Source organism: Notamacropus eugenii, chromosome 5, assembly GCF_028372415.1.
Source record: "Notamacropus eugenii isolate mMacEug1 chromosome 5, mMacEug1.pri_v2, whole genome shotgun sequence".
Lineage (NCBI taxonomy): Eukaryota > Metazoa > Chordata > Mammalia > Diprotodontia > Macropodidae > Notamacropus > Notamacropus eugenii.
Window position 1 is genome coordinate 427,523,249 of NC_092876.1, and position 288,358 is coordinate 427,811,606.

Here is a 288,358-nt window from a genome sequence, read left to right on the forward strand (position 1 = left end):
AAATATGCATTTCACAAAGACTTTTGAAAAAGTACATATATTTAATGATAGTGACATAAATACAGTCCTAATGAACAAATCACAGAATTAAAATTTCATTTTTCTTGTACTTCATACAATCCCATTTCAGTAATTTTCTTACATGATGACAAGTTGAGTCCAGCTGTCAACAGATAGAAAACAACGAACTCTTGGTGATGTAAGTTACAATTGTATGGCCACCAACTAGACTGTTGGGAGGGTCAAATGCTTTACATAAATATAACAAAATGAGAGATCTGATGTTTCTTCTTTCCTCCAGTTACATATATTTGCCGTGTACTCACAGAAAATACAGTTGCACTTCCCTCCTCCTAACCTAACTACTTTTCATGGAGTTCAGAATAAAACTAAATTCAGATGAAGTTATCATATGTAACAGTCCATTACACAGGAATCTGGGCTTGTTTCTGAAGTATGTATGGAATGTTCTTCTTATACCGGCACCACCACACTGGTTTTTATGAACAAGTATAAAAAAGCATACCTACTAGGTTATATTTAAGGGAGAAAAGGAATTCACAGAATTTACTGGCACACACATTGCAAACTTATAAAAAAGTAATAGAGAGGCAGTATGGGGAAGTGGCAAAAGATTTGGACTCAGGAGACCTATGTGTCCGCCTGGTCTCTAACACTCCGATAGTCACTGTGCAACCGTAGGCAAGTCTTTATTTAAAATCTTTGAGTCTCATTTTTCTTGATGTAAAATGAGGATGATACCTGCTCTCCTCATCTTGCAAGGTTGTCATAAGCATAAAAAAAAGCATTTTTTGTGTGTAAATCTTAGAATCCTACATAAATGTAATTATGGTTGTCACTGGAAATAGTAAAAAAAAGTTTCTTCCCTGATTTAGAAAAAAATACTCCATATCAGATGGAGGGATTTTATTATTATTATTATTACTGTTATAGAGTAACATAGAGCCAGGAAGATGGGTTTAGGTCTGCTTCTGACACTTACTGGCTGGTTACCTCTGGGTAAGTCAATGAAATTTTCAATGCGATAGACAACTTTTTAAGAAAAGAACTTGCAAAGCAGAAGTTTATCTGGAATGGTTGAGGGAGTTTCTTATATCAATTATTATTATCCTTATATTAATTTCCCTATTATTAACTTTGCTCTTTCCTCTCTTTAAAAAATCAGTGTCAACTTCGAAGTTCTGGAGATTAATTTAGATTTGTACACCAAAAATAACAAAATAATGAAAATATAATTCCCCCTCCCCAAAATGTAGTTTAGAATTGCAGGATGTAAGAGTTAGAAGGAACCTTAGGGGTCATTTAATCCAATCTCTAACTGAACAAGAGTCCATTCTACAATACAGATGACAAATGCTTTCACTCCATCATGAAAATCCTCCAATGATGGGAACACCATTTCTTCTCATGGCAGCCCCATTTTACTTTTGGCCAGTAATCATTGCTAGAAGCTTTTCCATATATCAAACCAAAATCTGTTTTCTTCAATTTCCACCAAGTGGAAAATTCTTTCCTGAACCTAAGAATAAAATCTATTCTCCCTTTTACACCATGGCCTACATATTTTTGAATATTTACAAAATACTGTTCTAGGAGTCAGGAAGACCCGACTTCTTCCACCTTATAAAACTACTAGCTGCCTGATCTTGGGCAAGCTATCTGACCTCTCTGTGCTTCAACTTCTTAATCTGTAAAATGAGTGGGTCGACCTTGACAGTCACTAAGGTCCCTTCCAGCTCTGAATCCTTTGCACCTCCTTAGTATTTTCTTTTCCAGACTAAATAATCTTGGTTTCTGTTAAGGCATAGTCTACAATCTCCCCACATTCTCGGTCATCTTCCTCTGAAATGCTCCATTTTTTAGCAATATTCTCCCTAAAATATGGTCCTTAGATGTTTATAAAATCCTCAAGACCTGGTCCACTGTACATTGAGAATATTACCTCTCTTTGTTTTGGATACTACTCCTTTTTTAAAAAACAATTTCACATTAGTCTTATTGTATAGAAGAATTAGAACATATGGGAGGAACCATGAGAAAGAAAAAAATATAAAACACCAAAAAGGGAGTAAATAGCATGCTTTGATCTGCATTCAGACTTCAAATTTCCTTGTCTGGATGTGAATGGCACTTTCCATCATGAGTCCTTTGGAGTTGTTTTGGGTCCTTTCATTGCCGAGAAGAGCTAACTCTATCAAAGTGGGTCATTGCACAATGTGGCTTTTATTATGTACAATGTTCTCCTGGCTCTGTTCACCTCACTTAGCATCAGTTTTCTGCTCCTTTTTTTTTTTTTTCAAATAGTCTAGTGTAGCATTAATATTTTTGGTTGTCATGCTACACTATTATCTCAATTTGAGCTTGCCATTTTACAAATTCCCCATATCTTTTCCATATGAACTGTTGCCTGGCCATACTTCCCCTATCCTACACTTGTGATGGTTTGTTTTGGAGCCCAAGGCGGAACTTGGCATTTATTCCTATTATATTTTATCTTACAAGTTGTGGCACATTGTTTTAGCTCATTAAAGATTCTTTTTGATCCAGAGTCTGTCAAAAACATGCTAACTATATCTCTCAACTTCATGTTATCTGAAAATTGAAGGAGCACGTTAGAAGGACTCACACAAAGGAGAAGTAGCTTATGTTTTTTATTACTGAAACTTCCTTCTGATTACTAGAAGTATTGGGAAGGACAAGACATGGCGTGTTTCAACAGTCTAAGAAATGAATGAGACAAATGTTACCACTGTACAACCTTAAATAGAATTTTTCAATCTTTTAATTCAATTGAATTCAGAAAGCATTTGTTAAATGTTACACATTTTCTTCACGTGTACCTACTCTCCAGTCAATTTAGCTTATTTGCAGATCCTTGTAAACATCATTCATTTTTACCACCTCCAGGCTTTTGCACAAGCAATCCCATGTCTGGCATGTTCTCACCTACACTTTTTACAACCTTTAGTTTCCTTCTAGGCTCAGAGGGCTTTCCTGATTTCCTCATGTATTTTTGTCCTCCCCATATAATTTTGTATGTATTTTCTCTATTTCCTGTATTTTCTTATATGAAAACTTGTATCTCTCCAGCAGAATATAAGTTATTTGACTGTCAGTGCAGTAGGAACAACATCTTAAACCTCCCTCTCCCCCCTCTTCCCACATTGTTTTAGGGACTATCTGCCTGTTTATTAAAAGAAGATGAGGTCCCTGACTTGTTTTCACTAGAGTCTTCACAGATGGGATTTTGGCTTGTCATTACTTTATTCAAAAGGCAAAGGACTTTCCTGGAGCCTGTGATCCAGCTCTCTAAGTTAGCCAACACCTATGTTAAGATAATCACATTAGTGTTTCAGCTCTGCTCACTCTCCTTTGATTACCAATTGTTTTCCCAAAGCGTCAAGGTCCATTCATGATTCCATGGAACAGCAGTAAAATCAACGGCTAAGAGGAGAAAGCAATCGAAACAAAGAGCTTAAGTTGGAAATAATCAGATACAGTGAAGACAGATACAGCCCAGGCAAAATCCTCAATGCACATAGCCTTAAAATCCTCAGCAAATCTGTGTGGGGAAGAGAGAACTAAAACCTAGTCTCTTCCCTCCCTCCTTGCCTTTCCTCTCATCCCCCAACCAAGGGCTGTACTTCAAAGGAGACAATGCATTTAAACATGGCATATGCCTGGTAAATTTGTTTTCACAGCTCATAACAGACAGCGTTGTTCTAGAAGGTGCTACCTTTCTTGGCAGTCTAGAAATAACATTGCTACAGAGATGGTTTAGCCTTCCAGCTATAAGAATTCCACTTTAGTGATCCTTTTGTGGGAACCAAATGCAAATATCTGAGAAACATTCTGGAATATCCCAAGTTAGCATTTTAGAAGACGGGTGTGTCAGAACATATAAATGCAGGAAATTAACCACCTCCCCTTCCAGCCCCTAATCCCTGCAAAATACATACCATCCATGCATGTAAAATGGACATAGTCCATAATTGGCCTACTATGTGCCAGACACTTTACAAATTTCATTTGATCCTCACAACAATCCTGGGAGGAAAGTGATGCTATTATGCCCGTTTTATGGCTGAGGAAACTGACACGGACAAATTAAATGACTCGATCCGGATCACACAACTCTTAAGTGTTTAAGGCCAGATTTGAACCTGTCTTTCTGAGTCCAAGCCTAGCACTTTATCATCTACTCCACCACCTAGTTGCCTAGCCAAAAGAAGACTGTATTTCATTGGTAAGATCCCTTCCATCTCTAGAACTGTGATAACTTCTAGCAACCTTTTTAAAGTTCCCAATGAAACCATGATGAGCTTAGTAGAATAATTTCTTTTTAGCCTACCAAACAATTTCTAAAATAGTTAGGCTATTTGTGTTCAGTATCTCATGATGAAAACTTTCTTTGTGAAAGAGTGGTTTGCTATTTTGGAAGCTGAGGTGGGGAGAGAATCAGTGAATAGTGATAAGAAGGGGGGAAAGAAGGGACTGCAACGAAACATTAAAAAATGCACACAAGAGCAGAAGGCATTTCAAAAAAGGGACACAAACAGGACATTTTTGTCACTACCACATTAAACTTAAAACACAAACTGTACTAACCAAAGTTCACAGTTACATATATAGTCCTCTTCTGTTCTTTGTCTATGTTTATTGATATGAATTTAGTAATAAAAAAATTTTAAAGGAAAAAGAAATGATTCACCCATTAACTAGTTTCAGGTAAGGATGGGAGGAGGCTCAAACACCTCACACCAAACAACAATAACAGAAACCTTTGGCAAAACCTTGCTCCAGAGAGCAGAGTTCCTGTCTTCTTTTTCACCATAATTCTTGAAATTCAGTTCATTCTCAGTCCAACAGCCTTTCTTTGGGGAGGTTGTTCTGTCTTGTGTCTATAGCTCATCAATGCATCAAGGTTGCCTGTATTTCTTAATTTTGATATCCTGTGTCAATAAACCAGAGCAATGAACTCTAGACTTCATCTTATTGGAATGCTGTGACATCAATAATGGATTCACTCCATTGCAAAAGCAAGGACCACTTCACTAAAAATAGAAAGCTTTTGTGAATCAAACTGTTCTGCCAACTGAATACTCTTTTGATATAGCTTTTTTACACATGATTGTGACATACAGTAGAATGAAAAGATTCGACTCAGAAACACATAGATGTTGGCAGTGTCTACATAAGACAAAATTAAGAAGAAATCTAGCAATTGTCTGGTTAGTTTCATACACATAGACTGTCAATACACAGAAGTTCTTATTCCCAAGGGGGATGATGATGAAGGAAGAAGGGGTGAACGATCCAGATTGGCAACTGTTTGTCAAATTCCTCCCACTCCCACCTAAATATTTCACTATATAGGCTTCGAAGACACTGATGAACTTCAACTGTTGTCTTTTTTTTTTTAAAACACAAAAATATATCAAGAGCTTATCTATCTCTCATCTCATAAAGTGAGGCTGTGAAAGACAATTAATATAAGATTCCTCACACATAACACTGGCAGATATGCAGAGTTATGTAGCAATATGGTATCTTTGTGGTGAAACTTCCATATCTAAGAGACAGTAGAACTCTGATGATCTAAATTAACATTGGCCTTTCACACTGTCATTGGTATCAAATGAAATGTTTCCTGGATTAATCTGATGTAGTGGAGGCAGCCGGGTCTCCAAAGGCTTGTCAGTGGAGGACTGAATAGTCTGATTTCGCTTTCTCAACATTTGTCCAACTCCCATCATGGGAAATCTGCCTCTACTTTTCACACAATTTGGACTCCCCAAAGGATGTGTGGTGCCATTAGGAGGACCTGCTGGAGGAGAACACACACCCTCTTCCCTTGAAGGGCTATTTTTTTCTTCATAGGCAAAAGAGACTGGAGTAGAATGTGCAGGAGCTTTGCTAGGGGAGATGCTCCCCAGTGGTAAGACTGGGGATAATGTCCTCTCATTAGAGTTTCTTCGTAAAATGTTCACTGGTGAACTCAAAATCCTATAATGATGAGTCGGAGAGAGCAGTTCTATTTGGTCCTCTCGATCTACCGATTCAAAGGATCGCACAACATCTAGGATTAAATGAGCTTCCTTGGATTGGATCCCTATGCTTGCAGGTTCCTGTTGATGAAGCTCCTGCTTCTTCATAATTCTCGGGGTCCTGGGATGCTGAATTTCAAGATATTCCAAAGAACAAGAAGCAATACAGCCAGTCTTGGCTCCGATAGCAGCTTCGTGGAAGGGGCTGAGGCCACGAAATGAATCTGCAATCGAGAAAATCAAATTATAGAAAATGTTGTAATTGCCTGATACAGCTTGCTTGATAGCTACAGGACAAATAGGAACAAGAAGAAAAAGAGTAACTAAGTTTCTTCTTCTTTTTAAAATTATAAATTATAAGTTAGTCAACAAAAACAAATATTTCCATATATAACAGCCAGAAAAATGTGATTGCACAAGAAACCATGAATTTATCACATATTTTAATATGTACTTTAGTATATAAGTATTTTAATACATACAATAAATTAATCAAAACAATTAAATATAATAATAATCATTATTATAATGTATATAGAATTTTTACTATATATGGCTGTGCTTTTCTGGGTCCCCATCTGAGCTCCCTTCTGCTCTTTTGTGTATTTTTAAAATGTTTGTGTAGTCCTTCCTCCCTCCCTCCCTCCCTCCCTTCCACCCTTCCTTCTTTCCTTCTTTTCTTCCTTCCTTCCTTTCATTTCCTGCCTCCTAATCTTCCCAAGTTCACACCCCAAAACTCTTCTAAATAAGTCTTCCCTTTAGTCAAGCAAAACAAATTTATGTTGCACTTATATTTTATCACCCCTTATCCAAGAGGTAGAAGGTAAGCATCATCACTAGTCTTCTGAAGTTGTTATGATTACAAACCATTTATGCACAAATAAAGTTAATTGTTTTAAAAATAATTTTTTGCTGGCATTTAACTGAGCAAAATGGTTTTAAATAATTTCCTTTATTTTCTCTTCATCTGTTGTGAGTTCTTTTTCAGTTTTGATATTAACAATTAGGTTTTTCTTTTTTAAAAATCAGATTAGCAAATGGTATGTCTATTAGTTAAAAAAACCAAACTCTAGCTCCTAGCATTATTTATAATTGAATAGGTTTTTTGTTTTGTTGTTCGTTTTGTTTATCTCTTTGACTTTCAGAATTCCTACCTTGGTGTTAACTAGTTTGTAAATTTCTATGATAGTCAGAGTACAACAATATCTTTTTTTTAAATGAGAAGAAAGTTTTGACAGACTAAAACTTTGGGCTTAATCTAATATGATGATCAGAGATAATTACAAGTCTTGCACTTGACTGAAAAATCAACCTTTTATGTACAAGATGGGAAATTCATAGATAGACAGGAACTATATTGAAGAGATCTATGAGCCTGTAGAATCTCAGCATAAGGAGTCAGCAAGGTGACACAGCACCCTAAAAGAGGTACTGAGATGCATTGAGGGACACAGCTTCTAAGAACAGAGGAAGTATTAGTCTTAATGTACTCTGTTTTTGTCAGACCTCATCTCAAGTAATATTTTCATTTCTGGGCTTCAAAGTTTGTAAAGGACACTGGTAAACAGGAGAGTATCCAGAAGAAGGCAACCAGGATGGTGGAGAGTCTCCAGTGCACAGCATGAGAAAAGATGTAGGAGAGACACAATAGTGATGTTTTATATTTGAATGGTGGTCACACTGGGGAGGAATTAGAGGTGCTCTGTTTCCAGAGGGTGAACCAAGAGCAAAGTGTAGAAGTTGGAAGGAGGCTAAATTATTGTTCCATATCATGAAAGACTTCCAAACAATTAGAGCTGTCCCAAAATGGAATCTACTGCTCTGATAGGTAGAGTGGACTCTTTGTCCTTGGAGGTCTTCCACTAGATGTTGGATGACCAATATTTTTGGAGGTGGTACGTTGGGCACTTCTTTGATGTTTAGGCTATACCAAATGGCTGTTGAGGGCCCATCTAAAACCTGTAATTCCATGAAAGAAACTCCAGATTAAACACACTGATAAATATCATAGCCACAATCCAGAGATTTTAGGTCAAAGAAAGAGTCTCAAAAGAAACCAGGAAGAAAATGTGAAAGAATCAAGTAGCAAAGAATCATAGTCAGGATCACACAAAATTTGGCTTAAAGTTAATTTTGGAATATGATATCCCAAAAGACAAAAGAAAAATACCTACAGCTGTTGGTTCATAAAAACTTCTTGAAGAAACTATAGATATTGTTACAGTATCTTTAAAGTCCAAATGGGATGTTGAGGGAAGAGCAGTGAACAGTTGGGAAATCAACTGAAAAAGATGTCTTATGGAGTCAGGAAAAGAGTACGTGTTTTGGAGTTTTGATTTATGGGAAAGAAATGAGTCTTGGAAAAGATAATGTTGGATAGAAGCTGGAAAACAAAGAGGTAAAGAAGATGGACAGCTCTTCTCTAATGAAGATGGTTCTGCCTTCCTTTTGAGGATTTTTTGAGAAGAAACTACGTTTGGTTTCTTGAGAGAGATGTGGAACTTTGTTTTCACAAGTGAAAAAGAGTCATTTGCTCTTATGGAAAGGATTTGAGGTGACTAATTTTGACATTTTCCATAGTCAAAATACTGTAAATAATTACCTGCCTTTGCTTTATTACTCATTTTTATTAGTTCCTAAATCATATATGAGTGACTACATTTAGGAAAGGAGAGTTCTCCAGTATATCAAATGAATGATATTTAATGAACTTGTTTGAGGACTTAATTAATGAATAAAAATACTTTTATTAATTAGAAAGAAAACATCCAAATACACCTTCTGAATAACTGTAAAATTCTATGTAACCAGGATAAAAATGGGAAAAACCCAACTAGCAGGTTAAGGAGTAACCTTATAAGTGAGTGTGGTAAAACCCATAAAACCTGGCTACCTAACCAAGAATAACTTACCCCTGAAAAATGACTATAATGTTACAGATGAAAAAATGAGGGGAAATAGAAGACTCTAAAGCATTCCTTTTAAGAAAAACAGAGTTGGGGACCAGTCTTTCCCCTCTTTTTACACAAACAAGAGAGACAGGAGAAACCTAGAAAGGTAACTATTTTTGAGAAAATTGAGAGAATTAAATAATAATTAGGTGTTTATATCTTAATAGGGAGAAAAATCATTAGCCCTTCAAAACCTCACCTTTTTTAAGAGCCAAAGAAACCTCAAGTCTTGAGGGGAATCTGGTGCTGCTTTGTTTGATTTGAGAGTAAAAAAAAAAACAAGGAGAAAAAGCATATAGAAAGGAAGACATAAAGGAGAGAGAAGTAATGTTTTTCATTATAGGTATGCATTGTAATAAAAATATATAAATATGAAGGCAGAGGTAAAGAGATACAGTTATAAACTTTTATCTGAAGGTGGAAAAGAAGACAATACACACATGAAGAATGGAATGTAGAAATACATTAAAATCAGTCGGGAAATTGAAGGGGATGGGGAGAAGAAAAAGGCTGGATAGAATGGAAGAGGAAATAATTAGAAACAAAAAGATTCCCTCCTTTTACTATGGAGATCATATTATGAAGGGAGCTTAAAAGGAGAACAAGATCTAGCAACTTAGACATGGGTTTGATTAATAGAGGAAGGACAAAAGGGTAAGATCAGACCATTTCAATTATAGATAACTATTATTAATCCCAGGGGCAGCTAGGTGGGCCAGTGGATGAAGTGCCAGACCTGGAATCAGGAAGACTCATCTTTATTAGTTCAAATCTGGCTTTAGACAATCACTAACTGTGGGATACTGGGCAAGTCACTTTGTTGTTTTTCCATTTCCTTATCTCTAAAATGAGCTGGAGAAGGGAAATGGCAAACCACTCCAGGACCTCTGCCAAGAAAACCCCAAATGGGAACACAAAAAATTAGACATGGCTGAAAAAAAAAAGACAACAACTGAAGAACTGAATTGCTAATGTCAATACATTTAATTTCACTTTTCTTTTTCCTTATAAAAGGAGCAAGAGGCAGCAAAAGAAAGACTATGATGCCAAGAAAAAAACATAACAATCATATCCATGAATGTGAATGAGATGGGAATTCCCATAAAACAGAAGAGGGTGGCTGAATGGAACAGAAAGCAAAATTTAACAATATATTGTTTAACGTTCCCCTACTAACCCTGTTCTTGACCTTATAGACTTCAAAATCATGCCTGTACTTTTCTCTTATCCTGGAACTTTTCTTCTCACCTTGGAATATCCTACTACCTTTGTGGTCAGCTCATAGAATATCCCTCTACAAGATTTTCCTTTTTTTCTAATTGGTGAGTTGCTCCTGAAACCTCCTGGTTCAGGAGCCCAGGCTGGCATATCTTCATTCCTCTTTCAGCAATAAAGGTTATTTTCCCCACTCCAAAATCACTCACTCCCAACTAGCCAAGTACCGTCACCCCACCTCCTGTGCTATGCTTTTCAGTTTCTTTTTTGTGTGTTGGCTTCTTCCATTAGAATGTAAATTCCTAATTACATTAGAATGTAAATTATTACATTCCATTAGAATGTAAATTTCCAGGACAGAAAATATTCTTTTTATCATCTGTGTTTGTATCTCCAGCTCCTAAGACAGTTCCTGGCATATATTTAGCACTTAAACAATCATTCAATCAATCATTTCTTCTTTCCTTCAAAACACTTGGAATATAAAATCTCACACAAAGTTAAGATGAATGATTGGAGTAGAATGTATTAAATCTCCAGTTAATCCAAAACAGTAAGAATAGCAATCATGATCTCATAAAAGAGAACAGTTAAAATGTAAACAGTAAAAAGAGTTAAGCAAAGAAACCATATTTTGTTTAAATGCAACATAGAAAATGAAGTAAAATAAATATTAAATACATATGTACATACAATGAAGCATATTAAATATTTAAAGGAAAATCTAATTGAACTTCTGGGAAAAAGACAAAAGAGTAATTTTGAAGAATCTTAATTTGCTCCTTTCTTATTTAGTCATATTTTAGCAAAATATAAGCATGGAAGAGTTAAAAAGCTGAATAACATTTTAGAAAGGCTGAATATGATAGTTCTCTGGAAATTGTTGAATGGAAATTAAAAGGAACATACATATTTCTTGGGTCTGCATGGCACTCTTAACCTAAATAAATGTAGAAAAATCAAACACATCCATTATTGATGATAACACAAATTCATAATCAACAAAGGTAATTTAGAGAAAGGAAAGTCTAAGTAGAGAAAAAAGACTGTATGAATCAAAAAACAAACTGTATACATGATAGAAAATGTCATCAAAGAAAATTATAATGAACATTAAGAAACCTGTTAGAAGAAACCAAAGCAGTTTTAAGGGGAAAAATTATATCTCAAAACACATTAATCTACAAAAGAGAAAAGCTAAAAAAAAGCCATAAACACACAAAAAAAGAAATTGTGAAAGATTAAAATTAAAAAAAATTGATGGGTAAATAAAATTTTGAAGCTTATAAAGAGACTAATAAAGTGGAAAAGCTATTAACTAACTTTTTAAGGAAGGAAATACGAAATCACCAACATGAAAATGTATGTAAAAGGAGAAATCACAACTAATGATGAGGAAATAAAAGGAATTTAGACATCATTTTCCCTAATTACATGCCAACTTATGCCAATGGATAACAACAAATTCATATATATATATATACATAAACATAAAATACCTGAACAAGACATCAATTCACTTTAATTTTTAAGTGCAACTCTCTGAGGATTACACAATAGGGAATAACCTGCATTATACAGAGAGAATTAATTTGAGCTTCTTTACCTGGAGAATTTTCTATACCTGTGAAATCTGAGGTACAGTTCCCATCCTTATCATTATCAAGTAGCTAAGGGGCAGAGGGAAGGGACCTATGAATACAATAATATTTAAGGCAGTACTTTTTATTAGAGTAAATAATTATAAATATTGTGGATGCGCATCATTTAGGGAAGAGCTGAACAACTTGTCATAACATGAACACAATGGAAATGAAGGCTATGATAACTTCAGAGATCGATGGAAGGACATGTAAGAAATGATGCAGAATGAAGTGAGCAGACCCAGGAGAATGTGTTTGACCATAATGATGTGAAAGAAAACAACCCTGAAAGACCTTTGACTACAGGAGCAACCAATTATAATTTCAAAAGACAGAAAATGAAACTTATCTTGCATCTCTTAGTAGAAAGCTAATGGACTAGAGGTACAGAATCAGATATACATTCTCAGATGTAGCTAATATATTAATATGTTTTGCTTAACTACACACATTTGGTACAAGGGAGGACTCTTCCTTGAGGAGGGGGCAGAGAGGAAAATAAGTTGGTAGTTGTGATAATGAAGAAAAGCATCAATAAAGCATTTTTAAAGTTAAAATAAATGAAAAGATAAAGGTAAGATAATGTTTTAAAAACAAGCTTGGAGTAGTATATAAATGTTACCTATTATTAATATTTAATTAATGTCAAGTTCCTAGCTTGCAATTTGTACCAGGAAAGAAAGGGGAAGGCCCACAAATTTGCTTTTAATAAAAAAATAGATTTCAAGTTCAATTTGCAACATGATGCATTTCTATTTTTTTCTACCAAATATATATTGTAGGTATAAATGGCTTGTTTTAATGGCCCAGTGTAGGCAGCTGCCTAAGTGGTGTGATATGAGGAGTGATTTAGGGGCCCTGGCAAATCTCCCAGCTGAAAAATATCCCCTTTGTAGACCAATCTCCCTGTTTCCAACACCCCATGCTCATTCCTGCCTCTGTGCTTTTGCTCATGCTGTTTCCTTACTTAAAGCCCTCCTCCCTAATCCTTCAAGTTCTGCCTCCCCAAACAGTCTCTAACTTCTCCAGCCCACACAGATATCTCCCTTCTTTGACCTTCTGTTGTGCATATAATCGGCAACACAGTTAGACATGTACTTGTTCTCTGTTTTATGTGCCTTAAACTTGTCTCCTCAATAAGACTGTAAACTGTGAGGGGAGGAACTATGTTTTATACTTCTATATCTTAACAGGGCCATGGATAACACTGGGCATATGGAAGGCATTCGATAAATACACCTAGGTTGATTGACGAAGTAAATTGCTTTGGACTAACCTTTTTCTGGTAAACTAGGCTTGGTAGCTTTCTGGTCCTTTCTGGCCTTGGTGTTTTGAATCTGTGTGATGAGACAAGCAGATGGCTGCTTGGATGAAGTCAGGTTCTTATCTAGTGTTTTTGGAAATGGTCGATGAAGAAAATCCCCTTTCTTCTCTTGCTCTTTAAGCTTTTTGTCCTTTAAATCAAGAGAGAGAAACACACACAGAGAAAATCAATTTGATTCTTCTTTAAAACAGAAACAAATGAGAAATGTTAAACCATCTGAGCATCACACTAAGGGCTGTATTTAAAGAAAGAAAAAGTAGTCACAGTTAATCCAGGGAATTAAATGTCCCTTGAAATTCTGCTACCCTATGCTCCTTGGATTCAATGACTTCTGGATCCTTTGAACCATGCTGTTTCAAGAAATCCCACCCAAGGGCAAGGTCGTTCTTGTGAGGTCATTTATTCTGGGTCACACTGATTGAAGTAAGGACATATAAATCTAGGCTATCACAAATCTACCAGCTGCCTTTAAAGTGATACACTGAGATTCTGTTTATAGCATTTCCTTTGCAAGGGCAGCACTAAATTTAAAAGCTTCTAATTTATTTTAAACCAACCAGCATTAAGGAGAGTCAAGGAAGTGAATAACAAAATGATGACTTCAAATTAGTTGCTCTGTAAGATCCTGGGTAGGAGTTAAGTAGCACATTGAACAGAGTGCCTGGGCTGGAGTCAGGAAGATCTGAATTCAAATCTGAACACTCACTTAGCTGTGTCACTCTGGCCAAGTCACTTAACCTTGTTTGCCTCCATTTCCTCATCTGTAAAATGAACTGGAGAAGAACATGGCAAACTACTTCAGTATCTTTGTCAAGGAAACCCCAATAGAGGCCATGAAGAACTGACTATGACTGAAACAACTGGACAACAATAAGATCCTAGATATTAGAGTTTGGTTTAGGTAGAAAGGCTAGACCTTTCTCTAGTCACTATTCTTAGAGACATATAATTGACTTACTTAAATACACACACACACACACACACACACACACACACACACACATTATATAGGAGCACCTGTACATTTACCCTTTAATTTATGAATCTCCAATCCCATAACATACAGAGTCATTCTTTAGGGCATTCATATGCACTTATAATAAGCAGGTTTTGCTGTGAAGAACAAAGTTTGGCCAACAGAACAAGAGCAGAGCAGATTCCTCCCAAATTACACTTATTTCTTCTAATTGTGTTTGACTTCAGGCATCACCTATCACCTTCCTTCTGGTAGCTACAGGACAGAGACTGTCTTTTGTTTTTGTTTTCGTATCTCAAGCACTGAGCACGACAGGCAAATAGTAGGTACTTCATACGTGTTTATTGACTGTTCTTTCTTACTGGATTCTTTTATTTTGTCAGAGGCTGGAGATTTTACCCAGGTTATTATTTTTTTTTTTGCTAGCAGTAAGCTGTTTATTACCGAATGCTCCAAAAACACATTTTTGCCATATTGTTTTTGCTATGTTGGTTAAGCAAAACCAGTGAATTTAAAATCACCTTACATAAAATCAAGTACTGAGTGTTTTCATCTGTCAAAAGTCTTACCAAATCATACCTTGTGAAAACAACTAGTTTGTTTTAACCTCCAGGCTAAAATACAAGCTTCTTTCTTTGCTTTTCTAGAGACTTTTTAAAAATCTAGGTTATTAATAAAAACTTTTAATCTTAGAACCTTTGGATGACAATCTGCCTGGTCATTAGGACAGTTAGTCCCTGACCTATTTAAATTCTTGTGTTTTTAGACTAGCCACAATTATCTCATTTACACTCTCTGTAGGGAATTAAAGACTAAAAGATAAAGATTTTTATCATCACTCATTTATTTATTTTGCCCATATTCTAATTAAAATTTTACTTTTTCCTAATTACATGTAAAAATAATTTTTAGTATTCTTTTTTTTTAAAAAAACATGAGAATGAGAATGAGAATGAGGGGGTTTAGGGTGTGTTCAGGGAGGACCAGTACTTTTGGTGTGATGGCTGCTGAGCCCTTTTCAGAACTCTTTTCACCTTTGGTATCCACCTGTTCCACCTAACTCTCACCTGTGGCTCCAAGAAGCTGCAGCATGTGCAGCGGCCACACCCCAGTAAACCATTTTGGCAGATGGGCCAAACCAGGTTGAGGGTAACCAAGAGTTCTGAAGCCCATTGGTGAGTTGGGGGGAGTGTCTCCCCCAAGCATGTTCAGAGGAAAGTGTCTCCCCCAAGCATGTTCAGACTTCATCTGGTGGAATGGGCAGATAAGAACAATTTGTTCCAACGGCTATGAAGGCAGATGAAGCAGGCGATGTGGAACACTTAGAGTTTGGTTAGACGCTGAAGATGCCAAGGCCATCCATTGCATTCTGAGCTATCACCAGGTATCTTGACTATGTCCTGCCACTGGACTGTGATGACTCAAGAGGAGAGAGTGAGACTGACGACTTTGTGCAACTCTTCCTCACTTAATCCAATTTATGCACGAATCAAATGATATCACCCATACCATTTCACTATTATGCCTCAATGTTCTGTGGCAACAGGCAAGTGATGAAGCCGCAGGTGTGGATACACTAGGAACTGTAGTCACAACCCTACACACAGGTAGTCCAGGCCATAGGGTCATTTCTCACTGGAAGCAGCTCCCTGCGTGTCTGAGCAGCCTTTCAAAGATCACACTGCTCACCTCCGAGTGTGAGAAAGGTGCCCTAAAAAGGTACCCTAAACATTGTCTGCTTACCTAACCCTGGTCTGATTACCACAGCAGGCAGGAAATCCCACTATGTGGTCAAAACACAAAAAACGTACAAAAATGTACAAAAACATCTACAAAGATGATTTTATTCACCATCGGCACATGGAATATGCACACACTAATAGACAACACAAAATCCAGTAGACCTGAAAAAAGAACTGCTCTTGTTGAAAGAGAACTCAACAGATATTACATCCAAATAGCAGCCCTCAGTGAAACATGGATGGCAAATGAAGGCTAGCTTACTGAAGTTGGAGCTGGATACACCTTTTTCTGGAGTGGGCACAGTGAAGGGGAGCACCATGAAGCTGGTGTGGGTTTTGCAATCAAAGCTAATCTAATCAGCAAGCTGGTATGCCTGCCAAAAGGAGTGAATGACAGGCTCATGACAATGTGATTGCCACTTGCAGGAAAATGCCATGCCACCATCATCAGTGCCTATGCTCCCACCATGACAAACCCTGATGAGGTCAAAGAAAGATTTTATTAAGACCTAGAGACCCTTATTGCCAATGTGCCAAAAGAGGACAAGCTTACAAGGAATGGAGTTGGAAACAGTAACAGCAATGGACATTTAGTACTGAAGACTTGTGCATCATATGATCTTTTCATCACCAACACTGTTTTCCATTTACTTAAATGCAATAAAACTTCATGGATGCACTCTCGCAGCAAACATTGGCATCTAATAGACTATGTGATTGTAAAGAGAACAGACAAGATGTGACAGTGACAAATGCAATGTGTGGTGCAGAGTGCTGGACTAATCATAGACTTATCCTTTCCAAGCTAAATATTTGCATTCGTCAAAAGCGCCAACCCCAAGGTAAAATGACTACCAGAAGAATTGTCAACAAATTAGACCTCTTCTCTGAGTGTGAACAGTTTGTTGCTGACTTGGACGGAAAGCTGAGCCAACACACAGTTGGCAACAGTGGAGCAGAAAAGGAGTGGGCAGCTCTCAGAGCTTTGGTGTACAGCACTGCATTGGCTCATCTAGGTCAGAACACTCGTAAACACCAAAACTGGTTTGATGGAAATGATAGGGAAATTCAGAAGCTGCTAAATGAAAAACGAGAACTCCACAGGATTTACCAGCAGGATAGTTCATTCACCTCTAAGAAGGCAGCATTTAATTCCATCAAAAGCAAAGTACAAGCAAAGCTTAGAGAGATACAGGATTCCTGGCTCAGTAAGAAGGCAGATGAAATTCAGTTTTATGCTGATAGTAACAATCCAAAGTGTTTTTTATGATTTTCTGAAAGCTATTTATTGGACCAAAAATCTATGGTGCATCACAACTACTCAGTGCTGATGGAGACACATTGATTAGTGACAAGGACACGATCCTAGAGGGATGGGCTGAACACTTCCATAGTGTTCTCAACAGACCATCATCAATCAATGCTGAGGCCATTGACCGTTAACCTCAGGTTGAAGTCAATCCCTCTTTAGTTGAACTTCCAACTGAAGAAGAGGTTTTGAGGGCCTTTAGGCTCCTTTCATGTGTCAAAGCACCTGGTACTGATTCTATTCCAGCTGATTCTATTCCAGTGGTCCAGCAGAGGAACCATTGCTCATACAAAAGCTGACTGAAATTTTCTAGGTTATAAGGCAAGAGGAGGTTATTCTCAGGAGTTCAAGGATGCCTCCATTGTCCATTTCTATAAAGATAAAGGTAATAAATTGTCCTGTGGCAATCACAGGGGATCTCTCTCTTAGTCATTACCGGCAAAATTCTTGTTAGAGTCCTCCTTAATAGACTGATCCTTCACCTGGAAGATGGTCACATACACATAACCAATGTGGCTTCAGAAAGAGCCAAGGAACAGTCGATATGGTGTTTGCTGCCCAACAACTCCAGGAGAAATGCCAGGAGCAGAACAGAGGTCTGTACACAACCTTTATAGATCTGACCAAGGTCTTTGACACTGTTAGTCATGAGGGCTTATGGAAAATTATGTCAAAATTTGGTTGCCCGGAGAAGTTCATCAATATTGTACGTCAATTTCATGATGGCATGTTTGCCTGGGTTCTGGATAATGGACAATGCTCTTGTGCCTTCCCAGTCACCAATGGAGTGAAACAGGTCTGTGTGCTTGCTCTCCTGCTTTTTAACATGATGTTTTCAGCCATGTTGACGAATGCTTTCAATGAGGATGAACATGGCATCAAGGTCAACTACCATACTGATGGCAAGTTGTTCAATTTGAAAAGCCAAGCCAAGCCAAGACCAAAGTGGAGGGAGTGTTGGTGCATGACTTTCTGTTTGCAAATGATTGTGCGCTCAATGCAGCCTCTGAAGCTGAGTTGTAACAAGCATGGATCAATTCTCTGCTGCCTGTGCTAATTTTGGCCTAATAATTAACACCAAGAAAACACATGTGCTCTAGCAGCCACCACCACACCATCCATACGTGGAACCTTCGGTGACAACAAAAGAAGAAGTTTTGAATGCTGTCGATAAGTTCACTTACCTTGGTAGTGTACTTTCCAGGGATGTACACACTGGTAATGAGGTTGATGCACCCATTGCCAGAGCTAGCTCAGTGTTTGAGAAGCTCCAAAGAAAAGTCTGGGAGAGAAGAGGTATTAGACTGACTACCAAACTGAAGGTCTACAGAGCTATTGTGCTGACCTCATTGCTATATGCTTGTGAAACATGGACAGTCTACCAGCGCCATGCCAGGAAACTCAATCGCTTCCATTTGAACTGTTTTAGGAAGATTCTGAGGATCACCTGGCAGGATAAGGTACCAGACACTGAAGTCCTTGCTTGAGCTGAACTATCAAGCATTCAAACTATTTCATGGAGAATTCGCATATGGCAGGAGAAGAAATGATACAAGGACACTCTCAAGGTTTCTCTCAAGAACTTTGGATTTGGCTGTGCAACATGGGAGTCACTGGCACAGGACCACTCAGCATTGCATGCCCACATCAGAAGGAGTGCCATGCTCTTTGAGCAAAGGAGAACTGAGACAGCACAAAGTAAATGCAGGATGCGCAAATTTGGAATATCCACCCCAAATATTCACAGGGACTATCTGTGCCCAACCTGTGGTAGAGCATTTCAAGCTCATATTGGTCTGATCAGACACAGTCAGACACACTGAAATTTCACTTTATCATGGTGATGTCATTTTGGTCCTCTTCAAAGATGGACAACAACCAACTGAGAATGAAAAGGAAAGTCCTGCAAAACATATTTCCATAAAAGTCATGTTGTGAAAGAAACACAGGCAAAAAAAATCCTACAAGAAAATAAAGTTTTAAAAAGTTTAAAAAGAAATGCTTCGATGTGCATTCAGACTCCATCAATTCCTTCTCTGGAGTCATGTGGATAGCATTTTTCATCATGAGCCCTTCTCAATTGTCTTGGATCATTGTGTTGGTGAAAATAACTAAGTCATTCACAGTTGATCATCATACAATATTGCTATTACTGTGCAAAATATTCTCCTGGTTCTGCTCATTTCACTTTGCATCTGCTCATGTAAATCTTCCCAGGTTTTTCTGAGAAAATCCTGCTCATCATTTCTTAAAGTACAACAATTTCATCACAATCATATTACATACTGTTCCGTCATTCCTCAATTGATAGGCATCCCCTTAATTTCCAATTTTTTGCCACCACAAAAAGAACTGCTACAAATATTTACAACAAGTAAGCCCTTTTTCTTTTCTCTCTGGGATACAAACCTAGCAGTGGTATTGCCTGGTCAAAGGGTGTGCATTGTTTTATAGTCCTTTGGGCATAGTTCCAAATCACTCTCCAGAATGTTTGAATAAGTTCGCAATTCCACCAATAGTGCATCAGTGTCTCATTTTCCCCACATATCCTCCAATATTTGTCATTTTCCTTTTCTGTTGTATTAGCCAATCTGATAGGTGTGGGATGGTTCCTCAGAGTTGTTTTAATTTGCATTTCTCTAATCAATAGGAATTGGAACATTTTTTCACAGGAGTGCAGATAGCTTTGATGAGTTCATCTAAAAAGTGTCTGTTCATATCAATTGGGGAATGATGTGTTATAGATTTGACTCAGATCTCTATGTATTTTAGAAGTGAGACCTTCATCAGAGAAGCTTCCTTTAAAATTTTTTTTCACATTTATGATTACTATGTATTTTCCTCCATCCTTTCCCCCCCTTTTTATCCTACTCTCTCTCCTTTTACCTTGTCCATCCTCAAAAGTGTTTTGATTCTGACTACTGCCTCCCTCAATCTGCCTTCCCTTCTATCAGTCTCCTCTCTTTTCTTATACCCTCCTCCCCTCCTACTTAACTATAGGGTAAGATAGATTTCTGTACCCAACTGAATGTGTTACTCCCTCTTTGAGCCAATTCTTATGACAGTAAGGTCCAAAAGTCCCCCCCCCCATTCTCCCTCTCCATCTTCCCGTCTACTGTAGAAGCTCTTTTGTGTCTTTTTTCTGAGATAATTTACCCCATTCTACCTCTCCCTTTCCCTTTCTCAAAGTGCATTCCTCTTTATCACTCCTTAATTTTATTTTTTACAGATATCATTTATTTTTTATCGATATCATATTCAACTCACATTCATGCTTTCTGTTTATATATACTCCTTTTAATTGCCTTAATAATGATGAAATTCTTATGAAGTACAAGCATCATCTTCCCATGTAGCAATCTAAACTGTTTAACCTTATTGAATCCCTTATTTCTCTTTCCTATTCACCTTTTTAAGCTTCTCTTAAGTTTTGTGTTTAAAAATCAAATTTTCTATTCAGTTCTGACCCTTTCATCAGAAATGCTTCCCTAAAGAATTATACTCAGTTTTGCTCGGTAGGTGATTCTGGGTTGTAATCCTCATACCTTTGCCTTCCTGAATGTGACATTCCATGCCCTCCAGTCCTTTAACATAGAAACTGCTAAATCTTGTGTTCTTCTGACTGTCACTTGACAATATTTTAATTGTTTCTTTTTGGTTGCTTGCAATATTTTCTCCTTGACCTGGGAGCTCTGGCATTTGACTATGACATTCCTGGGAGTCTTTATTTTGTGATCTCTTTCAAGATGCAATTGGTGGATTTCAATTTCAATTTTTATTTTACCCTCTGGTTCTAAAATCAGTTTTCCTTGATAATTTCTTGAAAGATGATGTAGTCCAATAATTTTTAAAATTATCTCCCCCAATCTATTTTCCAGATCAGTTGTTTTTCCTGATGAGATATTTCACATTTTCTTCTCCTTTTTGCACTCTTTTGATGTGGTTTTGTTTCTTGATGTCTCATTAATCCATTAGCTTCCACTTGTCCAATTCTAATTTTTAAGGAATTATTTTCTCCAAGGAGCTTTTGTGTCTCCTTTTCCATTTGGCCCATTCTACTTTTTAAGGAACTCTTCTCTTCAGTGAATTTTTGTATATCTTTTTCCATGTGGCCAATTCTCCTTTTTAGGGAGCTTTTCTCTTCAGTATATTTTTGTACCTCTTTTGCCGTCTGGCCCATTCTGTTTTTTAAGGTGTCATTTTCTTCAGTATTTTTTGTGTCTGCCTCCTTTACCAAGCTGTTGGCTCTTTTTTTCCATGATTTTCTTGCAATCATTCTCATTTATTTTCTCAATTTTTCATCTACCTCTCTTATTTGATTTTTTAAAATCCTCTTTGAGATCTTCTAGGAAGTCTTTTTGGACCTGAGAATAATTCACGTTGTTAATTGGAGGCTTTGGATGTAGTAGTTTTGACTCTGTTATCTTCTGAGTGTGTTTTGATCTTCCTTGTCACCATAGTAACCATCTATGGTCAGGTTCTTTTTTGTTGTGGTTTGCTCATTTTCCTGCCTATTTCTTGACTTTTAATTTAATGTTAAAGTTGGGCTCTGTTTCTGGAGTGAAGGGTGTACTTTCTCAAGCTTCAGGGGTTTTATGCAGCTATTTTCAGAGCTAGTTCTGAGGGTCTATAAGGTTTCAGTTCTTCCAAGGTGATAATGAAAAGAGTGTTTACTACTCTCCTGGCTTGTGCTCTGTAACTGACCATAAGCACTCTTTTCTGCTCTGGAACTCTGAGCAGTATCCTCCCTCCCCTGTGGCCACAAGCTATACTGACTTGGATTGCAACCCAGATTCATGTATGGACAATGCAACAGAGTCCTACTCTCAGTATCAACAAAGGGACCCCTGTAATCTTCTGCTAGTTGGACAGTCTCCTTACTGTCTGTGGCTGCTGCCAATTGAGTTGCTCTCAAAGCCTTCTACTGTCTTGCCAGGGAACTCTCTGTGCTGGATTAAGCTCCACTCTCACCCTAGTGTGACAGATCTTTCCTGTCAACCTTCTAAATTACCTTGGGCTGAAAACTGTTTTACCCAATCCTTTTGTGGGTTGTGCTGCTCCAGAATTTGTTTTGAGGTGCAATTTTAAAGTTGTTCGGATGGACATTGGGGTGTTCAGGCAAGTTCTCTGTCATCTCACTATTATCTAGAGAAAGCTGACTTTAGAGTCTTACTGACTACAGTGAAAGAAAAGTTGAAAAAAATTTGGAAGAATTTGGCACAGGGAGGAAGAGTTAGGAAGAATTTAAAACCTTTGCTGCTTTTGTATAGTTTGCAAGGGAAGGTTGTCACTTGACATGTTTGTACCATAAAGAAGTGAAGGGGATGGATGCGTTAAAGGGGCAGCCAGCTACACTTAGTCCACAGTCACCGTGATACTGCTACTCTGTCCTTCTCTCTCTCCAATATTGCCTCTGGTTTTTCCCCCTTCAGAAAGCCTATTCGCTCTCTTCTTCTGCTTGCAGAATGATTAAAAAACATACTGTGCAGAAATTCACCTTCCAGCTCAGAGGATTCAATAGCTTGGGTTTATCCAGGGCCATTGTTGGTCTTTGTTTTAAGAAAGATTAGGGACATCATGGGGTGATGCTGTGACTTGTGTGTGGACTGGAGTGAAGTGAGGCAGAGTTGCATAAAGTCTCCCTCTCTCTTCCATAGTCAGTGAGGTCCAGTGACAAAAGACAAAAGTCACGATGACCGGTGATGGCCCAGGATGCAGTATTTGACCTTGGTATCTTCAACATCTGACCAAGCTCGAAGGGCTTCACAGTGGCTGTTTCAGCTGCCTTCATGGCCATTGGAACAAATTGTTCTCATCTGCTCATTCTGCTGGGGAAGTCTTCACATGCTTAAGGTAGATAGCCCACAATCTCACCAATGGGTTTGAGGCCTGGTGGTTACCTTCAACCTGCTCTAGTTCATCTGCTGAGATGGTTTTACTGGCATGTGGTCACTGAATGTGCTATTAGCTTCTTGGAGCCACAGGTCAGAGTTGGGTGAAAGGTGGAACACCAAAAGTGGAAAAGCAGCCCTGACCTCACACCAGAGGTGACAGTCCTCCTTGAACACTCCATTCACCCCTTTCCAAGAGTAGGAGGACCACAAATCCCATGATTCCTCAGTAAGATCTTGGCCCCTTTACTTCACCAGCAAGTCACTCAATCTGATTGAATAAACTGTTACGCAAATAAGCTGTTCATGGAAACTGAACTGAATTGAAATTGCTTGAGCTTTTGTGTAGTGGTATTATTGCTATTAAGAAGAAGTCTTTTCCTGATCCTTAAATTCTTTTTGTAATGTTTAATGTTAAATGGACAGCCACACACCTGACCTCACAAAAGGAGAAAAAAAGAATTTTGGTTTTTATATTTTTGCCTAAAGTTTAAAGGAACTTGTAACTAAAAAAAGTCATCTCTTTTTCAATGATACTGTCCAAAAGCTTTTCAAGGAAATAGCTTCTTATACTTTCATAATTCTTTCCTAATGAAAAATTTCAAAGCATTTTGAATAGAAGTTGAGTTTCATTATTCCTACTTTGTGTGTGAAAATGATTTCAAGAAATTTATAGTAAATGATTCATATGCAGTCATCTAGCAGTACAGTCAGACATAGAAACCAAAGATGAATGGAGGCTAAATGCAATCCCCACCTTCCACATCCCAACAGGTGGTGACTGTGGGTGTGGAGTGTGACACACGACATTAGTTGCTGATTTTGCTTTGCCATAGGGAGAGATAATAACAACTAATATTTATAGAAGACTTCAAAAGTTTACAAAGCACATAGACTCTCTCATTTGGTCCACATAACAAGCCTTGAAGGTTGGCCTAGACAATCTGGTGCAATGGAAGGTGCTTAATTTAGTAGTTTCAGATCTTAGACCAAACACTCACTATCTATGAGACTAAGTGTTTGACCTCTCTGGGCTTCCGTTTGCCTATCTAATGATGAAGGATTTCAGCTAGGTGAACTTTGAGACCCCTTCAAGTTCTAATTTTATGGTGCATAAATATGTGCGACAGCTATTATTATCCTTATTTTGCAAGTAAGGAAATCGAGGCTTTGAGAGCTTAATAACTTGTGCATATGTGCATAGTCACAAAGAAAATAAAGATTAGAGGCAGGATTTTAATCCAACTCCCTCTGATGCCAAATTCAGCATTTTACCCACTAGTTTGGGGAAAGGGGACTTGATCTCCATATCTCCCTGGTAGTCCTTAGGTGAGGATGATTCCCCAAAATCACACATTGTGTCTCTTCTTTGGCAGCCTGTCCTCTGCTCTAAATATATTGAGATATGAGGAGACAACAATGTAATTTGAAGAAAGAAAAAGAAATGGAAGTCAAGATTCCTGTTGCCCAGGAGGTTTCCCATTCTTGATCCTAAATTGCATGGTAGGAATGGTTAGGAGGAAGAAGTAGGGCCTCCCAAAGAAATATAACTGGGAGAGGGGTTATAGAAATTATCTGATGGTAGTTTTGGCATTATCTCTGAATATTCATGAGAAGCCCAGGAATATAGGGACAGAACCAGGGATAGCGTCTACTGCTATATTTTTTCATTTCCATTAAGTTGCTCAAGATACCTCAAAAATGATCCTTATAGTCTTCTAGGCTGTCTCAAGTCTATGCCAAAATAGATTAAAGCATCATTTCTCCATCTTGTTCTGCCCCCTCCTATGAATGTGCTTCCACCTCCTTTGAGAAAAACTGACAAAGAAAACCTCTCACAAATCATTTTTGCTTTGCAAGGTCTATTTTTGGCCTTTTCTGAAAAGGCCAGAATCAAAGTTTGTAAAAAGACCTTTAGTTCTTCACATTTTTCATATTTCACTGAAAAAGTTGATCAAATCTTCTTTATGTATTTACGAACATGAAAATACCAATTCCAAGAACTTGATTAAAAAATCATTCCTAACAATAATAAAACCCAACATGAGACTAAAATGAAGAAAAAAATTGAATGGAGGTAGACTTAAATTTACCTTATCTTAAAAACAAATTTTTTGAATATACAGCATTCTTTTTTAACATATTCAGAAGCTCAGTTTATGGACTGCATTCAGTCACTACATCCCCTCAAATGACCATTAAATTTTCAAAATTTCAAAAATCAAAAGGCAAAGGGCCAACAGAATGACAGATAGATTTGAGAGTTTAAAATGTGTAATTGGCTATCAAACAAAAGACAATTTTCTAAGGAAAGAGAACAACGGCATTCCAAAGCATGTCTCTACTTATTAACAAAATCATGTCAACTAGTAGAGAGAAATTGATGCTAGAGAGAGGACAAGTTAATGTATTAACCTGTAAATTATAAAATTAGAACAAAGGATTTTGGCTGTCTTGGTATGCAGTCAAATAAATGACCTGAGCCCCTGCATGCTATCATATTGTCCTAATATTTTAACCCAAGGAATCTCTGCAATGGTCAAAGTTGGCTTACCAACAGTGCTGGTAATAATTCATAGTAATCTCTTTCTGAGGAGATGTTGAGATTATTATAGGATCAGTATACCCCTTGGTCATTCTATGTAAAAAGAGTCAAATACCCATCTGAAAGTGTGAAGGGTCTCATTGACTCCAAATGACTTTGACCACATGAACAAATCAATCATTTCACAAGCATTTATTTCATACTTACATGCACTAGGCCTTATGGTAGGCATTGGGAGTAAATGACCTTTCAATTATATCTTTAAATTACATAGACTATTTCCTCTGGGGAAAAAATATTGGCGAGTTCCATCAAGAACACAGTTCTTCCACATAAACAATTTAAAACAATAAATTCTAAAAAATTCTAAATGAATGAACTAATATATAAATGGAAAGAGGAAAGAGAGAAAAGAAGATAAACTCTTTTAAAAAAATGAGAAAGAATAGGGAAATGAACAAGCAATAGGGGAAAAAAATCTATCAAAATAAACAAATAACATGGATTAAAAGATTCCAAAGTGATATCAGCAGAAGGAAAAACAAATAACCAATTGATTTTAATTCTTGCCTATGGAATAAAGAATGATCTAGCATAAAGTATATCAATTTACAAAATAAACACTAAAGAAAATCAGAGGACCTGATATCAGTAAAGAAAGATCTGGTATCTTTAATGAGATAACTATTATTGATAACAAGGAACAATTCCAACAGAGAGCAGAGACAGAAATCATAGAATCTTACAAAAATTTGGAAGAATTATACATGACAGTTATATAGAATTGAACATGTGAACGGGATATTCATAAAATGGTATCACATTCCGAAACAAAAAGGACTTGGAAATAAATACACAAAAGGAGAATTTTTAATGGGACATTAACACTATTAGAATAATAATGTATAAAGGAAATATTATAGGAAGATCCAAAACTAAATGGAGACTAAAATGATTTGCCTAGGAATAATCTTGTTATATATGTAGAAAAATATCTTATACTTACAGTGTAGCAAAGACCTGGAAACAAAGTGAGTGGGTATCAACAGGAGAACAGAAATAAACTCCTGCTTACTCGGAATATATTCATCATGCATAGAAGAAGTTTAGGCTAAGGAAAGGTGTTCATGTTAATGTAGAAATATTTCCCCTTGATCTAGCATTGTAGGATCTAGAGCTGAAAGGAACTGCAGGCGACATCTAGTCCCACACTTTCATTTTAGATGTGAGGAAAACAGGCTTACAAAAATTAAATGGCTCGACTTGAACACATCGACAGTAATTGGCAGAGCCAGGTTTCAAATCCAGGTTCTTTGACTTGCATTAGCATTTATAGTCACTTGCCAATCGTCTACCCAATGCAATAAAATCTTGTGTTAGCCTGTAATTCTCACTGTGACATACCACAGTGACTCCTCTTTATACTTCTCCAATTCACACAACGCCCAGGCTATTTCCTAAGTTTATACTGTATCTATATATATGTATACAAATCTATACATCTCAATTGCTTCATTTAAGCTTTTTCTTCCCTATAACAGTTAACAAATACCTAATTTCCTCCTTCAGTCCTTCCACTCTCACTTTATTGTGCAGGAGAAAGTGCTGTCTGAAAATTTGTTCCCCATTTTTTTTTCTTCTAATGCACTGAATAGCCTATCACAGGCATTCCCTGCATTAGATGGGCCCAGGGGCTTGGAGAGGGAAGAATCTGATCCCTCTGTATCTTAGCTTGGCTCAGTCCTTGCATATTTGACAACGGTGAAACACTGAAGATGGGGACAACCGTGATGGGAAGGAGAGAAGAAACTAATGAGATTTCTGAGATTTCTTCCAGGCTGCAGTGGTTATTTTCTGACTGCTGCGTTTTTTGTTTTCATTTTTTTATCCCCGACTGCCAATTTCATAAAGAAAACTCAATGGGGGATTTTTTTCTCTCTTCCTTTTAAAGGCTGATTTTCATAACAAAATAACCAATAAAGACAGTCATGGGCGATTTAACAAGCAGGGTCTTGCAGAAAAAATTGGGTTGTGACTTTAAGTCCAGCTTGGGAACACCTGGCAAACTCTTCTTTTCACTTAGATAGAAATGCCTTATGCTTATAATGAGATGGCTTTATTTAAATTGTATTATAAACATAGTAATCATCCACAGAGACTAATAGACACAAGCAATAAAATATGAGATGGCTTTATACCACTTTCCAAAGGATTTAAGTACTGGAATGTCAACTGTGGGAAAGCCTTAAATTAAGTGGAGGATAATACTGAATGAATTTTGGCACAAAGTGGGATGTAGATCTTAAGGCACTGGAGACTGCAAACCTTGGTGGGCTCAGAAGTGTGCAGAGATCGATTGGGTTTACCAAAAAGAATTCCAGTCCGACTATCTAACTCATCTGATGCAACTATGTAGTATTTTGTATTAGGGTTGTCTACATTTGTGTCTCATTTCCTTACGAGACTTTAAAAGCTCCATGAAGGAATGAACTGGTTCTCAGCTGAACAGTGTGATTTTAGGTCTTTTGTCCAGTGTAATCTTTCAGAAATAAGCACTTTTAGAAGCTCCTGCTGCTCTTGATCCAAAGCCCTGTTTCTTGCCCACTTTTCTTAGAAGAGAGATTCTTAACTTGGGGGTTAGTAGGTGATTAATAAATGTTTATTCCTTTCTATTCTCCCATAAATAAATAGGGGAGAATATATATTAATATATATTATATTGTAATATAATATATATACATACACACATTTTTATGAGCATGTATACATACACACAAACATATATACACACATATATATAGATAACCGTGTGTCAATATAATTATGTAAAATAAATTCCTTTCTAAGCCTCTTTGTTTTTACTTTAAACATTTAAAAACCTTCTCTTGAGAAGAGATCCATGACACAAAAAAGGCTGAGAATTCCCTCCTTCAGAAACTTTCATTAAGAAATCATCTTCATGCTCTGAGTGTGGGATTTAGAAAGAATTCAGATCTAGTCATTACTAGAAAATTCGACAGGCTCCAGTTTTTGCTTTTTATTCACAATTTTGGTGCTTTCTGTTCTAAACCTTCTAATCTTAAATGTATCAGGTGAGCTCCAGGACAGCAGTGGAGAGATATTATCACTGTAGTTTCGATTTAGAGCGTCCAAAATGATCCTTCACCTTAAGAGGCTGGAGTGAGAGGTGTGAGAGTGATTTACTAATGAATTCTGCAGAGCTCAAGGTTGGCAAATGGGAGGGTCAAGCTCTATACCTGCCTCTCGGTATTATCAAAAACCACCTGCCTAATCTTTGGTCCTTCACTGAATGGGCACTGACTCAGTCAAACTGAGACCTGGGACAGACTTTAACTTAAAACGCTCAAGGTCTCTCATTGCTTTGAGGCCATTTCCGGTCATCCTGATCTGTATCTTGCCACTGGACCTGATGGCGTGCTAGGGTGCCTGTGCTTGGACCCCAATTCTAAAATCACATTTCTCCCTAGCCTCAAAACATTATTGCAGGCAGGTTCTCCCCAGCCCAAGGACAGCCTGCCCTAGATCTCTCTTCCTGATATAGTAGCCAACTGCATTTATAAAATTTATTAGTTTGAACCAGCTGTGTACTGGCTGAACTGTCTGTGTACTGGGTTATAATGACATTTACTACTCACTGACTAATTATATGTATCTTAGACTTAGACATATGTATATTCCCTTACATTTGTCTTGTCTAACAAGACACTGATGAGAGTAGCCTGGTATTCCTTAGTCAGTCTGGACCATTAGTTGACTTAGTGACGTTTCAGGCTTAAAATCACACCTCCATGTAGCCCCTCTCCCCCTTTCGTTATTTCCCAATGAATTCTGAGTAAAATACCTTCAAAGTAGATGCTAAAAGTGCATTTTCCTTTAAGAACTAACTATTCCTTAAACTCTCCCTAATCCCGCCTTCTATCACCCAGTCAGCATACTTGGCACATATTATATTGTAGAATACACTATATAAATTTTACCTGTACCCCATTCAAATCGCAGGTTCCCTAAGAACTCTTGCCCACTGAAAAGTGTAATAAATCTTTATCACCTTGACCTCAACAATGCTTGAGTCCATGAAACTCTTTTCCAGATGACCCACTCGGGGAGCTCCAGTCTTGGGGTTCCTCTAGCGTTCCTCTGTCTTTCCTGAGCCCTCATCAGACTCAGATGGCTCCAGAGGAAAAAGTGAATCTGGTAACTCTACATAGCCCTCCTTCACTTAAATCTCTTATTTAAATTCTTTCACTTAACTCCAATTCACCTACATGTCATAGCATCACCTCCCTGATGTTATGGGAACAAGAACAAAGGGAAACAACAGTAAAAGTACAGTAATATCTGATATTCCACTAAATAACTCTAAAGTCACTCTGTCACATAGTGCTTTGTTCTGCATCCATCTGACGCACTTCTATAATATTATGTATCAGCATTCTCTGTGTTTGCGTCTTATTTTCTTACTAGACATTACAAGCTCTATGACAGAATGGATTGATACAAACTCTCTTTGTATCTTTCTTTACATCTCTGTTTCACAGAGTCTATTGTCTTAAATGCTTGTTGTGAACTTTCCTCTGATGTTGAGAACAAATTAACTGTCAATTCACATGAATTAAGTAAATTCGCATGCATTAGGATAGGACTTAGAAGAAGAAACCATTTTTGTACTCATAACAAATGATTCATAAAAATTCATTTGGAGTTTAAGTTTATAATAATAGCTGTTTGCATTTAAATAGTATTTTAAGGCTTGCAAAATGTTTTACATATGTCACCTCATTTCGATTCTCACAATAACTCTGTGGGATTATCCCCATTTTATAGATGAGAAAATGAGGCACACAGTGGTTATGTGACTTGTCTAGGCTCATATAGCTGTAAGTGTCTGGGGCAGTATTTGACCTCAAGTCTTCCTGTTTCCAGGTCCAATATACACTCCTTTGTGCTATGTAGCTCCCTTTCCTTTTTTGTTTGACTAATGCTTGAAATATTTCAAATTAAACTTAGTGACCAAAATTAGAGATGCAAAAAAAAATTTTAAAAATGTCTGCCATCAAGGAGCTTATATTTTACTGGGAATTAATAACCAACATACTGATACATGAATACATGATAATTTGAAAAGGGAAAGAGTGCTACCAGTTGGGAAGATATAGCCAGTTGGAGGATATAACGTAAGTCTTAAAGAAAATTTAGGATTCTGAAAGATTAAGTAAGAGTTCCTTCCAGACGCGGGGAAAGTTTATGCAAATGCATGAAGGCAGGAGATGGAACAGGAAGTTTAGGAAACAATACCCAGCTGTACAGTTTTCCTGGAATATTCAATATCAGGTGGAACCAGATGGGGAAGGCTTATATTTTGTTCAAGAGGCAGTAGTTTTAACTTAGCGGCATAAGTTTTTAAGCAAAAGATGACACAGTTAGACCTATGTGCTAGGAAGATTATTTTGACAGCCATGTGGAATATGAGCAACTGGAGAGAACAGAGCCTGGAGTCAGGTAAAGCTATTAGGAGGCTATTATAATAGTTGAACAGAGGACCAATAAGGGCTTGTAGTATGGTGGTGACTGTATGAATGGGTCAGTAAGAGACGGAAAGGTTAGATTTAATAATAGTTGCTAACTGAATGAAGCTGGGCATTGAGGCAAAGGAAAGAGGTAAGGATGTCTATAAGGTCAGGAACCTCAGGGATTAGGAGAATGATAGTATCCCCAACAGAAATAGGAAGGTTTAGAGGATGGATACATTTGGGAGGGTGGAATGGAAAAGATTCTCACTTCATTTAGATCTGTTGAGTTTGAGATATGAATGAATGGATGAAAATGTATTTGTTAAGTGCTTAAGTATTATGTCAAGGATGGAACATTCAGGTAGGGATATAGGAGATTGGTAATGTGAGACCAAGTTTAGGGCTGGATATGTACACACTTGGTCTATCTGCAAAGAGATGATATTTGCTATCATGGAAGCCGATAAGATCACTAAGGTGAAAGTATAGACAGAGAAGAGAAAATGTCCCAGGATATGGTCCTGGGAAATATCCATGCTTAGGAGACAGGAGATGTTGAACTTTCAAAGGATACTGAGAAATGGCCAAGGAGGAAAGAAAGGAAATCATGAAAGTACACCACCATAAAAGTCAAGTGAGGTAAGTAAGAGTATCTAGGAAGGGGAGCAGAATGACAGTATAAAAAGCAGCAAAGAAGTCAGCCTTCTAATGTTTACCTTTAAATGTCCTTTTAAAAAGTAGTACTTTGCTTTGTATAGAGGACCCTCACTTCTTGGCTCTATTTTACATCTTAAAAGTATAATTAATATGGTCTTTTTTAAAGATCGAATCAGTTTGAGCTTTCTGACTTGAGGAAAGTTTTTAAAAGAGCATTGCCTCTACAAGGGTCACTACTGTTCAGAAGATACTTTCTGAGAATAAATAAAAGTCATTAGGCTCAGACTAATTTAATTTAATACACGTGCAGTTATTTGAAATTTGTAATCCACCTCCATTGATTCAATCTTTGGTTTTTAAGCCAAAAAGGGGTGATGGGGTGGGGATTAGATAGGGAGAGGGAAGATAATGAAGCCTTAAAATCATAGGGCTCTGATCTCTGGATTTAATTTTCTTTTTCTTCATTTCAGCTGTCCAGAAGGGAAAAAAAAGGAACGAAACCATGAAGAACAAAATGGCAATTGACCATATTTGATGAATAGAAGGCATTTTTATGAGCACCCAGAGGAATATGAGCTAGGAATAGTATTTTATTAATCATTGAGACAATCCTTCCCCTATCATGGCTAATATCCCATCCTACCAAGAACAGAGATTCCTTTCTTGGGCTATCAATGTAGTTCAAGCTAAACCCAGAAAGGCTTTTAGAGGCTTTTACCTGTAGAGTCTGGCTCTCCAATTACTTTATTGTGGCCATTATTGGCTCTTTTTATTTAATCTCCTACATTACAACTGAGATAAATTTATTAATCTAAAAATAGCCTGTAATTTAATTAATGAAGATAAATAAATAAAAGTGTTATTTTTCCCATCAAGAATTCTATTCTCATGCTCTGCTCTATCAGATCCAGCCATTAAGGACTTAATAACTATCTTCAAATAGTTAAAGAATTAAGATGTTGAAAGTGTTCTGTGTGTTCCCAAATGTAATTCAGCCCATTTCTTTCTGTTGTTCAATTCTGGTTATGATTCACTGTCTATCTGCAGTGCCTGTCCAAGACAGATGTCATGAAGGATTAACTCAGTGAGATGCCCATTCAACTTCATCAGTCTAGATAAATATTCTTCTTCCAATGCTCTGAATTTTGATGGCCACCCTTGAGCGCAGAGGACTGAAGATGAAACATACCTCCCTTCCTTTAGGGAAGAGGATGGACAAATGAAGTATATGCTCTTAGAAAGGATCAACATGTTATTTTTTTGATTAACAACTTCTTTGTTAAAAGGCAAGGGGATTGTTAATAGGAAGTGAAAAAAACGTAAACAAAAAGAAGCAATAAAATATTTTAAAATAGAAAATAAGGCTAAGAGTGGTTAAATGACATGCCTGTGTTTACACATCTAGAAAAGTGTCTAAGGTAGGTACGTGTTTTTTGGCACTCTTTCCAATACAAATATTTGGTTTAACAGAAAAGCACAGAAACAGTATTCCATGGATTAGTCAAACTAGAGGCAGCAAAGTGAAGGGCTATGATGAGTGGACTTGGAGGGCTCCAACATCTATTAGCTATGTGACTGTAGGGAAGTCATTTAACATCTCTGACACTTGTGAGTAAAATGCAGTTTGTATAATAGGGATAATAACATCTGAAGTATCTACCTTATAAGGCTGATGTGAGGATCGAGTGAAATGACACAGGGCACCTCCCAAAAATCTTACTGCAATTAAATTAGTAAGTTTTATTACCTTAAAACTATTCACAAAGTGAGAGGCACTTCACAAACCTTAAAAGGCTATATAAATGCCAGCTATTATTATACAAGTTAAGGGAATCTTGAGGTTAAAAAATGAAGGATGAATTGAATAGGCCCTTCCTCCTCACACGGTTTTGGAAAAGAATGGTCAATTCTTGCACTGTCTTCAAAAGAAGGAATTTTTAGTGCCTTCCTCCCCCCAGAGAAAGACAAGCAAAGTAGAGCTTGCTTCTGGAAGCATGCCATGAGAAAGAAATGGAGGAAGTGATTCTACGGAAGGAGTAGAGGTACTGGAGTGTCCAGTAAGGAGTGACTTGGGAGTAAAAATAGCTGAGCTTTTGAAATTAAAGGAAACTACTGAAAAATCACCAAAGGAGTTACATTTTCTGCATGCGATTGTGTGACTACCTATCTCTGTCCTTGCAAAACTGTGAGTTTCCTTTTGGGAACTTCTGAGGCAAGATGGTCAGTCCTTACCTTTTCATACAAGGATAGCTGACAATAAAAATTATTTTGGTCATTCTAAAACCTTTCTGGACTCCTTTGTCACGTTTTGCTTTCTTGATGTCAAGTCTACATGGGACTATAATTTTTGCTTTTATTAAAATAAATCCCCTCAAACTCTGCAAACCAACGGATCCCATGTATTCCATTTTTCATGGCCATAGTTCAGCAAGGAGTCATTTGGTAACTTTTGCTTTCATAATCACCTTTTATTACTTTGGGGCCTGGAATAATTTATTTTCCCTTCCCTTACGACACATAAGAATGGAAATAAATAACCAAAGATTTCTTAGTCTTCGAATATTTCAAATACTGCTGATATCCTTACCTCATAAGATTCTTTATTCACGTTGTAGTTTTCTATCTGATAGAGCTGGTTCTTGTAGAAAATGTTGTCTTGAATGTTCGATTTCTGCCAGGGGAACAATAAATATATCTTAACCATTGGCAACCATCACTTTTGATTATGATGTCATCAATCCTATCCCTCCTGAGAATATTTGAATTGTATATTTATATACAATTTATTACATATTATATACAATATATTTTTGTCATGCCTTTTGTCTATAGATCAGTCAGTCTGACCCTCATCTCACCCCTTCTCCAGATGGAACCCTCCTTTGTAACACTGGAAAACAATTAGGCAAAAACATCCTATGCAGTGATATATGTGACACTATTATACCATGTATTTAATTGTCCTTGTCCTTCTTCTGGGAACAGGGAGGTACATTTTCTTATTGTTTCTCTAAGCCCTGAATTGCCTTTTCAATTACTCAGAGTTCAATTTCTTTTAAGGAATCTTTTTGTTTACGATGTTCTGGTTATGGCTACTGTTTTCTTGGTCCTCTTTATTTTGTTCTGTATTGACTTTTTTTTTTTTTTTTACAAATCCTCCCATCTTTCTCTAAATTCTACGTATCTTGCAGCTTTTATTACATAATAATATTCCATTAAATTCATGCCCTACCTTTATCAGTCTTTCCCCCATCTGTGGTTACCCAATCTGTTTCTAGTTCTTGGCTACCACCAAGAATGCTAAGAATATTTTGGTATAAATTAAAATTTTGCTTCTGTCTTTGATTTCCTTAAGGCATACATCCACAATCTTGGGATCCCTGGGTAAGGGTAAGGAGAATTTAGTCGCTTTAATCACAATATTGCAAACTAATTTCTAGAATGGTGGGACCAGGTCACAGATCCACCAATAGTGCATTGGTATTTTCTCTCTTCCCATAGCACCTCTAATACTGACTCAATTTTTAAAAAATGTTAGTATTTTTTTCTTTAATAAAATTAGTTTGTCTGAAGAGACTTAAGATCATAGGGTCAGAGATTTAGAATTGGAAGTGATATTAGCAGTCTAGTACATCTCTAAATTTTGTAGATAATAACTCACATTTGTATAATATTTTTGCTAAATACTATATAGAGTTTACAAAATATTTCATATACATTATCTCATTTGAGGCTCATAATAGCCATGTACAACAGATGCTATTATCCTCATTTTACAGATGAGGAAACAGATCCAGAATGGCTAAGTGGCTTGCCTGAGGTCACACAGCTCAGTCTACTACCTTCAAGGCAGCCCATTCCTTTGACTACTGTGATAACAAGTTTTTTCTTATGAGACAAATTCTATAGCTTCCAAACATTTCTTCCAATTTTGCCTCCTGGCATCATGTAGAAAAACCTTGATCTCCATTTCAACATGTTAATCCTTTAACTACTTGAAGGTAGTTATTAAGTCCCCCTCAAATTTCTTCTAATCCAGGCTAAACTGCCTCAATTCATCCCACTGATCCTTGTAGGACAGATATTTTTTTCACAGTTTAGGCCCTTGACCTTCCCTATCATTGTCCTCTAAATAGGGCTCTAATGGGGCCCCAAACTGAATATAATCCTCCTGTTGTGGTCTGAATGGGACTAAACACCAATAGGTCTATCTTTTCCTTGGTTCTTCAAACTATAATTTTCTCTTTATGCTGCGAAGGACAGTGATATTTTTCTGGCCATCATGTCACATTGTAGAATCATTTTACATGCCTTGTGTGTTTATTCACACTCAAGAATTTTTCAAATGAATGCTTATCTATGAATGCCTCTCTATGTTGAACTTGTGAAGTTCTTTTTTTTTAAATCAACTTATTCCTATTAAATTTCAGTTCATTTTCCCCAGCCCATTGTTTTAGCTTTTAGAGATCTTTTGGGATTCTGATTCTGTTTCCAACTTAGCCATCTCTATCAACTTCATGTTATCTGGAAATATGATAAACATCCTTCTATACATTCATCTAAGACATTAACTAAAATACTGAACAGAATGAGTCTAAAGATAGAATCAGCAACCCCATTCTTTGATGTAGCTTCAAAAAATTAAAAATTGTTTATTTGGAACTATATCCTTCATGGCTCATGACAAACTGGGACTCAATAGAATTTGTGCAAATTGCCATAGAAGCCTTCACAACTGATTAGAATTATAGAATTTAAAATTGAAAGGAAACTAAGAGATCATTTAGATCAAAGCCTTAATTTTACACATGAGGCAACTGAGGCCAAGAGATTTGCCCAAGGTGTGTCAGCTGACTGACATCAAAAAGTTTGTTTCCCATTTTGAAATAAGTTTAAACCCATTAGGAGATTATATGGAAAAGTCATGACAAACTAAGTTCAGTGAACGTAATAAACATGGTAAAAAACTCCTTTCAAGAACTCTCTTCAAACAAACTTTGTATTATTATCCCCCTCCTTCCTTTTGCCTTGATGACTTTCCTTTTTCTGCTGAATGATGCAATAGATTGTTGAACCTAGAGTCAGGAAGACACTAGCTCTATGGCCCTCAGTAGGTTCCCATGCAGAGATCAAAGGTTCTTTCCCCACATTCATCTATGAGTGGAGTTGTTTGATGAATCCGTAGGCTTTGGGAGTTAATGATAACTCACCAGAGATAGCCAGTAGGAAAAAAGAATAAAGCTCCTCTAGCCATCTATTTTAAAAAAAAGACTTGGGGATCACATATTTACAGGCAAGGCAGTCTTTTATTCTTCCAATTAATACAAAGGACCAAGTAGGCAGAACTCATCTTTACCATCACTCATACCCTTCAAGCTCTGTTTCCTCCCTTATTCAGAGATGCCTTCAATATTCCAAATTGATTTCTAAAAAAATGTTTCAGGAGTAAGACAATAACACAATATATAATATGCCCAGAGCCTTGCAACATTTCTTGGTTGGTGTTGTGCTATGAGGAACAGGCTGGCCACTACTCCAGCCTCAATTCCACAAGGCTTAGCATCTGTTAGAAGGAGCAAATAATGCTTATTTTCAGTGATGCTATCAGGATTAAGAAATCAAATGATTCATAAAAAAGAACAGTTAGAAGGAAAATACCTTCTGGTATAATTTTTTTTAAAGTACACCTATTAATACATAATGATGAATTTGTTTATCGGTTTTCTAGTGGACAGCGATGAGGACTCTGGATATGAGTAAATTCAAACAGGGATAGTATGTAGCTCTGCTGAAGAGGGCAGTGTTAAAATTAATTATCTGAAATAAAAAGAAACTGAGGTACAAAGTTACTGAGTATGATTTCATTTGCAAAGTTAGCATTTGCATTACAAACCAGGTCATCTGACAGAGGTCAGAGACAAGGAATAATTTACAGGGATAATTTTTATAACAGAAAAGGAATAAAAAAAATGACAAACTTGTTTTGAACATAATTCAATTAGACAAGAGAGGTCACCTGACTAGTGCACTTCTCCCAGGCTTTCTTAACCCAACAGTAACATTGAGCTGTCAAAGTGAGATTACCCCAGAAGTCCTTGCCCTCCAGATGATGCCTTTTGTAACCAGAAAGCTCACTGGGAAAGAAGTACTTGTGGTTTGGAGTTAACAGTCACTGAGCCCCCGCCACCCAGTCTTCCAGCTGCCAACCTTAGAGATTCAGTTTCTCAACTTAGACTCTAGCTCAAGAAAAAAGAGAGCTTATCTACTAAGAATGGAAAGAGAGACTTTTAGCCCTTAGGCAAACTCCCTTTCTCCAGCTGCTAGAAAGGGGAACTTAGCCTTTAAAAAGTCTTATAATCCTATGATTATTTTATTTCTACAAAGATATATGTCTAACTCAAAATTATCTGCTATTAAATGATAAAACCTTTTCAATTTATCTATTCATTAAATCTCTAGGTATGTTAGATTTAAGAGACTTTAGTCTGGCTTAACTTTTAGAGCTAGGCTCTTCCTAAAGAGGGGAGCTTAATCCTATAATCAAACTAAATCAATACTGATGGATTTCCTTTTCAGTACGAAAGTCTAGGTGACATATTTCAGCAGAGAGACTTAGGGAGATAACAGATCATGAGTCCAGGTTTGAAGGCATAGAAGAATAAGGAGAGATGCTAAAGGAGAAGTAAAAAAGTCAAGGAGTTAGAATAATTTGCCTAGGGTCTAATTTTGTGAGAGATTATTTTTAAAACATCTTGACTTCTCTTGAACTAAAAGTGTGATATGTGACCCAGGTTTGGATACTATTTTATCTCACATTCCAGAGACTCAGCAACACGTCAGACTAACTTAACAGCTGAAGATCAAGTGTCAGCAATTAGAAAACATTTATGGATGAGAAAAAGGGACATTTTTTTCCCCCACCAAGAGCAAAGAAATCTGTCAACAATGCCAAACTTACTCTAAGGCCTGACAAATAGCGTTCAAGTTTCTTGTTCAGCAGGAAGTAGATGGCAAGGATGTGACAAGCCCTGTTGGACAAGACAGTGTTGATCACATCGCTATTTTTGTAACCGAGCTTTTCAGTCATGTGAAGCACCACACTTTGGCTCAAGTCTTCTAGGTGAATCCTGTAGCAAAAGGGAAAAAAAATGCCACATGGTGATTTTTGAAATCTTCCAAAGGGAGCCTTAGAAGTCCATTAGTAATAAAAGCAAATAGATCCATATATATATATATATATATATATATATATTCAAAAGGCATTGCTGGACAAACGAAATATTTACTATAACGATAAGTTATTTGCACATACAATTTCAGCTAGTACATGTAGCTAGGTGGCATATTGAATAGAGTTCTAGGCCTGGACACAGGAAGACCTAAGTTCAAATCTGGCCTCAGAGACTTTCTAGCGACATAACAAAGGTCATAATAACACCTCCTTCACAGGGTTGTTGTGAGAATCAAATGAGATAATATAAGCAAAGCTCTCAGCACAGCATCTGCAGCATGTGGTAGACTCTCAACAAAATATTTATTATTCCTTCCCTTTCTTCAAGATGCAGTTCAAATACCACCTTCCTCATGAAGGTCCCCTCAATTGTTATTGCCCTTCTTAAACTATTTCATTTTTGTATTTATTTGGTCTTTCTTTTTTTCTCTACACATCTGTCCTTGTTTACTTCCCCTTCAGAATGTAAATTCTGTTGTATTTGTATCCTCAATGTCAAGCATAACATTAGCATAGAGCAACCACTTAATAAGCATTTGTTGAGTGATGGATTGTTTTTATGTTACAGACTGAGGGTATTCCTGAGTCAGCATAGAGTTTATGCTGAATTATTTGCTTCCTCCTCTAAGCCTGGAATACCCGCCTTCCTTCCCTTTGCCTATGAAATTCAAGTGCTACCTGTTCTAGAAAACCTTTCCTCATATGTATTAAAGCATAATATACGTAATATAATATGTATATTATATACAGTAAAACAGCTAATACAGAATATAATATGGGCAGCTAGGTGGCCCAGTGGACTAGGGTACTGGACCTGGAGTCAGGAAGATTCATTTTCCTGAAATCCAATCCAGCCTCAGGCACTTACTAGCTTTGTAATCCTGAACAAGTCACTTAACTGTGTTTGCCTCACTTCCTCATCTATAAAAATGAGCTGGAGAAAAAAATGGCAAATCATTCCAATATCCAATATCCCAAGCCCTAAATAGGATCATGAAGACTAAGACACAATAGAAACAACTGAACAACAGCAATATATGCTACAGTATTTTATATGTACTTGTAAAATACACTTTTGATGTAATATTGTGAACTTAATGAGAGGACACAGACAAACTGGCTGGGGAGGTAGATAGATTGTTGGACCTGGAGTCAGAAAGATTTAAGTTCAAATCTGGCCTTGGACATTTACTAGCTGTGTGACCCTGGGCAAGTCACTTAATTTTGGTTTGTCTCAGTTTTCTCAGCTATAAAATGAGAATAATAATATTACCTTCTTCCCAGGGTTGTTATGAGCATTAAATGAATAACATCTGTAGGGCACTTAATACAGCACCTGGCACAGAACAGGCACTATATAAAAGCTATCAATGATGATGATGATGATGATGAGTGGCATGGGATGGGCAAGCACCAGTGGGTTATGATTTACACACACTGTTGGAAGAAATTCCAAATCAATGAAAACCGAGATCCATTTGAGTAATGAATATTGTATATCATAATTATCTGTGTGTGAGCCTTATTTCCTTGACAGACTATAAATTGGAAGATAACTGGGACACCAAGACCTCTGTATCTGTACACACACATAGGATCAAATAAATGCTTACTGTTATTAAATTATAAACAATAAAGCCCATAGATGTACTCCTATGTGTTGTAAACATATATTACAGTAAAGAAGGGGGTCAAAGGCTGGGCTTGGAATAGGGAAAATCTGGATCTTAAGTCCACCTCTAATAATCGTTACACTGACTATTAGACAAGACCTAATATCTCTAAGCTTCAGTTTTCTCACATTCAAAATGTAAATAATAACAAGTAATATATATATAATATTATAATTATAATAATATATAAAATAAGTAAATAATAATACCTATAGCACCTATCTTATAGGCTTGTGAAGCTAAAATGAAGGAAATCTATATGAAGCTCCTCAATATTAGCTATTAGTAAAAAAATCAGTAACTAGATGATTGTCATTTCTATAATGCGGATGCTATCAGAAATGGCAGTGGACAAACAACAATTTTATTAAAGTTGCATAGTATAAAAAAAAGATCACAAACAATTATCAGGCTTTCTATATAGTATTACTAAATCCAGAGGGAAGAGAGAGAAAACAAATCCCATTCACAATAACTGTAGAAGGTGAGATATCAGGGAATCCATCTACCAAGACATTTATATGAATATAGAAAACACAAGGAAGGGAAGATAAATAATTGAAGAGATATTAATTGTTCATGGTTGGACCCTGCCAACATAACAATATTGATAAATTTAGCATCAGAAATTAGTGTCACAAAGTTAGTGTCAGAGTTTATTTCTCTAGCTGTAGACAAAATAATAAAATTCACCCAGAGAAATAAGATAAGGATTTCAATGGGGAAAAAGTAGGAATAAAGGAAAGCTAGCAGTATCAGATCTCTAATTGTAATGATAGAAGTAATTTGGTACCAATGAAAAAATTCATTGAAACAGACTGGGTGAATGAGACCCAGAAATAGGTACATAGTAGTTTCATGTTCAATAAAATCAAGGGGACCAACCAACTCCCTGTTCCTCAAAAAACTGCTAGGAAAACTGGAAAGCAGTTTAATAGGAATCAATTGAGACCATTATTTTATTTCATATACCACAATAGACTCCAAATCGATACATGATACTTAAATACAAAAGATCATATTACAAAGAAATCAGAAGACAGAGGAAGAAGATATCTTTTAAAACTAAGAGTAGTGGAAGAATTCTTGCAATTTTGATTATATAGAATTGAAAAGATTCTACACAAGCAGAATAAATGCACTTGGAATCAGATGGGAAAAATCTTCTGAGTAGTTTCTCTGACATAGATATATTGGTGATTAGTAACTGATGGTAAGAAAAATAAAAATGAATAATTCCCCAGTAGATAAAGGGTTAAAGTTGATATAGAAATGACTTGTATGACTGCACATGTATAACCTAAATAAAATTGCTTGCCTTCTAAATGAGGGAGAGGGAGAGATGGAGGGCGAGAATATGGAACTCAAAATTTTTAAAAATGAATGTTAAAAATTGTTTTTACATGTAATTGGAAAAATAATCTTTTTTAAAAAAAAGATAAATGGTCAAAGAATATGAACAGGCAGTTAGTTAAAAAGTCCATTAATGCAAGCTACCAAAAAATATAAAAATGCTCCAAATCACTATTAATATATAAAAATACAAATTAAAACTATTTTTGCATTTCCACCTTACACCTATCACATGTTTACAAAGGAAAATGACAAATGTTGGAGGGGCTCTGAAACAAGAGGCACATTGATGAACTTCTGGCATAATAGAAAACTGGTTAAACCATTCTGGAAAACAATTCCCTCCCCCAATCACTAAAATGTACATTGACTTGGTGATATTACTATTAAGTTTATACTCCAAGGAGGTCAGACTACAGGTAATACTGTAGAGTAATACAGGAGCCCCTACCGGTGTGTTTCCCACTAACAGCCAGCAGATTCAATCACCTTTAACAAAATATTTATTCAACATAATAAACAGAATAATTATAAAACATTTTCTTCCGGGGTGTACTCCCACAGATACACACAGCATACATGATCAGATTAAGCTAAATGGTAGTGAGACACATATATAAGATTCACAGTGGGCAAAGGCAACTGACTAAGCTTGCTATTGCCAAGCTTGGACACTCTTTCTCTTTTCATGGAGTCATCAGAGAGCTCTTCTTGCGTTCAGCATCTTCATTGGGTTGCTAACCTAGTTGAGTTCCAAGGTGTTTTCCTCTTCATAGAATGACTCTCTTTGTTATCAAGCGCTACATTCCTTGAAGTTGTTTCCTCCCTTCAGTACCTATTATTCTGCATACATACTTCTTGAGCACATATATCTGTTCTTGCTGTATACAGTGTCTCATACTGACTCAGTAACTCCCTTTCAAAGCTACATGGCCAACAGGAGTTAGGAGAAGGAGAGAAATAAACTCCTCCACAAGTTTGTAGTGTCTCCAACTCTTCAGCTCTTGAACTGTTGAAATCTGTTCAGAAGCTTAGCCATTTAAAGCCCCAGAAGTCTGACTCATTTGTTCCTTCAGCCAACTGTATTGTTCCTTTCTTAACTCAATCAAAGCTATTTCAAAAAAAAAAAAATCAGGGTGTATCTTTTACTGTTGGCTTAATAACCTCATTAATATATGATTACATTGTAATCATATCTCAATTCATGCCAGCTTCTCTAGGGGTTCCTCTCTCAATGCCCTAGGATTTCTGACTTTTTTTTCGATTCTGGGATAAAGGAGCTTTGTTTTCTTTCTGGATTTTCTTGATCATTATTCGATCTGTTGACCTTTTAAAGGTATTTTCTGGAGTATAGGGAGATCCTCTCTGATATTTCATGTTTGCCATATTAGCTAGAAGCGTTGTTTTCATCTTATATTAAAACGTTTCCCTTCAGCATATACTAAGTAACAGGTCCCTCATAACAAAAGACATAACACTAGTGTTTTCTTTAATATACAAATTTCTAGTCTACTCTCTAATCTACCCACCTAGTTAGATGTTTAGCCAGCTATGCTTCTGATTAAAACCTCAATGCAAAATCCGAACTAATAGCACAAAGTATCTGAAACTTGTTCTTAATTTATGAGAGTTTATCTACAAACAGTAAGAGAATTAGATGCCAAATCATATTTTTTAAATGGAAATCAGGCCAACACAAGGAGAGAACTGCTTCTTAATTTTAGCCCTGTTTACTTAAGAGATGTCACATTTAGTGGATTGATTAGACTCATTTAGACAGTGATTACATTAACTTAATGACCCATTCCATTTTCACTAATTTTCCCTTCCTTTAACAGAAAGCATACCTATGTGCCATACATTATTAGCAAAGTGTAATGAGCCATACGCCCTTAATTTTGCTGTCAGAGTCTGTTTCAGTTTTGTTCTTTTGGTATCTGACTAGGACTGGTGTCAGAAAGCAGTAAACAATCTATTTCAAGATTTCCTCTGTAACATTTCTGTTGTTGTCTAAATGACTTCTCACATGCTAGACCTTTGAGCAGTGACTGAATGGAGCCACCACGTGCTTACCTGAAATACAGACAGTCCCAAGACTATACATAAGGTACTCTGAGTCATCTCAGTGTAGATCTGAATAATCATGGTCTGTATCTATTACTTTCCATTGAAATCTTTTCTTTACAATGTAGAACTTTCTAACCCTTATCAATAACTATTTTGTCCCTTCTCATTTTAAGCAGTTCAGAATTCTTGCAATTCTACAAACTTTTCTGTTTACTCTGTATTCATTTTCTCCCTATTCCTACTTCCCTCTACATTTCCATCGTCTTATTTTTTTCTATTTAAACAATATTTCCATCTCAGTCACCTAATCTTGGTCAATTGCCCAGCCTGCTGTCATGTCAGGCATGGGAATATCTGAGATGGGTTCTAGCCTTGGCAGGACTATCTTTGTAATTGCTTTTATCTCAGCTTTAGAGTAATGTTGGCTGTATCTACTTAATTGTTTACATAGAAAAAGCAAAAGCCAGTCAGTTGAGAAGAAAAGAATGTGGTTTTGCACTCACTTTGCCCTCAGTACTTTCCTTACGAAGAATGAAATAATATATTGCATTTAAGGACCAGTGACTCTTTTAATACTTACTTGCAAGATTGAATGAAAGATTCCTCTCTTTTAGGAGCTGAGAGAGTAATGCCTCTTATCTCTCTGGGAGCAAATAATACCCCTGTTTCCCTCATCCTACCCACCTGCCGACCCAAACGTTCTTGTATTGGTAAGAGTAAGCTAAAATGAAAATCAAGAACAACCCAGAACAACAAAGATCACAAAAGGGCTGACTAGATGAGTCTGTATACTTGTTGAAGACAGGAGAATTTTTGGGCTGATTGTAAGTACAGGAGCCTTAATCATTTTTTGATAAGAGCAGAAGCCCTATTGGCTGTTTCCCTAAGTCACTGTCCAATGACCAGCAAGCATGGGACTTCGCAAAGACTGGACTCCACTTACTTGACATGAGAGGACTCTGATCTCATGCAATCAGTAATTAAGATGGCAAATAGGTGTCATAATTGATGGAATGTTGGACAGAATTGAAAAGGCTGAATTCTGTTCACATTCTGCCTTAGACTAGCTGTGTGACCCTGAGTGGGATAGACTTAGTGAAGACTTCTCAGATTGTAATTCTTCTCCCAGGGGTGAGGTAAGGCCTAAAGGCTCAAGGTTACAATATTTTTAGAATAGAATAGTTCCATATAAGGATATAAAACTGTGTAGTGTATTAGGGTCTCAATGATTGGACAAAACTTACATAATTCCTCGATGTCTTCATTTCAAAAGGGATTGGTTAGATTTCGTGTCTAGAATGTAAGACCATATTCTCAGCTAATGAGGATAATGGCCAGTGGGGGGAGGAGGGACTTGCGTTAGGGTTTATATAAATCACTGTCCTGTTCTTTGTCTTCGGCTTTCCTACTCCTACAGGTGAGCCCCGCTTCTCGAGAATCGAATAAATCACTTTTCTGTCATCACTTTGAGAGGCCTCTGAGTAACTGATTTATGTAGGGACCTGAGCCATCCCACACAACCCTAAGATAAGTCATTTAATGTCTCTAAGCCTCAGTTTATAGTCAACTCTAAAGTGAGGTGATTGTACTTGATGGTTTTGAAAGAACTGATTGAAAGTATTTATGAGGAATGAGGAATATCAACTGCTCTATTTAAGGTATCACTTTGGTAAAATTCCCAATAGTCTTATTCCTACTGGGTGACAGAATAATAAGCTACTCATTCCTGTGAACTAAATAAAAATAGAGTTTTTTTTCCCCTTGCATTCACTCATGATCCTATGACTTTCTTATCTCAGAACTTTCCTGGTAAGTCCATTTTCTATCAGCTACTTCGTTTGGCTTTAGCTCTAAGGAGCAACATGTTCCTGAGCTGGTTCCCACCAGAATCCCCCAATTTTTCAGTGTTTTTTTCAGTGTGTGCTTTCTCCCATTAGATTGTAAGGTTCTTGAGAGCAGGGACTACCTCTTTTTCTTATTTATATCCCTGGCACTCAGCACAATGCCTAGAACAGAGTAGGTGTTTATTAAATGTTTATTGAACTGAATTGAATCTTAAATTATGTTCCAAAGTGGTCTCACACATAAACTCTCTATCTCATTAGAGGACAGCATTTACTGAAGTACCTGTTTGGATATGTGATGTTATATGGAGCTTTTCCAGGACAATTCTCATTAAGCCAACGATTTGCCAGTGCTTGCTGAATGTTTGGTCTCTTTGCAGGATCTGGTTCTAGGAGAGATCGCAGGAAGTTTGTGGCTGCTGTGAAGACACCAGGGAAAGAAAATATCAAAATCGTTAGCTTGTCAATTCCCGAGAAACTCTGGGACCCCTACCCTGTTCTGACTAGCAATTTCTAATCATCCTCTACCTACCTCAAATGTAAACTCCTGGGAATCTCTACTGAGACTAGCAGTTTCTAACTGCTCCCATTCACAGACAGAGATAGCTCCAAAAATACTTCTGTGACCCCTCCCTTCATGCAGTTCTGCTATTTTGATGATCCTACAAGTGACCGCGGCTTGGGGTACAGGAAACGATTACCTCTACTGGCTTAGAAGCGGCTTAAACCAATTCTGTGGTTTTTCTAGGAAAGTGCTATCATCCTACAATAAATGACTTGTGAACTACCGTTCAATCCATCTACCTAGTTGCCCCCCTTCTGAGTATATATACAACCTGTTTGCAATTAACCTCACTGAAGTTCCTTGTCTAAGAGTGCATTGTTCCAAACTACAATTCTTTGATCCTGAATAAATGCCTTATTTTATTTATTGATTACCTTGTTGATCTCATTTTTACACAGATTTGATGAGCTCAGTACAGTAATTACTGAGCAATTACAGCAAGTAACCTTTTTTTTGTTCCTCTTTTCCACCTTCTTTCAAACCACCCACCTCACACAACAAAAAAACAAATTATCCAACAAAAACCAACCAAACAAACCATTACAAGTCTGTATCTTTGGGAAATGTTCTCAGAACTACTTATCGAAGAACTAGCAAGGTCCTCAAAAATTCATTTGCTCCTATTCCCCCTCTCGTGCTGAGTAGTGTGAATCTATAATCCTGTTTTCATGTGAGGCATCTGAAACCTAGAGAGGGAATGGACCTAGTCAAGGGCATAGAGACAGCAAGTGACACAACTGGAAGCTAGAACCCACAACCCTCAGGCAATGCTTCTCTCCATTATATGGCCCTTCTTCTTTCCCAAAATAGAAAATATCCAACATAATTACAAAAGAATTAAGAGAAACAAGCAGAAACAAGTTCTTAATATGGCCTTTCAAACCTATAAGAAGATATCAATAAAGCAAAAAAGGAGATCTAAGATGTACCACCACATAATGATTTATACCAAATAATACTGTTTAACCCAAGAATCATAAAGCATAGTTAAAATATGTTTTCTAAGGTTGGGTTATTTTTTTTTTTTTGGCTGATAAAGTCCCTTTCAGCAGCACAAATTTTCACTAAATTGAAAAAAATGATTTTTATAATATTTGAAAACCAATTATTTAAGATGAGTCATGAAAGAGAAAGGCCAGGCCTGAAAGATATTGTCTTTATGATGACATTTTATTATATTAATTATACATATATATGTATATAAATATGTATCATTATATAGGACATATTAATAAAATTTTAAAGTATGAGTCAGAACATTATATCAAGTTCCACAGAATAAATTTAAACTCAGGGTGCCTAGGCAAAAGGTCTGGAAAGTTCTTTTATGTTTTCCATGTCAAACAAACTTTGCAACTAAAACGTATCTTAAGAGGCTAGTAATCTAAAAAAAGTTTATTTCTTAAATCTTCTAAATCTGTGGTTCCCAAACTGGAGTAGCTGTACCCTCACATGGTACAAGAAGTTTGTCAAGGGGCATGAGGAAATTTGTTAAAGAATTATATTTTCCTATTGAAATAGTCTAAAACTAGTAACATTAATAGGGAAGAAACCCAATGGATTGGAAAGGCAACAGTGAGGAGGTGGGAATGGAGTGGGAAATGGAGGAAGCTGTATAGTGCATGTGAAAATTTTTAAAGAAAACAGTTGAAGGAACAAGTCTTACTGACCAAAATCAAATGGTGAGATTTAAAGATGAAATCCTTTTCATTCTGGGTTAGAAAAAAATCTGTGATGACGCAGAGAAGCTAATTGATCTTCATAATAACCAGAAACTCTAAAATGATTTCCAATCAATGAAACTACAAAATTGTTAAGTGTTTCCTAGGAAAACCATATGCCATTCTTATTAAATATGTCCACAAAGCTTTAATTTCATTTGCAACAACTTATTTTTGTGAACCAAGACTCTCACCTCTGTTCTCAATCAAATCCAAAGCAAGAGATAACCAACCCTCAGCCAAATGTTAGGTATCTCCAAAAATAAAATAAAATGGTTGGTTGGCAAGAAATAGAATCAAGAGTCTCATTAATTTGTTCGACTGGGTTCTGAAAAAACATTTAACAACTCTATGATACTAAAAATGTTACATGTCAAATAAAGTTTTAGGAAAAATTAATCAATTTTATTCCTTATGCATATACACATGGTTAAATTCTAGAATTTATTTGATTTCACACTGAATAGGGGTATGGAAAGGTTTATTGAAAGCCAAAGCAGCATGAAGACTGAAAAATTTTGGGATATTTCCCTAAATTTAAGGAGTCATTCACTTTTACTTTAAATATCTTTTAACTTAACAAGGAAGGGATGGGAACAAGCATTTTATTAAGCACCTACTACGTGTCAGGCACTGGGCTAAGTGCTTTAGAAATATTATCTCATTTGATCATCACAACAGCCCTGTGAGGAAGGGTGTTGTTATTATCTGTTTTACAACTGAGGAAATTGAGGCAGAGAACAATTGACTCACTGTAGTGGTCATACAAATATGTCTGAGGTCAGATTTGAACTCATATTTTCCTGACTCCAGGCCTAGTTCTTTCTACTGTGCCACTCACCTGCCTCCAAGGAGCATTTGTAAAACTAGTGATGCCATTATATTTACAAAGAAAGAATTTCATAGGAATAGAAGTAGTTATTTCAATAATCTTTAAACTTTTAAGTCTTAAACATATAAATATACACAAACAAGTCTCTAAAGAATTTAAAAGGAAAGAAATATCAAAATGCATAGTCTCAATCACATATTCTTTATTATGTTATATTATGGCACAACTCATCATTCATATGGATTTGAACAGAAAACAAAATGGCAATAGTGCCATGGGGTGAAAACCTAAAATAATGTGGTTAATCTATAATAGAGCTATTTATTTTGAAGGTGCTCCAACTGCATGTTGATTCTCTACAAGTGCTTTATCTACTGCCATCTTTAGTTAGTTATCAAATAGGAACAATTTCCTGCATTATAAAATAGCTATTCTGCCTGGCCTCGTTACCAAGCCAAATACTCTGCAGAGATGCACATAGAAATTTATGTAAAAGCATCACATATTCATCTTCAAAATAGTAACAAAAATTTACTTGAACAAATACTTTTTGAATGCCCCTCTACTAGGACATTTTTTAACTTTTCAAGAAGATTTAGCATGGAGAGGAAAAAAATCAGGAACAGTTCATCTATAGCACAGAAACACCTGTCATTTGACTGCAGAATGAATAGAAAGCTTGCCCTTTCAAAATGATGGGTCTTTGTTTTCTTATACTTTCCACGAGGAAAGAGGCTTGCCACCAAAGAAGGGTGATACATGATCATATATTGAAAAAAAACCAACACTTGGGAGCCCAAGAAAGAGCATACCAGAATAACTTTGTAGATATAGGCTTAGGGGAACTGCTTTTGCTAAAAGGATGCCTTTAGACTCCAGTAGTTTGCCCATCTGGTAACTTTTGGTATACACTTCTTGAAGGAAACCATAAACACCAAGGTCTGCTTTCCAGTCAGTCCCTCAATAAACATTTATTAAACACATACTAGATGACAAAGTGGGTAGAGTGCCAGGTCTGGAGTCAGGAAGACTCAACTGCCTGAGTTCAAATATGGCTTCAGATGTTTGCTAGCTGTGTGACCCTGGACAAGTCACTTAACCCTGTCTGCCTCATGCTTCCTCATCTGTAAAATGAGCTGGAGAAGGGAATGGCAAATCACTCCAGTATCTTTGCCAAGAAAATCCCAAATGAGGTTGTAAAGAATTGGACAAGACTGAAAAATGACTAGAGTTGTCCTAAAGACATGGGTCTCCCATACAAATGTGTTTCCTTACTAGGTTTCTATAATTGGTGCCCACTCTCCCCCATGAACACTAGTGTATTAATGGTAGAGTGTGACCAAAGTTTATGGGTATTTGTTGTTCAGTTGTTTCAGTTGTGTCCAACTCTTCATGACCCCATTTGGGGTTTTCTTAGGAAAGATACTAGAGTGGTTCGCCATTTTCTTCTCTAGCTCATTTTACAGATGGGGAAACTGAGGCAAGCAGGGATTAAGTGATTTGCCCAGAGTCACACAACCAGTAAGTGTTTAAGCCTGGATTTGAATTCAGGTCTTCCTGCCTCCAAGCTGAGCACTTCATCCGTTGTACCATGTAGCTGCTCTCAATAATAAGAAAAAGCAGGGTTTCAAAGCAATATTAAAGAACAGATAACAATTTTATCATCTCATGATTAACTGAACTATGTAGAAAATGTAAGATCCCATTAACCAAATGACACCTCATAGGCTCTTTGGCACCAAGATCATCAAGGACTCTTTAGAAATGTAACGATATAAATATTGTTTGCTTGTTCAGTCATTTTTCAGTCATGTCTGACTCTTTGTGACTCCTCTTAGCATTTTGCTTGGCAAAGATAGTAGAGTGGTTTGCCATTTCCTTCTCCAGTTCATTTTACAGATGAGGAAACTGAGGCAATACAAATAACCCTGTTCAATAACTTTGTTATAATAAATATCAAAGTATAAAAAACCAAGATGAATGCTGGCAAAAGACAATTGCCAGTGAGATAGAGGAGATCCAGCAAAGAATACAGATCAAAAGAACAATCCCTATGGAGGATGAAGTCTTCCAGACATTCCTGTTTGAAAATATCATTGTGCTAATTCCATCAAGCCCCAGGACAATGTAGAGTTTCCTGGAAGAGATCTGTAATCATGCAAAGGAATTTGGCCTGTCCATTCACCCTGGAAAGACCAAGCATAGATGAAGAATACATCAGGAATCCTGTGAAAGAAAGGCCTATCTTTTTGTTGTTAACATCTTAGCAGTGTTGCCATGTGGCAGTGAGACACAGATCACCAACTGCCTCCAAAGAACTAAAGATGACAGCAATGGGGAGAAGTACAAGAAGGGTCAACAGGGTGCAACACACAGACAGACATTGAGAAACTCCAAAGAATAAGTGCAAAGAATAGGTTCACGGAATAGCAAATCTTTTGGCAATAGCGAAGGATGAGAAGTAGACAGCCAGAGAACTCCACGGGCACCTTCGTAATGTCAGGAGAAATTGGGAAGATTTCCATCATGTTGGAAAGTCCCTTATGGTGAACTAGTAGACAAAAGAGGATGGATAGGCATGAATGGGTTTTGATCTGCATCATAGGACAAATTTTGAGTAATTTTTTTTATTATTATTCTTAGTTATTCCACCAAGTCTCTTGCAAATCACAAGCTGCTTTCATAGAGTTTAACATCTTTTCTACTCCAAAAAAGCAATGGGAAGTTATGATTTGAGCTTCAATCTCTTTTTCATTGTATTGTTTTTTACCACTCTTACAGGTACTGAGTTTTAAGATGAGCCATGCATAAAGGAGAAGCATTGTGTTTGTCTCACACCACATTCTACCCAACACAGGGCAGGCGTACCTGCTGTGTACAACCCACATTTTCTATCCTGAAGGCACTTGCCTGATTCTTACTGCTGTCTCAGTGTTTCATCAGCTTTCCAATATTTGTCCTGGCTTGTTCTGAGTATGCTGAAAATGTGCCAGGAGGAATGACTTCAGAAAATATATGAAGACTAGCATTTCACTATGGCCCTGAAAGCTGGACAGAACAAGCTGAGTCCTGTCCAGACTCAACAGGCCTCCCCTTCTGGACTCCTAGACTGAAGCATCGGTACAAATTATGAGCTAGTCCAGTGTTTTCTGAAATTTTAATTAGCATTTGTTTGACCCTCATAAACACAAACATCTCATTTACTGCTTTATTTCAGTGAGCTTCATGGCACAAACCTTCAAGCAACCTCAAGCCATTGCTTAGAATGTGTTACAAATGCTATTGCTGGGCTGTAATAATTAAAAAGATGCACTTTCAGAGATATACATCAGCCATGAAAGGCATTTGTTATTCCATGATGCAATAGCTCTAGCAAGCAGAGAAGAAAGTACCTAGTGAAAAAATGAATCAGACAGGCTAAAGGGATTGATCTACACAATACGAGGGTTCCAATGTTATGGAAACATTACGGCTCTGATGCTGAAATGATCCTATATTTTTACATGAGTGATGGTAAAGTCTATTGAAAACTTTTCTAGAAAAAACTCCCCTTAAAGAGCAGTGGAGAAAAACTGCTGGCACACTATTCACTTCTAAAACAATAACAAATTACATCATTCACATTATTACCAACTTAATTAAGAAGTTTGTAAAGCTAGTGAAAATGTGACATAACTTCAATTTAGAGTGATATTACCAAAAAAAAAAAAAAAAAAGGAGAAGTATCATGGCACAGTGGACAGAGAGCTCATCTTGGAGCCTGCAAAGTATCTATTTGTTAAACTTGAAATTTGGTAATTTTTAAGTTCAAAGGGCTGTTATGGGGACATGAAAATTCGGTAATTTTAAAGTTCAAAGGGTTGTTATGGGGAAGAGATATTGGATTTATATTGGTTGACCTAGGGTGGAGTCAGGAGAAAACTAAGAGCTGAGAAGATATTAAAAGGAGACAGATTTCAACTCATCATTGAAAATTTTTTAAATCATTAAATTGGTATAAAAATGAAAACTTATGTTTCAAAGGGTAGTTAAGTTTCTGCCACTAAAACTCATCTAGATACTAGACGACCACTTGAAGATGCTGTAGATTCATGCTTTGAGTAGGGGTTGAAATGGGTAATATCTGAGGTCTCCTTCTGATTCTAAAATTCTAAGATTCTATGAATAATAGGATCACTAATTTTAAAAACAAATAGTTTTGCATGACTTCTCAAGTATAATGAATATCATACTGCTTGCCTTCTCAATGGGTGGGGGAGGGACTGAATGGGGAGATGGAATTTGGAATTCAAAACAAAGATAAAAATTTTAGTTAAAAATCTCTCTCTCTTTCTCAAACACAGACACATACACACACACACCCAAAACACCAACACGCAAGCAAAATCTGGTCACAGGTAGAAAGATATATGCTGGATTTGAATGGATATAGGGATTACCGGTAGAGAGTTGAGTAGGGAGGGGGTTCATTTCTTTGTCCACCATCTTTTGGTATAAAGCTCTCAGACTGAAGGGCTCCACAGTGAACGGCAGTGTTCCAGTTAACATAGCAAACATATTCACACCTCTACAAAAGAGAAGAGGGAAAGGATGATAGTTATTAGAGCAGAATGATTCTATTTGGGGAGGGGTAGGAACATGATGGAGAAGCTTAAGGTCAGTATTATTCGCACATTATTGCACACTAGGAAAGAAATAGTAACTCATACATCTTTTTGAAACTTTGCATTAGCTGAAAGCAGCAAAAACAAAAGCCTCAATGGCTTGAAGTGAATTAAGCCTTGGGCAATGAACCATGGGAACCAGTTATGTCCACAATGATAATGAGGAAAAAGTAAATAAATTTTCCTTTCCTTTCTTCAAATTAATAAAACTCCTGACAATGGTCTTAGCCACAAAGTACAGAGAGGATTATTTGAAAGATTGTTGGGACCATTAAACATAAGAATTTATTTCTAAATATTTTCAAATGCGACTTGAGATAGTTATAGATTACAACTATAAGAAACATAAAATCCTAAAGTTGAGCTGGAAGAGATCTTAAGAATTTATCTAGTTTGGGTCACTCATTTTACAGAAAGAGAAACTGAGGCCATGTTAAATGATTTACCCAAGTTCATATAGGCATTAAAAAGCGGAGCTAGAATTAACACCCAGATACTCTGATTCCACAGCCACCTAGCACCACAATGCTTCATAATGAAGCATGTAACCAGAGAGTCAGTGTGCCTGGGGATTACTAATGCCTAGGACTTTGCTATTCCTTTGAATTAAATTTTGGCTTCTAATCAAAGACATTTCTTTTTGGTGTTCTCTTATCACCTTCTTGCATTTAGTAACTTGTTGATTGACAAATAATAAAAGATAAAATAAAGTATGCAAAAAAAAAAAAGAATCAGTGATTACATTGGTGAGAAGAGACTCCTGGTGTGGAAACTCTTTCCAATAATGCTGAGTGTATCCCCCCAAATCCCCCTATATTATACATTGGTAGGTTAAGTCCTAGAGATTTGCTCCAGGCATTTAGTGTTTAAGTGGCTTAACCAGGCTCATGCAGTTAATAAGTTAGAGTCAGTTTTTGAGCATGTCTTCCTGATTCCCAGCCAAAACTCTATCCACTATGCCATACTATCTCTTTAATAGCTCTATCCTACATGATATAATTAGATGGCTGTTAGACAGTAATACCCAAATTGATTTTTTAGATGTAGCTGAAAGGCTATCAGAATGAACCTGGCTATTTAGATTAAAAGCTGATGTGTCTTTGGAGGATCCCCCCCACCTCCTAAAGTGCACGCTAAATATAGTTCTGAAGACTTTCCTCACGGGAAGGAAAATTTTCACTGCCAGAATGTGCAAAGAACTTTGGAATGCCCAAAGAAAGATGGGTTTAGAATATATAAGAGGATTTCCAGTAAAAACAAAAAAAGCAAACCATAAAACAGATTTAAATTAAGATTACTGAAGATCAGTTCCACTGAAATTCCACATAATAGTTCTGAAGATAAAACTGGTATAACAATTCAATAACTCAAATCCATGAGGGGTTTGGGGAGCTATTTTCTTTTGGGAGGGTGGAGGAGGAGCAACTGAATCTTCCAACCCCTTCTTCAAGCAACAAAACTTTTGCCTTGACCTCCTTGTAACTTATTTGGTTCTTCCTAAGATTATCTCCCTCCCTATTAGTCTCTTTGAGACATCGCAAGTGAATTGTAGGATAACAGAGGTATATCACTTATCCTCATCACCTTCATTTTACTTATGAGGAAAGTGAGGTCTTAAAAGCTAAAACTAGGCAAAGATTACAAAGGTAATCTGGCTCCAAATCCAATGCTCTTTTCATTAGGGCTTAGTTTTACTCAAACAAAAGATCCCAGAAGGAAAAAAATATTCAAATATTTAAAAAATATATTCGAAAATTAGTCAAAAATATCAAAATTCTAGTATTTGCTCTTGCATCCTCCAGATCCCTTTTTCTATCCCTATTTCTAGATCTTCCTAGTAATATGCAATACTTTAATCCTAACAGTCTTAGATTCTACTGATCCACCCACTCCATAACCTTTGATGCATAAATTTCTTCATTACGCACCAATGCTACTTGAGTTTTCAGAAGTCTGGGGAAGCAAAGGGTTATACTTTGCCAAGCAGATTGTCATAAAACCATCAAGTACAACTTAAAAACCAAACTGTTCCTTGCATTAACTATTAGTACTTTCCTCCAAAGCACCCAAAGAGATGAATAAGAGGAAAATTTCTTTTTGGAAACTAAAGACTATCCCTATATCTTTATTCCATAACCCAGGTTTTCCTCATAAGCCTTCAGCAATCAATCAACAAACATTTTTTAAGTGTCAGGTACTGGAAATACAAATACAAAGAATGACACATTTTCTACTCTAAAGGAGTTTACGCTCTTAATAAGGGAAGACAAGAAACGTACATATAAGCATAGATCAAAAAGAAACATAAAATAAATACAAAGCAGTTAAAGTTTTAAAAATAAATATAAAGTTTTGCTAAATACAAGGTAGTTTGGGAGAGAAAGCACTAAGAAGTTAAGGAAAGGCTTAGTATAAAAGAGGGAACTTGAACTCATGAAGGACAGGGATTCTGAGGTAGAGGTAAAGAAGTATCTTCTAGGCAAGTGGGATGCCAACCACTGGGCACGGAAGATGGAGCATCATGTGTAAGGAACAAAGAGATGACCATTTGGGCTAGATAAAGAGTGTTGAAGAGGAAATACTGTCTAAGAAGTCTGGAAAGATAGTTTGGGCCCAAATTGTGAAGGATTTTAAAGGCTAAATAAATAGCACATTATATAATTGCTGTTGGGCTTTTTCATTACATGCAATTGTACATTTTTACATTTTCTCATTTATTAACATTTTGCACTGTCAGACATGTCTGATATGCCAATTTTCTTTTGTATAATTTTGTTAAAACAAGACAGCATTCTAGTTGGGTGGTTGATATTAGCTAATGACAGTTTTGTAAAAAGAAAGAATCAATAAAACTTTTAAAAACAGTATCTATCTTTGTCTCTTTTCTTTTTTTGTTACTAAAATAAAGTAATGCTAATGATTTTTGTAGATGCATTTTGTTGTCTACCTTCTGAGAGGTTATTTACCAACTAATTTTTGTTGACTGTCTTAGTTTTGTTGATTCTTTTAAGTTTTCTAAGCAAACCATCTCATTTGCAAAGATATTCGTCTCCTCATTGCCAGTGTTTGCTTCTATTTCTAAATCAAATAATATGGATTTTATCAAAAATTCTTGCATCACCCCTGATCTTGGTGAGAAAGCTTCCAATATTTCTCCATAATAAACAATACAAATTCTTAGTTGTAGAAAGCTGTTTTTTAAAAAAAATATTAAGCAAAGCAAATTAAGGAAATGTCCTTTGATTCTTATACTTAGAGTTTTTAAAAAACACAAATTAGAACCATATTTTATCTTTTTTTTAACAAATGTTTGTTTTAAATATTATTTATTGCATGAATTCTTTTCCTTGTTTTGCATAATCTTTCCATTTTTATACTAAATACCACTTGGTTGTAATTTTTGGATATGTTGCTGTAATCCCTTTGCCAGAATTTGATTTTTTGCATCAGTAGTAGAGATATTAGTCTATATGACCCTTCCCTGCTTTCATTATCACATCTGGTCCACAACTGAGTGACATTCTACACATTAAAAAGTTTATGTGGCATGAGGATTATTCTTTAAATATTCAATAAAATTCATTTATCAATACAATTGGCTCCAGGTTGTTTTCCCCTCCACAGCACTTCATTTATGCCTTTTTCAATTTCTCTTTATAAAGAAATTAGTTTGTTTAACCTATCTGTTCAATTCATTAGAGTGTTTTATATTTTTGCAGACAGCATCCATTTCACAGAAATTGTCTGATTTTGTTTCCATATAACTGGGTATGTAATAGTTTCTGAAAAATTTTTCTTTCCTCTTGTGATTTTACTTTTCATTTTTATTGTTAATTTGCTTTTTAAAATTATCATTAAAATATGTAAGTTTTTCAGTTTTGTTGGCATTTTAAAATGTTCTCTACTTTGTTTAATAATGTGAGTTTTGAAAACTTGCAACTTTATTTATTCCATCTTTAACTTTCTTATTTTCTTCTCTTGTGCTTTTTTGAGATTTATAAACTCATTAACTTTTTTGCATTTTTAAACGTTGCTGACTCTGAAGACTGATTTTCCTGAATTTTCCACATTGTGGCATATTGTATCACTCTTGCCATTACATTAGTATAACTAGCAAACATTTCTGATTTATTTAAGGTAATTACTCCTTAAGATTATTTTTTTAAGTATCTATTTAGGATTGTATCTTTTGTTCATATCTTTATTTAGATAAGCCCAGAGCTGTTCATTCTTATTCACTCCACTTCTTTACCACACACTTTTAAATAGTATTTTGGCTTTGGACACCTTTATTTAATTTAAACTGTTTTCTACAAAGTTATCAGCCTCTGTCTTTGTCTTCTGTCCTTTCTTGGCCTTTTTTATAACCTCTCTTATTGATTTTCACCACTTCCATACATTCAGTGACCAGTCATCTAAGACCAGGAATCACAAATCAATGTATATATCCAGCATTTGGGATTATAGGATCATAGATTTAGAGTTAGAAAGGATTTCAGAGGTCATCAAGTTCAAACCTCTCATTTTTATGGTAAGGAAACTGAGGACCAGAAAGGCCAAACAATTTACCCATGGTCACAGAAGGACTGAAGCAATTTTTTTCTTAACACTTTACATTTTACATTTGTCATGGGCTCTACAACCACAGCTACAACCAGGTGAAACCTTGAGGCATTCCAAGTTCAATATCTCCAAAATCTTACCTATTATCTTCTCCCTTAAATCTGCCCCTCCTTCAAATGTTCTTATTTTTGTTGAGGGAATCAACATCCTTCTAGTCACGTAGGTTCACAACCTTCCGAGATATCCTCAGCTCTCTCTAATTCTTAAACTCCACTTATCCCAGCAAATTAATTGGTAAATTTTATCTGTTCTACCTCCACAACATCTCTTGTATACATTCCCTTCTTTATATTCACATGCTCAGCACCCTAGTTCAGGTTATCATTACTTCTTGATTAGGCTATGGCAATAGTTTCTGTAGTGATCTCCTGATTTTCAACCTCCCTCTTCTCTAATCATCCATTTGCCATATTCCTTACAAAACAATTTTCCCAAAACACAGTTCTGCCCATGTTATTCTCCTGCTAGAGAATCTTAAATGGCTCCCTATTGCCTCTAGGTTACACTACAGACCCTACACTTTGGTTTTGAAAGACTTCATGATCAGTCTATCTTTTTAAGTCTACTTCCAATTATTCCCATTCATGTTGTCTATGTTTCAGCCAAAACAGACTACTTACTGTTTTCTGAACCTTTCTATCATATGTGCTTTTGAACAGGTTTCTTCATGCATAGAATGAACCCCCTCTTCATCTGTAAAAGTCTTAATTACCTCCAAGATTCAGTTCAGGTACCTCTTCCTACAGGACATTTTTCTTTTCCCCTTCCCTCAAGTTTTCTTGTATTTTGTGTTTATAGGTTTCATTTCTCTATATAATATCTCCTTGAAAGGAGAAATGTTTTTGATGTTTGCGTTTTTATTTCCAGACCCTAGCAACGTGCTTCACCCATAGTAGGTGCTTAATAAATGCCTTAATCAATAAATACATCTTTGGTTATTTGTTGTTTTATCATGTGATGGTCTAGCAAAGGCGAGTCAATAAGCATTTATTGATCCAGAAATATGCTAAGGTCTGTTGCTACAAAAAAAAAAAAAAGATGAAAAAACACAGTTCCTGACTTTAATGACTCTACATGCTATACAATATTTGGTTGATTTTTCAGCTTTTCTTCATTTATTTGAATTCCTTATGCCCTATTATTAAAAATCATTTTTATAGAATTACTATTGCAACAGAAAAAAGAAAACCCTAGGTTCACAAGAATTATTTCCATATGTCTGTCCAATCTATTTCTCCCTAAAATTTCTGTTTGGTTGCAATTTCCTTCTTATTTTTCTTTCTGTTAGATTTGTCAAGTTTGGATAGAAGAATATTAAAGTCTCTTATTATTAATGCCTTACTATGTAGGGTTTTTTTTTTCTTTTTTGAATTTCAGTTGATTTTTCCTTAAAGGGCTTACTTAGGTGCCAAGGCATTTTGTGTGTGTGTGTGTGTGTGTGTGTGTGTGTGTGTGACTATTTAAACCCAAAGCTTTATTCCTCCCCCTCTTTTTATTTTGCCTTCTGCCTTATCCAAAATCATGACTGCACTTTTTGGAATTTGGTTTTCTTTTTTTTGAGGATTCAGCTGAAGCATAAAAAATTTTATTCTAGCCTTTCACTTTAAGTTTATATGTATCCCTAAGTTTCATGTATGTTTTTAAGATATAATATCATTAAAGATTATTAAAGATCCATTCTAGCACTCTTTTTTAATGTCAGTTCAATCAATTTATATCTAAAGTTATAAGTATTAAATTGCATTTTCCCTTCTATCACTTCCTGTCATGTTGCTTGTTTTTACCAGCATAAAGTGCATTGTAGCTTATTTTATTAGTTTCAATTCCATCCCAGATGTTGAACAAAAACATAGACAAACACTCCACCCTTTCCTAGCAAAAAGCAAACTAATCTTTAAAAATTCCTTTGTCTTTACTCTGTTTTCAGGTAGATATTTGGTTTAGGAATTATCATCTCCCCATGTCCACACTTGCTAGTTAGTTTGTTCTTATAGTGCCTAAATTCAGTGGATAAAAATCCCCTCCTTACCCCCTCCACCCTCAAAATCTTCCTTGAGACTGCCCACTTTTTCTGTTCTAAGGAGTTTTCCCCTCTTCCACCCAGCTAAGTGCCTAGTATATAGTAAGTGTTTAACAAATATCAGCTGCCTAGTTGACTCAATTCCTAGCTATGACTCCTCGATATTCCTATTATAAAGTGATACTTCAAAGAAGCAACAACCTTTCTTTTCCTTGGTATATGAAAAATATAAGCCATAATTTTAAAATTTATTGCTTTACAATATTATTTACCCGCTAGGGTTACACTTGACACTCATTTTGCAAATTACAAGGCTCTGACTCTTTTTTGCCAGAATGTTCGGAAGTTTTCACTTGTATTAATAAATCCTCTTTTCTCATTAAGGAATACACCATTGCTATGACAGAAAAATCTGTAGACTGTAAATTACAGGTGCTTAACACCGTCACAGACTCGACTTGGCATATCTCCTACATAAATTCAGTCTTTTCAGTCCTAGACTGTTTAGGCAATACTTCATAGCTTTAATCCATGGGAATTCTACATCCTTCCTAATGAGTTTGAAAATGATTTTCTGCTGTCACTTGAACCCCCAAACTAATTGCTGGTTCCTCTAGATTCCCTGACCATTTTTTCTTTTAGAGTTTCCTTCCCATATTAAATTTGATTCTGGTTTCTAAAAACTGCCACACTTCTGGCTGCTTACTCAAGCTGCTACTCTTGTTTCATATCAGCCCTTCTCACCTGGAGAACGTCTTCAGAATCAAAATCACATCTACCCACCCCCAATCAACTTCTCTCCTACAGGCATTTCCCTTTGCCCGTGTTTGTATCCTCCCTATCCTGTTTCCTTCAATCAACTCTTGGCCCATCATAAAATTATCACTCACATTTACAGTAATGTGCATAATAACTTTTTTGTCCATTGTCAGGAAGGGAAACAATTATAGTCAGTTTGTGGCTTACAAATAGGTCATGTTTCCAAAGTTTGTTTATAAGTTGGTGGACAGGAAATTGGAATGCATTTTATCATAAAAACAATCTAGTCTGGTTCCCAGGACAGCCCACAAAAGTCCTTTTGACCCACAGTGAATCATAGTATAGAATGCTAGTAGTACTATAGTACCATAAACCTTAGCCACAGTTGTTTGTATGAGAAAACATATTCTGAATTTCCATTCACATCACTGGAGCATGGTACCTCTTGATGCAATGCAAAAAAAAAAATGTGAAGGGATCCCCTTGTCCAATAGCCTAAGCTCTCATAAATTCCAAATTTTGAACAGGGTACAGCAAATACAAATGAGATTCTGAGGTTGCAGCAGCAGCACAAAAGAAAGTCAGAAAGGGAGAAGGCTCCTAACTGCCCAAGATCAAAGAAGAAATAAAGATTTCGAGGCAATATAGGAGAGAGTTACAGTAGCCAGGCTGAATGGGTGAGTGTTTTGAAGGGGTAGATGTGGTAAAGAAGGGGCAACTGCAAGCAAGGTAGATTTATGTCTCTATCACATGCACATAATAAGGAGGATGGACCTGTTCAACACAAATACTTGGGAAATCAGATTTACTGACTAAATGGTTTTGGCATAAGGCCTCACCTCTGAATTAAGTTGATGGTGGTATATTTCTTTCTGGACCCTAAAGATTAGAAATTAATTTATTATACCCTCCAAAGCTTTGAAGAACAAGATATCTCTTCATTTAACATGCTAACTTTATGCCTGTATTAAACAAGTGGGGGGAAAGGGGAAGAGGGAGAAAATTCATTTTTGTAAGTTGAATAACTCACATGGACCAGACATCTATTTTGGAACCATATTTTTTCCTGGCAAGAAGTTCTGGAGCTGCATAAGCTGGGCTGCCACACTGGGTACTGAAAGGATCTGAGTAACCCAAGATGCCTGCATAGTTGCTCAAGCCAAAGTCTGTAAAAATGGGAGGGGGAGGGGAGAAAAGATACAATATTAGAGAATTTGAAAAACACATCAATCAGCAATAAAATCAGACTTATTTTCCATCAGTTACATGCACTTTTAGGTAACCCTAAGCTCTAATAGTGAACGATAACCAAGTATTGGTGACTTAAGCTTACCAGAATTTATAATTTTCTTTCAAAATTATGTAGACTTTTAAAATCAGATTTCATTATAAAATCCACTGAAAGCGAAAAACATGTTGTAAACCAAATACTTTTTCATCAGATACTTTTTTTCGTTTCTAAATGAGCTTTCTAGGATCATAGGAGACATGGTGGTGCTGAATCCTGAAGTTAGGTTAATCATGGTGAACTTTTATAAATCAAAGGCCAAGATGCTGGGGTTGGGGGGATGGTGTGGGTGGTGGCAGGGAGGTGGCTGGAGAGCTGGGCTGGAAATGAGGCAACATGATATGAAGACCAGAGAGAAGCCAAAAATATACATCTATGTTTATACATATACATATATGTGTATGTGTGTATACATGTGTATTTGTGTGTGTGTATATATGTGTGTATACATATATACATATATATATACATATACATGCACCATGCACACGTTTGCAACAGAAAGATAGGTTTAGACTATCATCTTACACCATATACTACAATACGCTCCAAATGTACAAACAATCCAAATATATCACCCTAATTCAGCCCTTAATCACTTCTAGCCTAGACTACTGCAATAACCTCCTACTTGGTCTCACTCCCAGATGCTAACAAGATTTCCTTTAACTGCTAGTCTGACCACGTCACTCCCCTACTTAATAAACTCCAAGGGCTCCCTTTTGGGCCTGGGATCAAACATAACAGTTCCTCTGTTTAGCTTTCAAAGCTCTTCACAGCCTGGCTCCAGCCTATCTTTCCAAACTTATTATACACTACTCTCCTTCCTCTACTCAAGGGGAATATTTAAAAAAAGAAGAAAAGAACATCAATTAAATATTTTAAAAATATACACCAAACAGAAATAAGTTCAGAAGGGGACACAGATTAGCAAGACAGTTTTGGAACTAACATATTCAGTTTGAAATATGCTTTACAGCAATAACCACCCTTTACAGAGCACTTTGAGGTTTGCAAAGTGCTTTACAAATATTTCATTTAATTCTCAAAACAAGCTCTGGGAAGCAAGTGTTATTGTTATTCTCATTTTACAGATGAGGTAAACTGAGGTAGAAAGGTTAAATGACTCAGCTAGTGTCTGAGGCAGGATTTCATCTCAGTTCTTCTTGACTCAAAGTCCAGCACTGTATCCACTGTGTTATCAAATCCTCCTCACACACTTACTAGCTCTATGACCCTAGATAAAATCATTAACCTCTGTTTGCCTGTTTCCTCAACTGTATAATGGGGACTATAACAGCACCTCTTCCTCAGATTGTTGTGTCAAGTGACGTAATATTTTTAAAGTGCTTAACATAGTATCTGGTACATAGTAGGTGCTTAACAAATGCTTATTCTATCTTTCTAACTGGCTGTATGTACAAATAAGGGGAGATTCACAGTTTAAAATTCAGTCTTCTTTTCACTTTCTTTTTGTGGGGAAATGATCATGTTTGTAAAGTTTTTAACAATGCAACACAGTACTGGCCAACAAGCCCAACTCTTATGAGTAGGTATCAGCATGCTTAGCTAATGCAATTCCCCATGGGGAAGATATTGGGGGGCACCTGCTATCAAGACAGTGGTAATATCATGTAACGGAAGTGTATTTGGAGAGATTTGGAGCATGTGCAAATGTTCTCTAACTGGTTCTGGTCCAACCACATGACAAGAAGGGGCCTCCTTGATTGGCCAGACCTGAAGATGCATTCAAAAGGCTGATTAGCCACCTTCTCTCCAGCTGACTACTTCCTATCTGTTGGTCTTCTAGTGAAAAAAGAGAAGCAATACTGTGATGCTGATTATGTGCTTCTTACCTCATTCTCTCACCTGTGCCTCCAAGAAGCTGTAGCATGTGCAGAGGCCAAATCTCAATAAAACCATATTGGAAGATGGGCTATACTAGTGTGAGGGTAACTGGCAGGCCTCAAACTTGATGCTGTTAGGTGGATGTCTACCCCAAGAATCGGTAGACATTCCCTTGTGGAATGGATGGATGAGAACAATTTGCTCCAATGGCCATGAAGGCGACTGAAGCAGGTGCTGTGGAGCACTTAGAGTTTGGGCAGGCATCTCAGACACCAAGGTTATCCACTATGTCCCTAGCCATCGCCAGGCATCTTGACTTTTGTCCTGCCACTGGACTTTGATGACTCGGGAAGAGAGAGAGAGTCCAATGACTTTGTGCAACTCTGCCTCACTTCAATCCAATTAACATGCAAGTCAAGACATCTCCCCAGGATGTCATCAGTTGTCTTCAAAAATGAAGAACAAACGTCATTCTTTCATTTTTAGTTGAAGATGATAAACTATAGAGTTTCAAAAGCTCAGTAGAACAAACTATCAAGAGAGACATGAGGGTATGCTATGCTGGGGTTTGCAGCTGGTCAGTACATCTCTGAGGCCCTAAGGAGTGACCTTTGGGACCCAGCCCAACAGTAGCTTAGCCAAGGAACAATCCTACCTTTGGACATGAACTTGTCGGGACTAATGCTATTTGTGTTAAGTGTGAACCCACTCCTCCAAGGGACCAAGATGGTATAAGGGAAAGTATTTGGGGTAGTGGGGGAGAAAATATTTGCATTCCTATCCTTGCTGCATTTTCAAAGTTAATAACCCTTTTGAAAAGTTATTAATATTAATTGGCTAAATGAAACTAGGGCGCTAATCACTTGCAGCTAAATGTTGAGAGAACACAATGGAATAGAGGCTTCAGCCAGTGGCATTAGAAAAAGACATCCCAAACCCTTAAGGGGACCCTAGAACCATAAGGAGGATATGTGACTGACTGACCAGACTATGGCAGAGTAACCGAGAACACCATGTACGGTAACAAAAAGGAATTATTTTTTTCTTTCTAAAAGAATTCCTTTGCTATTTCAAAATTAGGCTTATGAACTTTTCCGAATTCCAGGATTCCCCATCCGTCTATCAATTATTAATGACTTGATCCTATAAAATATATGATATATGCATATGCACATATATAGTTCATGTATTTTGTACATGCTTACTTTTTTAGATGCATGTTGTCTACCTCAATGGAATGTAAAGCAAATCTTTGGGGTTTTTTTGTAGCCCCAGTGTGTAACACATAGTAGGGATTGTTTGCTGACTAGTTGAATAATTGCAACAATGTAAATGGAAAGAACAACTACACGCTAAAAAGTAAATATTATATAATTATAATGAACAAGGTTGGCACTCAGAAAGAGACATTAGGATTCACTTTCTTCCCTTTTTGCAGAGACTGATGTGTTGCTCAATTTTGCTGATCTGCTTTTATTTTCCTTTATTTTTTGTTTCTCTGAGTGAGGAGGGGGACGTATTGGGAAATAAGGGGATTTTTTTTCAAAAACCTAAAAGATTAATTTTTAAAAGCTTTAAAAGTATATAAAAATTACAGGTTATATCAATCAATAAGCATTGATGAAATGCTTACTCTGGACTAGATGTTGTGCTAACATTAAGGATGCAAAAAAAAAAAGTCCCTGTCTCAGAGGAATTTATATTCTAATGGAGAAACAATATATACCTGTGTGTGTGTATATAATGTAACGTTAGAGGGAAAGGCACTAGCAGCTGGGAGATAAGGAAAAGCCTCCTATAGAAAATGGTGCTTGAATGGAGTCTTGAAGGAAGGATTTTAGGGATTCTAAGAGACACAGATAAATAAATGATAAAAAAAATTTAATAATTACTTGCTCTATGCCAATAGTGAGGATACAAATACAAAAGTAAAAACAATCCCCATCTTCAAAGAGAGGAGGGAAGGAAATAAGCACTTATTAAGCACCTACTTTGTACCAAATACTGTGCTAAACATTTTACGTTTATGCTATATTTAACATGTTTAAACATGTTATCTCATTTGATCCTCACAACAACCCTGAGCAATAGGTGCTATTATTTTCCACATTTTACAGTTGAGGAAACTGAGTTAGACAGAGGTTACGTGACTTGCCCAGGGTTACATATATATTAAATGTCTGAGAGTAGATTTGAACTTCAGGCCACACCTAGCTGCCCTAAAGGGAGTATTACATTCTAATAGGGAAAAACAGAGCACCTGAAGAATGGTGGCCAGAGGGAGATATTTTGCTGTGGAATATTGATTGGTGAATTGATTACTGGAGCCAGAGGAGAGGAGCAACGAAAGAGTTGATTTTATTATTATTTCAGAAATAGGAAGAAGGGAAAGATGGTGGACAAGGGGTATATGTTCAGGGGTATGATGGCTGAGGAATAAAGTCAAGCATGATCAGAGCCAATCCTGGATGCAATGGGAAACTGAAGCAACTACCAATCAACAATCGCATTGTTGGACAAGAGTTCCAGGAATTAAAAGGTTAAGTCCTCCAGGGCCTGGTTTCTGGTATGTGGGAAGCACGATATTTGTTGAGATAGCTAGAGAATGACTTCAAAATATTCCAGGCACAGGGAACAGCCAGTACAAACGCATGGAGATGATATGTTAAGTGTGAAGAAAAGACAAGTAGACTAGTCTGCAGGAAGGGGAGAAATACGTAAGAAAACTGGAAAGACAGGAAGGGGTCAGGTGTCAAAGAACTTAAAATGCCAGAAAGTCTTTATTTGCTCCTGGAGGTGACAGGGAGCCATTAGAGTTTATGGAGTAGAGGAGGGACAGAGTAAGATCCGAGATTTAGGAAAAACCATTTTGGCAGCTGTGTGATTGTTAATCTGCAAGATGAGAGGACTTAAAATGCAGAATGAAACAGGTATTTTTGGACATAGTCAATGTGGGAACTGGTTTTGCTAGATTATGCACATTTCATGAGGGTCATCTTTTTATTTTAAAGTTGTTCAGTGGGGAGACATAGGAGAGGTACAATAAATGCTTGTAAAGGTGATTTTAGCTTATAAATCTAAACAAAATAAAAACAAGTAAAGACATAGTGAAGAAAAGGAATATAGTAGGAAAGCGTCTGATATACCCAAAAATCAAACCATGAATCAACTACTAGACTAAGGGCTCACTATTCAATAAAAACTGCTCAGAAAATTAGAAAGCAATTTGACAGAAATTAGGTTTAGGTCAACATCTCATTCCATAAACCACAATAAACTCCAAATAGATACATGATGTAGATTTGAAAGGTCATATTATTACATACATATATAGATAGACACACATGCATATATACATTCATATACATATACACATATCCATATATACACATACGTACATGCATGCACATATAAATATAAAATCAGTGGTAGTTGAAAAGAAATAATTTAGACTTGATTTAAGGAAAAACTTCCTAACATGAGAGCTATCGAGAAGTAGAATGGACTACACCACATTTCCCTTCATTTGAGGTCATGAAGAAATGGCTAGATAACCATTTGTCAGATACATGACTGAAAGGATTCTTTGGGGGAACAGGGATAGTTGAAGAGAGCTGATGTGGTTCTCTCCAATTCTGAAATTCTGTGGTTTTTCTTGGGTCCAATTAGCATGTGGCTCACGTCTCACTCACACTGAACATAAAACTAGTAGACTCCTTTACACAGTGGGTTCCCTTGCTACTATCCGATTCCAGTGGCTTATACTTAAGCTCAAACAGCATCTTGGGGAAGGGAGGAGTGCAGTGGAGAGGAGTTGCTCTCCTGTTAGTGGTCAATCCATGAAATGGTAACACGGGGACTTATGTGGCTAATAAATGTCTTCCAGTAACTCCTTGTACTAACTTGTCTTTCTTTTCTTACCACCTTCATACATTATGAGAAACTGGTCTATTATTCCAGCTTTTCAGATAACCATAGTCATGATAATAATTACGTCCACTACAATTACTTTATTTTTTGTCACCACTTTGTGTAGTACCTTTCCTAACCTCTACACATTAACAGGCTAATTCCCCCACTCCTTTTGGGTTGTAGTTAAAAACTAACCAGGAAGGCAAGCTCTATATTCTCAAAGTGATCCTCTTGTGACCTCAAGCATTCAACCCCATAATAAAGAGTATTTCCCTTTCTCCCCATGTACAACATGTCAAATCCCAGCCCTCTGAAGCTCTCTAGCAATGACAAATGTTATGCTGTATTTGACATCTGTTTCTCTTTACAGTGTGTCAATAGCACAGGTCAGTCAACATCAAATTTTTCTTCTCCTAGGGAAACACTTGTTCAGTTGTTTTTCAGTCATCTCCAACTCTTCATGACCCCATTTGGGGTTTTCTTAGCAAAAATGCTAGAGTGGTTTGCCATTTCCTTCTCCATCTCATTTTACAGATGAAGAAAATGAGGCAACCATGAGGCAACTTGCCCAGCGTGGCACAGCTAGTAAGTATCTAAGGTCAAATTTTAAATCTATCTGTGCTACCTCACTGTCCATAGAGAAACAGTATCTCCTGAAAATAATAGATTTTTTTTTTTGGAAATCCAGAGCGTAGCAATATCTATTGTAGTACCCGGCCAACAACCTCTGTCCACCTTTGATGTGGACTTCTGATGGCCATTTTGATACGACCATGTTAATGGCTAGTGGGAAACTGTTACCGCTCTAATAGTTTTACCATATCTTCTTACACAGTTCTTTCACCCTTTCCTAAGAAGATTAACGGTACTTTCAATAATAAGATTATAGTGGTAGTTAGGTAGCACAGTAAATATGAGCACTGGCCCTGAAGCCTGGAGGACATGAGTTCAAATCCAGCCTTAGACATCTGATACTTCCTAGCTGTGTGACCTTGGGCAGGTCATTTAACACCAACTGCCTTGCCTTCCCCTTTCCAAAAAAAAGATTATAAAATCGTACATTTTAGAGCTAAATGTAGTCTTAATAGTTGTCTAGTCAAAGTCCTTTGTTTTACAGAAGAGGAAACTTCCATAAGATAGCAATGAAATGGCTTCTCCACAATAACACTAAGTGTGACAGACTTGGGACATGAAATCAGGTCCTGTAATCCAAATCTAGTGGTTTCTCTACTGCACTGCCTTCATCACTAAGCCGACAGATGTTCTGATGTACCTTCCTCTCTATACTTCCTTCTAGGAAATTCAGAAGGGTCTACTGATTCAGAAGACCCACACAAAGCGGTATGTGCCTTGTCTTTCTCCAAGAGCAATTTACCCAATATTCTAAATACCTATGTGCAGATTCCAAAACAGTCTCTAGGATCTTTTCCATGGCACCCTCTTTGTGGCTTTTTGGTATTCATATTCCACTCCTCTGACAACATAACAAAAATATTTCCATAGTTCACCTTCTGTGAAAGGCCAAGGTTTAGCACCATTCTCTCAATGTAGGTCAAGCTACTTCTCGAAAAAGCCAAGGAATCTGTTGCCAAGATCTATTCACCTAGGGGGCTTAGTCTCAAGCTAACAAGCTGTTCACAAGTCACTTCTTAAGGTTACACAAAAGTTCCTTGTTGAGAACTGGGGTCCATCAGAAGGTGAATGTCGCAAAACCTCACAACTTACCATACCCTGCCCTGATGATCAGATACATTTCTATATGAAAATAACAGAAGCCACATTTAGCAGAGCTGGGTGTGGTATATAGAGTAGATGCAGTAAGGTGCTACAGTAGAAAGTGTTGGGTCTGGAATTAGAAAGATTTAAGTTCTAATTTAGCCTCAGACACTTACCAGCTATGTGACCCTCAGTTTCTTCAACTATCAAATAAAAATTAAAAAGCACCTACCTCCCAGGGTTGTTGTGAGGATCAAATATCATAATATTTGTAAAGTTCCTCATTTAGCGCCTGGTATAGAGTAGGTGTTTAATAACTATTTACTTTCTCTTTTCCCCTCTTTTTTCCCTCCCTCCATCCCTTCCTTCCTTTCTTCTCCTTTTTATGCTTTGGTTAAATAAACGTCCTTTTGTTAATTGTTGAACTACCTCCAAATATTGGTCTCCTTTTGTTCCACTATTGGAATTAAACTACCAAGGGACCCGTCTGAGTCACCTTAATACCACTCTACATGCTCACTACATAGTTCTGTTAAGGGTCAACTATTACAAACACAGATGTTACATGCCTGAGGGAGCACCCTCATTTCTTCCACACTCTCCAAAAGCAGCCCTAGAATCAGAGACTCTTTGGGGACATTTAGGATCATGTGTTCAGTCATTTTTCAGTTGTGTCTAACTCTCTGATCCCATTTGGGGTTTTCTTAGCAGATAATGGAGTGGTTTGTCATTTTCTTCTCCGGCTTATATTACAGATGCAGAAACGGAGGCAAGCAGGGTTAAATGACCTGTCCAGGGTCACACAGCTAATAAGTGTCTGAGATCTGAATTCAGGAAGATGAGTCTTCCTGACTCTAGGCCCAGCAGTCGGCAGTCCATCTACTAATTAGAAGGAATCTTAGAGATAATCTAACACCTTCATTTTACAGATCAGGAAACTGAAACTCCAAAGGGGTGAAGTGATCTGCCCAATGTCACACAGGCATTATTAAGTAGAAGAGCTGGGATGTGAGCCCAAATATTCTGACCCCTACCAAATATCTTTTTTTTTACTACTCTCTTGGTTTACAGCCTCAGCTCAAAACCCTAGGGAAACACATACATAATCCTCAGTACACTGAAACTGATGCTTCTCTTATCAGCATGGCATTCATAATATAATATTATTAACTATAATTACTAATTAATAATATATAATAAGGGGGAAAGTTTATTAAAATGAGGAATACTAAAGAGAAATCTTGGAATGAACCATCATGAGTAACAAAGATGTATTTCCTGATTTTTTGCGTGAGCTCTTTCTGTCACAATTACAGAGTTATAGTCTTGGCCCATAGCCCTCTGGCTACTCCCTAGGCTTGAACTTCCTGCCCTTCTTCAGGGCTCTATAGCTCAAAGTCAAAGTTAGCAGCTATTTTTTAAGTTCTGTAACTTGTTGATGTCATATGCCTGTTATAGAATGAGTGAAAAGAAAAAAATGCCATACCTCTATGTTTCTCTAGTCTTTTGATTGATAGCACTCTGTCTCCAAAGATCCTTCTTCCTTGCTTAGATAAATCTCACCAGTCACTATGCATATCCCTTGAGGAATAATTTTATATTCCCTAGTTACTCAAATGGGAACAAATTTTACATCCTTCAGGGAGATGTGATTTTAACATTTGCCTGGGAGATACCTTGGAGGAGAAACTTTAAAGTAGAATCTTAGCTCACTAAGAATGCTTTTTTTCATCAGAAAATAGAAGCACAGTAGGATTTTGTATTCAAAACATCTTTCAGATAATTCTCTCAAAAGAGTTTGGCTTAACTATCCACACAGGGAAAACCGAGTAGATGGAGAATGCCTGTTGTCCAGACTCTGATTTCATATGGACAACCCACGGTACTGGTTCAAGATTACGTATATTTTGAAGTTATTGTGAGCAAAAATTGAACAGGAGGAGGATAATGGAATCAATTGCGTGTGGAAAATTGTTCAGTGTATTTAATGAGTCCAGACTACCACAGTGCCTGATGTACAGTAACCTCTTAATAAATTATTTTTCCTTCCTTTTCTCTAAAACAAAGGTTCATATTTTTTGACATTAATATTATTCCAGGAATGCTATATATCTGAGTCCCCAAAAGAATACCACTCTATCCAAAGAGTTAAATGTACAAGTCACTAAAATGGCAATGGAAAAGCATGTGGTGGACATGAGTAACCTGTGGAATATTTCCAAGGGTGTACTAGTAAATGTTTAGCAACCAGGCTTTCCTGGGGGAGGAAGGAAATGTATGCACACACTTTATTATGTAATCAACATTATTATCACTTCTTAATCTAGATAATCAACAAAACAATAAATCAAGCCCTGATTTTTAGCAATTGTTGATTTCAATGCAGCAGCTAGGCGGCACAGTGAGTTAGGCTTGGAGACAGGAAGACCTGAATTCAAATTTGGCCTCAGACACCTACCTTACTGGTTGTGTGAAAAAGACTTCTGAATACAAAAGCTCAAAATGAAAATCTAACAATTTAATATTTTAATTTGAAATTTTACATTTAAATATAAAATTTTAAAAATTTAACAATTGGAGCTGGCTCTAGCACACACTGGAAAATGATTTCAGGGTTGAAGCAGCATAAAGGATATCAACAAATATGTGTATCCCTGGGAATGAAGATGATGATGATGAGGACGATGACGAAAACAACGATGATAGCTAGCATTGATAGACTTTAAGGCTAGGAAAGCACTTTACATATGTCATCTGATCTGATCCTCATAACAACACTGGAATAAGTGCAATGAGTGGAAGGAGTGCAATGATTAATCCCAGTTTTGCAGATGAAGAAATTGGGCTTCAAAAAAGTAAAATAACTTTGCCAATATCATATACCTAGAAAGTGTTTGAGGTGGGATTTGAACTCGAGTTCCTAGCTGCTAGTCATTCAAGAAAAGTGAGGAATGGACAGTCTCCATACTCTACTGGTATCTCCTTACAATGTCAATAAATCTAGAAGAAAGCTTCCAGAATACTGGGTGGTCCCCCTGTAGAGGATTTATGGGAGAATATATACAAGAGTGGCAGAGTGTGAGAAAGTGTGGATCAGTTGCAATCCATGCCCCCCCCACCCCCAACACTGATGGCATTACTCATCCACTGAAGTTTTTAAGATCTAAAATGAGAAACAGGGAGAAAGGGCAAATGTCCAAGAACCAACTACATAAAATATCTATGCTTTTATTTGCAAGAGGTTCCTTGGGTGATACCTTTTTCAACAATTACAAATTACTTTTAAGTAAAAACAACCCTATTAAGGAGGCTAATGCTTCCATTACATACATTCGGAACAAAATTAAAGCAGGAACTTGTTCAAAACATCGCTTCCCAGTACGTCATTTACAAAGGTCAGAAAAACCATATATACCAATGGCTTCAACTATGCAAATGAAAAGAAAAATACCAACCATAAAACAAATGAAATTGAATGCTGTGATATTATAAAGACTCAATTTGGCTCCAGAAAAGAAATCTAAGACATTTTCCCCTGCTTCTTTGCAGAAGCGGGGCAGGGGAGGGTCTATAGATGTAGTCCTACCTAAGTTTGGGGATATGGGAATGTGTTGATTGGTTTTACTCAAAATTTTCTCTTATTCCAATTTAAAAAAAACCATCCTAACAGATAAGGAGAAGAGAAGGATACAGAAGGAAATAAAAGTTATATAAAAGCAAAAGATGCTAATAAAATCTATTAAAAACAAATGGGTGATTACAAGGAAGAGCTAGTGGGTAGAGAAGAAGGATACAAGCTAAATAAAAAATTAATGTGGATAAATGTTGAATGAGGGTTTTAAAACCAGTCATCAGTGAACTGTCTTTTCTTCAATTTAGTTCCACACAGGTAAGGGATATTTCTTTGAATTAACCATTTCAGCCTATATGTTTATACAGTGTCATTTAACTGTCCATTCTTGGCTAGCAACCATCTACACTACTATTAAAACTGTCTAATTGCTATCATCTTTCCATGGACACAAGGAAAACCTAAGGGTCACTCTGGCCAAGGAATTCTGCCCCCCCTCCCCCCAAAAGGCAAAAGCCTATAGGAATTTTTTAATCCAATATTTTTTACCTAGATATAAAAAATGTGGTTTGCAAAAGCCTACTGTTTTTCCTTTGAGGTGTCCCCAAATATAAAATCTTTTTATTGTGCTGAAAATGGAAGAAAGAGTGTAACTTTTTTTAAAGAAAGAAACTAGAGATAGCTGTGGAGTCAGAAAGAGCTCTCCAGAAATTATTTTGTGAGTAACTCTAAGTACAGGTACAAAACTGAATCTCATGCTATATTCTTATAAAATATTAAGCAACAACAACAAAAAAAAAACCCAACACAAAAAAACTTACCAAACCTGAGTAAAAGGAAAAAAATATTTTTTCTAATAGAGAACTTTATAACAATTATCTTGCTCAATAATTAACCTATTATTCTAGATTTTTACACACTTCCTTACCTTTTGAAACTATAACCACAGTACCTAGAAATAAGATTTTATTAAAAAGAGATAGTACCACATGTTTTCCTTCATCTCTCCTCTATTATCACCACTAAGTAGAGGGAAATAGAGTGATTAAGTTTATAGACTCTCCGGCCCAATTAATTTTCTCTCATTTTTAGGCAGTACTGTAGAGAATTTCAGAATACCCTCTATAAACTTCTACTCTCAAGTACCTATACTTCTGAAAGGGAGATATGGCATTGATAATATAAAAATGCAGAAGAAATACAAAGTTGCTGTTGGGCTATCGAGTATTTTATACGACTTTTACAGTATTTTGAGTTATGATTTGATATTATAGTTATAACAAGTCATTCTGCTTCTGTCTAATATGCAGAAAGAACAACCAATATTAAAATTGCCTTAAATTCCCTTAGGTCTTATTATTTAGGCAATGAAAAGTGGCCCTGGAGTGTATCTTAGTAATGAGAGATAACTGGCTGGAAATTAACAATGTGCAATGGGTAATTCTCAAATTATCCTATCATCCATGCACAAATAATTGACAGTTAATTTACAACACTGTTACTACAGTATTACTTTAAAAATTCACACAAAATATATTTCCATATTAGTCATTTTGCAAAAGATAACGCACACACAAGAAAAATAAAGTAAAAAATGTTTTTCATGACTTTCCATGAATAATTGATATATTGTTTGCCTTTTCAAGGGACGGGAGAGAGGCAGGAGAAAGATAATCCGAAACTTGAAATTTTAAAAACTGCATGTTAAAATTTTACATATAATTTGGAAATAATGAAATGAATGAAAATATGTTTTTAAAATTCATACCAATTAGTTTGATGTTATTGTCTTCATCTAGCAGCAAATTTTCTATCTTCAAGTCCCTGAAATAGACAGAATTGAAGAGTATATTGAATAAGTATATCCAGTCACATATTAGCATTGACCAAAAACAAATAAGCTCGCTTCAGTAATATTTTTTAGCTATCACTAGATTTTTCTTCTGAAGTTTACTCAGTCACCAAAGATATAAAGTAGTATAAAATTCTAGGCTAAATTATATTATATTACACATATTATACACAATATACACATATTCTACATATTAGCATATTGTACGCTAAATTATACATATACTCTCTAGGAGTTCCATGAAGCAAGAGGACCAAGAGAGAAAGAAGGGGCTTTCTGGAAGAGGTAGAACTTAGGGGGCCCTGGAGTATAACTGGATTTGAACTGGCAAAAGAGGAAGAAATGGGCATTCTGGGAAAGAGAAACTGAAGGAAAACAAAAGATATAGAGATGAGAACTTTATGTTTGTGAGAGATCTGCCTGAAGGGTAGGAATGAGGACAAAGGGCTGAGAAAGTTGGAAATACATCACTTAATCCAATCATCCTCCCAATGTTATTTGCTTAAAGGCCAAAGGTGGTCCACCAAATGGCAGGTGGCCCTGCTTTCATGTGGTCCTCCTAGAATTATACATTCAAATTTAGACTCCCATGGGTGATTAACAAATTCCTTTCAGCATAGAACAAATATGCTAATTGGCCACTTGGATGGGTAGAGACATCTGTGCTTACATCTGCATCTAGTGAATAGGAAAGAATCACTGCATCCCTACCCACTCTATGGACATATTTCTTTATGGGGGAGGAAGAAGAGATATGCATTTTTCCTTTTAAAGGGCAATTTTAATTTCCCCTCCAAAACCAAAAACTTAGATTAAAAAAAAAAAGTAAGTTAAACACTAGTAAAAACAGAATTCTACGAAAATTGATTATAAAGTAGGAGTGCTATATGATGCCAAAGGAAAGAAACATAGTTTGTATGAGTTGCCTTCTCCAAATATATTCAAGCTAAAAGCTCTGAGAAGAATGACTGCAAGGTTGAAAAACTAAAGGAAATATTGAATATATGGGAGAGGAGACAAATGATAAATGGAATAAGATAAAAGAGAACAAGATTACTAAATTCAGTCAAGAGAAAATTTGGTGAAAGCAGGCCTACAGAAAGGACCAAATAAAAACACAAGAAGCAATTGAAATAATGGGATGGGCAAAAGAGTTATCATGTTAAGTTTTTTATACCTGCTAGGCTAAAATGAGAAAATATTTAAAAGAATGTAACATTTTTAAAAAATAAAGAAAAAATGTCAAAAGCCAATGGAATAAGTAGTAAAACCACATTATCAGAACTGAATGCAAATGTAACAATAAGCCCGTTGAAAACAATGTCATAGGGGCCTTTATGGACAGCACAGACAGACCTGGTTAATACAGGTCATTTAGCAATTTGACGCCCACATACTGATGTTCTCCAAAGACTTAAGAAAAAACCAATCTTAAAATGTCCTAAGTGTTCTAGTGATTTGCTAACTCAAAGCTATGTTAACTTGATCCCAATCAGCCAGGTCAACGCACTGGTCTCATGAAAGTAAAATTTGATCACGTTTGGCTTCCTGCATTTCCCTTCAGTTTTATTTTTTGCAATGTCCCTATGTAACACTTGTTTCAAAAGGCTCTCCCACAGAGACCACAGTGTCTTTAAAAGCCAAATGGAATGCAGTACATGTTGTAGGTTAAAGCCAAAAGCCTTGCCAGATTCAGTTCAATTCAACACATATTTTTCAAGTAATTTATGCTATCAGTTTGGAATTACAGTTCTGTCACTGAATGAGGTCTTTTCCCTATGGAATCAGAGTATATATTTTTATCTGTATCTGTGAGGATCTATGAGATGAACTATGAGGAGAGAGAAAAAAGCTAAGAAGAAACTTCTTTCTTGGTAAAACTGTCAACTGTTACATCAGGGAGAGATTTTAAAAAGAAAATTCTTTGAGAACTAAGTCTGGTAAAGAGACTATTTTCTTGTCATGGCTGGAGAGAGACTAGAAGAGACAGAAAAGAGGTAGGGAGTTTTTTGGATGAAGCTGTTTTCAATTATCTTAAGAAAGAAGATTTTAAAGAAGAGACAACTTGGTATTTGAGAGAAACTAAATGTTGTGGAACTGTGTGTAAGTAAAGAGAAGTCATTTGCCATTATAGTGAAGATTTGAGGTGATGGTTGCTACAATCTTTCCTGTAGCCAAAATATTGTAAATAATTATTTGTCTTTGCCATTTTTTACTTCATTTGTCAATAAGGTATAGATTTAAATGTATTCAGTTATTTTAATGTTTATTTAATCATAAAAGAGTAAAGGATTTAAAATATAAAAAGGCATTACTGGAAAAATGTTTCTTTCCGGTTTATTAAATAATATAGCATTTCCTCAGGATGGGGATTCATGCTAATTAATCAATGAGAAAAGTTGTATTTTATTAGAAAGAAAATATCCAAGAATGTCTCTGGATTAATCTGAAGCTAAAAATAAGAAAATTAAATATGAGAAAGAATCAACTAGCAGGTTGTAGGGTTACCTACAAATGTGTGGTCCACCCTATAAACTATCATTGATTATTACTTCTCCACAAACCAGGTTTATTGATGGAAAATTTTAAAAAGGTGATTTAAGACTATGTTTTTCCTCTCCATGAAGATGAATGCTTCAGGAGGATATTATACCCAAATGTTTAATTCCAATGAATCTTCTTGGACTCTACTCAGAGTCCAACCAAATGCAAATTTAGTTCAGCAGACAAATTGACCCTCCTAACCATCTGTGATACAATGATGGCTGAGGCTAAGAATTATGATCCTAAGGTTTTAAAATACTTTCTGAAAAATAAGAGAAAGATTAGATTGTGTTGTACATTGTATTGTTTTCTAAGTTCTAAAAATGACAGTTAACGAAAGTGCTGACTTGCTTGGCACATAGTAGGAACTTAAAATGTTTCTCGACTGACTGATCAAAATACCTTGTGTTTCTCTGATACTTATACTTGACAGTTTACCATATCAATATCTTATTGAGGAAAAATTCTTGTTGCTATTTTAAGGATCATTTTTTTATGTTTTATCTTTCATTCTAAACCTGTACCTCCCTTAAACTTCTCTATTTTTCTTGTAGGTGGCACTAATCTCTAGGTCACCGAGAATTGAAACTTCAGTCATCAGACTCTTTTTTAAAATTAAATTTTATTTATTTCGGATCTGCATTCTTTCCCTCTTACCTACTCCACTTGAAACTTTGAGAAAGCGAGAAAAACAAAAACATTACAAATACGTGCAGTGAAGCAAAACAAATTCCCACATTGGCCATATTCAAAGTGAGGAAGGAGGGGAATATCTGAATCTGTACTCTGAATTTATTGCCTCTTTATCAAAAGGTGGGTAGTTTCACCCTCAGTAGTTGGGATATGTGGTTGATCACTGTGTGGAACAGAATTCCTAAGTTTTTCAAAGTAGTTTGTCTTTATAATATTGCTATAATCGTATACATTATTAATCTGGTTCTCCTTGCTTCACTTTGCATCTGTTCATACAAGTCTTCCCAGGTTTCTCTGAAGCTATTTCCTTCATTATTTCCAATAGCAAAATAGTATTTGATCACAAACATACACCATGACTTGTACAGTCATTCTTCAATGAATGGGTATCCCCTTAGTTTTAATTCTTTGTCACCACAAAAAAAGACATTATAAATATTTTTGTAGATATGAGTCTTTTTTCTCTTGTTTTGATCTCTTTCAGGTACAAGCCTAGTAGTGTTATCACTGGGTCAAAAAGTATGCACAACTTAGTAAATTGGGGGGTAATTTACAATTCCAGCAACAGTGCATTAATGTACCTTCCCTACCCCACCCCCAAAACTCCTCCTACACTTGTTTTCCTTTTATGTCTACTTTGTTAGCCTGATGGGTGTGAGGTAGAACCGTAGAGTTGTTTTAATTTGCATTTCTCTAATTATTATTAGTGATTTAGAGCACTTTTTCATATGGTTAATGATAGTTTGTATCACTTCTTCTAAAAACTATCTCTTCATAGCCTTTAACCAGTTATCAACTGAGGAGCCATTAGACTCTTTCTTTTCTTTCACCACTCATATCCAATCAATTGTCAGTTCCTATCAATTCTACCTCTACAATACTGTTCACAATTGCCACTTTTTCTAGTTATTTGGCCTTGGGGCCTTCTTATCACAGCTTGCTTAGACTATAGTGACGATCTGCTACCTGAACTTTTTGCCTCCAAACTCTTCCCCCTCCAAACTTTTACACAGCTACTATTACAGAAACTTCCTAGCTCACAGGTCTGACCATGTTGCTTTCTGGCTCCAAAATCTTTTTGTTTTGTTGTTTCTGCGTTCTTTCAGTCATGTCTGACCCTTTATGACTCCATTTTGGAGTTTTCTTGGCAAATATACTGAAGGAGTTTGCCCTTTCCTTCTCCAGCTCATTTTATAGATGAGGAGCTGAGGCAAATGGGATTAAGTGACTTGCCCAGGGTCACACAGCTAATAAATGTCTGAGGTCAAATTTGAACTCATGAAGATGAGTCTTTCTGATTCCAAGCACAGTGCACTATCCACTTGCCACCTAGCTGCCCTTTTAGCCAGCTCTCTCTTGCTTCTAGGATAAAATACAAACTGTAAGGAGTCCTACACAATGAAGATTCACTCTATCTTTCCAGGATCATTTCACATTACTTCAAGCACTCTATGTTACACCCTATCTGGACTTTCCGCCTAAATTCAACATGATGTCTCCTACCTTGGTGAATTCAGAAAGATTGCTCCCCTGCCCCCCCCATTCCTAGAATGTACTTCCACCTAATCTCTACTTTTCAGAATCTTTCTCTGTCTACAAGGGTCAGCTCAGAAGCCACTGTCTCATAAAGACGTCCCTCATCACCCCAGCTAAAAACAGTGTCTCCTTATTGCAATTTCTTGCAGTATCTATTTGGTCCTTTTTCCTCAGTTCCACTTGACTTTGTTTTACACTTATCCATCCACACGTAGCAATTTCTAGTAAAACATAAGCTCTTTGTAAGGGTAGGAACTATGTCATTTTTTAATCTTTATATCCTGAGCACCTACTTTAAGTGTTCTAGGTCACTAAGTGGTGCAGTGGGTAGGATCCGAGACCTGGAATCAGAAAGACCAACAATTCAAACCCAGATTCAGACATTTACTAGATAAATGGGGCAAATGGGATAGAAAGGGCAAGTCACTTAGCCACTGTTTGTTTCAGTTTCCTCATCTGTACAATGGGTAACAGCATTTACCTCTCCATAATTTTGTGAGGATGAAGTGAGATATTTATAAAGTACTTTGCAAAACTTTGAGGTGCTATACAGGTGTTAGCTATTATTAAAATTTGTTGAAGTGAATCAGAGTGAATTTATGGGAAGGAAGATGCAATTGGGGCAAATATTTCAAAGGGACAAAAACAATCAGGTCAGTGAATAAAAATAAAAGCTTCACCTAGTGGTCCTGCAACTTACGGTTTCTGTTTTTCCTGTCCCTAATCCTTGGTGACACACTACCAGGTGGAGATTGGAAACATTTAATCCTACTCCGTCACTTCATCCATACCCACGCTCAAGTACCAGAGGGATTTATGTGGTAAAATAAGTATAGATGGGTCCAGCAGCTGTTCATGGCCTTAGTCAGGATCCAAATAATCTTCCTTGGAGGTGAATAATGAGAATTAGGAGGGAGAAGCAGAGATAACAAGAATTATATGTATTTTAGAGAGCAGTGGACCAGGAGTCAGAAAACCTGGGTTCAGGACTAATCTTAGCCCAAACATCACCTCATCTATCAAAGGAGAAAGGATGAACTAAGTGATCTCTGAGGTCTCTTCCAGTTCCAACATCCATTGTTAACTCTTTATATGGATTTGCGTTATTTTTTCTCTCCCCTCCAAAGTGCTCCAAATTTTTTTTCTTAATGTGGAACTGTACTCTTCCAGAAAGCCTCTCCTCAGACATTATAAAGCATGGGAAGTTGTCAATGACAAATCTTGCATCACTGATTGACTCACAGAACAGGGATGTGAGAGTGATGGGGATGGGGAGGGAGAGGAAGGAAAGATGTTAGAGGGAGGGTTTTTTCTTCCTGTATTTCTGCACCCTGAAAGAATATGGATAGAGAGAAGAAGGAAATGCAAGTGCATCAAAGTACCTTTAAATTTTTTTCTTGTTTTCTTTTCCCAATCTGTTTTAATATCTACTTATTTAATCATCCCTCATTAAACTCATGATACTTAATGAAGAAAGTCAGAGTTGAAAGAGAAAATGCAAGAGGAAACTAATTAGAGTAACAAAGGACATTATTTAAGTATATGAAGTAATGGGAAGGATAACAGAGGGGAAAAAGGATGAGAGAAGAAAGACAGAAAGCTGTTGCACAAAGTAAAGAGATAAAGTAACACTAGTAATATCAAAGAAACCTTACTAAGGGAGTCAAAAGTCAAACGGAAGAGTTAAAGAATGCAAGACCAATGAAGGTAGAAAATCAAAAAAGAAATATTGATGAGTGGTTTTAAAAAAATCAACAACTAGTGTTTGGAGACAAAGCATTTTAAATGAACTAGAAAAAAAAGATCTCAGGTACAATAGAGTTTGCTATAATAATTAGGAAACTAGAAAAAATTTACCTGGGGGAACAGAGAGAAAATGAATTTTATTAATGGTACTTGAATGAGGAAAAAGTTTAAAATCACTAAAGTTAAAGAGGCTCCTTTTTAATGTCTAGATGTCTACATGTCAAATCTATTATACCAAAAATACAAATGATTTTAATCTTTATTCTGGGGTCTGTGTTTATGGTAAAAACTAACAAGGTGACAATAAAAATAATTTGCCTGATTCTGTGTTGTTTTCAAAATCAAACTGATGTTGAAAGTGACGAACCTCTACAAATTTAGTTAGTACCTGAATAAGAAAAAGTGAATAACCTATCACTGTCATGAAAAAAATCCCCAAGTTTTACAACATTTTCAATAAGAAAAAAGCAAACAGATCGACAGAAAATACTCAGTACTATGGAAACATATTAAAATCTAATTCTTAGTTCAAATAAAATATTAAGAAATAAATATTTCTCCAGGCTAAAGTCCTTTCTAGATCATTTTTTCGTACTGGTTCAAAATTCTTATAAATGTCATTTCAAAATGTCTTGTTAGAAACATGCTCAAGGTGGCATGAGGGCATACGGCCAATTTGGACATTTCTCTCTCAAACAGACAATGATTGAATTTAGAATAATGACAAATCAATAAAAAATTTTTCTGGTAGGCTTGTGCCCAGAACACAGAATGCATTCTTAATATTCTTTGATAGTTAAATCATTACTCGGTACATACTTCTTCTCACAAGAGGTCACACATTTCTAATTAGCACCTGAATGTGAACATAGAGCCTATCTTACTATCTTCTGAAAAGGCATCTATTTTCGTCCTAACCAAGTAATAATCTTCTAAACAATCCACCAAAGTATGTTAAGCCTAACACTATATAACTAGAGGAACTTCTTCAGGAGGTCAATTCTCTTTATTTGCTTTTACTTTTGCTCCTAAGCAAGGAAAGCCCTTTTAAAATATTAGAACAGGTTCTCTGGCCTGGGTGTGGTGGTGTTGGTTCACATTTAAGTCTAACACTTGGCTCCCTGGGACTATCTTCCTCCTGTCCTTCAGCCATCCCATAGCCCAGTAGGACTAGTTTTTTCTTACACAGAAGCTGCCGTGCTATCTTTGTTCCATACTGATTGAGTCTATTTGGTTATTTTTAAGTGAACAAATGAATCCCAAATTATCCTCTCTGCAGAATTAGTGTTCTTTTTTAATGCATGTTAAGGGCAGAAGCTCTGATTCACTGAGGGAAAAGACCAGACTCTGGCATCCTGCCACATAAGTTATGCTTGGGGGAAAAGATGCTACATTGAAACAAACTATACATCTTAGTCTGTGTTAAATTCAGTAACAAAAAGGTGAGAACAAACAACACCTAAGTACCATACAGCAAAGATATCCAAAGCAGCTTCAGCTCTATGGTAACAAAATGGGATGGATATAATAATAATAGCTCACATTTATATATTAATTATGATTTCCACTTATATGGTGCTTTCCAGCTTACAAAACACTTTCCTTACAGCAACTCTATAAGGTATATTATACAAGTAATTGCTAGATGTACTCCTTTTGCAAATGAGAATTCAGAAGCTCAAAGAGATCTATGGTCATACGTGATCATCAAACGTGATCATCATACGTGATCACATAGCTAGGAGGCCACCGAAGTGAAATTCAAATCAAAACCTTTTTACTTCAAGTCCAAATGCAATATCCCATTAAATCAAGAACTGTGTACCCTTTGACTCAGCAATACTGCTTCTAGAGCTGTATCCCAAAGACATCATAAAAATAGAAAAAGGTCCCACATGTACAAAAATATTTATAGCAGCTCTTTTTGTGATGGCCAAGAACTAGAAATTGAAGGGATGTTCATCAATTGGGGAATGGCTGCATAAGTTGTGGTATATGAATGTAATGGAATACTATTGTACATAAGATAGGATGAACTGGCAGAATTCAGAAAAACCTGGAAAGATTTATATGAACTGATGCTGAGTGAGGGGAGCAGAACCAGGAGAACATTGTTCACAGCAACAGCCACAGTGTGCGATGACTGACTTTGACAGGCTTAGCTCTTCACAGCAATGCAAGGATCTAAAACAATTCCAAAAGACCCATGATGGTGCCATCCACAATCAGAGAAAGAAATATGGAGTCAGAATGCAGAGCAAAGCAGACTATTTTCTTATTTGTTTTTTTCCTTTTCTCATGGTTTCTCCCACTCATAATTCTTCTATGCAACATGACTAACGTGAAAATGTGTTTAATAGAAATGTATTGTAGAGCCCATATCAGATTGTATGTTGTCTTGGGAGGGAGGGGGAAGAGAAGGGGAGAAAATTTAAAAATTATGGAAGTGAATGCAAAAAACTAAAAATAAATAAATTAATAAACTGGAAAAAAAGAATTGTGTTAGCTTAATTTACTTCTATATGAAGCAGTTAGATGGCGCAGGGGGCAAAGCATTGCGATTGGAGTCAGGAAAACCTGAGTTCAAATCTAGCTTCAGACACTTATTAACTGGGCAAATCACTTTACCTCTGTAATGTCTCAATTTCCTGAACTGTTAAATGGGGATAATAATACGACCTACTCCCAGGGTAGTTGTGAGGATCAAATGAGATAATATTTGTAACATCCTTAATGTACCTTCGAAGGTACTATGCAAATGTAGCTATTGATAGCTATAGTAAGGATGGCAAAAATAATATTTTTAATGTGTATCTTTACAATAATCATCACAGTTTCTTTTATATAATATTTAAATACTTTAGGGATTACTTAACACTCAGACATAATGAAAAACGAATATTATAATAACCTTGGGTGCATTCAATATTTAAGGATAAAATAGTAATAGAAATTTTTAAGTGCTATAATAATAAAAGTTCACATTTGTATAAAGTATTTTATGATTTACAAAATATTTCAAAAGCACGATGTATCCATCAGGCATACATACATAAGCAGTTCCAAATAGTAGTAGAAATTGTGTAAGACATGGAGGCATGAAGATCTACGGTCAGTTCTACCTCTCCAATTCAAAGGCTCCTGTGAGATACCTTTAAGCTCTCTATAAATGATCTTATTTGAGCTCCACAATAACCTTTTATGGAAATTAATATCTGTATGATCATTCCCATCTTAGAGATGAGGAAGTAGAGGCTACAAAACTGATGTGATATGCCCAGTGTCCCATATCAGTGAGGGCCAAAGCTAGGACTTACTCCTTGGACCCTAAAGAACAAAATCCAGCCTTTTTTCCCCTAGACACAAAGCAATTAAAAAACCCTCAAAATCCTTTTATCCACATATTTACAAGATTGATTCCTAAATACATTTTGGTTATACAATTACTTTGTTTACAAATCGCACTGAAGATATTAAGACCACTTTTTGTATGTCATTTTCTTCTCCTGCGTAGAAATACCTAACATGAAAATAATTTGTGAAGAACAGCTTAGCTTTGTCATTTAAAGGAGAGACTTGTCTTCTTCAGGAAAGAACTGTTATAAATATTAGACCCATTGTGAGGTCACTTATGCTTAAAATGATGGAATATGCTCATTAAGGCTAAAAAATCAAGTCAAAGGCTACCAATTATCAACTCTAACCTGGGTTTTTGCAAGAGATGTCTAAGCAGCTGTGACAAGGTACTAGCCAACTTTTTTCAAAATGATTCCTAGGTAGTAAAGTGTAAAAGTCTGCTGCTAACTTGCAGAAATATTTCTGATGTTTCCTCACTTTAAAAAAATCAATTAGCATTATTACAGTATGTGTGTACATGTATATGTATGTATATGCACACACACACATAATGTGCATATATATTTAAGGAGAAAGTGGAGAGGGGGAAGCAGAAACCTAAGACTCAAAGAAGACAGTATTCTTTTCACTATCAATACATTATGAAATCTATTCCTTTGACATTCTGACAGTAATTGCTTTGAGACAGATAAAATGGTGCTTAAATTACTCGAAAAAGGTTGTTGAGAATTTCCTGTGAGTAGTTCCAATTTGAACAACAAATTTTCACTAGTGTTTTTCTTTTAATGTTTGTCTCATTTTTGACAATAAGAAGGCTATGTAAACACCATTGGTGCTATTTTCCTCTAACACCAGTGAGGTTAGTAATTTTGCTCTGATTCATAGTTGAGGTTTCTGGTTTTCTCATTTTAATTAAAAAAAAAGCCACATATCCCAGAGTGTATCATTTCCTAAATAATAGCAGAGCTATGAGTGCTTAGTCTATCTATACATGAAGGTATTCATTGCTGGCATGATCAAATATAGTATATTAATCACCTAATGTTTCTGAATGTTCCCTTCCATATATATCATGGTCTCAAAAAGTTCTAGCAAAGTATGGCTTCACAACATCTGTGGTTAAACACACACACACACACACACACACACAGACACACACACACACATACACACACACACACACACACACATGCTCCAAACCTTAAAAAAAAGGATTATCTTAAGTCTAAGTGAAAATAATCCTTCTTAAAGATTTATGTGTCCAAGCTTTATGGTATTCTAGAAATCTCAGGGACATGATATTTCACTCTTGTCTTATGTCTCTGGGTAAGACTTGGTGGAAAGATAATTGTTGCCAAACATTTTTAAGAGGGTTTAATACAAGAACATTTCCTTCTTTACCCTTCAAAGTAAATCACTGCTACTTAAGACCTGTTCATGACACACAGTATGGAAAGATACACTGGTTCCTCAAGCAGATGTAAAAAACCATAGGCTGTTAAATTAAAAGTATAAACAAGAACCCACATATCAATGGTAAACACTGATTTTTTTTAAACATGCTGAACAATTGATGTTTATAATCTTCAAGAAGGGAGGATTGTCTTTTGTATATAGTTAGGTAATTTTGCTTTGCTTTATTGTATTTGGAGGGGGGTGTGTGTAGGTTGTCTATTCTGTTGTTTCTTTAACACAGTCTTGAAATTGAGTAAACTGAGGAGTGGGGAACAGATTGGAAAAAAAAGGTTCCCAAACTGTCTCAGTTCATGGCTCCCTTAGTGTCTCAGTAAATTTTTCATAGCATTCCTAGGACAAAAGAAATACCTAAAAGTTCTGTTTATTCAGTGGTTAGGTCCAAAAGACTTAACAACTTAGTAGACGAAAAAATACATAAATTGAAAGAAAAATGATATTTTTAAATTAAATAACCACAATTATTTTCTAATGAAAGGCAGCTAGGTGGCACAGTGGATATAGTGTTGGCTTGGAAAGACTCATCTTCCTGAATTCAAATCTGATCTCAGACACTTAATAGCTGTGTGTGACCCTTAGTAAGTCACTTTACCTTGCTTGCCTCAGTTTTCTCATCTGTAAAATGAACTGGAGAAGGAAATGGCAAACCACTCCAGAATCTTTGCCAAGAAAACCCCAAATGGGGTCGCAAAGAGCTGGATACAAGTGAAACAACTGAACAACAACTTACTAAAGAGATGTGTGCATTTGTTGGGCACAGCACAAATTCTTACACCTTGGAATCAGAGTGGACCCAGCCACCCTCATTTCCTGTTCCACATTGATTTCTGACCAGTACTTTTAGGAGGTCACTTGAGTGAGGAATTGGGGATGACATCACAATTATATAGGGAATATATTAGTGCCCACAACAGTAATAGGGACATGGGGGAAGAAATAACTAGTTTGACTTTGGACTTGTTGAGCTTGAGATGCTTATGGAACATCCAATTAGAAGGAGAAGTTGGAGATGTGGGAATGGAGTTCAGAAGGCTAGATCTGAATACAGGCATTGGGAACCATCTGCATGGAGATGATAACTGAATCCTGGGAGTTCAGGTCATCAAACGAGACAGTACAGAAAGATAAAAGAAGAAAGCTCAGGACAGAGACTTAGGTGACACCATGATTTTACTACTGTATATGAAAATGTCTGCTTTTTAAATTTTGAATTGGTTCACAGGAGACCATTCAGACAAATAGAAGGAGAACCAAAAGGGAAGAGTGTATTACAAACCCAAGGAGGAGAGAGTATTCAGAAGTAGGAAATAATCAACAGTGTCAAATGCTACAGAAAGATCAAGAAGGATGAAGACTGAGAATGAATCAGTCATTTGACTTGGCAATTAAGAGATCACTGAATGCAAATGCCCATCAGTTAGGGAATGACCGAACAAGTTACAGTGCACAAATGTGGTAGAATAGTGTTGTGCTTTAAGAAATAATAGGCATTGTTTGCCTTCTCATCCGGTGGGAGAAGTGTAGGAGGGAGACCGAAAATTTGGAAGACAGAAAAAAACGTTTAATGAATGTTTAAAATGAATATTTTTTAAAAGACAAGAAATGATGAAGGGGATAGTTTTAAAGAAAATTGGGAAGATTTGTATGAACTGATGCAGAGTGAAGTGGGCAGAACCAGAGAATAATTTTTACAATAACAACAATTTTTAAAGACAAACAACTTTGAAAAACTTAGGCATTCTGATCAACATAATGACCAACAATTCCAGAGGACTCATGATATAGAACATGCTACCAACCTTTTGAAGGAGAAGTAATAAACTCAGAGTGGAGACTGAGACACAAATATTTTTGGACATAGCCAATGCAGAAATTAGTTTTGCTTGATTACACATTTGTAAGAGGAGATCTGGGTTTTCTTCCATTCTTGATGGTGAGGGAGGAGGAAAGGTAAGAGATGAAAGGAAGGGAAAACAGATCTTTATTTGAAAAAAAATATTAATTAAAAAATAGAGATTGTTGGCAACTTTAGAGGCAGCAATTTCAGCTAAAAGAGGTTAGAAAGCAGGATGTATATGGCTTAAAAGAAAATGAGGAGAAGTTGGAAGATGACTTATTCAAATCTTTTATCAGAAAAAAGGAGAGATAAAATGATAGCCATCTGGGATGACTGAATCAAGTAGGGGTTTTTTCAGAATGGGGGAGACATAGAAAGCAGCAAAGTTAAGGAACCATTAAATACTTTGTTAATCTTAGTAAATACTTTGCTAATCTTAGTAGAGAAGTTATGGACAAAGTGTATAGAATTTTGCATGCACTATCAGGTACAGTCATGTGTTGGTCAATCTTGTTTAACTGTTCATGCTTTTTATACTAGAGGACTAGTATAAAAAGAAATGACTGATATAAAAACAAAACTTTGAAAAAAAGAACTATAATGAACTTTTAAAAAATATTAAAGTACAAAAGTCTTTTAAATAATAATGTCACTTATTTAATTTGATCAATTACAGCTAACAATTATAACAACGATGGCACTTACCTATGGACCACTCCTGCTCGATGAAGATGCTCTACTGCTAAGATAAGTTGCCTGATGTATCTGCGAGTTTCGTGTTCCTCCAGTCTTTTCTTCTCATATATTTTGTGCATCAGGTTGCCACCGGGGCACAGCTCCATTACCAGGTAATAGCTATTTTCTGTCTCTAAGATATCAAGTAGTTGAGTGATGTTGGGGTGCCGGATCATCTGCTGGATCTGCCCCTCTCGCCTTAGGTTTTTTGTGACATAAGTGTCTTTTTTGGCTCTCTTCTTATCAATAATCTTCACTGCCACCTGAAGAGAAATCATGGATAAGGCTGCTATCATATGGCACAAGCATAGGTTATATGGGTTTATGGAGAGTGGCAACTGGGAAGCATGAGGCTTGGAATCAAGAAGACACAAGTTCAAATTCCACTTAAGGTACTTAGTAGCTGTATGACTGAGCAAGTCACTTAACTTTTCTCTGCCTCAGATTCCTCATCTGTAAAAAGGAGATTGATCACAATAGGACTTATCCCCATGAGTTGTTGTAAGGATCAATGAGATAATATGTGGAAAGCACTCTGCAAATCCTCAGTTACACAAATGCTAACTATATACACCAAAAACTGAGAAAACAAGCAGCCACTGACATGATCAATTTATCAACAGGAAAATACCTGCTATTTTTCATTAAGATCTACTTTTTATTTGTCTAGTTTGAGGAGAAAAAAAAATCTTAAGGCACAGTATAATCAAGGTAGATAATAAAATTTACTTGAGTAATCTGTCCTGATGACTGAGTTCCTTCTTTGTGGAAATACATAAACTCTCACTTGGTCTTATGTGAAAGGTAATTAACTTGATTCTCTCCCAGGGCTTCAGAAAAATGAAAGACTATATTGTTCTAGATTACAAAGGAGAAAAGAATTTTTCCCTTTTTCACTCCTATATTCCCTGTGAGGCAATAGAGTACTGAGATCACTTTCACCTCTAAATATAATACTATGGACCGCTCAAGAACTGCTTGGTTGGCTGAGGGAATTGAATGTTTGTGACTCAGGTATTACAGTGCCATATGGTCAATTAATTTCTGTTCTTTTTCCATTCAAAGACTTAGCAAGAGAGCAAGAGTAGAGAGGCGTTGAGTTATAGTAGAAAGCTGGCTTCATTTGGAATCAGAGGACCTGTGCTGAAACTTTACTATCTGTGTGACTTTGAGCAAATCACATTTCCTCTATAGGCTCCACTTGAGGTCCAATGGACATCATTATTTAACTGGAGAAATATTACACAAAATAAAGGAGCTGTTTGATGTAATTTTTGGTGGAGCTACAATAATAACAATCATTATTTTACCACACTGCTCTTCTAGAAAAATTGCATAATAAAAAAGAGTTATCATGTCATCAAGGGTTAGTCAGTTGTAGATGAAAAAATAGAATAGGCCAAGTTGGTACTCATATACTCTTTCATGATCCTTCGTTTTAAACTCTCTACCAACTCTTAAGGTTGGTATTTCCTCCCCTTTGGGGAAGGTTGCCCAGAACCCTCTGTTGTAGGTTCCTACCCAGGCCTCCTCTCCCTATTTCTACTGGTCATGCCTCCCACACTACCAAAGTTTGACTCTCCTATGTCCTATTTCTAATTTATTTTCTTTTAAGGCTCTACCCTCTCTCCTAGAACTAATCCAAACAAACTAGTCTGTCACTATACCCATCTTTTTCTCCTTACCACAAATCCCAAAAGATTTCTTTCCAAAGCTAAACTCTACTTTTGTTCTCAAGACCTCATTAATTTTTTGATCCATTCAACCTCATTTCCCATCACTTCTGAGGGATATTGCTCTCCTGCATATCCCCCTGTCCTTCCTTCCCTCTCTCTCGAATCTTCAGTCTTTTCCTTTCCATTGACTCCTTCTCTGCCATTTAACTATATAAAGCTACCTTTAATCTTGAAACAGGCTTCTACAACTTCACCCACCTCTGCAGTGACAGGGAGCTCACCCCCTCAATGGTGAGCCATTCTAATTTTGGAAAGGCTCTTATTTTTGAAAAGCCTTTCATTTTCTAAAGCCCAAATGTGTCTCCCTATAGCTTCCACCTACTGGTCCTATTTCTGCCATCTGGCAGTTCCACAAAATATGTGAATTTCATTTTTCACATGACAGTTTTTCACATATTTGAGGATAACAGTCATAGCCCCCTCAATCCCAGCCTAAGCTTTTACTTTTCTAGACTAAACATTCCCAAACCTTCTTACCATTTCTCACAGCATGGTTTCTACACTTTATAAGCCCCCTTAGCCTCTACAATCTGATTTTATCCTAACTCCTCTAATCTCATCTCCCACTTCTCAGTTCTCCACCCCAGCTAGGATGGTAGCTTCATGGTTCCCTGAATATGCAGCACTTAGAATAGTCCCCTCACCAAACTGCTGCTCTGTTGCCATATGCCTATGCAAATCAAATAACCTGGTCCTTCAGGGTCCAGGTCAGCTCCTTCCTTCTTACAACTCTTTAGGTTATATTAATAATACATAAATGCTAGCTATTCTTGGTAGGAGATGATCAATACCTTCATTCTTGTTAAATAGTTAACACTAAATTGTTAATTATGTTTAGTAACCCTTTCAAAAAATACATTTTAAGTGGATTACATATAATACCTTAATCCAAAAGATTTGGAAGTGGAAGATGAATAATATGGACTGGGAGAGTAAGACGGGCAGAGAAGAAAGTACAGAGCTCTGCAAGAATATATTCCACTGATCATCAGTTGGGGAGTTGCTGACCAAGTGGTGGTATATGAAAGTAATGGAATACTATTGTGTTATAAAAAATAACTGAACAAGTTGTGGTGGGTGTATGGTTGTGATGGAGTACTATTGCACTGCAGGAAATGCTGAGCTTAGTGATCTGAGAAAGGTATGGAAAGACTTGCACAATGTGATGAAGAGTGAAGTCAGCACGACCGACTACATACAGTAACAGCAATATTATGTACAGTACAGAATTGTTTATAGTAATAGCAATTTTGCTTTAAGGATGACCTGAGCAAACAAGTCATCTTAACTATTATAAATACACAAATTATAAATAAAGGACACATGAAGAAAGACACTATCTGCTTCCAGAGGAAAAAAATGAATGATAAATAGAAGTATGTATGGAATAATTTTACATATATATATCTATTTGTGTCTAATGTCAGCTATCTCTAGGGTGGGTGAGTGGAGAGAAAAAGGAGAAAAGAATTTACATGATAACTGTTGTATATTTGGAGGGAAGTTGTACATGGTAGATGTGCAATTTCATAAGCAATCATCTTTTTTATTACACTGTATTATGGAAATGTTTGTTTTGCTCTGTGGATTGAAAATAAATTTTTTTTTAAAAAAGAAAGAATGACAAGTGGACTTCAGAAAAGCCTGGAAAGACTTAGATCAACAGATGCAAAGTGAAGTGAGCAGATACAGGAGAACATTGTATACAGTAACAGCAATATTGCATAATGATCACTTAGGAATGACTTAGCTGTTCTCAGCAAGACAATGATCCAAGACAATTCTAAAGGACTCAGAAAGATGCTATCCACATCCAGAAAAAAGACAGATGGAATCTGAATGCAGATCAGAGCATACTATTTTCACTTTATTTCTTTCTATTTTTGTGAATTTCTTCTTTCGGTCTGTTTCTTCTTTCACAACATGACTGATGTAGAAATATGCTTTGTATGATTGTACATATATAAGCTTTATCAAATTGCTTACCATCTTAGGGAGAGGGAGTTTAGGTGGGGAAGGAGAAAATTTGAAACTCAAAAATTTTTTTAAATCAATGTTAAAATTTGTCTTTATATGTAATTGGAAAAAATAAAATACTATTTTTTAAAAAAAGAATATATCCCACTACTTTTTCTGCATACAACAACCTGCTGGTGTCATTTGGCCACATGGACTTCAATTTTTGTTTCAAAATGTTTTTCTGGTCCCACACTAAAATTGACTCAAACAAGCATAAGAGAGAGTTGTGTTCAGTCTTTTGAAATTACAGTCCTTAACCGTAATAGAAATAGTAAATTTTTTAGTGTAAAAATAATACTGTCTCTCCTGGATAAGTTAGGATGGTAATTCCCATCAATTTTTGGTTTGTTTGTTTTTGTTCCAAGAACTCCTTTCAAACATAGAACAAAAGTGTTTGAATCCACAGAATAATTTATATACTCAGAATACTCTGTAATTATTTATTGCCTAAGTTTCCATTAGTGCAAACCCCATGGACTTCCATCTTGAACCCCCCAAAGAATACATAAATCATGAAATAGGAATCCCTGCAGATAGGGACAAGGAGGGATACTAGAAGGTTTGATTGTGATCTAAACTGGATTCAAGGGCAGGTAGGTGGTACAGTGGAGACAGCGCTGGACCGGGGTCAGAAGGACTCATCTTCCTGAGTTCAAATCTGGCCTCAGACATATTTTAGTTGTGTGACCCTGGGCAAGTCACTGAATCCTGTTTACCTCAATTTCCTCATTTGTAAAATGAGCCAGAGAAGGAAATGGCAAACCATTCCAATATTTTTGCTAAGAAAACCCTAAATGAGATCATGAAAAGTAGAAAATGACTGAACAACAAAACTTGGATTAATTTCATCTGTTATGATTTTTAAAAAAGTTTCATCCTCAGGCAAGGAAATTCTTAAAATACAAACTGACAAAGAGATTGAAACCCAGCAATTATCCCCATCAGTTAGATTTATTAGGAGAATCTACTATTGAAGCTCTATGAATTGTTAGTAAGATTACACATGGCCTGTTGCTCTTAATCACAGAAAACCAATTAATCAGCATTAGTTCTAACAAGAGGGCCAGAAACTGATGGGAAATGCAGGGAAAGGCAATCAATGATCTATGACTTGAATTATCCACCCTAATTTGACAAGACACAGAGATTTTCAGGCAAAACAGATTCATCACTAATTGCATTTATGAGATACCCAAAGTGATAATGAATCTCTCTCAGTAGGGATAGCCAGTTTTAGACAGGACATTTCAAGAGTAATATTTTAGTCTGTCACAACTATTGCAACTAATAATGCTCAGCATTTATATAGTACCTACTCATGGCATCACCTCCCTGATGTCATGGTCCTCTGTGAGAACGAAGGACAAACAGCACACAACGAGCTGCCAAGCACTTTCCTAAGTGTTTTATAAATATTATCTCATTTGTTCCTCAAAACTATCCTGAGAGGTAAGTGTTATTATAATACCCATTTTACAATTAAATAAACTGAGGCACACAGAGGTTAAATGACTTGCTCAAGCTAGTAAATATTTGGGGCTGGATTTAAATTCAGGTCTTCCAGATTCTAGACCTGGCTCTCTGTCCACTTTACCTCCTGGGTTCAGCGTATAAGAGGCACACAAATTCAGTGTCATATGTTTCATCAACTTATTTTCTGAACTTTAGTGGCAAGAATTGTACCGCAAACCATCACAATCAAAGTCAGTCAAATCCAATTCAATTTAGCTAATACTTATTAAGTGACTATATGCAAAATATTTTGCTAGATGCTAGAAATATAAGAGAAGGCATAAACATTTATTAAGTGCCTACTATGTGCTAAGATCTTTACAAATATTATCTCATTTGATACTCATAGCAAGCCTGAGTGATTGGTGGCATTATTATTTTTTGAGGAAATTGAGGCAGACAGAGGTTGAGTGAGCACCACTCTAACTGAATATTAAAGTGACATAGTTAGGCATTGCCCATAGGCATCTTACATCTTCCTAAGAGATATGTGACATGGATACAGAGAGTAAAATTCAAGGTAGAATGTGACACAAAAAAAGGCAAGATGAGGGCTTCTAAGGGAATGGAGGGATACTTTTGGTGGGGAGGGAAGTGGGTAGATTTATGGAGGAGGCAGCACCTCAGAAGGTTTAACTTTAAAGGAAAAGAAGACTTCTAACAAAAGAAAATACCTATTTACTCAACCCATGCTCATAGCTGAGGGAAAAGCCATCTGAAAAGAATGTAAGATACAGCTCTCTCTCTGCAATAACACTGATAGAAAAATTCAAGATGCTAGTGACACCATTACTATAGGATCCCTTCTTTGAAGAGTGATGGAGTATGTTCTATGTCCATAGAATGGAAAGAAATGCATCCAAGAATGCTTTTACAAAGATTTTAAAAAGATATTATTAGTCTTATGGATAGGACTTTATTTATTAATTTATTAAGAATTTATGAATAAACAAATAGTATTGTGAGATATAAATGGATAATTTTGATTACATTAAATTACAAAGAATTTGTACAAATAAGAGCCAAGTAGATAAGATCAACAGGAAAGCAGAAAACCGAGGGAGGGACAATTTTATAGACAGTCTCTCGGATAGAGGTATCATGTCTTAAACATATAGAAGATTTTGCCAAATTTATAAGAATGAGTCATTCCTCAACTGATAAATGGTCAAAGGATATGAACAGGCACTTTTTGGATGAAGAAATCAAAGCTATATTGTAGTTGCATGAAAAAATTCTCTAAATCATTGATTAGATAAATGCAAAATAAAACAATTTTGAGATATTTCACATCTATCAGATTGGTTAAAATGATAGAAGGGGAAAATGACAAATGTTGGAGCAGATGTGGAGAAACTGGGACAGTAATACACTATTGGTAGAAATATGAACCAACCATCCTGGAGTGAAATCTGGAATTATGCCCAAAGATTTATAAAACTATGCTTTTTAAAATAAAAGTTAGGTCTCGGGAGGCGGAGCCAAGATGGCGGCGTAGAAAGACGCACATACACATAGCTCCGAACCCACAACCCACAGAACGGCTACAGGGGAGCAACTCACGGCGAATTCTGCACCCAGAGGCCACGGAATATTGGAGCGAGGGAGATTTCTGTTCCGGAGGGACCTGCAAACCTCTCGCGAGGGGTCCTTCGCACTGCGGACTGGGCACCGAGACTGGGAGCTGAGGGCAGCCCTGCAGCGGCCGTGGCACCGAGAGGAAAAGATCTGAGTGGGCTTCGGGGACGGGATCTCCAGCAGCCACGCGGGTCCCTCCACCCACAGAGGGACCTGCAAACCTCTTGCAAAAGGTCCGTTGCGCTGCAGACGCGGAGCCCAGCCCAGCCCAGACCTGCTGCGGCCACGGCACCAAGAGAAACAGACCCGAGCAGGCTTCAGGGATGGGATCTCCAGCGGCCGCACAAGTTCCTCCGCCCACAGGTGATGGGGGTCAGTGAGAGAGTCTCTTTGGCAGGTCGAGAGGGGAGTGGGGTGCCCCCATGATTCGGGCCCCCCCCGGGAGGTAGAAGCTGAGAGGTGGCTGCAGAAGGGGGCTCCCCAAGCGGGCAGGAGCCTGGATCCATTGTGGAAGGTCTGTGCATAAACCCCCTGAGGGATCTGAGCCTGAGAGGCGGCCCTGCCCTGACCTGACCATCTGAACTTAATTCTCACACTGAATAGCAGCCCTGCCCCTGCCAAAAGCCCTAAGGCTGGAAGCAGCATTTGAATCTCAGTCCCCAAACGCTGGCTGGGAGGACCAGGAGGCAAGGTGGGTGTGAGGAGAATATTCAGAGGTCAAGTCACTGGCTGGGAAAATGCCCAGAAAAGGGAAAAGAAATAAGACTATTGAAGGCTACTTTCTTGGAGAACAGGCATTTCCTCCCTTCCTTTCTGATGAGGAAGAACAATGCTTACCATCAGGCAAAGACACAGAAATCAAGGCTTCCGTGTCCCAGCCCACCCAATGGGCTCAGGCCATGGAAAAGCTCAAAAAGAATTTTGAAAATCAAGTTAGAGAGGTGGAGGAAAAACTGGGAAGAGAAATGAGAGGGATGAAAGAGAAGCATGAAAAGCAGATCAGCTCCCTGCTAAAGGAGAACCAAAAAAATGCTGAAAAAATTAACACCTTGAAAACTAGCCTAACTCAATTGGCAAAAGAGGTTCAAAAAGCCAATAAGGAGAAGAATGCTTTCAAAAGCAGAATTAGCCAAATGGAAAAGGAGATTCAAAAGCTCACTGAAGAAAATAGTTCTTTCAAAACTAGAATGGCACAGATGGAGGCTAAGGACTTTGTGAGAAACCATGATATCACAGAACAAAGAGAGAAGAATGGAAAAATGGAAGATAATGTGAAATATCTCATTGGAAAAACAACTGACCTGGAAAATAGATCCAGGAGAGACAATTTAAAAATTTTGGGACTACCTGAAAGCCATGATCAAAAGAAGAGCCTAGACATCATCTTCCATGAAATTATCAAGGAAAACTGCCCTGAGATTCTAGAACCAGAGGGCAAAATAAATATTCAAGGAATCCACAGAACACCACATGAAAGAGATCCAAAAAGAGAAACTCCTAGGAACATTGTGGCCAAATTCCAGAGTTCCCAGGTCAAGGAGAAAATATTGCAAGCAGCTAGAAAGAAACAATTCAAGTATTGTGGAAATACAATCAGGATAACACAAGATCTAGCAGCCTCTACATTAAGGGATCGAAGGGCATGGAATAAGATATTCCAGAAGTCAAAGGAACTAGGACTAAAACCAAGAATCACCTACCCAGCAAAACTGAGTATAATACTTCAGGGGAAAAAATGGTCTTTCAATGAAATAGAGGATCTTCAAATTTTCTTGATGAAAAGACCAGAGCTGAAAAGAAAATTTGACTTTCAAACACAAGAATGAAGAGAACCATGAAAAGGTGAACAGCAAAGAGAAGTCATAAGGGACTTACTAAAGTTGAACTGTTTACATTCCTACATGGAAAGACAATATTTGTAACTCTTGAAACATTTCAGTATCTGGGTACTGGGTGGGAGTACACACACACACATGCACACACACACACACATACATAGAGACAGAGTGCACAGAGTGAATTGAAGAGGATGGGTTCATATCTTAAAAAAAAAATGAAATCAAGCAGTGAGAGAGAAATATATGGGGAGGAGAAAGGGAGAAATTGAATGGGGCAAATTATCTCTCATAAAAGAGGCAAGCAAAAGACTCATTAGTAGAGGGATAAAGAGGGGAGGTGAGAGAAAAACATGAAGTCTACTCTCATCACATTCCACTAAAGGAAAGAATAAAATGCACACTCATTTTGGTAGGAAAACCTATCTCACAATACAGGAAAGTGGGGGACAAGGGGACAAGCAGGGTGGGGGGGATGATAGAAGGGAGGGCATGGGGAGGAGAATGCAATTCAAGGTCGACACTCATGGGGAGGGATAGGATCAAAAGAGAATAGAAGTAATGGGGGACAGGATAGGATGGAGGGAAATATAGTTAGTCCTATACAACACAACTATTATGGAAGTCATTTGCAAAACTACACAGATTTGGCCTATATTGAATTGCTTGTCTTCCAAAGGGAAGGGGTGGAGAGGGAGGGAGCTAAAGAAGTAGGAACTCAAAGTGTTAGGATCAACTGTAATGTTCTTACCACTAGGAAATAAGAAATACAGGTTAAGCGGTAAAGAAAGCTATCTGGCCCTACAGGACAAAAGAGAAGACGGAGACAAGGGCAGGGAGGGAGGATAGAGGAGAGAGCAGATAGGTCACAGGGGCAATTAGAAAGCTTGGGTTTGGGGGGGGGGGAGGAGATAAAGGGGGAGAAAATTTGTCACCCAAAATTTTGTGAAAATGAATGTTAAAAGTTAAATAAAAAAAAATAAAAGTTATTATTTCAGGAGGAAGTTCAGAGGGCAAAGAGTATACTACTATGAAATTCAAATATACCTTAAAAAAACATCACCAGATTCATAGCTTCATAAATAAGTTTTTTTCTGTTCTTTATACATGAATTATTCATATTTGCTTATCAAATTCATAATAAAAAGAAAACTATAAAGAGACAAAAACAATAAATCTATTACTCCAGACAAATTGCAAATAGTTGTAGTTTGAACATAACTCTAGCATAAGAATGTATAAAAGAGACCTCTCACATAAATGAGTTTAAAAAAATTAAATCAAATAGCATCTTCCTCAACATTAGGACAACAGTAACATATTCTGAATTTTAGAAAATCTTTACTATATTTTAGAAAGATCATTTTCTTTCATTTTTCAGACAATGAGATCTGTTGCAGAGAGAATTAACGATTTGATGCTACAGAGCCTGATGTCTGAATCCTGAAAACTTGACTGCAAAGTTCAAAGAATGGTGACATGGTTAATTGAGTTTTACCACCAAATAAGAATTAGCTAGAAAAAAAAATTTTTTTTGTTTATTGAAAAATCTACTCAAGAACAAAACAGTTACCACACTTACCAGGGGAAATCAACATTTATTGAGCACCTACTAAAGTGTCAGGCACTCATAGACATTATCCAAAACACAAGTGGACCAAGGGATATGAATGGCTTTCAGTAGGAAAAATACAAACGACCAAGATAAATATCAACTTACTAAGAATAGCAGAAACACAAATTACAGCAAATCATACCCATCACAAATTGAAAAAGATGATAAATGGTAGAAATCATCAGTGTTGGAAGTGTTACCACAAGACAAGCATACCAACCTCCCCCTAAAAATCAATCCCCTTTTTCAGTTGGCTTACCCTATTAGAATATAAGTTCCCTGAGGAAAAGAACTGTCATGATATTTGTGTTTATATCCTCAGTGTTTAGCATGGTGCTTCTCACATAGTAAACACTTCGTGCATGTTCTTTTCTCTGATCGTTCAAACCAGTTAAACTTTTATGGTCTTCCACCCTTGAGTCCCTTGTCACTATGCCTTGATGCTCTATCCACTGTGTCACCTTGATACTCATCCATTTCCAAGCCCAAATTGTGGATTACTTTAATCTTTTCCATTCCTATGTGTATGCTGCTGAACATTGGTGGGAGAAATCAATCAGACTAACAGATCTACAACTAACGTATAGTAGGTACTCTCAATCAGGTCCTTGCAGCTGCATGATAATCACTTTATTTTTTCTGACTATCCTATACCCTTCTTCATCTATTCCAAACCTTCCTTTCTCTCCTCATGTCACCTATACTACCCCATTCATCTCAGTGAGGATTCTGATAAATATTTATAATGAAAAAACAAGGAGGTTATCTATCATGACTCATTCATCATCTTCTACCAAATGACTTCCACATAATCCCACACTTCCTCCTTTATTCCCATTTCTGAGGAAGAAGTGATGGCCCTCTACTTATATTCTTGAACTCACACTCTCCCAGTTCCTCCAGCAGATTGTCCCTTTGATTGTCCCTTTTTTCCCTCTAATATTCCATCTCTCCTTATGTATTGACTCCTTCCCAATCATTTATAAAAATGCTCAGAATTTAATCATTCTTTAAAAGTTCTCACTTGATCTTGCCATTCTCTCAAGTAATAACCCTTTATCTTTCCTTCCTCTTAAAGCCAAAAGTCTAGAAAAAGTTATCTGTACTTGTCTCCTCCACTTTCTCACCTCTCAGTCATTTCTTGACCCTTCGGAATCTGGCTTCTGATCTTTTGGTTCAACTAAAACTCCTCTCTCCAAGGTTACCAGTGACCTAATGTGCTTATGTCAATCCTCATCTTTCTTAGCTTCTCAGTAACATTTGATGCTTCTGGCCATCTGCTCATCCTGGCTACTTTCTCTTCTCTGATTTTTGTGAAACTCTTCTCTTGCTTCTCCTCCTGCTTATCTATCTACTCCTTCTTGGTCTCCTTTGCTTGATTCTTGGCACACTCCTTAACTGTGGTTATACTCAACGGCTTCCCTGGGCAACTTTCTTTTCATTCTATCCTCCTTTATTTGGTCAGCTCTCATTAGTTCAATTTTTAATCTCTGTGCATACCTAAATGTCCAGCCCTCGTCTCTCACCTGACAGACTCTCATCTTTAATCACTTAATTCACTGCGTATAGAAGATTTCCTCCTAGATATTCTATAGGTATCTCAAATTTAATGTTTCAAAAAGTGAATTTATTATTTCCCTCAAAAACCCCACTCCTTTTTCATACATTCTTATTTCTGTCAATGGAATCACCATTCTACCTGTCACTGATTTGAAACCTTGGTGTTATCTTTGAGTCCTCATCCTCCCTTTTTCTCATCTCAAATAAGCAATTTCCAAATTTCATTCTAGTCTAGGGAGACACAACTACTGCTGAGGCTCAGAAGGGTTCAGGGTATAGTCATGTACCAAATTCATTGCTGGAGGAGTCTAATTTTCAACAGGGAAAGTAGATTCCCCAATTCCCAGGTTCATTGATTCATCAACCCCACCCCAGTATCCTAGGGAAAATTGCTTATTATATGATAGAAAGTGAGGGCTTGAAGACTTTAATCTTAAAGAGGGATAGTTAAAAAAAGTTACTAATGTACAAACATGAATCAGTTATGAAATATATAGTTTATTCCCATAAAGAAGAGGGAATGCTAAACATAATACAATGATAGAATATAATAAAGAATGATTAGAACAGAATTAACTAGCTTACTTACAATTACTATTAAAATCTGCAGGGAAGTTGTTGGATAAGCTTCATTGAGGCATGACACAGTTTGGGAACTCTGTCAGTTAGCTACTTCACATATCGCCTCTGTACTGCACATTGGTCAATAAAACAGACAACACCGATCTCTTTTTCATGGTCTTTCTCCTTGTGGTGGTTGAAACATTCAATGCCAAGCTATTTCCATGCTGTGAGCCACTGCTACTCCAGTATAAAGAATAATCTCCATGCAAAAATGAGACGTAAAATATGCCAGAAAAAGTGACACAGAATTCACTCCATCGTCTGTAAAACAGGGGTTCTTATACTTGGCATCCAGGGGTCCACAGCTAGATTTCAGTAGGTCCATGAATTTGGATGGGAATAAAAAAAACCCTAAATCTTTATTTTTACTGACCTTTGGTTAGTAAACCTTTGATTTCCTATGCATTTTATTTTATTAATTCAAAATCATTATTCTGAAAACCACAGGTTTTATCAGACTGCCAAAGAGGTCCATGACAGAAAAAAAGGTTAAGAACCTCTACTCTAGATCTTTTCAAGAGTAGTCAAGGAATTTTCCTCTGTCTATAATGGAAGATCTCAGAAACTATCTAAAAGAACTATTCATTAGCAGTAACATCATAGACATCATCTATCATAGTAATTTGGAAAAGTCTGGATGTGCATGGACTACCAGATTTTAAACAAAAATAATGAAGTGGTTTAGCAGAACATGGCAAGATGACTCAATTATCTTCTTAGGCGGCTAGTGATTTTCTATTTCAGATCTCCACAATGGAACTAACCAAATATAGATACGGCAGTGGAAGACCAAGAGAAGACTGTTATAATTTTACCAGTTTAAGCATATGCCTCAAGGCATCCCAGGAGTACCCACCACTTTTCAATGGCTTATAGAGAAGTGGTTGGTAACATGAACTACATGGTAGTACTGGCATTCTTGGATGATTACCATTGTCTTTTGGAAATACATTACAACAGTGTAAGGAAAGACTGATGAAAGTGTTAGACCAGCTTGAGAAAGTTAGTCTTAGGTTGGCACTTGATCAAAGTCAGTTTTGTGGAGCCTCTGTCAAGTACACGGGCCATATATTATCTCAGTAAGGAGTGAGCACAGATCCTGAAAAGGTAGAAGCACTTCTCAGCTGGTCGTATCCAAAAGGATTTTTCTAAAATTCAATGGTTACTATCATAAGTACATGAAGAATTACGTTGCTATTGCTAAACCTTTCAATAATCTTACTTAAAGATAAATGATTACCAAAAACCAACCAAAACCATAAATATAGGAATGATAAAATTCTTTTAAGCCCCTAGAAATTCTTTGGAGAACATGGAATAAAAAGTGAATAAAGACCTTTTAAAGATTTGGTAAAGAGCCTCACAAAAGTGCCAGTGTTGGCTATAGAGATCCAAACAAATCATTTACATTAGCTATTGATAGGACTATCTTGGAAGGTTTGGAGCCAGTGTTATATTAGGAAAGTGGCAGTCATTTAAAAAAACTGTCACATTTGCTAAGAGAGGATTTAATAGCAGTGAAATTTCAGTATTCAATATATGTTTTACTTCTTAGCTTTGAAATGGTTTATCAGTGAACAGTTCAGTGATTTTTTTTAAAAAGAAAGAAAAATTCAGGGATTATATATATGAAATAAGATTTCAAATGTCAACTCCCATACCAGTCACAGATTAGATGCTACCTGCCAACTGAGATAGAGATTTGTTCCCAACTACACCTGATCCTAAACATAGAATTAAGAAGCAGTTGGAGCTGCCTCATCCTTTTCATCTGAGTCAAGAGGGAACCCTCAAACTATTGGAAAGATAGCTTTGACTTGTACTCAGTGTTACCAAAGTTCTGTTGAAAGGAGACAGTAAAAACCTGAGTCTCATGCTAGTAGTAACTGGCCATTTTGCCCAGTATTCAAGGTAAACATGAACTAACAATCATAGGGGATTAAACAAGGATAAATTACTTACATTCTAATTATGGGGAGATGAAATGTTTGTCCCCTCTGAACCCTTTTATCATCAGCGATCAGAGAAGGAGTCTAATTAGACAGGAGGCCTGTGAGTGGTTCTGTTATGCATTAATGATCATAAAAGGATAGGAAGGAAAGGGAAGAAGAATACATTGGGGAAAGAGAAGGAAAAGGTTGAATAAAGTTAGGTAAAATTATCTCAAGTAATTGGGGTGAATAAGTAGAAGCTTATTCAAACAAGGAGGAACAGGTGGGGGAAGTAGTCAACATTCCAACCTCACTCTTATGAGGACTGGTCAGAGAAGGGATGAACTCACACACACACACACACACACACACACACACACACACACACAGAATTGGATACAGAAATACATTTTATTCAACAGGAAAGCAGGAGGGATGGAGGAGAAGGAGAGGAGAGAGGAGGGTAAGTTAAGGGAAGAGGTAAGATGAGGTAAGAGGGAAAATAAATTAAGGGAGGAAATGGTCCTAAGGAAAAAAAAAACAATGATAAAAATTTCTAAGGATGTATAAAAATATATGTAGCTCATTTTTGTGTTGGCAAAGAATTAAAAACCAAGAGGGTACCTATCAATCAGGGCAACTAGGTGGCTCAGTGAATAAAGCTTCAGGCCTGGAGTCAGGAAGACCCAAGATGAAATCTAGACTCAGATACTTACTTGTTATGGGACCCTAGGCAAATGATTTATCTCTGTTTGCCTCAGTTTCCTTAGCTGGAGAATGAAATGGTAAACCACTTCAGTATCTTTGTCAAGAAAAGCCCAAATGGGGTCGCAAAGAGTTGGACACGATTAATCAACAATACCCATCAACTGGGGAATAACTGTACAAAGTTGCATGTATACAATGAAATACTAATGTGCTATAAGAAATTATAAAGGAGATGGTTTCAAAGAAATCTGGGAAGACTTGTATGAACAGATGCAGTTTGTAGTAAGCAGAACGAAAAGGACAATTTATACACTAGCAACAATATTATAAAAAAAAACAACTTTGAAAGATTTGGGAACTATGATAAGTATAATGGCCAAGCACAATTCAGGGGATTCATTATGAAACCATCTTCCCACTTCCTGATGGAGAAGTGATGAACTCAATGACGCAGGATAAGACATTGTTTCGTATGGAATTCATTCGCAGAATGTAGCAGATCATGTTTGTGTGTGTGTGTGTGTGTGTGTGTGTGTGTGTGTGTATTAGCTTTTGATTTGTTATATGATTTCTTCCATTTATTTTAGTTCGTCTACATAGCATGACTATAGTGAAAATGTATGCAATAGGAAAGTATATGTAGATCCTATATAGAATTGTACGCCGTCTTGGGGAGGGAGGGGGGTGGGAGTGGGGCAGGTGAGGGGGGTAAAAATCTAAGTTTTATGGTAGTGATTGTAGAACACTAAAAAAAATACATAAAATTAAAAAAAATAAAAGACATTGTTTCATTTTGTTTTTTGCACATGGCTAATGTGGAAATTTGTTTTGCTTGACTATATATGTTTGTAACAGTTTTTTTTCCCCTCAATTGAAAGGAGGAGGGGTAAAGGGATAGAAGGTGGACTTTGTTTATTTAACAAATTAAATTTAGTTTAAAAAAAGAAAAACTGGTAATAAACATGTGGTAATAAACATTTCAAAGAAGGTTATTTCCTTTAAAAAAAAGTTCCACTTCCTTTTTCAACAGGTACATGTTTGTAAATGTGTTATAGGGAAAAGGGGAGGGACAGTATTCCTATGCAGACCAGGGTACAGCAACCAGATGAAAATATAATTGGGAAATGTTTAACAGAATAAATAAAATATAATAAAATAAAGATAATATTAATTTGTAGTTTTTTCTAAGTCCATATGCAGCCTCCAAGGTTTCTACTTGATCTTGACAATACTAGTGTAGACCATTTATTTTTAATGTAAAAAATTAGAAGCATCCAAGTACCCATTTTGTGACATAATTAAAAGTAGGTCACTTTTGCTTTTACATTTTTGCTGAAATCCACAGAGGTCTGGTCCTGAACACCAAACACACATCTCTGTCTCCTGCAAGGGCCTATTAATTGCCGTTCTTTTTATAGTAGAGCTAAATTGCTTATGACCTCCAGTCTGCCCACTGCAATACTCCTGCTGCTGCTATACTCTAAAAATTGAAGTAGAAACCAGTATGAAGAACCAAGCGCACATGACCTGTTTTGGTGATCTTTGTTAAGATCACAGAAAATGGCACAGATTAAGGAAAAGTTCCATGTTTTGGAAAAGCTCTTTTCTTAATGTAGCACTAATACTAACAGCCCATGGTAGGAAGCCACATTACATGGATTCTTTACACCTAATTTTAGCACTGCTTCAATGAGCAAATTTTACCATGGCATCCTAAGAAACATTTTGTTGTTGGGAAACCAGAAGCTAGTTTTCTCACATGACTGACTGTAAAAGAAACATCTTTGAGAAATTCAAAAGATATTCACTTTTATATTGGTTTTTCAATGTACATGACAGAGCAATAGTTATTTAGCAAATGAAAACTCCACTTGAATTTTGTTTTCTTAAATCATCAGTCTCTCCTTCATTGCCAATATGTATTGAACACTCACAGCAGCACAAGTTTTATACTACAACATATCCAAGTTCCCAAGTCTTTGGGAGGTACCAATTCTCTACCATCAACATTCAACTGTTTAAACAGAAGAGATACTGGGAATCCCAAATCACTGATAACTCTAAAACCATTTCTATTTGGCTTTGGCATGCAGTCTCTGCATCTTAATAAAGAGTAAGCATTAAACAATCAGAAAAGAAACCAAGAGAAACATTTAAATATGAAAAAACAATAGGAAATGGGATGCAGGGGAAAAAAGGAATACTTTTTGTTTTGTTGAGAGGAAAAAGACCATATATATGGTTACAAGATTGTCCTTGAGGATTAGACACTGTGTCTGTTCTCCAAAAGGAAACAACACAATACCTTGCACCTAGTTGGCACATAGTAAATGCTTGTTAAAGGCACAAATATATATATTCTCAAGGGCTTATCAGTCCATCTTCCTAACCCCTCTTCGGTTGACACCCCACTTCTTCTAACTCAACCCTCCTTCTGATGGTATAGGATGACCCTGGACGGCTGTCCAAGAGTTCTCAAATCACACAGTCCATTAATGGCCTATATATGGCTATTCTCAAAAACAAAATATCTTCACCACTTGCTAAAAACAAAATGCCACTGTGGTCCCAATTCAATCTAATCTTCCCAAATGAAGCTTTTCCATTAAAGCCATAGTGTGCTACTACTGACTAATGCATCCAGATGCTATCAGGTCACCTTCACTCTTCAGAGGTGACTCACTGAGGAAGGAAGTATTTATATAGCATTTACTATGTGCTGTGCACTGGGCTAAGTACTTAACAAATATCTCACTTGATTCTTTCAAAAACCTGTGAGGCAAAGGTATTATTATCTCCACTTTATAGTTGAGGAAACTGAGGCAGAGAGAAGTTAAGTGACTTGTCTAGGGTCACACTGTCAATAAGTGTCTGAGGCAAGATTTAAACTCTATCCACTGCACCATAGAGATGCTTAAGATAGCGAAGCTTTTTACATTCTGCCCCAGTTCATGCAAACTTATCACTGACAGTGGTCTGCATGTTTTCTGTTTCCCCTTGCATTTGGCTGGTAATTATCAGTTCTCCAATAAACTAACTGGAAAAATGATACAATGGGCAGTATAGAATGCAAGAGTAAGTAATAGGGAGATTTTTGAGTGAGGTGGGTAGACGTGCGGAAGGAAAAGACTAGAATTTATACTAAAATTTTAAGGTCATAAATTTAGAACAAGAAGGAACTGTAGAAAGTCACTCAGACTAGACTTTTCTCATTTACTAGTTTTCTGGTTGTGTCTAATTCTTCATGACCCCATTTAGGGTTTTCTTGGCAAAGACACTGGAGTGGTTTGCCATTTCCCTCTCCAGCTTATTTTACAGATGAAGAAACTGAGATAGGATGAACTGACTTCCCCAGGATCACACAGCTAGTGTCTAAGGCCATATTTAAACTCAGGAAGATTCCAGGCCTGGTACTCTATCTACTGTACCACCTAGTTGCCCTTAGTACAGACAAGTCCCTCATTATTTAACACAGCTAATGAACTGAGGCTCAGAGAGCTGGTGACTTTCTGAAGGTCACACAGGTAACATGTGGCAGAGCAATCATTTGCCCTCAAGTCCTCTGACTTCAAATCTAGACTTAATTTTAAGTCTTTTCTAAACTATGTTTCACCTAATTCCTCAGAGCAAAATAATTACAAAGGAAGCAATGAATGACATGAAAGAGGAAATTTAATGGTACCTCTTAATAAGAGATGACATGAATTCAAGTAAGTTTGATTTTAATAACTGACATGCCATTAATTAAAATACATCATCTGACCTATCTTCTTCCCTTTTCATGTTTTCCTGCCTATAAAAATGAATACACTATTTATACCATATTTGTTTACATAATTAAGAAGAGCTTTTCACTTTATGAGGCTGCATTTCAAGTAAGAATTTGTGAAATAAAAAAAAGGCTAACTATCTTTGCATCTGGATACTTTTCCTTATCTTGCTTTTTCATAAAAAAATTCCTTTTAATCATCTACTGGGATACTTCCAGGGATTAGAAAATGTCAGATCCACTGGCTTTCAAGCTCTACTATTTGTTCAACTGGTTAAAGTTTAACAAAAGATGAACAGAAATGCAATGAAGTCAAAATAGTATTTACTCAAACAGATTTCAAGGTGAGGAGTTTTATAAAAAAAAGAATTCCCAAAGTGAATCCCAAGAGTAAAGTTTACCAATATTGTCCACCAGAGCTGAATCCCTTGGTGATAGCTTAAATGGGCAAGAAGACATAAAGTCAACAAGCATTAATTGAACACCTACTATGTGCACTGTGCTGAACACTGAAGATACAAAGAAAGGCAAAAATAGGACAGTAGGTGCTTAATAAATGCTAGCTGTTGTTGTTGTTGTGCTGTTATCACCTATATGACAGACATATGTTTTTAGGGTCCCGAACTGTTGTATGCTTTGTCTTAATTGGTATCCCTGAGATTGCTTCCATGATGCAAGCAAAACTGCTTTAACAGGACACTACCTAAATTTTAATGTTCTTTTCCTACTGGGCCATCCCAGGACATGATCATTTTAAAATAATAATTACTGACTTATTTATACATTCAAAATTTGCAAGGCATTTTGTCTTCACTATTATATTTGAGTATCACAACAAAATTGCCAAGTAGATACTGCAGATATTATTATCCCTGTTTACAAATAAAGAAACAGAGGCTTACAGCTAGTTTTCCCAACTACAAAGTTTTAGAGTAAAATCTGAAGCCATCTTCCTGATGGCAAATCCAGCTCTCATAAGATTTTGACATCCTAGGGATCTGAGTTGGGGAGTTGCCCAGGCAACTTGCCACATGATGTAAACACCAATAACCTCTATATATTCTTATATGTCACATTTGGGGACTGCTGAGATATCAGCAGTGCCCCAGTGTGCCACAGGCATAGATGACACATTTGTTTCTGTGTGCATCCTTTACCTCAATAAAACAGTTATTAGCAAGTGAGTGTTCCCTGCTGGCAGATCCATGTGTCAACTTTTGAAACCTGAGGGAGCAGCTATCATTCAGCATAGACAGAATCCAGCTAGTACAGGCAGACCCTTGGGCAAATGAAAACTCCCTATGAAGAGGCACAAAGGCATTACCTATTTCATACCTTTGCTGTAAGGAAAGTACTTTGTAAACCTTAAATTGCTACACAAATATGGGCTGTTGTTGTTGTGATCATGGTGGCAGTAGTAGACATAGTTCTACCTGACACGAAGAACAGAAAAATACGCTTTCTTCTCTGGGCATATTTCCAGGTCTTAAAGGAGAATCTCCAGAGATCTGTCAGAAGTAATGTCTGCTACCCGCTTCTAATGACTCAATATTGGGACAAATTAAATTATCAGAGTGAAAGAAAAAAAAGCTCAGTTAAGTTAAACGTTATGCTGTTCTAGATAAAAAACTGAAGACCTTAGAGACACATGAGGTGATTTTACTGGTTATTTTACTGCTATTGGACCACGAAGATAAGGGTTTCAGAAGACAAAGTCATATTTGGGAAGTAAACTATTAGTCAAGAAGTTTATGTCCTTTACAGGTAGAAGGGAAATAATTCACTAGGAAAATTTTTTTGCAGCAAATTTCCCTGATAAAGATCTGATATCCAAGCTATAGAGACAGTTCTTCCTTCAGTTCTTCCTTTACATAAATTCACATCATGCAAATTGGACTTTACATAAAGAATTCTGAAAGAAATTTGCATTCCAAAAAAAAAAGTACTGTACCTTGCTCTCTTCACTCCTGTTCCTCAGTGTTTTGGTCTCCCCCTTTACTTCCCCACCAAAAAATAAATCCTCTAAGTAAAAGCAAACTGGGAAATGACAATTGTTAAAAAGGTTGTGAGAAAATAGGCACACCAATATAGTGTTGGTGGAGCTGTGAATTAATCCGCTCATTCTGGAAATCTGCAACAATACCCCAAAAGTCATTAAACTTTACATACCTCTTGACCTAGTAATACCAGTACTAGGTAGATATCCCAAAAAATGTTTTTAAAAGAGAGAAAGAACATATATAATACACAAAAATATTTATAGCAGAATGTTTTTGTGTAAAAACTGCAAATAAAAAATGTGCCCATCAATTGAGGAATAGTTGAAGAACTTCTCACATATGATTATAACATAATGCTATTTCATTGCAGAAAGGAGTTAAGAGAAAGAGGGTGATGAGAAGAAGGGTAGAGTAAAGAATGCAGTGGTCAGAAGCAAAACAGACTTCTAAAGATGGAACAGACCTAAAATCCCCCCAAAAAACCAGAGAAGGATAAATAGAAGAGAACAGGAGGAATGGATATACACAGTTTGCAATTATAACTGTGAATGTGAATAAGATGAACTCACTCATAAAACAGAAGAATATAGCAGAAAATATTAGAAACCAGAATCTAGATATGTTGGCTACAAAAGACACACTTGAAACAGAGAAAAAAAGTGAAAACAAGGGGTTGGAGTAGAATCTATTATGCTGAAGTAAAAATTACAGCAGTAGTAATCATGATTGCAGACAAAGTAAAAGCAAAAACAGACCTAATTAAAAGAGATAACCAGAGAAGGTATGCTTTTTCTAAAAGGTATCAGAGGTAATGAATTAATATCAGTACTAAACAGATCTGCACCAAATGACAGTGTCTAAATTCTTAAAGAAAATGTTAAATGAGAAACAGAAAGAAGTAAAAAGTAAAATAATAGTGGGGGACCTTAATTTACTCCTTTCAGACTTAGACAAATCAAACCTAAAATTAACAAGAAAAAAGTTAAGGATCTAAATAGAATTTTAGTGAAGTTTGGTATGCCTAGATCTCTGGAGAATATTGAATGAGAAGAGAAAGAGGTACATCTATTTCTCAGCTGTGTGTGACATATTCACAAAAATAGAATATATAATGGGGCATAATAACTTCTCAAACAAATGAAAAATGCAGAAATATTAAGTGCATCCTTTTTGGACCATAACACATTAAAAATTACATCCAATAAAAGACCTTAGAAGCATAGATTAAAAATTAATTAGGAAGTAAATAATCTAATCTTAAAAAATGAGTGAATAAAAGAACAAATCACAGAAACTATCAATAATTTCATTAAAGACAATGACAACAATAAGACTGTATACCAAAATTTGTGGGATGCAACCAAAGCAGTCTTAGAGGAAATTTTATATCTCTAAACATTAACATCAATAAAAGTGAGAAAGGACAGATCAATGAATTGGGCGTGCAACTACAAAAAACTAGAAAAACAACAAATTAAACATCCCAAATTAAACACCAAAATAGAAATCCTGAAAATCTAAAGTGAGATTAACAAAATTGAAAGTAAAAAACAAAACATTGAACTAATAAATAAAATTGGGAACTGGTTTTATGAAACAACAACAAATAAATAAACCATTCGTTTATTTGACTTTAAAAAAGAAAGAAGAAAATTGAATTTCCAGTGTCAAAGCTGAAGAAGTTGAAATTAAAGCAATTGTTAGTAGCTATTTTGTCCAATTATATGTCAATAAAATGGACAATTCAAATGAAATATGAATTCAAATGAATACTTACAAAAATATGTTGTCCAGATTAACAGAAGATGAAATAGAATACTGAAATAACCTTAAGTTTGAAAAAGACATTATAAAATAACTTCTAAAGAAAAAAAAATCCCAGTGAATTTACATGCAAATTCTACCAAACATTTAAGGAACAATTAATCCCAATATTTCTAAACTGAAAAAAGTAAGAGTTCCACCAAATTATTTATATAACACAAATATGGTTTCAAAATCTAAACCAGAGAGAGCAAAAGCAAAGAACAAAAACTATAGACCAGTTTCCCTAGTGAATATTGATGCACAAATTTTAAATAAAATATTAGCAAAGATATGACAGCAATAAATCACAAAGATCAGGCATTATGAACATGCTGGATTAATATCAGGAACACCAGCCTGGTTCAATATTAGGGACTATAAGTGAAAGTTACCATATCAATAAGAAAAACAACAAAAATCATATGTTTAAATTAACAGATGTGGAAAAGACTTTTGACAAAATACAACACCCATTTCTTTTATGAACACTAGAAAGCATAGGAATAAATGGAACTTTTTCTTAAAATAAGTATTATCTATCTAAAATCAAGAGCAAGAATGATTTATAAAGAGGATAAACTAGAATTCTTTCCAATAAGATCAAGAGTGAATATTATCCCATTATTATGCAATATTGTGCTAGAAGTGCTACCTATAGTGATAAGAAAAAGAAATTAAAGAAATAAGCATAGGCAATAAGGAAACATTATCAGTTCTTATAGATAATATCATAGTATACTTAGAGGACATAGAGAGTTAACTAAAAAACTAGACAAAACAATTAACAACTTTAGCAAAATTGCAGAATATAAAATGAACCCACACATAACATCAGCATTTTATATATTAGCAATGAAACCTAGCAGGAAGAAACAGAGAAATTCCATGGAAAATAACTGCACTCTTTTTTTGGTGTCCAAGAATTGAAAACTGAGGAGATGTCCATCAATTGTGGAATGGCTGAACAAATTGTGGTATATAAATGTAATGGACTGCTATTGTGCTATAAGAAATGATGAGAAGGCAGATTTCAGAAAAACCTGGAAAGATTTGCATGAACTGATGCTGAGTGAAGTAAGCAGAACCAGAAGAACATTGTACACAGTAACAGCAACATTGTGTGATGATCAGCTATGACAGACTTAGCTCTTCCCAGCAATACAATGATCTAAGACAATTCTAAAAGACCCACGATGGAAAATGCACAGAAAGAACATCCAGAGAAAGAACTATGGAGGCTGAATGCAGATTGAAGCATATATTTTCACTTTTAAAAATTTTTTTCTTTCTTGTGGTTTTTCCCTTTTGTCTTGACTCTTCTTTCACAACATGACTGTGGAAATATGTTTAATATGATTGTACATGTATAAATTTATCAGACTGCTTGCCATCTTGGGGAAGGGGGAAGGACAGAAGAAAAAATTTGGAACACAAAATTTTATAAAAGTGAATGTTGAAAACTGTACTTACATATAATTGCAAAAATAAAATACTATTAAGTAGAAAATAAAATAACTGCAGACAGTATAAAATATTTGGAAGTCTGCTTGCCAACGTATACACAGGAACTATATGACCACAATCACAAAACACTTCACATAAAAACAAATCTAAATAATTAGAGAAATATTAATTGCAATGGGGAGGCCAAGCCAATATAATTAAAATGACAGTATCTAAATTAATGTACTCATTCAGTGCCATATCAATGGAACTATCAAAAATTATCTTAAAAAGTAGAAAAATAACCACAAAATCCATCTGAAAGAATGAAAGGTCAAGAATACCAAGGTAATCAATGAAAAAAATATGAAGGAAAGAACCCTAGCTGTACTAGATCTCAGGCTATATTACAAAGTGATAATCATCATTACAGTTTGATACTAGATAAGAAACAGAGTTGTATATCAGTCGAATAGATTAAGTACAGAAGCAAATGAGTGTAGTACTCTCATGTTTGATAAACTCAAAGTTCCCAACTACTGGGGCAAGAAAGCACTCTATTACAAAAACTATTGGGAAAACTGGAAAGTACTTTGACAGAAACTAAGCATAGATCAACATCTTGTACCACATGCTAAGATAAGCTCAAAATAGGTATATGATTTAGATGTAAAGGGTGATATCATAAACAAATTAGGGGAACATGGAAGAAATTACCTGTCAAATCTATAGATAGGGGAAGAATTCATGATCAAACAATAAATAAAGGTTCACAGGAGGTAAAATGGATAATTTTGACTGTATAAAATTAAAAATGTTTTGCACAAACCAATACAGCCAAAATTAGAAGAAAAACAACTAGGAAAATTTTTTACAGCAAGTTTCTCTGATAAAAGTCTCATTTCTCAAATATAAATAGATATGTATGTATTACATTATATATATAAATATATGGATATGCATATATATGTACATATATATATGAAGAGAGGGAGAATTTAGCCCAATTTATAAAAATAAGAGCCATTCCCCAATTAGTAAATGATCAAAGAATACAAACAAGCAGTTTTCAGAGGAAGAAATGTAAGCTGTATGTGAGTCATATGCAAAAATGTCCTAAATAACTGATAATTAGAGAAATTCAAATTAAAACAGCTCTGAGATATCAATTCATATCTATCATACTGGCTAAGATGACAGAAAAGGAAATTGATAAATGCTGAAGAGAGTGACTGAACAAACTATGGCATATAATTGTGAGGAAATAAAATTGTACTGTAAGAAATAATGAAGAGGATGGTTTCAGAAAAAACCTGATGCAAAGTGGAGTATGTAGAAGCAGTAGAACAAGATACATAGTAACAACAATACTATAAAGATAGTAAATCTGTGAAAGAATTAGTAACTGAAGGAAACAATGATCTACTACAACTCCAAAGGAATTACAACGTAAAATGCTATCCACTTCCAAGTAGAAAATTGATGGTCTCAGAGTACATATTTTTCCCTTTCTTTCTTTTTAAATTTTTTTCTTTTTCTTTTTTTTTTGCAACATGGCTAATGTAGAAATATGTTTTGAATGACTTAATATGAATAAGGGGCATAGCATTTCTTGCCTTCTCAATGGATGAAGAAGGGATTTGAGAGGAAAGAATGTGTAACTGGAAATAAAAATAGAATCTTTAAAAAATGTTAAATTAAGGAATCTTTTAAAGCGTATATGAAGGAACAGAATGAAATAACTCAGATATTTTGAAAATAACATTGAAATACATACTTTTTTATTAAAGCAACCTATATGTATTAGAGATTCATGGTTTCATATATAATCCTCTTTTTCTCTTCTAAAAAATTATTATTTCCTCTCTCATTCATCTTCAATCTCTTCCTCTTCACTGGCTCCTTACTACATGACTAAAAATATACCCAAGTCTAAAAGTAAAACATCCATCCTTTGACCATCCTATCACCATTCAACTACCATTTCAATTTTCTCCTCCCCTTCACTGCTAAACTTACTGGAAAAAATTGTCTGCATTTGATGCTGCAATTCTTCACTCTCTCCTCAGGCTTTTTAAATCTTGTCTCTGTCCCCAACATGCTATAACTTTCCTCCTGTTACTGAGATTAAGGAAGATTGGGAAAGGTTTCTTTTAGAACATGGAATTTTAGATGAGAAAGAAGAGAAGAAGCCAGAGAGGTCTGATCATTTTTCATTAGATTTGATTTTCATAGTCATTCTAAAAAGATATTTTAAAATAGAAAAAAATTGGAAACTAAGTGGGTGTTCATCAACTGAGTAATGATTGAACAAATTGTAGTATATCAGCTGTGCTATAAGAAGTGAGGGAAAAGACCATTTCAAAGAGACATGGAAAGACCTTTGTGAACTGGTATAGAATGGAGTGAGCAAAAGCAAAAAAACAAAAACAAAAACAAAACAATTTACATTATAATATCAGTATTGTAAAAGTGAACAATTTTAAAAGACTTAAGGACTCTGTCAATTACAACCCCAAAGGCCTGATTACAACAATCTGCTCACCCCACAACAGAGGGAAGATAGACTAATATGAAGAATAAGCAATGTAGTTTTGGATATGGCCAATGTGAAAATTTATTTAGCTTGACTATTTTTATGTCATACAGGGAGTCTGTATTTTTTTTCTCATTTTCAGCAAGTGAAGGGAGGTCAGAATGAGAAAAAATGTTTGATAATTGAAAATAAAAGAAAATTTTTAAAAGAAAACATAAAATGGATAAGGAATTAAGAAACTATAAAATCAGCTAAAAAAACAAAAATGCCCAAACCAACCTTTTCCCGCTAATGTTTTTCATCATATAGGCTGATTGTATATTTCTTTAAGGATTTATACAAAATTTTTTTCACCTGTTTTCCCTAGGACATTTCTTGACTTCATAGAAGTTCATTTTCTTTAAAATAATGTGAAAGTTTGGAAAGATGACTTTTAGTTAAAATACCAATATTCAATTATGTATAGTGTGTTAACAGATGATTTTTTCTACCCATCTTAGTTTCAAGAAAAAGAAATGAATTGTACCAACGGTGACATACAAATACACTTTTAAAATAGCAAAATCATGACCTATTCTATTTAATCAAGGGGAAAAGCCTTCAATTACCATCATTAACAGACTTTTTAATACTTATAAAGCATTTTATTTTCAATTATTATAGTTACAGGAAAAGTATCTAGCCATGTGGTATGAAATATATGAATGAATAAGGATATAGTCAGTTTCCAACACTAGGAAAAAATGTTTAAAGAAAGCAGGCTGTGATTACAGATATTAGTGGTTTATTTCCTTGCTGAAGGATTTTTAAAAATTTGAGATGTGGGTGGTGAGTCTGGGGCTGAAAGAAGGAGGAGGCAGCTATTTTGCTAGAGTTCCTATGGTCAGTTTAAAATTTCCTGTCCTATTAAATCACCTCTAATAAATCTGGGTCATGTTCAGTTATCTCTTTTCTTTCATGAAAATGAATGGAGCCTTGTTATACTAAATGCAAGTGGCCAGAAATTTTGGAGTGCTTTTCATGATGTTTTGCTCTGAAGACATAATTGATTGCAAAAAAAAAAAAAACAAAAAAACTTGAAACACAAAAAATTAAAATATTAGATCTTGTGTTTTTTTTCAAGTAGGTCAGTGATGTCAGTCTAATTATATTGAACATATAAACAAGAAAGAAAAAAATGAAATTCATAATACAAAGCTTTATAGTAATGCAACATGATAGCTCGGTCTACTGCCACAGCACTAAAATGAAGCAGAACACTTGCAATTGTATGATTAATTTAAGCAAATCCAAATTGAGTTAGCCTTCTGGGGGTCAGTTCAACAAATGCAATTCAATAAACATTTATTACATGCCTACTATATGCAATGCAACGGTTCTCAACTGTCAAAATCAAAGTAACCAATAGTCCTTTCACTTTGTTCAGTAGGAAAACAGATTAAAGATGCTCACTTTTACAAATAATAAATTCACCCTTGCTTTAAGTGCATATTCTGTGGAGGGTATAAAAACTTTTACTCTAACTTTAAGAGCTCAAATTGAAAGCTGGGAGGAAAAAGCAATTCTGTGTTGGTAGTTTGACAAGTTAGTTGAGAAATATCTTTATTTATAACGTCAGGTGGAAAAATGGATTAATGGAAGGTGCCTTTCCCTATGAAGTCAGGAAAAAGATGTATGTTTTACCTAGATCCATGAGGATGTGTAAAGAATCTATGCAACAGAAAGAAAGGAGGTGAAGATGAACTTTCTTCTTGTGAGAAATGCCGTGTATGTGTGTGTTTACTCAGAAATCCCATAAAGGGAAATTTGTACAAAATAATAATAATAATAATAATTCTATTAAGAACTTGAGAGAAGAAAAACTGTTTCTTGTGATTTGTGAAAATAATAACGATGAAGGATTAATCTTGGGGAGAAATATTAAGGAGATGCTTAAGAAATTTTAACCATTATCTGGAATGAATTCAGTGATGTGAGCATGAGTTTCCAGGCAAGTGAAGTCATCTACTGATAAAGTGAGGGATTGAGGTGACTTGGGTTATTAACATTGGCCATAGCAAAAATATTATAAATAGTTATATATGTGTCTTTAGGTTTGCAACGGATTCTTTTGTTAGTAAATTAAATATTCTATAATTTAAATACTATTTAGATATAGAAAATAAGACTAATTACTATTGGAAAAGGTTTTTCTAGTTCATTAAATAATTTCATAAAGTAGGACAGTGACTCAACATCTTAATGAATAAGAGAGATTGCAAATTTATTATTGAGGAAGGTCACCCAAGCCTACCTAGACTGATACTGCTATTCCAGCTTGTATCTCAGCATCTTGACCACAAGAATAGTTTTAAGAGACTTTCCCAAATGCTTCGCCAAAAGGTGGGTAAATAATAGGTACAGCATTCCCCTGGTCTAGCAATAACTATGTTAAAAAAGGAAATTATGTTAGTGTCACATGATAAATTCATTCTGGCTCTTTGTGATTATCAATTCCTTTTCCAGATGTGAACTAATCATTGTTTTACTTTTAAGAATTTTGCCAAGAACAAATTCAAGCCCATTGGCTTTATAAATTCCAGTCTCCTCCTTTTTTTAAAAATTAGGACAAAATTTGCCCTTCTCCAATTTTCTGATAACTTTCATTTTCCACCATTTTTCAAAATTTACTTATATTAGCAGGCAATAACATCTGCCAGTTCTTTATGGATCTTAGGATATATAAGAAATTAATTTACTAGAACAAAATAATAGAGTATTTGAATATGAGTAATTCAATAGAACCATATATCTATAGATATATAGAATCAACAGCATCAATCTGTGACTTTTTAAGTCACTCTCTGGCTAGTAAGGGTCCCAAATTTGATACCACTGGTCTACACTTTAGAAAGTGATGGAGAAAAGGTTAATAATGAAGATTAAATTTCCCATAGGCTGATTTTAAACATTTATTTATATATAAGGAAGTATATCACTCACTGTCTATAGCCAAGGGAATAACCCCTTTGGAGAAGGGGCCCACCATTCTCATCTCTACAAATACCAACCACTGAGCTGACTGCCACCAATGAGTAGGTAAGTCCAGGAACCCTGGAAATAGTAGTGTTTCCTACCTCCAGGCCAGTTGCTACTTAAATTGTGGGTCTTGACTCCATGAGGTGGCAAAAAATATTTGGCAACAGCAAAAGGTTTCTGAAACAACCAAAAATTAATTAAAAATCAAGCACATAATTAATTTGAGGTGTTTCCAGCAGTACTTGCCCATGCTGCATTATGCAACTTTATTGCAGTCTTGGTTCTGAACACACAACATACACACTTTGCACTGTACATGTCCTCAAGTCACACAATTCATAGAGACCTGTACAGGTATGCAGGAAGACCAGGAAAAGAAAATTCTTACTACTATGTCTCTGGCATTGTCAAATGATTAGACATCAGAAATGGATGTGGTTTTATCAATGGAAATAACATTAAAGATGCACTTCTGTCTGCTTGGCTGCTGCACCCCAAATAGCACTAACCTCCAAATGATTTGCAGCCAAAACGATCTATGTGTATAGACTTCCTCTATTGGAAAGGGAGATCTTGGAGAACAGGGACCCCTGGAGCTTATTAGCACAATGCTTTTTCATTCCTTCATTGTCCCTTAAGGGTATAGGTCCATAAACAAGACAGCAAGAGCAAAAGAGGAAAGAGGGAAAGGGATACAGGAACACAGGGAGCCTGGGAACCTAAAATTGGTGTACCAGACAGAGGGCTCAGGTGGTAGAGGTGAGCCTGCATGACAAGTGGAGAATGTTGTTACCCTGGGCTGACCATAAGCATGACCATGTTCCTTGTTCTGCATATGAAATGGTCAGTTTGGATAGGACTTGCTAGACAGACTCTGCCTCCCCAGTGATGATGCTGGGACCTGATGAATTTATCCATTTTCCATTCTTCTACCCTCTCCCTATTCCAGCCTCTTCTTATTGATGCCTGGAGAACTTTTCGGAGTTTTCCTATTCTTTTAAGCCTTGTTTACTTGCCGTTTGTACTTTAATGATAGGTTTTGTCTCTAGGCAAAGATAAAAGTAAATTTTTAATTTTTGTTTGATGAGTGTTGTGCTATGTGTGTGAATGTTATAGAGACCATGGATAAGGGGAGATATGCAGTAAAAGGCTGGAATTTTTAAAAAAATTAACTATAGGACAGAAAGGCCAGTCTTTACCTGATGGCCTCAGAACATGAAAAGAGGTATTTCTTCTCTTCTCTGGGGTGTTGAACTTTGTTGATTTCCATTAACAATTGGCACTAACAGACTCTCTGAAATAGCAAGGGGAAAGGAGGGCCAGAAGGGACCACTGCCAGACTTTTTAAAGAGCCACAAGTGACTCTTTCACTAGTGACACTGATGGGCATTACCTGACATGTTTATATGAAGAAGGATGTTTTTCATATTTTTCAATGTGTGCCAACACAATCTTTTATTCCTTGGGGAAAAAAAAAGATCTAAGAACTTTGATAGGGAGGAAATAACAAGCATTTACAAAGCGTCTAATATGTGCCAAGTATTGTGCAAAGTGCTTTAAAAGGATTCTATCATCTGATAGCATTAAATGCAGTGACTAAATCAGTACTTCGGAGGCTTCTGTTTTCTCATATGTGACCTATGTGTTGATTTGTTTGGTGTCACAAAGTAAAATTCTATCATGTTGGGGGGAGAGGGGTCATCTAGGGCAAGTCACTAACCTCCTTGTATCACAGTTTCTTTATCCGTAAGGTAGACAAGTTTGGACTGAAAGGCCTTAGAGATCCCTTCTGAATCTATGGTCCTATTTTACATTTTTCCTGACTCTTTACGTAAAGTAGCAACATGTATTTATTATTGTCGCTCAGAATCTATATTTCAAGGTTCTACCTTGAGGTGTCCCCTCTTGTCAGTGTGTTCCTCTCTCTCACTCGATTATCATATCTATTTCACACACACACACACACACACACACACACACACACACACACACACACATATACTTAAACACACATTTTCTCTCCCAGCAGGACTGAAAGCTCCTTGACAGCAGGGAATGTTTTTACTCTTTTCTTTGACTCCCTGGCCCACTTCATTGTCCAGGGTACTGAGATACCAGGTACTTCAAAAGAAGTACTAACTAGTTAACTGATAGACCATCTGAGTGACCTTGGACAAGCCACTCAATCTCCATGTACAGGAAGGTCCTAACTGATAAAATGAGTAGGCCTCAATGGTGCCAAACTCAGATAGATCCCTGCAGACCACATATGAAATCTCTACTGTGTTATATCTTTATTTACTTTATGGAACAATTCCAGTCTGCTTTGGGATAAACTAAAGAATTTTGGGGCCTTTGGAGCTAGTGGATCCCATGAGTTTGATGCCTCTGTTGGTTTGGTGATACATTCATGATCCAACAACCAATCAGACAGTCAACCCAATCTGAAACCCAACCTATCTCCACTATAAACTTCAGTTTTCTAAGAGGAGGATTTGTTCAGGTAAGTTACAATCTCAATATAAAACTATTTGCTACACAAAAGGATTAAGGCACAGAAAGTGAACAAAATCATCTGATTTCAGTTACTGAAGTAGCAAGAGGACCTCATTATAAAATGAGGCACTGTCTATTTCTTAATATTGTCCTTATGTGAATGTATATATGTATACATTATATATGTATACAATGTATATAATGTATCCTTATGTGTAATAGTATCCTTATGCATAGCATGAGTTATCAATGGATAAAAGTTTTATTTTTAAATCAAAGCTAATTCCAGCTGTTCATTTGCCACCATGCTTGAATTGCAAATTGTAGCTTTGAAGAGGAAGAGTTATCCAGGTAAAAGTGTTCACTTTAACAGCTACTCATGGATATGAACAATAAAAATAAGCCAGAAATGGGAAAAAAAGATGGGGGTGGTGGTGGGAGAGGGGAGTCACAGGTGGTGTAGCGGATACAGCACCAGCCCTGGAATTAGGAGAACCTGATTTCCAATCTGGCTTCAAACACTTGACACTTACTAGTTGTGTGACTCTGGGCAAGTCACTTAACCCCAACTGTTTCACAAACTGTAACAACAGCAACAAAGCTAGTAAGTGTCTGAGGTTGGATTGGGTTAATCTATCAGGGGTTCTATAAGCACAACTCTGAGATTCTCACTCTAGTTAAGAATGAGGTTCTATGCCCAAAGGGCTACAAAAATGTGCATACCCTTTGATCCAGCAACATCACTTCTAGGCTGTATCCCAAAGAGATCATAAAAATGGGAAAAGGTCTCACATGTACAATAATATTTAAAGCAGCTCTTTTTGTGGCAGTCAAGGACTGGAAATCGAGGGGATGTCCATCAATTGGGGAATGGCTGAACAAGTTGTGATATATGAATGTAATGGAATACTGTTGTGCTATAAGAAATGATGAATAGGTGGACTTCAGAAAAACCTGAAAAGACTTATATGAACTGATGCTGAGTGAAATAAGAACTAGGAGAACAGTATATAGAACCATAATAAAAGCCACAGTGTGTGAGAACTGTTTCTGATAGACTTAGCCCTTCACAGCAATGCAAGGACCTAAAACATTCCCAAAGGGCTTTTGAGACAAAATGCCATCCACATCCAAAGAAAGAACTATGGAATCGGAACACAGAAAGAAGCAGAATATTTTTCTCTTGTGTTATGTTTTGCCTTGTTTTTGGTCATGGTTTCTCTCATTCTTTTTTAATTCTTCTATGTAACATGACTAATATGAAAATGTGTTTAATAAGAATATATGTATAGAACCTATATAAAATTGCATGCCATCTCAGGGAGGGAGGGGAGAGAAAGGGGGAGAAAATTCAAAACTTATGGAAGTGATTGTTGAAAACTGAAAACAAATAAATTAATTAAATATTTTAAAAAAAAGAATGAGATTCTAGCTCAGTGCAATAAGTTATGCCCTAGACAAAATTCAGGTTGAATGGGACAAGCATGCCTCTCACCCCTAGTTTGTCATGTTGGCACATGACTGATGAAAAGGGGCAGCAACCACCACAAAACAGAAGATACCAACTTACAAGCTGGTCCCTCAGATCCAAGTACCTCATAGAGAAAGTAAGGGTTAAACCACTTCAAACTATGGCTTATTCCTGGATCCAAATGAGCCACATCTCACCCAGCTGTTTCTGATAAAGCAAAAATTGCTTTTCTAATGCTAAAATTTTCTTCTGTCACATCAAGATGGATGAGGTTCTCAGATTACATAAGAGAAGATACCTCAAACAGATAGAGTCGATAGCCCAAACAACCAAGTCCCTTCTCGAACAAATCTTTTCCTTTTCCTTTCTTCCACTTACATGGACCTATAACATGCTAACTATTAAATTGTCACACAGTTTACCCATTTCGGTGATAAAATGTATAGAGTGATGTACAGAAAAATCAGTGTCTGGATGTGAATTGCCTCTCTGGGTTTGTAATTCCATAGTCCCATTAGACCATACGGTTAACATACCAAGGCAACTGCTGTTCCTGACACACAGGAAATCTGAGTCCTGGTACTTTCAGCCCTATTGAATTATGACTTAGGAGACAGAAAGTTTACAGTTCCTGAGGCCCTAGGGAAAGGGTGTTTTCCCAAGACTGTAATTGTTACATATGACTATGCCTGTCTTCTATCTCTTCAGTAATTACACAAAGACAACTGAATGTGCTCTTTGTAAAAATTCTTCATCATGCCTGTTCTCCTGTGCAGAATGAAGTTTCAGTATTTCATCAGGAATGTAAGCCAGATTCTGCAGGTTTTACTCACACTGAATTCCCTCCCACTGGCCTAGCAAGGGCTAAGGAATTGGTTATAGCGTCTTCTCTGGCCCTGTTGCCTTCATGAATTCATCTGGAAATCTCTCTTCCATGCAGTAAACACTTCAACTTTATGTTAAAACTAGCAATTGATGCTAAATTTTTAAATGACGTAAGGTTTGGTACTATGTCTCTGACTAGGGATGACCTCATATTCTCTTTGGAAAACTTCAATCCCAGGAATTCATTACAAATTTCAGCAGGTGATGATCTAATCTATAAAAGTCACACGGGAGGCAAAAAGCTAGAAAACTGAAAAAAGAGAAGAACCAGAGAGAAGAAAACAGTGAGAAAAGCCCAGCTAGACTCCTAGGAAACAGAAAACAAGGAAATAACTTGGAATGAGTGAACAAAACACCAGACTTTAGAATCCTAAATCTAAAAATAGAGCACAAAGGACCTCACTGAAAAACTGACACAATTAGGTCAAGAAAGGAGACGAGGACTCCACAAAGCTATGTAGCAGTCCAAGTTTGGCCAAAGTAACAAATGGAGAGAATTCAAAATTCATAAATATCAGTCAAGGGCTTGTTTTGGGAAGGGGGCGGTGGAAAAGAAAAGGAAAATGAAATTATCAGTATCCAAAAAAGAAAAAGAATTAATCCCAAATGAAAAAAAAAATTACCAGTAACTATTTTGCCCAATTATATAGCAACAAATATGAGAATTTAAACAAAACAGACAAATGTGAACAAAATATAAAATGCCAAATTTTCTGTAATAGAAAATCAATAGAATAGAAATTTGAATAAAATTTAAGATTTTAAATAAAAATCTCAGAAAAAGACATTGAATAAATCATAAATTAATCCTCAAATTAAAAAAAAACTCTAGGATTTGCAAGTGAATTCTATGAAACCTTCAAAGAAGAATCAATTCCAACTGCATATAAACTCTTAACTACAATTAGAAAACAGTTCCTACCAAAATTTTTATGATTTGATAACTAAATATTGGTTTTATAACTAAAGTAAGGACAGGTAAACATGAGAAAGAAAACTGTAGACCAATATCCTTAATTTATCAATTTAAACATTTAAGTAAAATATTAGCAAAGAGGTTACAACGACACATCAAAGACACTGTACATTATGACATGGGGTAAAGCAATGATGTCCATTGTTGCTAATATTATTTAACAAAGTCCTTGAAATACTTGCTAGGGCAATAAGACAAAAAAGGGAAATTGAGAGAATAAACATAGATAAAAAGGACACAAAATTATCACTTTTTTTTTTAGTGATATAATGTGTTTCATAGAGAATCCTCTTACTTGGATAAATACTCCCAGAAAGAATTGGGGTTTAGGCCAGCATTTAACCTGGCACATGGTAGGTACTTAATAAACGCTAGTTGATTATAATTATGACTAAAATTGTTAACTATGATTATATGAATTTTACACTCTTAGCAGATTTAACAGCTAAATTTCCTGAGACTAATGTATGCTACTAGAAGAAACTGGTCTTGCATTAAGAAGTATCGTCATAATCCACCTAAGTGGAGTTATCAAGCAAGAATATCAGTTATCTCCTCTTGGATCAAATCGCAGAGTGAGGTATTCAATTTTGTGGAGGAGGATGGTGAATTCTGCCTATTAAATTGGATGCCAGATTTGCCTATGATCAGTCAACCCCAAGTGTTTCCAAAGATTCCTTTGAAAAAGTAAATAAACTATCCCACATATGGAAGACTTGCAGCCTTTTAAATTACAGAGAAACCACAAGTTGGAATTTACCATAACATCTGAAATATAATTGCATATGGAAGTACAGGAAATATATACTTTATGCTTACATCGGTAAATGTTGCACCAAAATTGTCACTTTTCCTAAAATTACCCATCCCAAATGGAACTTATTTAATTTTAGCAGTTGTTGCTAGAATGAATAATCCTTTAGCAGTGAATTCTTGCTTTTCTATAGTTTTCCATTATAAATTGTACTCCTCATATAATATTTATGATACAGTTTTCTTGAATGTATAGGTCAAAGAAACAATTTGGTGCCCTGAATGAACAAAAATTGTGTGACAAAGATTTCATTAAGAAGCTTTGAGGGTCCTGAGTTACAAGGTAAAAAGATATGACTGACATAACTGAGTATTCCTTTGCGTATGTTTTTAAAAACTGCAATCTCTTTTTTTCTATTAAAGATAATATGTATTGCATTTGAAGGCAGTAAATTCAGAGGTCTAATTTGACTTAGGGCATATTTGAGTTTAAAACAAGTATAAAATATGTTTGATTTTTTTTTTTTAAATTCTAGTGCTTACAGTGACAAGTTAATATAATGAATCATGGCAACCTTACCAAAGATTTTTGACGCAAAGGGTCATTTTACCTTTATTTGACATTTTAGCTGATTTCCTGTCCGAATATATTTCAAATATTATCCAATTTAACACAATTATAAAGGATATCTATTGAATACCAGAGCTTTATATATGCCTCACTGAAACCTTTTTATGCTACTTACATGAATAAACATCTTTTAAAGTTTTAAAAAAAGATTATGAGGGAAGAAATAATCATATCAGAATTGATACAGAGAAAACTACACATCAGTACTGCTGAGTTTATCATGATTCATATTGTTTAAGTCATTCCATCTGACCAGAATGGACCACTGCTCCCTTCCCACAGTGTCATAGGACCCTCTCTTCCTGTAAGATGCATCCAGGGCACTATCTTCTCCCCAAGGCCTTTGCTGGTGTTCACCAAATTGCTAGTATCCACCCTCTCAAATACCTTATATTTAACTACTTTGAATATATATTTACTCCCACTATATTTATACTTTCCATATGTACTTGCTGTCTATTCCATTACAATATAAAGATTTTTCCATTCTTTGTACTTATGTACTTCATGCTTATATTGGTAAAAGTTGCAACCCAAACTGTTACTTTTCCTAAAATTACCCCCCCTCAAAACTTACTTCATTTTAGCAGTTGTTGTTAGAATGAATAATCCTTTAGTAGTGAATTCCTGTTTTTCCATAGTTTTCCTTTATAAATTATACTTCCCATATAATATGTATGACATAGCTTTCTTGAATGTGTATTTCTTAGCACAGTGCCTGGCATGTAATAGATATAGTAGATCTATAATAAATACTTGTGAATTGGGATTGAAAACAATTAAATAGACCTTATTAAGTGCTCCATGACTAAACCGGCTTACAGAATTTTTAAACTCATATAGATCATGGAGTTTAGAGATAGGAAGGGTCTTATAGCCTAACATCCTCATTTTACTGATGAGGGGATTGAGACCCAGAATGCTTAACATATTTCTCCAAGATCACACAGACAGGAGAAGAAAACCCAGGTCTTCCAATCCTAAATCCATGCTCTTTGCACCATACCAGTTTGAGAATAGTGCAGGAGCATTCCTTTGAAAATTTGCTTCTTAGTCATGATAACTTTGTCTACATAGCATTTTAGAGCAGGTGGGGACTGGAGAGATCCTCTACTCCAATTCCTTTATTTTGCAAAGGATAAAATTAAAGCACAAAAAAGCCAAATGACTTCTCATGCAGGACTAAGTAGCAGATCGAGGATTTAAATCTATTTCTCTATCACTTTACCTATAAACATGTAACACACTTTTAGAGAGATTTATATATGTATATTTATAGGAAATAGAATTTGCTATAAATTAAGTATAAAATTATAGAATTAAAATTATATGTGTATGCATATACACATATCTATACATATATACATATGTATTTGGAAAAGACCTGATGTTGGGAAAGATAGAAGGCAAAAGGAAAAGGGAATGGTCGAGGAAGAGATGAATAGATAGTGTCACAGAAACAACAAACAGGAACCTGCACAAACTTTGAGAGATAGTGGAGAATAGGAGGGTCTGACGTGCTTTGGTCCATGCGGTCAGGAGGAGTCGAACACAACTGAACATCTGAACAACAGTGATACATAGTGCTTCAAAGTTCACAAAACTCTTCACATATTTCATATGCAATATGTCACATTTACACTGGAAATCAACCAGAGCTAAAATTTCATTAATATAAGGAACTGGGATGAGGAAACTCCCTTAATGATGCAGATTTTTTTCATTCTTAGTATCCTATCCTCAGTGCCTAGCACATAAGTGCTTATTGATTGATTATTGATTGGCACCTGCTCTGTAGCTGATAAGCCTAAGAGAGTTCCTGAGGCATATTTATGTAGTGTTCCTTAACTTACAAAATATTTTCTTTAAGACAACGTCATGAGATCTACAATGCAAGTATTACTGCACTCATTTTACAGATGAAGAAATTGACGTTTTTTGGATACAGTCACATACAAAGCTAATAAATGTTAGTCACACTGAAATTTAGATTCTTTGACTCCAAGTTCAAGGCTCTTTCCATTAAACCAAGCTGTAATTATAACTGTGAAAAACTTTGACATGTGTTTATGTGCTTTATCTGTATCTATACGCATAACATTAAATTCTGCCAACAATGTATTGGTTCCGCATTTCTCTTTCCTCCCCCCCCCACCCCAATAAAAGATAGGATTACTAGTAATTCATAGAGAATGCCTGCTGCACTCTGGAGCCTGAGGGTCTACTCATAACCAACTTCAAATCTGGAAATCATTATTCTAAGTCTAATTATTGGACAGAAACTATATCTTATCACACATTCTCCAAGGTACTTGTTTAACAGTTTCAGCAGCTGTAATTAAAAATATTTTTCACAAAGTCTAGGAAAAGTCATCCTGGAGAAGAATACATTAAGAACATGGTACAGTCCCATTAGGTTACAATTCAAGTTTCATTACAGCAAATAAGGCTTGCAATAGCAACTTTTCTCACAAATAGCCTTTTTTAATGTAGAATAAGATGTCATCCTAGGGGACAGACAGTACAAATTTAGAGAAGTGTTTTGGAAAGAAGCTTTATTTTTAAGTGAAATTTAAATGTTCAACTGAGAACTGAGTCATAACTAGTTCCTTTAATTAAATTTTTTTAAAATTATGGCACAAATAGCACATTTTGAAAACTAGATTTCTTTCATAGTATAATCAATAATTCCAAATTAGAGATCAAGCTCTGTAAATGACCACACGATAACTTTTGTCCATTTGGTTGAACTTCATCAGGAATTACTGTGTGTTCTGCTGTCCAGGCCAAACTATATAAAACTTTCCCCAAACCTTTTCACAATAAACTTTTGCAAATGCAAATATCATCGCCCCTGTTTTTACAAATAAGGAGACTCACAGAGAGTAAGTAAAAAGTAGGAAACATTCCCAAAGCCTGGATTTCAGTACCTTCCGTCACTTCCTCATTCCATACCCCAGGGAAGGCTGTTCTTATCATTTTTATGGACTAGTAAGCAAATACATAGGGAATGTTTTCTCAAGTTTGTCTAGCTGGATAATGAAGGATAATGGACAAAATCAAAGGTATCCATTATTTTCATAAATTATATAGGTTAACAATTTCAGGAAACCTGGCTCAACTGGATCACAGAGGATACAAGCAACACAATTTAGTTAGACAAGCATTTCCAATATTATGATCTGATCCAGAATATCTTATCCATACTTTCTTACCCCTCCTGAGCAAAGAAAATAAAATAAAAAGCTCAGGAGGAAGACTAATCTGACTTGAAGGAAGAAGGAAAGCAGGTAGGACAGAAACTAGGTTTGAGCTTTTTGCTTATTCAGTCGTATTTTAATTTTATGTATTTTAGGATTCTATTAATTAGAGCACAAAAGTAGGTAAGGTCTTGGTGAGATTAACCATTTCATTTAGAAATTCTTCTGCAGACACATAAGCACTTGAATAAAATGGAGTTGTGAAGCCCTAGGTTTTTATAAATAACAAATGGGCAGCTAGGTGGTATAATGGATAGAGTGCCAGGCCTGCAGTTAGGAATACTCCTCTGCATGAGTTCAAATCTGGCCTTGGACTAGTTACTAGCTGTGTGACCTCAGCAAGTCATTTAATCCTGCTTGCCTCAGTTTCCTCATATGAAAAATGAGCTGGATAAAGATATGGCAAACCACTCCAGTCTCTTTGCCAAGAAAACCACAAAAAAAGGGGCTAGAGGAGTCCACTGAAAAATGACTGAACAAATAAACAACGAATTAAACAAGCAATTCATATCTGGTAGGCAACCTTCCAGGTAATGAGCCTCTCCAATTCCATTCAATAAATATTTATTAAGCACCTACTACTATGTGCAAAGCACTGGAGATACAAAAAATGAGACAGCCCTTGCTGTCAAAGAGCAATCCTTCTACTGGGAGGGAGATACAATCTGTATACAGATAAGTAAATCTGAGCTTTATAAATTGTAACTACAAAGTTGGAGGGGAGAGAAGAAGTGGAGTGGAGATGGAGTAGGAAGTAGCACCTGAGCTAAGCCTTAAAACGGGGAAGGATTCCCAGAACGGTGGTAAAGTGCAAAGGCACTTACTAGTGTAAGATGGAATGACAGGAATGAGGCAGAACACATAGACAAAGAGTGATAATGTGAAATCAGCTGGGAAAGATCAGTAGGAGACAGATTATACAAGTTTTAAAGTGCTGAACAATGGAATTTGTATTTTATAGGTAATAGGGAGATGCAGAAGCTACTGGAGGAGAGAAGTCACCTGTGTGCTATATGGATTTCAGATTGGAGAGGGGAGAAAATGGAGGCTGCTAGCTTGTTCGTCATGCCAGTCTGTTACTGGAGCCCATCTGCAATCAGTTAATGAGTATTTTTTCTTTTCCATTTAATATTTTTTCTCAACTACATATAAACAAAAATTTTTAACATTTGTTTTTTGAAATTTTGACTTCCAAGTTCTCTCCTTCCCCTCCCCTCTCCTTCAGAAGACAAGAGCATTTTTTTTTTTGGTATAGATTATAAATATACAGTCATGGAAAACATTTCCATATTAGCTATGTAGCAAAAGATCCCCCAAATCCCGCAACAACAACAGTAATAATAAAAAGTATGTTTCAATCCGCATTCGTACACCTTCAGTTGTTTCTCTGGAGGTGGATAGCATTTTTCATCATAAATTATTTGGAATTTTCTTAGATCATTGTACTGCTGTGAAGAGCCAAGTCATTCACAGTTGATCATTGTACAATATTGTTGTTACTGTGTACAGTGTTCTCCTGGTTCTGCCTATTTCACTTTGCAGCAGTTCATGTTAAGTACTCCCAGGTTTCTCTGAAAGCATCCTGCTCATCATTTCTTATAGCACAATAGTTTAAAGAGTATTTATTAAGTGTTTACTATGTGTCAGGCACCAAGTGTTGGTGCTAGGGATATAGGTACAAAAAATGAAGCAATCCCTAACCTTTCTATTTGTTAGATTGGCCAGAGTAGACACTAGGCTAACATAGTCTTAAAGAACCCAAGGCTGGTTGGTTCCATGCCATAATGAAGCCTCAGAATATTATTCCATCAGAGGCTTTTTCAAGAGACTAACATAGAAAAGGAAAACAAGTTAATGCCATAACAGTATGCATTCGCTAATTTAGCCACAAATTCATGAGATTAGCCTGCTGCCTCCAAGCCTGCCAAAGGCTTTGTTCTTAGTCATCTGAAAAACAGAATAATTCCCTTCCTCAGGAAGAGATGCCACATTTTCTACTTCTCTGTATCTCTCCACAGTACTTAGTCTAGTGATCTGTACACAGTGAATGCCCAATCAATGTATACAACTCTGTAGAGAAACACATTCTATATATGTCTCTCCAAAAGGGCAAGAAGAAACCAACTTGAAAGAGTTTGGTAAGCAAGAATGTCTTGAAAGAAGCAGGAAGAGAGCCTGGCAAATTACTCAAAAGTTGGGATAGAAAAAGGATAAAGGCAAGCAAGGTAGAATCACAGAAAGAATCAAAGTTTCCAGCAAGAGAAGAGAGAAAACAAGAAGAATTATGGAAAATCTTGACAGTGATTTGGCTTCAGATATTGATGTACTTATAAAGACTATCTTCAAAGCGCCCAGAACCAAACCTTCCTATTGCTATGGGAAACAGCAAAAAAAAAAAAAAAAAAAGAAAGCACTATGTTTGCAAATAACAAAACTTCTTCCATCTGTTGCATTGTTGATACACTTTCCAAAGAGCCAAAAGCCTTTTAAAATTTCTATAATGATATAAAATATTTTTCAAAAGTCTAGGTTAGTCACTTATCACATTCTGATACCTATAAGCATATCAGGTATGTAAGCAGAAACACAGGCATCATGTGGAGAGATGAAAATAGTTTATAGAGGAAGAAAAAGCCAGTTACACTCTTGAGCCTAGGAGGGTCTTCTCTTGACCAAGAAAGCTCAGACCACAGTGATCACACACAGGTGTTTCCCCGTGCTGTTTCCTATCCAGGCAATAGGTTTTCTTTCTAATATGGTGGTGATGCTGCTGCTAGGCTGCGCAGTTAAGACCTGTGTCTTGAATTCACAGAAGTAACTAGGTATTTTTGTACCTGATGCCACTAGGGTGTAGGAGGGATATATTCCTTTGGGTAAAAGGAAAGAAACATCCTCAGACAAAACTGCTACCAATGCCACAGGGGCAGTCCATGCATGATGAATGTCAATATGTTCTAAATTCCCAACATGAGGGCAAAACCAGGGGGATCCATCCTGGTAACTGTGTTCTCAACTTTGATCTCTAATGCTTGAGCATGCCCCTCAAATGTCATGGTCCTTCTTCTAGAGCATTATCTCACTTGGTTATCTCATCAGTTCCCATGGGTTCAATTACCATTTCTATGCAGATGATTCTCAGATCTGTATCTCCATACTCTTCCAATCACCCCACCCTTCCAATTCCTCAACACACACTCATTTCCCATGATCTATTCCTCCATTCCTCTAAGCTACCTAGATGGTAATACCCTAGATCTTGCCATCAACACCCCCAAATGCACCACTTACATCTTCATGAACTCTAAAATGGCTTTATCTGATCACAATCTGTTGTCATTCCACCTTTCCTTCTGCCTTGCTTATTATGCCCACTGGGACCTCTATCCTTCGGTGCCTTCCCAGATCATCCAACACCCCTGTACTTACCACTCTCTCCTCCCTTCCCCTTCTTGGTGAACTATCCCCTTCTCCTGAGTCTTTCACTCCCTTATCCTATCACTCATCTCTCCTCCTACTCACATGCAGCCAAATGAAGCTTAAGAAAAAAAATCACAAAACTATCTCCTCTGGTCCTGCCAAGGTCAATTCCTCTACATGTACAAGTGATTTCATTTCATCCTATCTTCTCCAGCAGACTGCATCCCCACCCTCTCACTTATCTTCAATCTCTTCCTCTCTACTGACTGCTTCCTAGAAGTTGGCAGCTGTAGATTGGAGTTGTTACAGAGCTCTCTGAAGACTGCCTAGAAACATGCCCATGCCCCCCCATTACAAAAAAAAAAAAATTAAAAAAACTCACATTGTCATCTGCCTGTTAGACCTCTCGAACTGGATGTCCCATAGATATCTTAACCTCAGCATGTCCAACTGAGTCCATCACCTTTCACCCCAAACGTTTCCCTCTTCCTAACATCTCTGTACTGTTGAGGGTACTACCGTCCTCCCAATCACTCAGGCTTACAACTTACGTGTGATATTTGATTCCTTACTCAACTCTCACTTCCCCCCATATCCAATCTCTTGTCAAGTCCTGTCAGTTTTACCTTTGTAATCTCTCTGACACTTCCAACACTCTGGTGAAGACACCCATTACCATATGGTAATAGCCTGTTGTTTGGTTTCTCTGCCATAAATCTCTCTTCACTATATTCCAACCTCCACTAAATCATCAAAGTGATCTTTCTAAAGTATAAGTCTGAACCTGTCATCCTTCCTACTGTATAAACTCTAGTGGCTCCCTATCACCTGCAAGATCAAAAATCAGTTCCCATGGGTTCAATGACCATTCCTATGCAGATGATTCCCAAATCTATATCTCCATAATCTTCCCTCTATGGTATTCAAAGCTCTTCATGACCTTTTCCCCCACCACACACACACGTAGACATCTTTCCAGTCTTCTTATACCTTCCCCATTTTCATACTTTGAGACTCGGTGATTTTGGCCTGTTTGCTGTTCTTGCACATAACATTTCATTCCTCAACTCTAAGCCTTTTCACTGGCTGTCCCCCGTGCCTGGAATTCTCTCCGTCCTTATCTTCATCTCAATGCAACCAAAATTAAAAGGAAAGCAGAAAGCTGGGAAACCATCTCCACAGCAACTGATAAGGGCCTCATTTCTCAAACATGTAGAGAACTGAGTCAAATCTACTCATCCATCCTCCATACAGCTAGGAAACTCATATTCCTAAGTGAAGGTCTGACCTTGTTATTCTCCTTCTCAAACAACGACAGTGGCTCCCTATTGCCTCTATGATAAAATACAAATGTTTCAGCTTGGAATTTAAAGCCCTACACAGTTTGGCTTCATTCTGCCTTTCCAGGCTTATTGTATCACTCTGTGTTCTAGCCTAACTGTTCCAGTAGTGGTTGCCCTAATTTATCATTCAAAGTCTTTCACCTGTGCCCTTGTTGCTGTTGAGACAATCAAGGTTAAGTGACTTGCCCAGGTCCACATAGCTAGTAAGTATCTAGAATCTGAGGCAGGATTTGAACATAGGTTCTCCTGACTCCAGGGCTGGTACTCTATCCACTGAACCACCTAGTTGCCCCTATTACCTTGCCTTTTGAAATCCCTAGTTTCCTTCAAGGCTAAATCCAGGTGTCACCTCCTCTGGGAAGAATTTTGTACTTTATTTTTTACATGTGTTATCACCCTAGCAGTAAATTCCTTGAGGGCAGGTATCATTTTTTCTTTTATCTTTCATGTATTACCAGCTCTTTTAATTGAGTTTAGTCTAAGATCTAAGCCTGAAAGGGCCAGGGTCCCACATTGTATCCTGGGCCATCTTCAGTCGTCCTGATGAATAACATGCCACTGGACCCAGATGGCTCAGGAGAAGAAGGTGAGGTTGATAACCTTACACAGTCCTCCCTCACTCAAATCAAAGTCAACTGCATGTCATGTCATCATCTTGATGTCATGGTCCTCCTCAAGAACAAAGAACAAACACAATTGCCAGCCCTTAGTTCAGTACCTCGAATTTAGTAAATACTTAATAAGTGCTTGTTGGATTTCATAATCCCAAATAAGCAAATGAAATGACACTGTCCCAACTCACAGTCTTCAGAGAGCTCCGTAACAACCCCAATCTACAGCTGCCAAATCAAAGAGCTTTCAGTTTTGGAAACTGCTGTGACAGCTGATCATTTAGGCTACCCTGGAATAGTCTAGCAAAGTGCGAAACTCTGTTAGTCTACACAGATGCCAAGCCTAGTTCCTGTCACTCAATACCTGCAGAGATTTAAAGTTATACTTCTCTATGAAGGCACAGCTCTATTCTGTTGTTTCCGAAAGCTCTTTTAAGTCAATGAGAGCTGTGTCAATGAAGACTGCAGAAGACAGCCCCATGTGCTATTTGAATCATTCACAAATACATCAAAAGGTGAGGTAGGGCAGGAAGTTTAAAGGAAAGAATTTGCCAACCACCAAGACAGCATGTAATCTCAGAAAGTATATGCAAAGAGAGATTACACATGTACACTGGGCAGGTGCTTTTTCAAAATACTTTTGCAGACACATGAGAAGTTCCTGCTGAGGATTAATAGGAATTTCCAGTTCTCCAAAGATTACTTGTTTCCCATAGCAATCATACCCCTGGATTTCTAGCATTTTCAAATACAGATTTGGCACCTGTTTGTTCCAGAAATACTTTCTAAAAAGAGATCTTTCAAAAGGCCACTTCTAAAATTAGTCACTTTCCTTCATTACAAAGCATAGTAAATTGTATTTTTAGTAAGTACTTCACACCAGGTATTTGACACTATCCTGTCAAATCTATGATTACCAGCAATTTACTAAGCCAGGAAATCCTTTTTTTTTTTTTTGTTCAACAATAGTAGTAAAGAAAGTAAAAACAGATTTTTAAACAAAGACTAGCTTTTAAGCAACTTCTTTATCAATATCTCAGGGGATATAGAACTGAAAGGGACTTTTGAGATCATCTAGTCCAATCCTCTTATCTTTTTGTTGTTCAGTTGTGTCTGACTCCTTGTGACTTCCTTTGGCTTTTCTCAGCAAAGATATTGAAGTGGTTTGCCATCTCCCTCTCCAGCTCATTTTGCAAATGAAGAAACTGAGGCAAACAGCAGTAAGTGTTTCCCAGGATCATACAGCTAGTAAGTATCTGAGGCTAGATTTGAACTCTGGAAGATGAGTCTTCTTGACTCCAGTTCAAGTAGTCTATGCACTATGGCACCACCTAACAACCCCAAAGTCTCTTATTACAGATGAGAAAACTGAGGTCAGGAGAAGGAGGGTGAATTGCCCCAAGGTCAAACCAGCCAGCAGAATAGGGATTCTTTCTTTTTTTGTATTTGCATTTCCAAATTTTAGCACTGTACCTGGTACTTATTTAATAAATGCTTATGGATTGGTCACAGTGGTAGATCCCAGATTCAAACCCAGGTTTTCTGCCCTCACTCCAGGTGCTTGTTCCAATAAAACACGCTATATCCCAACCTTTTACCCTACAGTAGCTTAATCATAAGTGGAGGTAAAGGTGATTTTAGATTGTGGTCCCTTTTTCAGTGCTGTTCCTGAATTAGCAGACCATAGGTGAAAAAAATTGGTATAAGAGACTGAACATTAATTAGACTTGAGAGTGCAAAGACCCGAGTGTGAGCGGAGGCACTGACATTCATTGGTGGTGTGGTATTAAACAAGTAATTTCATCTGCAAATTAAGGAAGTTGAGTTATATCAATGGTATCAGTATATAGAAAAAGGGGCCACTAAACCATACATATGATTTCCTGCAGGCCACTTGTTGACTTAGAAAGCCACATGTTAACATTATCTATGTTCTATTGTATTTTTATCTATTTTGTTAAATATTTCCCAACTGTATTTTAATCTGGTTCCACCCACATTAGGGAGGGTTGCCAGCCACTTGCCTGACACCTCTAGATTAGATATGACCCATTATAGCCCTACCATTACTTGATCCTGAGCATTGTTCAGTAATTAGGAAAATTATATTAAGCTCTTACAGATGGTGAACTTATCAGTCAATAAATATTAAGTACCTACTAAGTGTCAGGCATTGGAGTAAATGGTAGGGATATGAAAAAAGGTAAAAGACAGACCCTATCTATTCTCAAGGTCTAATGGAGGAGACAACATGGAAACAGTGAAGTATAAACATGACATAAACAAGATAAATTGGAAATAATTAACAGAGGGACAGACATTATCATTAAGGCGGATAGGGAAAGGCTCCCTGTAGAAGGTGAAATTTTAGTAGGGAGTTAAAGGAAGTCTGGGAAGCCAGGAGACAATGGCAAGGAGAGAAAACATTACAGGCATGAGGCACAGTTAGGTAAAAAGCTGAGTCCAGAATGGAAGTTTCTTATTCAAGGAACAGCAGGGAGTCCAGGCACTGGATCTTAGTGGAGAGGGGGATGGGAGGAGGACAGGGAGAGGAAATTTAAAGTATAAGAAGACTGGAAGGGGGATAGGTTTTGATTGCCAAAGTAGCATAATACACTCTTCAATATATGGAAAAAAGATTTTTCAGAAAAGCTTCTTCTGAATAAGGAAGTTCTTTCTGAATAAATTTCTTCTCTGATGTGTATTACTTGAATGAATAAATGAAATATTTATTAAAGACTTATTATGTACAAAACATTATACTAAGCACGAAGCATACAAATAGAAAAATAACACATCCCTGCTCTGGAGAAGCTTACATCTTAACTGGACTCACAACACAGATGGGAAGGTTCAATGGTCCTTAGAGTGTAGTGGCCAAGCAAATATTAATGTTTCTTCTTCAATGTCCACTTCCACTAATAAAATTATATCAGTTTCTGGTGTTGAACCAATTGATGGTACCAAGGACTTTAGTAGCAAATAGTTAATTACTCAAATAACAAGCAGCTTTAAAAAAGTATACACACACACATACAATTATCCCTTTCACATCTCAGAGATTATAGGCACCTTGCCCTGGTGACCTGGAAAATCTGCATCAAATTTTTTGGCTTTCCCTTCACACCAAAGAAATCTGAATTATTATGGTATTAAAAGATAAGATACATTGATATTATACAATAATATATATATATCATGAATTTCTGAGTTTCTAAACTTTTTCTGTGTCTTCTTACTGGTCACCTCGTGTCCTCTGTGTTATCTGCAAAACTCCTCCAAAATTCCCATTTAATTTCTTATGCCTACCTAACATATATCAGAAACCTCAAAGGGGAAAGTCATGATATGGAAGGGATAACTATACATATACATATATATATAATATATATATATTTTTACATCCAGTTTTCTTTGTCTAGTATTTTATCAGTGTCAGTCTAAAAACAATGCCTATGAGCTAAAAGCAAGTCATGTAAGAGTTTCACATGATTAAATGAATAACCACAAGTTGAATCAACAGACTTCATTCACCTTAAAGATAATGGAGAACAAATTTAGTCAGGTTTTCCAAAGAATCATTCTTCCTTTTCCCAACACTTTCTTTCAAGAAGCAAAAGGCTAATCTGAACTCAAACAACTTCAGGAGATAGCTTGTCTAGAAATAATTTCATCTATACAACTAGTGAGAAAGTTAAGTTCTTGATAAGATAGTATTGAAACTTGAAATGAAAGTAATATAAAAAAGGACTCCCTTTGGTTATCATGACTCAAACAAGCCCTATTGGATTCCCACTCAAACCACTGGGAATTTACCTGAAGATTTTTCATAAATAAGGCCTAATAGGATTTTCATAAGCATCCAAGTCTGACTGCACTCCACACATTAGCAAAAACATCCACAAACAATACACTTTCTGACATAACAAGGTTAAACCTTGGAAATTCTTATGGGAATTCTATTACTTATAAAGACTTGAGTTGTACAGAGTGTCCCAAAAATCTTACTGCAGTTGTAAGCCATTAAAGTCTAAAACTGCCCAAAGACTTTTTGGATACCCCAGACAGTACTTGACAACATACAAAATGCTTTCTATTCCCATTTTACAGATGAGAAAACTGAGGGGGAAAGAGGATAAGTACTTTGACTCTCTGTTAGCTAGGAAGAGACAAAAATGAACTTCAAATCTAGGTCTTCTTTTTCCAAGTCCACCATATTCATACTTCAGTATTACCAAATTTTCTGTAAATCCCATGGTAAAGGTTTTGACTTGAAATTTTCCTAAGAAAAAATCCTATGAATATTATTTCATAAGCTACCCCTGAGGCAGCCATAAAACAACGCAAAAACCAAAAAGTTGAGTCCCCCATTTTCTCTTTCACAATTCCTTTACCCTCTTGCAGCTCTTGACAGCTAAGTGATCAAGTGGATAGAGCACTAGGCCTGGTATTGAGTTCAAATCTGAACTCATACACTAGCTATTTAATCCTGGGCAAATCACTGAATCTCTTGCTACTTCAGTTTCTTCATAAAGGCCTGGTATATAGTCGGTACTTAATAAATGCCTGTTTCCCTCCTTCTTGATCCTTCCTGGGTGTCCAGTTCTCCCAGGATGCCCCAGGTAAGCCCCCTTTTTCAAAGTAAGGATTTGAAAAGAGGGATTCTCCTACATCATTATTGATGCAGTCTCTTCAAGTTATGTCCCACAATACATAAAGTATTTGAATTTTAAAAGAACAAAAAGAAATGGTAATACTGAGCCCAAGTAAAAGAATCCCCAATTTTATCATTTCAAGTGGCCAAGCAGGGGAGATACATAGAGTGGTTGCTTTCCTTATCCTCCTGAAATTAATATGTAGACCCAGCCCTGCTTACCCCCTACATGAACTCTCTAATTCCTCCACTCATCCTTTTTCCAAGTCCCTTTTCCATTTTTTCCCTTCCTAACTTAGGTACTCAAATAGAAAAAGGTTAAAAGATCTTTCAGTGCTTAAGGAACTAGATAACGTTCGATTTTAGTACCCAGATAGGTGGCAAAGTAGATAGAACTCAGAGCCTGGAGTCAGAAAGCCTCATCTTCCTGAGTTCAAATCTGATCTCAGACACTTACTGGCTGGATGATCTTGGGCAAGTCACTTAACCCTGTTTGTCTCAGTTCCTGATCTGTAAAATGAACTGGAGAAGGAAATAGCAAATCACTCTAGTATCTTTGCCAAGAAAACCCAAAAGGAATGACAAAGATTCAGTTTGGACATTGACAATGTGAGGTGTGAGTGGAGAGAGAATCTCTTTAAGATCTTCTGCAATATTCTTCCTAGGTACATTTATGAAAAATTAGTCTTTTGATCCTTTATAGATTGTTTTGATCTATAAAGTCTACATTGATTAGACAATTGTTCAAAGGTGCTAAACTTAGAAGACAATACCTATGAATAGCACCAGATGTTTCTTTGTAGTCAACAAGTGAGGGTATTACATCTCAGATTTGGAATGGTAGTATCTAGAGAAAACCAAATGACTTTTCACCTTTAATAGGCTAATTAAGCTCCAAGTCTTCTGATTCCTAAGAGTTCAAAACTGTTACTTTTCATTTTGAAAAAGATTAACTTGGATAGAAGGGGACCCAATGATAGATACACACTGCTTTGGACATACTGTCTGTTCCATTGGATTCTCATGTCAAATTTTAAGAACACAGATATCTAGAGGGTATGGCCCATGTTTTTGCTATGATCTTGCATGACTGCGCAAAAGCCAAAAGACTATAAATATATATATGCAACAAGTATTTAATGTTTTCATGATGCGATCTAGCTAAAGAAGTAAATATAGAAATAACACACAAGAAAAACTAGGGTGAGCGGCAGGGAAGGTGTGTACTTGCAATGCCTTCTATTGTTATCAATAGAAAAATCTCATTACTTTTTTCCATATTTAGAGAGCAAATGCCTACTACTAGACTGAACATGGAGTTTATAAAGAAATGATGACATCCTTAGCCAGGGCAACAAAAGTATTCCCACTTATAATTGGGGAACAGCATACTTCCATCCATTTGCATACTTTAAATTAAAGATTATAATTTCTAAAGCACAAAGCCTACTACAAACAGACTTGTACACTTTTGAAAAGACTAGAATGAGGTTTGGAGGGTTTTTTTCCTGCTTTTGTTGGAATAGTCATTTCAGTTACTCATCATCCAACATTTCCTTTTGGCATGGACAATGAATACAAAATCACTATTAAAATAATTACTCCAGAAGAGTCTGCACAAAAGAAATGGGCATCCCTCACAAGAATCGAGCATGAAAACAGGCATCACAGGGATCCCTTTATTAACTCAGATGGAGAGGGCACAAGATCAAAGTAAAGGGAATTGGATGGTTTTGAGAAGCAGGCAAAGGAATAAGGATGGGTGAGTCCTTGGGGTGCTTTTAAAAATATATTATTGTTATGCTTTAACGGAAAGGGTGACTCAACTTTCTATAGGATATCGCTCTAACAGAAGCCCAGAAACCCTGATGTATGTCTCCGAGTTTCTTCAACAAGTTGCTCACAGCATTACATCTGATCACTAAAATATTTTTATACTCAGGATATTGGCTGTCAGGAAGTAATGAAAAGGGTCTTCCGAGATTCTCAGTCTTTTCCTTTCTAATGAGCCCAATTTCTGCAAACCCACAGGGGAGGCAAACATCTCCTAGCTTGGAGTTCATTTCTAAGTAAGGCACTACTCCTCTCATGTCAGAAATGAGCTTGCCTGGTTTTGGAGTAAAATTCTTCTGTAACCCCCTAGATAGGATGGAGAAAGGAGGGAGAGTTCCTTCCACATGTTGAATGTATGGAGGTGTGTGTGTGTGAACACAGTTAAGACAGAACCTTAATACCTCTTAAAAAGAATCCTAGTGTAACTTGTAAGGACAAAGCGGAAGAGGGTTGGGGAAGAAGGTAGAGGATAAAGTATCACCGTTTTAGTACTTTATCTCAATTGCATTCAGAGCCAGTCCTCAAACTCTCTCTAGGAACACGGTCGAGCAGGGAAAGGAAATAGTTCCTTCCTGTCCAAGAGCTTCCCCCAATTCCACCCCCATCCCCACCTCGCGCCCCCCCCCCCCCCCCCGCCAGCTCCTGGTACCCCAGAGAGGTGTCAGGTTCTGAAAGCTTTAATGGTTAGATAATCTGTTTAATCCCCTAGCCAGTCCAGCAGAGGACCCTAGCCCTCCCCAGAACTCCTAGACCCACCTCCTCGACTCAGCCTTCCCAGCAAAGGAGTGGGGGAAGAGGGGGAAGGGACAGGATAAGAAAGAGAATCTCACCATTCCTTTGGTGAAAAGATCCACCAACCCAAAAAGCCAGCGCAGTCTGCCAGGAGGTAGAGTTAGGGTTAGGGTAAATGGGGTAAGGTCGGAAGATGAGTCACCTCTAATCTGTCCTCTAGTGGATTATTTAAGGCCACTGGCCTATTCACCCCCTTTCTGTTCAGATCCCTGAAAGGGTGGCTAGGACAGGAATGTATGGAGATCAGAAGCAAGGCAAGGGTTACGTTAACCCTGTGTGATCCACCAGGTTAACCTATGGTACAAGGACGCCCTGCTCTGTGATTCAGAGTGCAGGGGAGCCTTCCCCCCACCGCACCCCCTTTCCCAGGGGTGAGTGGCCCTAACTTTTCGCCCCAACCTCTATGCCCCCTGCCTCTCTCCGCCCCTGTTCAGTGCGGGGCAGCCGGGGAGTAGGGTACCATCCTTTCAACTTTCGGGGCTCCGGACCTCCTCACCTTTTCTCCGGTCAGCACATGTAATCCCTCTCTCACTTTGGCGAAGGAGCCTTCCCCCAGTTTCCTGCTGCCGATGAGGTAGTTGCCCACTCGTTTGTTGTGCTGGAAGTCACGGAGCTGCTCCCTGGACACCGCGCTCACCCAGGCTGGGAGGAAACTTCCCGCCGAGGCCAGAGGAGGCTTGGCGTCTTCCCCGCCGCCGTCTCCTCCTCCCGGACCCGAGCCTGGCGCGCGAGGCTCGCTCAAGAGCCCGTCCCCAGCCGCGGCCGGCATCCTTCTCCCAGTCCTCCTCCAGCTGCTGCTGCTGCTGCCGCCGCCGCCGCCGCCCGCCGAGGCTCTCCCCGCCCCTCCTCCTTCTCCTCCCCCTTCTCCTCCCCCCTGCCCGGGTGGGACCCAGCAGCCTCTGACACTCTCCTATTGGCCTCGACTCCCACCCCAACCCCCGGCCGCAGAGCTGTCCAGTCCCAGGCTAGCTCCTCCAGCTCCTCCGGCGTTTCACTCATCCACCCGGGAAGCCTCCTGCTAGGCACGTATGCACCCTCCCCTCCTCGAGACCCTCTCCTCTCTGTATCCCCCTCCTCTCTGTATCCCCCACCACCACCACCAGTAAAAGAGACAATAGGGGCGTAATGAAAAGATTAGCTGGCCCCACCCCAAATCCCTGTCTCTTCTACTCCTGGGAGAATCTGGTGGCCAAGGTGGAAAAGGCACAAACCTCAGTTACACCTCCCTAACCCCGTTCCCCAAATTAAGTTCCTCTTCCGAAGGTCCGATGGTTTTTCTGGTTTTGTTTCACTGGAATAGGATTCCCCCTCCGGGCTTCCCCACAGGCTGGGTCAACACAATAATCCACTGGCTCCAGCGAGTCAGGAATTGCCTCTCATTCAGAAGAAAACAGAGAAAGCGGCTCCAGCCGGGTCTGCTTGCAGACACCGAGTAAAGCCAGAGTGGCTGCTGTCTTTTCTATTCAGGGTTTCCCCCAGGTCTCCCTCAGTCTCCCGGGTACTCTAGGCACTGGTTCTGTCTGTCTACCTTTTTGCCCTCCCTCTGTCTCTGCCCAGCTGGGGAGCTGCGAGGTTTGCTTCACTGAGGCTCTCTCAGGGAAGGAAAAAGAGGAAGGGGGGTGGTGGAGGAGAGAAGGTCCATTCAGTTTGAATTTGCAGTAATTTAATCCGATCCCAGTCGGCGGGAACAAATGTGATCTAAACTCAGCAGCCGGAGCATTTTCAAATGTAGCCAGCCCCTCCTTCCACTTCGTGCCTTACATTCAAACCCAAACACGCAGGACAGAAAAGCCTTGAGAGGAAGAGGTGGGGGACGTCTCTATAATTAGACTACACATTCTTATCTCCAAAGCCGAGAGACACGGCGTGATTGCTTTTTACAAAGGATTTGATTTTCCTTTTTTATCCTTCGATCGTGATTGTGGGTTTTTTGTCTTTTTTTTTTTAATGATTCTTTCTTACCCTAACTACCTATGAACGCTTCACTTGCCTCACACACCCTTTAGGGGGAAAACCTCGGGCGACGTGCGATGGTGACACTGGATTTGGTTGGGCGTGCTCAAAGGATACCCTGGGGTTTCATAGGTATGGAAGCAGCCGAAAGATTTGGAAAGAAGGGTGTTAAAGCAAAGGTGGTTGTAGTCTATGATTCTGTTTATTTACTCAAAATTCAAAATGTAAACATCCAGTGGAGGTCTTTGTATTCTTTTCTCCTTGGGACAAAGTGAAGCTCCAGTTCAAACCACACTGCGTTTGGAGTCAAAAGAATCGGATTGGTTTCATGGCTCTGCCACAGCCTAGCAATGTGTGTGACCTTACAAGTCATTTAACCTCTTCCGAGCCTCAATTTCCTCCTTCGTAAAATGAGGGGTTCGGGTTAGATGGTCTCTAAAGTCCCAGTTCTAAAACTGCTGTCTCCTGAGCACAGTGCCAAATAATTATGGTCATCAATTAACCCAGTTTTGCAAAGAATCCACCTGACCTGAAAGATAACCCAGACTTAAAAATGGGTATACTGTCATTTTAAATGTGCTGCCCATTTTATCTCTGCCCATATTAATGGCTAATTATAATTGATTAGATATTATTAATATGGCACTAATTAAGCATACCATTTTCGCTTAATGGCCTGGTTACTTTTTCCACAATCCTATTTTTAAAATTCCACTTTGAAATTTCTTTCTGCTTTCCATTAAGTGACAACCTCCACAAAGTCACATGTTGTCATGAGGAGTCAAGAAACATACATTCTAAAGATACCGACTGTGTGGGTTAACTTTGGCAAAGTAACAACCTATATCAGTCTCAGCTTCTTGTCTGTAAAATAAGTATAGTAATATATTACTTGACTACCTCATAGGTTGTTTCCCATGAATGTCAAAGGGCTCCATATGTGATAAAAACATGTGTAAATATAAGTTATTACTATTTTTTTATTACATCACCTTAATTTCTCCAGGAGCAATGGGATAATTTTATTCTTCCCTTTTGTTGGACTGACCTTCTGTATGCTATGGTCAAAACCATTGTGGTTTAACTTTCAGGATGAATTCACATTTTGAAGCTGGCCCTATTTTGCCAAGTGGAGGTTCCCCCACAAGGGATCCTGGTTTTGGAATCACAGGGACTAGGTTCAGTTCTGGGAAGTCTGACCTCCAAAGATAGGCTTTTTCTAGAACTCTCTGACTCATTAACTCCATTCTTCCAAAGGAACTCTCTTAAAGTTTAGTATTGACTACTGCCAAGGAAGCAATGAACATGAGCTTGGACAGACTTCGGGAGATAGCGGAGGACAGAGGGCCCTAGCTTGCTATGACTCCTGGGGTCTCAAAGAGTTGGACATGATTAAACAACAAGAGTCTAGGATCTTCCCAAAAGAGATTGCTGGTGTTCCTTCTAGAAAGTTGTGAAATTCACATGTAAGCCTAGTCTGGCCAGGATGGGTTGGCCCTGCCCAGTTGGGGTAACATGGAGATGGCCTGGAAGGGCCTTTGGCACCATGGAAGTCTGAATTCCCTACAACTTGGGTAGGGGTAGCCTCCTTTGTTCCATTAGCCACTAACAATTAGATGAGCTTTTACCCAAAAAAAATTTACTTCAAAAAATATAATCACAAACATACAAACTTGCTCCAATATCTGGAAGATATACTCCTTCCCCCTCCTTCCATACACAATCTCAGTATCTATGGAGGGAAGGGAATTAGAGTCATCAATAACTTAGCTCCGTTCCTGTAGAGCCCCAGTTCCAAGTGCAAAACCCACCTTGAGCTCAAGTCCCAGGCTCAAGTCCTATGGCTTCTCAGGGCTTCTGTGCTGGGTGAGTTCACTGTACCATCCCCCACTGCAGTCCTGGCTTCAAGGAGCCATGTGGGGTCAACTTCCTGTCTTGTTAGGGTCATCTCCAATACCTAAAACTGAAGACAAACAATCCAGAATAGAAAAAAAATACCACCAGGCTAATTTCATGGAGGTGGGGTAAAAGAGAAGGAACAAGGGAAAGTCCTTTTTCTCTCACAGGTCTGGTGTTCATGGGGTGCAGCAGACAGGAGTTGCTGAAAAGAAGGCAAAAAAGAGTAGGTGATCCCAATCTCACTAGATGAATACAGTCAAAGAAGGTTACCCCCATCCATGTGGGAGGAGATGCAAAGGCCTATAAATGCTATTGAGATATGGTCCAAAATGTTTCTCAAGGGCAACTCCAAGGTATTGGAACTGGATATGTCCAGACCAGACCAGGGTCACAAGCCAAGTAGTAGGTGTCATCTATGGGACAGCTATAAATTTCCTCTTTCTTGTTCAGTCATTTCAGTCCTGGCTGACTCTTCATGACCCCATTTGGGGTTTTCTTGGCAGATACTGGAGTGGTTTGACATTTCCTTCTCCAGCTTATTTTACAGATGAGGAAAGCAAGGCAGACAGGGTTAAGTGACTTACCCACAGTCACGTAGCTGGTAAGTGTCTGAAGCCAGATTTGAACTTATGAAGATGAGTCTTTCTGACTTCAAACCTGGCACTCTATTCACCATGCTACCTAAATGCCCTTTATATTTTCTATACTAGAAAATAAATGCTTAAAATAAACACACACACTTAAACTAAAACTGTAAACTATAACTCACCATTCTCAGGAAATAAAAAATTCTTAGGAGAGTTGTGGATCTTCTAAACAGATGATTCATATTCACCTCAGATCTGTACTGTTTAAGCAACAATCCAAGGTCTACACCTTCTTGCCATCCAACCATGCTAGGGAATTGAGATCCAACTTCAGGCTCACCTGGATAAATACATACACTCACTGCAACTGTGAGTGTACCTACCATAGATAGTGCTGGGGAGGAGACAGGAATCCTCTCCCCCAGCAGGAAGTTCACCAGAGAGCCTTGAGAGTCTCAAACCATACCATCAAAAGAAAGGAAGAGAGTGAAAAAATTATTTCTTCTTTTAAAGCATATGAAGTATGTTTGCTCATATGACAATCATCTTGAACACAGTGTTCAATAACAGGAACCATGGGAACCAACAAGGAACCTCAAGTCACATGTGTACTTTATTAAGTACATTAAGTGCCAGAGCACATGTAAACCACCAGAAGGGGCCAACGCATAGGCCCACCCGCCATTCATGCTTTGAGGAATATCCCTCCCCCATCCAGCACACTGCAAATTAAATATATGTATATATATTATTACAATGAATGTAACATTATAAACAAACTTTCCTTTAAAATACATTTCTTGAAAATTGTTATTAACAGAAAAGAAAGTATAAACAACTCCCCAACTTGTACTCATATTGACAAGTTAGATTCTCAGAGAGTGGCTGCTATTTTGAGGTCTAGGGTAGATATATTGTGGATACCCACTCATAAAATTCTATCTGACAAGCCTCATTAACAATCAACCAGTAGACCAAATTAGCTTTCAGCAAAGGTATGCTAAGGAACATAGCTACAAAAAATTTCTCCCTTAAACCTAGGGAACACTTTTTCATTCAGTGTTCATGGAAAGCACTTACCTAGGATACACATAGGTTAAAAGCAGGTTAAATGGTTTGTCCAGGGTTACACGGCTAGTACATGTCTAAAGCTGAATTTGAACTCAAGTTTTCCTGATTCCAAACAATCACTTTATCCACTGTGCCACCTTGCTTCCTGAGGACCTAGAAGTCCTTTCTTCATAAAGTCCCTACATGGGTCCCCTTAGGTGGAGCATCTCTTCTGGGAATGTTGTTCAGCTCTAGGATCTGCTCCTCACCATAGCTGCAATCTTCTCTGCTGCCACTCCTTGAGTCGCTTTCTTCTTGTAGAAAGGAAGTTACCTCCACTAACCACCACCTAAAGGACAGTTTAGATGAAGCAGCAGGGCATGCTGAGAAGAAGACAGGAACATTTTTGCTATGGGACAAAACACTATACCATCTCAGCTAGCCCTTCCCCTCATACCTCAACAGTAATAGCCCAAGACTCTGAACGCCAATGCCTCAGGAAGGGTAGCACCCCCACAATCACTGCTCCTACTTCCATCTAGGACCTCAGAGCCTTATCTGAATGAAGAAATCACTGTGAAGAAGAGACTCACCTTTCTTATCACCAATTTTAACTTCTTAGCAACTATCACTGAAGGGTAGATAAGTCCAAGAGTCCTAAGAAATGCAACACTGCCTCCCACTCCCAGTCCAGTGCTTACATCATTGTGGGAAGCAACTCCCATGGAGATTCCATCTGGCAACTGCTTCAAGTAGGTGCTGCAGCCACAGGAAGTGAAGACACAGAAAAGACAATTCTTGCCACCAAGTCCCTGGCATTGGCAAATGGTTCAATATCAAGAAATGATAGGATTTTATATATGGAAATGACATGAAAGGTGCCACTGTACCCCAGGGACAATGAAACCTTTCACTTGACTTACAATTGTAACCTTCTGTATGTGTTTCTCTCCCATTAGAACATGAGTTCCTTGAGACTAGGGACTGTCTTATTTTTCTGTTTCTATCAACAGTGTTTTGCAAGAAGTGCATATAATAAATGTTTTTTTCTTTTTCAAAAGATAAATATTCTATCATAAATAAATTATTTATAATAAATGAATAAGTAAATAAATGAATGATCTTTCTTTTTGCCTTTCCATATCCACTTATGTCTAGACTCTAGAGAAGAGGTTATCTTCTCAGAATGGTGTTTTTAAATGCATAAAATTAAATCCATAGGATTAAATAGGAAGCAAAATATATTTAAATAGTTATCAAAAGTTTTTGTATAAAGACAAGTTCAGTGACTCTACATTAAGAACCCCTGATCTAGAATGTATGTCTCTGCTCCCTCAATTGTGCCTCTTGAATCAAAGGACTCTTCTAAACTGCTAGATAGGGTTTCCCATTCTGCTAAAAATGCCACAGCTTGTGGGGACATCCCTGATGTTCCTGGTGCTGCTGTGGCTCCTTATTACCAATTTATATCAGTGGATCAGTTGCCCCTTCTCCTCAAAGATCTGGGACTTGATGCTTCCAAAGTACATAAGTGAAGCCTGGGTTTTCTAATCTTTACCGTCTTCTATAGTCAGTCACCCTAGTACTATATTCCTTCAGGGGACAAACATATTACTTTCTTTTTTCTATTTGCTTTTCTTTCTTGCACACTCTTTCTTTTATCTGTATGAAAATCCTTGCAATGGTGCCTCTTCTGTGTTTCTTATATCCCTGAGGTTAGAGTTGTCCAATAATAACCCTCAGGCTATTTAAGAGGTGAAAGACTAGTAGAAGACCTTTAGGAACTTGTTACCAAGAAGTGTGGTAAGGGTAACATCTACTAGGGTCTCTGACACAAAGGCTGGGTTAATTTTTCCCTAAAAGGCAGGGAAGCTGTCTCTAAGACTTCATTATTCCAAGGAACCATGACTCAAGCCACTGACATGATCATCCTAGTTACCTGCGATTTTAAAAGGCTAGCTGCTGAGGAGTTAGTGCTCTTCAGAACTGATGGATATTCCACTGACATGTGAATTAACACACCCTGCTGACCCAATAGTTTTTTTATAGAGACAAGTGGGACAACATTTGCTTCAACCAGCAATGTATCCATGCTGAATATTCTTTTCATGTTATGTCTAAGTAAACATCTCTGCACCTTGTCTTACTGAGAATAATATCCCTTCTTTCCCGACGATAATAATACCAGTAATATCAATTTATCAAAGTTGTTGTAACAAATGAAGGGCATAAAATTTATGCAAAGCATTTTATAAAACTTAAAGCAATATGTAAACGTTAGAATTTTTATTATTATCATAATAACTTCCCCCTTATTCAATCTTTATTTCTGTTAAAAATTATTTTGAAGTATTCATACAGGTCTCTTGTATGTCTTGATAGATTAATGCTAAAATATTTGATTAATTTTTTTATTATTGTAGGTTGTATTTCTCTTTCTAAAGATCCATTTCCATGGATTTTTGTTGGTAAGACTATAGAAATGCAGATTACTGGAGTGCATTTATTTTATTCCCCAGAGCTTAAAAAAGATCTTACTCCCTCAGTTTTTTGTTATTGAGTATATTTAGTGTTTAAGATATAAAATCATGTTATCTGAGAATAGACTTTTTAATTTTGGCATTGCTACTCACAAGACATAGGAGACCAGATGGTAGGTAGAAAATTTCCCATTGTTTAGCTGATTGGAACCCCTGGAGAGCCATAGAGACTGTGACTGAAAAGCCAGCCTCTGTCTCATCCCAAGGGATAGGGGACATCAGAAGTGAGAAAAAACAAGACCTGAGAGCATAGAGCTGAAGTGAGCATGGGACACAAGAGAGAGCATCCTGGGGGACCTGGAGTGGACCCAAGGTCGCTGCTTCCATCAACACAAGCAAAGACACAGACAGGAAAACTGACGTAGCTCTCACTACAGCCACTACTACAGCTGCCACCACTGTGGCATGGATCAAGAGACCCCCAAAGTCAGTAGAATGGAACAAGCAGCAGCAGTTAGTAGTAAGTAGAAGCAAAGTTGCAGAAGTGAGGTCATCAGAAATAGATTCCAGAGCCAAGAGGTACATGTGGGCAGATCTTCATATTGCTGAACTTGATGGGGTGCTTGAGTACCTGCGCTTGGACCCCAATTCTAAAATCACATTTCTCTCTCTAGCCTCAAAACATTATCCTAGGCATTCTCCCCAGCACAAGGACAGCCTGCCCTAGCAAAATCTTTCTCTCTCTTCCTGGTATAATAGCCAACTGCACCTATAGAATTTATCAGTTTGAACCAGCTATGAACTGGCTGAGCTGGCTGTATACTAGGCCAGTTACTATTCACTGACCAATCATATGCATCCTAGACTTAAACACATGTATACTCCTTTACACTTATCTTGTCTAACAAGACATTGATGAGAGCAGCCTGGATGTTCCTTAGTCAGTTGACTCGGTGCCTTTTCATGCCTAAAAGCACACCTCCATGTAGCCCCCCCACTTTGGGCTTATTTCCAAATGAACTCTGGGTAAAATACCTTCAAAGTAGATACTAAAAGTGCATGTTCCTTAATGAACTAGGAACTAATGAACCACTTCTTAACCACTTCCTAATCCCACCCTGAGTGTATCTGGCACATTATAGATTACTCTACATAAACTTTACCTATAACCTCTTTAAAATGGCAGTTCCCTAAGAACTCTTGCCCAATGAAAAGTGTAATAAATCTTTACCACCTTGATTGCAAGAATGCTTGAGTCTGCGAATTCTTTTCCAGATGGTCCATGCAGGGAACTCCAGTCTTGGGGTTCCTGTATCTTCCTGACCCTCATCAAACTCACTCATTGAAGTCCAGAGTGATTCCATTTCCTCTCTCCTTTTTTCCACTCTGAGAGAGCAAGTTTGTTCCAAAGTTTATCTGTGTTTTTAACAAATTATTTAAATTCTTATTCACTTAGTCTTTTAACCTGATACTAAGATAAAACTGTGGTTAACCATGGCATTACTATTAAATGTTAAAAACTGTTCAACTGTTAAAATGTAGCTGAGGCAGAGGTAATGGGCTGAGAGGTACGTGAAATGTAAATCTTGTTTCTGTAGATCTAGATGAGTCCCGACAAACTAGTTTAATGGCAATTGCGTTGGGTTTTGAGTAGGGAGTTGTTATTGCTGAGGCAACCTCTATTTATCTCTACCAATTGTCTCTTTCCTGCTTAAGATATTTCCCCCTTAAGGACAAAACTCGGGAAGTAACTTGAAAGAAAAGTTATGCATGGGGAAAGAACTGGGAAAGAGAGGGTTGAAGATCAAAAAGAAGTTACTAGCCACCTCCTCAATAATTCCTCAATAACTCAATGCCAGCAACAACATACACAAGTACTAGATATATTACCTTTATTTATCATATTACTTTTATATTACATATTTTTATATATTATATTTTTATATTATACATTACATTTTTATAGTATATATTTTGTCATGTTACTTTTGCTAACTTTCCTAACTGCATCAAAGAGGAGTGGCAAGAGTGGACATTTTTACTTTACAACATTTTTTTAAAGTGGGAATGATTCTAATGTTTCTCCATTGTAAAATTATATTAATTCATGGTTCAAAACATATACTTTTTTTATCATGTTGAGGAAAAAAAGCCTTCAAATCAGACTTTATCATTGTAGATGAATGTAATATTTTATCAAAGGTTTATCATCATGATTAAATGAAATAGTTTCATTGTTTTTCTTGTTAATATATGTAATATGTTCTCATGTGTCTCAGAGAGGCAAGAATAGATATCTCCACCATCTCCTTCCCTCCTCCTTCCTGCCCTTCTTCCAAAAGAAACTTAAATTGCTGCCAAGAAGGGAAGCAAAAGCTAAGGTCAGAGGTTGGTTGGCCACTCTGCTGTCCTCAAAGAGATGCAGTACCAGGCTAAAATTAAATCTATCTGCTCCCTTAAATATTATTAGTCTAGGGGATGTAATTCTTAGGTTTAAGCTAAACTCATGATTGCTATTCATTAATGGGTAAAAGGATGAGCCCAGTGTATAGATATACAAAGCTTGACTTCTTTCCCAATAAATACCAATACTTCAATGAACATATGACAAATAATGAAGAAACTCATCTATCCACATTGATAGGAAAGCAGAAATAAGAGACAGTACAGATTGAAGAAGTATTCCCATTTGGAGCAAGGCATCTCAGCTCAACTGAAGGGTCCTAGATCTCATCCAAGAGGAAATTCCCCAAAGTCTCTTGTATAACAAGCTGAGAATAAAAACATGATTGAAGTTCCACGTGCCATATTCTTCCTAGAGTCTCCCTTCATGACCTTGAAGAGATATTGGAATTCTACATATATTCTTTCTTGATTCTGGAAGTGAGAAGAGCCTGGAGAGACTATTGGAACTGGATTTCTCTTCTCTCCCATTTTCACCAACTCTGCCCTGCCTCTTACATAGGCTCAAGGCATTGCTCTCCATCAATGAGGAGAGAGTCCCATATAATTAACCTGAGACAATGGTTATATATAACTTACCATATTGCTCTACTCCCTTGGTTCTTGCTTCTAGTTATAAATTTTACTTGATCATAAAGGACCATTTTTTTAAGTGACCTATTTAATGTTAGAAGGTATTTTATTTGATATCTTGACCTCAGTATTTATTACTGACATTAGTAATTTTATTAGCCCATTTTTTGCATAGTTTAGGGATCAAACTATATTTACCTCATAGACATATTTTGCCTTTTTCTGATAACTGTGGGCTGTAGTGTTCAGTCCATACTCAAATTATTTTGTATTTATTTAGCTGTTTTCATATTGCATCTTCTATAAAAATACAGACTAAAATGACACTGAATTTTATTTCTGTCTCTATATCCCTAGCAGAGCAGTGACTGGCATGTGTTAAATTTAATTTAATAATAAATATAATTAAATACTAATTGTTTGTTGATTGATTTTAATACTTTATCCAATGCTATTTTAAATTTATCTTTGTTATCTTTATATTCTGTTGGAAGGCTGCTAAAATATTCCACTGTGGTTGATTTTTAAAATCTCTTTCTTTTCTCAAGGCTATAATCTTTTTCCTTACAAATTGTACCATAGAATTATTAGATACATATGTTTAAATTTGACATATTTTCATTTTGAATACAATCTTTTAGTATAATATCATGTCCTTATTAATCTCTTAATGGCTATCTTACATTGACTTATCTAATATCAGTGCCAGTCCCACTTTTCATGAGTTAGATATCTCAAATAAATTTGAGATCCAACCTTGTGAGGTTGATCTCTCACTTTATTTAATCTACTGAGTTTAAATCTATGTAGATCTTTTGAGATTAAATGTTTTTCCTACAAACAACATATCAGATTCTGCTTTTTAAATATATTTTAACTCTTTTCCTCTTTGTGGGGGTTTTAGTTCAATTACATTTGGCATTACAATTATTAAAATTGGCTTCACCCATTATTTATTAAATAATTATTCATGTTATTAGGAGGGAATACAGTCTTCTTTATTCTTATTATTGTTGTCATCAACCCAAATGAATATTAGAGAATAGATATTCAAGATATATGAAATAGAGAAGCATACCAAGTAGTTGGAAAATAGTATGGATGTTACTACTACTAAGGCAATTTAGAAAACATCAATAACTATAAGTTTGTATATCTCATTTACCATCTCTGCAAAATCATGATGGGAATAATGTATATACGTACTGAGGCCAACCTTGATACAAGGAAGGAATGGTTATGCTTTTATAACAAAAGACACAATTGACTCAAAGATGCAAAGGATATAGAATTCTGTGTGTTGATTGTAACATAGCATTTGATTCAATAAAGCAAAATTTCACATTAAAGGCTCTCTCCCAACATATGTATCCTATCCATCTATCTATCTATCTATCTATCTATCTATCTATCTATCTATCTATCTGTCTGTCTGTCTGTCTGTCTGTCTGTCTGTCTGTCTGTCTGTCTGTCTATCTATCTATGTTAATTTCATATAATATTCATTGAAAGATACTACTATGAAGATAACTTTATTTTCAACTCTGCCTATAAATAGCAAGAGAGACATAAAGGAGAAAGGTATGCTCACCAAAGTTATTGTCTAGTACAGAGTCCAAATGGAAGGAGTAATTCTCTAAAGATGGTAAGGTACTGAAGATACTCATGTTTATAGATGATATTGTGCTGATTGTGTCAAGCTTGACAATTAAAAAAAAAGACTCCTAAGAAGGACCCATAATCACTATGTGCGGTCTTCCAATGCAGACAGGAAAAACTAATTGGAAGAACAATACTTATTGTCCAGATTATGCAACTGGATGGAGAGACCTCTGCTTGAATAGGCAATCCAGAGGAACAATGAAATGGATCCAGAATTGAACAGGAGGAGGTCAATGAACTTTGAAAAATTGTTCATGGATCTTAGTGACACCAAGCTTCTCCCTGAGAGAAAGACCTATCTTTCAAATACCAACATCTTTTAGTGATGTTTTTTTCCTCCTGAAAAGCATGTAGTATGAAAGCATATGAAGAATCAGAATTATGGGTCACTTAAGAGGTAATGGAAATTGTATTATGGTCAGGAGTAGTTTGTGCCATATTACCAATGAAGAGTTTCTCACAATGACCCTCTGTGCTCACTCCCCTAACTGGTACCAGTAACTAGATCCCAAGAGGAACGGCTGCTACTATACTCTGTGATCTAGGAGTAACTCTCTGGGTGGTTTTTATTCTAACAATGTAGTTCATGAGCCCTCACTGATGTGCTGCCCCTTAGCCAGTAGACTTAATTAGATTTTTTAGAAAAGGCATTCACTCAAATGGAATAGGTGATATATAAAGCATTTCCCCTTAACACTCTCCCACAAACACAAAGTCTGGGAGGGAAAGAGTGGGCATGAACTTAAAGTATAATGACAGGCATATGTGTAAGGAAAACATATGAACCTACAATACTAAGTAAAGTATCAGCGCATCACCTCATTACCCTTTCTCTGGAGAATCTTCATGAAGTTCCCTGAAGCTCGTATATTGGTTTTAGTCTAGGAGCAGCTGTTCTACTGATAGACTGAACTGGGATTTTCACTGGGCTCAGCATCTCTAATGGATAGATAGCTCAGCTGGGCTAGCTCCTTGCATTGATTAGATTGGTCAATGCTCTGCTAGGATGGGTCAAGCAGGTAGCTTGGATGCTGAGCTGGCCCCTTCTATGATTCATTTGCTGCTAGGATGGGCCAGGTAGGTTACTTATCTGCTAGGCTGTTACTAGACTAGGCTAGATAGGTCTCTTAGCCATGGTGAAGCTGCTGTTGGACTCGGTTAAGCAGCTCACTTGGCCATTTGGATGTATCTGTCCAGAGTTAATTGGCTGGACTCCTTCTTCAATGGACAGCTGTAGTCCCCATAACCTTTAACTTTTGGCTCTGTTGAATGTTACAGTACTCTTTTTAACTAGAAGGTTTCAGAACTCTTTCAACAAAGACAGCAATCCCTAGCCTAGAATTGACAGAAGCCTCTCCTCTTTTGATTCCTTCAGACTTAGCTCTGAGGTTTATCATATCTAGACAGGAGGTGGGAGAGACCCAGCCTCTCCTATTTAGCCATCCTTCCTGCTTCAAAGGTATCTCTCCATTTTGGACTCATCTTTAAAAAAAACAAAACAAAACATCTGATGGCTAGCCAAGTTGCACTTACCAGACTTCTGCCTACTCCCTATCAGATAGAAGCTAAGATGGTGTGCTGGTGGCCCCAAAGAGATAAATCCTACATAACAGTGATTGGGATTACAAGCTGTAGCCATCATAAGATCAATAAAACAATGCTCATCAAAACCCACACCTGTTTATTCTAATTCTTCTATACAACATGGCTAATGTGAAAATCTGTTTAATAGGAATGTATATGTAGAGCCTATATCAGATTGCATGCTGTTTTGGGGGTGGGAGGGGGGAGAAAATTTACAATTTATGGAAGTGAATGTTGAAAACTAAAAATAAATAAACTTTAAAAAAATAAAGATTAAAAAAACCCTGCACACTCCCAGTACTAATCATGCAAGCAGAGGAGAATAAAGATGCAATGCCCCACTAAGGGCACCAGGATGATATCAGAGTGTTATCAACAATCCTGCAGGATCCGAAGGGTGTGTGGCCCTGGATCCATGTGTGGGACCCGATTGCACCTGGTCAGAGCATTTGCCTCATGTCCAAGTTCCCTGATCACATGTAACCCTATATTGAATCCTCCATGTTTGGTCTGTTGTCATATGTGTTCCTTATGTATGTGATCTTCATGGCCATACATATTCTGTATATAGCTGACCTCCTCATTGCTTGTGTGATGACCTCTGGGACAGTGTATAGGGAAGTGGAAGGAAAAGATCACATCTTGTCCCTTTGTTTACTATGCTCTTTGATAAAATTCCTTTTGTTTGAGCTAAGTTAAACACGTTAGTGGGAACTCCTGAGCCATGACTCTGAGTAGGTGCTATACTTAAAATGCCTTGAATCAGGCCAACAATTCTACTTCTGAGGAGTTCACTGTAAGGAGGGGTGCCCCATATGCTACAATAATTTTATACATACATTTCTAGCTTTATTTACAGTATTCATTGTGTATTTTTCTTTTTTACCTTTTAAATGATTTTCTATCTAAATTTTTAGGTTTCTACCTATATTTGTTACTCTAACTGTTCTCTCACACTGAGTGGTTTAGGGGAAGGCAAAAAGATTAAATGCAAGAAGGCTTTTCCTTTTATTCTTCGCTATTTAATATCATTTGCCAGAAGGTAGGCAAGAGATTAAATCTGTTGAACCAAATAACTGTGGAATTGTAAAGCTGAGAAGGGACCTCAGAGGTCACAGAGGTCATGCTAAAATAAGATTTTGGGATTATCTCTACTATTTCTGTCTATCTCATGCCCTCCCCTCCTTTAGCCCCTACGCCACACTTGACAGCCATGACTATCTATATAGCATTTGTGACTTCATTCACATAGCTTGCTAGGACACCACTACAAAAAAGAATCTGTACAACAAAGCTGTTTCTGTTATAGTGGATGACCCATAGCAACTGTACGTGGTTGTTGGGGCTAAAATGAATGGAAAGAGCTAACATAATGCTGTCTACATAATAAACACTCAACAAATACTGGATTGATAGATTCTTTGAAGCAAATAATTCTGCATAACAAATACTTTCTCCACTCCAGATAACAAAAACATCACTTTATAAAGAAAAAAAAAACTTGACCATGGTATTATTAAAAGAAGCAAACCATGCAGTTAATTTTCACTTATGTACAGATGATGAGGAAGGAGGAAAAAAATCTAATGAATAAATAGGACTCTCTAAATTAAATCAGCATAAACATTAATTCTCAGTGACTCCAAAACAAAGGAGAATATAGGGGGATGAGAAAAACATAAGAAAAGAGGCTTAAGGCTACAGACAGAAGCCTTGTATCTGTATCACATTAATATTTTCCTCCAGAAGGGAGTCAGAGGCCACACATGAATGCTGAAACAACAACCTTTTAGAACAAATAAATTTATATCTAAATTCTATCAACTATTTAAAGAGCATTTAATCTCTCTCTCTCAAGAATGAAATAAAACAAGCTGTTAAACTCCTTTATTAGACCCAAAGGAAAGATAAAGACAAGATAGAGAACTACAGACCAGTATCATTAAACAGTGGTGCAAAATTTTTAAATAAATTATTAGAAAAGAAACTAGACTATATAGGCAAAAAAGTTGATTGTTCATTATGACCAAATTGGAATAATACCAGATATGTAAGAAGAATGGTTCAACATTAAGAAAGCAATGAGGATATGTAATTATTAAAAACAATGGTAACAAAATACATGATATATGAATAGATGCAGAGTCTTCAACAAAAAGCAGTACTCATTTACGCTTAAAAAGCATTAGAAATACAGGAATGGAATGACCTTTTCTTAATATAATAAAAAGCATTTATTTTTCTTTTAAAAAAAGAGCTAGCTTCATTTTTCATGGAGTAACACGGAAATGCTCCCACTACATTCAGGGATGAAGCAAGGACGCCCCCTGTTGTCTGAACTTAAAGAAAAACTTCTTACCAATTACAAAGAATGGCTGCTTTGGGAGCTAAAGGGTACTTCACTCTAGAATGTTGTTGAGTGGATTCTTTTTAAGGTAAGGGTTTGGCTAGATGAGCTTTGAGGTCCCTTCCAATTTTGGGGTTTTCTGATTGCATAATTATTTAATATAGGACTAAAAATGCTATCTAAAGCAATGTAATTCAAACAGTCACGAACCTATAATCTCATCCATCTGACTATTTCTCTCTAAATAATTCTTTCTAAATAATTAATACAGTTTTTAATCCATCCACATCTACTTATTCTGTGTTACTCTTGTTCATGTAGTCCCATAACTTCATCAAAGAGGATCCACCCAATATATTGGAGACTTTACTTGGTTTCCTTTTACTTGATTAAGATGCCAGTTGAGGACTCAGGCTATATATCTTTCATTCTTTACCTTTTTAAAAGTAAATTAATTTATTTTTTGTTACATTTTATTTTCTGGACTATGTCTCTCCCTTCCTCCTCACCTCACAATAGAGAAGGCTACCATTTGGTACAGATTTATAAATATATGTAAACCCATACGATGTATATTTCTATTTTTCAGTTCTTTTTCGGGAGCATCTTCCTTATAGGTTCTTTATAGTTGATTTGAATATTTCTAGTACTCAGAATAACTTGGTTGTTCCCAATTATCCTTCAAACTATATTATTCTTTACCTCTATCACTAAGTAGCTCATTTTCTCTTCTAATCATATATTTTCCTCATGACACCTTTTTACTCCTATAAACTTTAAAATTCCTCATTGATTATTTGTTGCAACCTAATCATACTCACATGTACCTCTTTATTACCTCTTTGTGATACTCCACTGTAACTGTTCAAAGACCTGTTATTTCAATCTCACAGTTATACAAAAACGCTGGCAGAATATTGATTTCTGGGAGAAAAATTTGGGGTCATTTAAGTCAATCAGTAAATAGATATTTATTAAGTACCTACTATGTGCCATACACTGATAAATGCCAGGAATACAAAAAAGAGGCAAAAATTAGTCCCTGTCCTCCAGGAGTTCATAGTCTAAATCTCATATAAGTATATAAATATGTATAAACAAGCTATATACAAACAGGCTATGTTGAATAATATAATATATATGAAGCTGAATATATATAATACTATACATACATTGTTGAATATACAATGTTGAATAAATAGGAAATAGGATAAATAGGAAAACAATTAAAAGAGGGGTTAAAAGAGAATTAAGAAGGTTTGGGAAAGGCTTCCTGAAGAAGATAGGGCTTTACATGAAACTTAAAAGAAGCCAAGGAAGCCAGGAGGAAAGGAGAGCATTCCAGGCATGCAGAACAGCTAGAGAAAATGCCTGGAGTCAAGGGATGGAGTGTCTCTTTTGAAGCACGGTCAGTAGGCCAGTGTCACTGGTTCAAAGGGAGGGCATAAGGTACAAGAAACTTGAAAAGGTAGGAGGAATGGAAGTTATAAAGGGCTTTGAACACCAAACAAAGAATTTTGTATTTGATCCTTGAGTCCAAAGGGAGCTGCTACAGTTCACTGAACAAGGTGGTGGTGGCATGGTCAGACCTGCATTTTTTTAGGAAAATCACTTTGGTGACTGAGTTGAGAATGGATTGGAGAGACTGGGCTAAGACTTGAGACAGGCACACCTGGTACCAGTACAGGTGTGACGTGATGAAGGCTTGTACTATGGTAATGGCAGTGTCAGAGGAGAGGAGGCATCGTTTTGGAGGGATGATATAAAAATTAAATTGACAAGTCTTGGCAACAGTTTGGAAATGGAGTTAACTTTGGAACTGTCTGTATGCAATCTAGTCCACTTCTCTGTTCCCATTTAATCTTGGACTAAACTAATTTTCCATTTATACCATTTACACAGTCCTACTCTGATGACTCATTGTGATAGGACCACTATCTACCAGGATTCTCTGCTTCCCCCTTGGTTTTTCCCAGAAAATTTAATGAAGCTGGCAACTGACCTAAGGGACTAAGGCTCAGATTGTACCTTCCTGATAACCTCTGGCCATATTGATTTGACTTTCTAGTCACCTAAAAGGATTTAAAAAACCCAGCCTGTGTATACTGGGAACCTTTAGACTTGGCAGACGTCTCAAGGCCATGCAAGCCATCGTACCTTTCTTTGCTGACCAGATAGAGGTCACATATACCTAGGATAAGTGTTTGAGTATCCTTATCGAGTATCATTTCGGTTGTATTTGTCCTTCACTTTCGAAGAGGAACATGACATCAGAGAAATGATTTGCACTTGATTGTTTTGAGTGAGGGAGGGCTGCCCAGCCTCACTTTCTCCTCCTGGGTCATCCGGATCCAGTGACCAGATATTCATCAGGATTTTGTTATTTTTGTTATTGATATGGTCAATTATATTGACAGTTTCCCTATCAATTTCCTAATATTGAACCTATCCTGCATTGCTGGTATAAATCCCACCTGGTCATTGTCTATGACATTGCTGTCATCTCCTCGCTGGCATTTTATTGAACATTTTTTTGCATCAATATTCATTAGGAAAATTGGTCTAGAAGTATCTCTGGTTTTTTTTTCTTCCTGGTTTAGGTATCAGCACCATATTTGTGTTGTAAAAGGAATTTGGCAGGACTCCTTTGCCTCTTTTTCCAAATAGTTTACACAGTATTTGGCTGGAGCTTTTTATACCTTTAAGTGACCAGGAAGCTGAGGCCAATTCTTCTTTTACGGAAGACAAATTCCTAAGGATTAAGGAAAGAGGAGGGACCTTGGCCTCCCCATATTTGTGAATGGAGGAAGAAAGCTGGTCACAGGTTGGTTAATATTACTTCTATCACAGGACCCAACACGGAAGGATGAGAGCAAGTAGGAAAAGTAACCTAGAGAAACTACATGATTAATTACTTAATCATAATTATTAATATAAATGTTGTTCTTCCAATGTGTTAATCCTGTCTTTATTTTGTAAGATGTTTTGCAGCTGGATTCATATAGTTCCTGAATGAATCTTGGTAGATCACATTACCAAATATTTTATAGTTTCTGTAGTTATTTTGAAAGGAATTTTTCTTCTTAGTTCTTAGCTAGGTTTTGTTGCTAATATACATGAATTCTGATGATTTATGTAGAGTCATATCCTCTCATTTTTGCTGAAGTAATTGTTTCAATAAATTTTTTGGTTGATTCTCTAGGATTCCCTAAGCACATCATATCCCCTTCGACACTCCATAAATTTGCTTCCTTTTTGCTTATGGTTATTTCTTTGATTTCTTTCCCTTCCCATTCCTATAGCTAGCATTTCTTGAATGATGTTAAATATTAGTGGTGACAATAGGCATCCTTTGCTTTTCTTCATTACATATAATGTTGATCTTGGATTTACCTAATATTTACCATACTAACAAAAGGTCGATTTATTCCTATGAATCAGTTTGGCAGTTAGATTAGAGAGGGAAGAAATCTGAGACCAGGAGGTCGCCATGTAGAGTTTAGAGAAAGAAGAAAAGAGGTCCAGGACACAACAAGAGTAAAACCTTAAGACAAAACATTAAGGCTCTCTTAAGGTTTTATCCCAGGTAAGGGAGTAGGATATGGATGATGGATTCAGACAATAGTCAATCAACAAGCATTTACTGTAAGTCAGGAACTGTGTTAAAGTAGTAGGCTTACAAAGAGAAGCAAAAAAACAGTCCCTGCTTTCCAGGAGCTCATTGAGATAACCTGCAAACAATTACATACAAGCAAAGCATGTGTGTAGGAGTGTGTGTGTGTGTGTGTGTGTGTGTGTGAGAGAGAGAGAGAGACAGAGAGAGAGACAGAGACAGAGAGAGAGAGAGAGACAACCAGAAAGGGATTGTGTGCGTCTTTCGTTGCTGAAGAAGACCATGCCATCAGAGAAATGATGACATGACATGCACTTGACTTTGTTTTGAGTGAGGGAAGGCTGTGCAGGTCACCAGCCTCACTTCTCCTCCAGAGCCATCTGAATCCAGTGACCAGATATTCATCAGGATGACTGGGGATGACCTGGGAAAGGAGAGGGGAGGGGAAAGCTGAGAAGAAAGGGTAACAAAGCTAATGACAATAGTTAACATTTATACGTCACTTACTATGTGTCAGGCACTGCTAAGCACTTTATAATTATTATCCCATTGGATCCTCACAACAACCCTGGAAAGTAGGTGCTATTTTTATCCCCATTTTAAAGATGAGGAAACCGAGGTTTAAAGTGACTTGCCCAGGGTCACACAGTTCATATCTACCGCTGGATTTGACCTCCAGGCCCAGCACTCTATCCACTGTGTCACCTAGCTGCAAAATCAAGAAGAGGAGAACCCCAATAGTAGCAGAACCAAAAAGTGGAGCACAGAGAGAATCCAGGAGGAAGGGGTGGTCAAGCATCAGAAGCTGCAGATGGATCCAAAAGGATGAAGATGAAGGAAGGCTCTGCAGTTTGGAAATTAAAAGATAACATAACTTTGGAGTCGAGAGGCCAGAAGCCAGATTTCAAAGGGCTGAGAAGCGAGTGAGAAGACTGATGTTAGGAAGGGTAAACAGGTTTTAATAGGAGTTTTGTTATAAAGAGAGAAGAATTACATGATATAGTGGACGGGGGTAGAATGGAAAGCTTGATTAAAGAAGGAAAGGTCTTAAACAACTTCAAAGAATCAGTCAATCATCAATAAGCATTTATTAAGTGCTTATTATTGCTGGTTGTTCTGGTTGTTCATGGTTTTCAGTCATGTTCCACTCTTCGTGTTCCCATTTGGTGTTGGCACTATGTGTGATGGGGTACAGACTCCGGGAACCTACTTGAACTCTCCACCAATCTTTCCACTTGTTCTGGCCTTCAACTGAGGCCAAGAGCCTTTCATTATTGCTTGGTCCAATTGCCACTGGCTGCTTCTCATCCTTGATGTTATAAAGTACCCTTCCCACCCTAGCCCTCCATTCCTATTCTTGATCCTATCAAAGTCCCACTCTCTTGGTTCTGACCTCTAGTCACCCTAGTTCCATCAAGATTCTCCTTAGACTCCTGCCCAAGACCCTCGCTAAACCCCTCCTCCCATCACCCCTGACTACTAGATCACCCCCCAAATCCTTCCCACAGTCTTTCTGTATGTAAGATCCTTCCTGCCTCCATGAAGGTGCTCATATTTAATCTTGCTCAGATTGTATATTGGCCTCTTGTCAATACAAGTGTCACAAAGGGTGAGGCTTCTTAAAAGTCAACCCAATATGGTGGACCTTTAATAAACCTTGTTTTCCTTTGGCTGAAAGAAATCTTGGGTGTAATTCATTTGGGTAGGACCCGGGGTGTCGGTATTGTGGGGTCCCAAGCACCCCAAACCTCAACATATTGTTCCCTGATCTCAACACGTGGACACTAATGAAGGAAAATGATCTTTTTCCCCTCTCAAGGAATACTAGCTAGCTCCTTTCAGGACTGTTGGGGGTGGGGTGGGGTGCCAGGACAAAGTTATAACCATCGGCATGCTAATGTAACTGAGAGAAAGAAAAGGATTTTCTTGCTGTGTCTGGCGCCCAGTTGACAACAGTTAACCTAAATATATAGTGGACCTAGAAGGCTTAGATGCGTTTGTATTGGATCTGACAGTTCACTCTGTTTTGACCTAACACTAATTGTTAGTAAATCTTTTTTTTTTTTTTGTCTTCAAGAGGATTCTGTTTGGTGAGTTTTACTATCATTGTGTTGGAGCCAGGTCTATCCAGCTTTTCGATTGTTACAGTTTCATTGTGAACATTTGCACCTCAATCAGCAAATGCGAGAAATCAAGGTTTGATTTATTGTTTTATTGGTTGTCCAGAGAAGTGGTGTCAAATTCAAATAGAAAGGGTCCTGACTATTTTGGGAAATGTGTAACAAAATCAATAAAAATACAATGCAACACAGATAACATTTTAAATCCAAGTGGGATTCTCATATACTGACGAGTGACCCTGATTCTGAGTTGGACACCATTGTTCTAGACTTAAGAAAGTGTTGGAAAAAATGTAAATAATGCATATTAAACTTAAAAATGCATGTCCTGAACATTCCTTCCACCCTCCTCCTGTCTGCCCCCCCCCCCCCAGAAAAAGAGGGGCAGCTAGTTGGTACAGTGAATACAGCACCAGTCCTGGTGTAAGGGGGACCTGAGTTCAAATCTAGCTTTAGACACTTACTGGCTGTGTGACCCTGGGCAAGTCACTTAACTTTGATTGCTGCCCCTTCCCCCCATTTAAAAAATGGAGTGGTTTCCATTTCTTCCTCCAAACTGAGGCAAACAGGGCAAAGTGACTTGCCCAGGGTCATTTCTGAGAGTCATTGATGGTAGAAACGAAACCTTCAGCAGGTATAAGGGAGTGTGGCTGTGTGGTCAGAGTGACTAAGTCCCTGCTGAGAACCCAAGAGGGAATTACAGAGTAAAATAGCATGAATGAAAGTCAGGGTGAATGTAAGAATCCTGATTGTTATCGTTAGTGAGTCACTGAATTATGCAGAGCACATAGGATTCTGGGTGAGGAAAGTTTTTATTAATGGACCAAGTTGTGTTTTGTGTCCTGGGGTCCCCTTCTTTCATCCAACAATATTAATATCCTGAGTACTGCTATGTAGACTATAGATCACATTTGGTATTTTTTCATGTATTTGATTTGGCATGTTTCTGAGATCTGTATAGTGTCTGGACAGAAGTGCAAGTGTCTGGGGGAGGGATGGTACAAAGACGCTTTGGGTTGAGGAGTTGAAGGCCTAAGTGAGTTCAAGAGAGGTTCTTAATAAATACAGTAGAATGCTTACAAGACCCTTGCCATATAAAGGTGGGGTAAGCAAAGGTTCCTATGGCCACCTACTCCATGGATGGGCAGCTAGGTGGCACAGTGGTTAGAGTGCCAGGTGTGGGGTCAGAAAGACCTGAGTTCAAATAAGACCTTACTGTGTGACCCTGGGCAAGTCATCTAACCATGCTGACCTCAGTTTCCTCATCTGTAAAATGAGCTGGAGAAGGAAATGGCAAACCACTCCAGTATCTTTGCCAAGAAAACCCCAAACGGGCTCACAAAGAGTTGGACATGAATGAAATGACTGAACCACAAAAACATTATCATGGATGCCAGTGCAGACACAAGTGTGATAATGGTACTTAGTAGTGACAAGGTATGGTATTTATGGAATCAGGCCATTTAGAAAGTAGTTATAGACAATGGTGGCAATGAGAGCTTGAAGGGGTTCATTGGAGCCAAGTGAAAAGATGAAGTTTATAGTGGGGTAGCACATACTTACTCTTCTTCCTTAGGACAGGCATACTGTGCCAACTGCTGGGCAAAAGAAAAAGTAAAATCCTTCCTGACTCCAAGGAGTCTATGATACAGTCCAGAAATAGAACATATAAAAATTCAATGTTTTAAGACAACACATGAGTAAGTACCACCAAAAATTGTCCCAAGAGTAAGTGCTGTAAGGGTTCATGAATTTCCTTTAGCCTGGGTCTACAGTCTTCAGCCCTGCTTATCCCTCCATGTCTATATGAGCCAATATCCTTTCTAAGTCTCAATCTGTAGGAGTTCCTCCTCCATGTCCCACAAGGTTTCTGCCAACTTAACTGAGTCCTTTTGCAGACTCTGCTTCCTGCCCTTATTTTTTGGTCATGCCAGTATGATTAAATTTAATTGTCTCTGACTGCTTCCAGCTGGGTCCACTTAGCGTAGAGGAAGACATTCTGTCTTCCAACATATGGAGAAAGGAGATGGGTAATATGAACGGAAGAAGGGGCAGCTGGTGTGACCAAACAGAGATCTTCCTTTCATAGTTATACAGATTTCCAGCTTCCTGTTATCTGTGCTCACTCAAGTTATAACCTGGTTAGTTACATGACCAACAGCTGCTTAAAAGTATTGAATCATAGAATTTAAGAGCTAGACAGAATCCTTTAAATTCTCAATTTACAGAAAAGGAAACTGAGGCAAAAGAAGAGTCACCAACTTAACTAAACTAAGTACAGCTAGTTTGTGGCAGTTCATATGCAAAGTAGGGATACTTGGGCTACCAAATGTCTTGTGATATTATCCCACTTTCCCCACCAGGTGCAATCCTTACTAGCCTTGGGTGACCTTCATTCTCTGTCAGGAGTGTAGTATCTTTGAGACCTGAAGTATTTGTTGGTCTGATGTGACTGCTGCTTTGCTGGTAGCTCATGTTATTTACTGCCTGGAATGGGCTCCATTGGGCAGAAAGCTGTGGAATCATTTTTTTTCTTCAGTTGGGGTCCTTTGATATAAGAGGATGTCTGGTATCTGCCATTGATCTTTTAGCTTAAAACTAAATGCACATAGGCTTTTTTTTCCTTTGCCACAGCTCCTCTAGAAAGTCAAGGCCTTAATACACCCAGCCATCAAACTTACTTGGATTGTTTTCATAAGGAGTTCAGTTTCTAAGACCCTTAGTTAGAATGGTCTTTTCTCTCCAGGAAACTCCTCTCCCCAGATGCTGAGCTCTTTAGAACACAGAGTCCAGTTGTGCCAGCTCTTAAATGTACCTTAAGATTTAAATCCATTTTCTTCTCATCTCTAAGGCAGGGTCCTTCCTGAGCGAGTCTGTTTGACTATGAGTCAGTCAATAGTAATGTAATGATCAATTTAATTTCCATGAGATAAACTACACTTAGTCAACATCCTTATAAAGTCTACTCTTGTAGCAAACTTCCTATAGGTTTCAAGTCTAAGATTACCTACTTTCTTAATTCCAGAATCCTTCTGCTTTCTCATGAAATGATAAAAGTCACACTGTCTTTCCACAATCTAATCTAATTGCTTTCCTGGTCTTTCATATGTATATTGGGGTCTACAAAACCTTCTTGGCAATGGCCTTCCCTACACAAAGATGAAAGGAAATGATGATCATAAAGAGTCATAATGGCTTCATCTAGAACTGGGTAGACCAGAGTAACCTTGTTATAAATTATTTTTTTGACTGGGTTAGTAGACTAGTAGTATATCAAGAAAATGTTATGGATAGAATTTACCTAGGGTCATGCTAAGTAACTAATGCACTGGGGGAGGAGTAAGAGCCTCTTCCCAATATGCTTTTATTTGCAGTAGGTTTTCTTTTCTTTCAGCTCTCCTGAGGAGTGGGAAGAAAGGAGTTGGGAAGGGGGGAAGGCCTTCCTTTCAAGCCCAGCCTGCCAAGAATGCCTCACCATTGGTTCAAAAATGGAAGCGAGCTAACTCATTGAGACCTACCTCAATGGTTCTCATTTTTATTTCTAGGATATTTGAGCCCTAGAGTCATATGCCAGCCTTGCATATTACTAGAATATGCACCTTTTCCCCTTCATTTTAATAGCTCCAACCTCCCATATCAGCTTCTGAAGATCAAACCTTTCATCTCCCTAGAGTAAAGAATTTTTATTTCCTCTTTGGGCTATACTCTGATTTCCAGGCTCCTCATCATCCTGGTTTGTCCTCCTCTACACACTCATTAGCTAATCAGTGGCCTTCCTAAAATGTGGTAACACTCCTACCACAGAACTCAACCCAGTACTCTGAGTACATACTGACCACAGCAGAATACAACAGGTCTTTCATGTCTCCTGTTCTAGATTCTGTCTAAGACTGAATTAGCTGTCTTGACTGCCGTATAGTTATATGTCGCCTCATACTGAAATTGCAATCCATTAAAAGCCCAACATATTTTCAGATAAATTATTTGGTCACAATTTCCCCATTATATACTTCTGAATTTGAATTTTTAAAAAATGTAATACTTTATATTTATCCTGATCACATTTTATCTTATTAGATTTGACCCAAAGTCTAAGCCTATTGATATAGTTTTGGATCCTGAGGCTGTCTTTAGCATGTAAGCTATTCTCTCCTGTTCTCCCCCCACTTTGTTTATGAAGTTGTCAAGTTCTAGTCCATGATAAAGTGTTGTAAAAGGACCAAGCACAACTGAGAAATATGTCAATTACTTTCTAATTCCAATTCATTAATCTCCAGATATTTATTACAATTAGTTTTTCTCAAAGTCTATTTAGGTCCTTCATTTTTTTAAAATTGTTAGATTTGTCTACGTCTGAAAAGGGGAAGAGAACGAGTATTTACATAGCACCTATTATGTTCTGGGCACTGTGCTAAATGCTTTTCAAATATTATCTCATTTGATCCTCACAACAACCATGGGAAGTAGGTTCTAGTATTATCCCCATTTGTTGAGGAAACTGAGGCAGCGGTTAAGTGACTTGCTCAGTTTTAAATATATGAGGGTGGATTTGAACTTGCATCTTTCTGACTTTGGGGTCTAGCATTGTGCTTCCTAGCTGCCTCAAGAGGTACATTAAGGTCCCCAACTATTACACTTTTGCTATTTCTCCTTAAAATTCAATTAACTTTTCTTCAAGTACTTATTTTCACACCATCTAGGACAAATATGTAAGTATTGATATTGTTTCATTGTCTCTTGAGCCTTCAAGCACTTTTTTTAGCTATCTCTATTTTTACTGTTGCTATGTCTGAGATCATGATTGTCTGAGATACATTATAAAAGTTCCATTAAAAGCATAATAAATTCAGTTCCAGTCCTTTATTTTAAGTCTGTGTGAAACATTATGTTTCAAGTTTGTTTCTTATAAGCAACATAGTGCTGAATTCTGCTTTCTAATCTATTCTTTTACATTGTTGTTCAGTCATTTTTAGTTGTGTCTGACTCTGTATGACCCCATTTTGGGAGTTTTCTTGGCAAAGAAAGTAATTTGCCATTTCTTTCTCCAGCTCATTTTGCAGCTGAGGAACCTGAGGCAAACAAGCTTAAGTGACTTGCCCAGGGTCACACAACTAGTATGTGTCTGAAGCCAGATTTTTACTCAGGAGCCAGGCATTCTATCCACTGAACCACCTAGCTGCCTTATTCTATACTATTCTTCCACTGTGTGTTCTTCACTGATATGACTGTGAACTGTTTGATTGTCTCCATCATAACCTCTTATACTGTTTTCTCTCTTTGACTGTGCCCCTTCCCATCCTTTACCCAAAAGAAGAAGATGGCAGAGGAAAAGGAACAGGAGAAATATTAGTGTGATAAAGTGAATATCCAGCAGTATTTCCTGTAACAGAGTTAGGGTCATGACTCTGCCCTCCTCCCAACATAGGTTAGGCCCAGACCTCCTTCCCTTCCTCTGTTCTTTCCCTAAAGGAGACAAAACTGTCCTTGAGACCTAATTAGCCTCTGCTTCCCTGATCAAGCTTCCTGGTCAACTAAAAAGTGGTTTTTTTTGTTTTTTTTTTTTTCCCTCCTACTGCCCCCCCCTCCCACATGAAGTCAGGGTGCCATGACCATATGATTCACCCATAACCTGTTGACTTGCTGACCAGCAGGAAATCTACCAAGGTGGAAGATAAATACTACTGTATGCTTGCTGCCTATACTTGCACTGTTAGGGCAAAGTAAGCTTCTTCTCTGTTAACTATACAATGACTCATGAATGCCTCGTTTTGTCACAAAACTGAAGAGCTCACTAGGTCCTTTTCTAACAAGTAGTCATCTGTGATTGAAATGTTCTGCTTCTACTCTACTGTCCCCTCTCCCTCCCTCACATGTGACTCAAATCACATCTTCTTACACTTTCTGCTTTTCTTTTATGATCCACCCTCCAAAAGTGAAATTTGTTTTTCTTCTAACTATTCCCTCCCCAACCATATCTCTCTTCTTACCTCTTCTCTCCCTGTTCCTTTTTCCCAACTGTTTTCCTTTTCAGTGTAATGTATTTCCACATGAATTCTGTGTGTGTGTGTGTGTGTGTGTGTGTGTGTGTGTGTGCGTGCAAGTACATATACATGTGTTTAAGGGAGATCTCTACTGATTATTTCACCCAACTTAATTGCATAAAAAAAACATTTCTTGATAGACTCAATCAATCAGAATTCACTGTGAACAGGACCAATGCATCTTGAATCAATCAAAGCCATTGTATAAGTGACTTGGTCTCATTCTGAGAAACTAGTATAAAAAGAGGAGCTATCTCAGAACTGGATGGAAATTCTAAAGATTTGGAAGAAAGGAGGGAAAGAATTCATACACAGCTCGGCCACTAAGAATTAGCAGCCCAAGTGAAAGAAGAAAGAGAGGGTATGGCTGAGTTGCAACAGAAAATAGAGATATCAAGGTGGGTCATTGGATCTACAGGCAACTCAGAGCAAGAGACTTGGGCTTACATTGATAGCTATACTTACCTACTCAAGGACTGAGTAAAGTTACAAGAAAAAAGTCTATTCTTTCCCCAAATTCCCATCCCCAAGCCTGTCTATTCACAGATAATGTAATGTAATAGGTTGTTTTACTACACAAATGTTTCCAGCAACCCAAATTTTTGACTCAACTACAAAAAGAGAAGAGGCTAACTTAAAATAAATGAATAAAAGATTAGGAATCTTCCTAAGGGCCCAATGCATTGTGATTATATTCCTAATATAAAATAAACTCCCTAAAGGTGCAGGCAAGGGAACCAAATGAACCTTAAAGTCCATTATATTTTCTCTAAGCTTAAAATGAGTTATAATACAGTATTATAGAAAGATCACAGAAAATTGGAGAGGTGCAATGATTGGACAAAGGCAAATATTATCATGTCAGACCAACTTATTTCCTTTTTCAACAAGATTACTAAATAAGTAAATGAAGAAAACATTATGAATATATTTACCTATAATTTAGCAAAGCTTTTAACACAGCATCTTATACTATTCTTAGGGAAAAGATAGAAAGACGTAAACTACATGATAATGAAATCAGATGGATTTAAATCTGGTTCCACATCTGATCTCAAAGAGTCATTGTTGTAGGTTCAATATCAAACATAGCCAGAACCTTCCAGTGCTTGATCTGTGCTTGACATAGGGCTATTTAACATTTTTATCAATGACTTGGATAAAGACATAGATAACGTTCTCATCAAATTTGAGGATGACACAAAGCTGGGAAGACCAACTAACAATCAAAACCCTAAAGAATGGTTAGAATTGTAATTCCACTTGGCTAAGTCCAGTGGAATGGAATAAGATGGAATTCAACTGGGATAAATGTAAAGTCTTATGCTTGAGTGCAAAAAAACCCAAGTACCACCCAACTTTTCAGTCAAACTCCTGGGAAAAGCTGGCTACATTCACTACCATAAACTATATTTTAAGGTAGCAATCATCAAAATAGTTTAGTACTACTTAAAAATGGAAAAAGTAAATAAAATGAAAAGAATGGGAAAGGAAGAATCAGAAATAATCAAACTCAATAACTCAATTTTCAATAAACCCCAAACATAAATTATGTAGGAAAGAATTTTCTTTCGATAAGAGCTGGAGGGATAGCTGGAAAATAGTTTGGCAAAAATTAGGCTTAACATCTTAAACCATATTCCATAATAAATTTAAAATGACTATATAATCTGAATATTAAAAATCATACCAAAAATTTAAGAAAATAGCAGAACATACATCTTTCATAACTATAAGTATATACCTTCTTAACCAAACGAATATAAGAAATAGCAAAAGATAAAATGAATCATTTTGATTATGTGAAATTGTAAAGCTTCTTCACAAACAAAATGAATGCATCCAGGATAAGCAAGGAAGCCATGAATGGAGCAGAGTGGGGTGGGCATGTATGAAGTTTTTTTTAAATCAAATTTCTGGAATAATGATGTAGTATTCAAGATAGAGGGGCAGCTAGGTGACTGGCCAATACACTACTCAAAGTAGTTCCGAAGTCTTTCAAAGTTATTTGACTTTACAATATTCATACATACAGTTTTATCCTCATCCTCTACCCTCAGAAGTGATGCAAATGAGAGCTATAATTCTTCCTGCCCCTAACTCAGACCTGGTAGCTGCTGGGGACTGTGTTTATAGTTCTATCCATTTCTGGGTTATAATACTCTTTCCGAAATGATAAAATGAGCTCTCCTATGTAAATGTAGCATGAGAGATGAGTCTCTACATGTAGCAAGTCGAACCTATGTAAAGACAAAATAGAGCTAAATTATACATGTTTGGAGTTACAGGGAGAGCTCTTAGTTAGTGAACAGGTGCACTAAACAGCACCTCAATTGCCTCAGTGCTTTCAGCAGTTACAACACAAATGCCTCTGGCTAAAAAGGCAGGAGAACTATCCAGCACCTGGGTAATAGATAAAAGCAGCACCAGCAGTTTTAATGCTAATATTTCTCAGCACTGAGTAAAGCTTTTTCTTTATGCACTTGTGTTTGCTTCATTACCTTCTCTATCTAGTCTAACAGACGATTGTCTCTCTCTTGCGAATATCCAAAATGGGATCCTTCTACCCCTACACCATTACCTTCCTAGGAAGAAGAATCATGTTCTGTGTCTTTAAAAGCAAAAGGAACTCCATTTTCCCATCTCTACCAACTGGTGCCATTGTAGACATTTTCATACATATAAAGGAAATAAGTTCATAGCTACACACAAAGATAGTAAGCTATGGATGGAGAGAATGGTTCATCCAGATCAAGGGCTGCTTTGGGGTGGGGGAGATATTATAGCCATTAAGGAACATAGGAAACTTTTTACCTGTAATACCTTGTTAGAATAATTAGCTTGTTTAAAACCTATTAAGCAAAATAATTGTCCCTAAGATCCTTCTTTCCCTTTCAGCTTTAGGGAATTTATTTTAGGTAAAATCACAACCATTTCAAGACGCCAGTTTGGAAAATTTCTAATGCGCAGGCAGAAATTGGGCTTTCTGTCTAACTATTTATATTGATCTCTAATTAACCCTCAGCCTCTTTATGACTCAAGTGAAATTAAGTTTGCTAGAAATGTTTGGGTAACAAGACAGCAGATTCTATTATAGTTCTGTGAAGAGACAGGGAATTTGGGGGAAGGGCAGACTAATTTCTTGGGATTTTCTCCAGCCTGGGTCTTTTGCTCTGTCCACAGCTTATCCCTGCCTTTGCTCCTTAGAGGTATGCTTGAATGTCATTCCTCAAATCTTTATCCATTTCTGAGACAGCTCCTTCCTTTTAGGTTAATTCCTTAGACTCCAATATCTCACACAGTGACTTCTAGTGATTAAGGGAGCTGTATAGACTTGTTCACAGGCAGCTTTGATTGACTGGTTGAAGAAAGAAGTATTATGACCTAACAAAGGTAATTATTTAAGTAATTTAAAGTGGTGTAATCAATGTAGCCCAGTCTTACTTAACTTTGGTAACCCTTTTCTGTACTTAGAAGGGAAGAGGGACAGAAAGTAGATAGTCAGATAGATAAAGAAGGTAAAGAAAAGGAAGGTATCAAGTGTGTGTGTATGACTCACCTCTCTATTACACTATCATCTGCTTCCATAGACCTTGATTGGTAGTGGAGGAGAAGGAAGAGAATGACTCCTTAGCTTCCAATCACCATTGTAAGAGCTTGGGTGTAGGGGTCTCAGGATGGAATGAAAGGCATATCATACCGGGCTGACCCTTTCTAATATGCCCAATTCAGCCCTTCTACATGGCTCAGCAAGATGGATTTTTTTTCTGGATCTTTCCCAGAGTTTTATTTCAACATCACCATTCTGATGACATCATAGTAAATTTGTCCATCAGATGTATCCCCAGGTTCTGAGTCTCTGTGGCAATACTCTCTATCTGGCTAGCCCAGAAGCAAAAGGTTACCCCCTTTCACCTGTCTAGGAACCATAGACTTTCTTTACCTTTGACATAGAATTATCCCTCCTACCCTAGTTACTGGGAGTTACAATCTTGAACCTGCCCATATGTGTACTTGAAATGTTTAAGAGAATCTCTAGTTCTGGTTGTCTCCTTGCCTAGGAGATCTTTGAGCTTTATTCCAATCTCAGAATACAGATGAGTAATAGTTTTATCTCTGAGGGGGAAGGAGGAGAGAAATAGGCATTTATATAGCACTTATTATGTGGCAGGCATTTTGTTAAGCTCTTTACAACGAACCCAGGAGATAGGTACTATTATTATTCTTATTTTATAACTGAGACAAATGGGAGGTTAAGTGACTTGCCCAGGGTCACATAGCAAGTCCATTTCTGGGGGTGGATTTGAACTCAGGTCTTCTTGACTTCAGGTCCAGTACTCTACTGTGCCACCTAGCTGCCCTGAGAACAAGGAAGGTGTAGTCTTGGCTCTATAGCAGCCCTGAGAGATACTGGTTTTGTAGTTCAAACTCTTTTCCCACTCTCTGCCCCTGGTCCTGGTTGACATTTACATACTAACTCTATGCCTGGCCCCTGCCTTGTCTATGTTGGGGACCAAGCAACTGCTCCTGGGAGTTCTGGTCCTGGCTGACTAGATCTGGATCTGACAAGAAGATGTAGATCTTCTCCCTGGAATTCTTAGAGTCCTAGTTCTTTAGTTTCTCTGAGAGCTCTAGTAGTATCTTTATGTGAACTCTAGGGCTCTTGGAATTTATGATTATATATCACTATCTCAAATGATACTAGGAGCTGGAGGTCTTTAATTTAACTCTTCCTCATTTCATGTGGGAAGTTTATAAAACCAGTAGTCATGCCAGTATTCCTATGTTGTAGCCAATAAGAGTATAACAGGGTCTGCCTTGTGTAACAGGGGCTTGCCTTTGGAACAGGCTCAGATTGCCTAACATGGAGGCACCCTGAGGGGCTTGTTCTGGGCAAGCCTCCATTAAAGTAGTAATGTCTCTATCCTTGCCAAAAAGCCAGCTAGAAACTGCAGTCCTGGATTTATCCCATTGTCTCTGCCCCAAAGGGTACTGGGAACTATAGTTCTGACCCAGTCCTAGCTCTCTTTATAAACCTCAGCTAATTTTGTATTGTAATCCTGCATTTATGTCTGTCCAGGGACAGATATAAGCAGGATTCATGACTATTCCCACCTAGAGTCCATCGACAGACACATTCCTGTCTTTGTCTTCACTTTAGGAGTTGACAGGGACATAGGACTAGAGCCTGGACACAGAATTCAGACATGAGGACCCTCCCTCTTTGCAGGAGGATACCATTTCTGCAAGTTATAGTCTTGGAGAGTTACTAGAGCACTAGTAGGTTAAGTGACTTGCCCAGGATCACGCTTTTAGTCCTTGTGAGAGGAAAAACTTGAATCAGTCATCTAGGTTTCTCTTTCTATCCACTATTCTAATTGCTTCTGACTTTGAGGGTGACAGTAACTTGTAACTTTGTCTCAGCCTCTGTTCTTGGGACTACAGAAAACTCTAACTCTACCTGTATAGTTATCCGGGTGCTACTAGAAGGTAATTTCTGGTTCTACCTCTGCCCCAGCAGATGCTGGAACTTTTGTACCAGGTATCTGAATCAGTGGCTGCTGGACATTTTAGTGCTGGTTCTATATCTGCCTTGAGGTATATAGTCCTTGCTTTACTTTGTAGTACTAAGGGGGGGGGGGGGCAGTTAACTGTTCTCCTGGATCTATCTCTGCCCAGATAACTGCATTAAATTGGAGTCCTTCCTCTAATCCTTCTCTCACAGTGACTTCTGGGGGCTATCTTGTCTCCATCCCTGCTCTGGAAGTTGCAGGGAGTTATCATCTTTTCTCTATGGCTGACCAAGGGGTGCTGCTAGTCACAGGTCTGGCTTTACTCTCAGATTAGAAACTTTTAAGATCTGTAGTCCTGGATCTGCCCCTACCCAGAGGATGCATGAGATGTAGTTCTTTCTTTAGTCAGACCTTTGTGGCACCTGAGAGCTATACTGCTAGTGTCAATCCCACTTCTCAAGGACAGCTTGGAGCCTTAGTCCTAATTAGGGTGCTTGCTGGCATAAGGGGACTGAATGGGCAGGCATGAACTCCTTCTGTATTGCATGACCCTAAAGACTTTGGGGTCTTCGCTACTAGAAAGGCATTTGAACTGCTTACCCAAGAATCATGGGCTTCCATTGTGAACTTGTGTGACAAGGGAGGCTAGGAAAAAGAAATGTGGAGGTTGAACAAAATGTGAAGAGAAAAATAGGAAGGAAAAAGGAAATAGCCACCAAGCTAAAGAACATCCCCTGTGCCAATGCCTCCTTCTTCTAAAGTTTGAAGACATCAAGACTTTCCTATTTTCTGCCAACGGAAGACACTGCACTTGATCATCCCTTGAGACATCATTTCTTCTGTGCTGGAAGCATTAGCTACTGGAAGGTTCACAAGTACAGTAGGGAAAACCCATGGCAACCCAGACAATGAAATTTAATTTGGGCCATTCATTGCAGCACTTTGAATAAAAGCTATATTTTTGAGGTCTAGGAATTTTAAAAATTATACTTGATCAGCTTCTTTTACCCATTTCAATTTTTATATTTAGTGGATGGCCTTTCATTTAATCTTCTCTCAGTTACATGTAAACAACAATTTTTATATTGAAGTTTTTATTTTATTTTTCTCAATTACACGTAAACAAACATTTTAAACATTCATTTTTAAAAATTGTGAGTTTCAAATTCCTTCCCTCCCTTCCCTTCCTCCTCCTTGAGAAAACAAGCATTTTGGTGTAGATTATACATGTGCAGCCAAGCGAAGCATTTCCATATTAGCCATGCTGCAAAAACAAACAAAAACCCAACAAAAATAATAAAGCAAAAAAGAGTATGCTTCAATCTTCATTCATACACCATTGGTTCTTTCTCTAGTGGTGGATAGCATATTAAATTATAAGTCCTTTGGAACTGTTTTAGATCACTGTATTTCTGAGAAGAGCTAAGTCAGTCATAGTTGATCATCACACAATGCTGCTGTTAACTGTGTACGACATTCTCCTGATTCTGCTCATTTCACTTTGCATCAGTTCATGTAAGTCTTTCCAGGTTTTTCTGAAAGCATCCTGTTCATTATTTCTTATAGGCCAATAATATCCCATCACAGCTTGCTCAGCCATTCCCCAATGGATGGGCATCCCCTTAAATTCCAATTCTTTGCCACCACAAAAAGAGCTGCTATAAATATTTTTGTACAGATAGGTCCTTTTCTAAAAGGCTACTCTTTAGAGCTAATTAGAGATAAGGGAATTCCTATAGTCCTCCAAGTTTTTACACATATTGGGATGGTAGTGTGGCAGCTCCAAAGAGGACTTCCCAGCTTCCTCTTTTTTACATATACTATGTACAGGAAGAATCCTATATCTGGTAGCTGTTAAGGATAGTCCCATGCTTTTGGGAGGTTTCAGGGCACTGCCTGGTCAGTCAACAATCATGTAAGTGCTTACTATATGTCAGGCATATACTTAACACTGGGAATAAAAATACAAGCAAAAAGGACAGTCCCAGACCTCAAGGAACTTACATTCTAATGAGGAAAGACAAAATTGAAAGGAAGATGAAAGGGGGTTGGAGGTATGGTTAGGAAGTCTGGAGAGTAACCTGGTAAAAACTGGAAATATGGCTAGCCTGGGTACCCTCCCTACATGGAGGTTCTTAAAGGATTCATCCTATTAGAGGGAGTCATCCAATCTGAAAGAGGAGCCAAAATGATAGAAGGTACTTCTAAGGTGTGAATTCCAGATCTGGAGTGATCTCCCTGGATGAAAAGGTTTCTGGGACTTGGAAGAGAAGTCTAGAATGTAGCCTGACGAGGAAACAAAGTGTTATCTGTTACCTCTGCTTCTAGGTCTGTATTTTGATATCTTTAAACACTATAACTGGTTGATGGGGCAAAGAAAGTATTACAATATGACAGGCAAAAGGTGATGAACTAGGGTGGTGGTTATACAACAAAAAGGACAGATGTGAGAGATGGAGTGGTAGAAACTACAAGATTTGAAAAGTGGTTAGATATATAGGATGACTATGAGTGAGGAGTCAAAGAGGATACCAAGGTTATGATCTTGGTTGACTGGAAGGATATGATGCTTTTGACAGAAATTTTAAGATATACTGTCTTCATGCTTCTCCTTCTACCCAGAAGTCTTCATGCCAAATTTTTAAAAAAATCACCAAACTACTGCTGGGATAGAACCATTTAGCCATTTTTGGAGTCTGATGTTTCCATGGCAACTTTTGCTGGGCAATAGCCCAGGGACCAAAGACTTATATCCGTATTTCTATTTTAAGTAAATTGTCCTTTTGGGCACTGCTGTGATACATATCATGTAATTAATATTGGCTACTCTAGGGCAGGGGATTTAGGGAAGAAAAATGGGAGCTAGGAAAAAAAATTGCTTAAGTACCTATGAACCTAAAGTGCGTGTAGCTGTGGAGGCATAAATATACATGGTGATAAAGGGAGGTTACACTGGTACCCATATCAATCTCCACAGAATTATCCAGGGGCTCTTTGGATGATGCTCTACCTTGGAGCCTGACCAGAATCACAGTCCTTATTCTATCCTTGGTTCTGGAGGCAGCAGAAATGTGGTCATTACTCTATAGAAACCCCAGGGGTTTCTAGAGCCTGTCTCTTTGCCTGTCCAACACGGTTGCGGGGGAGCTGTGTACTCTGTGTGGGTATGCCATTTAAAGGATACTAAAAACTGTCTTCTTGAGTTTATTCTTGAATTAGAAATTGTTGGAAGGGATAATCTCGGTGCTATCCCTACCATACAGCACTGGGCTCGGGGTCAGGAAAATTCATCTTCCTAAAATCAGATCCCACCTCAGACACTTCATAGTTGTGTGACCCTGGGCAAGTTATTTAACCCTGTTTGCCTTATTTCTTCATCTGTAAAGTGAGGGAGAAGGAAATAGCAAAACACTTTTGTATCTTTGCCAAGAAAACCCCGAATGGCGTCATGAAGAGTCAGACGTGACTAAAATTATACAACAGCATCCTTGCCATGAGGGCTGCGTGAAGGTATTATGCCTTCTCTTTCCCAGTGCAAGAGGCTATGGAAAATTGTAGTCTGCCTCAAATTTGCCAGGAGTTACAGGCCTAGGTATATTCCAGATCACTATAGTCAAGGTTCTATCGCCACCTTGAGGACAGACTGAGAGTTGTTCTACAGCTCAATCAATCAACAGATAAGTATTTAGTTAAGTGCCTCCTACCTGCCAGGAATGACGCTAGGCTCTGGGAACACAGGTACAAAGAATGAAACAATCCCTACTCTCAATGAATTTATGTTGTGATGGGGAGACAACAAGTACACATAAAAATCTTCCCTCCCCTTCTGTGCTCCTCCCCCTCCCCCTTACTTTAGTGGACGCTCCAGTCCTGTTTTCATCTCTCCCCTCAGGCTGTTGGAGAAAACACTTTGATAGATAAATGGAGGATGGGTGGGAGAGTCCCTCAAATGTCTCTTCTCTAGGTGCTTCTGGAGTGCCAGGTAGAGACCAAAGGTAGACAAGCAGCCCTGAAAAGGGCTCTGCAAGCCCTCACTCTAGATCCGCTGTTTCTCCTTGAACACCCCATATACCCCAACTCTCAACTCTCTTGGGGCTCCAAGAAGCTGCCACACCCTGGTAAACCATCTTGGCAAATGGGCTAGACCAGGCTGAGAGTTGGGGAGGGTGTTCTACCCCAAGCGTTTGAAAACTTTGCCCATTGGAATGTGTGGATGAGACCAATTTGTTCCAACAATCATGAAGGTGGCTGAAGCAGGTGCTGTGGAGCATTTAAGGCTTGGAAGACACCAAGCTCCTCCACTGCATCCTGGGTCATTGCAAGTTATCTTGACTTTTGTCTTGCCAATGGACTTCAATGACTCTGGAAGAGAGAGTGATGCTGACAATTTTGTGTAACTCTGCCTCACTTCAATCCAATTTACTCATGAGTCAAGACATCACTCTTCACAAACAAGAGCTTCTAGAAATGGTAGTACTCATTCTAATTCTCGGAGAGGCTGAAAGCTTTGGGTCATTTCACTCTCTTTTCTTGCTGTGAGAGAAATAGGGATTAGGGATCTGTAGTTCTGGCTCTTTCTCCACATGGGGGATGATTATAGCTGTAATCCTAATTCAGTCCCTTCTCCCCCAGTTGCTATAAACTTTAGTCCTGGCTCTACCCCTACCTGGGGGCTACTGGTAGTTAAAGTCTCAATCGTCTTGCCCTGAAGCAATGTTGGGGGAAGAAAGTGTAAATGTTTAACAACTGGCTCTCTAGGGGGGAAATGTGCATAGAATACACTTTTAAATTTAATTTGTATTATTAATATTTTCTTCGTCACTTTCTTAAATCTAGAAATCAACAAAACAATAAAAGTAAGTCCTAATTTGTAGCATTTGTTGATTTCTGAGGCGTAAATGCTCAAAATTAAACAAATTCAAATTTAACAAGCTCTGGGATCAGGACTGAATTGACTTTACCGTACCCCTGTCTCATAAGCTAAATTCTTAGACACACTCCCAATTCAGGACTCTCTAGGAACAACAGACTTGTCTTTTCATATTCTATACCAGTAGGTATCTGGGGTACTACCTTATCTGTCCTCCCAGGAAGTGTTGGAAGCTGTAACTCCAGTATTAGCCTTACTTTTTGCCCTAGACACTGTTATGAAACATAGTATTATCTTTGTTATCTAAAGAATTTCTGGAAGTTATAGTTCTCACCCCATCCCTTCTCCAGATGCTATTTGGGATGATAGTACTGGTTCTCTATCTCTGACAAAAGGGGCTCCTACTGAGACTAAGAGTTAAAAGTGAGTAGGGAAAGTGACTTTTATTCTGAACTCTAATTGTACCCCTAGACTACAGATGTTTGCTATGTGGTAGGTAGATGTAAATCTAGCCTATAATCTCTTTGGAGACAGAACAGCGAAGTAGAAATAGTTCAGCCACTTTCATCAGCAAGATGAACCCATTACAGAGTTTAATACTATTTATTGCTGGACACAGCTTTCATCTCAGCCACCTGGATTCACACTCTTAGAAATCTTACAGGACCCAGCAGAGACTGTCTGTGTCAGGAGACTAGTGATTCATTGCCTTTAACTTTGTAATTTGCCATTGTCATCACTCAGGATTATGTCAGCAGTACTAACTTCCCAGTTCTGTGTCACTCTACCTCTCTCCTTTGGAGATTTCATCAGCTCTCAAGGGTTCAATTTTCATATCTACGCAGATATTTCTGAGATATATTAATGCAGCCCTATTCTCTCTTGAATTATGTTTCTCATCACCAACTACATCTTAGACTCAACACAGTCAAAACAGAACTCATTATCTTTCCTCTTGAATTCTTCTCTCTGTCAAATTTTCCTTTTACAGTAAAGGGTACCATCATCCTCCCAGTCAATTAGGCTTACAGCCTCAGTGTCATCCTTGACTGCATATTCTCATTTGCTCCACAATCCAATCTCTTGCCAAATCTTGTTTTGGTTTGTGGTTTTTTTTTTTTTAACCTTTATGTCTCCTTCTCTCCACTTATACAGATATAACCCTAGCTTAGACTCTCATTACTTCTTAACTGAACTATTTTAATAGTCTGGTTAGGTCTCCTGGTCTGAGATCTCTTTCTACTGTAATCCATCTTCCACTCAGCTACCAAGGTGATTTTTCTAAAACATAGGTCTGACTAAGTTACTTCACCTCTCTGCCCCCCTGCTGAAGAAATTCCAGTGGCTCCTTATTACTTCCAGGATCAAATAGAAAATGCTCATTTGGGAATTTAAAGCTCTTTATAACCTAGCCTTTCCCTCCATTTTCAGTCTTCTTATATTTTAGTTCCTTCCTCTCACTCCCATGTTCTAGGTATAGTATCTTACTTTCAGTTCCTCAAATGCAAAACTTTTCATCTCTTGCCTTTGCTTTGGCTATCCCCAATGCCTGGAACGCTCTCCATCTTCACTTCTATCTTACTTTCTCTGACTTCCATCAAGACTCAGCTTAAATAGCACCTTTTTCAAGAGTTTTTTCCTAGTCTACTAGTTGCTAATGCTCCCTCTCAGATTATCTCCCATTTACTCTGAATGTAACTTTACAAGCTATACAAGATACTTTACAAGTATCTAGTTATGTATTGTATTCCCTCATTAGCATGTGAACTCCTTAAGAACAGAAGCTGTTTTTGCTTTTGTATCCTCAGGATTTTGCACACTTTCTGACACATAATAAGCATTTAACAAATGTTTGTCGTCTGACTAATTGACAAGACAGAATGAGGAAGGCCAAGGTTACTGGGGAAATGGTACACAACAGATCCAATATGGGCAGTAGCAGGGTAAGCCACCTTGTGCCACTCTGTACCAACCCTGACCTGGAGAGAGCAGCACTTGGACATTTTAAAGTTGGAACATCCTGAACTCACTGTGACCAGCTGATTCCGTTGATGACAGCAATTCAGCTGATGATAGCCACCATCAGGTACAGCTTTGGATAGTTCTGGGAACTCTTCTGGCTCTTCATGGGTTAAGTTTGACTCTGAAGCTTACAGAGGCAGTGCACTGGAATAAAAGAGGAGACCTTCAATGTGATGATAATGGTGACAGTACTTCTCAGAATGACTAGGTAAGCAAAGAGTGGAGCTCCTCCAGGGGAAAGAGTGTGGCTCATGTTGATCTAAAGGCCCTGCTCATACTAAGATGGAAGGTTAGGGATGGGATTCCCATTGGATCCTGAAGATGTAGTGAGGGATCAGAAAGGCCAGAGAATAAGGACTGCTGTGGAATGTGAATCAATTTGCTTGCCTTTTGATTTAAGTAACTTTCTTTTTCCTCACCAATTCAAAGTGACATAGTTTGTTCAATAAGATAAGAACTTCTGTCTAAGACTTTTGTCTAAGGTGCCAAGGAAAAAATTGTACTAATTACTAAAAATAAAAATTGAATCCATTTTATAACTTTCAAAACAAAAAAAAAAGTAGAGTTAATCTAAAGAAGATGAGAAATAGTGCCAGGAGTACAGTTCTCAGTATTCCATTTACATAGCATGAGGACTTTTTTGTGGTTTGCCACCTCCTTCTCCAGCTTATTTTATTTCCAGATGAGGAAACTGAGGCAAACAAAGTTATTAAGTGACTTGCCCGGGGTCACACAACTAGGAAGTGTCCGAGACCAGATTTGAATTCAGGAAAATGAGTATTCCTGATTCCAGGCATAGAACTCTATCCATGGTGGCATTTAGCTGAAGCGTTGTGAGGACTACAGCTCCCAGAAGTCTCTAGGTGTGTCTGTGGGGGAGAATAGAGGTAGAACTACAACTCCCAGAAGCCCATGAGAGCTAATTACCTAGGTTCAGCACTGCTGGGAGCAACAGTACTGTAATGTTTCTTTTTCTGGGCCAAGTTGGGCTGGGAGTTGTAGTTTCTCTGTCAGCAGCAGGTAAAGCCATAGAGGAAAATGTTTGGCTGAGGATGACTTTCCCTTCACCCTTCTGGAAAGGGTAGGGACAGGTTCCCCCTAAGCTATCCCTTATCACCTTTCCTTTGGTTTCCCGTCACACTGGGAGAATTTACCCTGTTCTAGTTAAGCACTGGCTTTGCTGGTGGCCTCCTTTCCTATTGTCCCTAGGCTTCTGTCTGAGCTCCAGTGAAGTTTTAAGGTGGAAAAATCACTTACTATGGTTTGTCTTTGGGATTTTTGATATGACTCAGTCTGGTACAAACTTCAGAGTTTCACTAGAGTAGGTATTTGTGACCTAGGTGGTTTGCCTAATCTCAGGTAACCGGTTTGGTTAGATTAAAATCTGAACTGATTGTTACACAGAATATTTTGGGAGCTGTAGTCCTGACTTTATTACTTCTCTGATGCTCTTGAGAGCTTTAAACTTGGTCACTTTTATCTCTGGGGATTCTGGCAAAAATATTTTTCTCTACATTTGCCCCAGGGGCTGCTGTTTTCCTCCTTCCTTGATTGTAGGCACTGGTGGGGTCATAGATTTAGAGTCAGAAGATACATAAAAGGCCCTCTAGTCCAATGCTTTCATTTTACAGATGAGACAATGAGGACCAGGCTAAATGATTTGCCCACAGTGGTGGTAAATTGGAGATTTTTGAAACCAAGTTCTCTCATTTTAAATCCAGTGTTTTTCCCACCACACTTTTTCCTGCTGTGATTATATACCCCAAACCATGGTGATGCAATATCTGTACTAGATGCTTCTGGAGATTTAGTTCTTCCTTTAACCTCGTTTATGTGATGTGAGATGCATATCTCCATCCCTGCTGAGGGGTTGTTACTATAAACTATCTCTGCTCCTTCCCATATTTTGATCTTTTCAGAGCTCTAGTTTTAGTTTTTGCTTGCCCTCTATTCAAACAATGGTGAGAGTCGTGCTTCAGGATATTTTCCTCCTGTCTAGGCCTAAAGGCTGTTGAATCAGTCAGTCAATCAGTCAGTCAGTTAACCAGCTTTTATTAAGGGCTCACTATTGTGCCAGGCACTATGCTAAGATGGGTGTACAAGCAGAAAGAAACATAGTTTCTGTTTTCAAGGAGCTTACATTCTAGTGAGGGAAGACAGCTCATGAAAAGAAGCTGAGAAGGCTGGGAGAAGATATCTGGATTGTCTCTGGGGCATGGGAGAAAGTCTGGAGATCAACCTGGAGAGGAAAGAGTTATAGGACACATATCTATCTATCTATCTATCTATCTATCTATCTATCTATCTATCTATCTATCTATCTATCTCTATGTAGATAGATAGATATACACACATGTATACATACACACACACACATATATATATACACACACACATACATACATACACACATATAAATACTTATAATAGCAATTTTTGGTGGCAAAGAATTGGAAGATGCACATAAACTGAAAAACGGCTGAACAAATTATAGTATATGAATGTAATGGAATATACTGTACTTCAAGAAATGATGAAAGGGATAAGATATATCCTGTTCAAAAACACTATTTCTGGAGTCAAGAGTGAATTCAAATCCTGTCTGTGACACTACCTGTATGACCTTAAGCAAATCATTTAACGTCTCTGAGATGTCCTCATAAATTTTGGCTAGAAAACCTTTGCGGTCCTTTCCAACTCTAAATTTATGATCCCCTAGGATTTACACTGGGCCCCTTTACCACCAGGCCATGGGAAGCTAGAGTAAAGGCTCCATCACTGCCTCTGGGGGCTACATTTGTGACCCTAACTGCCTAAAGGCATTGGGGAAATGGAAACACTTAGAGCTTGATGAGAGTCATAAATCTGGTCCAATCCATGCTGAATGCTGGAAGCTATAGTTCTGACTCTAACCCTGCTTGGCCCCTAAGGTTGCTGCCTTGACACAGGACATGTTCCGTCTCCCATCTCTGTGGCTTTGCAATGACTGCCCCTCATGTCTGGAATGCCCTCCCTCTTTACCTCTTTCTCTTTGAATCTTTATCTTCCTTTAAGACTTAGCTCAAGGGAAGAGGAGCCAAGAGGGTTAAGTAAGAAGAATCTAGCTATCTCCCACACATCCCTGACAAAGATCTAGAGAATGCACTAGACTGAATTCTAATTGAGAAAGTGAAGAAGTTATAATGATTCATTTTTCCAGCCTGGGCAACTTAGGGAGTTAAACAAAGAGGTCTGCAGACACTGTGGAAGGGAGTTGGCCAACAGCATGAGTAGCTGTGGTGATTGCTGCAGGAAGCATTACCCTAAGAGCAGAACAAGACAGGGCAACAGAGATCCAAGGGGATCCCTGAGCAATCTCTGGGTGCAGAAAGAGGTGCCATCTGGCAGCTCTGTTGCCCACCACTCACAAATCCCAGGTGGAGAGGAGCAGACAATGATCACTGACCCATCTGTGCAGAGCATAGAACAGATTCCAGGAAGCATATGGTAGCTATAAAGGTGTCTCTGATCCCAGAAGCAAAGGAGGAGCTGACTGCCATTGCTCTGAACCCATAAAGCTTCCCAGCAGGCCAACGGTGTGCAGCACTACCATAAGGTCCAAAGTCAAGAAGTAGGCTGGAAAAAATGAGCAAACAAAAAAAAGACAATCATAAGGAGCTATTATGGCAACAGGGAAGCTCAAGGCACAAACACAGAAGAAGAGAATGACTTGAAAACATCTACAAGGAAAGCCTCAAAGATAAATGCAGTTTGGACACAAATTCAACAAGAATTCCTAGAAGAGTTAAAGTAAGAGTTAAAGAAAGCACTAGAAATGATTTTAGAAACCAAACGAAAGCAGTAGAGGAAAGAATGGAAAAAGAGGCAAGAGCTAAGGAAGAAAGATATAAAAAGAAAATTAACAACTTGGAAAAAGAGGTACAAAAACCTCACTGAAGAAAATGATTATCTGAAAATCAGAGCCTGGCCAAATAAAAGCCAATGACTACATGAGACATTAACAAACAATAAAACAGAACTGAAAGGAAAAGAGAGAAAGAGAGAGAAAGAGAGAGAGAGAGAGAGAGAGAGAGAGAGAGAGAGAGAGAGAGAGAGAGAAGAAAATGTGTTAGTATCTCATAGAAAAACAATGATCTGGAAAACAGATCAAGGAGAGATAATTTACGAATTACTGGACGACCTACAAACCATGAACCAAAAAAAAGCGTTAGACATTAAGGCTTAGACATTTCAAGAAATCATAAAAGAAAGCTGTCCAGATATCTTAGAGCAGAGGGCAAAGTAGAAATTGAAAGAATTCTCATTACCTCCTGAAATAAATCCTAAAATGAAAACTCCCAGGAATATTATAGCTAAAATCCAGAGCTCCCAAGAAAAAAAAAACTGCAAGCAGAAAGAATTCAAGCACTATATTGAGAAACCACAATAGGGAACATATAAGATTTAGCAGCTACCTCTTTAAAATGTGGAATGTGATAATCCAGAAAACAAAGGAACTAGGCTTACAACCAAGAATAACCTCCCTAGAAAAATTGAATATAATCTTACAGGTGATAAAATTGATCTTCAATGAAATAGAGGGCTTTTAAGCATTTCTGATGAAAAGACCAGAACTGAATAGAAAACTTGACAACAATGACAGCAGTTAAGAGAAGCATAAAAAGGTAAACATGAATGAGAAATCATAATGGAACAAATAAGGTTAAACAGATTTCATTATTACATAGAGAGATGAGACATATCATCACTTAGGACTTAATCATCACCAGAGGCTATAGAGAGACAGAGGACCTAGTTGTGATTCTGTTGTGTTTGGATGATCTCAGAAGAAAAATGGAATGGATGGGAAAGAAGGGGAAAGAATGGGTGGGAGAGAGGGGAAGGAAGAATAATAATGGGAAACCTTATCTCACATAAATGTGGTGTGCAAAATGGAGTTTATACAATAAGGAAAGGGAAACAGGGAGGAGTGGATTACACTTGAACCTCTTTCTCATCTGAACTGGTTAAAGGAGGGAAGACTAAACATACACTTATAATTGGGCACAGAAATACATCTTACCCAACAAGGAAACAGGAAGAAAAAGGGTTAAGGGAAAAGAAGAGAGTAAAAGGGAAGGTAGATTAAAAGAAGCATTAGTTGGAAGTAAAACATCAAAAAGAGGGGCAGGGAAAAAAGAAGGCTAAGCGTAAGAGAATATAGTACAGGGAAATTCACAGTTAGCAATCATAACTGTGAATGTGAATGGCACGGCTCTCCCATAAAACAGAAGAGAATAGCAGAATGGATTATAAACCAGAATCCAACAATATATTATTTATAAGAAAGACACTTAAAATAGAAAGATACACATAGCATTAAAAGCAAAATCTATTATACTTCCAGTGAAGTAAAAAAAAAAAAAAAGACAAGCAATAATGATCATAGACAAAGTAAAAGTAAAAACAGACCTAACTAAAAAGATAAACTACATTTTGCTGAAAGGTGCTGCAAAGAATTATTTCTTCTTCATATAATAATAATAATAATATCATCTTCTTTTAAGCAAGACATTAGGATTTGCAAAAATAAGTAAAACAATGCCATTCTCACAAATTTTTTGCTTTGGAAAACAGTTAATTTTCATAAACTATGTGATGTTAATATGCAGTGCATTTACTATTGTTATTTTTAAACGAATTAATAAATATTTTAAAATGTATCTTTTTATTTAGAATCAAATTGTTATCATTAATGGAATTATTACATGGGGGCAAGCATGCCCTGTTCTTTGGATACTTGCTAGGAAAGACCATGATGGCAAAGGGGAATAATTCTTCAATCACACTTGAATAAGACACAGAGGATATGGGGCAAATGGCACAGAAGGTACAGAGACAAATGGCGTGGAGGAGGTATAGAGGCAGATGGGGATGGGGTGGTGGAGAAAGTCAGGCAGCGTAGGGAAGAGAATGGAGGGGGAGTCACTTATGGATTAGATTGGGAACATTTGGCAATGTGGATCCAGATGGAAATGGAAGAATGAGGATGGGGGGAGGAAGGTCAGCAATTTGGGATCTTATTTTTATAGTTTTCTTTTTGGTGGCAGACAGACTTTTACCCATGCCACCTTAGGGTGAGTTCATTAACATATCCACATCGTCTTAAAGCTATCACTAATATTTGGTGTTCTGTTATCTGGAACTTATCTGAGGTGCACAGAGGCAGTTGGGGCAGCTAGGGGTTGCAGTGGATAGAGCACCATGAAGGAGTCAGGAGGACCTGAGTTCAAATCTCACCTCAGACACTTGGCACTCATTAGCTGTGTGACCTTGGACAAGTCACCTAACCCCAACTGCCTCATCCTGGGTCATCTCCAGTCATCCTGATGAATATCTGGTCACTGGATTCAGATGGCTGTGGAGGAGAAGTGAGGCTGGTGACCTGCACAGCCCTCCCTCACTCAAAACAAAGTCAAGTGCAAGTCATGTCATTATTTCTCTGATGGCATGGTCTTCGGCAATGAAGGAGGAACACACACGCAGAGGCAGTTAGCAGGACCAAAAGGTTCTGACAGCAAGACCTACCTGACTTCCTCTGATTTAGCACAGTCTCAGGATGTGAATTTCAGTTAATACATGATACAAGTAACTGTTACGCTCCTTTGGTCTACCGGACAATCTGTAAGTGATTTCTATGTTTCCTTTCGCAATCTTAGATCTTGTTATTATTACTTTAAACTGGCTACTTATAAATTTACTATGCTAACTAGAAGGGGGCAGAGAGTCAGGAGGACCAGAATAAGATAGTTTCAACACATAATACAGTCAATGAATTCACAATCATTATAGAGGTTCTCAATAATTTTTATATGTGTAAGACCAAAAAGCTTGAGGACTGACCCTTATAGGGGCAAGGATATGAGCACGATGCCCATGAAAAGAAGCTATGCTTCCACAGCACTGCTTTCCTTCTATCAGGCAGCCAGGTGGCACCGTGAACCTGGACATAGAGTTAGGAAGACCTGAGTTCAAATCCCGTCTCAGGCATTTACTAGTTGTGTGACTTTGAGCACACCAACTGAACCTCTGCCTGCCTCAGTTTCCTCATCTGTAAAATGGGAATGACAAAGACAGCTGATCTTTATATAGTGTTTTACCATGAGGTGATAGAATTATCCCCATTTTGCCGATGAAGGAATTGAGGCAGACACAAGTTAAGTGACTTGCCCAGGGTTGCCCAGTTAGTAAGTGTAGGATTTGAACTTAAGTCTTCCTGACTCCAAGAACAGTCTCAATAACTCCTACCTCCCAGGGCTGCTGTGGGGATCAAATGCGATTAAAGCTCCAAAGAAACGCGAGTTTCTTAAATCCTTAAATTAAATTAAAATTAAAGATCCTTAAATGCTCTTTTCAGAGAGCGCCTATTAGGCAGAATGGAGCACTTTTTCCTCCGAGCCACCAGGGGGCGCAGCTCCTTCCCAAGCGAATACTTCTCCTATCTATGGCCTACCTTTCCGCTTCACCGGAAGCCCGGGTGTCCGCGAGCCTGGCTGAACCTGGTGGCAGTGGGACTCCCATGCGGGGACCGCGGAGATGAAGTTCAATTACCGGGTGAGCGTGGAAGGGCCCCGGGGGAGAGCCCCCAGCCCCGGACCCATGCCGCGCAGCGCGGCGCCGCACTCACTGCGCATGGGCCGTGGTGGAGAGCGGGATGGGGGGAGCCGAGAGGGAGCGTGCGGACGTCCGCCGCGTGCCGGGGAGCCCGCGGGAGGCGGGGGCCGGGTCGGAGCCGCGGACGGCGCGGGCACGAGGCTCCCCGAGGCGGCGGCAGTAGCGGGGGCGGGGGAGGGGGAGGGGGAGGAGGGGGAGGGGAAGGAGGAGAAGCGGAGGAGGGGGAGGGGGGAGGGGGAGGGGGAGGAGGAGAAGAAGGAGGGGGAAGGGGAAGGAGGAGAAGGGAGGAGGGGGAGGGGGGAGGGGAAGGAGGGGGAGAAGAAGGAGGGGGAGGGGAAGGAGGAGAAGAAGGAGGGGGAGGGGGAGGAGGAGAAGAAGGAGGGGGAGGGGGAGGAGGAGAAGCGGGGGAGGGGGAGGGGGAGGAGGAGGAGGAGGAGAAGAAGGAGGGGGAGGAGAAGGAGGAGAAGCGGAGGAGGGGGAGGGGGGAGGGGAAGGAGGGGGAGGAGAAGGAGGGGGAGGGGAAGGAGGAGAAGAAGGAGGGGGAGGGGGAGGGGGAGGAGGCCCGGCCTGGGCCTGGGGGCAGTCCAGGTCCCAGCCTAGCACGTGCGCAGCGTTCTTTGAAACGGAACCGAGTTGTGGCTTGGTGATGAGCTTTTTGGGTCAGACAATGTTTTCATTTTATTCTGGGGTCACCGCTGTGCCCCAGGGTGTCCGAGCCCACTTGTGGTCACACTTAGAAAATCAATCCATCAATAAACATGCATTGAGCCCTGGAGCTCAGGGTGGACCCGGCCACAAACGCTGATGGACGTCCATCTTTCAGGGTCGTGGTGAGGATGAAATGAGGTGGTATTTGCCACACTCTTGGCACAGTCCTTGGCACATAGGAAGCCCCGTATACATGTTACGATCAATAAGGGTTTATCTCCGTTAGCAGCAGCAGCCATCGGGAGCCTTTCTAAACTAGGTTATCGATAAGGGAAGGCTTAGCCTTGAAGGTATGGGTGAGAAGGTACAGCTCCTCTTTGGAAGGTACCATGGCACCCCCGCTGCGGCTTTCCTGAGTATGTAAGACCTCTTAGTATAACAAGATCATAATCTTGGTTTTAAGGCAAATGTATTTTATTTCCTTCAGTTTTCCAATTTGCTGGGTACGGTCTATCGCTGTGGGAACTTGAATTTTACTCCTGATGGAAATTCGGTCATCAGCCCGGTGGGAAATAGAGTCACTGTCTTTGATCTGAAGAAGTGAGTACGTTGGAATACCAGCAGTGGTACTTTCTGCCTTTATAACACACCTGCTGGCATAGCTGGATTTCAGAGCTGCTTTTGCTCACTTTAAGTTTTACAGGAAAGTTGTGAATTGAGCGTATTTCACCTGCGTTTTACAGGGGACAGTCTCAGAGAGGTGTCAGAATTCATACCCCTTTCCTGCTAATTTCTTGACTAAAATTCCATGTTATGAAGTCATTTCGTACTGTTCTTGGAATACACAAAACAATATTATGTAATTTTAAGGAAATATATAGGGATAGTAGTTTAGACTTGATGGAGTAGCAAGGAGAGACAATTTACATGAGAGAGGACAGATGGTGATCTGGATGAAGCAGCATGGTGTTGTTACATGCAACTAGGACCAGGTTATACATTTATTGGTAAAGAAGGAAACAGATTAACGTTAAAGTAGTTCAAGATCCCATGTTAGGTAGGGAGAGCATCAGATTGGGAGTTGACAGCTTAGTTCTTGTCCAAATTCTATGACTGTGTGCATGTCATCATATTTTTTCTTTGGTCTCTGTTTCTTCAACTAAAATATGGGGGAGCTGAACTCTTTCTTAAAGTTACTTTCCTCAAAAAAGTCATTTCCCTCTCTTAAATTTTATAGAATTTAATTTATTGGAATTCAATTTTTGGTATGACTGATGTCTCATTTTTCTTTTGAATTGTCCTATACTTCATTTTCTATTTCATAAAGGAAAAATGGATAAAGGTGCCTAAGGTTGACATCCTATGAACTTGATCTTTATGGTTGCTCTATCTTACTTTCCTGCACATTTTTGTTGAGTAAGGCTCTCCATTACTTCTAGCATCATATCCAGACTCCTGTGTTTGGCATTTCAAAATTTTCACAACTTGGTTTCAGGCTACCTTTACAGCCTTATTGTACATTATTCCACTTCACAAACTCCTCAGACTAGCCAAACTGGCCTTCTAGCTGTTCCTCATATAAAACACCCCATTTTCTATCTCATCCTTTGTATAGGCTCCTGGGCATCTTCATTCCCACTTCTTATATTCTTTTTGTTATTTCCAAACTTTGCTCAAGTACTACTTGATTCATGAACCTTTTTCTTGGTCCTTTGCTGTCAATGTCTCCCCCAACAAAATGACCCTGTATACATTTTGTTTATACTTACATGTATGTGTGTAAATGTTGTCTTTCCCCAGATAACAAAAGGTCCTTGAGAGTAGGGACTGTTGTCTTTTTGTTTTGATATCTGCAGTGCCTACTACAGTGCCTAACATATGATAACTTCTCAGTAAATGCTTGTCCATTGATTAGATTGACGTGGTTAGGCTTTCAGATCAGATTCTGGGTTAGGACTAGAGAAAACAATTTTATATTGTCATTTATCTCAGTGCTAGGTTTAAAGAATGCTTGTATTCTCTCTCCTGGTTGTTTATTTTATTTTATTTTTTTTAGCAACAAGTCTGAAACCCTGCCTCTGGCGACCAAGTATAATATTAAGTGTGTGGGACTCTCTCCAGATGGCTGCTTTGCCATCATCATTGATGAAGGTAATCATTTAGCATGTGTTTCAGTTTCTTAAACAAGGAAATGTAATGTTAGTAAATCTAGTCTTTGGCTGAAGTTAACTTATACTCCATTTGTGTCTTTTGTGGTAACCTGACACTAAGTTGAAATGCATGAGTAAAGTCCTTTTATAATGAATATCATAATCACGTAGACTGAAGTTTACAAAATGCTTACCTCACGGCAAATCTAGTGCAAGTTATCAGAGTGAGTTGGCATATGTTAGACAACTTAGTGTCCTAGAAACCTAGGGGCACTGAGGAGTTAATTGACTTCTCCGGGGTCACACAGCCAGGATACATTTATCAGAGGCAGAAACCCAAGACTTCTTGACTCCAGGTTGAATCTCTGTTTACTATAGCACTCTGCCTTTCAGATCTATCCTTAGACACTTTCTAGCCATGTGACTCTAGGCAAGTCACTTAACCTCTGCCTGCCTCAGCTTCCTCATTGTAAAATGGTGATAATATAGCATTTACCTTCCAGGGTCTTAAATGAGGTAACATTTGTGAAGTACTTTGGAAACTTTGAAGTGCCGTGTATAAATGCTAGTACTATATCATCATGATCATTGTTAAGGTGTAATAGGAGCAGTGGATAGAAGCTGAAAAATGGGCAAATTTAGGTTCAATTTCAAGATAAACTTCCTTAAAATTAAGAGTTGTCCAAGAGTGGAATGGCCTTCTTCAAGAGGTGGGGGGTGGGGGAGGGGGTGGCAGGGGGTGTTCCGTTTCCTTAGAGATCTTTAAGGATGGATGAACCATTTGTTGGGTATGCTATAGTGGGGATTACTTCTGTCTATGGATTGTATATGACTATGGAATTCTCTTCCAGTCTTCAGATTCTGTGATTCTCTTTTTCCATCTTCTGTCAACTGTTTCTTGTTTTAATTTCAGAGGGAGCAGCCTTGCTTGTCAGTTTGGTTTGCAAATCTGTGCTGCATCATTTCCACTTCAATGGCTCTGTTCACAGTGTCTCCTTTTCCCCAGATGGCAGGTAAGGGGATGCTAGATTTATTGGAATGAGGAAGAAAGCTATGTCTTTTATTGTCCTTTGGATATTTTAAAAATATTTTATTTTTAAAAAAATCCTTATTTCTTTATTTTTAATGTTGATTTCAAAAAAAATTTCAAATTCTCCCCCTCTCTTCATCTTCTTTCCCATCACTGAGAAGGCAAGTCATAAGATATCAGTTATACATGTGAAATCATGCGAAACTTCTTTCCACATTATCCATGTTGCAAAAGAAAAAAAAGCAAGCAAAATAAAGTGAAAAAGTTATTCTTCAGTTTGCACTCAGAGTTCATCAGTTCTCTCTGGAGGTGAATAGCATTTTATCACATGCCCTTCGGAATTTCGTTGGATCGTTGTAATGATCAGGGTAGCTAAGTCTTTCTCAGTTGGTCATTGTTACAATATTGCTCTTACTGTAAATACGATATTCTCCTAGTTCTGCTCACTTCACTTTGCATCAGCTCGTAGAAGTCTTCCCAGGTTTTTCTGAAAGCATCCTCTTCATCGTTTCTATCGCCTCATGTGTCAGGTAGGGTCGTGGTTGGTCAGTGCACATCCATCAGCGCTGTTAATCTTTCAGTTCTTTACCGTATTGTAGTCAGTGAATATATTTTGGTCCTTGTTCTGCTCAATTCATGCTGCATTCATTCACACAAATTTTAGTTTTCTCCTCTTTTTCAGGCATGGCTCAATAATATTCCATTATATTCCTATACCCTAATTTGTTCAACCCAGGAGTGGGGAACCTGCAACCTTGAGGCCACATGTGGTTCTCTAGGTCCTCAAGTGCAGCCCTTTGCCTGAATCCAAACTTCCCAGAACAAATCCCCTTAATAAAAGAATTTGTCCTGCAACATTTGAATTCAGTCAAAAGGCTGCATCCACATGTGGCCTTGAGGCCGCAGCTTGCCCACCCCTAATTTAGCCCAGTTGAAGGGCAACCACTTTGAATACAGTTCTTTGCTACAACAGCAAGTGCTCATATTAATAGTTTTGTACATGTGGACCTTTTCTCAGCTTCTGATCTCTGTGATGTATGTTTTGTAATAGTAACTTTGGTCAAAGGGTATACACACTTCACTGACTTGTTCTGGTATAACTCCAAATTGCGTTCCAGAATGGCTGGACCAGTCACAGCTTATTTTCAGGAAATAGTCTGTGGATTCCTTCTGTCTTCATTTTGTCTTCTGGTTCTAATAGATCTGGGCAGTTTTCGCTTAGGATTTCTTGACTTGTAATGCCTGGGTTTTATTTTTATTATGGTTTTCAGTTTCAGTGATTCTTGAATTATCTCTTCATGCCCTGATTTCCAGGTTAGTTGTTATTGTTACCAGATATCTTAGGTTTTTTTTCTATTTTTTCAACTTTTTAATTTTGTTATGCTCTTACCTCTTGTCTCCTGGAGTCATTGGTTTCTTTCCTTTCTTTTTTTTTTTAATAAAGCCAAAGAAAACAAAGTTTATTAAGGATTCACCTAATTGGGTTGCCTCTTAAGGAGCCTGAGCATTTGTGACGCTTGTATTCACAAGTGGGCCAGATAGAATCTCAGCTAGACAGAGTCTGAGCTAGATTGAATCTGAGCCAAGTCATTGGTTTCTGTTATGTCTATTCTAAATTTTCAGGAATTCCATTTCTGGAAAGGTTTATTGCTTCCTCTCATAAATTGTTTATTCTTTTAATTCTTTGTTCAAGAGCTTTTATTTCATTTTTCATATCTTATTGAATTTCTTCTTGGTAATCATATTGTCTGTCTAGAAAATCCATTTTTTCCTTTGAATCTCTTGTAGTTGTTAAGTTGCTTTCCTTTTTAGAATGTTTAGTTTGCAAAATTTTTTTTTCCAAGTGGTCAGTGTTCTTTGGTTTACTCTTTCAACCTTAGTTCCTAAATTAAGGCTTTGAGCCAGGGCCAAATACCACTTCTTCATATGCTTTTGAATGAAGTAGTCAGTACTGTTTGATCCCACCTTGAGGCATCTAGATTCCTGCAATAAGCTCCCTCTATTTTCTAGGGTTAGGTACCTGTGGATCTTTGAAGTTCAGGGTTCTGATCTTAAAGACCCTCAGGGCCATGTCAGGACCGGGTGATAGAGACTTTGGAGCCTTGGGGTGTCCTGGTCTGAGCTGTGCTTGGTACTGATTGTTATTTTTACCTGGGAGTTTCTCTGTGGAATTCTCTGCTTAGGACAGAGAAACCTGCTGACCCCAGACCCTTCTGTGCTTGTCTTGGGAAACTGTAGACTGATTTACTTGCTCTGAAGCTGGCTTTCTTAGTGATCCACTTTCCTGTTACCCATGGACTGATGGCTGCTTTTTTTGTGTAGTTCTGGGGTTGAAAAAGTCACTGATTTCACATTGGATTTTTTGATCATTTTGTGGTCTGGTATGAGTTTCAGGTTTTTACTGTAGTAGGTTCTGAGGAGTTGGGTTAACTGCCTCCAGGTAAATGAGCACCCCATAGAGCAGCAGAAAGGTGCCTGGTGGGTGTGAGCTACCTCCAATGTGTAACCAGTGAGGAACTCCAAAGAACATGGATAAAGGATGTCATTAAAGAGTATATGGCAGAAAGACAAGGTTAGCTGTTCACATGGTGGCAAGAAGGAGGGGTAGTATGCCTGAATGTTCCACTGTTACCTTGAAGAGTTTAGGAGAAGTTGGGGAAGGCCTCCATTAGGTTGGAGGGACCTCCTGAGGCGAACTTTTGGGAGGACATGAACAAGAATCTGACTGGAGGTGCAGGTGTGGATTAGTTGTGATCTACGCTCTTAGAGAGAACTCTTAAATTGATGAGGTCACAGAACCTTTTCAGCAGTTGACATTTTGATCCTCCCCATCCTTTGTTTGGTCAAGAACTCTTTCTTTATCCTTGGTTCTAAAAGACATGTTTGTGTCTCTAGTTTGATTATGATGTGATCTTTAATGCGGAGGTCATGTGTCTTATTTGGAACTTACTGTGGGCTATGGTGTGAGCTGTTGGTCTAAACTTAATTTCTCTCTGATTTTCCGGTTTTCTTAGTGTTCCCCTATCCTCCCTGAATAATGGGAGCTGAGATGTTTAGGTTTATATAACTGTGTTACTATTTTATTATTTCTGTTTGCTTCTATATATCAGTAGTAACTAAGAGAGTTGAGTTGCTTCACGTGTTCAGAGTTAAGGATGTCCTCTCCAGTAATGTCTCTGAAGCTAAGAGAGCAGTGATTGAGGCTGAAGTTGGGATTGAAGACATCTTTTAGAGCATGGTCAGAGAAGTAACTAGCGTGTGTGCAGATTGTATACAGTCCCCTCACGTATTTCAGGAATTGATCTTGTAGTTAGAATGATCATTTCTTCTGCTGGATTTCTTCTTCATATGTTTAATTGTATCATTGTCAGCACTGGATTATAGACAGAATTAGGGGATGGTTGTTAACACAAGTTGCCAGGCCTAGAGGCCTGAGGGCTACCCGAGTCTTCTTACCTTACCTCTCGCAGTTCTTCGGCTGGCCAAACCGGATAGTCGTATGAGAGAAGAGACCTCCCAGAGTCGAACAAGGGTTAAGCTTTTATTCAGGGTTCTGGTTACAAGTGCAGGGGGATTCTTCCTTAGGAGGGAGCGAGGAATCTCCCAAGGAGGCAAAGATCTTACAATAAGAGATTGGAAGCAGAAGTGTAAGTGGGGAGAGAGGGGGAGGGAAGAGCGAAGAGAGGGAAAGGGAGGAGAGGCCTTCTGTCCTGTAACGACCCCTCCCGAGCTAAGAGCGCTTTCAGGCTTTCCTGATCCTAATTAAGCTCTCCAGCCGCATAGTTTGCACCTGAATACCGTGCTTGTTAGATAACAATAGGTGTGCCCAGATCCGGGACAATCTCGAGGGCGGGGAGAGCTCTCTCCCATCACGTTTCTCACGGGAAGAGGCGGAAATACACGAGATAGCTCGGTTCACCTCGATTCCCAGCCGTTTCCTGGGGGTCCTCGTGAGAACTCTAAGATTTAGAAGTTCCCACCTTTACCCGCCCGAGACTGTCCACATGGAATTGAGCTTCCATCCCCAGCAACAAGTCATTTGTGTTCTTTGTTAAGGCACTTGCTAGCATGTTTATTTTAATAAGAGTTCACAGTTATTGGACTGAGTTATCTATTCTGACCTCAACAATAGCAATAATTTTGAAGTGTTTGTTTTAAACTTGCTGTATGTATAACTTTTGTACTATTCGTTTGGCAGGAGATTTGTGGTGGCAAAAGACAACCTTGCCCAAATGTATTACGCTCCTGGAAAGAAGCGAGAATTTAATGCCTTTGTCTTGGACAAAACTTACTACGGGCCGTATGATGAAACCACATTCATTGATTGGACTGATGATTCTAAGTAAGTATTTCTGTATGTTGTTTTTCGATGATGAACATTGATAGAGACCTTATATTGGGTGAAGAAGGATGAGACGTATTACTAAAATGCCATTTGTTGCCTTATTCAAATGACAAACTTCCTGGCAAGTAGACCACAACAATTTGGATCTAATTTAATTAACTGGCATGTCTAGGTCACAGCAGTATTTTTGCTTGAAAAAATATTTTTATTGCTTCAGGTAGGAAAAAACTAGATTTTTTTTTTTTTGGTTAAATCTGAATCTTTTTCCTTGTATTATGTGTACGATACCTTGTAGTTGTGATCAATAAGTCACATTCCAGGTTCCTCAAATGTTCAGATACGTTTTGTGGTTTAGATGTTCCCTGAGTGTAATAGAATTGCTTTCAAAATATTGGTACCGCTAACAACATTTCTTGAGAACATAGATACAGTCACAAAAGATCTTAGAAGTCATCTAAGTCTGACCTGTACTGAGGTACAGAAAGCTTAACACAATGCATAATTGAGCTGGCATTCAGACCCAGATAATGTCATGCCAAACTGATTACAGATACTCCAAAATGAGTGTTTTTTTCCTATGGTGGTGTGCTGTGTTGTATGTAGAGTGAGGTGTAGAGATTTTAAAACAACACCTGCACCTTCACATTTATCGTAGTTCTTGGTATAATGATTTAACATAGCAGTTTTCAGACTAGAGATTTGAGGCAGATGTTCAGATGTAGTCTGTCAGATTAATTCTCTTCTTTCTTACTTTAGTTGGAAGCTGGTTTACATGATAGTTTATTTTCTTATGTAAAAAGTGGTGGGTAGTAAGTGGTTAGTGAATCAGCCTTGGAATCTGAAAGACATGGGTTTAAGTCTTGCTCCTGACATATGTGTATATGACCTGTGTGACCTTGGTCATTAACTATCTTCCACATTTTGGTTACTTCACTTCTCTTAATACAGCCTAAAATTATCTTAGCTTTTTTTCCTGCTTCTTATTGACCTTGAAGTCTCTACTCAGACTTTTTCTTTACAAGAAGTGTTATTTAGTTACGCTCTTAGCCCATTATCACCCTCCCCGCCCATTCTAAAATTGCTTATAAATTAGTTGTCATTGTTGTGTTTGTCCTTCATTCTTGAAGAGGACCATGGTATCAGGGAAATGATGACATGACTTGCAGTTGACTTTGATTTGAGGGAGGGAGGGCTGTGCAAGATCACCAGCCTCACTTTCTCCTCCAGAGTATCTGGGTCTGGTGGCCAGATATGCATTAGGACAATTGGAGATGGCCCAGAATGTAGTGGGAGACCCTGACCCTTTTAGGCTAAGGTCTGTTTAGGGTCCCACTTTAAGTGAGGAATAGGCCTCCTTTAAGAAGTGAGTCAAGGGATGGCCCCTTAATAATAAAAACAAAAAATCAAACTAGAAACCACTGATGGTGGTGAAGCCATGATGGTGAAGGGCTTTAAGGTTGTGTCATATGAAAATTATTGGTGACATAGAGAAGACAGGACTTAGGGGAAACGTGGCAGAAGTCTTCAAATATCTTAGAGGGATTAAGCTTATTCTGCTTGGTTTCAGAAGGCAGAAATAGGAAAAGTGGTTGACAATTGATAAATTTAGGCTTGTAATTTTCTCACTAGTAGAACTGTCCAGAAGTAGAATGTTCTCTTTCACTAAAGTCTTCAAGCTGGAGTTGGATAACCACTTGTCAGGTAGGTTGTAGAGGAGACACTTGTTCCGTTATGGTTGGTGGCCTCAGAGCTCCATTAGATTTCCTGGAGATTTTATATTTGTGATAAAATGGTGATCAAAGGCTTTGTTAGTCAGATCATAAAAGACTACATAACTTGAGTTGCTTTTTCTTGTGATTCAAGGTGCTTTGTGATTGGGAGCAAGGACATGACATCCTGGGTGTTTGGAGCAGAGCGATGGGATAATTTGATCTACTATTCACTAGGAGGTCACAAGGATGCGATCGTTGCCTGTTTTTTTGAAGCTGGAAGCTTGGATGTATGTAGACAAGCAAACACTTAATGGATACTTAATTTTTGATGAATTAATTTCTTATTGCAGTTACTTCCTTTCTTTGTGAATTCCATGGAGGAGGAAGCAGCTTGCAGGAGAGCATCGCCTTTTTGGTAACTTGTATGTTTTGGTCCGACAGCTGTACACTTTGAGCCAAGATGGGGCACTCTGTGTGTGGCAGTGTGACACAGAGCTAGATGGCCTGAAGTTGAAAGCTCCTAAAGGTTGGCGAGCAGATGTACTGCAGAGGGATAAGGAGGAGAAGGAGGAGGAGGAGGATGATGACATAGAGAAAGCGGACAATACCATTCATGGAAAAACTGTTCCAGATGATGAAAAGAAAACGGATAAAGTGAAATACTCACATGTGGCAAAGTAGGTGATTTTCTCTCCTCCATGTTCTTGTTCAAAGAATTAAATTCAGTAACTGTTTCAAGCAGATGTTGAAAGCTTTGGTATTTGAGGCACCTCTTGTGATTGTTGCCCTTTGATGGCTTTCATATTCTTAGACCAGAATGGAGCAACTCATATGCTCAGCTATTTCTACATATGGTAACTGGTACAGCATTAAGCCTCTGTCACTCTCTATCCTCCCCTGCCATTGTCCATTATAGAACTCCCGTTCTGTCCTAACGAATTGCTCTTCCTTTTTTACTTCTGTTTTCCTGTAATGATGGAAACCCCACTTTCCCCAGAGGACACAGCGTCCCTGGTTACTCCCTCAAGTACTCGAAGTGCTTTTTCTTGTGCTCCCTGCACTTGTGCAGGAGGAAGGACTGCGTTGACTTGTTGCTTCTCATCTCCACTTTTGGACTCTTTCCCTATCAGGAACACTTGGCAGGTTCTTCTTTGAGGTTATTCCATACAGATATCTGTTTCATCCTCTATTTAAATCCTGGTGGCAGTTAGCTACCAGCTGCAAGGTTATTTTCTCCTCTTTTTTTAAGTTTAGTACCTGACTCAGTCTTCTTCTCCATCCCAGCTCCTGAGTTTATACATGCAGAATTCAATTTACATGTTGAGGCCCCTCAAATACCTTTGTTTCTCACTTCCTCAGTTTTCTTTATGTCTTATACTCTGTACCTTTCCTTCATTTCAGCCATGCTCAGGGATGGGCTGTCACTTCCCACATCTCATTTTAACCTCTTTGGATCTCTTTCCTCAACTGTAAAATGATTGCTTGGCATAGGGGCAGCTAGGTGGTGCAGTGGATAGAGCACCAGTGCAGGAGTCAGGAGGACCTGAGTTCAAATCTCACCTCAAACACTTGAGACTCACTAGCTGTGTGACCTTGGGCAAGTCACTTAACCCCAGTTGCCTCATCCTGGGGCATCTCTAGTCATCCTGATGAATATCTGGTGACTGGATGTAGTGGAGGAGAAGTGAGGCTGGTGACCTGCACAGCCCTCCCTCATTCAAAACAAAGTCAAGTGCAGGTCATGTCATTATTTATTGGATGGCATGGTCTTCAGCAATGAAGGACAAACATGAGCATTGGATTAGATGACCTCTGTAATTGTACCTTCTATCACTAACATTCTAAGGTTCCTTGTTGCTTGTTCAGGGTGATTAAAAAGGAAATCTATAAATTGAGTGCCTTGATTTTAATCAGTTGTTATTTGTGCCACACCTCTTTGGTATATAGTGCCATGTGCAGGTGCTGAGGGGAATACTTAGAAGCATTTCTTAAGAAGGAGGCTTAAAAATAGTACACTGTCACATAAACTGCGTACATGGTGTGGTACAAGAAGGGAATGTTAAGGGGGTAAGATTTTTAAAGAAGTTAATGTGTGCTGAAGTGGCCAGAGGAATCTTGGAGGAGGGAGGGGGAATCTTATCCGACTTCTAAAAAAAAATAGAATTTTTTTTCCAATGCCACATAAGGACAATTTTTAACATTAATTTTAAAAAAATTGTGAGTTCCAGATTTTTCTCCCTCCCCTGCCTTCACTCTGACTTCTGAGAATGGATTTGAGTAAGTGAGGAAAGAGCAAGAACACAAATCTTAGCCAGAATGCTCTCATGGCAGAGGTGAGGAAGAAGTATTCATGATGGAATTGCAGGAGACATGAAAAACACAGGGAGACATGAAAAACACAGGGAGACAGGAGCTTTGTGAAGGAATACTGAGCATTGGCTAGCAGTGTTTCTTAAACTTAGGGTTGTGACCCCAAATAGCATTGTGACCCACTGGACTAGCCTACGTGTCACCTGGAAGCCATGCTCTGGATCTTACTCTCTACTAGTGTGGACCATGGAAAGGTTCTGGAAAATAACATCTCAGCATTTACTATTTTCAAAACTCAATTTTTGTAGCATTTAGATGTATTTAAGGGAAATAGCATGGCACAGTAGAAATGCTCAGGATTTGACGACAAAGGACGTGGGTTAGGTTCATACTCTGCCATTTGTGTCTGTAACCTTGGCCAGGTCATTTAACCTCTGGTCCTCAGTTTGTCGTTTCGTTGTTTCAGTTGTGTTGGCTCTTTGTAACCCCTTTTGAGGTTTTCTTGGCAAAGTTGCCATTTCTTTCTCCAGCTCATTTTACAGATGAAGAAACTGAGGCAAAAAGAGTTATGTGACTTGCTCAGGGTCACACTGCTAGGAAGTGTCTGAGGTCAGATTTGAACTTGATGGGGTGCTTGGATGCCTGTGCTCACACCACAATTCCAAGATCAGATTTCTCTTTAGCCTCAAAACACTATACCTGGAAGTATCTCCCCAGCCCAAGGACACTATGCCTAGCAATTACTCGTGAGAGTGCTCCAGTGAAATACTTTTCTCTCTCTCTGGTACAGTGACAAACTGCACCAGTAAGAATTATTAGTTTGACCTGGCTTTGTACTAGCTCATAAAGATATTCTGTACCCACTGGACCATCTATACCAATTCTCTACTTTATTATATGCATCCTGGACTCCTCATTATGTGTATTCTAGACTTAAGACATACGTATACTCCATACATCTATCTTGTGAAACAAGACAGCAATGGGTGGCACACTGGACAATCCTCAGTCGCCCCTGATCACTAGTTGACTTAGTGATGCAGCAGACCTAAAGACCACACCTCCTTGTGGCCCTCCCCTTGGGCTTTTCCTGATGAGCTCTGGGTAAAATCTAAAAGTAGATGCCAAAAGTTCATGTTCTTTTAAGAACTGACCATTTTTAATTAGTCCCTAATCCTGCCCCACATCACTTAGTTGGCATATTTGGCACATTTTTTTACTATAGTTTATCCTATATAAACTTTAACTGTACCCCTTTACGGTCTCAAGTTCCTTAAACACTTTTGCCTGCTGTAAAGTGTAACAATAAACTTTTGCCAACTTGACTTAATGATTACTTGAGTCTATGAATTTATTCCAGGTGACCCTGTCCAGGACTCTGGCCCTGGAGGAGTCCCTGTACCTCTCAAACCGCATCAAACTCAGAAAAATTCTGGCACTCTATCCATTGTGCCACCTAGCTGCTCATTCCTCAGTTACTTCATCTGTAAAATAACTGAGTTAGACTTGATGACCTGTAAGGGACTTGTAAGGTCTTTTCCAGCTCTTAGTCTATGATCCTATGTCCAGTATAATTCCTAGCACCCTCTTTCTAGATAACTGGGACCTGCTTTCCTAAGATCCCATTGGACTATCCAGGACATCCCGAGCCCCAAAACTAATAAATTCTGGAGAGATGAATTCAAAATAACTTAGAGACCTACCCTGTAATGTGTTTGTTCTACTTATGTGGGTCTTAATAAATATTGCTTTATATGGTAGTTACTTATGTATCCTTGAGAAGAGCAGGACATGGTAGGTAGGGGCCAGTCCATATGGTCAGGAAGACCTGATTTCAAGTCCTGTCTCTGACACACAGTAGTTTTGTGATCAGGCATAAGTAAATAAAGTAATCTTTCAGTGCCCCAGGCCACTCTCTTAGGAGCACATGGTAGAGGTGAATCTCCAGTCTGTAACCGTGGTAGAATTTCCATACCATGAGATGCTCATACTGATGGAATCATAGATTGGGACTCCAAAAAAAGAGTCCCCTTTATTTCCCAATGCTCTGTTGTAAATTTCTGGAGGTCCTGGTCTTGCTTCCCTTTGTTCCCCAAGAATCTAGTACACATTGCCTTACATGCATAGGTTGCATGTAATAACATGCACATAATAGGTTCTTGAAAATTTTTTTTCTTGAGGGAGGGGAGCAGGTGAGGAAGAACAATTTGAAAGTTGATATCACAGTTGAGATCTGAGTTGTGATGTGGTGCCAATAGTGGTGCCAACGAGAGAGAGATGATAAACATTGCAAAGGGATTTCAGATTCATTTGGAATCTCATAGGAGAAGGCATCTTAAATGCGAGCACTTCAGAAGGGAGTAACAAATGAGAGTAGAAGATCATCTCTACCTCGTAGTTTGGCCTGGTCATAAGAATTGTATTCACCTTCTGTTTTAAATTGAATTGTTTTGTTGGGTTTTGTCTGTACAAAAAAAATACTTTGACTTCAGATATCCAGATAATTGAGGCAGCTATACTGGGGGTTTGCGTGTGCACAGCCACCTGAATCTTTTCCTAACTGCAGTTCTTTGATCTTTACGTTGATTTAGGTACTTCTTCAACAAAGAGGGAGATTTTAACAATCTTACATCTGCTGCATATCACAAGAAAACTCACCTTCTCGTCACTGGCTTTGCTTCTGGAATCTTTCATCTACATGAACTACCTGAGTTCAACCTGATCCACTCCCTGAGGTAAGTTCATTTGCAGCTGTAGTGGTAGGCGTATATTGGAAAGATTACTGTGGCAAAAGGTGCTGATGAAATGAAAGAACTTTGGAGTTAGCTGAGAGGACTCAGACCAACGAGTTCTGGCATTGGTATTTTTCCAACTACGTGATAAAGTTTTCTTTTCCTCTGTGGCAGAATTTCTGTAATAAGGAATAGTCCTCTAACGAAACCATTAGGGAGTCAAGCCAACAAGCCCATGAAGTTTAAAAAAATATATTAAAAAATTTGTATATACATAAATTCTACATTCTGTGATAAATTCTGAAGAGAATTAAGATTTCAAAGCTTGCACATTGTCAAGTTGCTTAAATTTATTTATTAAAATGTCCCATATTAGGGCATATATTTTGTGCAGTGACAGCAATATAGGTAATCTCTGATTTAGAAATTTGGTTATGAATATTGATTGATAAGTTTACTTAGTTGTCTTTCAGTGAGTTTAGTTTTTGTTTTATTTCCTTAAATCTTTTTTAGTAACATTTTTGGTGTGGTACAGTTAGTCAAGTTGACTCACTTCTCTTTTCTCTGTCTTCTTTCTGGTAGAACCACTTTATAGTCTCTGAAGCAAATTAGAGTATAGGTATTGCATTCATTTTGCCTTCGAATGCCCACTGGATCATTGCTGAATTTGGTCATCTGATATGTGGGCAGTTGCATCATCATCCTCATCATTACAGCTAGAATTTATGTAGCACTTTAAGGTTTGCAAGTAGCTTTATAAGTATTAGCTTGCCTTATCCTTACAACAACCCTGGGAAGTAGGTGCTCTTATTAACCCCACTTTACAAACGAGGAAACTGAGGAACTTGCGTATCCAGAGGCTTCTAGCTAGTTAAGTGTCTGAGGCTTTGCTCCCTCCAGGGCCAGTGCTCTTCCCACTTATGTGCCTTGTAAAGCATATAATCCACGAAAATTACCTTGATCTCAGAAAACTTCAGTTAGGATTGTCCTTTGTTCTCTTTTCTCCCTGTTTATCTCCATTTTGATCTCTCCATTAGTATTTCAGATCAGAAGATCACATCGATTTCTATCAACAGCACCGGAGACTGGATCGCTTTTGGATGTCCAGGTTTGTGTCTCTGGAGTGAGATCATATAGAGAATATTCACTTGTCCCCAAGAGACCTGGGCGTAGCTGCTCGGGCTGAAGTTGAAACTCTGAGCTAGATGGTCATTCAAGTTAGTGTAGTTTGAGCATAAGCCAAATCATAGACCCTTACTGTTAAGAAAAAGCTCAGGTAATACCCAAGAGGTGGTGGTGATTTCCTTTACCATCTTTGTCATCGTAATGCCAATGTGATACCCATAGCAACCTCTAGGAATATGTGTATTTCCAGTAAACTTGTGAAATATAATAAATTGTCTTCCTCAAAAGCAAAATATTTATTTAGGACATCATTAGAGTACTAAGAGGTAAGATTTAACAGGGTATTTATCACTAATCCAGGGGGCGCTGACATCTTAAACCTTTCTGGCCTCCCCACAAAAACAAGTTCCCTTAGACAAATTCCTCCTTCTTCCCACTCACAGCTTCGCTTTTCTCACTCTGCTTGTGCTCTCTGTCTCCTTCTTGGGCAAGTTCCTCCCAGTCTGAGCTCTGTGTGACCCAGGTTCCATGTGATCACAGGCTCCCTCTGTTATGCCTACTAATGGGCAGGGAAGATCTTCCTATTCTGTTAATATTACAGTTATTTGAATAGGACTTGAGGGGAGTTATGTCTGATTTCAGTTAGGAGGTTGTGCGTATGACAAGAGTTTAAGTTCTGAGCTTTTTGTTGCTTATTTTCAAGAATTTTTTTGTTATGAAATTAGCATATCAAACAATTCAGTATCCAAAGAAGTACAGAAAATGATGTTATGTGAAACTGTGAATTTTTTTAACATATATTTTGTGGGGTTTTTTCTTTTTTAGTATACATTAAATTTAACATGCCAGTATCCACATGATCCCACTTTTCTCTGCCCCCTTCTAATTTCGTCTCTCTTCTGGGCGTTTAAAAAATTTCATTGGTACCTTCTCTTTATTCTTTTCATCACTGTCATTACCCACCTATTCCTATGCCACTTAACATGGTCCTGTCCCACCCCAGTCCCAATCAGAGCTCTTCCTTGTGACAGGTATAGTCAAACAAAACAGACATAAGCCATTTCTGACAGTGACTGATGTCTCATCCTGCGCCTCTGGTCCATGGCTTCTTTTCCAAGAGGTAGGAGGCATGCTTCATAGTATCAGTCTTAAGGAGTCATATATACATATGTGTGTGTCTGGTGCCTGATTCTAGTGTAGAGGAGTAAGATATTACTACAGAAGTAGATTCATTATGTACTCAATTTCTTGTAATATTGTATTGGTCCCCAGGTCTGGGTCAGCTGCTGGTGTGGGAATGGCAAAGTGAGTCCTATGTACTTAAGCAGCAAGGTCATTTCAATAGCATGGTGTCTTTGGCCTACTCTCCTGATGGACAGTACATAGTGACTGGCGGCATTGATGGAAAAGTAAGCTGGGGTTTTATTATTAGCTGTTGTTAAAACCAATGTTAGCCTGCATTACCCCTCCAGGGTAATGTAAGTTGCTCATTCTAGTGGTTCTTCTGAAAGAACTGTTTCACCTCTTGTTACTTAACTAATTCATAGATCTTTAACTACTTCATAGATAAATAATTCACAGATATTCCTTGAGGAGTGTGTATGTGCAGTCTATTCATCATCCCATGAATCTGAAGTCATATAGCTCTAGTTTAATTTATAGAAAGAAGAACTAAGTAACTCCTTGTATTTTCTTCCACTCTCAGAAAGAAACAGTTTAATAACTTACTTGTGTGCAGTTAATTTAAATAGTCATATATTTTGAAATATTTATTCCTATTAAATTCTGTCTTGTTATGTGTCAGTATTTGGTTATATTTAATTATCTGTGGTCAGCATCACCATTTGAGTCACTGCACATATTGGTAAAGTACAGTTTGTACTTTTAGGCTTCAGATTATGCATGGATTTATGTATTTCAGTTAGACAAATTTTTTGGCCCTTTTTTTTTCTTTTAAAATCTTTTGGCACTATTTTTCTGTTTTAGTTGATGCTGAGGACAAGGTGGATGGGGATTGAAGATAGGGACAGTATTCTCTTCCCATTTTGTCAACTCTGACCTTGCCTGACTTGAAGTCTGACAGTGGTGGTGCAGGTGTGACCGAGTTAATGCTGTAGAAGTTTGAGGATGTGTTTTAGTGAGCTTAGTTCTTCAGTGCTGTCATTTTCTATACTCTGATGTAAAAGAAGCCCTCTGAAATTAAATTAAAAATACAGAGGTTAGCTCCCTTTTAAACAGCAGTTACAGCTAAATATGTGGTATCTATAATTAAATTCAGTATTGATCCTTAATTACTCTTTTGGAGGTGTGAGTGGAACCTGTGAGGGTATTATAAAGTTCACAAACCTTTTCTATTGCAGGTGAAAGTATGGAACACCTTGAGTGGGTTCTGCTTTGTCACATTCACAGAGCACACCAGTGGAGTCACAGCCGTGGCATTCACCTCCACAGGTTATGTTATTGTTAGCGCTTCTCTGGATGGAACAGTGCGAGCCTTTGATCTCCACAGGTAATAAATTCTTATGTTGTATTACAATGTAAACTCAGAATTCTGGAACTAAAAAGTACAGTAAAGTGACCTAGTACAAATCTTATTTTATAGATGATGAAAAACAAAAAGTCCCGGAACATCTTTTCTGAATTATTTTTCTTTCTACTCATTAGCTGAAATTTAGGATGGAAAAAAAAAGTAGCTTGTCAGTGTTCTTGGGTACCACAGTTTTTGTTCTGAAACACAGGTTGTTTGAGAATAGAACCAGAAGAATGCCATAGAATCTCAGAACTGGAAGAAAACTCAGTGAACATCTTGTCTGTTTCATACCTGAACAGGAATCCCCTCTAGAACACCCATTCTACAGTAGAAGCACCTGTAGTAAAGAGGAATTTATGATTTCCTGGGGCAACCTATTCCATGTTTGCGTACCCCCACTGAGAAGCTTTTCATTACACTAAGCTAAAATTTGCTTCTCTACAATTACCACACAGTTCTAGTTTTGTCCTCTGGCACAAAATAGAACAATTAGAATTCCTCTTCTGTACAAAAATCCTAGAAATACTTGAATACAACTTAGGTCTCCTCATTCTGTTCTTCACCATCTTGGTTGCCCTACCCTCAGATGTTGATCTGTGTATCAATCTCCGTCCTATTTGTGGCTTACACAACTGGACACAGTATGGCCAGTGTGGGGTGAATAAAGCAGAGTACAGTGGGACTGTTTCACTATTTGCTCTGGATCCTGTGCTTCTTTTAATGCTCAAGTCAGGTAGAGGGTTTTGGATGTTATGTCACCTGACTCATGTAGCACTAATCCCCTAGTAGGGGTTGGGAACCTGCAGCCTCACATGTGGCCCTCTTAAGTTCTCACGTGCAACCCTTTGACTGAATCCAAACTCCACAGAACAAATCCCCTTGGTTAAAATGTTGCACCCAAGGACTTAGAAGGCCACTGTGTCCTGGAGGCCGCAGGTTTGCCACCTCTTCTCTAGAGCTGTGTCTCACAAACTTGGCTTGGTCAGTTTTCTCTTTCATCTTATATTTGTCAAGTTGCTTTTGTTGAATATTTGTACGGCTTGATATCTGTCCCTATTCAGCCTATCATTCTAGTCTGTTGAGAGCTCTTTGGAGATTGACTGTTACATACCATGCTAGATATTCCTAATGGCAATGCCCATCTAGTAATTGTGAAAATGCATCTGTAAATTAGCAATGACATTAAACCCTTTATTTTTTTCCCTTGCAGATACCGAAACTTTCGCACATTCACATCTCCTCGCCCGACCCAGTTTTCTTGTGTGGCTGTGGATTCCAGTGGTGAAATTATTTCTGCCGGTTCTCAGGATTCCTTTGAAATCTTTATATGGTCCATGCAGACTGGTAGACTCTTAGATGTAAGGAACAGAACTTAACATATAAAACTCTTGGCACTGAAGCACCATGTAAAATAGGTGTGGGGTTTTGAGGAGGGGATGGTGGTTGTAAATGAACAAGAACGTATCTGCCTCTTGTCCGTATTACCTCACTTGCAACAGAGAGAGCAACATTAGATTGGCAAGGGGGAATTCTTTGCTCTCATTCATCTTGGCTGGTAGTGTAGAGAAGGCAAAATTTCAGAAAATTCTGGTGTTTTTAATAGCTCCTAACCTGTAGGTAAACGCAACATTTTATTTTTATTAATTATCTAATTTTCTGTGAAGTTTCCCTAGATGGAATTAGGATGTACTGTCATTCTAGAGGGGTAGGGACAAAAGAGAAAGAAAGGAATGAGGTGGGGTGGAGGGGGGAGGGGAGAAGGAGAGGGAGAGAGAGAGGGAGGAAGAGAGAGAGGGAATGGAAAATGAAAAGAGTGTATGGTAAAAGAAACTGACTTTTCAGGAAGCCAAAAACAATTATATCTCTAAATCTGAATATATCCATGGTTAAGTCATGTTGTTTGACATAGGACAGTAGAATTATATTTGCTTGTCACATTACCCTACCCTCTTCTCTTACTATTCGTTTCCCTTCTCTTTGTAAATTTAAAATTCTTTAGGTTTTATCAGGCCATGAGGGCCCCATCAGCAGTCTGTGTTTTAACCCAATGAAAGCCACCCTTGCTAGTGCTTCTTGGGATAAGACAGTGAGATTGTGGGACCTACTTGATAGCTGGAGAAGCAAGGAAACATTAAATTTAACCTCAGATGGTAAGTTTTATCTTACTTCATTTCTCAGTAAACTACAAGAGTACATAATGGGAGAAGGTTCAGATTTGTGACTTTAATTTGGAAGATTTTTTTTTCACTTATCATTATTTTAATCAGACTATTCTTTTCTCTAGTTTTATTTTTTTGAGGGGTGGTGGTGTTATTCCAGAGAGGTCAGAAAGTTGGTCTGTGAAGGCTGGGGCACAAGCACATGCTCTAATTGTTAATGTTAGCTCTGCTTCAAATACGTTTTAAAAATAAATATAAGCTGATAGTGGTCAAGGGTGGTCCGTACTATTCAAATGTAGGCTGTTTTTTGTTTTTAGGCTTTGGTCATTGCTTTTCTTGGTTTTCTGTTCTGTTTTCTGTTCTCACAGCAGTGAGAAAGAGAAAGTAACCACAAGTGACAACCCATAATGTTCTCTGTCTGCTTTTGGATATTACTAATCACTTTTGCCTAGGATACTGAAACATCACTTAAACCTGGCACTCTCGTTGGGACTAATTTTAATTCCATTGTCTCCTATAACTATTCTGTTATCAAGATCTCTTGGTTCTTCTATAGCATCTTCCTACTCTAGACTGGGCTCTGGTCATTCCAACATCTAGTTTATCTTCTTTGTCTATTACTTGGTTTCCCTTCTTCCATCCTATCCTACACTTTGTTATATAAGAGAGAAAAAGTTCTGCAAAACTATTCAAGTCCAACATTATATACAATGTTCTCCACTGCAAAGGAGGAAAAGAAGTGCATTCCCATATCTTTTCATGAGGGCCAAATTTGGTCATTATAATTATTATCTAATGTATCATTCAGGGCTTTTCCCCCATTTGCATTTTTATAGTTGTGTATATTATTTTCCTGGTTCTCCATTTTATATTAGTTTGCATATTTTCCCATTCTGTTCTTTGTTAAATATATTAATTTTTTCTTAGAGAACAGTAAACATTTCATTACATTTAAGTGTAACCATTTGTTTGGCAATTCCCATTTAAAGGACATCTATTTACTTACAAGTTCTTTACCACACACCTACAAGTGGAATGTTTGGGTCAAAGCCCTCAGGGTGCATACATTTTTCTGGGAAACATACAGCATGAAAATGTAGCTTATAAGCTTAATGTGCTCCTAGGAGTGGTGAGGTTAAGGAAACTACTCCCTAGGTGTGCTCTGGGAAAAATTCGAGGCTGATAAATACATTGTACTAGACTGTTTCCTGAGCAGAGACCATGATTAGTGTGGACTCTGGTTCTGAGTTTGTGTTCTTTCTCTTTTCAGTTCTGGCTGTGACTTTTCGGCCAGATGGTGTTGAACTGGCAGTGGCCACGTTGAATTCACAGATCTCTTTCTGGGATTATGAAAATGCTGTGCAGACAGGATCTATTGAGGGCAGGCATGATCTGAAAGTGGGCAGAAAGGAGCTGGACAAGATAACAGCCAAGCATGCAGCCAAGGGAAAGTAAGTGTGTCCTTCCCTGGGGACTGGGCTGTGGTGAATGTCCTCATGTGCTGGTTTGTGTATGGCAATGTTTATCTAAGGGAAGAGCCCTGAGCTTGGAGTCATGAAATGACTTGGGCTGGAGTCCTGACCCCTGCACTTGTTAACTGTCACATGACTGTGCATAGGCCACTTAACTTTGCTGAGCCTCTGTTTCCTCATCTTGTAAAGTGGGGGTAATATGTGTAACATCCACCTCACAGTTTCATGAGGAAAGCACTTTGCTGGTCTTCAAACACTATGTAAAATCGAACTATTATTTGTAACAAATGGTTTTAAGATGATGCCCCAAATGGCCAAGTTAGTGATTTACGACTACTCTTCTATTTCTGAGAGCAATTAATACTAGAAGGAAAAAATTAAAATTTTTCTTTGAAAGTCCTATTTCCCTTTGCCTTATGGGATTAAAAAAAGTGCTGCATTTTTGCTTAGACACAGCTTTGTTCTCCAAGTTATTCTTAAATTCCAATCTTTCTCATGTTAAGTGTGATGAAGTGAAAGATCTTTGGAACTGCAGTCAGGGGACCTGGGTCCTAGGCTTGGCTCTGTAACTAAATGAATGACTTTGTCAAGTGACTTACACGTCCTTGGTTTTAGTTTCCTCCGCTCAAAGGGGAGGGAGTGGGTTTGACTAGATGATCTTTAAGGTCCCTTTTATCTCTGTCATGATTTTAAGCATTGGTGATGTGCATCATTATAATCACCTGAACAGTCAAGTTAGAAAACTGAATCAGCCTTGGAGAAAAATTTAGCAGCCTACTCAATTTTTCCTACACCCATGTAATACTCTCTTAGCTTTAGGAAACTAAGGGAAAAAAGTATAGATATAAAGGTAATGTATCAATCCTAACCATACCAGTTTTGAGTTCTTGGTATAAAATCTTCAGAGAATCTAAAACAAATGAATAAAAATCCTCTAAGGTTTTTAAGCTTCAACTTTGCACTCTATCAAAGCCACTAACAAAGCAAAGTTCAGAATCTTGCCTCCTTTCATTGTTGCTTACAACATTCTGATAGGATATAATTAATGAATAATAAAATGCTGAAAAGATTGACAAAAAAGTGAAATTATGATAAGCATTGGACCTAGATTGGATAGTTTAACTTAACTTTTAAAAGTGGCCCAACTTCTGATTTTATTTGGGTCCAGTCTAATTTTTTATTTTGGTCCCCATACGATGGTTTGGGAGAAGGAAGATCATGCTAAGTACGTGAGCTTATGTCACATGCATGGTAATGCATTTCTGTTACATTCTCTTGCTAGCTAATAGCCACTTCTTTTTGAACTGATTGGTGGATTGTTGAGGATTGTTGTGTATCTTATCCACTTCATTTTCTGGTACTATTTAATTGAAGTTGTTATTTTGCCTTTTGGAAGAAGGCTCTAACTCTTAATTTTTTTATATTGTAGATATAGATAATACCTACTTGATTGGATATAAGTCATCTAGCATTTAGCAAAAGACAATCCCTGCTTTCAAGAAGCTTATAATCTGAAAGGGAGATAAAATATAAACAATCATGTACAAACAAGAGATCTGCAGGATAAGTTAGAACTAATCAATAGAGGGAAGACACTGAGGTTAAAAAGGTTGAGGAAGGGTTTCTTTGCAGAAGATAGGCTTTAGCTAAGACTCAAAAACAGTCCTAGAAGCAAAAAGACAAAGGTGATGAAGAGAGAATTCCCAGCATGGGGCCGTAGGCAGTAAAAATGCTCTGTCAAGAGTTGGAGAGTCTCGTCCAGTGCATGGAAGTGGGAGAGACCTTTGTTTGAACAACAGAGAGAAGGCTGGATGGTAAAGAAGCCTCAATAGACCTTGTAGGACTGGTAAAGATGATGAAAGTAGGGCAACATATGCTCCAGCCCTCAGAAGGGGCAAAGTGTGACGCATGTTTGGGTAATCGATATGAACATTTGTTTTTAAAAGCCTTGATTTGTGGTCTGTGTCTTTTCTAAAGTTTCCTTTTTCAAAAGTTTCCACTGGCCCAGAGGAAGGAACAGTATAACAATTTAAAGAACTTTTCCCTCTTCTTTCTTTAGATCTTTCACCACGCTGTGTTATTCAGCAGATGGCCAGTGTATTCTGGCAGGAGGAATGTCCAAGTTTGTTTGTATTTATCACATCAAGGAACAGATTCTCATGAAGAAGTTTGAAATATCCTGTAATTACTCCTTGGATGCAATGGAGGTAAGCCAGAGTGGGGAAAATGCTATTGTCTTCATTTTCCCTAGTGTAGTTATTGTGGTCAGGCAGATTCACCCTGTGTGGCAGCAAAATCATGTCGGCCCAGATTTACATGGAGCACTTAAACAACTGATGTTTCATCAGATTAGTTTGAAAACAGATTGCTGAAGTAGTAAAGAATGCTGCACAGGTACACTCTGGATTATAAATGTCTTATACATGGTATTTCAATTCCATTGGAGTTTCAACACAGGAGCAGTGTTTCCTGAAGCATGATTTTTTTTTTTCTGGTTACTTATAGATAAGGTACCTGAACAGGGAAGGGGCAGGGGAGAACATTCAGTTCATCATACTTGTTGAGCATCTCTTCTATGTGATTTGTCAAGTTACTTAAAATATGCTTCTGTTTCATAAATGGGATTAATGATACTTAAACTCTTTATCTAATAGCATTTTTTTCTTTGAAAAAAATGCTTTGAAAACTTTAAAATACCATATCCATGGTATTGTTAGTCAAATCCAGTCAATAACATTTATTAAGCTGCTTCTAAATCTTAGGCATTTTGCTAAGTCTTGGGGATACAGGGAAAGCAAAACCAGTCGCTACTCTCAAGGAACTCAGAGTAATGAGGGAGAAAACATGCAAACAACTATGTAAATTGGAAATAATCTCAGAGAAAAATCACTGGCATTAAGGGAAATGCTTCTTGCAGAAGATGATATTTTAGCTGAGACTTGAAGCTTCCTTCAAGCTGGGGAGACAGACAAGTAGGGAGAGCATTCCAGGCATGAGGGGACAGCCAGTGAAAATGTTCAGAATTGGGAAATGGTAAAAGAAGATTGGAAAGATAGGGAGGAGTCAGGATATGAAGGGTTTTATCCTGGAGTTGATAGGGAAACACTGGAGTTTATTGAGTAGGGATGGGAGTGGGGTCAGGCCTGTGTTTTAGGAAGATCAGTTTGATAGCTAAGTGGAGGATGAGCTGAAGTGGAGAGACATGTGAGGCATGGAAACGAACCAGTAGGGAGACCACCTCACTGGGTATGTGAGGATCAAATGACATAACGTACGTAACACATTTTTCTGTCCTTCAGAGTGATGTGTCACACACAGGGCCTGCAATGCTCCTGAATGTGGCCCAAACCAGATTAAAATGTAATTGAGAAATAGTTAACAAAATACATAAAAGAACTGTGATTTCATCCGTTTATACTTTAGTCTTCATGAATTGTGATGATTCAAATAAAGCCATCTGGTAATGAGTCTTTCAGAACTTTGGTAACTGGACCATTGATCAGCAGACCCACATTTTGGCACAAGTTCCATCCTTGGAGCCTTTACAGCTCGTGGAGACTTGCCAGACTATGTGCTTCACTGGTGTAGCCTTTGAAAGCCAGGTTACTTCCATGTCAAGATAAGGAATCAGAGTTAAGCCTTTAGCGTAAAATTAAACATCTGTGGGGTTTAAAATAAGTGAAATGAAAGTGTTCCGTGTTAGAGAAATTAGGAGTGGAATTACAGGTCAGGGAATCTTGTATATTTAGAGAAGTACTTTGTTTTCCATTGAAGAATTCTTCAGAGAGTAAATGACCACTTATTTTGAATAAGTGGAGAGGAAATTCACAGTTTAGACTAGATGACCTAAGGTCCTTTTCAGCAGTGAGGTAGGTCTGTGAAACACCCACATCCTTCTAGGGATTATATCCACATTCTTGTAGGTGATTCATTGGATGCTGCTATTTCCTGTTACTGTGACTTGAGACTTGATGACTTTTGTCTCTTTTCTGTAAAGGAATTTTTGGATCGCAGGAGAATAACTGAATTTGGCAATCTGGCATTGATTGATCAAGATGCTGGAGATGAAGAAGGCATTGCAATAGCATTGCCAGGTGTAAGACGAGGTAAAAATCTTGGGAGCCTAAGATTTCTTTAAGTTCCCTCCTTTTTGTGTTGGATCAGAGGCTCTCATGAAATAGATCTATTTGTTGGTGGACATCCTGGGTTGTCGTTTTAAGACTAATAACAGTATGTCATACTTGTATGTATTTGGAGACCATGTGGCTTTGTGGCCAGTGTTGGGTTTGGAGTTTGGAGTCAGGGAGACTTAGATTCAAATCCTGTCTCTGAGTCTGGCCAAGTTGCTTAACCTTTTTATGATTCAAGAAGATGAGCTACTAAATCATAGACAGTTTATACGTTATGAATTGTGATGATTCCAGTAAAGCCATCTGGTAGTGAGTCTTTCAGAACTTTGCTAACTGGACTCTTGATCATCAGACTTTCATGTTGGAGAAAGTTCCTACACCTCCCATGCTGTTGAACTGATAGAAAGCTTTCAAATACAGTTTGATCTTATCCACATCATGGTGCTTAATATAGTGTTGAGATGGGCACGTAGTTAATTCTTAAGAATATTTGTTGGTTGACAAGACTGGTGAGTTCAAAAAGGTAATTGCCTACATTTTCTAGGTGAGAGAATGAACTTTACTAGTGGTATAGCCACTTTATGACATATTGTGGACTGGAACTGCCTCAGGCAACTCTGGACAGTCTTTTTTGGAATTCCATAAGAGACTTGCCTGGCTACTGATGATGGAATTGTGTCATACTCATGCTTTGGTTTGGGACATGAAAGCCTGGCAGTCCAAAGTCAGGAGATTTTAGGGACCTTGGGGATCACTTACTGAAGGGGGCAGCTGGTGGTTCAGTTTATAGAGCTGTAGACCTGGAGTCAGGAAGACGAGTTCAGATCTGCACTCCAGATACTTCCTAGCTGTGTGACCCTGGGTAAGTCACTTAACATGTCTGTCTGAGTTTCCTCAGCTGTAAAATGGGGATACTAATAGCACCCACCTTCCCAGCGTTGTCATGAGGATCCAGAGATAATATTGTGAAGTACTTAGCCTGGTGCCTGGCACGTAGTGAGTGCTCTGTAAATGTTAATTGCTGTTATTATCGTTATTATTAGTCTAGCCTAATGAAAGTTGAGCTTTCGTTCATGATCATCTAGGACTCAAGCAGAAGTGCAGCTTCTGAGGCCTAGTTCTTATTTGTTTCTTTTTTGGAGGAGTGGTGATTGCACTGTTCATGCTTATGGTAACTTTAAAGTGTATGTAGCTTATATATAGTAAGATGTCATTATATGGGACTGAAACAATCACAAATTCAGTAACATGAAGGATGACAGTATCTGAGGCCTAGTTCTAGGCCTTTGTTACTTGCTTCCCTTGTAGCTTAAACATGTGTAGTGCCTATGACATACAAAGTACCTTGCTTCTTGTGGCATGTATTTACTTTGTCAGTGCTAGGAAAAGTTGAAACTCTACGGTCTGCTTTGAATTGGATAAGCCAGAGTGTAACTGAATCTAATTGATGCTGCCCGATTCAAGATGGACAAGTCTTACTGTTTTCTATTAAAAATAAAACAAAATCCTAAATACTTACATTTGCTTTTCACAAATCATAGCTTAATGTCATAAACATTATCCAAGGAATTAGAAGAATACAGACTTTGAGAAACATAATTTCGATGGGCATTTTAATGTATCTCTAGAGACTGAGTTTTTGATCAGATAAATGCCATTGATGTTATTGTTTGCTGGCCTCTTATTTTTCACCTGGTGAAGATACCATTTTGAGTGTGGGTCCCTGTACTGTGGCCCCAACTACCTGAGAAAATGGCAAGACCCTTTCTGCACTTCCCTACTTTCACATTTTTGTTGTGTTAACTTTTGCCCTTCTAGTTTTTGTGTAAGAGCTTCTCTACTAATTAGCATCTGTAATTACTTACGTATTTTTCTGAATGTAAGCCGCACTCTTATGTGATGATAATTCTCTTTTGAAAGGAAAAAAATAAACAGGATGTGTTTATACATGGAAAATTAATTTTTAAAAATTACTATATTAAAAAATTAAAATCCAGTTTGGAGAAACCTTTTTCCCCCCCAAAAGCATAAATAAGTGTTTTTTGTTGTACAAAATTAAAGCCAAAGCTAGTGGGGAAATTTAGAATGACAAACCAACATGGAAATTTAGTCTTATTCCATTTGAGATGCTTAACACAGATGGGCCATTCTTATTATCATCCTTCTTATCTCCACACACTCCCATCACTCTCTGTAACCAACTGCCACCTTCAAGCCTTTCCATTCCAGGACACTGAGCTGCCTAACCCAAAACACTAGCCTCAGCTAGGGGTCCTTTCTCTATAAAAATAAAAATAAGTACGGCAGAGCCTGGCCTGCAAAGAAAGTGAGGAAAGGGACTCCTCGGGATCACCACAGGGTGAGAAAGTGGATGAATGTTGGTGCCAGGACCAAAGCTCTGTCTGTTGCTTTCAGGGATTCAGGCAGAGAGAGACTGAAGAGGAACCTACAAATGAGAAGGATCTGGAACCCTTTTCTGGCAGCCCCAGCAAGGTCTCTGACATAGACTCTTAGAATCTGATGTTGTTGCTCTGACCAGTGAGGTTTAAACTCTCTGTACTGCTGAGCTTGTGCTCCAAGGCACCACTTGTGTCTTCTTGTTCAAGTCGTTTCAGTTGTGTCCAACTCCTTGTGACGCCATTTAGGGTTTTCTTTGCAGAGGTATTGCAATAGTTTGCCATTTCCTTCTCCAACTCACTTTACATATGAAGAAGCTGAGGCAAACAGGGTTAAGTGACTTGCCCAGGGTCACATAGCTAGTACGTGAGACTGGATTCAGGTCTTCCTAACTCAGACAGTGCTCCATCCACTGCACCACCTAGCTGCCCACTTGTGTCTTATGCCATCCATATTTGAGAGAAAAATGGAGCCTGTGTGCAGACTAATGAAGTCATTCAAGTGAGCTCTTACCTGTCCCAAGATACTATTATAACCTCTTGAGCCATCAGTTTAAATGTAAGAATTGACAGTGTTATTCAGTAACTGAAATGATTTTATTTTCTTTGCAGGTGACATGAGCTCTCGGCGCTTTAAGCCTGAAATCAGAGTGACCTCACTTCACTTCTCTCCCACAGGTAGGAATGTGTAAGATGTTTTTCTAGCAATAGGATGATGATTTTGATTGAATCCTTGAGACTGTGAATCCTCTATAAGTCATGGATAACTTTTAGCAGGTATTCATTAAAAGTACGTGTTACATACAAAACAGTATGCTAGAGGTTGGAAATGATAGAAAGATGATAAGATTTCATTCTTTTCTGCACTTTTGGAGCTCACAGTCTAGTATGACTGGTACACAGGCAAGCTAAATAAAACATGTTAAGTGCATAAGAGAGTTACAAACCAAGTGGTATCCTAGATTTAGGATGAAGGAGAGGATCATAACTGAATGGGATGAGGATGAGAAGGCTTCATGGACAGATGGTCTTTGATCTGGATGTTTAGGATTTTAAAAGGTGGGGTTATGGGAGTTGTGTGAACAGAGGCATGGATCTGGAAGAAAACATCCTGAAACATGGGGAATTGACCTAGGAATCTGGGGGGAATTGGGAGGAGTGAAGGGTGATGGTAGAAAATACCATGAAATAAAATTGAAAATTGTCTGGATGTTGATGGAGTGGTAGAGGGCCTTACATGCTAGGCTAAAGAGAAGAGCTTAAACTTCATTCAGTAGGCAGTCAGAAGTCACTATGGGAGTTTGAGCAGGGCCCTGAGTATTAGATCTGTGCCTGAGAAAGGTTGTCTGGTAGAACTGTGGAAGATAAAGGGCGTGGAGCTAGCTCACCCATGTCCTGCAGCTCTGGTTATTAACAGTAAGGGGTGACTCCCACTTCCCAGGCAAGGGGCAGCTGGCCTGAGCTTTACAGCAGTGAGCAGAGAGACAGGAAGAAGCAGGTGGCTACCCAAATCATATAGCACATAACTGAGCAGGAGGCAGCCACACAGCCTGAGCAGAAGCACTGCCTTGACCACTAAGCTGAAGGTGCCTGAAGCAGAATGTTCTGTCCCAACACTTGCTGATGGTTAGAAAGCTTTCACCTTCTCCTTTTTTCCCCAGTCTGAGTGATATGGAATCCCTAACTGTAAACCATCCTCTTCTCTTACCCTTGCTGTCTGTTTTCTCATCCTCATCCACCTCACCTCTAATCCTTCAGTGTTTCATTTTAGCTCTGGGCCCCTTTGGACTGTCACTTCTGGAATTCCCATTGCATAATTAAACTTCTTTTCATTTTAGACCTCTTCCTCATGTGTTCCTTTCATCTTCTGACATGCATAGAAACCTGGCTCCCCACATAGGACTCTTTGCTTCTCTGACCTTTCTTTCCAGGACCAGCTGTACCTTCTCTCATGACTCCTGCCACACTGGTCCTCAAGGGGGATTTGGGCTGCTCCATGCTTCCCATGGCTGTTTCCAAACTCTTCTTCTGCCACCATCAGTCAGTCAATGACATCTCTCTCTTTGGAGTTCATTCTACCCAGATCTATCACCAGCTCCAGATCCTGGTGGTTGTTATCTACTGGCCCTCAGGGCTTTTTCCTTTGTTTAGGAGTTAGGTACCTGACGCACAGCTTTCCTCTCTAGCACTTCTGCCTTCATACTGGGGGACTTGAACAACTGAGATTCCCTAATCTCCCAGTTGCTCTACTCATTCGCTTCCCATGATGTGTGCTTCTGTTCTAGTTTAGCTGTACACGAGACTATCCCACCCTTAATCTTGTCATCATTAGTCAATCATTACCTGTCATTCCATCTTTCCCTTTGCTTTACTCTCTCCAGACCTGTATTTTATCCTCACTGTGACACTCCACTTGTCAGTACTTTTCCCCCCGTTACTCCTGCTGTGGCATTACTTTGCTCCCTTCCCAGCTCTCCTCTCTAGACTTTGTTTTGCTCCCATGTCCCATTTCTGCCTTGCCAAAAGCCAGTCTTGGATTACTTTTACTATCCACCTCTCTTTCTGCCCATCTGCTGCACGGAGTCATGTTGACTGGTTCCCTTTTGTATTTGTTTTCTGATCCCAGCCGGGCCTTTCATGGTAGCGAGACAGTCTATCTCAGATTCCTTGCCCTCCTCCCTCTCCACTCAGCACTAAGGATTTTGCCTCATCCTTGACTAAGAAGTGGAGACCACATGTCCCCTCATTTTCCCCTCTTCCTCTTCTCACATAACTCAGTTCTTTCACTCCAGTTTCTGATGATGAGGTGCTTTTTCCTTGCCCAGGCCAGCTCCTCTTTCATGTTCCTTTACACTTCCTTTCTTTCCAGCAAATTCACCCCATAATCCTCTCTTCTCTGTTCCATATCTTCAGGTTCTCCCTACATGCTGCTTCCTTCCCTGCTGCCTATGAATACATTCAAGTCTTTCCCATCCTTAAAAAAATTATTTTTTAGAGCCTACCTTGCCTTCAAGCTCTCATTTTATACCTTTCTTCTCACTAAAACTTCTGCAAAAACACTTTGTATAATTCCTGCCACCACGTCCTCTCCTCTCTCTCCAGCTATTTATGATCTGTCTTTTGGCTTCACTTTTCAACTCAAGCTGCTCTCTTAAGGTTATCAGTGACCTTTTAATTTAGGACCTTTTCTCAGTCATCATCCTCTACACCACTCTGCAACTTTGGACACTTCCTGGCTCTTCTCTTCCTCTTCTCTGCTCCTTCTCAGTCTCTCTGCTGGGTTATCATTCCTTTCATGCTGGGTGTATCCCTAGAGCCCACTTTTCCCCTCAGTAGTCTCTTCTTAATGAACTTACCAAGTCCCATGGATTCAGTTATTGTCTCTTTGCTATGTTCTTGGCAGTGTGCTAGGCACTGGCAATGCAGAGATAAACATGGCACAGTTCCTGCCCTCGAGAAATTTCTGTTCCATCTAGTAAGTAATATAAGTATGTACAAACTAGATACAAGGTGTCCTCTCTTTCCTTATCCCCTCAGCAGCTGAGGGTATTGAGGGGATCAGGAAAGTTTTCATGCAGAAGATAATACTTGAATTGAGCTCTGGAGGAATCTAGGGATTCTGTCAGGTGGAGATGAGGAGGGGAAGTGGATTTCAGTCAAGGGGAAGGAAAGCCCAGGGCAAAGACCTGGAGGTGAAAGATTGAATATTTTATGTATGAAGAACAAGAAGACTGGTTTGGCTGGACTGGAGTATGTGTGATGTGCAGTAATGTATCAAAGCCTAGGAAGATCAGTTGGAGTTAAAGGTGACCCCCCCTTTGCCTCTTGGGAAAAATACAAAGCCGGGCTCCAGCCTACCCTTTCAGGCTTTTTTCACCTATTCTGCATACCAGCCAAAATGGACTGTTCTTGTTCCTCTTCCACATTTGTCCTCTGCTTTCCATGACATTAGATCCTCTCTCCTCACCTCTGCCTCTTGGAATCCTTAGATTCTCTCACAGCTTAAATGCTCTTTCTGTGTGAGGCCTACTCTGATTCTGTTGGTTTGCCACAAGATTTCAGCTTTTATGTCTGTCTCCTTACTCTCTCATACCAAGAAAAAATTTCAGCTCATTAAATAGGAACACCTATTGGTTTTGATTATTTTGGTATCTCCTTGAAAGAAGAAAAGGCTGGCATTTTTTTTCTTCTTACAGATTTTAGTTACTGATTTACATAGTTGTAATAAATATTTCCTTCTGTACCTCTAGCGCCTAATCTATTCATTGAAGTCAGTTTTTTTCAAACTATTTCAGTATGTAACAGGATTTTCACATTTGTAGGTGGTAAGCATTGGGTATTGGACACTTTCATTTTCATTTTTGCTTCATTTAGTTGCACTGTAGCTCTGAGGATGGTTCTATGGTATGAAAAATATTTTTTTTTTGGACTTAATAAAAAATTATTTATTAAGTGCTTAATTAACATGCCAAAATTGTTTTAAATTCTAATTTTGGAATGATTGTAAATGGCTAGGTTAAAAGTATCTTTTATGTCTTTATGTCATAACATATGTCATTACAATAAATTATAATGAGATTCCAGACCAGTGCTTGTCCTTGGTAGTTTTTATCCCCATCATGAACTATTTATAGGGAAAATTTTTCAATTTTTATCTTTTTCTTCAATAGCGTCTTGTGTCTTAGAAGTTCCTTACCCTGATTTCTTCTGGACTGGAATAGAGAAGTCTTATCTAAATGCAGTACCATAGAAAGTGGACCTTCAGGATATTAAGTAGCCAGTGTGTGCTTTGGACCATATGTCAAAGACCTTTGATTTTATTAGTGTGTGTTCTCCGGCAGTTCAACACTTCTAGAACTTAGATGATCTTTAAAAGTTTCTGTGACCCACAAATTCATCAAGGCAGCCAACCTGGATTTGTTATGGGACTGTGGACAGTAGACATAGTCTGTTACCACAACTGTGCCTGAAGCCTTTTCATCTTGTTAGAACTTGAAATGTTATCCTTCTTCTAACTTGTCATAAATTATATGTGGGTAGTAACTGTCATCAAAGCCTTTGCCTTGTACTGTTGAACCTTTCTGAATTATTTTCTCTTTGGGAATTTAGTGGACTCCTTCCTTCCCTAGGGCGATGCTGGGCAGCCACCACGACTGAAGGCCTCCTCATCTACTCTCTTGATTCTGGGCTAGTCTTTGATCCATTTGAACTGGATATCAGCATCACCCCCAGCAGTGTACGTGCAACATTGAGACAGAAGGAATTCACAAAAGCAATAATGATGGCCTTTCGATTAAATGAGAAGAAGTTGATCCAAGAGGTCCTTGAGTCAGTCCCCAGTCATGAAAGTAAGCAACAAGTTTAAACTCTTAGTTTTCATCATTAAAGGCTTTGACTAAAACTCTGCCAAATGCTGTGGAATGAGTCACTCACAAGGGATGGAAAATTATGTGTGAGTCTAAAACTGTTGTTGTTTCTGGACTTTAATGTTTGAGTTGTTTGGATCATGTCAAGATAAGCAGTCATTGCAGTCATTTTATTAATGTGGAGGAAAAAAATCAGTGATACTAATAATTTTTTAAAATTCTCCCTTCAGTTTTTCACTTTTCAACTGATGTAGAAAGTTAAATTCAATAAACTTTTGCTGATCATAACTAACATTTGGTTTTCTTTAGAATGAGGCTTCTTTGGAATGAGGAATTGAAATGGGTGGTTATTTTCTTCTAATCTGAGTTTTTCAGAGAATTATTATTAACCTTTTCTTTCTCTCTTCCTACAGTTGAGGTTGTTGCATCATCACTTCCTGAATTGTACGTAGAAAAAGTACTTGAATTTTTAGCCTCAGCTTTTGAGATGTCCCATCACTTGGAATTTTACCTCATTTGGACCCAGCGATTACTTATGTTGCATGGCCCAAAATTGAAGTTGAGGTAAGTATGTGCACCTCTATAATATTTCTCCACTCATATAACCACCACTTTCAGACCCTTATCGCCTCTCAGTTGGACTATTATAATAGCCTCTTAATTGGTCTTCCTTGTTCAAGTCTTTCTCCATAACAGTCTAGCCACCATGTTGCTACCAAAATGAATAAATCTAACCATGTTCCCCTAGCCAGTCTACTCAGAAAACTCCAGTGGCTTCCTGTATAAACTCTATTTGGTGCTCTCTTCTCTCTCTCTCTCCCCCCCCCCCCCCCCATTCTTCCCTCCTCCAGATGTGTGTGGGTGTGTATGTATGTATATGTATACACACAGACACACACATATACTCTATGTATAAACATTTCACAACCTAATACTCTCTATATAAACACTTCCCAGCCTTATGCCTTCCTGTCTGGTCTTTCTCTTTACTGCCCTTCCTGCATGCATACCCCAGCCACACTTTATGACTTGGCGTTCCTCATACATGATGCTCCATCTTTGTCTTTGTGCCTTTGTATGGACTTGTCTCCCATTCCTAGAATGCTCTGCTTCCTCAACTCTGCCTCTTAGCATTTCTGGTCTTTAAGACTCAGCTCTCTCAGAAGTCTTTCCTGGTTCCCTGAACTGCCAGTGCCTTCCCCGTAAGATCATCTTCCATCTGCTCTGTATATATCCTGTAAAGACTATTTATATATGTATTGTCTCTTCTGTTAGAATGTAAGCTTCTTGGAGGGGGCCTCTATTTTCACTTAAAAAAAAAAATATCCTCAGCACTTAATACAGAGCCTGGCAATAAATGTCTTTTGACTGTGTCTAGAGAGACAACTAATATAATGGATAGAGCTCTGGCCTGGGGATCAGGAAGATCTCAATTCAAACCCTACCTCTGACCTCAGCAAGCTGTGTGGCCCTGGGCAAGTTACTTAATCTCAGTGTCCACAGCTGTAAAATGGGGGTAGTGATAATATCACCTACCTTCCTGGGTAGATGTGAGGATCAAATGAGACAAAGAGAACATCTGTGGCCTGCAGCATTCCTGAGGGGGCCTGAACCAGATTCAAATGTAATTAGGAAGTATTTAACAAAATACATAAAAATATAATAAGCCATAGGTAACATTAATTGGAGGTTTTTGAAGTCAATATGTAGCCTGCAGGTATCCTTGTGTCTAGTTTAGTGACCTCCATTTCTGTTGAACACCACTGCTGTGGTGCTGTATAGCGTTCTATAAATGTACGCTGTTGTTATTTGTGAAATCATGGCAAAATTGCTCAAAATTCATCAGAATTTATTCGTGCCAGTTAATAAGTTGCTCCATTTGTTCCATTTATTTAAAGGCACATGGAAAAATGAAAACTTCACATATAAGTGAAAGTGACTTAAAATAAGGATCACCTGGATAATTTGTTGACATCCATTCTTCTTTTTCAGAGCAGGAAAATTGTTGGCCCTAATTCAGTTTCTTCAAAAGAGTGTTCAGCGTCACTTTGATGATGTTTCTAAACTGTACGTACAAACTGCTACCATTTGTTACTGAGGTTTTTTTAAATGAATATGATCAAATGGCTAGGGATTCTTATTGGGTGGAAATCTGAGACATTGGAATTCTGATCTTTGATCTTAAGAGACATGGGATCAGAGATCTTATTCAATGTACTTTAAATTAGGGTGATAGCCATTGTCCCATACATACTTTTCTACATCATGTTTCCATGGTTAATGCTTTAGTTTCTGGTCCTCTGTAAAGACCTAAAAATATTAATCTCCTTTCTTCCTCAGCAAGGCATTGGTAGGGGAAATGAATGAAATGTGTCATGTGTTTTTTTGGGGGGACTTAAAACAAAAAGTCACCTGGCAGAAATGTTTAAGGAATATGGATTTTGAGGGAAATACTGAAAATGTTAACTTGGGTTTCCTGTAGGATTATAACTATTTATATAATTTATTTCAACAGCTGTGACTGGAATTGCTATAATATTAAATATGCTTTGGGGCTTTCCCAACAACGGGGTATGAAACGGTCTTCAGAGGCCCTGGGAAGCAATGAAGACTCAGATTCAGAATCTGCAAGTTTACAGCTGATGAAGGAAGAAGAAGACATGCAAATGTAGCAGGAGCATTTTCTATAGTGGTTTTATATTTAATTCTTCCTATTTTGGGTAAGACCCACCCAAAAGAAAAGAAGAAATGATTTTGTGGTGATTTTTCACTGGCACTGCATGGCCCTTATAGAGGCTTCATTTTGTTTGTATTCTAATATCAGAAATTAATGGACACAAAGGACAGAACTTGAGGCTTTGGGAATATTGTCTTACTACTTCTTTTGATAGAAGAATAATCTCATTCTGAAAGCAAAACCACATTAGGATGGATGGAACTTTGCTATTAAACAGTCTGATTTTTTTTAGAGGTAAAAGAGTCCAATTCTTTCATTTTATATATTCAAAAACTAAGGTCCAGGGCACTGTGATATGGAATTTGATATGAGACATATCCATCTTATTCCGAAAATCCATCTTATGTTTCTAAAAATGTTTATTATTAAAACCACAAGAATGTGACTCAAGTTTTCACCTTTATGATGGATCCACATCATTAAACTAGATAATACTTTATGCTATGTAACTAAACTTGGAAAGTTTGGGGTTTTGTTTTTAAGCTAGGAACTAGTTAATTTGGAAACTTAAGATTAGAAAATGGAAAAGACAAAGGCATTGTGAGATAGTCAAAAAAGAAGACTGGATTTGGAGTCAGAAGACCTCGGTTATCACGATTTCGACTGTTACTGCCTCTGTGACCTAAGTCACTACCTATGACTTAACCATTAATGGTAAAATGAAGAGGTTGGATTGGATTGTTTTTAAATTTCCACCTGGCTCCAGATCTAAGATCCTAAACTGACTCACTTTAAATTAGGTTCCCTGAACACAATTGCCCTCAGAATAAATATTGGAACTCTACCTTTGCAAAATCTGCCTTGTACATGTGTCTTTTTCTTTTCAAACTCATTAGAAGGATTTGGTTCTTCAATGTTGTTTAAGGTTTATTCTTAGAAATTTTTAGATTATCCATGTTAAAATAATTACAGAACTGGGGCTTTGAAAACATTGAAAGACTTAATCCATAGGGTTAAGGATTAGATTGGCGTTGGCTTGTTGGGGTGAGATCAGGGGAGAAAAAAGCTATCACGACCTCATATGTTACTTGGCTTATTCTGCGTGGCTAATGGAAACATAGAAGTAACAGAAAATAGTGATGAGGCAGGAGCACAGGACCTCTCGGAAAGCTGATCATTGGTTTTTGTTACCAGCAGTTTCGCAAACCTAAACACTGAACAAAATTTGTTCAGTAACATCCTGGAGGAAGAAGAAAGCTGGTAAACTAGAGTTAAGATCTTTTAGTTTGTAGGAATCACATGTTACTGCTGGGCAGATCTTCACAATTATCTAGTTTTGTTTTTACCCTGAATATAATGCCAACCAACAGTATATTGTGACTGGTACATGAATACAAGTGTAGATCAAGAGGAAATCATTTCGCTGTAACCTGTGCTACCAGCCACATGTAGAATGTTCTTACGGTTCTGGATGCTACCTTATAAAAAGGACCATAGTCTTGTAGAGACAGTGTTGGACCTAGGACTTTTTTTTGACTTGTCGCTCATAAATTGGGTTTCAATGAAGCAGAGTTGTGTGAAGTCAGCCTCACTGCCTTTTTCTCTTGTCTTAAATCTAGGAAAACTTGGGTTTAAATTCCAAAAACATTTTATAGGCGTGTACCCCTGGAAAAATCACTTAACCTTTCTGAGGCTTAGTTTCCTCATCTGTAAAATGGAAATGGTAGCACCTACTGAATGATGTTGTGAGGATCAAAGGAGATAATACACATAAAGTGCTGTGGAAACATTAATGGCTGTTATTAAATGGCACTCATCCAAAGGAGGAAAATCAAGATGGTGAAGGGCCCGTAAATTACGTGTCATGAAGAATGGCAGAAGGCACTAGGTATATGTTAGAAGTAACATGATAGGTGTTTTCAAATGCATAATGAATCTGAGGTGTTTCTGGCAGCTCTTGCTTGTGCAACTTCATTGCAGCCTTGGTTCTGAACACAAAGATATGGGTGCTCTGCACTGAATGTGCCTTCAGGCCACACAAGGGCAACCAGCTGAAATGTGAAAATGGGTCATCCAGAATAGAAGAAGTTTTAAGAACTTCTGCCCTAGACAATGGGGATAGATTAGGAGGGTGGTGGTGAGTCTTCCGTCAGCCTGGCTATCTCTGGGAAAGGGGGCAGTAAGGGAAGAAAGGAGGAGTAGGACATCCTCAGTGGTGGTGGGTCTTCCTACTGCCAACCGGATTGTGACAATTATAGGAAGATCTATATTGTTTTTTCTGGCTTTTACTTCATTTTGAGAGGTTATAGATTTACACAAGTTCACTAGATCATTTTTATGATTTTTTTTTTTGTTAAATATTTTCCAATAACATTTGAAAAAAGTTTTAACATTTATTTTTTTAAACTCTGAGTTCCAGTTAGATTTCTGGAAGCCAAGATGGCAGAGTAAGCAGTAAACTGCCATACCTCTCCCATATTCACTTCCAAACCATAAAATACCCCCCAAAAACAAATCCTGGAGCACTAGAACAAGCAAAAAGATGGGGAGAAACAATCTTAGCCCAAGAAACTTGGGAGATTATCAGGAAATGTTTGTCTCACTCAGTTAAAAGGGGGAGAGCACGGTCCAGGACAGAAGGCATCTTCAGCAAACCAGCAGGTGATCCTCAGTGCTAGAGCAGTGAGTGGAGCAGGTAATGGCCAACATCAGCATCCCCTACATGCCTAGCATAGCTAGAGAAATAGGTGGACTCCAGCTCCAAGAACCATCCTGATTCAGTGTAGCATAGTCCCACCAGCTTTACCTCATTCCAGACACCACCACTAGGACCCTTGCTCAGCACCAGGTAAACTGTTGGACCCCCATTGCCTCCAGTAGTGCCAGCTACCCTACCCCCTTGTCACATCGCTCTCCCCCCTGGCCTCAGGGCAGCATCATTTCACCACCAGGTAAGCAGCCAGGGCTTGCAGCCCTTGGAACAAGAAGTCTGAAACAATGGCCCTTCCACCCTGGGAACAGGAAATTCATTCAATGTAAAAGAGGAAAAAGGCCAAAAAAGATGAGCAAACAACAATAACAAAAAGAATCTGACCATAGAAAGCTATTATGGTGACAGGGAATATCAAGACACAAACTCAGAAGAAGAGAACAATGGCAAAGCCCCAAAGGAAAACAGGAAGTGGTCTCCAGCCCAGAAAGAACTCATGGAAGAGCTCAAAAAGGAGCTTAAAAATCACATAAGAGAGGTAGAAGAAAAATTAGGAAAAGAAATGAGAGTGATGCAGGAGAATTATGAAAAAAGTCAACAGCTTGGAAAAAGAAACGAAGTGCTTAAAAAGTAGAACTGGCCAAATGGGAAAGGGGATACAAAAATCCACTGAAGAAAACAGCTCCTTAAAAAGTACAGTTGGTCAGATGGAAAAGGAAGTACAAAAGCTGAGGAAAACAACTCAAAAGTTAGAATCGGGCATGTGGAAGCTGATGACTCTATGAGACCCCAAGAATCAGTAAAATACAAACGAATGAAAAAAATAGAAGAAAATGTAAAATGCCTCATTGGAAAGACAACAGACCCAGAAAACAGATCCCAGAGGGACAATGTCAGGATCATTGTGAGTGGGATAGACTTAGTGAAGACTCCTCAGATTGTAATTTTTCTCCCAGGGGTGAGGTAAGGCCTAAAGGCTCAAGGTTACAATATTTTTAGAATAGAATAGTTCCATATAAGGATATAAAACTGTGTAGTGTATTAGGGTCTCAATGATTGGACAAAACTTACATAATTCCTCGATGTCTTCATTTCAAAAGGGATTGGTTAGATTTTGTGTCTAGAATGTAAGACCATATTCTCAGCTAATGAGGATAATGGTCAGTGGGGGGGGAGGAGGGACTTGCGTTAGGGTCTATATAAATCACTGTCCTGTTCTTTGTCTTCGGCTTTCCTACTCCTACAGGTAAGCCCCGCTTCTCGAGAATCCAATAAATCACTTTTCTGTCATCACTTTGAGAGGCCTCTGAGTAATTGATTTATGTAGGGACCTGAGCCATTCCACAGAGTTTGGGGGCACGCCCGGGATCTGTGACCTTTCTGAGAGACGGCTGACAGTTCAGTTCAAAGACTGGGCGCCCGTGGGGAGATTTCCCCATCGTCCTTGAAAAGGGCTGCCAGGCCTCCCTCTCTGCAAGGTAATGACCTGAAGCAGAGGAACTCAGTGAAGACAGAAAAGAATAGAGATAGGGACTCCAAAGACTCCGAGGCTGTGAAGTGTGTGAAAATGCCAACCGGTTGGTGTTGAAGTTTGCAGTCAGGCAACTTGTACGCGTATACGACCCAGCGGTAAGCGCAGGGTGGGGCCTGGGGGTCAATTCGTTGAGTCTTAGACAGACTCAGGGAGAAGGTGACAACTCCCAACCAAATTAGTGGACTGTGGGACCCCAGGGTGAAGGGCCCCCCCAAAAACGTTTGCTGGGTGACTGCTGGTGATGGGCGACCCTCACCTGAGAGCTGGCAAGAGAAGCTAGCAAGAGAGCTAGCAGGAGAGCTAGCACAATTCGTTGAGTCTCAGACTCGGAGGTGTTAGCGACAACCCTCAACCAAAGAAGCTAGCAGGAGAGCCAGCAGGAGAGCTAGCAAGGGAGCTAGCAGGAGAGCTAGCAGGGGAGCTAGCAGGAGAGCTAGCAAGGGAGCTAGCACAATTTGTTGAGTCTCAGACTCGGAGGTGTTGGCGACAACCCTCAACCAAAATGGGACAAAAGCAGTCCAAGAATAGAGCTTCGGAGTGGAGTCAGGAAGAAATACCGGTAAATAGTCCCTTGGGAAACCGATTGCAAAATTGGCATGAATTACCAAAATTATAGAGAAAAGAATGTAGAAGATGATGATTAAGTATTGTTTCATATGGGGTGAAAAGACATTGGAGGAGGAGGCACAATCTGGCCCAAATGTGGTTCCTCCAAGGATTGGGTTTGCCAAAAATTTAAACCTATATGTACTATTCTATTCTGTTAAATGTTTTGTCTGTATATGTTGTGTTGGTATTTCTGTGTGAATGAAAGTCTGTGTGTCTCTGTTTTTATCTGATAAGGTTGTAAATTTAGCCAGCCAGCCAGCCAGCAGGAGCAGAAAGGCTGAGCTGACCTGTCCTTGAAATTCCTGTTACTCCCTTTCTTCAACCCCTCCAGACTAGTTTCAGAGGGGCGGAGGGACAAGGAGGGAGAGAAAGCAAAAAAAAAAAAAATCTTTTTCCCTCAGACCTAAGAGGCATGCTAGCAACCATTTAACCATTTCCTGCCTCACCCAAAAGAAGAAATTTTAGTATAATGGGAAATAACAAAGTTAAGTGAATTCATTCTGGTCGTATTTGGAATTGTGAATAGGTGAAATGTGTCATTCTTAATTTAATGTTTCAGATAGGTTAGAATTTATTAAAGTTTGGTGGAAGTAAGCAGAAGATTAGAAAGTAAAAAAAATCTCAAGTAAGCAACTTAGAGCTGAGAATTTTGGATTTAGGTTTAATTAGATCAATATATATTTGATGCCAGACAATGTATTTAAAGTAAAAAGATAATAAGTTTAGGTTTTTCTTTTTTCTTTGCAGAGTGGGAGGGCCAGAAAGGGGTGGCCTTGGGAATCCTGGCAAAAATAAGAGGAGGGCAGAGACACCCAGGAGCATTTCTGCCAAAAATGTTAGATCCATTAACAAAAGGATAGGTATTTGTTAGATGCAACATTGATCTAATGTAACTGTTATACGATTTTAAATTTTGTAATTTATTACATATAGACTGGGGTTTTAAAAAGATGTGATAGAAATTTGATAATTTGAAACTTACATTTGGTTATAAAAAAAGAGCTGAATAGGTTAATGGTTTCTTTAAAGTTTTAAGTAAACTTAAATAAGTTTAAATTTTTAGGTAATCCATCTAAATGCATTGTTAAGTTAATTAATGAATTGGTTAAGAAGAGCTGTTATGAATTTTTTTTATAAGAGTTTCCTTGTTGTAGCATTCTTAAGAAAATGAGAACACTTTTAAAATGTACATGTATATATATATATATGTGTGATTTTCAAGCCTGTTTCATCTGAGCATGTATTATGTTAAAAGTTTATTTCTGTTGTTGAAAAGGAAATTTTAGCTAAAATTGTTTTTGCCATGAATCAAGCATTTACTCTAAAGTTATGTTTGTAAAAGAAAGTTTATGGGCAAATGTGAAAAGGCTTTGGGTTTAGGTCTTTTCTTGTGATTTCTGTCAATTAGTTTCAAGGGGATTGTGATAAATTGTAAACTGTTCGTAAGAGAGGAAATATTTGCTGTATTAAGAAATACTTTGTAAAATCTTTCGTATGGGTTTTTGGAAGGCCTACCTATCCAATTTGTATTTGTAAGTTACAAAAGTGGGAAGAATTTAGTTTCTCTAATAGGATATGAAAATGCAATTGGTGTCATCTGAAATTTATTGTTCGGGTTCATAGCTAAGACAATTTGTTATCACTTATGAAAATTATGTTTGCCATTTGTAATTCTAATGCTAAAACCTAAAGCTGGCACACTGTGTGTATGTGGGAAAAGAAGCAGTCCTCAGGCTAGTAACAAGTACAGCCCCAGCAGCTGAGGAGATTGTGTAAAGAACTTGCTTTGGTGAGAATTTGAAAATGTACAAGAAATGATCTTCAGTGATTGGCTCTTTAGGGCAAATTTAAGATTTAAGAGGTAAATAAAATCTCTGGGAACATTCTTTCTAAATCTAATGGGAATAAGTAGATATTGTATCATTGTTACATAGAACAAGACTGGGATTCAAAATTAATTGTAATTGTATTTTATTTACAGGGGGATTCAGGGAAAGGAATCCCTTACAAAACAAAAAGGTGGGGGGGGCCCAGGTGGTCTGGGAGCTCCAGGAATGGTCTTGATGGGAGTGGCCAGTAAATTGGAGATTTGGACTGACAGAATTAAGAGTGGGAAGTAGAGTAGACTTGGGCATAGTGACAGAGTGGATCTTAGGAGAGCTGGTTCATGTGGAAAAAAAAAAAACAAAAAACCAAGGAGTTTTTAAGGTGAAGTTTTCCAGGGCCTTTAGACAAATGAGACTAAAACTCTTCTGGGGTAATGGACAAAGGTCCTAACTTGGAATAAGATCTTTACATGTTACAAAATGATGTAAAAGCAATCAGTATTAAAACAATTAACTGAATTAATTACTGAGACTAAATCAGAGACATCCTCAGTTTGGGGAAAGAATTTCAGTCTAATTTTCTTAGAGGTAGGTAGCCTCTGGTAATATTTGGCATTGGAAGTTAAATGATTGTTTTGATTTGAATTCATTACATGAACATAAAAATTCAAGTTAATGTCTGAACTTATCACGTGTAGCTCATTCTTTTAGATTGAGCAGGGTTAGAAAGGGATAAAGTAGTTTGGGAAACAGATATAAATCTATTAGAGCAATGACTTATGATCGTTATTCAATCAGGAACTAGAACATGTATAGAAAGGCATGTAGGCTACTTAGACCTGCTTCAAAGATGTTCCTTGGCCAATGTGAAATTAGTTATGTCTGAAACTGATTATTGGAGCTTGCTATTTTAAGATTTTTGTGGGACTGTTAACTGACTGTTCTTCTGAGTCTAAATCCAGGTGTGGATAGCAAGAGAGGCGGTCTGAGCCACTGATCCATGATGCCAGTAAGCCTGTGAGATGCTGGTATGAACTGCAAAAAGGTGATCTCATGGGAAGGTCGGGAGAGCAGCTGTTCAGCCTGAGCTGAGGTAGGATTCTCCTGACTCAATTTCCCCACTGACACCTGGCAGACTTGAAGCCTGGCTGAATGCCAGTTGACAATCTACTCCTGCCTGGAACTGACATGAAGTGAGGGAGATGTTGTTTCCCTTCAATGCCCCTACTCTTAGTGGCAAATTCCTAGAATCAGAAGATTTCTAAGTAATAATACCAGATCTGTTGAATAATAGATTGTTGGTAGGGGAACATCTGAGGTTAAGTCTAAAATTAAGCTAATAGGTTTAGGACTTTAGACCAACAACAATAAGTTAGGGTCCTTTAATTCTTAGTAATAGTGTGAAGACAATCAGGTCAAGGGCTTGTGAGACTAGCATGCATAGTTATTATTTTGTCTTAGTTGGCTAATGCTAAATGAAAAATGGTTTGTGGACTATATTGTAAATGCTTTAAAAGAAGTATCACACGATCAGAAGTTGGGATTGTTTTATGATGTGATATGCACTGTGTTAAAAATGATTATTTATTGTATTTATATAAGTACTGGAGCCTGGTATTGACTCCTTAGTGAAATCTCATCTTCCTAATGAGGGAATGAATAATGAGTTACTCTGAAATGTAGAAGCTGCATTTTAATGTGAATTTTCTTTTCTTTTAAAAAAAATGACAATTTGTCAAAGTTTCAATTTTGATTTTTGTAAGAATGATAGGAGTGGTAATCTAATATGGTATTAAGTTCAGTTTTGTAGGAGAGTGGACATCTGGATTTCTACAAGAAAATGAAGAGAAGAAGATGCTGAGATGCTGTGCTGAAGACTGTTTGAAGGAGCATCCAGATCAGAAAACTGCATAAGATGATATTTTTCCCCAGACTGCTGTATGAGATGGAACCTCTAAATGGACAGTTCATTAATTTAAATCTTTGTATCTGTACTTATGACAAGGGGACTGCCCCCTGTAATTTGCTAATGTGTCAGTCAACTTTGCATCCTTCCCATATTCATATAAAAGGAAGATAGGTGAAGAGAAGGATTCATAAGGGAAAGAATGTGAAGAGGTATTTATTGATTGGATTTAGGTATGGAAAAAGGAAAAATAAGAGGAGGGGAGGAATATGGGTAAGTTGAACCTTGAACTATTTATTCCCCCATCCCAATTCAGAAAATGTTTAGCATGATTGGGAAGCCAGTAGACAAAGTTATGGAAGGTTATTGCATTTAAAAATTTTAAAGTTGTTTACTTTCATTTATAATTATTGCTATTAGTTATTAACCTCTCAAGCTTCATGCTTGGAGACACACTGTCAGTATTTAAAAGCTCCGTTTGAAGCGTGTGTGAGAACACACAGAATTTGGAAAGGGATAGCCAATGAGGTGTGTATATATATTCATTATAAGTTTTGTTATTTGGGGAACTATACTAGGATTATTATTGTTTGTTCTTAACAGGATTCTCTGTTCAGCAATTGTCCTGAGGCAACTACCACAATATCTAAACAGGACTTTTCTATTAAGGCTGTGTGGACTTGACAAACCGTGGGAACAATGCAACCAAAATGTAATAATACCCTGGGAATGTCCCTTTTAGGCATGATCCTGTTCCCACTGCTGGGACACCAGGCCCCAGTTATCAACCCCACTCTTGAAAATAGTTTCCCGGCCCTAATTCAGACCATTGTGGACACCTTTGAGGTATCTGACTGTTGGATTTGTGGGGGGACCTCAGCAGTTAAGCCAATGGCCATGGGTAGCAGTACCGCTGAGTCCAGTGTGGATTTTAAGTAATAGATCTGTAGTACATGACAGAACAAGATTCTGGACAAGCCAAGAGAAACACCAAGGGTCTTTGTCCGAATCAGTTCCAGGTGAACATTGTTTAAACCAAACAGGACCTGAATTGCAGAAGACATAGCTGGGAAAAAGTAATTGTAAATGGACATTCACACAAAGGCCAGAAACCCTGGCTCGTATTGATTGTGCCCAGTATGCAAACAGATGGGATCAGAACGGTATTACCTGTTCAGATAGTAGGGTGATTCCCTGTACCCATTCATTTTTTTCCATCCTCTTCATACAAAGAGAGAACAAAAGGGGAATATCACAAAAGTTGTGGGTATAAGTTTTACAACCCCTCTGATCCCAGAAAACCATGTGAAGGGGGTCATGACCATGACTATTTGTGGAGTTGTATATATATGAACAGTATTAAGAATAACACAGAATATAAAGAATGGGTATGGAAGTGGGAGAATGGAACACATAGGATGATGTTTGATACTTTCTGGAGTGTAATCAATAGAACTGGGGAGAATTATCAACATTGTATGTGGAAGAGGAAACAACAACTATGGAAGGGTCCAAGTCAGAGATTATGAAAGGGGGACCATTAGGCCCGGATGATGTGAAGTACTTTCTGGCTGTGGATTATAGAGTAAGACTGTTTCTAGAGGAAAATCCTGCTTTGAGAGGGCATTATTGGATATGTGGACAGACAGCTTATACTCACCTTCCGCTAAACTGGAGAGGTGTTTGTTACATTGGATTGGTGAGACCTAAATTCTTTTTCTTGCCTGAATCAGGGAAACAGCACCTAGGGGTCCCTCTATATGATGATCTAGCAAAAAGAAAGAGGAACATCGACACCTCCCTCACTCAGACTGGAAATGCAAATGGGTGGGGCGATACTTGGCCTCCTGAGAGGATAATCAGAGAGTATGGGCCTGCAACTTGGGCTCAAGATGGGAGCTGGGGTTATAGAACCCCTATATATCTATTAAACAGACTAATCAGACTCCAAGCAGTAAAGGCTTTGGACTTATTGGCTGATCAAGCCACACAAACTAGGGAAGCAGTACTGCAACATAGATTAATCTTAGATTATTTACTTGCAGAAGAAGGGGGAGTTTGTGGAAAGCTCAATTTGTCCACATGTTTCTTGAAAACTTGATGATAATGGAAGAATAGTGAAAGAGATCACCAAGAATATCAGGAAGGTTGCTCATGTTCCTGTACAAACTTGGAACTCCCTTTTCAATACATCCTGGTGGTCCTGGTTTGAGGGGAGCTGGTGGAAGAGGTTACTGTGGTTTGGCCTTATAGCAATTAGTGGTATTGCATTACTTCCTATTTGTTTATCTTGTTTGATTTCACTAATTACTAAAATAGTTAGAAATTTTTTACTAAAACTTGTAGAGTAGAAGAGAGGACTGAAGGAGCCATTCATTTGATGATACTAAAGAAGGAAGGTTGGGCACCTGTGGAGACAAGAGACATGAATGATCCTGATTGGGATGAGGAGATTAATAGACAGTGTGAGATTATGTTACAGAACTGTGGTTGAAATATCCGTGAGAAGTCTTCAGGTTAATAAATAAGAGGAGGGATTGAGTGGGATAGACTTAGTGAACACTCCTCAGATTGTAATTTTTCTCCCAGGGGTGAGGTAAGGCCTAAAGGCTCAAGGTTACAATATTTTTAGAATAGAATAGTTCCATATAAGGATATAAAACTGTGTAGTGTATTAGGGTCTCAATGATTGGACAAAACTTACATAATTCCTCGATGTCTTCATTTCAAAAGGGATTGGTTAGATTTCGTGTCTAGAATGTAAGACCATGTTCTCAGCTAATGAGGATAATGGTCAGTGGGAGGAGGAGGGACTTGCGTTAGGGTCTATATAAATCACTGTCCCGTTCTTTGTCTTCGGCTTTCCTACTCCTACAGGTAAGCCCTGCTTCTCGAGAATGGAATATATCACTTTTCTGTCATCACTTTGAGAGGCCTCTGAGTAACTGATTTATGTAGGGACCTGAGCCATCCCACACAATTGGATATCTGAAAGCCATAATCAAAAGGAGAGCTGTGGAAGCAGCTTTCAAGGAAAACTGCCCTGATACCCTAGAACCAGAGGTCAAAGGAGGCATTGAAAGAATCCACCAACCACCTCAGCAATGAGATCCCCAAATAAACTTGAGTTCCAAATTCTCTCCTTCCTTTCCATCCCTCTTGAGAAGGCAAATAATACACAGATCATACATGCAAAGCATGCTTCCATTTTAGCCGTGTGCAAAAGAAAACCTACCAAAAAATCCAATAAAAATAAAGTAAAAAAGTACTCTTCGATGCGCATTCAGCATTCGCCGGTTCTTTTCTCATCCTGGATCCTTGGGAACTGTCTTGGGTCACTGTCCTGAGCAGAGCTGCCAGCTCTTTCACGGCTGGAAATCCTTTCTTGTCAATCCCCTCACTTTACACGTGAGCATGGACTGATGGGCCCAGGTAAGAGTGGGTGGGTTGGAGGCTGGAGCTCTAAGTCCGGTCGTGGTTCCTCTGCTGCTCCAGGAGGAGACCCTGACCCTCCCCCACACGGCACCATGCTGTGTATAACCAGCCTCCCCCCGGCCCCGCTCAGCCCCGCCCCCGACACACCCTCTGCAGGCGTGGCGAGACACTGACACGCCTTGTGATTGGCGCTCAGGCCTCCGACCTTCAGTTTCGCTTCTCTGACGCCGGCAAAGTCGCGCGGGTCTTTTTATCCTTAAAAAGATCAAACCCACACGTGTGACTGCGCTGCTCCTCCCCTCGCCGGCGAACTCCACCCACTTTAACGGCTGCACCAGCGAAGCCACATTCTTAAAGGTTATCGAACATCTCCTTAAAAAAAATTAAACATTTCTAAATACTTTTTTTATACCACCTGTTTTTCTCAAAGTATCCTCTTTCCCACGCCCCAGACTGGAGGTTGCAGTATTTTCTTTGCTACGGTTCTTCCAGCCCCTAGAGGGCGCCAGACAGCAATTTTTCCTCTCTTCTGCCCCTCTCTCCCGTCACTCAAAAGTCTTGGTTCCGCCCCCTACCGGAAAGGAAGCGCCCAAGCGCGCGAGCGGCTCCGGCCGCGGGTGACCCATCCGCCCGAGGGGGCGGAAGTGGGGGTCACGTGGCACCCCGCCCCTCCGTCCCCTGTGGAACCGCCGGCGCGGTGCTTGTCTACCAGTCTTCTGGGCCTGCGGTGACGGCGGCCGCGGCTATGCTCTCCGTGCGGTGCGCGGCGGCCTCCCGGCCGCTCCTCCCCCGCTGCGTGCCCTGGCTCAGGGCCTGCGGGCAGCGCCTCCTGCCCCTCGCCGCCTTTCACGGCTCCGCGCCGTGCCCCGGCCCCAAAGTCGCCGTCGTGAGTAGGGCAGAGGCGGGACGCGCGGGCTGCCCCGCCAGCCCCGAGGGCCGGGCCCCCGCTCCCCGCCGGCCGGCTGGCGACCTTGGGCCAACCGTCCCCGTCCCGTTAGGGGTCACCCCCGGGTCTCCCCGCCCCCCTCGCACTTACCCGGAATCACTAGTTTACAGGGGTCAAGGACGGGCGCTGAGCCCCTCGGCACGCCGTCGGGAGTGTTTGTCACAGTCACCGGACATGAGGACCCGGAGGCAGGCAGGGCGCAGGGGCTCGGCCAGGGTCGCCCGGCTAGGCCCCGGGCTGCGTGGGCCAGGCGAAGCGCAGGCCCGGCCGGAGCTGAGCAGGGTCCCCGGTGCCCGAGGCGGGCCGGCAGGCTGCCCGTGTCAAGTGCGGGGCGGACAAAGCGGCAGAGCAGGCGTAGGCAGAAAAGGACGGTTAGCTCTGTGCCGGCAGCCCCCCCGTTTCACCCCAGAAGGACCAAAAGCCCCCCCATGTTGGCAGCTGCTGCTGGACTTCAATAGCCAGGACCGTGTGGAGTGCACCCCTCTGGGCTTGGCAAGCTTAAGCCTTCCCTTCGTGCCCATGGGGCATCCCAAGACCAGTGCCAGGGCCCCTTGTGTAGCGGGGGAGTTCTCCCAGCGCCCCCTGCTTGCCTCCTCCTTCCCCCCTTAAGTCTCAGGTGACCCCCGGGGCACCCGCACCGGGCACTCCTTGGTCCTAGCGGGCACTCGCTCAGAGATGGTGTGCAGTGAAGGCTCTTCTCTTCTCTTCCCTTCCCAGGTGTTGTCCGGGTGCGGTGTCTTTGACGGCTCCGAAGTTCATGAGGCCTCGGCGTAAGCCCCTTTATACGTAAAATCTCTTGTTTGCTGCAGTTGGCACTGTGGTGGTGTGGTGGACCTAGGGGAGAAGCGTGGTTCAGATCCTGCCTCCGACCTTTATTGTCTATGGCCCTGGGCAGTACACTTCTGAATTTTAGTATCCTTATTGTTGGGTGGCAGCGATAATGCCTGCTTACAGGTTCAGATCAGAGGGTGCATGCACGTGTACTTTGCAGGCTGTAAAACCCTGTATAATGGTCGCCTGTTGTCATTACTACACTTCAGGTCTAGAAACAGCATTGTTTTCTTCTGTTGAAATAACTGTCAAGGTCTGGAGCTAGAACATCTATGTAGAGAGAAGCTGTGCTGCTCTAGCAGTAACCCGAAGGACCTTGAAACTGGCTGGTCTTGTGGAGATCAGGTCACCACCATTGGGTACAAAATATGTCAGACCTGTGGGTGGAGAAGAGTGAGAAGGGAAAAACTGGGGAAAAGCTTTACTTGATGTAACACGTATGACTGAAGTACTTTCTAGTTCTCATACACCGTGCGGTGAATGTAGTTTGTCAGGGAACTTGGGGACAGATGAAATGAGTTTGCAGTTTATCTTAGCTCTACTGCCCACGATTCCCTCCCAAGGAGCTAGGATAATGGAGATTTGTATTGTTGTTAGTAACTCAGCCTTAAAGTTAATGTTAGAACTCATAGATAAATTTGACAAGGATTTGTGTGAAAGCAAAGTAGACAAGTAGTATGCACCTGGGACTCATACTTAGCTTTTGGTTAAAAGCCTATTTTAGAAAAATAATGGTAACTGTCACTTATATAGCACTTTTAGGATTTTCAAAGTGCTTTTGTAATTATCTCATTTGATTCTCAAAACAAGTTTGTGACATAGATATAGGTACCATCTTTTTAAAGAATTAAGGCAAGAGTATAAGCCTTTAGTAAGAACTTACTGTATACACTGCCCTAAGCGTGGAGAATACAGATACAAGCCCTGCACTCAAAAAGGATCTGAAAAGGAGTAGGGTGGGAAGGATAAAGGGGAGGTCCCTGACTTAGGAGTATAGTATCTGATTCTGGAAAACCAGAGGCAGGGCCAGGGGAAGAATGAGGATTTGATCACCCATTTTCCCCCATGGAGGCCCTGGGAGGAATTCACCAATGGAAGAAAGGGGCTGGCATGGTAGAAGGATGTTCTAAGGTGAGACAACAGCTGGATATAGTGGCAAAGTCCAGAGAGGGGAGGAAGGAAATGAATGAAAGTTAAGTGACTTGTTCATGGTTACAGAACTGACCTTTAGTACTGTGCTCTTTTTACTGTACTGTTTAACTTAGATTTAAACATTAGGAATTGTTTTTTAAGGCTTTTATCCTTATTCAAGCTTCTGTCTCACAGGATATTAGTTCACTTGAGTCGCGGAGGTGCTGAAGTTAAGATGTATGCACCTGATATTCCTCAGATGCATGTTATTAATCATATCACGGGGCAACCAGCAGAGAATGAAAAACGGTAAGTAAGACTTGAGTTCAAATCTAGTCTCAGACACTAATTACCTTTGTGACGTCGAACAAGTCACCCCTTTTTGCCTTAATTCACTGGAGAAGGAAATATGGCAAGCCACTCCAATATCTTTGTCAAGAAAGCCCATGGACAGTTAGATCCAACTGAGTAACTGAACGGGAGGAGGTTCCTTGCTTTTCATGGAAGTGAATAGTTAGTCAGCAAGGTTTAATCAGTGCTACTTTGGGTAGTATATTCAAATGTACATTACAACTAAATTAATTTCAGTTGCCTCTGTCAATGCACTATACTAGGTGCTAAGGTAGACAAAAAGGTGAAATACAGGCCCTGCCTGTAAGGATCTTATAGTATGAGTGTATAGATAGAGAAAAAATTATAAAATAGCACACTATAAGTGCAAGGGGGAAGAAGGGAATAAGCAATATGTCACCTACTGTGTGCCAGGCACTGTGCAAGTACTTTACAAATATCTCATTTTATCCTCACAACAACCCTGTGAGATAGGTGCTTTTATTATCCTTTCTTTACAATTGAGTAAACTGAGGCAAACAAAGTTACACAGCTAGTAAGTATCTGAGGTTGGATTTGAATTTTATTCTTCCTGACTTGAGGTACATCTCTCTATCCACTGTGCCACCAGCTGCTTAGGAAAGACCTGAGTGGCAGAGGAGATTTGAAATGAGAGAGGTCACTTATCTCTGGGGAAAGGGAGGAGAAGAGAGAAAGAGACAATATGAAATAATATGATACTTGAATGTGAGGGTAATCTGGAAAAGACAAGAAGGGATGGGCTCAGGGACACATTTAGAGGAGTCAGTCTTGGCAAGCGACAGGGTCACAGCATTGTCGGAGACTGGGTAAAGGATGAGAGTGTGGAGGATGAAGTGAGAGAAGAGGGAGCTCATGGTGAATGGCTTTAGTTTTCTCAGTAAAATAAGAGGCAGGATCCTTTATTGAGTGGAAGGAGGAGGGGAACTGGGAGGCTTGAAAAAGAAGGTTTGGCATAGTTTTTATGGTGAACAAAGTAGGGAATCTGGAATAAAAAGCCAGGAATTGCTGCAGTGAGAGCTCAATCTGAATAATGTGAATTTATCACCAGTTAGCACAGTCGAAAGACTTCTTCAGCACCATTCAGAAGTACAAGAATAAAGTAGAGAAAGCAGATAATAATTTAGAGTTGAGATTTGGCAGAAGATGAGTGAATTCAAAAATAGATGAGTCTACAGTTGAGTTAACTAATTATAGGGCAAAATTTGAGAGGGAGGAATATGAAGTCAGAGTTGGAGGGTTTGGAAAACTCAGGTCAGGAATAGATTTTGGAGGGTTGAGGAATAGGGAGAAGCAATCGTGTAGCGGAATGTCAGAGATTTTGATTAAGGAAGTGAAACGTGAATTTTGGTGGGATGCAATATTTGGCCATTCCTGCCTATGACTGAAGTGGAATGAAGGAGTAGGTTTTGGAATTTAAAGAGATTGAGGAATTAGGAGACTGGGAAATTGAAAGGGGACAGAAGTTCCTTATTGTTAGGACAGAAGTTGGAGAGGAAAGGAAGATTATGAGCTTAGTGTTGAATTTACTGGGAAAAGGAAAGAGTAACACATGGTAGGGGATTGTTAGTTATAAGGATGGTTGTGGTTAGCAGATGACTAATGAGACTCTGTCCTGGAGAGGTAGTGTTGCTGGGTCAGGCCTAGATGTGTGAGACCTTAGTCACTCTCTCCTGTTCTTCCTGCGTGGCTGTTGGGAAGGTGAACGATGCTCTAGCCAGATCTCCAGCCGGGAGGCACTAGCTCTGGGTTGTCCGCAGACTCTTCCTCTCCATTCTTAAGCTTTTACTTCAGCTTCCTAGTATTTTCTATATTAAGAACCCCAGTCTCCCCTAATCCTGCCTCTCTTAATCTCTGAGATCTCTTGCTCTCCAAGACTTAGTATGGATTTCTGATGGAATTTGCTAGAGGCACTTTGACTTGAGTTCCAGTGCAATAAACATGGAATACCATGTTCCCAGATATAAGATTAATTAATTATTAGAGAATATTCAAGGGGTTTCATTTTTGGATATGACTTCGTGGCACTGAGATGTTTAAGGAAGATATTAACAATCAAAACGATGTGACTTTGTGGCTGTTTTGTAAACAAGTTATAGGATCGTGGATCTAAATCTGGTAGCTTCCTTAGTGGTCATATAGCCTAATCCTTTCATTTTACAGATAAGGCAACTGAGACTCAGAGAAGATGAGAGACTTTCTGAGGGTCTCACAGGTGGTAAATAGCAATCAGGATTTGAATTCAGGTCCTGCAGTGGCCAAGTTCAACACCCTTTCCACTGCAAAACATTGCTTCCCTGTGGACTTCAGTATTCAGAAGGATTTTGTGTTTCAGTGTGGTGGGACCACCAGGGATACAGATTAGAATCTCTTCAGAGCTACAGTGGCCACAAAAAGCTGTCACTGGATAGTCAGCTTTCTAATGATAAAAGACTGGTTCAAGGCAAGAAGTAGAAGCCTTAAAGACACAGACTCAGCCTGGCATCCAGCAGATCCCTGGCCCATCTCCGTGTCTAGACCTAGTCCTACCTCACAGTAGCCCCTCAGACACCTTGTTTGCATTTCTACCCCCTTCCCGTCTCCAGTATACCATTTCTGTTATTCCTTTGTGGGCCTTATCGATCAGGTCTGTAAGAAATCTTGAACTGTCTAATCACCTGTCTTCTTTAATGAACCTTATATTCTTTCCATCCTGGTGATTGTGAACCTCTGGCTCCTGATGAGCAGCCTCACCTTTGAGTTTTACACTATCCAAATTTAACACCCAATCCAAATCCTAGCAGCTGTTACCTATTTACCTCCAAGTCATTTTCCCTTTTCTCAGTAAGTTCGACATCTGGTGTTTCTTTTCTTTACCTCAACTTCTATGCCAGTAATAGGGGAATTCCATATATATATTCACATGTTCATATATACACACATATGCATATATAGATATAGATATTCATTCCCTCAAATACCCCAACTTCTGAATTCCTCAGTCTATTAAATTCCTATGACCTTTTCCCATATTCTATTTCTGCTACCCAGAGAGATGGTCATACCTTTAATTTTACTGTTAACACAACTGTTTTACTTCCACTTTAACAAATTCTGAAATTTTTTTTGTATGAGCACAATCTTTTAATTATTCTATCTTTCCCTATGTCTTATGACTGCTGATTTTGTATATAAAATAGCAATAAAGTTCTCTTCTTTTATGATCATAGTCTTTTGTCATTCCACCTTTCCCTGTATCTTATGACTGCTAACTGTTCTTCATCCTCACTAGGACTTCCCATTTCTGCCTCTTAGTTCTTTCCCGGGCTATCATCCCTGTACTAGCTGCCCTTTTGTTTCCTTTCTAGTCTTGATTCTGTTGTGGATCATTTCAACTCTATGCTAACTTCTGCTTGGAATCCCATGTCTCCAAACCCCAGCCCTGGATTACTCCCACTGTCAACAATCAGTATTCATGTGCTGCTGAACAAAGCTGGAAAAAAATCACAACACTCATGATTGGGCCCATTAAATAATTATGTTATATAATTTCAGTTGGGCTCTTATTGCAACAGGTCAGTCCTCTTCTGTCTCCCTAATCAAGTTGCTATCCTCACCACATTGGCAATTCCATATCTTTTCAATCTTGATGAACATCTCTTTTCAGCTGAATACTTTATACATCATCTAAAAAAATAAGGCTATTTCATGAGAGCTTCCTCATTTCTCCTCCTCTTATCTTCCCTTATCCTGTCCTCCTTCGCTACAGTTTCTGGCAAAGAGATGACCTCCCTTCTGTCTTCTCCAGTAAAATGCCCTGACCATCATACTCTCACTTCTCAGTTCTTGTTTGACCCTGATGATTCCCATATATTTTTTTCCTCTCTGAGTTTTTCTGACACTATTTTCTTTTGCTTCTTCTCCTACCTGTTTGATTAATATGTCTCAATTTCCCTTTCTGTATTTTTATCTTTTTTATGTTCCCTAACTGTAAGTGCCTCCCAAAGTTTTGTCCTTGGTCCTTTTCTGTTTTTCCTCTGTATTCTCTCACTTGATGATGTTTCTGTGCAGATGATTCCCGGATCAATATATCCAGCTCTAGTCTTTATTCTGATCTCTACAGTGACATACATGTTCCCTTCTCACCTCCCCTCACCTCATGTTTGTACAATCGTTATAGTCTGCTTGGGTGGATGGGAAGGAGGGGAGGCCTGTCTGCCTTAAGTCTCTTCCCACTGCAATCCATCCTCCATTCAGCCACTGAAGTGATTTTCCTAAAGCTCAGGTTCAGTGATGGTCAACAACATCCTCTACTGTGTACTCCCCTCCTCCAACTGTATTGACTGTTTGGCAATCAAAACTTTTTAATAATTTAGCCCCTGTCTACCTTTCTAGTTTTCTTAGACCTTACTCTCCAACACGTACTCTGCAGTCCAGTGACCCTCCTGGCTGTCTCACAAACAGGATGCTTTATCTCTGGGCTCCAGGCATTTTCTCCATACCCTGTTCTTAGAATGTTCTTTCTCCTCTCCTCTGACTGTTGACCTCTCTGGCTTTTAAGTCTCAACTAAAATCCTACCTTTCCCAATTCCTCTTAATTCTGGTATCTTCTTTCTGTTAGTTTTTTTCCTCTTTATCCTGTATCTTGTTTGCATGTTGTCTTCCCCTTTAGATTATAAACTTCTGGCAGGGCAGGGACTGTCTTTTTCTATCAGCATTTTACACAGTGCTTCAAGGTAGTAGATGTTTAATAACTGTTTATTGATAGATTGATATGTAGTAGGTGCTTAAAAAATGCATATTGACCAACAGCTGTTTATGGTACATTTTGAACTATGTGTCCCATATGTATCTCAAACTCAGAATTTTCAAAACTGAACTTATTTTGTTTCCCCTAGGCTATCTGTTTTCTAAACTTCTCTGTTACTATTGAAGAAACCACTGTCCTGTCAGTTATGTAGGTTTGTAACCTTGTTGTCACCCTTGACTTCTTAATCTTATTCTCACCTTATATCTAGTCAGTTGCCTGCTCGTTATTTCTGTCTTCACAGCATTTTTCACGTACATCCCTTTCCACTGTCACAGCTGCCCTCTGGTGCAGACCCTCATGACCTTCCTTATACTATTGTCATAGCTTTCCGGTCTTTTTATCTCATCTTTCCTCACTCTAATCCATCCTTCACACAGCTGTCAAAATGACTTTCCTGAAGTGTTGATAGGACTCTGCCACTCAGTAAACATAACTGACTCCCTTTTACTTCTAGGATTAGATATATGTATATCTTTGGCACTCAGAGCACTTCACAACCTGGCTCCTTCCTGCTTTTTTAGCCTATGTGTTGCTCCCCTCTATATACATACATATGTGAATGCATATATACATACATACACATACATTTTATGTGTGTGTGTGTGTGTATGTGTGTGTGTGTGTATGTATTTTGTCCTTGCGATCTGTATTCACACATAGCACTCCATCTGTGTCCATTTTTATTGGCTTTTCCCAATTACTGGAATATTCTCCTTCCTTACCTCTCTCTTGGAATCCCTGATGTCCTTTATGTTAGTACAATTATGTCCTTTAAGACTAAGCTTAAATACTACTTTCTGCAAAAAGCTGCTGGAGCTTGGGTTACTCTTTGTCTGCCCTGTATCTTGTATGTACCTGTAAGCTCCTGTTTAAGGCCGGGGATGTTTTTGCCTTTTTTATTTTTATTTATATCCCTAACATTTAATGTGCATGGCCCATAGCAGGTGCTTTATTATAAATGCCTATTGACTGACTGGTGATAAGTCTCTCTGTGCTTAATTGAACTGTTCCTCTGATAACCATCCTGAATTTTTACTTGAAATCAGCTTGGCTTAGCCATTGAGAATCCAGGGTCACCTCTGCCACAGAAAGGCTTTGGAGGAGGACTGCAATGGAGGCAGCTCTGGATTGTAATACAGTTTTTAGATGGGATAGGAAATTGGTTAGATGGAAGTTTTAACCTAAACTATTGACTAACTTTGCTTTTGTAAAAATTCCTCAGGCACTGATGATTGCTGTATTTTTTTTAAAGAGTAAGGTATAAGTAACACTTCATTAAAATTTTGTTTTCCTTATGTTGCTCTCTTCCTTCTAGGCTAGAATTTGTAGGCAAAACTGGCTTAAAAATGATATTCTTTTGTTGTTGTTTTTTGTTGGTTTTTTTAAAGAAAAAATAATGTATAGATCATATTCTTTGCCTATACTATGCCCCTTTCCAGATCTCTTTTTGTATGCAATTTTTTTCAAGGAATGTTTTGGTAGAATCAGCAAGGATTGCTCGAGGCAAGATTACTGACTTGTCAGAACTTAAATCAAAGGACTATGATGCCGTTATCTTTCCTGGGGGATTTGGAGTTGCCAAAAACCTGTGAGTATTTTGCTGATTTTCAAGGGACTGGAGATACAGTGGCAAAAATGAAACAGCCCTTGTCCTTTAGGGTTTATATTCCATGGGAAGTAGACCATATGCACCCCAGTAAATATGATACAGAGGAACGTGTAATGAGGTAAAGGAGAGCTTAGACAAAGTGAGGTAAGTGGCGGAGAGGATGGGTGAAGATAGAGAGTGGAGGGGTGGGGAGATGAGGAAACTAATGACAGCATGGCCTTAGTTTTGTCAGTAAAATAGTAAGTGAGGAAATCTGTTAAGGGAGGTAGGTGGAAGATTAATTGGGGATCTTGAAGAGAAGAGGTGGGATAGTTATTGTGCAGAGTATAATAGAGTCAATCAGATAAATAAAATGAATGAATGAACAGAAAGCATTTATTGAGTGCTTATTGTGAGCTGAATACTTCGCTAAGTGCTGCGGATACACATGTGTGTGTTCATCCTTTGTTACCGAAGAAGACCACGCCATCAGAGAAATAATGACATGACTTGCACTTGACTTTGTTTTGAGTGAGGGAGGGCTGTGCAAGTCACTAGCCTCACTTCTCCTCCAATGCCATCTGAATCCAGTGACCAGGTACTCATCAGGATGACTGGAGATGACCCAGGATGAGGCAGTTGGGGTTAAGTGACTTGCCCAAGATCACACAGCTAGTGAGTGTCAAGTGTCTGAAGTGAGATTTGAACTCAGGTCCTCCTGACTCCTGTACTGGTGCTCTATTCACTGCACCACTTTGTTTCCCCCCAAAATAATTTAATTCCTTCCTCAGTGCTGGTCTTGGAGGGTCGGGTAGGTGTATGTGTGTTCATCCTTCATTGCTGAAGAAGACCATGAGTGGATATACATATAAAAGTAAAGAAGTCCCTATCTTTATGGAGCTTTACTTCTTTTGACTTCTTTTCAATTTTTAGAACTTATATTCTTTTTAAAAATACGTTGTATTTTTCCCAATTACGTGTTAAAACAATTCCTAAATATTTTTTTTTAACTTTTGAGTTCTAAATTCTATCCCTCCCTCTTTCCCTTCCCTCACCCCTTCCAGAGGTGGCAAGCAACCAGATATAGGTTATACATGTGTGTAAAACATTTCCATATTAGTCATTTTGTACAAGAAGACTCTAATAAAACAAAAGAAAGTGAAAAAATAGCTTGCTTTAGTCTGTATTCAAACAGTTCAGGTTTTTTCTCTGGAGGTGGATGGCATGCTTCATCATTAGTTCTTTGGAATTGTCTTGGATCATTATATTGCCAAGAAAAGCTAAGTCATGCGCAGTTCTTCGCTGCACAGTATTGCTGTTACTATGTACAATGTTCTCCTGGTTCTGTTTACTTCATTTTGCATCAGTTCATGTGAGTCTTTCCAGGTTTTTCTGAAATCACCCTGCTTGTCATTTCTTATAGCACAGTAATATTCCATCACAATCATATACCACAACGTGTTTAGCTGTTCCTCAACTGATAGGCAGCCCTTCAATTTCAAGTTCTTATTCATCACAAAAAGAGCTGCTATAAATATTTTTGTACAATTAAGTTCTTTTACCCCTTTTTAAAAAAAATATCATTGGGATATAGATCTAGCAGCAGTCTTGCTGGATCAAAGGATATGCACAATTTTATAGCCCTTTGGGCATAAAGGAACTTATATTCTAATAGAGCTTTGGCATTCTAAAATTATATTTCTTGCTTTTAAAATACAACTTTGAATTTCTTAAAAATTGGTGGTACTAGCAGGGAAAACTGAAAAGAGTTTGACAGAAATTAGTTTTGGAACAGCACGCATCATAAATCTAAGGCTTGAAGGGACCTCACAGGCCATCTAATTCAGCCTCTCATTTTATAGATACAGAAACTGAGGCCTAGGGAGGTAAAGTGACTTACCCAAAGTCAGACAGGTAGTAAGCATTGGAGGCAGGATTTGAATCTAGGTCCTCTGACTCAGGATCTGAGGCTCTTTCCAGTGTACCACTGTAGCACCAGTGTGATATTCACAGCTGCCATGAATGTCCTGTCTCAGCTCTGAATTGCTAAATACAACAGTCTCTCCATTTGGAAGACAGAACCAAAACATTTATTCAGACACAAGAAAGCCAAATCCATTATAGTAACAAAAATCTAGACACAATAACAATGCAGAGGGCAGCACCAGCCTCAAGCCATCCCCATGCCTTCCCACAAATAAACACTCAGGAGCCTAGCTGTCTGCCTCCTATCTCTCCCTCAGTTTGGACTGCACTAACCAAATTTCTTCTCAGCTCTGCTCTTAGCTCTTCCTCTTCCTGTTTCAACCTTCCTGCTCTACCCCTTCGGCAGTCTCCTCCCACTACATGCTCCATGTGACCCAAGCTGGTCACATGGATTTATTAATGAACGGGAAACATCTTCCCATTTCAGTTACTACTATAACTACCACGTACCACAGTAAACTCAAAATGAATATACAGCTTGAACATTAAAAGTCATGCCACAAATAAAATTAGAAGAGAATAAGTTTAGGTATATTTCACTTGGCTGAGGAAAAATGACAACAAAGTAAGTAATTTTGATTTTATTGAAATGAAAAGCTTTTGTGTGAATAAGATAAGTGCAACTAGGATAAGTAGGTGATGATTGGGAAAAATTTTTGCATCAGATATTTCTGATAAAAGTCTGATATGCAAGATAGGCAATTAACAGGAATATATGTCATTCATGAACAGGTGGTCAGATGATATGAATAAACAATTCTCAAAAGAATTATAGACCATTAACAACCAAATGAAAATTTGCTCTGAATCACTAATATTAAGAGAATGCAAATTGATAAACTCTAAGGTTTTTCCTCACATCCAGTAAATTGACTAAGATGACCGAAGGTGGTAATAGTCAGTGTTGGAGAGACTGTCAAAGACAGGCACATTAACATATCTGTTCTGGAAAGAATTTGGAATTATTTTTAAAAAGTGACTACAGTGTCTATACCCTTTGACCAAGAGATCCTGCTATTATGTTCCATGGAGGTCAGAGAGAGAAGGAAAAGTTCCACAAACACCTTATATTCATAACAACATGTTTTTGGTAGCAAAAGAATTTGAAACAAAGTAGATGTACATTGATTGGGAAAGGGCTAAAATTATTGTGCTGTAAGATGTGATACATATGTGGAATTCAGAGAAGATAATATGAATCGAGGGGTGGATTAAATAGAACCAAGAAAACAGTAAACACAGTGACTACAACTATGTAAATAGATTAAAAAAATATGAAATTGAAGGCTATTTAATTATAATGACCAAACATAGTCCTGAAGAAGAGTTGAGAAAATGAACCTCTTGCTCTCCTTTGCAGAGGTGGAGGAGTTCTTATATCAGGGATCTTTAATCCTTTTTGTATAACAGACCCCTTTGGCAATTGGGTGAAGCCCATGGGCCCATTCTCAGAATAATATTTTTAAATGCATAATATTACATGAGATTATGAAGGAAAGCAACTGCATTGGAATATAGTTGTCAAAATATGGGGAAAAACACACATGTTCACAGACCTCAGGTTCAGAACCCCTAGAATGTATTGTCAGACTTCAGATAGGTTAATTAGTTTTACTGAGCTGCTTTTTTTTCCCTCCCTGCTTCTTTTTTTTTAAGTTGTAAGGGGATCAGTGGGGGAGAGGGGAGGGACATATTTGGAGATAAAGATAATTTGAAAATTAAAGATAAAAATAAATTTTAAAAAAGTTATGGCACAGTGCCATGAGATTTCTGGAATAAATAGACTGTAAATTTACGAAATAAATATCCATCATCGTGCTCATGGAAAGTTTTTGGTTTTGGCAGGTGTACGTTCGCAGTTGATGGAAAGGATTGTAAAGTCCATAAAGATGTTGAACGAATCCTAAGCCAGTTCCATAAAGAAGGGAAACCAATTGGGTATGTATGTGATTAATGGCAGGTTAATGAGGTTGATTTTTTTTAAGGGGTAAGAGTAGACGCCTAATACTCTATTGGTTTTTTTTTTTAGATAATCATTCCATCATATTCAGCTGATACCCCTCCTTCTAATTACCCTAGTAATATGAAAGTTTTTTTTAGTAATTACTAGCATCATTTTCCCATGTTGGAGTGTAGACAGTTTAACTTTATTGATATCCTTATGATTTATCTCTCCTGTTTATCTTTTTATGCTTCTCTTGAGTTTTATATTTGAAAGTCAGAATTTCTATTCAGCTCTGGTCTTTTCATCAGGAATGCTTAAAAGTCTTCTATTTCATTGAATATCTATTTTTTTTCCCCTGAAGGATTATACTCACTTTTGCTTGGTAAGTGATTCTTGGGTGTAAACCTAGGTTCTTACCTTCCAGAATATCGTATTCCAACCCTTCTAATCCTTTAATGTAGAAACCACTAAATTTTTTGTTATCCTGATTGTGGCTTCACAATATTTGAATTGCTGCTTTCTGACTGCTTGCAATGTTTTCACCTTGACCTGGGAGCTCTGGAATTCGGCTGTAATATTCCTGAAAGTTTTCATTTTGGAGTTTCTTTTAGCAGATGATCAGTGTATTCTGATTCTATTTTACCCTCTGGTTCTAGTAATTGCTTGATAATTTCTTGAAAGATGATGTCCAGGCTGTTTTTTTGATCATGGCTTTTAGGTAGTCCAGTATTTTTTAAATTATCTTTTCTGGATCTATTTTCCAGGTCAGTTGTTTTTCCAATAGCTATTTCACATTTTCTTCTATTTTCTCCTTCTTTTGATTTTGTTTTATTGTTTCTTGATGTCTCATGAAGTCTTTAGCTTCCACTTGACCAATTTTAACTGTAAAGGAATATTTTCTTCAGTGAGCTTTTGTACCTCCTTTTCCATGTGGCCAGTTCTGTTTTTTAAGGATTTTTTTTTCTTCAGTGAAATTGTGTGTCTGTTTTTCCATTTGGCCAATTCTACTTTTCAAGGCATTCCCAAGAATTTCATTGAATTTTTGTACCTTTTTTACTTTTTGACCTATTCTGTTTGTTAAGGTATCGTTTTCTTCAGTATTTTTTTTTGTGCCTCCTTTACCAAGTTGATTCTTTTCATGATTTTCTTGCATTGCTCTCATTTCTCTTCCCAGTTTTTCCTCTACTTCTCTTACTTAATTTGAAGCTTTGGATGTAGCAGTTTTGACTTCGTTGTCTTCTGAGTGTGTTTTTTTCTTTCTTGTTACCATAGTAACTTTCTATAGTCAGAATTTTTTTCTATGTTTTGCTCATTTTCCCGGCCTATTTCTTAACTTGTAACTATATGCTAAAGTGGGGCTTTGCTTATGGGATGGAGGGTCCACTTTCCCAAGTTTCAGAGTATTTGTGCAGCTGTTTTCAGAGCTGGTTCTGGGGATCTGTAAATTTTCTGTTCTTCACGGTGCCACGATGTAAGGAGAGGTGTGTTTTCTACTTTCCTGGCTGATGCTCTTGTCTTGCAGGATGCTTGTCATACCAGTTGGATGGAAACTTTGGAAGATCCAACTAAGAGGGAAGGGATAGCTTGTGTTCTGTGTATTGATGTTCTGAGTGTCACCCTAGCTAAATTTAATGAAGTTTATCATCATGTCGTGTATACTAGCGTATTCAGTGTGTTTTATGGTAGCAAAGAACTTGAAACAAAGTAGATGTGTATTGTTTGGGGAAGGCTAAACAAATTAATGTGCTGTAAGAAATGATGTGTATGTAGAATTTAGAGAAACATGGGAAAACTTAATTTGTCTATTTTCTCTAAAATCAAGGCTAATTCCATCATATTTATATGTATTCAGAGTATAGTTGTATAACTATATAGTAGTCAAAGGGTAGGCAGTTACATGATTACCTTTTTTGGCTAGAGTAAATCATTAAGGCAGTTCACTAAGATGTGGAGGTTGTTGTAGTCTGAATTGGGAGAGATATTGCCTATACAATAATGGTGCTTGAAGTGTTCAAGTAGATAGATAGCACTCTGCTCTGATTGTACACTTCACACATATTAGCCACCTACCCTTCCATTATTCTTAATATATACCTTGGCCCTAGCATTTTCTTACTTTGACTTATTTTTGTGTCACTTGTTTTGTATCCATACTTTTTTTTTGTATCCATACCCCCTTTCCCCTATATTTTACATTCACACAAACTTTGATACAGGAGATTAACTGTACTGCATTAGTTGGAGCCATTGCCCCATTTTGGCATACCCTCAGTTATGTATCTACCCATAGCTATTTCAAGGGTCTCTTCAGGTCAAAGCTGTTTATGTGGAGGTGCTTTTTTTTCATACTAGACCATATAGGAAGCAGAATGATATTGAAAGAACAGTGAAATATACTTGGCTCCTAGTTCTGACTGCAGCTTACCTTGTAAGCTTTTGTACCTCACTTTACCTAGACCTCAGTTTCTTCACAAGGTTCTTGATTGTTTGCATAAGCAAGTGCTTAATAACTATTTGTTCTGTCGTACATACATACTTACGAGGTCTAGGAGCAAAAACAATTGCTATGGCAAGTCCCTGTTGTTGATAATCCTGACCTCAGTGGCTCCCTGTGACCTATTGGACAATATGCATCTCCGTCTGGCATTTTTTGGACCTTTCCAAAAAAATTTAGCTGTAAGTTAGAGGTTAGTTCTTTGTTAGAGTTTTGTTAGAGTTTAACCAGTTTATTACAGTATCATTTATTCCCTCATGTGTCTGTATTCTAGCCCAATTGGACTAATAACTGTTAGTCCCAGTTTCAACCTACAGTTTCTTGTGTCTTAGCATTTATGCAGATCATACTTCATGCCTAGGATGCATTCCTTCCTTGTTGATGCCTGTTGAGATGCCTCTCTTCCTTCTAAGCTCAGTTTAAGGGCCACTGTTTTGAAACCCTCTCTGATTTCCCCTAGCTATACGTGTTATCTCTTTTCTCAAAATTTCCTCTAGCACTTGGTCTGGAACTTTCCATTGGCCTTGTTATTTTCCATCCTATTGCTCATGTTTGTGTGTCTGAAGTCCCCTTTATAGATTGTAAGCTCTTTGATAGCAGAAACTAAGATGGTTTTTATGTATGTATCACCTCTTGCCTAGCACTGTTTCTCAGACCTTGTTAGCATTTGATATGATTATTGACTCTGTAGCAGAGGGCTCTTTTCTTCCTCTTTCACTCATTTTTTGCTAGTCTCTTTGGCTAACCCTTAAAAATTCTTAGGAAATCTATGTATGTACATGCAGTACCTTGGGCTTTTCAGTTCATAGTTTGCATTTGATTATCTTTGGTAGGCATGGTAATATACACATTGTAATCTTGTTCCAAGAAGTAAACTTGCTTTCCTGGTATTGTCATAGAGGTGCAATCATTGCGTCTTTAAAAGAGCCAAATAAAGAGTATAATAAATAAAAGTATAACATCCACTGTCACGGAAAGAACTTGCTATAAACTTGAAGGAGTTACTCTTGGTTCATCACCATAGTGAAGATTTGTCATTTCTTAAATTATAAAAGTTATTAGTCAGAATGCCTTTTTGGTTTAGAGACTTTTGTAATGAACAATAATAAAACCTTTTTGTAAGTATTCAGAAATATTATGTAAATAGAAACAGTTGCCATTTTCCAGGTTAGCAAGATTTTCCCATTAAAATTTTTATTATACTCATAGGGCAACAAATACGATCTGATTTGAAACACTGAATCTTGTGCATATCTTTCATGATTAAATTTATTGTGTGAATTGATATGTGTCATAAAATGACTGTGAACTTTGCTGGCATAGAGAAGAAAATGATGTTGAAATGATAAATCACACACTTAGCTCACTTTCTTGCATTTCAAAGACTAAAGTGGGTTTGAAGGAGAAACCCAGAAGTAAAATTGCAAAGGAGTTTGTAATTCCCCTTTCTTACCTTATGTACTTTTTTGAAAACTTGAGATCTCATTGAAAGATAAACTATGGATGATGGTAAGATATAGTATAATGAAAATTGTGAGGAGCAAAACCTTTTGACTTAAAAAGCAAATTGTTTTGTTTGGTTATATCAGTGGAGGGAAATTGCTGTCACCTCCTGAAAGAGGAGCCAATTCTCTGTTCTCCAAGGAGGGAATTTAAATAAAGTTTTCTAATGATTGATTGAAACAAATAGCATCAGTGACCACCTTTCAAACAAAAGGAGTGAAGGCAGCACAGTGACAAGACAAGTGTGATGATAAATTTGGATCTGGGTTCAAATCCTGGTTCTGTCACTTCATAGATATGTGACCTTAGGTAAGTCACTTAACCTCTCTGGGTCTCAGTTTCTTCATCTCTAAATTGAGGAAGTTAAACTGAATGATTCCTAATGTCCTTTTGACCTCTAAATCCATGATCCTTTGAGCTCTGAATATTGTCTATCAGTGGGCTGATAAAGATCAAACTTTGTGTTTTTTTCTTGACTCTGCACTTTGAGTTATAGTTACCCTGAAGCCCATATTCTGAAATAATATGTAGTCTTCATTTTTTTTCATTTGAAGCAACCTGAAAAGATTTATTTGTGAACATACTTGTTCAGCCTATTTATTCATTTAACAAACATTTAGAATCTATTTTGCACATAATCTGATATTAGTATGAGTAGATATATCAGTTTAGATAAGACTTATTCCCTACCCTTGTGGAACTTTCATTCTAGTAGGGGGATGAGAGACAGATAGATAATTGAAATTATTTATTACTCATATGTATGTACAATATTATTATTACAAATGCATTAGAGGGGTGCAGAACAAATGCTTTTGTGAGATCAGAGGTCATTACCCTGTGATCATCACACAAATTTTTAAGTTTTCAGGTATATAATAGCTGCCTTTTCTGAATAGGGCCAAGGCCGTGAATATGACCGCTACAGAAAGGTGATGTGAAAGGGCTATCTCTCTTTATAGCATCCCATATTTAAGAAGGACCTATCTGTGAGGATGAAGACATGTTGGAAGCTAGTCATAAAGTTTGGTTCATGGTGCATACCTTCTACTAGGCAGAGAGAGTAGCCAAAATTTGATAAAAGAAATGACCCACTGTTTACTGTGAATATACAGACAGTCAAAGTACATCAATAACTTGGCAACTAGACTAGAGTTTATAAAAGAGAATGGCTTATCTAAATGAGTATGTTTTGGTTTTTTTGATTCAGTAATGTAAAAACATATTCTAGATGAGTATGAGAATTGCTGCTAATCTGGAGTAGAGAGGAGTTGTTGTGACAGAAATTAGAAGATAGCCATCACTGATGAAGAGTTGTGATTGCTATTTAAGGCACTGCCATGCTGATACATGTTCTACATGCAAATATGTAACTTTCTATTGCTTGGAATCATATAATATCTAAATTGGAAATGGTTTTAAACATCATGTAGGTCTCCTCTTACCCAATGCATAAATTCGATTGGTAATAACCTTGACAAGTAGTAATTCAGCCTCTGAAAGAACTTTAATGACAGGGAATTCACTCCTGAAAGCAGTCTATTCTCTTTGAACTACTAAGTGTTAGGAGATTTTTTCCTTAGTTTGTATCAAAATATGTTTATCTAAATACTCACCAGTACTTAACAACCTCTGGGGCCAAATAGAATAGATCTATTTATGCTTCCATATGATAATTCTTCAAATATTTGAAGATAACTGTCGTATCTCTCAGTATTTTCTAGGCTGGACTTCCCCCCTTATCTCAACAAATTACCTTTCTTTGGATGAATCCCAATTTGTTAACATCTGTCTTAAAATGTTGCCAGGCCTGGCATACTCCATCTGAGATCTGACCAGGGCAGAATAAAACAGAACTGTCAGCTCTGGACACGACAGCTAAGACCATGTTGAGGACAGAGTGCTGAGGCTGAACCAGACTAGAGTTCAAGTTTGTCCTTGCACACTTAACAGTTGTGTGACCATGGGCAAGTAACCCCTTTTGCCTCATTTTTCTCATCTGTAAAGTGAGCTGGAGAAGTAATGGAAAACCACTCCAGTATCTTTGCCAAGAAAACCTCAAATGAGGTTACAAAGAGTTGGACACAACTGAACAATAACCTGGTGTTAGTTTCTATATTCCTCCTGATACAAATGTCTTAGTGCCTTCTCTCTCAGATTATGTCTAATTTACCCTGTGTTCACTCTATAGAGATCTCTTTTATATATTGTTATTTGTGTATTATTTCCCCTTTTAGACTGTCAGCTCCTTGAGAGCATAAACTGTTGGTTTTGGTTTTGGTTTTCTTTTTATTCCTAGTGCTTAGCACAGTGCCTAGCCTATAGTAAATGCTTAATGAATAATTATGTTAATAAATGTTGGTGTGGTTTGACTTGCACCTCCAGCCTTGCAAACTGAACTGTTTTGTTAAACTGGTACCAAGTAGTTTTAGTGACTGACCCCATCTGGGTGGCCAGATGTTACACTGCCAGTGGGTACCCTTCTCCCCCAGTCTTCCTGCCAGTCCCTTCTTCTTTTACCTCACTCTTGTCCAGATACTGATTATACCTTTCCCACCCCTGTGAGGGGGCTTCCCAAAGGTGATGCTAGTTTGGGTACCTACAACCCCACCTTCCCTAATATATTTGCCTCTCCACAGGATGAACATGGATGAACTGAGAGTAACTAATTATAATCCTTTTTGTTAAGATAGAAGAATACAAGGCCTTAGCATCTGCCATGCCATTATGCCCTCTCCATCCCTGGGCCTGGCCGTTTTCCTTGCTTCAGCACTCTTAGGACTTAATGAGCCTTTCCAGTCGCTCTGAATCCAAAGCCTCCTATATACAAGTCCCTTGAGAGCAAGTACTATCTAGCTTTTTTCTTGACATATAGTAGATTCTTAAATTCTTTTTCATTCATTCATAAATGACTACTTAATAATTTAGTTTGAGTTCTAGTAAATCTTTGCTCTTTTCATTTGTCCTTTTTTCTTACTGTCTTACTTGAGATTCTAGACCCTTTGTAAATGAGTTTTGTTAATATTTTGTGTAGTTCTGAGAAGTAATTTGATTGGTGTAACATTAACTGTGTAAGGAGGGTATAATTTTTATCCTATGACCCAATCATTAACACTCTCAAGTTATTTGTCTCTCCTTTTTGTCAAGATGGTTGTGTATTCGTATTTATATAAATATTATTTATTTCTTGATAAACTAACTCAGATGTTTTGTATATTTTTATAGTTAGTTTGAATGGAATTTTCCTAATAGTTTCTTCCTTTTTGTTAGTACCGTGTACAAATACTGTTGCTCTTTGTAAATTTTTTTCTGTTCTACAGCTGCTGTATCTACTAGTTGTTTCAGTTAGTTTTGTGATGCTTCTCTGGGAGTTTCTAAGTACAATATTGCCTCAGAATAATGATAAGTTTTTCTCTTTTCTAACAGCGCTTTATGCGTTGGATTTTGTTATCTTATTGCTATAGGGAAGATTTCCGGCATTGTGTTAAATAATGGTGGGGAGAGGCATCTTTGCTGTTCATTATTTTTTCCATCTAATGTCTTTTTTTTCTTAACCTGTAGTATTTATTACTGTGTTAAAGCTGTTTTTGTTTATTTCTTTAATTGTGCCTTTTCTCTTTTTGTGAACCATTTTTTGGAGGAAGGTTTTTAGTTATTCTTCTTGTTAACAATTCTATTTCTGTATTTAAGGGGGCTCTGCGGGAGCAACAGTAGTTGTTTACTACCTCTCCTCCCATCTTGCCAGAAGTTTTAATAGGCAGTAATGGAATCAGAGAAATGAAACTGAGAATTAAATAAACTGAGAATTTTCCAGGCATCTGTAAAAAACCTAACTCATCTTGAGTTAATAGAAAGTATTTGGGATGTTTTGTAAGTAACTGTATTTTCCATTGTTACTCAGTCTTTTCAGTGTGACACAGGCATAAATTTCTAACTCTGCTGTGGCGTTTTGGGGAGGTTCAGAGGGAAACGAGGACTGTGAACATTACCACCTCGATGGCTATCTGTGGATTGAAGAGTGTAACTGGGAAAAGTGTGCCTTTAAAAGATTACATTAGTTTAAAATAGGGAAGAGCAGGCAGTGATTACTCAGCCATCTCAGTGTTGTACTCAGAGAATACTGAAGGAGAGCCTCATCTTGATGGGGAAGAAGTAGAAGGTGCAGAGCACATAAGCAAAGCTGGCCCTGCTGCAGTTACCTCTTTAGGGAAAGAGCCAAGGTCTAGTGGATGCTCATCTTTTTGTGCCAGCTTAGTCCGTGATATGTCCTGAAACTTTGGTTGGGAAATGATGGTTTAACTAACTTCTTAAAGAATGGATCTGAAACACCACACTTTGTAGAACTTTAAAAAAAAATTAGCAAGTCAGTTAATTTGAAAAAAAGTAGTTGATTTATTTTCACCCACTCCTCTCCCCACACAATAAACTGCAGTGGCTGTTTATCACCTCCAGGATCCAATGCAAAGGCCCTTCCTGACCTACTCCCCTCCACCCTCTCACCCCCAAGTCTTCTTATACCTCATTCACCATTACATATTCTTCATACTGTTTGATCCAGTGACTCTGGCCTTTGGGCAGTTCCAGGAACAAGACATTCTGGGCGTTTTCTCTGGCTGTTTCCCCTTGGCCTTGAACTCTTTCCCTCCTCATTCATCTCTGCCTCCTGGCTTCCCTGGCTTTCTTTTAAGTCCCAACTAAAATTTCACCTTCCATAGGAAACCTGCCAGTGACCCCTCTTAATTGTAGTGTCTTTTCTCTTTTAACTGTTTCTTATCTCTCCCATATGTAGTTTGCTTGTACTCATTTGTTTGCTTGTTGTCTCGTGGTGGTTTCCCACCCACTCCCCTTAGATTGTTAGCTCCTTGCAGACAAGGACTGTCTTTTACCTGTTTTTATATCTCCAGAATTTACAACAGTGTCTGGCACATAGTAAGTCCTTAATAAGTGTTTATCGACTGGGTATTTAGTCCCCTCCCATCCCCCAGCCCTTTACAAAGAAGGGAGAGAAGTACATCTCTGGTATTAAGTTTGGTATCTTCACTACATACCATTTCAGTTTTTTTCCCATTTACGTTGTTGTAGTCGTGTATGTTGTTTTCCTAATTCTGTTTATATCACTTTTTATTGTCTTCCTGTCTTCCTTTGTATTCTTTATTTCATCATTTCTTACAAGACAATAATATTCCATTACATTTATGTCCCACAATTTGTTTAGTCATTCCCATTGTTGGACATCTACTTTACTTTGTTTCTAATTTTTTGCTACTACAGAACGTACTATTATAAATATTTTGGTTTGTATGGGGCCTCTTCATTACTATCTTTGATCTCCTTAGTGTATATGCCCAACAGTGTGACATCAGGGTCAAAGAATATGGACGTTTTAGTCACTTTCTTAGCTTAATTTCAAATTGCTTTCCACAGTGGTTTGGATCAGTTCACCACCAATGCAACAATATGCTTGTCATCTCCCAACCCTACCAACATTGACTTGTTGCCATTTTTTTGTCATTTTTGCCATTTTGCTGGATGTGAGCTAAAACTTCAGAGTCTTTTAATTTGCCTTTCTCTTACTATTAGTGATTTAGAGCCTTCTTTCATGTAGTTGTTACTGTGCATTTTATCTTTTGAGAGCTGTTTATTTTTGAGCACTGATGTTTTGGGAATGGGGATACTCACTTTTGCTGGGTAAGGTTTTCTTGGTCATAAGTCTTTATATCCTTTGCCTTGTGAAAAATAGTGTTGACTGCTAAATAATGTGTGATCTTTACTGTGGCTCTTAGGTTTTTGAATTTTTTTCTGTCTCCTAGTATTTTTTCTTTGGCCTGGAAGCTCTAGATTTTAGCCATGATGTTCTTAGGAGTTTTAATTTTGGGGTTTCAGGAAGTGATTTAGTAGATTCTTTTATTTCTAGTTTGTTCTTTGGTTCTAAGAGATGTGGGCAGTTTTCTTTAAGATTTTTTTGAAATGTAATATCTAGGCTCTTTTTGGTAGTACAGTGAGCCTTGAATCTTTTTCAGTTAATCAGTTTTCCAGGTCATTTCTGCCATGAGATACTTTAGAGCTTCTTCCACTTTTTTAGTATTTTGGCTTTGTTATTTCTTTTGTTTTCTCATGAAATCATTAGTTTCTATTTGGTCCATTCCAATTTTTAGAGAGTTTGTTGCTTGAGCAAAATTTTGACTCTCTTTTTTAAAAATTATTTTGTTTTCAGTTTTCTACAATCACTTCTATATATCTTAGATTTTTTTTTCCCTTCCCTCCACCTCCTTCCCCCCTCCCTCCCCACTCTTTCCCTGAGAACGTGTGCAATCTTATATGGGCTCTACACATACATTCTTATTAAATACATTTTCACCTTAGTCATGTTGCATAGAAGAATTAAAATGAATGGGAGAAACCATAAAACAAAATATAATACAAGAGAAAATGGTCTGCTTCATTCTTGATCCAGTTCCATAGTTCCTTCTTTGGATGTGGAAGGCGTTTTGCCTCGAGTCTGTTGGGAATTTTTTAAGTCCTTGCGTTGCTGTGAAGGACTAAGTCTACCAGAAGAATTCCTCACCACTGTGGTTGTTGTTGTGTACGAAGTTCTCCTGGTTCTGCTCCTTTCACTCAGCATCAGTTCGTATAAGTCCTTCCAGGCCTCTCTGAAGCTTCCTGTTCATCATTTCTTATAGCACAATAGTATTCCATTACATTCATATACCACAGCTTGTTCAGCCATTCCCCAATTGATGGGCAAAAACTTTGAATCTTTTGTGCCAAGATAATTCCCTTTTTTCCTCTATTCTGTCACTTTCATTCCTTTTAAATTTTTTTTCCCTCTACTTCTCTCATTTGATTTATAAAAATATTTTAAAAGTCTTTGTCTCTTCTAAAAATTCTAATTGAATTTGTACCCAAGGTGCATTTTTCTTTGAGTCTTTGCTTGTAGGTATTTTGAAGCCATTCTCTTCTTCTGGTTTTGTGTCTTGCACATCCCTCTAATCTCAACATAAAAGTGGGAATCTCTTTTGTTTGCTCACTCTTCCAAATTTCAGACTGTCTGTTAGGGTAGTTCTTTGTGAATTCTAGGAGGGAGATCTGGGCTGACGCCACTGCTGTTTTCTTGGAGTTATTACATGTTGTGTCATTCCAGGATCTTAGAGACAGCTCAGTCTGGGGACCTGAAAGCTGTTAGGACTCAGAGAGTGATCTGGTCCAGGGCAAGTCTTGTTGCTGCCCTTCTGGTTCGATCTAAGCATCATGAGACTGCTGCTGGACTGCTCCTGTCAGCCAGCTGGGGCTCTGTAGGCTCTCCTTGATCCAGTGTTTCTGCTGCAGACTGAGAGTCTGCTTTGGTCCTGGGCTCCAAGCCACATAGTTGCTGCTTGCTTCTGAACTTGCTTCTTGCTCAGTACATAGCCCAGAGCCCAAGAATTCTCTCTACCCTGGAGTACTGCCCCTGGGTGTAGTTTCTCTCAGTCTGTCCTGGATCAAAGCTGCCAGTTGATAACCTGTTCGCTTCCCCTGTATGAGTCTATGATGCTCCAGTATGGCTTTGTTCCTCAATATACATGCTCTGGACACTAGACTCTTTCATTCAGCTAATGTTACTGATGAAAACCTGACCACTTTTTTCTTGTATTTCTCAACCAATATTTAGTCTTGTGCCATTTTTATTTCTTTTTAGAAGAGTTACGTTGGGGGGTAGGAGCTTGCAGTGTTTCTTTATGCCACTCTACCATCTTTCGTGTCCTTTCAAAAGATGGAAAGACAGGAAGGGAATAAGCATCTGTTAGGGGTTTACTCTGGAGAAGGAAATGGGAAACATTCCAGTATCTTTGCCACAAAATCCCAAATGGGATCATGAAAAGTAGGACATGACTAAAAATGACTGAACAAAGGTACTTGCTGTGTGCCCGGACACTATGCCAGATCATTTACAAACATTTCATTTGATCCTCACAATAGCCTCAGGACCTAAGTGCTGTAATTATTCCCATTTTACAGTTGAGGAAACTGAGTCAGACCATGGTTAAATTGACTTGCCCAGGATCACACAGCAAAGAAATGTCAGGCTGGATTTGAACTCAGACGTATATTTTATTTTTTAAATTAAATTTATTTATTTAACTTTTAACATTCATTTTCACAAAATTTTGGGTTACAAATTTTCTCCCCTTTTATCCCCGCCCCCCCCCAAACACCAAGCATTCTAATTGCCCCTATGACCAATCTGCTCTCTCTTCTATCATCCCTCTCTGCCCATTGTCTCTGTCAGACGTATATTTTAATCTACCAAAGGTACCCACTCTTGGAATTCACAATGGGTAGCAAAGTTTGCTAAATACTTTTGTCTTCTATGTAGACTCCTATGAGAAGGATAAACTGATTTCTTACAAGTGAGTACATTGTGGACTGGTAAATCTTTTGCTGTATCTTCTTATATGGAACCAGTTGCATGAGTTAAAAGTTTAACTCTTTATTTCTCATTATTCTTTCAGCTTGTGCTGCATATCACCAGTTCTTGCAGCCAAAGTACTTAAGGGTACAGAGGTGACAGTAGGACATGAACACGAGGAAGATGGAAAGTGGCCTCATTGTGGTACTGCAGAAGTCATTAAAGCCTTAGGAGCAAAGCACTGTGTGAAAGAAGTAACTATATCCTTTTTGGCTGTCAGAAAATAGGATAGCTATTCTCTGTCCTCTGTCAGATACTGCCACCATAAGCAGAGCTTAAGGTGTAGCAAATTGGATTAGCTTTATGCTACTATGGGAAGGAAATTAGCATTTATATGGTGCCTACTATATGTCCTTTATAAATATCTTATTTGATCCTCTCAGTGATCCTGGGAGTTAGGTACTGTCATTATTTCCATTTTATTATTGAGACAGAATTTCATAATTGAGACAGATAGAAAGTGACTTGCTCAGGGTCAGACAGCTAGTCAATGTCTGAGATCAGATTTGAAGTCGAATCTTTGTGATTCCAAGCTCAGTGTCACCTACTTGTCTAACTGATAAGCTTGTTTTCCTTGTCCTCAAATTCTAGGCAACTAATGCAGCTTTATCGGTAAGTTGGCTCAGTTGTCACAAAAAAATTGAAAACTTTCAATGAAGAATATATTGGAAAAGTAGATAAAACTGTATTACCCAACAGTATTAAGAGGGGAGTCAGAGAATGGTTCTGAGATGCAGGAATGTAAATACATTCTATAATTCAATATTATCTAGGTGAGTACCAGATGGATTGGCTATTTGTTGAGTTTTTCTTTTCCATAACTCCTCCTTACGAAGTTCATGTGGACATCAAGAACAAAGTGGTCACAACTCCAGCCTTTATGTGTGAAACGGCATTGCACCTTATTTTTGATGGACTTGGGCAAATGGTGCAGAATGTGTTGAAACTAACTAAAAAATAAGAGCCTAGATTCTCAGTAGCAACAAAGGGCTTGAGTGCCTCAGTTCTGAGTAAAATGATATCAGACACAGAATACTTTGACCTGGTAACCTGCACATTTTTTCCTCTTTTGCCTCTACGTAATGAGAATTTATTTTACTGGGTAAGGTACAAATGTTTCCTACCTGAGGAGAGGACTTTTTAAGTTGCTAATTTAGAGATGAAATACTTCATCATAGGTTTGGTTTGATTCACTTGTTGGAGAAGGAGGGATTCCCAAAATTGAGAGTAGTAACTGTAATGTGTTTTTTTTTTTACAACATACCTCTGAAGTAAAAACCTAAACCAGCTTTTGCTGTATGGTGATTGAATAGAAATTATATTTTGCAATCCTCAGTTGAATCTATTATATCATTACTTTTTATTATTTGGAAGTAGAGGGGTATAATGTTTAACTTCTCATCTTCCAAATCTGAATGTAAATGGAACCAATAAAATAAAAGAAATGGATACTTCGTATTTGTTTGTCGATTTGTACTGATGTATGTGGTGTTATTGCACAAAATCCCTTTAATCAAAGAGAATGTGTTTAATTCTTCAGCGAAAGCACATTTTAACAGCTTTGATTCTTATGATACAGTGACAAATATGGTACCAAGAATGTGTTCTTTTTAAGTGAGTCTCAGTTCTTCATCCTTGTGCCCAGGGAGAGGAAAGGCAGATTGTCGATCTTTAAATCTATTGCACCAGTTTCTTAACGTTGTTAAGATTTCCTGACAGTAACTGTATAGTTTGCTCAGATCTCTGAACACGTAAAAATAAAATAAAATTTACTGATGCAACTGCTATTGCCATGAAAATGACCACTCTTCTTTTGTTTTCTTTCTTGTTTGTGGAATCTCTGTCTTTCATTCAAACAGGAGTAGGTAAAACACACATTGGTTGACCTGCTTTTGAGCCATTACTCCTTAGAGTTCAGTTCAATTAAATAAACATTTATTAAGTGCCACTATGTGCTAGGCACAGTGCTAAGCACTGGGGGTACTAGAAGAAGCAAAAGACAGCCTTGGCCCTCAAGGAGCTAACATTTATGTAGTGCTTGCTGTATGCCAGTTGTGCTACGTGCTTTACAGGTAACTTTGCTTGTCAGAGTTGCTCAGCAACTCTGGGAAGTAAGTGCTATTATTTATCTCCATTTTACAGATGAAGAAAATGAGGTTATGATTTGCCCAGGGTCACACAGCTGGTAAGTATCTGAGGCTGCATTTGAACTCAGGTCTTCCTAAAGCCAGGCTCAACACTCAGCTGCAGGAGCCTTTTGATAATAGCAGGATGCCGTTGTTTTTTTGAAAGGGTGCGATGCTTTTGTCTACATATTGGGATACGACAACCTTTCCAAGACGCGTTGTGTTTACTGTATGCACGTTTGTGTGTCTGCCCCAAGTGAGTCCCCACACTTATTTGATATAATGAATTACCAACCCATGGTTAGTAGTGACATCTTCCTGTTTAGAAATCGTTTCACAAGGAGTCGTCTGAGTGGGACTTAAGTGAAGTTTTCCTGTATAAACAGTATTGTAAATGGTGGCTCACTTCTCACTTCAGTCCACAAATAGATACAGCATGTGTTAAGCACTCTCTGTATGCTAGGTGCTATACTGAGCATTGGGGATGCAAGTAGGAGGAGCAAGTAAGGGAGCCCTGAATGGGGGGGAAGACAGCACCCAGAGGGACATTCCAGGCAATGTGTTCAGAATACCAAAGAAACATATAACCCAGGTGACAGTTCTGAAGTTGCAAGTACAGGTAGGCCTGCACAAGAATCAGTACTTGATTCACAGGTCACATTTCCTTAGCACTTTAAAGCTTTGCTCACCACAGCCCTCTGAGGTTGTATTTTCATCCTCACTTTACAGCAGAGAACACTGAGGCTCAGAGCAGTTAAGCAGTTTTTCCAAATTCGTAGAGCTAGAAGGGTATCCTCCTGAGTACAAACCCAGCTTTGATTCTACTATACTGTATTCCTCTACTTCCATCCAGTTAAATAAAACACAAACTCACTCTGCCTGACTTCCCCATACTTGTACTATTTGACTTGCTTGTAATGTTGAGGCCATTCTTGGTTTCCTGGAGGAAAAAAATTAGAAAAAGCAGAGGAGCAGAGTAGAGGTAGCACTTAATCAATTATTAAGTACCTACTTTCTTGCTGTAGGAGGAGAGGTAAAAGAGGAGGAAGCCCAGAGAAATAAAGTTCTAGAGGTGATTCCCAAACCTCATTTTAGTTAATGGGGTGCTTCACTTGTCCCACTAAACTTTTTGTTTTAAACTAAAGTTTTGTCAAGTCAAGTCCTTTTCCTTGGCTTCAGTTTTCTTATTTGTAAAATTTAGTGGGTCCACCTAAGTGATCCTTTACAGTTCTTCTCAGTTCTAAATCTGATAATCCTACTTTTAGGGTTGAGGGAGAAGCATTTTCTGCCACCAGGGGGAGGTGATAGAACAATTTTGTGGCTTGTAACACTTCTATGAGCCTGTGCCCTTGTTCCCTACTAGATTGATGCCTCCAAGGAAACAGACAGTGCTAAGGAGTTAGGTCTCATGAGTATGGGGGAAGGACCTGCCCTTTGCAGGGTAACCAGCTCTGGGGAGATGGAGGTTGAGGGGAATTGATAGAGGAGGAGGAAGAGAGGCACCTTTTAAGCTAGTTGGTTTAAAAAAGAAACAGCCCTAAGCTGCTGTGATAACATCGTATCAGACTGCTCTCTCTGCATTCTCCTCACATCCGTCAGGCTCCGAACTGCTGTTTCTTTTCCCCTTCCAGGCAGCCCTTGATCATGGGATCATAGATCTGCAATTGGACCTGTAATAGTGCTTAGAGATCATCTAGTCCGACCCAACAAATGAGGGAACATGCCTAGACAGGTAGAATCTTGCCCATGGTTACATTTATTGTTGGTGTACAATCGTTTTAAGTCCTGCTCAACTCTCTGTAACCCCATTTGGGGTTTTCTTGGCTGAGATATTGGAGGAGTTTGCCATTTCCTTCTCCGGCTCATTTTACAAATGAGGAAACTGAGGTAAACAGGGTTAAGTGACTTGCCCAGGAACACACAGCTCGTAGGTGTCTGAAGTCAAATTTGAACTTAGAAAGTTGAGTCTTCCTTTCTTTAGACCAGGCACTCTGTTCACTCTGACACATAGCTGCCCATCCAGAGTCACATAGATTGGTAGGAAACAGCAAAGGCCGATGCAACCTATTCTCTGATTCTACATGTACCCCTCTTCGTTACACTACAATGTTAATTTTCACCTTAAGGAATACGATGGTGGCAGGGAGCCTCAGTGCAATTTGCTTTCAGCCCCACACCTCATAAGGTTGATTCTGGCTTCTCTAAGGGTCGTGTTGCTGACCCGTAATTTCTGCTGTGATGGGAAAGTCTCAATCCTTTCCCCACTAAAGTTTGTAAGTGACATTGAGGCATAGTTTCTAAAGAAATTCTTGCTTGTTGCCAAATTTGAGAAGGCTTCTTCCTGTATAGGTATCTTGTTCCTACAAATCCATCCTATCCTTGAGAAAGGAGTGGGTGGGTAAGTTATCCTCCAAAAATGACTGTTGTAACTTAGCAAAGATGTGTTGACAGCCTGTTACCAGGGATTTGTCATCTGTTGGGAATGTTTTTTTGCTAACCTTATCTTCTTTGAGCTTAAGGGTAGAATAGTCACAGAGAAGATAGGAAATGAATTGGGCTTTTGAATCTCACCTTTCTTATCCTCTTAGTCCTACTTCATGGTATTTTTTTTTTTTTTTTAGAAAAAATGTCAGGGCATAATACCCAGTGGCTAAAACTAATTTATCACTAGCTTCTTTAAAAGTGTTTTCTGCTGTCTCTGAATCATCATCATAAGGAGGTATAGATCTGGGCTGTAGGTATAATTATGGGTTGCCAATACTTTGAAAATCAGAGTGTGAATATGATTATCCTATCCCCATCACATGGGTTACGAGTGGAGCTCCTGTGATCTAGAATATCTGTGTAAAATTCTTTGGCACTCTTTTTACCAGAGAAGTCTGAATTTTTTCTTTCTTCCTTTATGGGGTATTTACAATACCTTATTGTAAAATTTGGGTTAAGTGTGTAGTCATAGGCAATATGTAGGTCAGTGTTTGTATGTTGTCTGCTGGCTTTCACGTTTTGTGTTCGGCTTCTGCAGAACTCCCCCCAAATTCCCATTTTATTTCTTATACTGACCCACTGTATATTGAAACCGTGATTGGAAAAGTTACAATATGGAAGGGATAACTGTATTACTCTCTGACTCTTGGAGGGAAAGGTAAGTTTCTGGCCAAAGAAAGCTGATAGTCACCTCTGCTTAACACATGAAGCAATCTGTAAAATACTGTAAAGTGTAAGTATAAATTATTAATGTTATACCTATTACTGTGTTCGAAAATTGGGAAAACTAGTTAGCTAAGGTAATTAAGATTAATGGTTTCAAAATGTTTTATAGACAGTATCTCATATGATATTCACAGTAATACCATAAGGTGTATGTTGTTTATTTTGAATGTATATGTATATGTTACTTCCTCTGATAAGAACATGGGTCTTTTTAATTTCAAATTTAATATCTTATTTTCCCCTAATTACATGTAAAAACAATTTTAACATTCTTTTTTTCAAATTTTGATTTCCAAATTCCCCAGCCTCCCTCCATCATTGAGAAGGAAAGCAATTTGATACATTTATCGTCATGCAAAACATTTCTATATTCTAAGTCATGTTGTAAAAAAAAAAAAACCAGACAAAAAAAAAGAAAAAGAAAGAAAAAGTGTGCTTTGATCAGCATTCAAATTCCATCAGTTCTTTCTGGGGAGAGGAATAGTATTTTTCATTGGAAGTCCTTCAGAATGGTCTGGGATCATTGTATTGTGAGAGTAACTGAGTTTTTCATAGTTGGTCATCATACAATATTACTGTATATAATACAGTATACTGTGTTCTCTTGCTTCTACTCTTTTCACTTTCTGTCAGTCATGTAAGTGTTTCTAGGTTTTTCTGAGAGCATCCTGCTCATCAGTGCTCATAGCGCAATAAGTCATATACCACTTGTTAGGCTGTTATCCAATTGATGGACATCCCCTCAAAGTCCAGTCCGTCCTTCCTTCCTTCCTTCCTTCCTTCCTTCCTTCCTTCCTTCCTTCCTTCCTTCCTTCCTTCCTTCCTTCCTTCCTTCCCCTCTTCCTTCCTTTCTTCTTTCCTTCTTTTTGCAAATCAGGGCTTAAATTTATTATTTTGTTAATTTTCTAGACTTAAGAAGGTGATAGGGAAAACCTTCCTAATTCAGATTAAGCTTAAAAGTGTATCATATTCATTTTATTTTAATTTACAGAGCTATTTGTTAAACAAATATCAATTCTTTGCCACTTCTAGAAGAGCTGCTATAAATATTTTTGTACATATTGATTCTGTCCCTTTTTGTTTTTTATCTCTTTGGGATTCAGACTCAGTACTGGTATTTCTGGGTCAAAGGGTGTGCTTGGTTTAAAGTCACTTAAGCATAGTTCCAAATTGCTCTACAGACTGGCTGAATCAGTTCACGAACTCTACCAGCTGTGCATTAGTGTCCCAGTTTTCCCACGTCCCCTCCAACATTTGTCATTTTACTTTTTTGTCATACTAGTCAATCCAGTAGGTGTGAGGTGGTACCTCAGAGTTGTTTTAATTTGCATTTTTCTGATCACAGTGATTTAGAGCATTTTGTTTGCATATGACTTTAGATAGCTTTGACTACTTCATCTGAAAACCTCCAGCTCATATCCTTTGACCATTTATTAGTTGAGGAATGGCTTTCATTTCTATAAATTTGACTCAGTTTTTCTGTGTATCTGAGAAATGAGACCTTTATAAGAATGTGGGTTTCTTGAGACAAGGGCTGTTTCATTTTGGTCTTTGTATCCCCAGCACCCAGTTCTGTGTCTGGCACAGATCAGGCACTTAAGGTTGAATGTTTGTTGACTAATTAACTGATTGACTTAAGTTGGCTAATTATAAATATATCAATTTCACAAAGGAGAAAAGCTGACTCAGAAAGTTTAGTGACTTGTCTGTGTTCACAGAGTCACTAAGTATCTAAGTTATTATTCCAGGTTTTCTATCTTCAAGTCCAATATAGCATTTTTCTTTTTTTAAATTTAAGTCTTAATTGAACAAAAATTTATTTTCTTTCTCATCCTCCACTAAAGGAAAAAAAAAACTTTTAAAAAAATGTTCAGTCAAGAAAAACAAGTTCCTACATTGGCCAAATACAAAAAATATATGTCCCATTTTGCACCTTGAGTCTCATACCCTAGTTTCAGGAGGTAGGTTGCATACGCAATTATTGGTCCTCTGTAGCAGTAATTAATGATTCTGTTGATCAGAGTTCTTAGACATTTCACAGTTGTTTACCTTCTCATTTTTTATCAGTTCATGTAAGTCTTCCCAAGTTTCTCAGAAACTGCTTCCTTCCTCATTACACCACAATAGTAATCCATTACATCCACAACTTGTTCAGCTATTCCCCAATTACTGTCACACCCTTAGATTCCAGTTCTTTGCCATCACAAAGAGAGATGCTTCAAATATTTTTTGAATATATAAGTCCTTTTCCTTTTTTTTCCCTTTTTTGCATAGACCTAATATTGGTATTGATGGGTCATTGGTATGTACTATTTTGTATCTTTTTGGGGGCATAGTTCCAAATTGTTTTCCAGAATAACTGAAATAATCAATCAATAAACATTTATTAAGTATTTACTACATGCCAGACACTGTTCTAAACAGTGGGGGTACAAATAGAGACAAAATAATGTCCCTGCCCTGAAGGAGTTTAGAATCTAAGTGGAGGGAGGCAAGCTATATACAGGATAAATAGGAAATACTTCACACCTCCACCAACAGTACATTAATGAGTCTATTTTCCTGAAGCCCCAAAGTCAACTTTTGTCAGTCTGATGTGCTCAAAGTGCAACCTCAGAGTTACTTAAGTGTGTAGTTCTCTAATTATTAGTAATTTGGAGCATTTTAATATGGGTTTTGATAGATTTGATTTCTTTCCTAGAAAAATTGTCTGTCCATATCCTTTGATCATTTGTCAGTTGGGAAAAGGTTCTTAGATAGCATTGTTTTTTAACTATACCATCCTGCCTTCACCAGGAAGTAGCGCTGACTGGTGTCCCGTGATTCCTAAGTCTCTCTGAACTCAGGTATGAGCAGACATAACATCCTGGGGGAAAAAAAGTAAAGCAGCCCAATTAGAAAAAGCGAAACCAGAAATCTAAAGCAATGTCACACAAAAAAGAGGAAAAGCAAATACTTCACATTTCTGACTTAAATGTGGTCTATTTTTTATTTTTAAAACTATGTAGAACATGAACAGCTTGGAGTGATAGACCATGTCTTCCGCATCCTCTGTAAATCCCCCTGTACCTCATCTGTTTTTTCTTCATGTTAGAAGCTGATGCTCTGGATCATGTTGTTTTTAGTTTTCTGACTGGGAGGAAAAGAAGTCTGGAAGGAGTTGCCTTCAATGTTGTCTGCATTTTAAGATAGATCTTTGGGCTCAATTAAAACAAACATTTATTATGTTCTAACTACATGCGGATTACTGTACTAGGAGCTAGGAGAGTGTGAACTGGTAAAAATAAGGTTGACTGAAGTAGTCTCAGCCTCCCAGGACATATTTGTGCTAAGGCTAATGACCTCAAGAGGCAGCTAAGTGGTGAAGTAGATTAAGCACTTGGGCTTGGAATCAGGAAGACTAATCTTCATGAGTTCAAATCTGGCTTCAGACATTTACTGTATAAACCCCATTTACCTCAGTTTTCTCATCTTCTAAATGAGCGACAAAAGGAAATGGCAAACCACTCCAGCATCTACCAAGACAACCGCAGATGGGGTCATGAAGAGTCGGACACGACTGAGTAGCAACACCAACTGAACTGGGCATTGCTACCCTCTTACCCCTCTACCCCTCTAGTGTCTTGTTGGATGGCACAGTTAAAATTTCTGCAGGCCCGTCCCTAACTTTTAGGCAGTTTAGGAAATAGTCCCATTTCACTGGTCACTATTGTATTAGCATCTTCCCACTATGGATGACAGGGCAGCCTTTTATTGGTGCCAACGTATTCTTTGTCTAACACTTTTTATAAGGTTGAGCCTTGGAGTGCCCTGAGCCTTTGACTGGAGGATGACTGCTGTTGCACATTTCCCTATCTGAAAGCCACCCCACTGTATGTTGCCTTTGGCCAAGGGCATCAGGAGGCTGTACGCTGAGACTGTTCCTCATGGGCACTTATTCTCGTCTTCCCCTTGTGAGTAGTGAGACAGTTTTATCCCTGAATGGCCCTGTTGTCTTTATCTGAATTCTACTGCACTACAGAGAGCTTTAAGACAAGGTCCCTACCTTGTTAGGGGACTCTTACACATAATACTAATATCTTTTTTTAAGGCTAGTCAGAGTCAGGAAGACATAGCCATGAAACAAAAGAATGCGTGTTATGTTCACTTAGAAAATGCAAAAAGGAGAGGACTGAGACATTCAAGGAAGGCTTCTGGAAGGAAGCATTCAGACTGGACCTTAGAGAATGTGTAAGGATTCAGTAGCAATGGGAAAGGAGGGTGGAAAAACATGGAGAAGTTCAGTTGGCTGGAGCATTGAGCATACTGATAGGAGATAGAGCTGGAAAGATAGGGGTGGTATTAGATTGTAAAAGATGTGTGGAAGAGTGCCAAACAAAGGGGTGTGTGCTTTACTTGGTAGGCTCAAGGGAGCCATTGGAGGGTTTTAAGCAGAGGAGTAACTATGACCAAATCTATGCGTTTATGGCTCTGCCTTTCTTCCATTAGAGCCGCTTAATTAATTTTCTCCAAAATTGCCCCACCTCTGCCTTCATGCCATATAACACACGACTTTTTTGTTAAGATGTGTTGTTATTGTCCATGAGTCAATTTTGATTTTCTTTTTGGTCTGGAGTTACGTTTTGATGCAGTGAAGATACTTTGTTTATATATGTGTGTATGTATGCACACATATATAATTATTGTAAGATTTGTGTCAAGAGAACATATTTAATAAAGATTAAACCAACCAATAGATAAGAATATCTATTTCCTGCTTTTGCTTTGTCCAAGGCTTTCACTTCTAGAAACAATGCTTCATTGTGTTCTTACAGCAATTCCACTCTGCATCTACCAGCCTTCTATAATCAAAATGTTACATATGTACCTTTGCAGTCAATGGATCAGATTAAAAATACAATAAACGTATCAATCATAGTCTAGGAATTCAACATAACAAGTAAACCGATTGGATATAGAGGTCATGGTCAAATTAGTGAGGTTGGTTGTATTGAAAGGGGAAATGGGGGCAGTGATCTTATTTTATTTATTTTTAAAATTTAATTGATTTATTTGTTTTCAGTTTTCAACAATCACTTCCATAAGTTTTAAAATTTCTCCCCTCCCTTCCCTAGATGACATGCGATCCTACATGGGTTCTATGCATACATTCTTATTAAACACGTTTTCACATTGTCATGTTGCATAGAAGAATTAAAATGAATGGGAGAAACCATGAGAAAAAACAAACCAAACCAAAATGTAACATGAGAGAAAATATTCTGCTTCATTCTGCATTCCAATTCCATAGTTCTTTCTCTGGATGTGGGTGGCATTTTGCCTCAACAGTCCTTTGGGAATGTTTTAGGTCCTTGCGTTACTGTGAGGAGCTAGGTCTATCAGAAGCAGCCTTCATACACTGTGGCTGTTACTGTGTATAATTTCTCCTGGTTCTGCTTATTTCACTCAGTATCAGTTCGTATAAGTCTTTCCAGGTTTTTCAGAAGTCCGACTGTCATTATAGCACAGTAGCATTCCATTCCATTCATATAGCACTACTTGCTTAGCCATTCCCCAATTGATGGGCATTCCCTCGATTTCCAGTCAGTGATATTATTTTAAATCAAATGTCTGTTTAAATTATAGAGGAGATGTGATTTTCCTTACTAAATGAAAGAATGCTAGAATGAAAATTGAGAGATTTTGGATCGAGTCCCAAGTTTGCCAGTAACTAGCTGTGTGACTTGGGAAGATGACTCCCCCTCTCTGGGCCTCAGTTTCCTCATTTGTAAAATGAGACAATTATACAGATTACACAGAATGGGACACATACAAAAAATATCTTAGTGGCAGCTGGGTGACGCAATGAATAAAGCATTGTTTGTGGATTCAGCAGGACCTCAGTTCAAATCTGACTTCAGATACTTACTAGTTGTGTGACCCTGGGCAAGGCACTTAATCTCTGTTTGACCACTTCCTTATCTGTAAAATGGGGAAAATTACAGCATAGCTCCCAGGGTAGTTGTGAGGATCAAACGAGATAATATTTGAAAAGTACTCAGCACAGCACCTGGCATATAGTAGGCACTTAATAAATGCTTGTTTTCTTCCTTACTGGATAATTTCCTTGGTGCTCAATGGCCTACATGTTCATTGTGAGTTTACAGTGTGATACAGCATGGGTAGCTGGACAGAGCACCAGCCCTGGAATCAGGAGGACCTGAATTCAAATTCAGCCTCAGACACTTAGTAGCTATGTGACCCTGGACCAGTCACTTAACCCAGTTTTTCTCAATTCCTCATCTGTAAAATGAACTGGAGAAGGAAATGGCAAACAACCACATTATCTTTGCCAAGAAAACCCGAAATGGCGTCATGGACAGTCAGACAGTACTGAAACAACTCAACAACAGCCACATGGCAGCCATAGAAGTGAATGTGACCTCCTTGGCCCTGGTCAGAGCAAACCTGTAGTCTTTTGTTCTGTGTTCCATTTAAAGAGGTCATCAACAAACTAGAGCAGGTCCAGAGGATGCTAGTCAGGATCTCAAGAAGGCTAGAAACCTTTTTGGTAAAGAATCACTTGAGGGAAGTAGGGAAGTCATCTGGAGAAGACAAGATTTGGGTGGACATGATTGCTGTCTTCAAGTATTTGTCATTTGGGAGAGAAATTAGACATTGTTCAACTTTAATGTTAAGAACTGGGGACAGTGGGTAGAAATTAACTGAAAAGCAGATTTAAGCTCACTGTAAGGAAATACTCTGTAACAATGAAAGCTGCCCATAAGTGCAGTGGGCTTTAAGAGGTACAGGACAGCTTGTCACTGGACAATTTCCAGCAGAGGGACGGGAGGGGGTGGAAGGGGTGACCTCTCAGATCTGACCTTTCCAGTTCTGCTACCCTGTGAGTCTGTGCCCTGTTTGAGCTTCTGGCGTTCTCTCTCCTTTGCACAAGATTTTCCCAACGTTACTGCTTTAGAGTTGACATCTTTTCTGTGGTGATGTTTTGGTTGAATCCTTGTAATAATAATTATTATAGTATAAATAATAGCTAACAGTCATATAGTGCTTTAAGGTTTGCAAGGTTTATATATGCTCACTCGATTCTTACAACAACTCTGTGGGGTGGGTTATTACCCCCATTTTACAGATGAGGAAACTGACCCAGAGAGGTTCAGTGACTTGGCCAGAGTCACTTAACTAGTAAGTGTCTGAAGCTATTTTAGAACTCAGGCCTTTCTACCTCAAAGTCTGCTTCACTATTCCAGCATAAGACTGAGGGCCAGGAAGGGCCTTAGAGGCCATTGAGTTCACCTCTTCCTTTGTGTTGAACTTACATTCATACATATGTATGTATATGTACAATATATATGGGTATGTACACATACATATATGCACATACATGTATATATGTATACACACACACATATATTCACAGAATATCAGAGCTAGAAGAGATCCTGTTGAGTTGTTTCAGTTTTATGTCCAACTTCATGTCCCCATTTTGGGATTTTCTTGGCAAAGATACTAGAGTAGCTTGTCATTTCCTTCTTCAGCTGATTTTACAGATGAGGAACCACAGGCAAACAGAGTTAAATGACTTACCCAGGGTCATGCAGCCAGTAAGTATCTGAGACCGAATTTGAACTAAGGCCCTCCTGACTCCAGGCCCAGAGCTCTATCACTTGCACTACCTAGATGCCTTAGAGGAGATCTTATGTCTCCTCTTCTCTAGTCCTCTTTCTCATAGATGAGAAAATTGAATCTCAGTGAGGTCAAGTACTTCCTGAGGTCACAAAGCTCTAGTTAGTGGTATCACTAGGACTGAAACTCCTAGCCCAGGGCTCTCGCCTAGATGGTTTGTCTCAGGGATATTCCTGTGCACTTAAGCTGACAGTGACACATCCAGATACCATGGTTGGTTGGCTGCTACCACTTTTTTTTGTTGTTTGTTTAGTTGTGGCTTTGTCTAGACCTATGATTTCGTCAGGGAAGGGCTTTCTCTGCACAGAATATCCCTCTACCAGTAAAGATCTGTAAGTATTCTGCAGCCTAGGGTTTTGGAGAGCTCTGAGGAACATGGTAACATTGAGTGACTCACCAGAATGTCAGACTTGCATCCAGATTGTTCTGATTCTGGGACCAGTTCTAGATCTGAAACAACAATGATAATGAAGATAATGATAGTAATGATTAATAATAGTTCTAGGGCTTTCCTTTTTTTTGATGATCTCAGATTTATCCTGTATGTAGTTTATACAGTTATCCCTTCCACATCATAAGAGTTAGGCACCCTGATAATCTGGAAAAACTACATCAAACTTTTTTGTCCTCCGTTTATACCAGAGAAGAAGTAAGAATTGTTTTTCTCATTCTTTTGTGGGGTCTTTACAGTACCTTATTGTAAAATTTGGATTAAGTATTTGGTCACAGGATATATTATACAATGCTATACATATGTTTTATGCATTTCTGAGTTTTTGAACTTTTTCTGTGTCATCTACTGCTTCTGCAAAACTCCCCCAAAATTCCCATTTAATTTCTTATGCCATCCCATGATACATCAAAACTGTGATGGGGAAAATCACAATGTGAAAGGGATAACTGTCCATATTTACATGTGGCATTTCCTGCTAGACTGTGAGCACTTTGAGGGAAAAGACTGCCTTCTTCCTTTCTTTGTGTCCCCAGTATGCAGTACAGTGCTTAGGCACATAGTGGAAGCTTTACAAATGTTTATACTGAATAGTAATAATAATCCTAGCTATCAGTTATGTAGCACTTTAAGTAAAGTGTGCAAAGTGCTTTACAGAGATTCTCTCATTTGAGCCTTAAAGCATACTTCCTCTCACTACCCCCATCTCCCTTCAAAGCTTTGACTTGCTTCCCCCATTAATCAAACATCAATCAGATATTACATTGAACTCAAAAGCCACATCCCTTAGACTTATAATTTTTAAGGGAGCAGATAGATATAATTCTAGTCCAGGACCCCCTCTCTCTGAGGACAGCAGAGTGATGGCCTCTGATCCCAATTTTCTGCTTCTGCTCCTGTCAGGAATTAGCACAGGCTACGTGTCAGGGACCAGCCCTCATAATATATGAGAGGATAATTCTATCTGTAGTATCCATTGAACAAGGCTGTTGGAAGGCTCAAATGAGATAATGTTTACAAGGAACTTTGCAACTCTTCAGGTGCTATAGAAATGTTAGCAACTATTCTTTTTGTTGTATAATTTAATCTTAGAGAATTCCTTGAGGGCACTGAGAGGTTAAATGATTTCAGAGTCAAACGGCCCTTAAGTTAGATGGCAGAGATGTCACATACCTGTTGCAGGGTGGGAGGTGGTGGGGTGGTGTGTGTGTGTCTTCCTGACTCTTTCTGCTCGATGCTTCCCTGCTCTGGTTCTTTTCCTGGTAACTGTCTATGATGGCTGTAGATGAGTGGGTGTCAAACTCAAAGACAATCAGGGGCCATTAATTGGTACAGAAACATCTCTGTAGGCTGAATGTTGACTTAGTTTTAAGATGTGATATTATCTATGTTTTATTGTATTTTAATTATTTTACTATTTTCCAATTTCATTTTTTGGGGGAGGAAATTGGGATTAAGTGACTTGCCCAGGGTCACCTGGCTAGTAAGTGTCTGAGAATGGATTTAAATTCAGGTTCTCCTTTTCAGGACTGGTGCTTATCCACTGCACTACATAGCTGTCCCCAATTACGTTTTAATCTGGTTCGAGGTACACTCCTTTGGCTTCATGTTTGACATCTCTACTACAGACTGTAAGAATAGGTTTGATTTCTGCTGGCAGCTCAGAGCTGGAGGTAGCTGTGGGGCATTGCATAGGGGGACCTCAGATCCTCTCTCTATCCTCGTATTCCCTAGCTCCTCTTGTTCTCCTCTTGGTGGTACTGGCCACTTTCCTCACCTTTTCTGAGACTGCCCCGAAGTCCTGAGCCCATTTCTAGTTCTTTAGATTCCTGGGGAACTCTGCTGGGATATGCTGGTTTCATGGTGCCAGGCAGGTTCAGGACTGTGTTTGGCAGTGAACTCAAACCTTCACATGAATCCTTCAACTGTTTTTCACTCAGAGCTGAGAGAAGCCACCCTATGTGGCTGACCTTTGAGCCTTTCTCCTGTATGGACCTTGTGGGCTCTACAGGAATGCATAATGAATCACATGAAACTATGGTGCTATAGATACAATGTCTGGAGATAATTTCCCTGATTCCTAGGTCCTAGTGCTGATGAATGGATTAAGCAGACGGTGGCTGGCCAATAATGTATGTTTCCTGAATAGCCCTCGTGTAGAGCACCTGTGAACCTGATACTCCTTTGCCAATTGAAGCCTCAGTGGCTGGTTCTAGTAGGAGATCCTTGAGTGTTAGCTTCCTCCTACAGGTGCTAATCAAGGCCTCCGGGGGTTGGGAGGAAGGACCCCCATGATACTGATGAGCAAACTGAGGTCTTGTCTGCAGCTAAGAGTCCTGGGGATGCTGACTTCAAACTTCATTTTTTGGGGGGCTTCTGGACAGTGGATCTAAGTCTAGATTTCCCCAGCCACCTCAGTCCTCGCTACATCACTTTTGATAACCTTATTTTCAAATGGCAAAATGTCCTATGTGCCTACAAGATGTCTTCAGTGCATAAGATATTTGGAACCAGTCTTTTTTCTTACCTCTTCACAGTGTGGAAGTAAAAAGATTTATGGGGTACCCTCAAGAGTTTGTTGTCCATGCTCTGTTGCTATCCTTGTCTTCAGCCTTTGGTAGACTCTTCATTTTCTATACCTTTGGGCAGTTAGGTGCTGCCACTTGTACTATCATCTTGATGCTGTGCCAAGCCTTTATCGTCTTTTCCTCCTCTCTCTTTTATGGGTACCCAGTCACTGTGGTAGGGGATTTAGGTGTATCTGCTGTCTTTGCTGGCCTCTTCTGGTTCATATATACTAAAGGATTCCTGAAGCACTTGGGGAAGAAAGTGACTTCAAATAAGGTTCCAGTACAGATGTGGTGTTTAAAAAGTTTCCAAGAGACATAGTTTCTGGGTAATTTAATAATTTTATTGGTAAGGTCAGAATGTTTATGAATATAAAGATGGTCATTTGGTTGTCTCTCTTAAACTAAAGACCTCTCATGGCAGTGGCCTCACAGCTTATATGTCCTTGGAAGAGCAGGTGTTGCTGAGGGTGGCAATCAGCTCTGATTAATGAGGGAATGAATATTATAATTAGACACTGGGCTGTATTCCAGGATGGGTCTCAGAGTACGGGACTTGGATCATCCAGGTCTTGGTCAAAGAGACTTATCAGTTTCCATATCACCTGTCTGACAAAAAGGGGGATCCACAATTTTGTAGACCTGTCTGAGCAAACACAGTGAGCAGGAGTGCACTCATTAGTTCAAACTTAGAATTTCTTTTATTGTCTTTGATTAGATCTCAGCCATCCTGGATTAGTATGTCTTTCAGAAAGATTTCCCACATTGGTTGATTTTTGGATGGGGAAGTAGAAAAGGGGAAAATCCTTGGTTCTGATTCAATAACTAGTTATTAATATAGAGAGAAATTACCATTTCTCACACAGAAGGAAGTCTGAGTTGGTAGAGAATATTCAGTTTGGATTAGACAGGAAATAACATTGTCTCAATGCCTCTTTCCCTCACCTTTTTGGGGTTTTCCCCTCTTCTATGGCTAGAGGTCAGATAATGTTTTGTTTTTTAAAATTCAGTGCCAACTCCTGCAAATGCTGGGATCTGAGGGTAACTGGCACCATTGTCCTAAAGTGACGATTCCTGATTTTCTCTTATTAAATTTCCACCCTCTATCTTCCCTCAAGCCCTAGCCCTGTGCTCACTGTTGGGCAAACTGGTATTACCTCTGCTGACAGATTTCTAGTGTTTCTCTCCTTACCTATGATGGTAACCCTACTATTGCTTATACCAACCCTCTCTAGTTCTCCTAGTGGAAAATGGAGTATTTTCACACGTTTCTCCCCCAGAACCATTTCAGTTCATTTTCACCCATTAGCTCTGGCCCTGTTTACCTTCTGAAGACTCTTTAGAATCATATTCCTTTGCTGGTAAGAAAAGCCTATGCTCTGAGTTGCTGCTGCCATCTCAGGGGGTGGAAGAGAGGACAGCTGAAGGCAGCCCCACCGAAACCCCAGTTATAGGCCCAAGTTTTGATATTTTTAAAATGAAACTTTTGGCTTTTAATTTTACTTCATTAAAAAATTCTTCAAGGGGAAAAAAGAGTAGATGCTAATTTGCACTGGGCAGCTAGGTGGCACAGTGGATAGAGTGCTGGTTCTGGAGTCAGGAAGACTCATTTTCCTGAGTTCAAATTCAGTGTCACACACATACTAGCTGTGTGACCCTGGGCAAGTCACTTAACCTTGTTTGCCTCATCCTCCTCTGGAAAAGAAAATGGCAAATTACCCTAGTTTCTTTGCCAAGAAAACACTAAATGGGGTTATGAAGGGTTGGACATAGCTAAAAAACGATTGAACAACTTGCACTGATAGAAGTAACTTCCTTAATGGGAATCCCTCCCCCCCCAAAATAAAGTTTTGTGTTCCTTGTTCCTTCCCTGAGCATGACTGAATACAAGAATTAAAAGTTTTATCTTATTCTTCTTGATGTCTTTTGTTCTTACACCACATTCATTTCTGAATATATACCTTCCTCTGCTATCCTTTGTAACAAAGATTTAAAAAAAAATTAAAAGCAATTTAGCAAAACTAATCAATATTTTGATTATGTCTGACAACACATGCAATTAATAAGAGATTCAACAGATTCATACAGATTCAACAGAAGAGATTCATACATGATTTTCTAGCCCTGCTTTGCTACATTCTTGATAGGAATAAATCCACTAGAATATCCTCAATTTTCATTTGATAGTCTGTAACATCACAAATAGCCTTAGGATTTCCACAAACATCTCATGGCATCTGGTTTTGTTTAATGTAATACTTGTAAACATCAAAGCATATTTTTGTGAGGCCAGTGACTAAAAGTGAAGGTTTTTCTAATGTTCTCTGTGTACCCCTCATGCCTCCAAAAATCAGATTCACTATTCCATATTATGGCTTAAATCCAGATGTGTGCTTTGAGAATTGCAAATTTTTCAGCTCATACTAGAAGCTGGTCCAGAAGGATTTGGAGCAGAACCTTGCTATTAGCAAAGAGAAGTGAGATAAAAACAACCCTACTTTATAGTGCTTCATATTTCTCCATTAGGCTCATGTGGTATAGTTCCCTAAAGACCCATCCTTGATTTCTTATGCCTTTGCCTCTTCATGTGACATTTTCCACCTGTGTCTAAGCAGACACTATACAGTCAGAATGTATCTCGTGCTTATTTGTCAGAATTTTACCCTATAATTTTCTTTAGTAATATTAGTCTAGCAGTGGCTGGAGAGAAGAGGGATTTAGCAAAAAAGAACTTAACTTTTGCTTCGCTCTGGCTCTCACCTTTGTGTGGGCCAAGAGCTGCCTTTGGATCCGGCTTTCTAGTTTCTAGCCCTTGATTCTACCCTGGGAGTGTGTATGGGTTCCCTTGAAGCTATCTATCTTATGGAACAGTGAGAAAAGGAGGCTGACTCCCCCTCACTTGTCCAAATGAGATATGGACTTGGTGTGAGACAGACAAATACATCCATGGATGATAAACCACTTATTAAGTGCTTACTGTGTACCAGCTACTGTGTTAAATTCTGGGAATGCAAATGTAAGTCCCTGTTTTCAAAGAACTTACTTTCTTTTTTAAAATTATTTTTTAAAATAGTATTTCATTTTTTTCCATTACATGTAAAGACAAGTTTTTAACATTCATTTAAAAAAAATTTGAGTTCCAAATTTTCTGTCTCTTTCCTTCCCCTCCCCCCAAGACAGTAAGCAATTTATTATAGGTTATGCATGTTCAATCATGCAGAATATATTAACATATTAGTCATGTTGTGAAAGAAGACAGACCCAAAGGGAAAAGAAAACATGAAAAAAATACAGAAAGTGAAAAATAGTCTGCTTCAGTTTTGCATTCAGATTCCATCAGTTCTTTCTCTGGAGATGGATAGCATTTTTCATCATAAATCCTTTGAAATTGTCTTTAATCATTGTGTTACTGAAGATAGCTAAGTCATCCACAGTTGATCATCATACAGTATTGCTGTTACTGTATACAGTCTTCTGGTTTTGCTCTTTTCCCTTAGCATCAATTCTTGTAAGTCTTTCTAGGTTTTTCTGAATTCCACCTAAGAGCTTACATTCTAATGGGAAAGACAGGACATAAAGTTGTGCTGGAAGGCAGGGAGGTGTGTGTGTCTCTGTGTGGGTGTGGTGTCTGTGGCAGTATAGTAAGGAGATAGTATGGAATTGATGTGGAGAGCTGGGCTCTTGAAAGATAAGATGAAAGCTCACCCATATCCAGGGGCAGAGTTCAAGATGGTGGAGATGATGAAGGCATACTTGGAGATAACTGAGGAGACAGATTGAAGAAAGGACAGCAGAGAAGTTCCATTCTACATTGACTGCACTGTTCAGCTACAGCCTTTTCCTACTGTCTCACCCCTAGTTGGGGCAGTGCTACCCAACTCAAGGTGCCGGTCTCCCATCCTCTCTCATTCTTTCTCCTTTGGCCACTTCTTCCTAATGTTTATTTTTTGCCTGCCACAGAATTTCAGCACCTTCTCCCCTTTGAGGGGATTAGGAAGGTAAGAGGACTATGGTTTTTCTGACATGGTCGTAGCCAAGTCCTTGGATCAGAATAGATTAAGAATTTCTGTCCTGTCTTGCTCGCATTCATCCTACCTGAATTAGCCTGAGAATCTTAGAATGTGGAAGTAGAAGACATCTCAGTTTACAGATGAGAAAAATGAAATCCAGATGGGTGAAATAACTTGCTTAAATTTACACAGTCTGTGATCTGGGATTCAAACTAAGGTCCTCATTGGAAATTCAACAATTCCATTGATTGCTTTATGCCCCAGGATGACAGCCTCCAGAAACACATTATATCCAGAAGCAGAGACTGTCTATATTATGCCTTATGTATAGAAAGAGCTTCTTTCCAGTGTTGAATCCCCAGAGATAGCACTTTGGAGTCTAGCACCTCAAACCCTATGGTGTTTTCTACTTTGGGTTGCCTGCTGTCTTGTTCACTATGGCCACCTGCTCTCCCATATGGATTCAGCTCTTTCTAAGTTCTCTGTGGAATGTATTATATTGCTTGGAGAAAGAGGAGAGCAGTCTGAAGCAGAGCTGAGGGAGGTGAGCAGGCTAGGGGAACTGCTTGTGGGGAGGCCTCACAGAAAGAATCTTTGTGATGTGGGCACTCTGTCTGTTGATTTCTCAGACTGAAGGCCTGTCTGTTGGTCTGTGTTGATTTTTCAGACAGAAGTCTTGTTTCTTGATCTGTGTTAATTTCTCAGACAAAAGCCCTGTCTGTTGATCTTTATGAGTGAATTGAGATGATTTTGCTGGTAATGTGTATAAATAGCCCTGCTAAGCCTTGTTTTCCTAGAAACAGAAACTGTGGGCAGGAGCCCCTGGAGCCTGCTGGGCTGGCCCCCTCCATGAGCTGGGACAAGGAGCATCAGCAGAGAGCTGCCTGTGTATGAACCCAGGCAAGACCTAGGAGTGGTTGGCTCACAGAGGAGCTATGGGGTTTGGAAGTCAGCCTTGAGTCAAGATGAAAGAGGACTTTACTTGGACACTGTGTATTGATTAAGAAGAGTGTTCTTACTGTGACCTAGGGGTGAATGGTGTGGTATTTTGAAAAAGAACTTTACTTGGATACTTGTTACTGATTAAGGATATTGCTATTGTTATGATATATACATATATCTATATCTATCTATCCATCTATCTATCTGTCTGTCTGTCTATCTATTGAATAATATGTTTTACTTAAGGATGTTGCTATGAATGTTATGCTTCACTTCACTGAACAATATTTAGTTTGTTGCTGAAAAAATAGTTCATTATACTATGCCATTAGATCCTTGAAATCATTCACAGCAGCAGTCCTCAGATGTGCTGCTGTGATACAGGGACCCAGGGAACTCAATGACCTCTGAGGATTCTTCCAACTCTGGAATGCTACTATCCTCTTATACTTGGTTTCATGGTTCTACCATCTCTGAAACAAACACCCAACACGTCTCGTTTTCTTCTGGGTTTTTACTGTTAGTAACTACAGGAAATAAAGACACGTTAGAAACAATCAGAAGGGATAAACTGAAAAGTTTCAAGAAATCTTTATAAGATTAATCTTATATAAAAATCAACTCTAGTCTTCAATAAAATATCTATGTCATAGGCCTAATGGTTCTTGGCTCCTTTCTCCCTAGTCTTGTGAGTCACTTCTAACTCAGACTCTGTCTCTCTGTCTCTGTTTCTCTTTCTCCTCCCTCTCCCTTCTTCTTCTCTCTCTCCCCCCACCTTGGGGGGCTCAGTCAATTCAATTAAAAATAAAAAAAATATTAAGAGCCTACTATGGAAAAAGAGCTGTTTTAGATGCCCTGGATGAAAAGATGATACAGTCAATGTCCTCAAGGAGTCTACAGTCTAGTTGGGGATCCAACATAACACACAGTAGAAGGTGGTAAGAGCACAAGAGAGATCCAAAGCACACTAGCAAAACTTAAGGTAGGAGAGAATACTTTCAGCTAGGGAGGATCATGGAGGAGGTATCATCTTGGCTGGGCTATGAAGGAAGAGAAAGATTTCAGTGAGTGGATAGCATGGCTTGTGTATGTATACCAAGGGCAGGATTAAAATTAGGAAACAATGCAGTTTCCAGCCCAAGAATTTTGTAAGCACCTACTGTGTACAAAGCACTGTTTTAGGAGTTGGGAATAGATACAATGATAAAATGAAAAATAGTCCCTGACCTCAAAAAGCTTAATCTCCTGGGGCTACACACACACACACACACACACACACACACACACACACACTCACACTCACACTCACACACACCCACATGTATACATGTAAAATCTCAAAAGCCTTTGTGAAGTTAAATAGCTTAAAATTGCATTAAGAATTTTGAGATACTGTGTATATATATATATATATGTATATATATATATACATACACATGCATAATACACATATGTATAGACACACATATATTTATATTTCTATGCACACATATAACAACTGGGGAATGGGATCAAGAAAAGCTTCCCATATGAGACACATGAGCTGAGAACCTCAAAGGAAGCTAGGACTCCTAGCTTGAACATAGAGTGCATAAAGGAGAATGATGTGAAATAAGGATGGAAAGGTAGGTTGGAGTCACAAAGTGGCTTAGAAGAATTTATATTTTATTTTAGAGGCAAAAAGGAGACACTGAAAATTTTTGACAAAGGAATCACACTCATCATCAAGTCTGTGTGTTGGGAAGATTATTTTTTCAGCTCTGTGAAGAAAGAAAGATTGGATTGGTAAGAGGGAAGATTCAGTAGGGAGAATCCAAGCTAACAAACCTAGAGTCTTCCCTCTCTAAACTCTGTATTTCCTACACTGATTTTTCTGAGTCTTCTCCCTTTCCTCCTATTCCATTTCCCTCTAGGGCCTCTAGAGTAGGCAGGTGAGCTTGCAGAGCCTCAATGAATCTCAGATAAAATTCCAGGTAACGTTCATA

General features: G+C 38.2%; 3 protein-coding genes and 2 long non-coding RNA genes across 5 annotated transcripts; 3 read left to right on the top strand and 2 right to left on the bottom strand.

Annotated features, from left to right (window-relative positions):
* Positions 1 to 2,658: 2,658 nt before the first annotated feature.
* Positions 2,659 to 142,936, bottom strand: HUNK (hormonally up-regulated Neu-associated kinase). Its single transcript, XM_072615097.1, has 10 exons — positions 142,621 to 142,936; positions 89,283 to 89,575; positions 75,308 to 75,363; positions 62,235 to 62,370; positions 53,578 to 53,705; positions 46,304 to 46,439; positions 38,811 to 38,979; positions 34,440 to 34,523; positions 13,154 to 13,331; positions 2,659 to 6,292 (listed from the first exon to the last, which is right to left on the bottom strand). The coding sequence occupies exons 1-10, from the start codon at positions 142,891 to 142,893 to the stop codon at positions 5,625 to 5,627; spliced, it is 2,121 nt and encodes a 706-aa protein (XP_072471198.1). The 5' UTR covers positions 142,894 to 142,936; the 3' UTR covers positions 2,659 to 5,624.
* On the top strand, positions 45,200 to 46,955 carry LOC140507127 (uncharacterized). The gene is made up of 3 exons (XR_011968202.1): positions 45,200 to 45,312; positions 45,594 to 45,834; positions 46,401 to 46,955. It is a non-coding gene; the product is annotated as an uncharacterized lncRNA (long non-coding RNA).
* Positions 142,937 to 144,229: 1,293 nt separating the features above from the next.
* LOC140507128 (uncharacterized) lies at positions 144,230 to 174,396 on the bottom strand. Its single transcript, XR_011968203.1, has 3 exons — positions 174,056 to 174,396; positions 145,889 to 146,040; positions 144,230 to 144,606 (listed from the first exon to the last, which is right to left on the bottom strand). It is a non-coding gene; the product is annotated as an uncharacterized lncRNA (long non-coding RNA).
* Positions 174,397 to 190,406: 16,010 nt separating this feature from the next.
* On the top strand, positions 190,407 to 228,191 carry LOC140507129 (periodic tryptophan protein 2 homolog). The gene is made up of 21 exons (XM_072615099.1): positions 190,407 to 190,494; positions 191,690 to 191,802; positions 193,259 to 193,353; positions 194,266 to 194,365; positions 198,581 to 198,724; positions 200,591 to 200,726; positions 200,881 to 201,116; positions 205,341 to 205,484; positions 206,519 to 206,589; positions 207,879 to 208,015; positions 208,967 to 209,115; positions 210,347 to 210,494; positions 211,136 to 211,286; positions 212,566 to 212,746; positions 214,827 to 214,974; positions 216,765 to 216,873; positions 219,906 to 219,971; positions 224,423 to 224,641; positions 225,073 to 225,223; positions 226,652 to 226,726; positions 227,175 to 228,191. The coding sequence occupies exons 1-21, from the start codon at positions 190,477 to 190,479 to the stop codon at positions 227,329 to 227,331; spliced, it is 2,748 nt and encodes a 915-aa protein (XP_072471200.1). The 5' UTR covers positions 190,407 to 190,476; the 3' UTR covers positions 227,332 to 228,191.
* Positions 228,192 to 239,909: 11,718 nt separating this feature from the next.
* On the top strand, positions 239,910 to 266,842 carry LOC140507130 (putative glutamine amidotransferase-like class 1 domain-containing protein 3B, mitochondrial). The gene is made up of 7 exons (XM_072615100.1): positions 239,910 to 240,242; positions 241,020 to 241,072; positions 242,460 to 242,573; positions 248,891 to 249,010; positions 252,842 to 252,934; positions 265,428 to 265,584; positions 266,217 to 266,842. Exons 1-7 carry the CDS (start codon positions 240,102 to 240,104, stop codon positions 266,343 to 266,345), a joined length of 807 nt encoding a protein of 268 aa, XP_072471201.1. The 5' UTR covers positions 239,910 to 240,101; the 3' UTR covers positions 266,346 to 266,842.
* The last annotated feature ends 21,516 nt before the right edge of the window (positions 266,843 to 288,358 follow it).

Excerpts from the sequence above, each read along its gene's own strand:
- HUNK (XM_072615097.1), bottom strand. The coding sequence starts at position 142,893 with ATGCCGGCCGCGGCTGGGGACGGGCTCTTGAGCGAGCCTCGCGCGCCA. Across the intron at positions 89,576-142,620 it reads ATGTGCTGACCGGAGAAAAG|GTGGCAGTGAAGATTATTGA; the intron begins GTGAGGAGGTCC and ends ATTTCTCTTCAG. Across the intron at positions 6,293-13,153 it reads GCCTAGTTTACCAGAAAAAG|ATTCATTTCGTGGCCTCAGC; the intron begins GTTAGTCCAAAG and ends TCTCGATTGCAG.
- LOC140507130 (XM_072615100.1), top strand. The coding sequence starts at position 240,102 with ATGCTCTCCGTGCGGTGCGCGGCGGCCTCCCGGCCGCTCCTCCCCCGC. Across the intron at positions 242,574-248,890 it reads CCAGCAGAGAATGAAAAACG|GAATGTTTTGGTAGAATCAG; the intron begins GTAAGTAAGACT and ends ATTTTTTTCAAG. Across the intron at positions 252,935-265,427 it reads AAAGAAGGGAAACCAATTGG|CTTGTGCTGCATATCACCAG; the intron begins GTATGTATGTGA and ends TTATTCTTTCAG.
- LOC140507129 (XM_072615099.1), top strand. Across the intron at positions 198,725-200,590 it reads GATTGGACTGATGATTCTAA|GTGCTTTGTGATTGGGAGCA; the intron begins GTAAGTATTTCT and ends TTGTGATTCAAG. Across the intron at positions 219,972-224,422 it reads ACTTCACTTCTCTCCCACAG|GGCGATGCTGGGCAGCCACC; the intron begins GTAGGAATGTGT and ends TTCCTTCCCTAG.